Here is a 225777-nt window from a genome sequence, read left to right on the forward strand (position 1 = left end):
ACATTCAGTTTTTCGCCAACATTGCGCCAACACACATTTCAGCCCAAATGAATCCTGATACTGCACTCGCGGGGGGGCCGTGTTCGCCCGTGTAGGGTTTCTTCACATTGTTTTTGTTGCTCTGTTTCACCACAGGGACATTAAAGTTTTATCTCATGTATTATTTTGTGTGTTTCGTTCCCGTTGTTTCCATTTACGAGCCGGTAGCTTGGCCTGAGTGACAGGTAAGTCCTTACAGGTGGAACGGAAGGGTTTTTACGATAAATTATTCATGATTTATCTGTGGGATGGGTGGGTTCAAAAATGTATTACTGTGGGCCGGAACCGCTAAAGTGAGGAAAAATGCGAGGAAAAACGTGTCTGACCCGAGATGGCCTAGGTGAGCCTCCGTGTCTTTTCTCTCTGTCTCCCACGTTAGTTTGCTGAATAACACTGACACACACAAACGCCGGGGGTCATCCATCAGCCTCGTGCCAGCTCACAGATGGAAAGGAGGACATCAAATATTTACGCCCACCACTCCTCCCTGCGCACAACGGAACTCTGACACAGACGCTGCAGTGAATTATTGAAACTCTTGAGCGACTATATGCATTTAAAGCCCCCGACGCTCGGCCACAGTGGTAGAAGGGGCATGTCAGGTAATCGGAGCCACCGCGCAGTCTAGCTGAACAAATAGTGAGTCGGGAATCCCCGCATCCTTACACAATAGTTGTCTCCAGGGCAACTCTGGTTAATTACACCTTGTGTCTTACGTTTGACCATCCTTCCTCTCACAATTAATAACACTACTCGCTCAGGTAATCGCTTAACAGAGTCACTGAGGGACACCGGCCCTTACTGGTGCGCATCTGTGCAGCAAGTCTCCCACACACCCCACTCTATCACCGACACAGACGCAAAGACACAGGCAAAGACACACGTTTAAAAACAAAAAGTGTGATTCACACGTTAAATGATACCTGGCCGACACCAGCGGCATCAGAGCAAGGAGGAGGGGTGTATGAGCGGGAGAAGAGGGGAGAGAACACGGGTCTGCGCACGGGCAACAAAACACGCTGCCTCGTCCAATGAAGAGGCAGCAGTCGCCTGAAGATCTCGCCCAGTGAAGCTGGTTGCACTACATCAGCAGCCTTAAAATGATATTCGAATCACCTTGCCCGGGAGAATGTCGACACGTTCAACGTGTCTGCAGTCCTTGTATTTTCTCACTAATTTTTCTATGAATGAACAATAGGGGGGGGGGTGGCGAGGTCTGTTCCCGAAGTCTGGGCCGTTCAAAGGAGTCATGGCAGAGTGTGCGTTTCGTCTGGTGTCAAGCATCCGCCAGTGTGTGTCTCCGCTGCGCGGGATTAATCAGGAGCGGCTACGTATGTTTGGGTTCCCTTTAGAGGACGGCCCCGGGCCCCTCTCCCAAAACACATGTGAGTGATTATGACAGATGGGGCCCTCGACTGGGGCTGGAGGAGGGTGATGGAAGACTGTAATGTCACGTTTTGGAGGGCGTGCTTAAAATGTGACTCTTAATGTTTTGCAACTGATGTATCGGTGTGACTAATTCAGCTCAGGGAGGCAGTTTGCTTTCTTACATTATATTTCTCTCCATCCACCCCCAGACAATCCTTTTCCTTCTGACTCAATGCTTTATGGTCTTATACATCTGGCCATGTGTACAAGAGGCTGGGAGCAATGTTTTCACAATGATATCACTGCCGGGCAACCATAACCCTACTTAAACGCTGACTTTATTTTTTTAACCATTTTTGTTGTTATCTAATCATTAATCACTGTCTTTTTAATCCTCTTCTTTAAATTTTCTAGAGAAAATGACAGTGCAGAAACTGTCTCATTACCACATGGTACGGAATATATTCTGTCTACTTGTAATAGACAGTGTTACCCGGTCTTTAAAGAAGCCACAATAACCCTATACAGAAATTGTTATTTTTCTCTATAAGCGCTTCATTAGCACATACACCTTGTCACACACTTTTGTTTGCTTCATAAAATTCTAATCAAATTCAACCTTTCATCTTACAGAGCCAATAGGATTTTGACATGTATATACATTTATGTATATATACTACCCAGTTATTCTCTTGTAACTTCAGTGGCCTTTAAACTGTCTTCTTCAGCAGAAGTTTGGTGTAGTTGGCTTGTTGTCTGTTGGAATGCAAACTCAGTAACTGTTATGATTTCCTCCAAAGCACATTTACGGCCTTTTTTAACCTCGGCCAAGGAGGTTCTGTTTGGGGCCCGTTTGTTTGTCTGTTTCTCAACTAGATTATGCAAAGACTAACTTACAGATTTCCATGACTTGGTGGAAGGATGGGACATGGGCCAAGAAAGAAACTACTTACTATAGTAGTTTACTATAAAATCCTGGCATGGCTCAAGACAATCACTTTCTTTGATATTTTCACAGATTTCCCAGGAAATAGTGCATGGATCTTGATGAAAAAACATCTGGCATGTTTGGAGGATTGATATCTATGAGTTTGTGAAGTTTTTGGTGTTGATCCAAATAGATATCTGGATCTGGCAGATTTAAATATGGTATCTTAAGGGGACTGATGGGGGCCATGGTGGAGGTATGCGCTCTACTGGGTATCATTTGGTTTTATTAATGAAGCCTTTTAACAGGCCTTTTTGAAAGGATAGTGAGCTTGGTATTTACTTTTCTTAAATTCTACATTTAAAATTCTTAAAAAAAACATTATTGGCAACTTTGCCAGTAGAGAAAAACATGTATCTTTCCTTAAAAGAAGAAATAAAGTTATGCCTTAATCTTATGTGTGCGGCTCCAGCTGTTGAAACTTGTATTTCATGGCTCATATTTTTTCCGCAATATTATTTCTACTTATTATCATGCTGAGCTCCAACCCACCAGCAGCATCTTCCCTTTTCATGTCTGATGATTGATTTGTTCCATTTTTATTCATCACCGCCTTTAAACTGTGAGCAGGAATTTGTAATAGTTTCAAGACCAAACCGGGCCAATAAACAACAAATGACAATAAGCTTCCCAACCCACACTTCTGCAGTATGAGTCATTTTATCCCATTATTTCTCCTCACCAGAAGACTACCAGTAATGAGTAAACAAGGCATTATGTTACTGAGTTCTTCCAGGGACAGCGGAATGATGCAAAACCAACAGACAACCAACAGTGCTTATTGTTATTCACCATAAATTTTTATTTCTGGAGAACTGCAGCAGTTTCCCTGTATTCAAATGTGTAACAAGGGGTTTCAAAGCTCTGGGAAATGCAGCGGAAATCTCATTACAGTGAACACATGCTGGAAAAAAAAAATGGTGGCTTCCGGGGGCAAATTAAACACCCTCTCCTGAATCGCAATAGGCTTGTTAGCATTTTAGAGTGGAAATGTAGCACAGGGGTGGGGCGGCTGGCTGACAGTTCTGCCACTACCTGACTGCTTTAACAAGCAGGGTTAAACTGTAACCTGTGGACTGCTGTGACCCTCACAGCAGCAGCTGCATGAGCTGATTTGTATGAGATGTGACTGCTGCGGAATTTCCATCTATGGACGAGACAGTAGCCTGAGGCACACTGGCAGGGGTGTGTGTCTGTGTGTGTGTGTGTGTGTGTGTGTGTGTGTGTGTGTGTGTGTCCTGCTTAATAGATAAACACCCATTGATATTTGGGTCAATTCACATTCAGGCATTCCTGTGATTCGCCCACCGTGTTCAGACAAACAAGGTGATTTTTCAGAAGGTTCACTAAGTACGCCAGATGTTATTGGGTGCTAATGGATGGTAGTAAAGTGGCTGTTTTAAAAGCACACCCCACAGAGTCTCTTGTAAATACAGTTTTAGAGCTTTGGAAGAAAAAAAAATCGGTGAGTGCATATGGCTCCACATGTGGTTAACTTGTTTAACTGGCGAAATATGTCGTTAATAAGTGTCGTGGAAGCAGACATCGTGAATAAATCAAGATATAGCATGAAGCATGTGGGTTGAACATCACGTGAGCTTCCTCTCCACTGGCGAGTCTGAACGTTGCATCAGACGCAAAACATCGGGTCTGTGCTCAACAATGCAGATACTGCAACATTCCATATGCGTTTAGGTCTCTGATACATGTTGGGATGTTGTGCCATTCTCGTGAGGGTGTGACAGAAAAGGCTGACCGACTGAGGGCACTTTTCCTAAATGGAATAGTGCAGTCCCCTCTCGTGACTCCCATCGTGATCTGTTGTGGATTTGTTCTAATGCCAACAAAGTCTCGGAGTGGAGGGGGGGGACATGCCGTGTGTGATCGTCTGGCGACGAACTAGATACTTCACTAATGCAAGATGAGATTTCTCTTGTGAATTGCTTATTTTTTCTCAGGTTGGATGTATAGGTTGATGGTTGACTGCTTGGTGATGTTCAGCTCCCTCACCAAAAAAGCAAGCAGAGGATGTACTTCCTGTGGCAGCTGAAAAACATTCAACCTGCCAAAGACAGTGATGTTGCACTTCTAGACGGTCCATCCTCACCTCCCCCATCACCGTCTAGTACACTGCTGCCAAGGACAAGGGCAGACTGCAGCGCATCATTTGCTCTGCAGAGAAGGTGAAGGTGATTTTTGCAGTATTTTTCCCTGCTGGATGTCTTGGCAAGTCACTGCTATGTGCCTATGTGTACAACGTTACATTTAGAGGACATGCAGTTATTTCCATCAAGATTGGAACAATTTTTAGGTAGATATAGTATAACTATTTTCAGATTGTTCATTGTTCATGTTTAAGTAAGTCTGCAGACTAATCAAATGCATGTGGGTAATATACAAAAAGTATTTATGTCCCCTGGGATCTCAGGAGATTAAGAGAAAAACACCTAATGATTTCCAGGTCAATTAAAATTCCAGTGTCATTTCACAGCGAGTGACTGAGAGCCCCAGGGGCATTCTGGGATAACAGATGCTCACAAGACAGAGCCATAGCACATCAAACTGGTTTCACATACTGAAGATAAAACCCACAAGAGTATCAGTCTTCAGGTCATTTAATGACACAGAATACAGTTCACTTCTCTCAATGGTCGGATAGAAAAATGAATATGACCTGCCTCGGGAAACAGAAATGTAGGTATTGAACATTGACCTTGAGTGACTTCCAAGGTAGTTAAGTTGCTCCATCACAAAAGGACCAACGCTGGGTCACAGCCATCGTTCTTGACTTTTTATTTTATTTTATGGATAATTAACAATTATTCTTTCTATTTAAAGCTTCATTCTTGACCCTTGACATAGCAGTTTTGCACGCAATACATGTACACACTTGCAAAAAGAATCGTAACTCAAACATTGGCTGCATGGTGGTTTGGTGGTTAGCACTGATGAAACAATAAACCACCTGTGTGGAGTTTGCATGTTCTACCCCTGTTGCGTGGGTTCTCTCCATGTACTCACACTTCCTCCCACAGTCCAAAGAAATGCAGATTGGGGTTAGGTTAACTGGAGACTCTAAATTCAGCATGGATGTGAGAGTGATTGGTTGTTTGTCTCTGTATGTTGGCCCTGTGATGGGCTGGCGACCTGTCCAGGGTGAACCTTGCCTCTCACCCACTGTCAGCTGGGACTGGATCCAGCCCCCCCTGCGACCCTTGAAGGATAAAGCCGGATGGATGGATGGACAATTCAAACTTCAATGCAGCGCTAGCTTTCAACAACATCTCATGGCATTCATCAGTAGATGAAGCATGGAAACTGGAAGCATCAACTGCTGAAGACAGTGAGATGTGGTTGAAAGCTGTCGAAAACTTTGTGATGCTGAGTGACTTAGCCGATTTAAACTTTTCGGATTATTTTTTATCATTTAATGGTTTGGTTATGAATCTGCTATCAAAACTGTTGCTATTTAGTATGTCGACTGAATGACTGTGTCAGCTCCAAATGAATCATCATGTTGGATTATTTCTAAAGTATCTTCCGAAAAGTTTTTTCCAAATACCGACTGTTCCAGCGTGTTGGGTCGGTGAGTCCCAGATGGTGTGAGGTAAGTCAAGAGTTCACAGTCTTTGGGAGGTGGTTTGCAATGTTTTGGGTAGAAGAACTGTTCCAGCTGATTAGTCATGAACAAGGAGGAGTGCAGTTGTATGTGCGCCCTGCATGTGATCTAATTGATGGAGAAGTTCTGCTGCAGCTCTCGCACAAGAGTCAAGTCGAGTTGAAAGTTGAAAAGTGGGTCAAGGTCTCTGGGGATGTAAATGCGGGAATAAAGAGAGACAGTGTCAGCGTTTGCAATGGACATAGTAAAGATGGATAGAGGGAGAAAAACATGTGCTCATTGTGTGTAATCTATATTTTGTTTCCGTGGAACTGAAAGACACTGAAAACTGTGAAATGCCAAGGCGAGAGAGAGCAGCGAAACGAGGCGTGAGGGAAGATGAAATGTAAAACAAACTACAAACTGTCGAGGAGACGGTTACAAAGTTACAAATGCTTTTCATAACAACTGAGGGCAATTTCCGCTTGTGCTTCACAAATTCTGCCGCCTCCCAGCCCTTCACCGTTTGATATGAGGTGCTCTGTTTCTAGCTGCTGAAGATTAAAGGGTGTGAGGATTTCATGTAGACTGTTTAGACTGCAGCCACAAATCTGGGAGGAATCTTTTAAATACCTTGGAATTTCCCCAAGTCCCCTGACTCAATGTCCATTCTTACCAGAGACAATTCATGTGACTGGGCTTTGTCATTTAGAGAACATCATATGTAAAACACGGAATATCTAAAGCAATAGTTTGGCATTTGGGAAAGAATTCTTACATTCTTTTGCAGAGAGTTACACTGAATTGAAAAAAAGACAGCCAACCGCTGATTAGCTTAGCATAAAGATTCCTGTTGGTCGAGAAACGGTCCAGTGTATAGACCCTTCTGAAACCATGATCAGTCATCATTTCTAGAAATTCGGGTTTCTGTAAAAATGACACAAACAAAATAAAGTGTCACATCGTTATTTGTAAGCTTCAGAGGAGCTTAGCTGTGGACAGAGCCATGATAGTTCCTCTGTCAGGCTCTTATCTGCATGCTGGTTTCACACTAAGAGAACAGTCTTATTGATGTTCTCATGTAACTCACTGTTTTACGGTGTGTAACATCTGCCCCCAGGAATGGCCTGTTAAACAAAGGGAGCACTCATTCACTGACCTCCCTGCAATGTCTTCAAAAGGTTAAAAAAAAAAACAACTCAAAAATCTGTGAAAAACAGAGTTGAGAAATAGCTTGTTGGGAGGACAGTGAGACATGAGAGGCGGGGAGCTGGAGGCAGCTCTGGAGAAGAGATGGTTGTGGGAAAAGAGCAATATAAGCAAGATAAAAAGACTTTTTTTTTTCAAGCACACTAACCCTGTGAAGCTACAATATATCATGCGAAACCCCCCACCAGCTCTCCTGCCTATTAACTATTAGCACTGAGATGCCATGTGTGTTATCAGACTCCAACACACTGGCCAAGGTTATATCCCTGCATGTTTAGGGCAGTGCACTTTCCGTCAATTTAAACACGCGAGATTAGACAGTCCACTTGTCAGCTTGGAACCAGTATAGTCACAAGTTAACAGCTGAAGGGCGCTGTGCTTATGAGATAACAAAAAAAACTCTTATCAATTAACACCTGCACTATGGCTGCTGATTCAGCCTGTGCAAATGATGAATGCAAATGAACTTTATTTATCCAGTGCCTTTCAAAACACATTTGATACATTTGTATCACTAAATATTTAGATTAGATAGTAGACTGAACAACATTGGGACGGAAGAAAAAGAGCAAAAGTGTTACAAATGAGAAGAAAATTTACAAAATACAATCTTCCAAATTATAATTATCATGAAATCTAGAACCAGGAGACTAATAGGTTTTAAGAAGTGAAAAGTTGAAAGTGAAGTCAGACCCCTAGACCTGAGAAAGCATTATTCTGTCTTTGAGGGGGATTTAAGAGAGGATGAGCTTCTCAGGGAGGTTGGCGTGGGGGCCCTAACATATAAGGACTGGTATCCCTTGGGCCTCAGCCTTGGCACATGTGGTGTCAGACAATCTGCGATGCACCTCGGTGAAAGTGCAGAACAGGAATTAAATGTCAACAAAAGAATCGTAAAGAAAAATGAAAAGAAGTCTATGAAGACAAGCCAAAATGAGAGTAATGGGCCCCTTTTTTTAGTTGAAGAATTCTGCCTGCTGCATTTTGGAGACAAGCTGTAGTTATTTGTGTTGACTCTGTTGGCTCACACATGTACAGAGACAGTTAGAGCCAAGTGTCATCTGCATAGAAATTGAAGCTCACATTCTGGCTGTGCATATCCCAGGGGTAACATGTATGAAGAGAACAAGAGACTAAGAAATCTAGCTTGTAAATATTAATAAAACCCTTATAAAACTGAACCACATATGTCAACCCAGTGTGGCAGATGTTCCAATAAAACAAACCCAGCACTTAGATCTAAAACTGAAGACTTTCCAGCATGAGCAGATTGTTCATCACTTTTAAGGAGTGGAGTGGGTTTATAATAATGGCCTGTGGCAGAATTTGGCAATATACAGCGACGTAAAATATTACACAGATTTCTGGGACTGTCTTGTGATCTTGTCCTATAATTTAGGCTACATCCATACTACAATGTTTACGTTTTAAAATGGCTTTTTTAAAACAAAAAAATGACCACTTGACCATTCAAGTGCACTGGGCATGTTTGTGCTTGTGTAAGCGGGAAGCAGATTGTCTACTCTGCAGTCGGTTGCTTAATTACAGAAAATAATAATAACGAGGCACAACAATGGTGGAGCGACGACGAGGTGGAACGGTTACCGACGCTAAGTGTTTACAACAATTCGGAGCTATGATTGCAGCCGTGTTGTAGGGACACAACACAATAAGAGATTGCAATGTGATTGGTTGTACAGTAGATATGTATTTCCATTTTTTCTGACAGTGGCATTTATTTAAATGTGGCGGTAAAGCGAAAAAAGAGAGGTACCTACGTTGATGTTATAAAGATGTAGTGATTTATTTGTATTTGAAACCATTATATTCTTCATTTTTATTAATTTCATTCATTATAAAAGTTGTCGTTTGATACGGCCCCTTACCCTAACACTACCTCTAACCCTAACCCGATTGAAGTTAAACGCAGCATTTTAATGCATTCAAAGGACACAATCAATGTGCGCCAACTGTCTGCCATCTTTAGAATTTCAGGAGATACGTGACAATACGCATGCACAAGCGGAGAACCGATTGACAATGTCATTCTTATCGTGTTGTCGGCACCATGTTGTTGGCCTCAGACTTACCTAACATTTTGTCTGTGTTGCCGTGTGACTGCGTCATTGTTTCCAAACGTCTCCATCTTTCCCGTACGCACTACAACGCAGCCTTGGAGTTTTCAAACTGAAATGAGGCCAGCAGTGTTTCCAAAGTGCTAGGTTTCAGGCGAACCAAAACTTAGGAGTCGCGTGGTGAGCAGGTGTAAACATAGCAGCAGTGATGTGTTTTAAAACCAAAAACATTATAGTGTGACTAAAACTTGGAATTACAGGTGTTGAATGCATCTGAACCAAAGCAGGAGCTGTTGACTCATCTGGATGAGATGACGGCAGTGGAGCAAAGGAAGTAGTCCACTTGCCTTGGGAAAGTGGAGGTGACCGGTATCTTGGCTTGCTGGACATGGCTGGGGACAGTCAGCCTGAGCAAAGGCAGTTCTACCAACTGTTCAGATTCGGTTTAAGTCTTAATCTTTGACTTCATCTCCAGAATTCATGAGACAGCGTCTTTCAAAGGAACAATTTGTCATTTTACAGTCATTCACCTGTGGATTTGATAAACAGATCACGTTAGTATGCTGAATATGAAGCGACAGGCAGCCGCTGATTAGCATAGCCTCTAAGAATGGGACTGGAAACAAGGGGGGTGGTTCTGTCCAACGGAGTCTGCCAACCTGCACCTTGTAAACTCGCTAATTAAAATGTTGTTTCATCAGTTTAATCTGTGCAGAAACTGGAGGGGGAAAAAAACTTTGGTTTTACAGGGGTTGGGGGAATCCACTGGAAGAATATTGCCTGTGACTGTCAAAGGGTAGGATAAGACAAGATAAGATTAGAAGCCTTTATTGTCATATCACAGTGATTTCAAGGAAATTGCGAATGCCCTCCCAGCGGTGCTTAAAGAGAGAAACAGTTTTTGCACACAATACTGTTCCGTAAAAACTTTTCTGTCTTGGGAGATGGAAAAGGAAGAAAAGTCTCAGCATTCCCTAAATGGACTATCTTCTCAGTTTTTCCTCTACATTTAGTATAAACAGATTTACAGACTTTTAAGTCCACTGCCAGCGGCCATTGCTGTCGGCCTCCCTGCAGACTCTGCAGCTAAATCCTCCCACTAATCTCCAATTAAAATGGTGATAATAGGTGTTTGCCCAACTCAGTGCCCACCACTGCTCCCCTGCTCCGTCCTCCCTTCTCGCAACGTCCCATCAAATCTGTCATGGGGGACTCACACTAAACACACACACACATTCACAACCCCTGTCAGACGCTTTCCAAAGTGCCCGGAGGATTGACCTAGATTGAGCCCACTTCACAAACTAATTTCTGCAAACACAAAGGGGGATTAGCAAAGATTAAGATGACAAGGTCTGAGGATTGAGAAGTAGCTGGCATAGGCCAATTATAATTACTGCCCCTAACAAAAAGCGGACTGTGGCAAATCCAGTCACTGGAGGGCTTGTGTTTGGATCTGCTTGACTCCCAAACTGTTATTTAGCTTAAACTATTATCACTGACTGTACATTAATGGCTATACATGGCAGTACTGTGCTGGCTGCTCAAAGCTTCTAATAGTGATTCAACCTGGACGCAAAGGCCCGCTTTACACTTAACAGCTGCAATTACAATATTTGGGGATGCTGAATGGACTGATGTGTCTCCTTTTGATTACATCTCCTGTAGTAGGTTTTCTACAAAGCTCCGTTAGCTTGCACATTTCAGTTGGTTTCCCTCAAAGAGGCTCTGTTTGCTCTGTTCTTGCGTTGTTGCAGCAGTCCTTGCTGACTGTGCGCAGGTTGCTTGCAAAGAGTATCTTACAGCGCTAAAGCAGTAATTTCCCCTAACATTTTCCATATGTGGATCTGCTTTGTTGAAATACACATCCGCTCCTCCGCCGGTATGATTCATTAAATAATTCATGAATGCATTTAAGTATATTCCCAGTATTCATGTTGAAAACTGAGATTAGGAATTTCTAATGAAAATGGAAAAATTCAATCCTCTTAGGATCACTCGAATGGTTTTACATTTTTTCTGTGTGCCGTACATCTTAAGAGAGACTTGGCAGCTTCATATTGCCGCTGCTGCTCTACTCTGAAAATAGGACTTCCTCATATAGATCCCTTTTGCACCAATGATGAGAGCACAAATAAAAGCACCCATCCCCATCCCCATCCCTTTTACTCGATCCGCATGAAGCAAAACATCTGTATGGAGAACATCAGAAGCGAAGTTTGATGTGGTCGCTAAAACCATCAGCAGATCGGCGCGGTAGAGCTCGTCTGAAACGCCAGCCACTTCTCATCATTTCCGACTCAGAGCTTTGGGTGTTTTGAAAAGTTTTCACGGCACATCGGGGACTGGGTGTCTGAGTGACTACGGCTAACTGAGTGTGTCTGTGGGTGTTTGCGCGGGTCTTCAAATGCATTTGCGGTTTGCCGTGTGTATTGCACGTGTGTGCGTGTGTGTGGTCCAGTGCGGAACAAAAGTGGACACTCATCAGCCGAGTTGGCGTGTGCACAGCACATTCGGGGCAGGAAAGAGAGGCATGCTTTCATCTTCCCTCATGCTTGCTGAGACCCCAATGGGGACCACATGCCCGAGTCAGGCAAGGAATCCTTTTGTGTGCATAATACCAAAAGTTTAGGGGTCTCCCGCTGTCAGGGCCTGAGATATCGCTTGGAGGTCCCCGTCAGGGGGTCAGAGGAAGCCAATGAAATCTCTCTAAGGACACAGATAACAGCCAGCCACGGGGGGAAGGCGGGCAAAGAATAAAACAGTCAAAATCCCAACCAGCTGTCAGACGTCCTGCATTACCCTGCTAATTACAAAGTCTGTGGGCCTTCTTATCCCCATCTCCCCACCCACTGCTGTCCCGACCTCACCTCCGCTCCATCTGTATGCCTGACGTTTAATTAAGGAGGCAATTCTAATTGATGAAAGAGAAGGAGAAATGCAACTTCAAACCACAGTCTGACTTCACATGCGTATAAAAATGCCTGAGAAATTGGAGTTTCGCAGGCCCCCACCGTCTCATTCATTAGCTGCGGCTAGGCTACTTAGCGCCAGCACGCATTCATTCATCAGCCTCATTGTGAGCATGCCTCAGTAAACGCAGACTTGCCTTTCCCTCAGCTACGTTTTTTTTTTATTTCATTGTTTTCTTGTTTGTTATTTTCTTCCTCTTTTTTTCCAAGCAAAGTTGTTTTGGTTTGCAGATTAAGATCTGAGCCCGGAGTTGTTTGTACAGACATGCTGTCAGAGCGGAAGCGGATCTGACCTTTGTCTGACAGGTAGTTCCCGGGGATCTGTAAGGGTCAGTCTGCGGAGCATGATGAGTAGTAAAAATTGTCCCACCTGACAGATTGCAACAATCCAGTCATCTGTTCATTATAGAAAGTTAGAGGACAAAATGCATTATTTTCCGTGTTCAAGTTTTCACCTACATTGTACTTTACTTGAGTGTTTTTCTGTTTTATCCCACTTTATACTTCATGCTATTTTACATTTCAGAGGGGAAATGTAGTGGAGTGAATTATTTATTCCCCAGCTAGTTACTTTTCATATAAAGATTAATCTCTGGCTTATGTACCCTTGGAAAAAAACAGCCTCTATAATATTAATAATCTGAAAAAAAAAGATCAAATAATATATAATCACACAGGCCAAAAGTATTTGGAGTATTTTTAGATTATGTTTTACTTTTGCTTGAATAAATACTTCTTGCACCACTGATTCAGTTTGAAGGAATCCTGCACGTCAGAATGAAACAGCACTCACATACTTCCAGACTAGTTCCTTCTGTTAGCAGTTTGAAAACAACAAACGGAGGAAGATAACAGCGCACGCGCTCACCCGCCACCTCTCTCGTGAATTCCCTTCCTTAATTAGAAGGCTGAAGTTAATCGATTGTTTTGGCTTCCCATTCACGTCAAGAGGAGAGTACTGTTTACTGTTTCACAGACCTTACCCGAGCTTGGCCTGTTTGAGCTGAAGCGAGTTCACCCCACCGACCCACCTAAGTCGCAGGGGCCCTCCCCCACCTCCCCCTTTCTTTCCCCGACCTCAAACCACACCCGGGTGAAAATCCGTAGAACAGCAGAAATTGCAGGGCCAATGCCTTTGAGCCGCGCTGATTAAAAGACCCAGCAACCCCCATTTCAAAGAGAGCATAAGCAGTGTTATGAGCACACCGCCTGCAGTGACTCACCCCAAACTGTTATTACATCTACCTTATGAAGCCGCGCTGCGTTTCATCTTTCTGCGGTTTTCAGGAATGAGATAAGCCTTGAGATCGCTGAGGTAAGCTAAGTGGCCTTAAAAGCATCCCTAAGCGGTTAATAACCCCCCCCCCCCCCCAACACATCTTATCAACATGCTGAAGTCTGATAAACCTGTGGCATGTCCAAAGGGTGAAGTGATGTTTTGATTCACAGGCTCATAAATCTGCAGCTGTAAGACAAAAATGAGAGCAGGCTTTCAGGGCAGTTGCAGCATGCAGGTATTTAGCCAGACATTCAACGGAATACATTCTTCACGCGCAATTCTTTTTTTCATCTCCAGTCTTAACCGAGCGCAACTTAATCATGAACCCACCCCTCCTGAAGGTGTAATTGGCCGTCGCCTCACACGCAGTCGTCGAGCAGCCTGACACGTCTGGGACGCAGCGGAGGAGGATTACGAAGGTTCCAGATGCCTCTCTCCAGAGAGAAGGTGTTTCAGCTCTGACTCTGATGAGCCCCAGATCCATCCTGGTTGTCCTGGTTGTCTGCTTCCTTCCTGTTGAGCTGCATCTCATCGGTTCATGCAGACTAATTGAATGAGCGAGTCATTTGAGCTTTGTTGTGCATCATCCAAAAATCTCAAAGGACCAGTTTGGACATTTTGGGTTATGCTCAATCCAGTCCCTTAGAAAATCCACTTTACTAATTTTACTACTACTACCGCTACTGCGGCGAAGTTGAAAAATATTCAAAGATTCGGACTCTCCGGATCAAAAACTAACAAGCGAAGAGTTGTTAAAACACGAGCACCTCTTCCTCCCAATCAGAGTTGGTTACACATTGAGCTGGAACATGATTATCATCCAAACCACCAGAATAACGTGTCTCAATGAGCAGCCAGCAGTGAGACAAGTGTAAAATCACCTCACACAAAAGTGGTCTTCTCTTAGTGAGAAGGATCAGTATCACGTTGTACTGATCCGTTTTTATTTTTCTTCCGTGGCAGCGATTCACTTCTGTAGTGAAGGCCGCAGCACAAACAGAAAAACTGTTTATAATGCTGTGGCTTTTCTACGAACATTTTACATATGCATGCCCTATAACATTTTGCTATTTGTAATGTTAATGACAAATATTTCCTCATGACGTCACAGTGGTGTCAATCCTCTCTCCCAACTGTCAATAAGAAAATAGACAAGCCTGTTCCCCAAAATGCCAAATGACCCCTATGGAATTTTGTTGCTTTATAAGTCTGTGGAGTTCTTCCAAAAACGTCTAAAAGCAAGTAGTCAAGGTCAGTCACGTATTTGTTGCTCCCCAGTGTACCATTTTTTTAACACCAGCTTTTTTAAATGTCCTCATCTGACGGAAAATCACTTCAGGTGATGTTCAAGCAGTAAATTGGCTTTTGGCCGCGATGGAGCCCAGTCGGCATCGGGGTAGCGACGAGTTTCACGGATGGGGTCAGAGGGATTAGCCAGAGAAGAGGCTAAAGTAATGACACAAGTGGGAGACAAAGGAATTGAAAGGAGACAGAAGAGAGGGGCCATTGTGTATCCGAGCAGACCTCCTCAGACTTAATTACCTCTCATTCATTTTCATTCAGCCTTCTCTCGATAACGCGAGGGGAAGGGGTCATGCTGTGGAGGAGAAAGAGGACTAATGAAGATGTGTTACTCATGGAAAAAAAACATTTGAAACATTTCAAAAAAACGCAATATAAATCTGTGCTCCCCCCCGCCTTCTGAACCAGGTAAACATTGCTGCAGTCACACATGTCACTGAAGGTCAAAGAAAGCTCCAATAAGAGCAAGAGTTGAAATCCGTGGGGCAGATAAGCAGAGTCAGCTGTAGGGCTTTTATCAGGAGAGGAAACTTTCTTGAAGCACACATAGTAAAACGGCTAAACATATAAATATTGACATTACATATCCGTATATACAGAAGTTGGACTGTAATTTGGTAATCCTAAAAGAAGCTGACGTTCAGCTTTCTAATAGCGAGTTCAGTTTTTGAAAACTGACTGAAAAGGAAAATTCAAGCTAAAAAATTGAGACTTTTCCACGAGAAGATCTTTCCCATTTCTGGACACCGGACTGGAGGGGATCGGTCTTCAGCTGCCTGCCTGAATGCTGATGTAACTCAGAGGTCAGAGCGGGAACAACCCAGTGGACGGCCTTCTCATTTTGAAAACATCTTGATCATGATCACAGTGGCCGTTTGTGTGTGTGAGTGTGTGTGTGTGTGTGTGTGTGTGTGTGTATAGTTTATAAAACTTATATATATATAATGTATTTTTTTGTGAGGCGACAGCAGGGGAGCTCACTAGGCTTCCTCAGCTTTGTCTGCCCACCACTCACACCAACCACACACACTCCAAAGCCACAGGTAAATGGTTAGGCTTGGCTTGGGATCTTAGTTTGTTCTGAATGTTATTGAGGCCATCTTCAGACATTTCTGAGTTTTTTTTCTATGTCTTGATATGATAAATAACTGTGAAAGAAATGTAATGTAATGTGCCACTAATATGCAGTTCATTTTATTTGAAAACATCTGTTTGTGCGTGCGTGCGTGCGTGCGTGCGTGCGTGCGTGCGTGCGTGTGTGTGTGTGTGTGAGTGCTTGCATGACTGCGTTGCGGCTAATGTCTGGTTTTGCCAGGCGACGATGACATTTAAGTACATTGTTTTTCCTACACTAGGCCACACATTCAGACTGCCCACACAAAATACTAGACTTTAGTCTGTTCAGCCAAGCTCTGCGTAAGCTAAATACACCCAAATGATTCGCAGTGTTGAAGGGTTGAGCCATCAGTGGTATGTTCTGGAAGGGGATGCGGGGGTGGAGGATAAGACCTACTTCCTGGCGGACAGGAAATTCAACTTCCTGCCTTGATTAATGAGGGGGGGCCGCTGGATCACAAAGGGGCGCTGAGGGGGCCTCCTGCACACAGAGCTCCCACAATTCACCTTAAGTAGTGTCAGCCTTCTTTTTCCCCCTGGTTCTCATAGAATGTTTGAGAAAAAAAAACCTATTGTGAGTAAATGTTGAATCCGGGATCCAGAAAAACGTTTCTCAACCTCGTGTCACCGGTCAGGAGTTGTGTCAGGGCAAAGAATGTAAACAGTGCACAGAGCCGGACTCCAGGAATGCTCTGCAGTCGCTCACTAATGGGATGTTAGAACTGTTACAAACCAGAACACGTCGAAAGCGGGAGGGCTCCACCACTGGCGAGCCGCTTTGCAGTGCATTTCACTGGGGAAAAGAGTGAGGTGGGGGGGGGGGGCGTAGGAAGTGAGGGAGGGAGGAGGGGAACGGGGATTTCATGTTCTCCTCCAGCCCCCACAGTTTGCAGATAAAGGTTTTCTGTTGCCAAGGTGACTTGACAGAGAAAGGGAAAGTATCTGGCTGTGTTTTGCCTGTTCTAGTGCAGGAAGCTTGGGAGCCAGAGGCATAGATAAGATGATTTCAGTGCCTCCTCCACAGAACAAAAGCTGTGCGCATGATATACTGCCTTAAATACCTCAGGCTGCTGTATTCACTCCAAAGCTGCCTTAATATGTGAAACATGCAGTAATGAGAAAGCAGCCTGCGCTGGGCTGAAGCTGCTTTTCCTTGCTAAATCTATCACATTAAGGTAGACAGCCTAATTATCTCCATATCAACAAAAAAACAAAAAACAAAGAGGCGGCGAGCTGTACAGTCAAGAGGAAAAAACTCTTATGTTTATTAGCCATGAATTTCACATTGTGAAAAAAATCACATGTACAAAATAATGCCATAAAAATAGAAATTAAAACTTTTACATGACAAAAGAAAAGGAAACCGATGCACACTGACAGGGTCTCTGTCTGAACATACATCATTAAGTGAAGTAGGATACTGTGCTCCAGTCTGAGCCAGCGGGATTTCCAGATAAAACAGAGGATAAGAGGAGGGCAAGAGTAAAAATGGGAAATGCCACTCAGCAATTAGGAGTGAATTGAAGGGGCATTCATTGCTTGCTGTTGTCAGGGTAACTTGTGCTCTATGGGAAAGAAATGCTCTTATCTGATTGGTGGGGGCCAGAGGCTCTGTGTTCAGTGACTGGAGGAGGTCAACGTTATGGAGCCACAAGGGTCCCCGTCGAAGTCCAGAAACCGCCACTAAAAGGATGAACTTTTTGGCCGGCTTGAGGAGCTGAGCGGGAATTTACAGGGCGGTTTCTCCATTGATCCCCGCAGATTTAATTTGATCCGTGAATCCATTGGGGAAGGACATGGAAATAAAAATACACACTGCACCGAAACATTAACTCTTGCGTTGAACGAGTCCATTGTAAAACGTCAATGTTCAGGTCACACAGACAGACGCAGACAAAAACACCGATTAGAGTTCCCAATTTCATGTGCAAGTGTTTCCAACATTCCGCTTTTCTTTCTTTAAGAACTTGTAGTGTTTTTTTCTTTTTCTTTTTTTGTGTGCATCATTTAACACTATGATGATGAAAAGCACTGCGGTGTCTGCCCTTACCAATGCACAGTTTACTGGATTCCACTCTCTTTCTCCACTTAATGGTGAAGACGCTGGTGGCTTAACACCCCAAAGGGCCAAGTTAGCACACGTGACACTCTTCCAGCTGTCCCAAAGGGCAGCTGCGCAGGCCGTCGCATTCCTATGTCAGAGTTAGTCTGTGATGTCCCTGATAGTTACTGGGTCACTCACTGCACCACTCCAGCTGCCTTATCTGTTTCATGGTTCATGTCTTCTTGTTTTGTTGGTACAGTTTGGGCCACAACAGGCCCATCTGGTTTGGACCCAGGGTAGAGCTTAAAGAGAATCTAATTGAAGTAAAAATGATTATATCTTTCAACCCAGTTGAGGCTTCTTATTTGAGAAGTGACCCTGTGGCCTAAACTGCTTCACGTCATTGGTTATCGGAGCCCTTCTTCCTCTTCCGTCCATACTCTGATGAGTCGCACCTCTGTGTCTTTTAAAGGAACTCGTTTCTGCTGCAAAAGACCGAACTGTGCAAAATGCAGCCTGACTGAGGTCAAATAAAACACAACACCTGGCCATGCATGACATAACCCACACATGCATTCACATATGAATGCAGGCAGAGAAGAAATAAATAGGATTCAACATTAACACAACAGAGTAATCATTGTCATATAAATTAAGACTACATTGCAGCGAGTTTTTAAAAAAAAAAAAGAAACTGATTAGTTGTCAGTTTAGGTTAAGGTGACAAGATTTCTGTGACCATAGAGAAGAGTTCATGCCAGTTTTACTGAATCACAGTCCAAGAGTGGACATGCTCTAAAAAGGCTTTATCTATGACTCAGCAAGCAAGCCGCCACTTATCTGAACAGCAGAAGCACAGCCGCTCTTTTACAGCATTGTGTGTACCGCTGAATATGACGGCGTCTTTTCTGAAGCGCTGAATCCAAACACTGCATCATTGCCGCTGTGTACAGTGGGTTCGTCAACCGGCACTCAGCGCGCATTAATGCGTAGCTGCAAAACAGCAAACATGTAAGGTCATGACCCCCGAGGCACATCAACCCCCCCCCCGCCCCGATCCCCTCCATCCTCCTCAACCTCAGCTGGTATTGGTCATCAACACCTCGTGGCTTGCATTGACAGCAGGCTGCCGAAGCCTTCATAAGAGGAACACTCAAAGGTTTGTTTCTGCGTATGAGCTGTTAGAAGCACACATTCTAAAGAAGAAAAAAAAGACATACAAAAGGGTCAAACAAAAGAGCTTATTAGAGGAAAGAAGGGGGAGGTTTGCTCCTTCATTGTGCCTTAGTAAATCAGCTGTAGTCAGTCAAACCGAGTTGCTTTTATGTTCTTTAGCACACCAATCACTGCATTCCCCCTCCCTCAATCTAAATGGGACATTCATCATGCTATACATTGCAGTCTCCATGAAAAGAGTTTTTTTTTTCTTTTATCGTAGTGAAAAACATTAATACAGACCTTCACAAGCCTGCCTTGACTAAATGCAGTAATGACACAAGTGAGAGACAAAAAAGAAATTGCAGGTTGTGTAATATGTTAGCAGTCCTCATATGGCAGCATAAAAGCCTGATTTTGCTGGATGTGGACAAGGTTGTGCCTCATATAACAAGCGGCAGTTTGTTTGGTATTTTTTTGCGTGAGTGACTGTTACTGCATGTCTCAACTTCCTTCTCCGCAACATGAGATGACATCATTCTGGCGAAGTGTCCAGCTGTACGAGTCTCTGCCCCTGCATCTTCGCGACATTAAAATGAATGTGGGGGTCTGTACATCACTGCTCAATGTCTCTTTTCGAGGAAGAGAATATGTGCTTCTTCACAGTTGGAGTCCAGTAGATGATGCAAAAAAGGGAAATCTGAGGAAGACAAAAGAAAGACTTATTAAACCGGCTAATTTAACATGAGGATGCCTGAAAGAAAAAATTACACTCAAACGTGTAAGGAAACCTGTACAGTGTAATACAATCCAATGTAATATCTTGCTTTTTGTCATGTTGTATTGGATTGCATTTTATTCACTTTCCTATACAATACAATCCAACACCAAAACAAACTGCAATAGTACTCAAGGAAACTCCTCCCCTGTATGTTTAAGATCATCAACGTGATTTCAAATTTATTTCAGAGCTACTATATTACATTACATTTTACATGTTGTGTTAATGTGCCAATGTATCTCATGCTAAACTAAGTACTGCTTGTGCACTTACTTATTGCAAAATGCCCGGGAACTTCTTTTAAGAAATGTTTGACATTTTTAGGAAATATTCTTTTTTGCTTTTTTGCTGTCAGTTAGGTGGGAAGATATACCTCTCTGTGCGCTACATATGAAGCCAGAGCCAAGCGAGAGTTAGCTTATGGTTAGCATAAAGACAACTAGCCTCTGTCGAAAGGCAACAGCATCCACCTACCAGTACTTCTAATCGCACTAATTAACACATTATATTTGGTTTGTTGAATACATACAAAATGTGTAACTAAAAGTATACTGTCGTAGTTTTATGTCAGACTGTTTCTTGGCCAGGGGCAGATTCTAATCTAGGCCAGTCTGACTCCCTGAAAGTACACTGTGGGTATGGTGCCCTGCCACCATTTTCAAAATCACTTTTGGAAACAAGGAAGGCAACCATCGAGCCAGCAGAAGGAAAATGTCATAAAGTTTGCATGATTTGAATGATTCGAAATGGCACAATCACCTTTTTCCTTGCAGGGAATTAGCCATTTCAATGAATGTTGAAACCACCCCCCCACACACAACCTTTCCCCAGCGCAAGCAGGGGCTACGTTGCTGCATCCTGGGCAGCCTTCTCCTGCTCTGACACAGAACTGTGGCGAAGACTAAACATATCTAAAGCTTGGCCAACCGGCTGCTGGCTGCAGTTCCTTATTCATCGTACAGACATGAGGGTGGTATCAATATTCTACTCTTGCTTTTGGCATGAAAGTGAATAAGCCTATTCCTGAAAATTTCTGTGTATTCCCTTTCACACTGTGCACATGGCATACACCATTCATTATTTTAACTGGAAACCATTTAGACTTCCAAAGTGCCACGGGGAGTGGAAACCAGATGAAGCCGATCAGGTTCCTTCAGCTCAGTGTATGTAGAGACTGGGTCATTGGTGCCGGTGCTACATTCATTCATTCATTCATTCAGTTCTTATACCCGGATTATCTGGCAAATTTCAGGCCACATATCAGTATGGTTATGTGGGTAGACGTGGTGTATTAGATAAGATTTTAATGAAAATTGTTAAATTGTTATAGAGATTAAAGTGACCTTTTTTCTTGGCCTTAATGCTGCATTTGAGTTTATTCATTTTACTGTTCTCGCTAAGCGAAGTGAACAATGTGCGCCTAGAGTTGATTGGCCATTCGATTCACATTTCTAATGGTACTTTTTCTGTGTGTAAATATCTTCCAAATATTGCCGGCAGTATCAGCTACATTATTAAAATCAATGAATCAAAAATATAGTTTTGTTTGGTTCTGTCAGTTACATTAACCCCAACTAAAAGCTTTCAAAGAAAACAAAAAAGAAAGACCCTTCCACAAGTTAGAATTGCTCCCCTGGGAGAAACTGAGAACTCTCTCTCTCTCTCTCTCTCTCTTTCTCTCTCTGTCTGTCTCCCTCTCTTTCTCATGGCGACAGGCTCCTTCTGTGAGGTCTAACATACTTCATTCCCTTTTCATTCCTTAACAGTCAGCCTTCTTTTCCATTCCTCCACATTTTGTCTTTTCAGTGAATTTAGTGAGTAGAGTGTCAGTTGCCATGACAGGCCGGCGCACAAAAAACAAATGCTGTATTAAATTAGTGGCAGGATTATATCCTTCACTGAACACTGTGTTGCACTGGCTTAGAGACAGTTCAAACCTTCAGTCTAGTCCCCCCCCCCTTTCAGAGATGAGTCAGTTAAAAGAAAGGGAATAATGAGTCTTTAAAAAAAATATTTGATCCTGTTGAGAGGAGGAACATCACAGTGTCGAAGCATTGAAGCTGCTCTGAGCTGCTTCCTGGCTTTATGAAATGAGTGACTGTGAGTGTGCTGGACAGCCGGGGAGTCGCGCAAATTCTGGAGGTGAGGGCCGCCAACCATTTAAACAAATACAGCAAAACGAACAGGGATGGCCTGCATGGTTATGGTGGCCCAGCGGACTGCAGCATGCAGGAAGATCAGGTTTGCCAGCTGACTACACATGCTCTACATACGTCTGGACCTTTTATCATCAGAGCAGGAGACCCGGCTTAGAACGAGGCCAAGAAGACATAGATGGAGCCACAAGAGACGACCAAGTTAAACGGTGAATTTTTAGAGCGAGACAAAATGACAATGAAGGATGATGGGTGTCTGACTCGGCTTTGGTGGGGATTTGGGCGTGGGATACCTTATTTCCCCCTTTTGCCACGTCACTGAATCACCTCCATTTGTAACTGATGATGTTTTCCGACACTGCATGAGTCGCCGCCTGCCTCCCACTCACCCAACGTTTAAGCCCATAACCTCGACAAAGGAAGGCGACTGAGAGTGGATTAGCCTTGCCAGGGTGTTGTAGCCTGCTGGTGAGTGGCTTGTCTAATTGGCAGACCCCCTTTTGCCTTTTAGAGAGATTTCCCCCACCGGAGCGATAAAAGTATCCAATTCTCTTTCAATTACCTCCTGTGTCCTTCAGCCCATCCCCATAGCCACATAACTCACTTAACTAACACACACAAGCCCTTATCAACCCCCCACCAGTCCACCCTCCCTTCTCTTGATCTTCCTCCTCTCTTCTGCTGAGAGGACTCTAACCTATCCTGTCAGTATTTTTCTCATTCTGAAAATCTGAACGCCCGAGCGACCCAACATTGGATATTACCGATTGTAAATATCGATTAATCTGTCCAAGTAGTTTTTATGAAAATAAAGTCAAAATTCATCTGATTTCAGCTTCTTAAATTTGTTATTTTCTGGTTTCTTTGTCCTCAATGACAGTAAACTAAATATCTTTGGTATGTGGACAAAACAAAACATCATCTTGTGGTTTGGTTATTTTATGGACCAAACAACTGATCGATTAATTGAGAAAATAATCAACAGAGTAATCGAATATGAAAATGTACAGTATGTCGGCGAATGTGCAATTATAGATTGTGGTGTAAATCTGTTTTGTGGTTTCATTATTATTTTTGTTAATTCAAATTTCCATTTGTTCTATTTGTGTATTCATTTGTAGTAATATTTACTAGGATTCATTCTTTTGGGTGATGTCTACTCACAATTTTATTGCAACTGCCCTTTTTGATTGTAATATTTATTGATCAGCTTTAAAATGTGTTGTTTCAACATGTATCTTTGTGAAGTTTTGCCAAAAATTAGCAAAAATGACTTTGCTTATGTGAAGCAACTGTGTGAAAAAGGGAATATCAGACAGAGTATTGTTATACAGCTCTTTAAACTCTGAAATTCTAATATTAGTATCAGGCCTAAAAAAGGCCATATTGATTGGTATATTTACCAATCTACTTAATAGGCCAACTAATTAGTAATTGAGTTAAGATATTATGAATACAAGTGAATATCCATGTCTTATAGATGGTTTCTTTAAAATACTGCAACGCACTTCTTTCTAGCTGCACATACCCAGGTTTTTCTTTTTCAATTTCAGACTTTGATTTGTAAAATTGGTGGATCACGCCCTTTAAGATTTAAGAGGTCATACATACCTTATGAAAACGATGATGGTACAGAGTTTGGGGCTCAGGCAGGCAGATGTTTCCAGGTGCTGACGAAAGCAGTTGGAATGAGCGAGTATGGCACAGTAGTGATGCTGTTCCAAGCATCCAGTGTTGGGTCGTAACAGTCCAGAGTTTTACACCTCTGTGTGCCAAAGTACCCACCCACAACATACAGTTTGTTTCCCGATGCTACAGCCTGGCAGCTCATCCGCTTGGCTGTTACATCGCCCACTTTAGTCCACTGGTAACTCTCGCTGCTGAACTTATAAGCTGAGCATGCTGAAAACTCTGTATCCCCGCCCATGACAAAGATCTGGTTTCCCAGCACAGCAGCAGCTGTGTAGCGCCATGGTTGCGGGCAGGATGCAGGCACAGTCCATCGATTCTCCTGCGGATCGTAGCACTGCACCTTGGGCAGCTTGTCATGGGTGACACTGGTTCCTCCGAAGGCAAACAGCTTGAGCTTGACGCTGACCACTGCTGCATTGCTCACACCTTCTCTCAAAGGAGCCACCATGGTCCACTTGTTTGCCACTGGGTCAAATTGCTCCACCTGTTTGAGGGACACTGATGGAGAAGCCGGGAGGCATCCAGTTGCTGCGGTGTGGCCTCCTACCACGTAGAGACAGTGTTTTAGCTCAGCAGAGCCGTGACCAAACCTGGCGATGAGCATTGGAGCCGCTTTGGACCATTCCTCATGGATGGTGTCGTAGACCCATACATCTTTGGACACACCATTCTCTGAGCCTCTCCCACCAGTGATATACACCTTACAGCCAATGGCGCAGGCACTGAACTCTTTCCTGGGGCTGGGGATGTCCGCCTTGGGGATGATCTCTTTGGCCTTCTGGTCTACTAGGTACAACTTGTCACACATGAAAGTCTGCCCTCCTAGGAGAAAGAGAGCATGGCTGGTTTTTCTTGGTCGTGCACATGGGCTGTTGACAACACCGTCATTCTGCAGGATTTTCAGCTTACAGCGGATAGCTTCGTCTACCAGTTCCTTGCTCTTGGCCTGGGCGTTGATCAATTCTTCTGTTGAGACATTCTCCATCAAAAAGATGGCAGGCAGCAGGGCCAGGCGGACCGTTCTCAGAAGCTCTGGAAGGTCGCAGTGCCTCCTTTCAAGGTCATAGTTTATCCAGTTAAGGGCAGCTTCATAAACAAGTCTCTCATCTTCTGTCTCCAGCTCCTCGTGTGACAAAAGCTGCACCACCATATCTTTGGGCAATTGGAGGAAGTCCTCTGTCTTGCAAATAGCAGGGAAGTTGCTGAGGCACATGCCCCAGGAGAGCTCTGACAGCTTGGTACAATGGTGGGCATCAGAAAGCAACAGCATGCCAAGGCAGTTAGATGGGTGAAGGTTTCTCTCTAGGAATTCAGCACATGCATCACGGATGTCCTGAAACTCCAACATGTCCCCCGCTTCCAGTAGGGACTCTGCATTTTCCTCGTTGATGACCACGCGTGACGAGTATGCATAATCCAGCAGGAGCTCTAACACCTCTGGGTGGATGGATTCGTGGAAGTCAACCTCGCTGGCCTGGCTCTCCCTCAGCCCACCACTGAACATGGCCTCAAAATAGCGGCTGCATGCAGCCAGCACTGCGCGATGGCAGGGGAAGGAGCGGCTGCCAGCATGAAGCAGGACGTCCGTGAAAAGCCTTTGCTGCCGCAGCGAGTTCAGGTGCATGAGGACGCTGTCGGCATAGGAGGACTTGTGGAACAGGTAGATGTTCATAGAGCCAGTGCTGGCTCTAGATTTTCGGTTCTCATGGACGCACACGGACATTTTCATTGAATCCTGAGAAAGAAAAGACAAGAAAAGTTTTTTTAACGCCATATTTTGAGTCAATTGTTATACAGTGTCTGCTAGCTGAAGAACATGTTGAAGTTGGCAGTTAAGCGTCATGATAAATGAATTGTGATGGCAATGCTGAAATATTACATTGTTTATTGCTGTCCTTTCTAACATACAAGGACATATAGCAAGTCATTCAAAGATTAAAAGTACTACTAGCATATATCTGGCAGTTCTGAACGTCAAGTAATTTACAAGTGTCTTCTCTTCAGAGAGCAGGAGGCATTTCCACTTTCATCTCTGAGCCGTGCTAATCCCCCTCTTGTCGAGATGCTATGATTTCTAAGAAAAAGGGGAGTAAAGAAAGAGAGAGCAGGACTCTTTTAAGCTTCTGGGAAATGCACAGAATTTAGTCCACTCCCCCTCCATAAAGTCGCAGCTTTCATCCTCACTGTCCTTGCCCGGGGCTGACTTTCATGCCACCCAATTTCAAGACATGTCAAGTGCCTCCAGCCGAGTATTTCCAGAGTTACTGAGCCGCTGTCTGACCTAGTAAATCCACCACATTTTAAGGTCCATCGCTGTTGTAATCCTTAAAGGACACATATTGTGCTTTTTTCAGTATTTCCCTTTCCTTTTGTGTATTATATAGGTTTGTAGTGTATGTAAAAAGGTCTGCAAAGTTAAAAAGCTATACCCCCCCCCCCCCCCCCTAAAATCCGGAACTATAGTAGTTTGTAGTTTTGTCCAATTCTGCAGGCTACAATGGACTACAATGATGAAAAAAGTAGGAAACCGTCCATAAAAGCTTTACAAAACATGCCTCGCCCATATTCTCAATATGTCAAACAGCAAAATAACCAACTTTCCAGCCTTGAGGGGATTGGTAGGGCAAAACAGACAAAGATTGTAATCACTATGAATGTTTTGATAGCTTGTTGTGATTGGATTTTAATCCACTGTAACTGGCTGACGTCAGGGTTGAAACCTCAGTGATAAAAAATGTTTTACAAACCACCGGGTGGTGAGGTATTGATTCTCAAGAGAAAGATTTTCACTTCAAGATTAAGGGAGTTCAAAAGTTCCCGGGTTACATGAATGAATCCTTCTACAATCCAGCTGCAGAGGACCGTTCCCATTTTCATCTGCTCCAAAGTCCCCTGAAAGCTGTCTCATGAACAGACAATTGGCGTTGAACTCTGCAGGCACAGATAAAAGTCCAATGGATCTATCTGCAGGGCAGTGTCACTCCCACCTCTGGCTTCAACCAAACTGTATAGTCACTTATCATAGGTTCCAGGAACATGATTCGATTTTCTGGTTGAACTCACTCCCCGAACCATCTGCTCAGTGCTTTTACCTTCACAATCCCAGACACCCCGGTAGGAAAAACACAAACCTGCACCGTCAGTTGGAATAATGTATTCAAGCTACTTGCATAGCACTCAAGGCAAAAACCTTAGCCCCTTCTTATGCAGAGATCGCGCCAAATTGCCCTTTAGACGACCGCTCTCCATGCTTTGCTTGTTCACACTGAACCTAGCAAGCTATAACCTATTGCTGCCTCATGTGTGAATACAGAGGAAATACCATTTCAGGGTTTTTTCCCCAGCTCTTTTTACAGAGTTCAATTTCACTCTGCGACTGTTTCCGCTGAATAAAGGTGGAACAACTATACCGCCCATCATTCCGTGTGTTTGCACCTTTTATGCGGGACAGCGGGACGGAATTAAGACACAACAGTCCCGCCTTGAACACGCTGTGTAAATGTGCCTATTTAAATCTACAGCCAATTGAGCTAGGAGAGAAAGATATCAAGAATTTCAAGATAACCGATTGTCATTTAAATGTGAACTGGAGCCACAAGAAAGCACCCCTTTGATTTCAGGTAATACGCGCTTGTGGGCAAACACAATGGCTTTAATGATTAGCTTGATTTTGTCCGGATTTTCTTTTCCCTGGGTTAGAATAAATAATTATATGGCTACAGCCGAGAAGCCCGTTAACGTATGACTTGTGAAAAGCAATTAGTAGATCCAGTATATATAGCTTTCCAAATCATACAGTCATATTTCACAATCATAACAAGCAGATGAATATTATTCATGACAACTTCATGAAATGGAAAACCAATGGCAACTTTTGGTCCAGCAGGATTTATTGCATTCCAGCCGTGACAATACTGGCAACCTGTCATCTTCTGGCCTGCAGCTCAAGTATAATGAGACCATCCTAGCCTATCCTCTCACCTTCACATGTCACATTCCACACACACACACACACACACACACACCCCTTACCGATACTGTAGCTCGTGTTTTCTACATGGATATTGTAAAAGGTTTGGTTGGGGCAGGGGATCCTAATAAATCGGGTAGTAAACTTGCACGGTTTTGCACATGCCAATCAATAGCATGTAAATGAACGTAACCTTCAGTGGTCCGTGTCTGCGACACAGTAGCTGCCGGGGCAGATAGGCACCTTTTGATTAGTCCGACAGGTAATCTGTGGAACACGACTCAGTGGAGTCATTAGGAACAAGTCAGCAGTTGCGATTATTTCGAAACGTGGCCACTTTCTTCTCATGGGGGAGAGCAGCAACGAAACAAAGATTTAAAAAATAAAACCCCTTCCTGCATCACAAATTGCAGTTGGTAAATGTCACTGTGGCTGCCCTTCCACCGATCGGTTGTTTCAGTGCTGGTGTGTTCTAACTTCCCAAGTAAAACCACCCCCTCTCTGAAATGACTCAGAGAGCCCCAGTATTATCTCATCTCGATAATGACCATGGGTGACACAGTCTTGTTCTCAGAAATGCCAAAGTTTTAATCTGTTGTCCAAATATGAGCCTCAGAGAATCACGAATGTGCAAATGTCTTAAATTCTTATGTAACCCATCACAGTATCAATCCAAACATTTATTCTTACAACATCTTTGAATTTCACTTTGTTTGGCTCATTGCCTAAATGATGATAATCAGAAAAATTGCAGTTTGTACATTCCTGTTTGCTTCTGCCGCCACCGTCCCATTCCACTACATACTGCCCCCACAGAGCTGAGCTACTCGTATGTTCTAAGTTTTGCATTTAATCAAACAAATGCACAAACCTTTCCCACAGTTAGAATAGCTCACTCATACATGCAGTGAGTGCAGAAGAGCTGGAGAAAGGGAGGAGCGGTGAACCACATACTTCTACCATTTAAATTTTAAAGGATAAAGCCTGGGTTACCAAGTAAGCCTGCCGGTCCTGAAAACCCTTTGTTCACACATCTGTAATTTAAATTGGACTTTGTGCGTTGTTATATATTTGCTTGTTGTCAAAATTTGCCACGTATGGATGTTTTATTACATTCAGTCAAACCTATGTATTCTAATGAAAAACATTTCAGACACCCTTTTTTACATATAATCTGTACATATATGTTGCATTTAATTCTATTCTAAAGTGATTTAGACTATGCATCTTTACCGAATAGAAATTATGTTTCCTGCATCCCTCTGGACATGAACCTAACACGTGTACTTCAATCAGGCCAAAATTAGTAAATGCTCCTGAGTGTAGCACAAGTCATCCAACATTTGAAACTGTGAAGATGCATTTTTCATTTCATTGGGCCTTGAACATGTTTTAAAACCTACTTTACTTGAAAGAATAAGGAAAGCCATTTTAAAATGAAGGATTTTTCGAGCGGCATCCTCGGGAAACTTAATATGTTCAACAGTTTGCTTACCTCACCTTGTTTGACAGATCACTTTAGGATTTATTTTAGAGTGCAACAATTTAAAAGGTTAAAAACTAATCAAAAAACAATTTGCATACAATTTACATAACTTGTATTCATGAGGAAATAGAATTAGCAGGAAGTGTAAAGACATCTTCCATGACTAAACTCAAACTTTTCACATGCCAGAGTTCATCAGATCGCCTTTTGCCCTCATGATGTGACAGTGTGACTGTTCTGTTGTGTGCGTTCCCTTTTTTCCGATGATTGTATGCATTCACTTTGACTTCCACTTGTAACAGTTATTGTCAAGCGATGACCATATTCATATAGTAATGAATAACCTCAATGAAAATATCAATTAAAAATGGGCAAAATAAGTATCTTATTACAACGTAAACCCGGTAGCACTGAAATCTCCATCTATTAGTTGACTGACAGAAAAATAATGACGTATTTTCATAACCGTGTCAGTAATTTTGCAAGCACAAAAAGAGAAGCGGGTGGTTCCCGGTGTCTGCTGCTGTTTCTCATCTTCGTTTCTTTGTCACGTATTAAGGTTTTGGACTGCTACTCGGCAAAAAAAATCACTGTATCACCGTGTTCAAAAAATAATAGTCTGATCTTTCACAAGTGAAAATAATGACTTATCCCTGTCGCAAAGCCAACCAGCAACATGAACAATGTGTCCCCAAACAGTGCTCATTGGTATCAACGTTGTTTTTTTCCCATGTTCTGTGATTGATTTCACAGCCTGGTTTCTGTCACAAATAACAATGAGTCAATGTGGCCGAGGGAAGGACGAGCCAGTGTGGTCGGTTGAGGATGGCTGGCAGAGCCGTCGTCCCCATCACCTGGCAGAGAGCAGATCCACAAAGCGCATGACTGGAAAGTGCCCACTTTCACGCATGCCACCCTCAAGAAAGAGCACGGTTCAAAACGAGAGGGCGTGCACATGCAGCCAGTCTGCTGTGGCCTGTGGCTGGCTGCACTCTGTCTCAAAGCACTGCCAGGTGTCCACGGTCAACCGTGCACTGCAGGAGGAGGGATAGAAAACACCAGGCTTGTATGGGCCATGTATACACAGTACATCTGCCATGTTGGAGTCGGGTGCGTGTGCGTGTGTGTGTGTGGGATGGGGGGGGGTGAAACGACATGCAAAACAAGGGAGCAGACCAGCAACTATTGATCCGCGCGCCCGCATCGCTCTTCGTCCAAATCCAGCCCGAGTGGGACGTGTCGTCTGACAGCGGCTGTCCACTCCGCGTTGACACGTTGCTCAACCAAAGCCAACGGCGGAGGATTGCTTTTTTTTCTCTCGTGGCGCGAGGACACGCGAGGAGAGCGCGGCGCACCTGAACCAAAACATGTGCAACATCCCGAGCGCGCGCGAGCATGCGGGCGCGAGGCGCACCGCGCGAACGAGGAGAGATCCGTGGTGCGTTTACAAATAATAATAACAACAACAATAATAATAATGAAAATGAAACAGTGCAACCAATGTGCTGGGTGGAGGATGGCAAAAAAAAAACAACAACACATTTCTGACACGATCGCCGGACGTCAACAGCAATCTTTTGTCCCCTTCGCCCGTTTTCCCGGCGCGCTCTCGCTCGGAGTGGTCCATCCATCCCCCCGCCCCGGGTGATCGGGGAAGGGATGGAGCGGCGGAGGGACAAAGTGTGCAGCCGCGGTCTGCTGTGTACGATACCTCTTTGGGGGAAAGCAGGAGTTCAAGTGCGTCCGCGGGATGCCCGGAACATGCCCCCTCTGGCAGAGCCGCGGTGCGAGCGCTGCGCCCGGGGGAGCGTGGCAACTCCGTGGCCGGCCCCGAAGCGCCGTCCGTAGCTCTCCTCCGCTGCACCGGGGGTTGTTGTGGTTGTTGTTGTTGTTGTTGTTGTTGTTGTTGTTTTTTGGTAATGTGAATTTTGAAGTTCTTATTAGACCGATATTCACATGTACCAATGCGCACAGAATGGACGGGGCTTGTTAAACGTCGAGACTAGAGCCGAGGTGTTCCGGCCGCGTCCCTGCTCCGCTCCTCTGTGGCGGTCCTCCTCCTGCGCTCCCACTCCTCCCTCTCTCTCTCTCTCTTTCTCTCTCTCTCTCTCTCTCTCTCTCTCTCTCGCTCAAAAGAATCAATGGGTGTGTTTACAGTGGGAGGTGGGGGAGAGAACCGTCGCCTCGTGCGGGAAGGGAAGTGTGTGGTGGGGGAGGGGAGGGATGGGGGTGGGTGGGTGTTCGACTTAAACAAAAAGAAGTGGAGGACAGCCCCCAACCACAACCCACCAGCACCGCCGCCCCCTAAACATACACACACACACACACACACACCGGCGCGCGCGCACAAACGCATGCGCGCGCACACGTCATGAAAATGTTCAGTGGGAGAGGGAGGAAAGATTTGTTTTCATTGTTTGTCATCCTATAATTGTTGTATAGTACTCTGATATATGTATAACTAGTGATTGTCGACTTTATTTTTGCAAATATTGGACGATGGGCAATTAGGCTTTTTTTTTTTTTGCGTGTGAAGGTTACACAGCTAAAATGGTACTGTAGCTGAGGATACACACAAGACCGCTCAGAGATACATTCTGTAAAACGACAACAAACCTCACATTGTGTTTCATCGTTAGTTATGATATATCTCTTTTGGTAGCCAAATCCATGAGAGTTACACATTGCCGACGCACAGCAGCTGATGGTAGATTGCACTGTTATAGTCCAAACCTATCTGACAGAACAAGTAACATTAGATCCAGCATTGTGATCAGTGCCCAGGGAAAAGTAAAGGCATTGTTTGTGTTTTTATTTTGTGGAGGCACCACTTTAAAAAGAAACAGCTATGGTACTTATCTTTCAAAACAATACCATATAGGAACCCATAAGGTTTGAGTCACAGCAAACCCACCACTGAATGCCACAGATGCTGGGTAAGCCGTATAGGATTATATAGACATTGTGCTTTTTGGTTGGGGTAGTCGGTAGTGAGAAGTCCAGTTTTATCCCTGCATATCTTGTGTGACTCACATCTGCGGTCTTGTTGACAGTACTTATGGCTGTGACAAAACTCTTTAGCAGACCCTTGAGATGACTGTGCCATTATTTTGTTTGTTTTTGAGTGGCAATGCACTTGTGTTGTGGTGATTACGTACTTGCATGTGCTGTCTTTTCCCACCAATTGTCCTTATGATGATAAAATCATCGAATTACTGTAGGTTTGTTTTAAGGATGATGCAGCACTGGTGCATTTGGATGTGAATAAAAACAGGCAGCAAAAGATTATAATAGAAATATGTGACATGAGCGACACCTAGTGGACAAAAGACAAAACTAATACTACAGAGGATTGAACAATTGGACTGAGGCCACGTCCACACTAATACATTTCTGTCTTTTATAACATGCCTGAAAATGCATTATCATTAGATGATTTTTCTTCTTCTCCTGTCTTATTTTGTGTGCGTACCTATCTGTGCATTTGGCCAGTGGCATATTGTTTTCCCAAACGCTATATAGAACTGTGTGTTGTGATTGATCACATTTGGTAAGAGTCAAAAAAATACAGCTAGAGTTCAGAGTTCAATCTCCGCAGGAAGACTAAAATTTTCCAAATACAACATATGATTTGCATTTTTCATGTATTCTTCTTTTTTTTGTATCTACTTACTATTTCCAGTAATCTGTGTCTGACTGTCTCTGTTTTTAGCTATTTCTGATTGGCTGAAATGCTGTGACATTGTGCACTGTATAATCATGTACTCAGCCAATCAGTACGCACATAGCATTTTCAGAAGGAAATGTCAATTCTTGTTTAGAACAGACACTGCACTAGTTAAATTACGAAGTCACAAAATTTAATCTAATGAAAAACACCCACATCAAGTGAACAGGAGCAAGAATCTGCTGTGGAAACTACAAACACAGATAGATAAAATAATGTTCACGTTTATGATAAACTTCAGAGTAATAACTACGTTCATACAGGCAATATTGCAGATAAAATAGGGGGGCAAATGCAAAATAAAGAAAATTGACTCAAATACTTTTAGCCAATCCACTTTCAGTGATATTCATCTTTCAGTGCATGAGATCCATCAGAATTACATGATTTTTTTTAACACACACACATACACACACACACAAACACTAATGAAATTAAGGTAAAAACATGAAGGCTATTTACAGTCCATGTTCAGCACAGGTGGGCGTTAGAACAGCTGCTTTTTAGGCCGCAGTTAACTTCACAGCAATTATAGTTTATAGTGCATCCACGCGGTATCCGAATAATCTGAAACATTTCACATGGAGGATACTCAATTGGACTTTCCGAGGAAAATCGACCCACTCATACAGTTATCCATTGACATCGAAAGAGTTAATAAAATTAAATTTCTCGGGGTAACAAAAGGCGAAAAACTGAGCTGGAAATCCCACATAACACATATGCATTCCAAGGTGTCAGGAAGCACTGCAGTATTAAATAAGGCGAAACAGGTTCTAGAACATAAAGCTCTACTGTTCACTGGTTTCGCCTTATTTAAGTGTCTGTGCAGAGTTTTGTTGCAATAATTACAAAAGTATATTACATTCACTGTTTATTCTCCAGAAAAGAGCAATACGAATACTTTTCAATGCTGGTTATAGGGATTGTACAAATTCATTATTCATACAGTAAGAAGTATTAAAGTTGGCAGACCTGGTTCAATTTCCAAAAGTACGATTAATGTCTAAAGCAAAAAATAATGATGTACCGATAAAGAGACTCAAAGAGAAGGGAGTTATAATATAAGGGGATTATCTTATTTCAAAACTGTTAAGGAACGTGGTGTAAAATAATGGCACAGCTTTAATAAGGAACTCGAGCAATGTCCAAACATTGAACAGTTCGAAAAGAGACATAAGGAAATGATTCTCACAGGGCACAGGGACGAAGGTGTTTGATTAGCATTGTATGTTTATGGTTCATTTATTTAGATTGTTATTTATTCTTTCTTAGTTTCCCTTTTTTTATTCTATTTTATTTACTTCAAGTTTATTTTTGGAATTCCTGAATACTTTTATATGACCGAGGAAGCCTGTTAGCTGTTAGTGTGAACTTCTTAAAAAAACTCAAATTCTGCTTATGGCCCCATATAGACTAGGGCCACATGGTTCCAAGTCCACACCGCACTTCCTTGTGCCCTTCATGCCAAGTGGGCGATGGGCGAGGAAGCCTGTTAGCTGTTAAGTGTGAATTTCTCACCGCCCCTTTTGGGATATGTAAAAAAACCAAAAAAAAACTCAAATTCTGTTTATGGCCCCATATAGACAAGGGCCACATAGTTCCAAGTCCACACCGCACTTCCTTGTGCCCCTCATGCCAAGTGTGACGCGATAAGATGGACAGTTGTCGAGAAGTGCCAAGCCACATACAGACAGACAGAGAATCCATGCTTCACAGGCAGATGATACAAATAAAAGCACATTTTCATCATCGCAGTTCTTTGTGCTTCGCCTTTAACCTCGTGCACCGAACGCACTGGCAGCTAATGAGGCACTTCCCCTTTAAATGTTCACGGGAGTCTGACTTCCGCATTACAAGTCCCGCCCCCCACCAACAACCCCCCCGCTGCCGCGTGATCGCCGGGGCCCCGTGACTCCGCTCGCCGTCTGTCGACATGCTCGCGTCCCTGAAGTTCGCCGCGCTCTCGCTGGCCCTCGGCGTCTGCCTGGGGCTGCGGCGCGACCCCGCCGCCCACGACGCTGCGCCCGTCCTCCGGGCGTCCAAGTACGGGGCCCTGTGGCCCCTGCCGCGGCAAGTGCACACCTCGGAGGCTTCGCTCAAGCTGACGGGCTCCGGCTTCACATTTGTCGACGCCAAGGAGTCCACCGCCGGGCCCAGCTGCAGCCTCCTGCAGGACGCGTACAGGAGGTGAGAGACACTTCCGGGTTGGCTGGTTGGCTGGTCGCGCGCGATCGGGGCTTGTTTTGGTTCCCGAGCAGGAGGGGGGGTCTCACGTCGCCGCCTCTGTCCACAGGTATTACGAGTACATGTTCGGCCTCGCCAAAGGGCAGGGGCCGGGCCAAAGCAGCAGCAGCAGCAGGAGGAGGAGCGGCGCCGGCGAGCTGACGGAGCTGCAGGTGTGGATCACGTCGCCCGACTCCGAGTGTGACGGCTACCCCGGTGTCACGTCGGACGAGTCGTGTGAGTCGCTTCTCTTCCTCATTCCAGTCAAGTCAGATCGAACCCGACAGGCGTTATCACCTGTGGCATGTGTCCTCGGGCGAGATGCTGCACGTTTTGCAGTCCAGAACATTCATTCTGTCATTTAGTCTGATCACACCGCCTCAAAATCTCTTCTTCTCTCGTGTCCCCAGATGAACTGTCAGTGGACCAGCCATTCGCTGTCCTGAAGGCACCAAAGGTCTGGGGAGCCCTGCATGGTAGGATGTTGTTTGTTGTCTGTTATTGCACTATTTTAGCAAACTCCTGCATCAGACCATTATTTTCATCATTGATTATTGTGGGGATTATTTGTTTGAGACATACATTACATCAGGGGGAAAAAAACCCCTGAGAGATGCCCGTCAACATATCGCAGACAACAAGGTAATTGTCTTTATCAAACCAGGAAGTGGGGAAACAAGTAGCAATAAAATGTGTTTACCGTCTATCACCTTGCATTTTGTTTGTGTGATCCAAAGTTTCATATTTAATGTAAAAACGCGAGAATGCTGTTCATCTTCTCAGCAAGAACATGAATAAGAACATAAATGTCTATCTAACCTTGTAATGATTAATTTCGTTATCAGTGCATCTGTGCAAAGAATGATTACCACTTCTGCGACCAGGGCTGTCACAATATCAGATTTCCACTGCATTATTATTATTATTATTATTATGGCCTAAATAATTCACATTAGCACTATTATCACAAATTATAGAAAACTTAAATGCTAATAATATTAATAATGCTATCAGTCAATTTCAACTTCCTCAACTTTTAGTGTTATCTCATTTTTGGCAAATCACAATTATTAACATGATAGCAGTGATTCATATTTTGAATAGCATGATGATCGTCTATACTGGTAGAAGGCAGCACTCCTACTCAGGACCATAACAAGCACATACACTCTTAAGTGTGATCATATGTTTACATATGTAACGCGTTGTGACAATGCGGTACAAACTTGGTACATCACTGCTTATACGATAAAATTACAGGTTTTTTTTTCTCATTTATCTGGTATATTAGGTTTGGAAACGTTCAGCCAGTTGGTGTATGAAGATGAATATGGAGCCGTGAGTGACTATACGAGTTTATCAAACTTCCTCTATACAATGAGGACATATGCATTTGACATTCAAAACTTGTTCAGCCGTGCTTGTATGTGAGCCAGGTTTATAACTCAGGCTTATTCTAACTTTCTATGTTTTCAGAGAAGCGTTAATTCCACAACGATTAGTGACTCCCCCAGATTTCCACACAGGGGCATCTTACTGGACACCTCTCGGCATTTCCTGCCCATCAAAGTCATCTTGGCTAATCTGGTGCGTCGGCGAGAGCTGCTTCGCGTGAAAAAATTTCATCCGCTATTTGAATGCATCGTCAATACATTTTTCTTTGTTCATTTACACAGGAAACGATGGCGATGAACAAATTTAACGTTTTCCACTGGCACATTGTGGACGATCCATCCTTCCCGTACCTGAGCCGAACGTTCCCACAGCTGAGCCAGAAGGTCAGTGAGACTGGTTATTGGTTATTCAGCAAAGACACGTCGACTTTTTTTTCCCATGTGAAGACTCTTTATTTGTCACAGTCCACCAAGAAGAGCTTATTCATCAAACTGTTCACAGGGAGCCTACCACCCATACACACACGTGTATACACCGGCTGATGTGAAGATGGTGATTGAATTTGCCCGCCTGAGGGGCATCCGTGTCGTCCCAGAGTTCGACACTCCAGGACACACACAGTCATGGGGCAAAGGTGAGTTCTGCGAGTTAGTGGGGGAGTGAAATTGTCTCAATCGCCACACCTTTTCGTATGTTTTGTTCTTGTGTTGACAGTTTCAAGATAAGAGAGAATACCTGGACACATAAAGCAATGCTGCCAGGTTTTCTTTACTGGACACAAAAAAGCATGAAAAAAACCCATCTGTTCTACATCTTCCCCTTTCAGGCCAAACAGACCTGCTCACACCCTGTTTCTCTGGCTCCAAACCCTCTGGCTCCTTCGGACCAGTGAACCCCATCGTGAACACCACGTATGACTTCATGAGCCAGTTCTTCAAGGAGATCAGCACTGTGTTCCCCGATGCCTACGTTCACCTTGGGGGGGATGAGGTGGACTTCACCTGCTGGTGAGACTGAGCACACAATGTCGGAAAACGTCTCAGCACACGGGAATAGAGGGCAGTTAATGTAGGCTGATGTTTTTGCTCTGCCCTGAAGGAAGTCCAACCCGGACATTACAAAGTTCATGGCTGAGCAAGGCTTTGGACAAGACTACAGCAAACTGGAATCATTCTACATCCAAAAGTGCGTTTCTCATTTGACCTAGTTGTTTCCTTATACCTGATTCCTTTTATCTATATACATTTTTTAATTTTTTCCCTTGTTTGACCTGACAGACTCTTGGATATCGTCACCACTACCAAAAAGGGCTATATGATCTGGCAGGAGGTCTTTGACAATGGCGTTAAGGTAAAAGGGAAATTGTGTTGCAATACCATATTTATCTATTAAAAACTGTTAAAATTAAGAACAAAGGTTTTATTTAGATTATTAATGCTAAATAAAGCAAGAGCTGTGTCCCAATTCAAGAGCTGCATCCTTCAGAGGTCTCTGTCCATGAAGAAGGGGAATGGAGTAGAAGCAAAGCGAGGGCAAAACCAAAATGAAACGGTCAGATTTTTTAAAATTTAGCCTCCGAAGGATGCGGCTCCTGAAGTACCTAATCAGCATTTTTATAGATCAGTTGTGTTTTTTGTTTTTCATCCTGTGTTAGAATAGTTTGACATTTTGGGAAACGATTTCCTTTCTTGCCGAAGGTTGGTTTTTGTGTGACGCTAAAAAATGTCACATGTTAAATAGGTAGTTTTAGATGTGCCAGTTGACAGATTTAGTAAGTTTGTTATTTTTGGACTGATCCAGGCGGGCTGTTTCCCGCCTGTCCCCTGACTTTGTGCAAAGTAAATGAACATATTTCCCAAAATGTTGAATTATTCCTTTTGAACATTATCAACGACTCATGTAGTATCTGACCTAAGAACAGTAGCTTGACCTGTAACTATTCCAGCTAAAGCCAGATACAGTAGTGCATGTGTGGATCGGCGGCGGGTCGTCTGAGGAGATGAGCAAGGTGACAGCAGCAGGATACCAAACCATCCTCTCCGCCCCATGGTACTTAGATTATATTAGCTACGCACAGGACTGGCAGAAGTACTACAAGGCCGAGCCACACAACTTCAACGGTCAGTGTTCATAAAAAAAATGGTGTCAAATCATTTGGTGGAGGAAAAAGTCTGAAGTGGACTTGAACAACGAATCTGGGTTTAATTCAACAGGCTTACACTTGAAATATGCACAGTTGTGACAAAGGGTAGAGAGTCAGAGACAAACATGCGTTGAACATGGGGCCGTTTGGTTGGTCGTTCCAGGTGCGTCTTTCATCAGCCGATGTAATTCACCTCGGTGGAGGACCAATCCCGGTGTATTTCAAACAATGGCCCGATACACTAAATGCTCAAATGAAATGAGAAGTTATTAATGAGAAAACAATGAGGCATGGCAAGAGTGTACACACCTTTCCTGTGTGTCCACCAGCCAGGGCAAAATCACGGACTGTGTCAGGTTTGGTCCTCCATATGCACGGGCCGAGACGAAAATTGGACTGGACCTTTTTGATTTGACACTTGACACCCCTCAAATTCATGCAGAATATATTCTGCAAACAATTTAAAATTAACATAAGCAGAGGTAAAAGCACAAAAGACACTGTCTCAAGTGGAAACAACAGAAGGCTGGGATATTTTCGTCCTCGCGCCCCCCCCCCCTTTCCCAAATTGTCCTTATCTTACTAATACTTATATTTGTATGTATGTGTGTATGCTGTGTAGCTGAAACCAGACACACTTATCCACGTTTGGAAAGGAAACAAGCAACAATACCAGGATGAGATGGCACATGTTACATCGTCAGGGTACCAGACCCTGCTGTCCACTCCCTGGTACCTGAACCGTATCTCCTACGGCCAGGACTGGCTGGGCTTTTACAGGGCTGACCCGCAAGATTTCAAGGGTTTGTGTCTGCATTATTGTTTTTAGCAAGATTGCCTCTCCCACTGCCCATTTTGACGTCTATGCAACATTGCTTTTTGCAGTATTTAGATGTGGGTGTCGGGAGTTTGCCTCAGACATACAATTCTTTTTTTTTATTGCTCTGTTGTTGATCTGACTCTGACTTTATTGGCTGCCTTGTTGGACTCTTGACACAGTTCTGAAATGTCTTGGAGTTGTCACTCCTGTGCAAATATGTGTAAGCCTGTTGAAATGAACAGATGATATGTCGCTATCAGGGGGGAGAAAATCACCTCACAATTATAACTAAGTTAAATTAAGAATTTCTTTTTCTAATCATAATTTCTCAAGTTGTTTTGAATTCCCTGAATGTTAGCGGAGTGGCCTGATCTTCTGTCAAATACTACATTTAAAAACAGGAACTGATGCGCAGAAGAAACTTGTGATTGGTGGAGAAGCCTGCTTGTGGGGAGAATATGTGGATGCCACCAACCTGACACCCAGACTCTGGTACGGTTCATGTGGTTCCTTTTTAAAGGTTATACATTCAAGATTTTAAACATTACTACACCTGCCAACAACTGTTTTCTGAATGAAGTCACAACTCCCTCTGCGATTCTCTAACTAGGGTTGAGACCCCTTTGGGGGGATCACAAGACACTGACGGGGGAGGTCAAAAATGGTTTTCCAGAAATCAAAACACATTTTAAAGTATATTTTAGCCATAATTGTAACAAAAGATTTAAAAAGTTGTTAGAATGCAAATAAAAAATGCTATCAGCCCTTGGTTTTGGCCCCTAAGGTGATTATGACAGATTAAGCGACAACTTGCATGACAGACATAATAACCTTTGAATTCATTCTTATCGGAGAAACTTGTGTATTTGGAACCTTTGCACATCACATGACAGATACTTTTTTTTCCCATTCTCTCTTCCCATCTTCCCTCACTGCCAGGCCTCGTGCCAGTGCTGTGGCCGAACGGCTGTGGAGCGCCAAGGACGTGACGGATATCAACGACGCCTACTACAGACTATCCATGCACCGCTGTCGTATGGTGGAGTAAGTATCTGCCAACTCTTCATACTCGCCATCTGCATCTGTGCCACTCTCCCAAATGCCATATAATCTAATACGCACACACAATCCTGAATTTTATGTAAGGCAGTTATAAAAACATATTCGTCATCTAAACTATCTTTCTTTGTCTATCTAAGGCGCGGGATCCCAGCTGAGCCATTGTATCCCAGCTACTGTCGTCATGAGTACAAAGGTATCTGAAGTGAAGTGAAGAGTTGGCCATGGGGACGGAAAGGGGAAAGGAATCAAATCCATATGTAATCACCTCCATGCCTGCATTTTAAACTGAGAAATCAATTGCTGAACTGCCTTTGTAGAGATACTGTATATTGACAATGTATTGCTACACCCAAACACATGATCTTTTTTTTTTTTTCATCAGAACATTCGATCACATTTAATGCTATAAAAAAACATCCTGAATTTGACTGCAATGTTTTTCTAAATGAATGTTTGTATAATAAAATGTTGACATTTTAAGTGTTAGTCTGTTGTCCCATATATATATATATATATATATATATTTAAAAAAACAAGGGTATGAAGTAATTGGTTGCACATTTATTTTACACATATATACTATTATTATATTTTACTCAGATGTGACAGTCCTGGAAAAGTCTGTTTGGGTTGTAACCATGCCTCATTTCAGAAGGCCACTGGTCCCATTCCTGATCTGTGACAGGGTTGTGAACATCAATCACAACAGGCCCGCCACTCTTTTAAGAAGGGTGTTCTGGTCCTGGGGGTTCATGGCCTTGTAGGTGTCCAGTTCAAGGGAGAAAGTGGCGTTGCCGGACGTTATTGTTCGCAGGATGGTGGAATAGCCCTTCACAAGGAAACGTGGAAAAAGTCATTTTCGAGGTAGTACATGAAACCAAAAACCTACAGCCAAAATGTGTGAATCCACATATCATCTCACCATCATTTCTGCCAAGGGCACGGTTGCTAGCAGCACCTTGTTGTCATGACGACTCTGGATGTCTCTGACTGTACCTCGTCTTTGGGCCAAGTCCCCAAGCACAGAGCCAAGTTGTTCCTCCTCGACTGTCACCTCCAGTGACATCACTGGCTCCAGGACCTGACCTCCTGCCAGCCTCAGGGCCTGCGCACACACACAACTGTAGCTTTTCTATCGACAAGCCTGCAAGTTGACAGATATGACATGGGAGTCCGTAACGCTTTACCTTGTCCATACAGCGGGAAACGCAGGCAGACACCATGGCGGGAGACGTTCCCGGTTCAATGTTGACACTATGGATCAGTGTAGTTACGCCGAGTAAAGGATATCCTAGCAATGGACCTGAAGGAGCGAGCGAACAAATAGTGTATCAGTTAGTAATATAACCAGTTTAAAAAGGCCATGATAGGTTTACTCCCAAATCACCTACCATCCTTCACAGGACCTGAAATACAATTTCTCACTCAGCGTCTTACTATGAGCAATGGGGTTCCACATGAACAAGCCATTTTCTGCCTGAACAGTTCTGGTTATTTGCTTTGTGTGACGACTGCTTCATGTTGCTGAACTGTCTTGTGAATTTTTTTACAGTCTTTGTACTCTGTTCTCAGGTCCGTTGTGTAAAAGAGATCTTAATCTCAGTTCCTCATTAAACAAAGCGTCACACCCATACAGGTTTGGAATGTCAAACTCTGTTCTTTAATCTTTGTGGGGAGTGTTTCAAAATTTTCCAAAGAATCTTTTGGGGCTTCAAAAAAGAGAGTAAATGAGTTGAGTCGGGTTACCTTGAAGATATGAACTCTGCACTCCGTTTTCCACTGCATCCTTCATTTCTTGTGATAGTTTCCCCTCAACTTCCTCTGTGAACGCAAAGTCACATGAACCACTTGCGGAGTCCACAGGTCTGACACCCAGCTCCACTGTCACAACATGTCTTCTTTCCCCAAAGGTCCGGTCCAGTGTATCTAAATTACAAGCAATGAGGAAAATCAATCCGGAAACAGCATCTCGATGAAGAGAATTATTTTTCTCCCCCACGACCTAATGCACTGATTAAGCAACGATTGTTGTACCTGCAGTCGAGGCCTCGTGGAGAACAGTCTCTCGGTAAGCCACCTGTAGTGGGCCAAGGTCAGTCTCAATGCCATACTCTCTTCTGATTCGATCGTGGATGATCTCGATGTGCAGCTCTCCCATCCCACACAAAACCGTCTGAGAATGGAGAGTGAAGGACATTATGTTGACTCATTGTGGGGGATGAACTTACTAAAGAACGGCCTGGCTAGTGCAGTGATGGTAATACCTGGCCAGAATCGGGGTCAACCCTCACTTTAAGGCTGGGGTCTTCTCTCTGGAGGCAATTAAGGGCATTCTCAAGATCTTTCAGGAGAAAAAAAAAGTCTGTGAGTGGCTATGAGGTTGCCAGAGGATCAGCCAAGCTCCTTCGAATGTTTAACCAAACCTTCACTGACCAGCCTGTTTGGCCATGGTGGGCGGTTCTATAGTGCAGAAGAAAACGGGATCGGGGACCTCCACGCCTGAAAGCAGCACAGTTGCATGGTCCCCACGCTTCTCCCCCGCGCCATTGTCACTGTGAGCTCGGAGGGCTGCAGCTGCTGCCGAAGCCTTGGATGAAACAATGGTGTCCCCTGTGACTGTCTTGAGTGGAAGCAGGAAAACGTAAGTTGAGTTGAGGTAGAAAATCTTCAGTTAAGCAAAAACAGTAATATGGTATGGGATGTTCTACCTGCTTCAGTCCGACAGTCAGGGCGATGTTTCCAGCCGTCATGGAGGGAATTTCTACATTCTGATCTGCAAATGGCACAAGTAGCCTGCTCATCCTCTCACTGCAGACAACATGAGACAGACACAAAAGAAAGTCTTAACGTATAGTAATGATGCAGGTGAAAACTGATTTATAGGTCAGTCAGGGTTGCATCACTGTAGTGTAAGCGACGCACATGCTGTTCCTGTTGATGTTGTGGACGGCCGTCTGTGGTTTCAGAGTACCAGAGTAAATCCTAAGAAACACCAGAGGACCGCGCTGCTTGTCGTGGAGAACCTTGAAGGCCAGAGCACACAAGTCATCTTTGTACCACCGCCTGTGGGATGATCAATGTTTACCATCAGTAAATCAGCCAAATGTATAAAGAAACATATTTTCCAACTAGCATGAGAAAACTACAACACAGTCATGAGTCAGTATTGATTAGTTGAGAGCAATCACACAACAGTCTATACAATTTTACAGGCATCACTTAAATATTCAAAAACACAAGCACAAAGGAGTCAAGTGTTGAAACCTTCACTCACTGCTTTTTTGATTTGTGTATTTTCTTCTTCAAAATAAAACCTTGTAAAAATAGCTGACATGCTCAGTGTTAAATTTAAATGTTTAGGTTAAGTTAAACTTATAAAGACACTATCCACAGAGCCTGAGCAAATACTCTTATCACCCTGGAATCTTTCTTTGATTGAGTGTTATGACAGTTCTGGTCTAAGGTAGTCACTCACACCAGGTCATGGTGCCGTTCATTGGGGGCAGGCAGGTAGGCGATGATGGCATCCAAAAGAGGTTGGACACCTTTGTTCCTCAAAGAGCTCCCACAGAGCACTGGGACGCCTTTACGGGCCAGAGTCAGGCGCCGCACAGCCTCTTGTAGCTGGACAAATATCAGGATAGTTTAGTCTGTATTCACAAGAAACGCTTGCTGCCTTACAGGCTCATTACCTGGGATCATACGTCACTCACTTTGACAGGAGGAACCGCATCAAAATTGTCACTAAAATCAGTTAACAACAGTTCAGCAAACTCATCATCCAGATCAGCAACCTGCGATTTGAAACAAAAACACAGAGGAAAGAAATATCAAGAGTATTTTAGCGTTTCCATTAACTACAAGTTGTGTTGTCATTGCTGAATGCGATGTGACCTGTGTACCTGTTCAATTAAAGCAGCCCTGGCCTCATTGACCTCCTGCATGAGTTCTGGCTCGTCAGACTGGTCCAAGGGTTTGCTTTCGAACATCCGTCCATCATCTCCCATTGATTTAATTTTCCATATCAGCTTCTGGTTGGTTAACAGGTCAACCACACCTGTGAAGTTCTTGCCACTGCCAACAGGAATCTACAGGACAAGAGTCACGAGAAAACAAAGACACTCTCATTAGAGTTTGTTTTTTACACACACTTTACTGTTGCCGTCTTATTGTTTTTCATTTGTTTCATTACAAAGTTCTGTCTTTAATGGCATTTAATAGTTACCCTTCAACAAACAGTCACCATTTCTTATTAGCGTAGATATCTTTGCAAATAGTATGACTTCATGCAAAGTGACAAAATGCATTTTCCAGTTAGGCCTATAGACAAAACCTGAATCTTATATAGATCAAAAAAGGATTTATGATCATGTGGTAAAAATGACGTTGTCATGATGATATATCTTATTTAGATGAACCAATCATCCGTCATCATATGATAGTAAAAATGTCATGATGATGCCATTATGAAATGGCATTATTACAATATAGTTTTATTACAATTATTATAACAATAAAGTTAGCATTGCCTTATGGGGAATGTGCAGGTTAAACAAAACCCCTCTGATGCTTTTCATTTTGGCGTTGTTATTCTAAAGGCCTACCTGCAGTAGGACTGGGTTGGCTTTCAGCTTCTGTCTTATGCTCTCGATGGAAAAACTCAAGCTAAGAGGGTAAAAAGACAGATTCCGGTTCAATTTTGAAAAAGAGAGATTTTGTTGTATGTGGTTGAACTGCTGAGTCACTCACTTGGCTGCAGGTTTATCCATCTTATTCAGGAAACAAACACAGGGAATGTGGTGCTTCTCCGCTTGTCTCCACACAGTCAGAGTCTGAGCCTGTTGGTGTTTTTCAGGGCAATAGAAGAAACCGTGTTCCCCGTGCAGCCAATTTTATAATAGAAGAATTTGTATTTTTTAATGAAAACAAAATGGAAGACGTTTGAAAGCAACAGGCAAACCTCAACACCGGCAGAGGCATCAAAAACTGCAACGGCCCCATCGAGGACACGAAGTGCGCGCTCCACCTCAAGAGTGAAGTCAACATGACCTGCAATCACACACAGAGTCTGGTTTGAGTGGCTGCCTCTTATCATTTCCACTGGGATATTTTAAGTCTCACAAAGATGCTTTCGTGTAATATGTCTACCTGGGGTGTCTATAAGGTTTATTCTATGACTTCTCCAATCAAACGTGACTGCTGCCGACTGTATGGTAATGCCACGCTCCCTCTCTTGGGCCATAAAATCTGTGACTGTGTCCCCGTCGTCTACGTCTAAAAGCAACAGGGACAGAAATAAACTGAGAGACAGAAGCAAACAGGCAGGTCTATGGATTATAAAGAATTAATAACAATGTTCACATGTCTTTCTCCTGCACACCTCCCAGTGCCCGTGTGTAGCCGGAGTAATAAAGCATCCTCTCTGTGGTTGTCGTCTTTCCTGCGTCGATGTGGGCCATAATGCCAATGTTTCGGATCCTGCAGACACGGCGCACAAGTTAAGATGGAACCAAGTAGTATTTCAAACGACTGACTACAGAATGAAGTTACTTACTTGGATATATCAGGGTTGACCAGAGCGCGCAATGATTTGACATCATCTGTGACAGTGAACACATATTACAATTATGATGATCTGAATGATGAAGTTTCTATTGCTAACTACGTTTTCAATTATCTTGAATGATTAATCATTTAGGCAATACAATGTCAAAAGTAATGAGTGCTTGTTTTGGTCAAAACAACAACCCAAAAAAGCACTTCTGGAGCTTTCAACCATATCATATTATCCTTATTAATTACTGATATCGACCTCTCGTGAAGGGCTCTTTAATAAATAGAAATACGATAATCCACAATTCCATGACAACAGGGAAAACTCTACTGTTAATGAAGAGCATGTGTTTTGTGATCAAAAATCTCAGCTACTAAATGGACTTTGAGGTGATTTTTACTGTTTTACTGAAAACCAAAAATCCTCAAACGTCTGAAACATCTAAACCAGAAAATGTCCAACAATTATACACATGATGAATCACTGAATCCAATAATTAGTTTTCCAAAATTGGAATCAATTAGTTTCCTGCTGATTGACTAATCATCTAATCAACTAATTAAAACGCGTGGATGTGTATGGATCTTCTTATTAAAACAAACGTACCTGGAATAAAGCCATAATGTCTCTTTACATGATATCTCACTCTGCATCTGCAGCTCTGGAGCCCTGCAGTTAATAAATACCTTGCCTGTGAATGACAAGGACCCTGTTATGAACCCAACATGATATTAATACGATGTGTCAATGACATAGCCCATATAATGCAAAGAGTTCTTACCCAGACCATCCTGACACGTGCGAAATGTCCTGGCATATATTTTCAATAACTGAGTATCTTCCAAGCTTCCAAGATGAAACAAAGCTTCAGGTGAGACGTGGTGGAGGAACATTAGTTGTTAAAAGCCCGGACGGAGACACGTCCGCCTTATTGTTATGGCAACAACGTAACAGTGGAAAAAGAGGGAGACAGGAAGACTGTGACTATATCCAGCAGAATGGTACTGGACGTATTCAAGACCGAGAGCATTAAAAATATATTAAACATGTCCTTCAAAACACAAGTCGTCTTTCAAACTGTTATTTAAAATCATGCTTTCATTATGAGGTCCGGCTCCAAAATATATCCCTAGGAACAAACGTGTGAGGCCTATTGTTCCGGACATGGAAACAAAACAGGTTCCGTCCATATTAGCAACTTGATAATTTAATATATGTATTGATATAAATATATATAAACTCAGTCAATCATAGACTCAATTCATTTTCGAGAAACGCGTGATAATGCAAAATATCTTTGATGCGGAAGAGCCGTTCATGTTGTATCTGCGGACAAAGCGTTGCATCGGAATGACGTACTTCCTCTAAGTTCGGCTCCGGGGAAAATAACACCTGAAGGACCCCAGCCTCAAGAAAGAAAACACCAAATACCCTGCGTCTGTGCCAACTGTTACCAGCTGAGGCGCATTCACTGTAACGCATAACTCCTCAAACACAAAATGGTAGGAAAGCAGCCGTTTGAAACTGCGTTATTTGACGTTTGAGGCGCGGTTTAACGCGTTAGCATGTTGTGGTAGCATTAGCTTTTGCTCACATGTGGCAGGGTGCCGTGCTGTGTCGCTGCGGCTGTGCTCTGCTAGACAGCGTTTCTGTGTATTAGGGTGTTCATTTGGAAACAATTTGACATCCGCAGACAGATGAAGTTGTAATCTGTAATTGAGTACGACAGCTTGAGTTTATCAAAGTTCACCATAAAGACTCTTGGTCGGCAAATGTGTTTCCTCACGAGTGGCGCAATTAACTGTTGTTTTTCATTATTGATCGTCATCTAATTATGTTTCCTCTCAGTCCAAAGTGTCGTCTTGAGTTTGTCAGTTCAACCATAGAATCACAAACCCGAATGTACACAGTTTGCACGGTGATAAAAAACAAAACATTTGTGACATTGGTTCCAGATAATCTTTGGTTATTGTTTCAAAAGTGGCTAGTATGATCGGTTATCAAAATAGTTTCTTATTTAGTTTAGATAATTTCTTATTTTCCGTTGATCAAATGATAATTTCAGCTTCCGACAATATTTCTGTTTTTACACATAGCATTAGCTGTTTTACTTAAATACACTATATCTCAGTTTTTATGTTAAATTTGTTTTTATATGCCTACTTATTCTCTTTTTAACTTTTTTCTGATTTGTGAGAATGCACTGACATGATTTCTTCTAAGTTTTGATGTATTGTGAGTCTGCAATGACAATACCAGGGAATCTTTTTCAGTAAAATGCATTGCACCAATGTAGCTCATGAAAGCATTTGAAAATTAATATAACATCTTAGGCAAACTGTTTGATACGAAAGGTTCGTTTTACGCTTTCTCCAAGTTGAGAATGTAAAAACACAACTTGACTGTCAGATTTACAAACCTGCCAAATGAAATAGGCTGATAGGTTACATTGGTCCGCAATAGAGCTTCTTTAGTGTAAAAATAATCTTTTGTGGTGATTTTTGTTTGGAAAATGAAAACTGTAGATTCCTGGAGCAAACCAACTCTTTTTTGCAAACCATTTATTGTAAATCTTATCAAGATTGAATTAAATCCCTTGTTTGTTTGTTTCCTTTTTTAGCCCCAGAACGAGCACATTGAGTTGCACCGCAAGCGGCATGGCTACCGCCTGGACCACCACGAGAGGAAAAGGAAGAAGGAGAGCCGTGAGGCCCATGAGCGCTCTCACAAAGCCAGAAAGTTGATCGGTTTGAAGGCCAAACTGTACCACAAGCAGAGACATGCAGAAAAGATCCAGATGAAGAAGACGTGAGTATAGTGGGAGAACACTGGATTCGTCTTAAGCAGATCAGACTTTTCTTGTTGGTTTAGAGAAACAAAAACGTGAAAAACTTAACTAACGGTTTGTATCCTCTGCAGCATCAAAATGCATGAACAGAGGAAGACCAAGCAGAAGAATGATGATAAGACCCCAGAGGGAGCAGTGCCAGCCTACCTTTTGGACAGAGAGGGACAGTCCCGTGCTAAAGTCCTGTCCAACATGATCAAACAGAAGAGGAAAGAGAAGGCTGTAAGTGTCCGCTGACATCTGTTTGTCTGCATTCCACATTAAGGATTTTCAACCTTTATCTTTCAGTTGTTAACTCTACAGAAGTGATGTAGATGTGTGGAAATGATGTGTAATGTTTTCTGCAGGGCAAATGGGAGGTGCCCCTGCCAAAGGTGCGAGCCCAGGGAGAGACAGAAGTCCTTAAAGTCATCAAGACCGGAAAGAGACAAAAGAAAGCCTGGAAGAGAATGGTCACAAAAGTTTGCTTTGTCGGTGATGGCTTCACTCGTAAACCTCCAAAATATGAGCGTTTCATCAGACCTATGGTAAGGTGATCACATTATAGCTTGAGTTGAAATGTACTATATGTTATGCAACATTCTACACTCATCCCAGTATGCAACACTGTTTCTTGGTTTATATTCAGGTTCAATGTTAAAGTTAAATTGTGCAATTGAGTTTCAATTGAGGTGCTTAAATGAGCTCTTTCCCCTCGCTCTACTCCAGGGTTTGCGTTTTAAGAAGGCTCATGTCACACATCCAGAGCTGAAGGCCACATTCTGTCTTCCCATCCTCGGTGTGAAGAAGAACCCTTCCTCACCACTCTACACCGCCCTGGGAGTCATCACAAAAGGAACGGTCGTTGAGGTCAATGTCAGCGAGCTGGGCCTGGTTACACAGGGAGGAAAGGTTATCTGGGGTGAGTGGTCAAGTCTGTTTGAATCCAGATTCCATTTTCAGTAAAACAGCCTGGTTGTAGGTAAAAGGCTATTAGACACTTGTGGAATAAATCTGTAAAGCGAAAGTGCTTTCTAAAATAGTTCCAACATACAACCGGACCCTCCGGAAATGAAGAGACAAACAACAGTCGTTTGAGGCGATTTCTCAAACTTCTGTTCATAGCGAGCGCATCTTTTTAACCGCAGATGAAATTGTTACTTCCCAAATGTCTCTGCTGTCTCCAGAAAATGTGGCTTACATTGTTTCCCCTAAATGCATTCAATAGCGGTGGTGCGCCGCTGCTGGATTTTGACTGCCGCTCCTGAATTATTATTAACTATTAATTTGTTTTAATGAGAGGAGATTGGGCTCTGTCTTATCAATGGATGGGAACAGAATCCCGGTATTAATTGGGTCCTCGGGCTAAATTATGAAAGACTGTAGCATCAATAAGCTCCGACGTTTCTGGTTCTGCAAGCGGTATTGAAGAAATTCATTCATTCGTCTAGGATGAATTTTTGGTCTTCCCAATCCTGAGTCACTGTTTTGGAGGCTGCGCTGTGCAGGGGGCGTGGCCAACTCTCACTCAAACACAGAGACACTCGTCTGCTCTGTGTGACGATGGCAGAGTGAACGTCTAGTTGTCCTTTACCAACCTCAATCGAGTCAATGTTCATTGCCACAAGTGTAACACATGTTTTTCATGTAAAGTCAATAACACAAGCAGTCTGTGGAAACATTTAGTGAAAGTGAAAGTACACAACAGCAGACTAGTGGGAGGATGACTGAGCAGAGGGCAAATGAGTGAAAGACCTACAATCCTTTACAACAGTAGAGTCCAGGGGCTTTAGGTAACAGTCTTTCTATATATAGAAAGTTGTGTTAGCCTCTGACAGGCTCTACAGAAGAGTAATGTGACTCGGTAATGGGTCGGGTGGTTGTCAACCTTGACCCCATCACTACTGATCATGTGATCCCAGACTGACTCCATGATGTGGAGACCATCTCTTGCAGGACTCCTTGATCTTGTCGTTCCTGGTTCTCTTTAACTCTGGCCATTTGTTTGGGCTGCAGAATAAATTTGATAATGGTATTTGCATGATATATACAAATCTGAACATTTAAATTGCCCAAAACAGCCAAGGATGTAAATGGACTGTATTTATAAAACGCTTTTCTCGTCATATAGACACTTTACAGCACAAGTCACATTCACCCATTTATACAGCGCTGCTATTTCAAGCGCTTTTTTTCTCCTATCACATTCATTGGAAGTTAATTTATTCCTTTGCCAAACTTAATAAATTGCATTGTCACTACTGACAGTTAAAAAAACACAGATTCTCTTAATCGGTGTCCAAAACTTTTCTAAATGTGATACTTAATGCAGTTATTGTATGGATATTGATGTGGAACGTGACAATGTTGTAACAAAATGTCTTCTACTTCGCAGGTAAATATGCTCAGGTTACAAACAACCCAGAAAATGATGGCTGCATTAATGCAGTTCTGCTGGTATAAGACTCTCAAAAAAAAGACTGTGCCTGGTAACTCGCAATTCACACAAAGATGCGATGAGCATGGAGCTTCTAACCGAGGGGCCGCCGGGAAGACCGTGGATGCAACACAAGTTTATGGACGCTTACACTTGATATAAATAAACTTTATATGACACCAGATTTTTTTTTTGCCTGCTTCTTTGCTTACTAGTAAATATTCCATATAATAATCTAAACAGTTGAACTATTTTTTTTTGCCCCCACCACAAGTAAAACTGACTTGCTGATATCCTGATGCTTCACAGACGTATTTGATGAAGGAGACCAAGATCAGCAGGGCGTCTTGTGAAGCAGCCTGTGCTCCTCTATGTTCTATAAAGACAACTCATAATTAATGTAATCAAATTAATTCATTCCACACAGCAACAGAACAACTGCTATTTTTAAACATGATGATTAAAACTGAAATGGCAAAACAAGTACTTATGGTCTGTCAACAGTGTCAGGCACAGTATCATTCTAGATGAGGAAGCAGGGTCCTTATCTGTTAATGTTGGAAACTGAGACAGTGCCTATTATCCCAAAAAATACATGAGCAGTCGTACAGTACAATAACAGAACAGAGCAAGTCGGAGTATATGTTTGATGAGAACAAGTAGCGAGGCCGCACCAACTCACCAGACAACATAACAGAGACAAGATGCCTGTAGTTGAAATGTTGCCTTTATACTGTATGTATTGAATGACTCAAAATCTTCCCCCCCTGCTGAAAAACGATTTGCCAATAACAACAAACTACAAATGTGTGTAAGACGTGGTGTCCAGCATATGGTTTGGCTTGTTTGAGGCTTGTGCTTCTTCCTCTACTTTCTGTTCGCATTTGCAAGGTAATTTACTATTTAATGCCACTTCTAGCTTTAACCCCCCCCCCCCCCCCCCCAAAAAAAAAAACCAGACACCTGGACAACACAGTATATCCCTGCAGATCATTGGCATGAAAAACCAGACTGCAGCTTTATAAAACAGGCCTCTGACCTGGGGCACTAATCTGGCCAGACGAATGCACAGTATTGGAAGCTTAAAATCAGATTAATCATAAACCGACTTCTGTGTGCAAATTCTTGCAGGCTGGCATCACAGATCTTCGGCACGAGCTGAACTGTAGATTATCCAACGTAGAGAGCAATTTACACAAGAAACTTTGAACTATGCAATTATGTGCTTTAGAATGAATGTAAATAAATTTGAGTTTGCAAAATCAGAGAGAACAGAAGTGTCCAACCTTCCTCACACAAGCGGCATTATTGTTGAGTAGCAGCTGTTAACGGTTTTCATTACTTATATATAAAATACACTTTTTATATCTTAGTGCTTCACACTCATGGCTTTACTGCATCTCCACTTTATTTCAGCCTCTGACTTGAAGTTGCACTTTGCACAGTGGTGCTTAGCGAGCTGTTTGATTATTACATAACTCCTACTGAGAATCCAAATATTCAGCTGCCACTTCAGGCTCCTGCTCAGTGAACAGAGAACAGACGAGTGATTCCACTGTGGAAAAAATTAAGTTTGATACTTGTGAAGAGAACATTGTAACTGTCAGACTGGTGTGCTGATCATTCATCCAATCTCAGAGTTTCTACGCGGTATGGAAAAGTATGGAATTAGATATTAGTAATTTCCAGATCTGGATAAGTATGAAGAAAAGAAAAGAGAGAATGAAAAAATATTTGTGTTTCCAGACTCAAGTCTGAACAGACATGGATCCAAAGTTTTTAGAATACTTACAATCCATCTCAATCTCTCTAGTCTAGTGAATCATTTTCCCACAAAAATACACATTTACCCCGAATAATCGGTCCTAAAACAGGCAACGTCAAAACTGGAAGTGACAATATGTCAATATCAATCTGCACGTGCACATCACAATCAATTTCCTGGAGAAACCGTGACTTTCTGTGTATGAAGTGCAACATAATAGCCAAACAGGCAGAATGTAATATGTTAACAGTTGGATTTTGAAATTATTTATTTACATAATAATATTAACTTATATGACATTACATAAAACAACTTATAATATTAATTTATATAATACTACTTACTTAATAAACATCTAGCTATTTGTACACGGATGTCAACTATGGTCTGAAAAATCTACAGAGAAGAAGGAAATTTGAGTCTGGAAAAAGTCTGGAATTTTGAAATAGAAAATGTGTAGGAACCCTGTCATCTGACTGTATAGCTTCCTTAAGAACCAGAGTATAAACACTGTACTAGTGCATCACTTAAAATAAGATGGGCAATAATAAAAAAAGTATTAGCCCACTATAATTTTCACCAATAGCAATATAACAGAGGCTCAATATACATCAAGATAATGCGTATGCTCTGTGCAAGCATGATGCGGAGGTAAATATGTAATTGGTTTTAAATATCTTGCTGTTCAGCAGGTGTCGGTCATTCTCTGGCCATCAAGAAAAGCTAAAAGCCACAACCTTTACTCTGGAGCTAAAAAAAGTCTTCACACTTAAAATGAATAATTTTTTTAACGCATTCATTATCCTAAGCGACTATAATAATCTTTTTCTAAATTGAATGATGAGGGCAGAATGCAGTTTGTTTCCAGCTCCCCCACAATCCTCAGGGTAGGAGGTATAGATGACTGATGGATGGATATGTTCTGTAGGGGTATTTTAAAATCAATGAGCAACTTTCTATGGCCGACATCATCACAGTAACTTTAAATAACGTAACTATAATTGAGCTTAAAAAATCCCCCAAAAAGTCACCACCAAATTATGTCCAGTCGGCTTTTCTCAGAAACAAACTCATTAGGACAAAGCCTCTTCCTTCGATTGCCACAATTGGCTCATGAGTCGTGACGTGCGCATCAGACACTGTAACACACCTGAAGAAATTTCTGATGTAATTTGTGAATTTGTTTTTCAGGTAGTGTTACAGCAGAAGTAACATTGGCACTGCCTCCACATCTACGGAGTTCTTTCACGGTCATAAGTTAACTATGAACAACAGTTTTTTTTCTGGTGACACATTTTGAGAAATCCACTAATATTTTCATTGTTTAGGGCAGGACGGTGTATGTGTTCACACTTTGTACTCTTTTCAGACAAACGAGTACAGAAAAGTATTTTGATTTTGGGGGGGAAAGACTTATTTATTCATTTTTACATGATTTAAATTTTTAAAAAGGACAATCACCCAACCGTATGTACAGTATCATATATCAAATAACAATATTGAGAACTGTCTGCAAAACAATTTTTTTTTTTTTGTTACAATAATATCCTGAGTTTATGCACAGTGTCATCCTTCAGCTACATTGTTGTTAAAAAGATTCTTAGTAATCATGGTGTAGAGGTTCATTTACATCTGGGTATTTCAATATTTAACGATGGACACAAAGATATCAATAATACACTGTATTACTCATACCGTGTCTGTAGCCAAATTAGATATAAAAAAATGTAGCTGCACAGCATAGAAAGCACATCTTACTAATGCTGATTTTTATTAGTTTTCTGCATCAGGTATTTATTTATTTTTTGTATATCAACTGTGAGACTTGCAGCTCCGCAGTGCCGACAACCTCAGCTTATGTACGTTCATAAAACGACAGCAGATATTACAAAAATCATGACAGTAAGAATTAAGGCAAGTGTTCTTCTGTAAACCATAAATATACACATTAAAAATAAAGCGGCGCACCACAGATTCTGGACACCTTTAAGAAGCTCTTGGGGGGGAACGACGGCATCTCTCAAACTCACTGTAGTGTGACATAAAAGCAGAGATCAAAACTCTATCAGCAGTCAAATCTTATTGTTTTCTTCATTCAGCTGGCACCCAAGTGTTTTCATCAGCCCCTTCATTCAGGTTAAGCGAGATGAAACGTAGGAAAGGGCCTACAGGACCAAGCAGAGGAACCTCCGAAGACGACCTCTTCAGATTTACGCCGGCTTTGCTTCCTCTCTTTAGTCGTTTGGCTGAGAGCGGGTTTTTCATTTAAAAAGTGCACATAGTGAACGAATGTAGTGTCCATCCCATGGAGACGTTATATGTAGTAGTCCAACCTGCTCTCTATCGTCTTGCAGCCGGTCACCGCAAAGATCTTTTCGGATTTGGGGAAATAGAGTAAGTCTTTGGCCAACTCCTCTGCCACAGGCCAGTTTGGCTCCAGCCCTCTGGCTACCATCTCCGTCATGGCACATTGGACGACGTGTTTGTACTCCAGAGGAAGCAACGGGACGAAGAAGTCCACCAGGTTCTTGTCAATCAAACTTGTGCGATAAAAGCCACCTACGGGGAAAATGCTGATTTACACCAAAGCCGGTCTCAGTATGTTGAAATCACACAACAGCACTTCTTGTCACTCATACTCACTTTGGATGTTGTTGAACACTGATAGAGAGAGCGCGGTTTCCAGGTCTTTGAGCTCGATATCGTCTCGATTTTCTCCTGCTTTCCAGAAATCTAGAGTCGTCTTTGCAATGCTGTCGGCCCCAGCGTTGCTACGAGCAAGATCAGACAGGGGCAGCATGTTAGAATTTTGCCTCAAATTATCTGTTGGCAGTCAGGAAATTTGCGTGAGGGGAACACAAACAAAGACGGAGTGACAGAGGACGGGGTAATTTGGTACAGGAGAAGGATTCCGAATCAGCCAAAACAAAGCTAAAAGAGGAGCTACTGCCGCATGGATATGGTCTGACCCGCACCAGAAAATTATACAAAAAGCAAGAGGCATTTGCCACATGAAAATATAAAATAAAATCAGGAAGATGGAAGGACCGCTGTTGTTGCAACTTCTATCTGCATAAACATGCCCAATTTACCGGATCGAGAAAAGGTATGAGTAACAAAATGTTTTATTATCTTCATAGGAAATGACTTCCAACTGGAATTGAGATTTCGGTCCTATCGCACACAACAGTGACCTTTCAAGTGAACTAACAACTTTCAACAATATGACACCTTCCAGGACAAAGGTGCGGCCATTTGGAAGAAGCTGTAAAACCGATTAGAATCCTGATGCAGTCAGACAACGCGTCGTGCCGACTAACTCTGATCGAGTACTGAGCCAACTCTTAAGAATGCAGTTCACCTGAGGAAAATGAAGATGGCTTTCCGATACGAAACTCCGTCCAGCTTGTCGTAGTAGTCCAGGTACGGCTTAATGCAGTCTATCAGACCAGGATGCATCTTGTCCATCTCGTCAAAGATGAACATGGAGCGTTCGCAGTTGGTGACGTTTCCTTTGATCCACTGCTGTAACTGAGACTGAGGAGAAACGGCAGCGACTTTAATTCATACAGTGGAGTGAAAAAAGAACAACGTTTTATTGAAAGCAAAAGGAATCAACTTATTTGTACTGCATACCTTGTAGTTCACAAGTTGACTTGAATGTGGGAAGTGAAGTGTGGATGTAAAAAAGTGAACAAAGCCGCTCTCCATCCCTTCCTTGTAGATGTTTTCAGCAATCAGCTTGCTGATGAAGTTCTTCCCCGTGCCGGTCCACCCGTGCAGAGAGAGCACCAGGGGTTTCTTGGGGTTGCCATTGTTCATGAATCCATTCACAGCTTTTAAGATGATGCGTGACGCAATGTGCTGTCCGTACAGTTTTCTGTCCAGGTCGACCTTGAGACCTAGAGAGTACACAGCGGAAAATCAACAGGATGAGTCGACTGCAGAACACCGGACTCCGGGTTGTAGAACTTTCGCTAATACCAGGTCCGAACGGGGCGATTAAGATGAGACCAACGCAAAATGAAACAGTTGAAATTGAAACAATGAAACAGAATGGTGACAAGCAGTAAGTTAAACATTCAAACTAGAATATTCTTAAATGAAATGTACATCATGGCCTTAAAATACACGGCACTAGAGGTTGGTTTTAAATTTACGTTTAAAAACTTCCAAACTCTTCGCTGCTCTAAGGCCCTCGGGCAGACTGGGCTCCCGGTTGGGAAACCAATTTTTAAAAAGCCGCTTTCATCACTCAGGACAGTAATGGCTGTGGTACATTACTTTGCTGAAGTCCAGACTAAAGCAGAGAGAGAGACGTTCCAGTAAGAGAAGGCGGCTTACTGAAAAGGAGTTTAGTTAACATTATTGTATGACAATTGTCTTTGACTTAATGTGTATTGGTCCCATGACCTTTGAACCCATAATCGTTGTGGGGCAGTGTGCGGTGTGAAAAGGCTGCACCTCCCCCACTCGTTCTTTCTATAGCCATGTAAACCTCCTCATCTTAAAACGGAGACCTGCATCATCCATGAGCATGTTTCAAACTCAATGCGCAGAGCCCGAAGGACACAAGCAAGTGTCCTTCTTTCTCAGTTAGGTGTCGGTTTTGACGATACATAAATAAAACCTCAAGCCATATGGCGCTTTCATTGTGATTAGAACTGTACGTTGACGTACACGTCTGAAACCATTTGTCCCGTCCAGCCACGTTAGAAGACGCCGCGCACGCACGTTTACCTGTCACATTGAAGGCTATCCATTTCGCATCGCAACTTTCATGCAGGTAATTGTAGATCGTCCGGCCCAGGGTTGCACCGATACCGACCACCACAGTTGTTGTGATCGGATCGAACGTGTTCACCAGCACGCCGGTGGTGGACAACACGTGCAACAAAAAACAAATACGTGCGAATTTCATCGTCGACTAAATTCCCGACATCGGTCGTCTTCATGTGTATGAAACAAACCAGAACAACCACGGTTTGTACTGCGCTAATTCGGCGGAGCGACTAGCTTCTTTACAACGCGGAACTTCCTCGTACGTCATCAACCCGTGACGAGCACACCCGGCTGGGTGTTCAACGCCACCACGGAGTTGTTTGACGTTTGGAAAGGATGCAAAAATCCATAAATCCAAAGCACTACAGCCAGCGTGGCGGGATTTTATACTCGTTAGGTCCTCGCGAAGCTAACTGTCAACGTAGCATACGCTGCCTAGCATGCGTTAGCTCTGCTACTGTATTACCCCCAAACGCTCGTTTGAAACTGCTGAAGAGGGAGAAAAAGGAGCACAAAGGAGTCAAACGTGGCGACGCCGCGCTAGCCGCAAACCCCACGGCACCTGTGGCGTTGAAAGCAATCCACTCAGGTCGACAGCACTCGTAGAACTGGAAGTAGATGTTCCGGTAGTTCGCCAAAAGCGCCGTCAGAGTCGCCGCCATGCCAACCGCGATGGTGGTGGTGATGGGCTCGAGCCCCTCGGTCACCACACCGGAGCACAGCAGCAGCCACAGCAGCAGCACTTGGCGCCTCTTCGGTGTCATTTTTTTTTCTCTCTTTTCTTTCGCACAAGTTAAAAGAGGAACAGAGGAAGCGTTCGACCGACCGACCGACTGACAGACAGACAGACAGTTGGGAGCCGGCGCGGGGTAGTGACGTCACAGTCCAAAGGTTTGTCTCCAATCGCTGGTGCTGTGGATCTCAAAGCGAAGGCCTTTTATACATACATCCGTCATCTGTATACAGTGGTCCTATACACATTGTTGTTTTGTATCGTCAGCGCCTATGAAATGACGCTCACATTCCAAAAGCAAGACACTTCAAATGATAAAGGTTAAATTAGGTTCCACGAACAAACCATTTCAGCCATGACTAAATAAATAGAAGCGCGAGAGTTCAAAAGGTCATCGGATGAAAGTCACTACAAGACACTTGATCGTGCCATGTCAGAGGTCTAAAGATGTTTTGGAGGGAGATTGGCTGATGTTGGTTTTAATTTTTTATGTAAATTATAATGCACTAGTGTATAGTGGCACCTCGACTATTGTTAGACAATAATATGCAAATTTTTTTTTACTAACATATGGAAGACAAAGTGTGCAGCAGTCCACTGTTATCCCATGTGATGTGGCTTTTAAACTTAATATAACTGACCTGAAAAGACAAGTGACATTGTACATTCAGAGACACTCACACCCTGGCACCTGCGAACAGTGTCAGGTTATAGGTTGTATTTTTCTTAACACTATGAATGGTTTATTATTATGGTTTAGGTTCAATGATGATTGTTATCATATTTATTGTTGTTCATGGTGGATTTTATTGAATGTGCTAGGTAATTTCTCCAGTTGTAATATTTAATGAAGTTTATTTAAAAAAGTGAAATGTTTTCAGACATTTTCAGTCCTTTGTAAGCACTGAGGAAGAATCTTGTGAGTTACACTTAAATATAACAGGTTTTAAAAAGCCACACATTTTTCACTGTACTGTAAATGCACTCAGTTACATTTTAGCTTTTTTGCTAAAACTTCTGCTTAATTTAGGTGGGGAAACAGGTGGAAAATATTTATATGTTTGGTAGCTTGGCATATCCATTGTATTGAATTCCTTTTGTTGTGGAGGGTTAAATGTGTTTTTAAAAGATGAGAAAAAAATGGACCATCATTTTTTTAACACTGGGTGTCACCAAAGCCCAATTAAACTGAAGACCACTCGGGTCAAATAAGGTGAATCCAGGTTACATGAGTCTTAAAACACAGCTATTACTTTGCTAAAAACAATATACCACTGTGCACTACACGTGTTTACTTCTGTCTTATTTACGCCTCATTACTGCGTGTGTGGGTTAATATCTTTGAGTGTGTGTTTTCAGTCTCCTCTTCATCGGGCAGCAGGCCTCGGGATCACTGCTGAGCTCCGGATGGGACCTTTGGATCCGGGCCTGGGAGCAACAGTATCTGAAAATACTGCCTGACATGGATCTGCTTTAATGACCGCATGTGGAGGGTAAACACAGCAAAGTCCAGTCAGTTCCCCTGCAAAATTTAGTTTTGCCCAGTGTTTTCCACGAGGCTGTTTTTTCACATTCATCTGCTGAAGGGAAAAAAAAATTCTCGGACCTCACCGTAAATCGGAGTTTAAGACATACAAGCATGATTTGGTGACCTCACAACTAGTTTGAGGCCAATGGAGGTCTGGTATTTAGTTTAACGTACAAATGTGTGACTGGACCTTCAGTGAAATAAGAGACATCTTGTTTCCAGCAATCAAACTTTTGAAACGAAAAATCCATTTTGGAATTTTTAAATGACGGAGAATGAATGGAAGTCATATTAGTAAATTTTACCAAAGCCAAACAGAGTATTTTATAGGTATTAAAAAATGTCTGAAGATGATCTTTATCCACAGTCCGTCTTGATCGGATGAAAGTGCAGATCATGATGTAGTATTTTTTGCTTGCTAATGTGGAAACGGGTACAAACACAGTTAAAATGTTTGTTTAATTTAGCATACATTACAGTCATGGTAGTCTTTGGAAAGATTAAACAAACTAAGTACAGGTCATCCATTAGAAATAAAAGTGGTTGTGTGAATATACATGTCTGCACGTATTACACACTCCTTTTTCTTTTACTGTGTACAAGTAGATACACAGTACATAGACTCCTAGCTCAGACAAGGTGTCAGGTTAACAGCTGCAGAGGCTTATTTATAGCTGAAGATCCACCCTAACCTCACGCAATCGCATGCACTCAACCCCTTTTTAATCACACTCATGACCCAAACCTCTCTTTTCAAACACACTGAGATTCATGTGTTATTACCACACAACCATACTGAAGAGACTGGGTTTACATTGAGAAAAAGATATTTGATCAATGTAGGGCTGCGACTTACAATTATCTTCATTATCGATTAATCTACCACGTATATTTCAATTAATAGTAAAAGTATGGAACATCCAAAAATTGCCTCAAATTTGCACTAAGCTGAAGGTGACATTTTTAGTTCTTTTTTTGTTCAACTAGAAGTTTGCCTTTTCTCACAATTTTTGCTTCAAAAACTACTGAACCAATTAATCGATTGTCAAAATGATAATTGATTCATCTCTAGATTAGTGCGACTGTTTTGGACAAAACGATTGTCGAATTCATGCAGTAGGAGTACAGCAGGGTATACATCCTAAAAACTAGACTATATTTTACACTCTTCATATAAGATGTTTTTAAGACTTGATCTGAGTCAAATGTTGGACAATTCTACTATATATTTAAGACACATTAGCAATACTTAACATTAAAATCAATGAAAATACCGTAGTTACTCTAAAGGATTATACACTGTCCTTTGTCTTTGCCTGGTTCAGTTGGTAATGCAGCTGAACTATCTTCTTGTTTTTCAACATTAACCTCTGCTTTTGCCAGTTCTGATTTGATATTTACCTCTTCTGATCCAGTTTGTTCGAGAGCTATTTTATTTTTTTCCTCATCTTCTACTGTTTTGGTGTCTTTCTCCTTAGCTGCCCCCCCAACTGTTATTTCACCGCTTTCTTTCACACTTTCAGTTTGTGGGGAGGTATTTTCAGACCTAAAAACTTCAAAGGAGGACTGCATTGTCTCCTCTCCATCTCCGTCTCCTTCGTCAGCAGTCTCCCCTGGTGATGCTGTCTCTTTCTCCTCCTCCCTCTGCTCCTTTCCAACAGCCTCTTCTTTTTCAACTGGCGTCAGAGGTGTTAGGTCCAGACTTGCTTTAGGAGAGGATGTTGCCTTTTTCCTGGGAGGGGCAACTGGCTTTTGAATTTCCAAATCTTGTTTCCTCAGTTTCTGATCTGAATAGCTGCTGATATCTTTGTCATCTAGAGTTGATGGATGATCATCAGTTGTTTCCCAGTCGGATTCCTCCGAAGGAAACTCAAAGCTTGAAATGCTCAGTAGATCTACTGGGATTTCAGTGACTTTTCCTACTGTTATGGAGACACTGTTGTTTGTCTTAGCGATACTCTTTGTCGCTGGTTGTGTGTCATCCTCTTCAAGTGAACGAGAGAGAGGCTCCACATCACATGGAGAAGAATTGCCACTGGACCTGAAGAAGTCAGTGATTTCCTCCTCTGAGTTTAGCACCTCACCTTTTTCAGGCTTGGACAGAAAATCGAAATCAGACAAATCTTGACACAATGTCCGAGGACCTTCTTCTGGGCCTTTTTCTTTATCAGTTTGTGCCACCTCCACCGCAGGAGTCTCATCTATCAGGACATATTTCTCCAAATATCCCCTGGCCTCCCGGTCTGAATGCCTGCTGTGGAAGGACTTCTCAGAGGTCATACTCTCTGTATCCTCTTCTTTTTGTCGACTGCCGATTGCTTCCTCATACAGGTCGGTGTAATGGAAGGCCATGGCTTTGGGCTCCTCCAGTAAAATTTGGTCGATTATTTTAGGAGGTCCTTCAGGTAGAAAGATCGGAGTCAGGATGTCTTCCTGGCTTCCAAATAAAGTTGAACCGCTCGGTTTTGAAGGGAGCCTCAAGGGCGCACATTTGGCCTCTCCACCTCTGACCTCTCTGTCTAGACTTTTCACGAGGTAGTCGTCTGTACCACCGTAGAAGACCTCATCTAGAAGCTCGCTGGTGATTTCCCCTAGACTGACTGTGTCTGACCTGTCATCATTCAGAGTTGTTGTAGCGGTGATGCTTCTAGACTGCACCGGTTTCTCAGTATGCTGGCTGTTGGTGGAGTCCTCAGCCTCTGGTTCCACTTGTCTCTCTGCGATCACAGCAGGACTTCCTGGAGCCTGCGCATCAATCATGGTAAATGCCTCAAAGTAGTCCACATTACCAGAAGCTCCTCTGCCTGGAGATCTGGCCACTGGAGCCCCTGGTGGATCCATTCCATATGGGCCCATGGGAAGTGACAGCTGTATAGGTTCAGCTCTTGCTGAAACTGACATTGCTGGAGTGTTCGTTAAGATCCATAGCTCATTATCATTGATCTCTTTGCTTGCTTTAGGAACAGGGCTCTCTTCCAGATAAGATAAGTTATCCTCCATTTCTTTGCTCTCTTCTTCATCCACAGTAGCAAGTTTAGGTGGAACAACAATGTTGAGGATTTCAGAGCCTTCAGACACTAAGCTGAATAGCCATTGTTCTTTATCTACCAGAGGCTCAGTTGGTTCTTCTTCGGCTCCCTCTCCTTTGGTTTTCACATTTGGCTCTGAGACGCCCACCAATTCTGGCCTTCCTGAGATGTTCTCAGAGCTTTCTTCAAAGACTTCTCGTTGTCTCCTCTGACCGCTTACCCTCTCTTTAGTTTTCTTCCGTCTAGAAATCAGCTCCTCATCCATGACAAAGATTATCTTCCCTGCTGGAACAGACCCAGGTTTTGCAGGCCATACTCCACCTGGAGAGCTGAAATCAACGGTTGGGGTTTCGGTTTCAGATGCCCATGGTGTGGTGCAGCGACTTGGGGTCGTCTCCCACGCAATCCCGCTGTCCTCGCCTTGCATAGTTACCATGGAGAAGGAGGAGTCCATCATCAGGCACTGCATCTTAGGTTGGACATTGTCATCGTGGACAGCTTCACGTAAACTGAAGACACAGTAACACACAAAGTGTGGAAATGAGGTTAAACTAATCAAAATCTATGACAGATATTGCTCCCATGCATGAACAATGCTGGTCAGAAGCATCTTTAAGTCAAAGTTTCCTCATGTATTCTGTTAGCTCCGTATTATCGCCATTGGGCCTACTGCTGGAATATTTTTATATCCTTTTCCTAAACTTCACATGTGAGTCCTTCTGTTTTGATATTGATAAGATGCCAAAAAAGTTTCACCAGTGACAATACAGTGACATTAATAAAACTGAACTGGTATAATATGAAATTAGATGTTTCAAATTGGTCCTTGACTTAAATGGAGACAGTAGACGAGAGGTGTTTGGAGGATGTAGTTTGTGTTGCTGATGAAATGTATTACGCAGAGTGGTGTTTCTGTTATTTAGAATATACCTCCATTCATATAAATGTGTTTGACAAAATAATCAAGGTCATCAATACCAAAGCAGCACAAACTTCATCCTCCAAAATGATCATGAATTTCAATCAACTTACATAATACCCCTCATGATTAATTGACTGTTTGATTGCATTAGGAAGGTGTTACAAATAATCTGACAACTCAATGTTAATACATGCACCCAAACAATGAGCCAGACAAACACAGGTCAGTGGCACGGATACAATATTCTCCATTAATTGACCATTTCATACAGGGATGGATTCAAGTTATTACTGTGAAATAAACAGTGGCCTCTGGGATACTTGGGATATGTTGTAAATAAAAAATGAATTTCACTCAACAACCAATAAATTAAACTTCATGACACAGAAAACTGTGACTCTAATCTGCAGTAATATATTAAAAATGAAATATTATTATACAGTGACTGATCTGCACCTGTTTCGAAGGTTCTCCACTTCATCGCTGACATCAAGGCTTTCCTCGGTAATATCTTCAGGTGTCAACACCGTCATCTCAGTGTCAGCATCTGACCGGGCAAAATCTTCTGTCACAGAATCCATTATTGTAATATCTTGATGATTTTCCTTTAGCCTCTCACCACAACTCAGTACTGCTCTGTTGATCACATTCTAAGCGAGTGTGCCGGAGCCTCGTCTTCACGCTCAGCCTAATCTTGAAATAGAAAACGAGTCTTCCAGTGTTTCATCTGAAGCATTTTCAACATGTAGGGAGGTTAATTTATCAGCTGTTCACACCCTCTGAACCCTTGCATTTGGTATGTACAATAAAGCAGGTTAATCTGGGTTAATAAATTGTAGCCAGTGACTAATATGAACTGTAAAGAAAAAAAGCAGCAGCATGTAAATGTCTCGGTCTAAATATAATTTTTTGCTGCCAGCCTATATCCAATGTCAAGCCTGTGACAGGCAGAAAGTGGGTACACTTTGGTCTTTAGATGTGCGAAACTGATAAGACATCACACAAACACCATATTAAGCTTTAAAAATTGACAGAGGAAAAAGAATGGAAAAATAGCAAGCTTGAGCACCACAACATCTACCTTTATCACCCCTTTACCCTTAATAACAAATGCACACGGGCTAATTTGCTGCCTTCATTTCAAAATGTCTGCATGTTGTATGTAAAGAATAAGCTTTTCTTGATTCCTGACTGACACGTCTATGATACAGTGAGCCTCACACCTGTTAATGTCTGTCCTGCGGTGTGACAGGGATAGTTCATGGCAAATGAAAGACTGGAGCTGGAGGAGTCGGGGAGGGTTTTGTCAACAGGTTGTATCTGGGCAAAAGTTGTCCTCAAGTGCAAACCAGTCTGACCTCCCATTTGCATTTGTGAATCATGAACTTGCCCAATGGACATGACAGACTTTGGCTAATAAACACATAAACATTAACACACCACTGATTTCAATTTGTTCACCCCAATTCATTTGCTTAAAGTAGATCATCCTGGACGTAAACAACATAATCAAATCTGTTATGTAATTACTTCAATGTTACGAAGTACATTTCCTGAAGTACCACGATTAAGTTCAGTTTTAAAGAGTATTTTCATTATATGCTACTTGATACTTATACTCCACTACAGTCACTTGAAAGCTTTAGTTACTAGTTACTTCTCAGATTAAGAATATCTAATCAAACTTATTAAAAAAATATATAACATTAAATATCACATCAGCAAAAACATATAATACAGTATGTATGCACTTATAAATGTGACACATTGTTAAAGATTTAATTAGTGGGCTTTTGGCTTGCTACCACAAACCTCTGTCTCCTTGTTCTACTTGCTCCTTGCACATTCATACCTTCACTGTAAATTATGAAACCAAACTTTAATATTGAGATCTTGACAGTTTGCTTCTAATTTAAACCCTGCTCTCAAGTAACCCATATCAGTAGTTACACAAAATCGGTTGTTATACGTCTGTGTTCATTAAGCATGTGACATAAATGAATGGTGACGATCCATTGTTGTTATGTTGTGTTTTATCAAATTTCCTCCATTTTCAACCCTGGTGCATTAATCAATCACAGGTGTATTGTAAGGTTTGAGAAGGTGGTGCCACTACATTTTTGATTATTTAAACGGTTTATCAATTATCACAAATATTTGGCTATTAAGTTTTGTCTATTTGACTGATCAATTAATCATGTCTGCTTCATTGTCCTGTGAAGGCAAAGAGCATTAACCAAGCGGGTTCAGTGTTTTCAGGTTTTCATTTGATGTCTTTTGACTTCATTTACATAGACATTTTTGGAAATACGAACAAATTGTTTGTATGGATCAGTGCCATTATAGACATAGATGTGGAAACCTGCAAAAATAAATGGAAGCAAATCTGAGATTATTGTATCTGTGCATGGCAGAAAATGCTGGAAAAACAGAGTGGGGGTGGTGCAGGTGGCGTGTTTTGTCCAACAATCACCAGTCAACTGAGCTAACTACGGAATTCTGTCAGTCGCTGGTCTATTGAGGCCAGTTGTCCATAAAAAAAATACAATACGTGTGTGACCATGTTTATCGTTTACATCATACCATTCGGGTAATTTTGTAAAATGTGACCTCACTATGTAAAGTGCCTTGAGACAATGTATGATGTGGTATGGCGCTATACAAATAAAATTGAATTGAATTGAATTGAATCTGGTGTTGCCCTCAGTTACATGCAGGCCCGTATCCAGGATTTGAGCAATACCGAGGTCCAATTTTTTTCATTTCCCTGATCTAAATATGCACATTTTAAGACCTTTGAAGCAACTATTGTATAACAGTAGCTTCAAAACCATGTCAGTGGGGAGTAGCATAAATGACTAAGGCTATCCAGGGCAATGATAGCAGAGAGCAGTGGCGATCATAGCAGTACACCGTCAAAAGTGTTTCCCCTAGGTTTACTGGTTTGGGGGGAAATTTTGTAGATCTTTTTTTGTTGGGGATGACTTGCCATATTTCCCACCTTCTTTCTCTCTCTCTGTGGCCGTGCAGTGTTTCCCATAGGATTTTGAGAGACAATCGTGGGTGCACGTCAGACCCCTCAAGGAAAATTTTGTACATTTTAATGTTAAATCCATCAATCTGGTGAACTTTAGCAGCAAGGCTAGATCTATGAAGGACTTTATGCTCTTGTAAATAATTGTGCGCTGTAGCCTTACAACCTATATATGTGTGTTGTATGGACACTGACACCGCCCACATACAACTACAAAAAAGGTGAAAAGTAGCTTCTTTTGAAAATATCATTCTTTGCATAGAAACAATAACAGCACAGAACAATTAACTAAAATCAACAATTAATTAAAATTAACAAATATTGAACTTCATATGTGGAGGAATTTTGAGGAAAGGTGCAATTTGTATACGATTATGAACAGATTATTTCCTGCGGATATTGCAATATATCAGGTGAATTTTTCCTAATATTTTTCAAGACTTATTCGCGCTTGTGAACATGAGCGCACGTACAAAGTGAGGTAAAGCCTCAAAGCCCCGAATTTCATTCACACTTTCAGAGTTTTTACGGGGGAGACCACGGGCATAATTAAAATGCATGTTTTACTTTCGGTTTCACAGACTTCAAAGCAGATTATGCAAAAAATAATATCGAAGTACGGACTTCGGTGTCCTAAATGGTAGATACTGCCATGATTACATGCCTTGTATCAGGGCTGGCCCGTGGCATAAGCGGCTTCTTAGGGCCCCATTGGCATCCAGGGGCCCCCCAAGAGCACTTGATTTAAAAAAAACAAAACAAAACATTATATATTATGTCAATGGCAATCATACAAAGTTTGCAGTGCACTGTACTACACTGCTTCTTGTCGGACTTTAAATTGCCAAAACATCTCCACACGACTGAATTCCTCTGACCCATCTTTCAAACAATGTCCTGTGGAAAAGTTATTTAGAGATAATTATCTCTATCGTTTTATCGCCCAGCCCTAGTGCAGAGAAAATAGATCAAAATTCTGCTCAGGGCCCCATATAGGCTTATAGGGCCGTATAGCAAGTATGGTTGTCTTCGTGAGTTTGTGCCTTGCTGCATGCTTGTTTCACTGTAGACAGGGACTAAGTCTACAGAGTACTGTATGGTTTCTGGGTGCGACAGGAAATAATGAAACTGCCCAGTATAGTCAGGTGGCCACAACAAAATAATATTTGCCCCTGGGACCACGTAGGAGGTTAATCCGGCCATGTGCTTAGTGTAGTGCAGACAGTGTAGTGACACGTCATCTTGTCTTTAAACCACGTTTGTGTTCCATGCTGCGAAGTGTACAGCTTTGACTTGGCTGCACACCGGATGTGAGGAGACTCTATCGCCCGTGACATCACAACTTCAGCCGGCAACGTGATGACGTCGTTGTTCTGACGAGCCCTCCGGGCGGCGGAGGACGAGGCAGATGAATGAGCTGAGAGGGGCTGACAGAGACCGGACGGGCTGGGGGGGGTAGGAGAGACAGAGAGGATGAGCCGATGGAGCATCAGCATCAGCATCAGCACCAGACTCTGACCGCATCTGGCGAATCCGGATCCAGGCGCCGTTGCCAGTGAAAAACCCCCCAGACGAGACGTTTTGCCTCCTAAACGGCCGTCGTGCAATAATCTGTTGGATGGAGGACGCGACGCCGAAGCCTGGAGCCATGCGCCGACTGCCCTCTGCGTTTCCTCCGGGAGCAGGGGAGGCGAAGCACTGTCACGAGAGAAGATGTCCGCTCTGAAGGACTTATTTCGCGGCTTGTAAAACTCGCTGATCTCGGACGGTCTCGGTCGGGGCGACAGCGGACGGCGAGAAAGAAAGACAGCCAGCGACTGGGATTTACGCACAGACGGTTTATCGGGATTGAAGCGTGAAGCGTGAATATATATTTATATATATATAAATATTATATATACATTTTTTCCCCCGGTTCAGGACAAGCATCTCCACATTTGCTGCCAGATTCCCCAGCGCACGCCAGCTGCAGTCAGCGACGAATGGAGTCCGCCGAAGCTGTGCGTCGACATTTCAACTTTGCGCTTTTTTCACGGCGGCGTCTCCAGTCCGAGCGGTGTTTGCCCGCGAACCGCACGGTCCGCCCCGCCGCTCGGAGTTTCGCTCTTTAATCCTCGCTTGGATACAGCGGAGGAGTCCCCCCCCCCCGGCCCCCCCTTCGGCTAGCTTTAGCTTTAGCATCAACCGCCGCCGCCGCCGGAGAGAGAGTTGTGCGCCGCGTCCTCGGTGGTGCGCTTCGCCCGGGTGAAACCCAGCCAGACTGCAACCCCCCCCCCCCCCGCCGAAAATGTGCCCAGGCGCCAAACAACAAAAACAACAACAACAACAACAACAACAAGAAACCATGTCGGACTGAAAACAGCACCGTGGCTCCACCGGCCGCGAAGTCACAACGGCAACCGGAGCGACTTATTACTAGTCGGGGGGAGAGAGAGAGGGAGAGAGGAGGAGAGACAGAGGGAGAGAGAGAGAGAGAGAGGGGGACCAGAAGGCTGAAGCTACCCCCCCCCCTCGCACCGCCCTCCGGAGACCACCGAGAGGAGCGTCCTCGACCCAGTTCAGCCACCGAATCCAGCAACAATGGGGTACGTAAGTTGGCGGTACGGGTGAAGTGCGACGCCGCAGCTCGCCCGCGACATGTCAGGGTGTGACTCACTTTTAGTGGGGGGGGGGGGGGGGGGGGGGGGGGGTGCGAGCAGACCTCTGCAGCGCCAAAGCTAGTAGCCGCGTTACTGCTAACAGACGTGAAGCACTCCCGTCTGTCAGAGAGCCCCCCGCGCCCCCCCCCCCCTGTCAACCTGGCGCCACGTGACCAAAACAGAGCCAACACGTCTAGGATGCGCCCGAGCCCCCGACAGTGATCCAGAGACACCACACTGACGAACTAACTAGCTGTCCATCATTACACACACACACACACACACACACGCGCGCGCGTGACATTTTTTGGGGGGGATTACAGCAGCCCAAAGATTACACATGCCATGAAGGAGGCTACTGTTGGCGAACTGAAGTCCGCCCGCAGGCCGGGGCAGGGCGCGTTATGGTTCTATGTGATTCAAACCACTTTTCACAATCAAAATCTGTGCATTGTCGTACACTGATATTTGGGTGGTATGTTTTTCCCTGGACTAATCTGGACAAAACACCTTTAAATTCAATTGATATGTAGCAGGATAGTACTGGTTGGGTTGGGGGGGGGGGTTAGGGCTCATTAGGGTTAGGTTTCACAAATCATAAAAAAAAAGTTTCCTCCACAATCGTTTATACAGGAATGAGGAATAAGGTGTATAAGGAAAGTGACCTTAAATGACTTCTGCTTGGCATTATATGTAAAATACCCCCCCCCCAAAAAAAAAAATTCAGTTCAATGGTGGGGGAAACACTGAAGTTGATTTTCAGTTGCAGCGGTAGTTATATGGATTATGGTCGCTAGAAGAAGGCTAGTGTCGGATACTTGAAGACAGAACAGGTCAAAGCGGTGCACGTTTTTGGTAACAGTGCGGTTGAAATGGTGTTTGGGAAGTAAGGTACATGTGTTGTTGGTTTTCTGAATTACAGAAAAGATGGTTATAACAGAGTGTTATAATTAACGTTGTGCTGCCACAGAGGGATAAACCTCTTAACATCAGCGTCAGGACCCGTGATGATCTCCCCTTATGCCTGGCTCGCGTAACGCATGGAGCTGAACCTGCAGATGTATGGTGATTCTCCTGATCAGGAGCGACCTAGTTCCTACTCCAGATGAGAGCAGATGATGTTGCATGTGATTGGTTTGTTGTCATATTGTGGTTGGGAGGATGGGTTGGGGAAGAAGGGGCGGGGTGAACCGCTTACCTCCTTGTGCAAAGCACATCCTCCGTAATTCTCAAGGTTTTTTTTTTTTAATCCAGTCCACAACCAATTCCTCAGACATGGAGAGGGGGCATGTCCTGTGTGTGTGTGTGTGTGTGTGTGTGTGTGTGTGTGTGTGGTGCCCTTAGCCCTTAATTAGCCAGTCAGACGTGGCTGATCGGAGAAGTAGTGGAGCTTCTGTTCTTGTATAATATATAATTGTGAACAAGCTTGTCCTCCTGAACATTGGCCGGCACTTGGAATAAAACTCTCCTGGCAATATTTTCTTCTGCCCTGATCAGACCCATGGGTCAGAGATTGATTTGCATTCTGCATCATTTCATTGGAACAGATGGTGTTATGGCGAAGAGGCTGGCACATGCATTTCAGGCAAAAGCGAGATAAGACGGTCCATATGAAAAGTATTATACTGACAACTTTAATGCTGAGACCAAATTAGGCTGACAACAAATAAATTAACAAGATCGAAAATTCTAAATGTAGATTTTACTAATTAACTGGAACACCCTCAGATGACTAGAGAGAGTTGATGGTCAGAAATATAATCTGGAACTATTTTCATCATCGATTCGTCGTGTCAGTCAGTTTCAAGCAAAAATAGTGACAAATTTAAAATATTCGCAGATTTCACTTAATTAAAAGAGGATTTACAAATTTTCTGTCATATATCGTTCTAAAATTTTATTTTTTGGGTTTTATGGACGTTTGGTTGAATAAAACAAGACATTTGAAGACGTCGCCTTCAGCTTAGAAAAATTTGTAAATAAAATACCAAACACTTTTTGATACCAGCCTCTCAAACAGACGTTTTATTGCATTTCTTTGTCATCTATCATTATAAACGTTTTTGGACTTTTGGTTGAAGTCATTACTTCCGCACTACAAAGTTGTGATGGTTATTTTTTGATATATTTTTTTAATGTTCTATAGCCATTGTCTTTTCTATGAAACGTCAGAAATTAGTGAAACAGCCAATTGAGACCTAAGTTAAGTCCAGACCAAAGTCTTAAATTTCTTTTTTTTGTTGATTCCTTTATTAAATTATCCAAGGAGAAGCGACCTGGAAAGGACACACTTTTTCTTTTTACTTTTTACATTCAGACAAAATGGAAGCAGTGGTGGCACAGACTAGGGACAAAATTTGTAAAAAAAAAAAAATTGCAAGTGTCAGCCAAGATGGTCTTTGCGTATAATCGCATGAACACGCTTTCTCCTGGCTGCCCTGAAAGCTCCGAGTGCTGTGTTTGGCATACGGGTGTTTTAGGCTGGAGGTTTCTGCCTTGCCAAGCCCCCGCCGCCTCCCTCTGCGAGTGGGTTTGCCCCAACAGGGACACCGGGATCGGATTTGGCGAGAGAGCATGTGGGAAAGGACAGGGAAGCGACGGAGTTGGAGGGATGTTCACGGCTCATGACCAGCCCTGAGTCACGTGGGCAGTTTCCATGACAACGCAGGCAGCAGCTAAGTTAGTAATGCAGGTTGATTTTTTCCTGTGATAGACGGGGAGTCTGTACTTGTTGTAGTCAGATTATTTAGATTTTTCCTGCTGTATATTCATTTCCTATACAGTATGGGTGATGGGTGTTTAGTCTTTTATAATGGTAACATTAATTAATATGGCCTATAGTGTGAAGTAGAACTGGAACAAATGGTTGATTAATTGATTTGTAACAGCAGCAGTTAGACCCATTTACACAGGGTTTCTGCTGGGGTCAAATTCAATTTAAGACTTTTAATTCCACATTAAATGCACATTAAAAACCTGTTTTACAGTCATACCAAGAAAGCTAGATGGAAAACCAATGGCCAAGAATTAGTTATTTTTCATTGCTAAAATGAATTTTCTTTTTATTCATTCTATAGAGCTGCAAGAGAAAATTCACCGATTAGTCGATGGACTGAAAGATACTTGGAAACTTCTTTGATATTCCATTATTTATTTCAGGAATCTATCAAGCACAATTAGTTGGTGATTTAGATTTCATAAAATCGCATTGGATGCTTTATAGACCAAATGCTGTTAAATGCAGCCATACCATAAAATTGTAAATTTGAGCACAGTATAAATGAATAAAGAGCCAGGACTCAAGTCAGAGGTTAATACTCATCATAAGCTGTTACTCCTAAAGATTTGCCGCAGTCTTGTAAATGTACGTTGGTGTCAGGGTGTCATGCATCATCCATGCTTTATGTCCTCAATGACTGATTTTCCACAGTAACGTGTCCTAAAAATAACATATTGTGTGTGGTTAGATGTTAATCTGAACACATAACCTTTTCAGTCACAGACAGCGCATATCTTTATATGCCACTGTACAAAATGTAGTCTTTGTGTGTGTGTGTGTGTACGCATTCTGTTTATCCGCGCGTTGTAAGCGGAGAACTGCTGATTTGATAACGTCTGCGGTCAGATTCCTCTGTCCATGCACTTGTCATTGAGACTCAAATGCAGCATTACGTTTCATTGTGTAAAGGGATTATGGGCTGACAATCACCACACACTCTCATTGAGACACACACACCAGCGGGGCGGATTTTGATCTAGGCCACGCCGTCGGACTAATGACACCCTGAACATAAAAAATTATCTGCTACAATCTCATCAGGGGGGAACTTCTTCCAACTCCCAAAAAAACCCCGGGCAACAGAGACTTGACCAATGTGTAAAACAGCAACATTACATCTTTTTTTAACCAGTCTAATTGAAGTTAGTGACTAAATCCAGACAAGGCTCTGATTCCGATTCATTTGTTCCATTTGAAACAATGCAAGAGCAACATTATGTCTTCAGTGTCGCCATTACATAGTTTGCGGGAGCACTGACCTGTGGATTTTTGTATCAAGATTGTTTTTCAATTACTATTGGTTGACATAATTGTTATTGTATTATATCACGATCAGCCACAAAAATCCAGCATCAGTCAGGCTATATTTCTCTCTGTAGAGGATTGAGAATGAAATGAGAGGCTGCGTCTGTCTACCTCTGTCTAAAATCTGTGACTCGTTGTTTTAAAAAATGACTCAAAATATCAATGTGTAGAATCTGTCACCTGTTCATTATTGTAAACTGAATAGTTCCCCTGCAGGCTTGACCCCTATCCACCTTGTCCTGAACATGTCCACATATTAGGGATGCACCGATACCAGTATCAGGCATCGGGTCCGATACTGTACTCATACTTGTACTCATAAAACTACTACGATACTACAGCACCAGATACCAAGACGGCAACAACGCATAACATAACAGATAACGCTAGACAGTTAAGCTGGTCGGCGGCATTAAGCGGAGGAGGAGCAATGTCAGCAATTTGTAGCAAAAACACGCAAACTACAAAAACAAAAAAGCCGGGGCAAGTACTCATATCTGTACTTGAGTTGGCAAGTAGCTAAATGTATGTACTTGTACTTGTCATTGGTCTGAAAAAAAGTGGTATTGGTGCATCCCTACCACATATGAACGAAAGGGATGAGCTTTCTGTCAGCACATCATGTCTGAAATCAAACATACTCATCATGATCACTGACTCACACTAAACCCCCACAACAAAGACAAACAAGGTCGGTGCACATACAGATCATTAACTCTGTTGCACTAAATCCAACCTAAAACTTTATTTCCATCTCGTCTTCCTTTCTTGGTATGAAAATGGGTCACCCACGTAATGAATGTATCCTGCATACTGTATTCTTACCATCTCCACAGCAGAGCTGCCAGTGTGCGTGTGAGCCGGTGTTAATCATGTGTATTCACCCTCACATTGCCACCATCTCTGATTAACTGTCTATCTTTAAATAACATCTGCCGAGTCTCCACTCTGCTGACTTAATTAACACACTGGGATGTGACGAGAGGTTCCCAGAGAGGGGAACAATCGCTGGGACGCCCTGGTCCCAGACAAGCGAACAAATGACCTTCTCTCTGGAGGACTGGCAGATAGACTTGTTAGGGCCACATTTACATGAAATGAATGAGCTCCATGTCAAGATGAAGAACCTGTATTGTTGCTGGGCTACATGCAGGTTTATTGACTAATTGTAGCGTGACTGTAGCTGCTAAGACTTGTAGGATGAGAAGTTCTCCTGTTTGTCCAGGTTTGACTAGATCATCAGATTCATGATCATGCTTTTGCATTTTTATATCTGTCAGATGTACTTGTCTGTCTAGAGATTCATGGTCCAAAGATGATGACTTTTTCTGACTTTGGTCAACCTCCAACTTGGCATTGACTTAGCGGCACCATGAGACGACTGACTTCACATCTAGTACCGTCATTAGATTTTGAATTTGTTATTTTTTTTAATGGGGATGAAACAAGTCAACGACAAACAGAAAATTAATGGCCAACTACTTTGACAAGCAACTGATCATCTGAGTCATTCTCGGAAATGAAATGCCAAACGTTTATCTGCTGCAGTTTGAGGATTTGCTCCTTATCTCTGTTTTTATGTCATTGTCAACTGACTATTTTTGGCTTTTGGACAATTGACAAAACAAGACAAGATGTCTAAGATGTTTTTTTTACTACTTTCACTTTAAAGCCCAAATAATTAATTCATTCAAAAAAATAACAGACAGATTAACTGATAAACAAAATAATTGTTGCATCCTTACTCTGGTTTATGACCCAACACTTACAAAACTAATTAAAAACTAAACCAAATCCAACTATGATATCTCTGTATATTTTGTGTGGAATATTTAATGCTGCTGACAACTAACTGCTAATTCTTTTCTGAATAAATTTAGTCTATAAAACGTTTTAAAACTAACATGATGTCCAAAATGTGACTCACAATTTCACAGACCCTATAACATTTTCTAAAAGTTAGTTGACGAATCGAAATATTGAATTTCAATGGTTGCTTTACATGAAAAGAATCTTTGTTGATGCACATTGTTTTCTCTTGCTTGTCATTCAGATGTTTTAGACTGAAATTCATATACATTGTTTTTGATTTGTTTTCAGCTTTCAAAGTAGCATTTGGATTAGAAAAGTTGCAGCTTAATCTGTGTATATTCTTCAAATGTAATGATCCATTTAGGTCGTGAAGCTCAATAACTATTTTTAACAATGTCATATTGTCCAGTCAAATCTGTCTTTACGTTGAGCTGGGGAAGTCCGTCGTGTTCACGCATCAGTGCTACGCTTTGACATTCTGAAGAAAAAAATGACAAGTTGGGACATTTCCAAACTGCACATCTCCAGGCAACAACATGCGTTGCGCTTGTTGTGGATTTCCATGAGCATTCAGACCAAGATCAGACACATATATCTTGTTTTACTTTTAATCCAAGACGCTGGGAGCTTTTCATCCGTAGCAATGTTTGAAAGCCGTTCAGAGCCAGCTGTTGTTGCCTCACTGCACCCTCTCTACGTCAGGGAGACGCTCGGCTGGTCGAGTCTGGACAGCACACGCTCACACATTATAAGACCTGAAATATAACAGACGGCTGCTTTTCTAGGTGACTCGCAGCTGCCTCCGTTACACTTGCTGAGCTCTGGTGTAACATGGAAGTGCACTGCACTCTGTGCTAAGTATCTATCTGAACCCACATGATCTGGTTTGCTCCAATCAATCGACCTGTTGTCTGTCAGGTCGATTGATGGTTGTACACGTCTGTGTGGCCTCAGCCTCGGCTGTTTTAAAAGTAGAAGCAAATTAGCATTGAATGCCCCTAAGCTCGCTGATTTCTATCTCATCCGCCAACTCGAGGCAGTTGGTTTCAAGAAATATACGCCGCACTCTCCCCGGCTCTTTCCAGCATCCAGGTTACATGCCGCATTTCCCCTTCTTTCTTTATCATCCTCTGTGTTACTCCCTGGTTTTGGATTGCAGCAGTGATCATGAAGTCTGAATATCAATGAGGTCGCCTAAATCTTAGCTTTATGATTGTTTGAGCGACAGTCATTTTTCAAACTCCCATTAAGCTTTATTTTGGGGGCACAAATCACATAGAGTCACGTTAATGACTCTGCAGTGGCTTCTTTGTGTTTTGCAAAATTGCCGTATTGTGGAGCTGGCGTTCTTCATTTCAGCGCCTTATTTCTCATGCAAAGTCATTTTTCGAGTATGTTTGTCTGGCCTTGTGTGCCACTTCACACCATGACAGGTGCAGACACTTGTATTTGTTCGCTCGTACACAAACACACTTGTTCTCAGTGTGGACTCCTGGTGGGTTTTTTTTTTTATTCCTCCTCCAGTCACTTGTAATGCAACAACACAGCAGGAAAGTGACTCATGGATGTCTTGGGATCAGGGAAACTGTTTCTGTGAAATATCCCAACGCCTACCAGATGGAGCTTGTACAGACGTTCATGGTTCCCAGACGACGAACCTCGAAGACTTTGCTGGTCCCCTGACTCCGTCATGAAGTAGACATTTTGGGGTTTTAGTGAAACTTTGTAATCCGTCCAATGAAATTTCTAAACAGACATTTGTATCTCTCAGGGTGAATTCTAGGGACGCAGCATCATCAATTTGAAGTTTACATTGTTCCAAAGCTTTGAGTGGCTGTCAGAGCTGCTTTTTATCATCTGCTACAGTATGTCTACTTGTACTAGGGCTGGGCACAAAATCAATCGAATTCAGTTCATTTAATCAGTGTTTTTACTTGATGTACAAAATGTATTTCACATATTTTGACGCAGCTTGGTCACTGTTAATCTAAAAGTAATGTTGATCATTGCTGGATAACCTGCTGACGTGCCACAGTTTTGGGCACGAAAGCTGTTGCATGGGATCAACCTACTCTGTATTCATTTAACATGTATAAAGTTCAGTGTTAGGGTCGGTGGTGCATTTTTGGACCAAGCGGGCAGAGAACAATTGGGGGAATAAAGGTGGAACAGGTTTATTTTATTATTAACCAGCTGATGGGTGCTGGTCTGTGGCATGAGTTGGTGTCAAATCCAATCCTGGATTTCTATAGGCAGGAAAGACATTCAAACATACTCTCGCTGAGATGTCTGTGCCAGCAGGTGTTGACTACAACTCCCACACAGTTTGTCTCACACACACACACCCACACAAAGTGTAGTTGTCTGTTGTTTTTAATTGATGTTGTCGTAACCAAAGCCTGTTCATTTTTTGTAAACTTTCAGTAGAATCAGGCGCTGATCGCTTTACCTCTCCTTCCTCCCCCTCTCTGTTTCTTCCCCTCTCACTCGGCAGAGAGCAGCCCATCTTCAGCACACGGGCCCACGTCTTCCAGATTGACCCAAGCACCAAGAAGAATTGGGTTCCCACAAGTAAACATGCCGTCACAGTCTCCTACTTCTTCGACAGTACCAGGAATGTATATCGGATCATCAGTCTGGATGGATCTAAGGTGTGCGCAACTCAAGCACTCAATACTGTGTTTGTGTGTTTAGCTCTGTGAGCAGTGTCTTCCCTTAATGTGAAGGTGTTTAAAGCCTCCCCGTTGAGTTCAAACACAATTGCAGTTTGTACTTTAAAACTCAGTGTTCGGTTCTTTTTTTTTTTCTTATAACATCTCATAAAATCTAAATGTCTCTTCCTCATATTTAAGGCTGCATTGCTGGAAAATGATAAAATCTTCTGAACCTGTTTTACAATTTGTGAAAATTAGCAGCGAATTATTGCCTGCTTGAGCATCAGATTGCTGATGACTTTGTTCTCATCACCCCAAAAAAGAATCTTCACATGAATTCACCCCCATGGGGATCAATAAAGTTTTAAATCCTCATGAGCAACTTTCAGTAACATTTGTTTTGGACGGAATATCCCACGTCTACACTTGGCTCGTCTGAGTGAACGCGGCCAGGCCTGTCATATCTATGTGGCAGTGATTATTATTTTAGTCTGGAGAGAGGTGCAGGGGTGGAGTTAGAAGGGTTATGCAAGCGCCTCTCTGGGTGACTACGTCTGTTGTTGAACCAGCAAGTTAGCTGCGCTGGGCTCAGCTGGAAATAGCAGAGATTGGGTGGGCTGGTGCTGGAGGACATTGTCATCCAGACAACAATGAGTCTTTTCAGCAGAGAGGAAGAAAGCAGACACACAGGGACAGATGTCACAGAGACAAATATTTCTGATGGTGTCTCTTTCCAAATTCCAGAAGTGAGCAAAAATGTGCTTTGAAATGAAAATATATGTGGACTTATTTTCCAAAGATGTAAACGTTTTCAGTCATTTGCAAAACCAAAAAGCAAAAGAGAAGTGTGAAATATAAGCATAACTTTAATGTAGCTTGAAACTTCAGTATCTTGGGACACTTTGTGATTCCTCATACCAAAATACTGTAAATAGAAACTACTAAACTGTTGAGAAGTAACTTTCAAGTTTCCCAAGTTGTTTCATGTACATTTGAATTTGACCAATGTGCAGTTAAGGTTTTGTTATACATTTCCCTCCAGGTGTCGGTCCTAGAGGTGACTGTTATCCATTAAGTGTCTTTTTTTTATCTTTACCACTGCACATGAATGAGGTTCAGTCAATATCACATAGATTTTTTTGAGGGGGGGCCTTGAATTTTTCCATGTCTTTCCCTTCATTTGAAAACAAATCTCTCTCTGCACCTTAGAACATGCACTTTAGTCAAGGCTGTCTTGCTAAGAGTGTAAACAACATTGCGTTTCCTCCAATAGGATGTTTTCAGAGGGTGTTAGGTTACTCCTCACATAACAGAGCCAAAATAGATTCAATATTGGAACTTAAGTTTGCAAGTGGACACAAACATGACTCCACATATTTACTAATGCTGGACGTGGAAATAAGCAGCTGTTTGATAGCAAGCTCAGCATGTCCACTGAGAAAGGTGATGATAAGAGGTCAAGTTGTGGTCAAAAATGCAGTTATTGCCACTTTAAAGGTAACTGACAGCTCAATCTCAAATCTAGGTTTACCCACTCACTTGAGCTGTTGACAATGACGTCAGCAGTGGGTTCCAATGTCAAGCTCAACATTTACGTCAGCGTGGGTTAGAAGTTCTAGAGGTGCTCCGAATCATATATCATGAAAGAGCAAACTCGAGCTGTTTTCATCATCCAGAAAATTGGGTCTGGACATTTAATGGATTTTGCTTTTCAAGTATGACGAAACACAGAAGGAGATTGTCACACATTCACACCAGCAGGAACATTTCCAGAACATTCTGTGGCGCCTGGGCATCTTACACAAGATTTAATTTGAGCGACACCAGCAGCAGTTAAATTTTTTTTAAACTAAACCCTTGCAGCCATCTGTGCCGGTCTCTCTCCTAAAATGATCAATAACAGGACAGTCAGTTGGACTCCTCATTGACTGCTTCCTGTTTACCAAACAGTGGGAACGCAAAACACATGCACGCACACACACACACACACACACACACACACACACACAACACACTCACAAACAGCCCAAGGCAGCCGTTCCCACTTACAGCTTTAACTGTTATATAACCTTTATTTATTTTTACCTTTGAATTATGAAATGCTACCGTGTGGCTCAGTCATGTGTGTTTGTGTCCTCCACAGGCCATCATCAACAGCACCATCACCCCCAACATGACATTCACAAAGACGTCACAGAAGTTTGGCCAGTGGGCCGACAGCCGGGCGAACACCGTCTACGGCCTTGGCTTCTCGTCTGAGGGTCACCTGGTCAAGGTGAGGACACGGGAACCAGAGCCAGTGTGGCCCCAAGAAACTCATTCTAATTGAAGTGTGTATGCTCTCTGAGAAATAACAGAATCTTGCTGCAGTATTGTCATGGCCTGAATATCAGGAATTTATGAAAATATGAATTATGAATTGGGTCTAAAAAAAAGTGGGGGTTGTCTTATGTTTGAGCACGAGACAATTACATGTTCACATCAACAGATATTGATATGGAATGGAGAGAGCTCAAGTGTTTTGTTAGCCCAGTTAATCCTGCAGAATTTTCTGAAGGCTTAAATTGATGTCTCCCAACGTCTTCGCTGCAGAAACAAACCAAGGGGATAAAATGACAAAGATCAAAATAAATGAGGCGGTCACAGATGATCCAAAATACTGAACAATGCTCAGAGTCAGAGAGAATGATTCTGATGCTTCAACAGTCTGACACAAGAGGGTGCGAGTCTGTCACTAATATTAACTTTTACATGTTAACATATTTCACTTGCCCAAGAGCAAAGCCTTCAATGATGAGAAATCTGTTTAATGGATTTGCAACAAGAGTGCAGAGGTGTTTCCTGTCCTGGTCCTGCTCGTATCATTTGAGTATTAGTTGCTCCTGTTACTTTCAGTTTGCAGATAAGTTTGCTGAGTTCAAGGAGGCAGCGCGGTTAGCAAAGGAGAAGTCCCAGGAGAAGATGGAGCTCACCAGCACTCCCTCTCAGGTAAAAAACATCAACACCATTCTATCCTCGCATAGATTTCACACTTGGAGGCCTCTTTAAAGAAGGGAAACGTCCTTAATATCTTATAGATGGGTTTCAGGTTTACAAACGCACACACGGATGTGCACACAGCGAGTGGGTAGAAAATATGTTGCTACTAAACTTATGAAAAGTTTTGTTATGACTGGTTTATAGGACTCAGATGAGGAGACAGAACGGGATTCAGGGTTGTTTATTTAATCAAAAGGGGGTTCGGACGGAGGTCAGGCAGAGGGCTGGCAGGCAAAGGGGAGAAAGTCCAGGCGGAGGGCAGGCAGGCAGGCGGGCAGGGGAATCCAAGTGTGAGAGCTGGCGGATGAGGGCTGGAGCTGGTGGCGGGAGTCATTCCGGGACAACTGTGGCGGAAGGAAGCAGGAGTTGATAATGAAATGCTGTGCGTTTTATCTGGGGAAAAAAAACAGTTGAGACATTGTCATCTTTGCTATTGTTGCAGTTTAAGGTACAAAAACTTCCTCTGTATTTTCTCATAACTTCTCTCAGTCATGCTGGTTTATTTACTAACTAGAAACTGTATTTCTTGCCGGTCATCATACAGTGATACGTGTCGGAATAGAATCTTTTTTGTCTTTCACTCTATGTCGTAAATCATGATAATCTGACTAGTGTGTGTTACGCCGCTTTCGAGTTTTTCCATTTAGCATCTATGTTACTTCACTGTTAATGAGGTTGGTAACAAGCCTCTTGACAACTACACAGTGCACTGCCAACCTGTGTGAATCACTGCTCAGTACAAATGGATGAGAGGTTAGCGTCTGACGGCTCCTTCAGCACAATGTACAAGTCTCGTTGTAACAACTTGTTTCATGTTTCACTGACACTATGCTGTTCCAGCCCCGTAGCACACACCTTGTGGCTTGTTTGACCTCCTTTGCTCTCCCTCACGACTCCTCCTCAGAGCGGCGCTGTAACAAGGAATGTGTTGTCAGTCAGCAAACCTGGTAAAAAGAAGGTAAAAGGAAACGGAAAGAATCATTTTCATGACCCTGATCCGATGGCCCCCCTTTTTCCCCTTTACCCCCAGTTAAACTGCACTTCCCTCCGGTGTCTCCAGTGCAGCACTTTTCTTCTGTGGGACATTAAGTATTAAAATGTAATCTAAACTGTGAGAGCACAGTGATGGATTTGTGGCCTTTTGCATATCAATAAAGCCCAGGCTTATCACTTATTGACATTGCCTTGATGTGATAAGCCAGTGTTTCTTTCTGTGGACAATCCTGTCATCAGCCTTTAACAGCCTCATCTGTCATTCTGATGTTAAATTAACAACCAGAGGAACCCCGTCTCCCAGGAACTCCCTCTGACCACCCTCCACTTCTCCCGTCATGCTCTCAAAAAGTGGCTATAATAAGGGATGTTTGAGAAGATGTAAGAACGGTTGTACATGGGTGATTATAAAAGGGATACAGTGTCTTAGAACAATTATCACAATTAAGGAAATCACAATTATGGTGTCCAAGGGTAACAACGTCGGTCTTCCAGCACCTCTTGAGCTCAGTAATTGTTCAAGTAAATGAACCTCTCGTGCTCCAAGAAAGTCAATAGGTTTGAGACCAGACGCAGTGAATGAACCAGTTGCTTTACACCCTGCTTTATCACTGTCTGATAATGTAAAATATATGTTTTAGAGTCCACCGCTGCTGCAGCCTGAGACAACGGAGAGCAATCCACTGCCGTCATATCATCTCTTACCCTCTGCTCGCTTCTGCTGCACCGCGTGCCAAATACTGTACAAGCACTTTACTAAGGAACATTTACACAGTGTAAAAGACGCCCACGTCTGAATGACACAGAGATGTTATCTTAATAGATGAGTGAAGCAGTCCTAACGTGTTTCATGAAACAAGATATTACATGTTAGTCAGTGAGCTTTAGAGGTGCTGGCTTTGTTTTCCGTAACATAACCCGAGCCAGGCTAGCAGTTTCCCTCCGTTTACAGTCCTTCTGCTAGGCTAAGCTAATTCTCTGGTGTAGATATTCTCATCTGGTTCTCAGGATAAAAGCAAATAAGCACACGGCCCCTGGCTGTTGATGATAAGTATGTTTTTTTTTCGCCCGGTCTCACCAATGTGTCAAATCAGGAGTCGGCCCCGGGTGATCTGCTGTCACCTTTGACCCCAGAGAGCATCAATGGTACAGTCGAAGAGAGAGTCACACCACAAATGCCTCAACATGCTGAAGCCAGAGCAGAGCCTTCCCAGAATACACTGCCCTTCTCACACAGGTAAGCCACAGCCAGGGAAACGGGCTTCCTGAAGCCAGAAACAGAGAAGGAGAGTGTTAAATATCACCGTCTTTTAATGGCAGGTGTGTTTTTTTGAAGGCATTCCTGATTTAATTCTCTCAGCTCTGTCAAATTACTTTTTAAAAATTGTTCACACGTCCTGATTATGGAACTGCTGTACCTCATTCAGCAGTGTAAATGAGAGGGTTAGCGACTCCTTGGAGTGCGGCACAGCACTCATTAAATATGTTGACTCATCCATACATTATTAATCTGCTGCCAGGCCTCTGGCTGTCAACATTTTTAAATGTCTTTAATGCATTTCATAATGTTACAGCTGTTCTTTGTGTGAGTCTGACACTTTTTATTATATTAACGTTTCATATCAATTTTTTTGTACCTGAATTCTGCACTTAATCATCAGCTTAGTTGTGAAAAACATTTCCCAGTTGTAAAATTCTGCAATGTGGATTTATTTATCTTGGATAATGCAAAAGTAAAAAAACGTAACACATCTCTATATTTAGGCCTACATGTGCCAGGCAGATGAGTAACAATATGCATATTTTTCAAACTTAAAGAATTAAAATTAGATGCTTTAATTGAAAAAATCCCTTTTTTTATTCCAGCTTCAGGAGATGGTGATGTTTTTAACACTTTTATGACTTTATGAATTTATTGACCATTATCAGATTTAAAAAGAAATGAATTGGCAGATTAATTGGTAATATAAAAATGTCAGCTGCAGCCCCGCTAACTCTTTTTCTTTTCCCCCTCTTTCGCATCTTTCCAGTTCATCCAGCATCAATAAGCACTGGGAGGCGGAGCTTGAGGCACTTAAGGGGAACAACGCCAAACTGACAGCAGCTCTGCTCGAGTCCACAGCCAACGTCAAACAGTGGAAACAGCAGCTGGCGGCCTATCAGGAGGAAGCGGAGAGGCTACACAAACGGGTAAATCACTGGACCCAAAACATAAAAGTATAAAAAGTTGGACCTAGAAGAATACGTGATTTTGTTTGAAGTAATTTTCTTTACCATACCTTGTTGAAGATTTACTTTTGTTGTCCAGGTAACGGAGCTGGAGTGTGTGAGCAGTCAGACAACCGTCATCAAGTCTCAAAAGACAGAACTCAACCAAACAATAGAAGAGTTGGAGTTGGCTTTGAAGGCCAAAGAGGAGGTATGGGGAGTGTGTTACGTGGACGTGTTAGCGCACCGTCAACTCCTTAACATACTCATCTTGTTTGATCTTAATATTTGCACTTTTGTCAAATTATTTCCAGGAGTTGGAGACGCTTAAAGCAGAGGTGGAGAGTGCCCACGAGTTTCAGTCGCAAAAAGACGTCCTTACTCAGAAACTACAGGCGAGTAAAGCTCTGTTCCGACATGTACATGTTGTGGCTCATGCTGTATTCACATCAGAAACAGTACATATGAGCGGGAGGGAGATAATAAACTCCCCATGTGGTGAATTTCTGATGGTGACAATGTCTTTTAGATAGTGAAAAGAACAACAGGTGTCCACAAACAGAGCCAAAATGGCTAAAAAAAAACATTGTTTCCAGCAGTACAGTGTAAATACAATCCAACATATATATGACTACACTAAATAAGATTTATTCATGAATTCATATTTTTTACTGACAGATTTTCCTTCCAGACACAAAAAAACACACCCTACTTTAACATAAACGCACATTCAGACACACTCACACCAGGGTACAGAGATAAGAGTGAATAAAGGCATCTCATTTTAACTACGTATAGCACATAATATTTATTATTATGTGATTGTTGGTTGCAACTCATGAAAAATGGTATATTCATTCCGTCCAGATATTGCAGAAAAGATGTCTGACATTTCCCGTTATTAAAAAGCTGCGAACAAGACAGATTGTGTTTCTGTGGCACGGTGGAGTTGTTGTCTTCCAGTGTTTGTTGACTTGTTCCTTGTCCATCTCAGTGACTGCTGCATTTTAGTTTTTGATTAATACATTTGCGAAAACTTCTTAAAATGTAATGTGGTCCTTATGAGTTATTCATCATAGATTAATGTGCAAAAATGTCAATTTTCCCAAAACTAAACTATTGGGAAATACTGAGAACAGTGTAGAACAGCAATAAGGTTTTTCTTTTTTATTTCCTTGTTTTTTTTTTTGCCCTGTAGTGATTGTTGTCCTTTCCTGAAAAAACACTCATACATTTGTCTGTCTTTCCAGGAGTCGGAGACGAGGAACCAGACGCTGGAGGCCCAGCTGAGCGATCTGGAGCAGCGTCTGGAGAGCAGCCAGCTGGAGAGAGAAGCCTTTCGCAAGAGCCTGCGCTCCCTGCTGGAGCTGCTGGACAGTAAGATCTTCGAGCTGACAGAGCTGCGGGACACGCTGGCCAAGCTCATCGAGGGTAGCTAGAGAGAGACACACACACACACACACACACACACACACACACCACAGCCTCGTGCAGCACTTACACAGAGCCACTCTCATAAAAGAATTCACCTGCATGTTGGCACTCACGTTGTCACACGACATGTAAATCAACTTGAATTCTCTCTTCTTCTTCTTCTTCTTTTCTCCACCACATGTATACGATACGTGTAAAAGAGTATGTTTACACTTTATGCATTAGCGGTACACACATTTTGCTACTTCCACATTGTTTACAAACTGCCAAGTGAAGAGGGCTCTGCTTGGGACATGCCTTCCCTCCGCTCCGCTCTGGATTATTCGTGACTCTCTGACACAGAAACTCTGAATCAATCTCTTTTTCATTCTTTTTCGGAGGGCTTTTATGCTTCCTATGTTTTTTTGGGGCTCTTGAATATTGTTTCGTTTGAGCAGACGTCACAGTTTCTTCTTGCTTTCTGCTCCATCATTTAATCAGACTTTTCCAGCTTTGGTGCAATTTTGATACACACCTGGAGCCTGTGATCGTTCCCTGTCTTCTTCTTTTCTTTTTTCTTTTTTCTTCCTCGATTTTCTCAGCCACCAATGGTCATCGTCGGGGGGGGGGGGATTGTTATTGGAACTCTGGAGGGTCAAATGTGATGACGATATAAGTACCAGTGTTCCTCCTGTGACTGAAATCCACTGTAGGACCGCCAAAATAAAAGCCAAGGAGGACTACAGTATGTCTTATATTCTTATACAATATATGAGCAATACAAAAAGGGAGCATCAGAGGGTAAATAAACACTTCCCACTCTCACTTTCAGGTAATTTTACCCCTATCTTGGTTAGACCACAAGCGAGTTGGGCTTTTATTCAATAGTCTGTCTTTCTATATAGTTTTTTTTTTTTAAGATTACTATTATAACAAATTCATAGTGCACTTGTAGAAATGGAGTTTGTGTGTGTGGGTGAATCTGATGATCTTGTTTTTTCCCCTTATTGTTTCTGTTGCTACTTGAAGCGCAATTCTTTTCTTCCTTTGTTAATTTATTACTCAAATAACCGAGGGTCGATTACAGATGGAAGCTGTACAAAAGATCTTTATTTACATCTCATTTTCACTTAATCTTTCTTTTTTTTTTTTGTGTCGTCTGGTACGTGGGTGTTCGGGGTAAATTTTGTGTTTTGGAGAGACTGGCAATATTTTTGAACTGTTAATCAAAGGAAATGGAAAATATGGCCGTCGGACGAAGGTTGGATTTGCAAAGAATCTTTTTAGTTTCTTTTGCCAAATAACCGTGTTTCCTGTACAGAATTTTTGCTGATGTTGCCTTTGGTACAGAGATGCATCAACGGTAGCTAACTAGTGGTACGTTTTCTTTGTGGGATTTACTATTGCCAAAAATTCAGCGACACTGAGGAATACAGTGTGTATATGTACAGTACACCTGAAGAACACTACTTAAGGGCTTGTTGTTGGTTCTGTTACATTTGGGAGACTTGAACGATTTTAGCAGTGACTTTATCACGTTGAAAGAAAAAGACTTATTACAGCTTGAAATGACAAAAGAAACATTTGAATAATACTTTTAAATGTTGATTATACCACATGATTAAAAACACAAATTGTAATTTTGAGTTTATAGTAAAACAAAAATGAAAATGGAGTGGCCGTGTTGTTATTTCACTATCTGATGGGGGGGGGGGGGTTGTTACGCCTGACTGATTTTTAATGTGACTTAAGCTACCATGGAAACCTATCCCGCCAGACTCACCTGGTCCAGGTCAGGTTACTTTTCAGGTTTTGAACTGTGTCCATGTTATATTAGCTTCCAACATCCAAATTGTTTATCTGACTGGGAAAATCCCATTTTTCTTGAAGCTCTGATATGTACACATTTTGCCTCATGCAAGAACATTTTCATATTTTCTTCTGCTAGGTTTGTTCACACAAGTCGAATACTCCCAAGCATAAAAAGAAGAATTGCTCACTGCGGCCCTTCAAATCCTACCGTCGGAAATCAGGAGAAAAAAAAACTGGTTTTAGCAGAGCCAGTAGGTGCAGTTGAAAAAAATGTTAACAGTAAATATGTGAACAGTGACAGACACTATGGCTGGGGCTACATGGAGTTAGATGCTGAAAATGTATTTCTAAAGCAAAGAAGTCCATAACTTATATATCCACCCATCCATCCATTATCGATAGCGCTCCATCCATCCAGGGTCGGTGGGTGCTGGAGCCAATCCCAGCTGACAGGTCGCCAAACGTAGCGCAAGCCCAACATATAGAGACAGCAGTTTATAGTGTCCAGGTAACATCACCCCCATCTGCATGTCTTTGGACTGTGGGAGGAAGCCGGAGTACCCAGAGGGCGCCCACGCAGACACGGGGAGAACATGCAGACGCCACACAGAAAGGCCCTGGATGGTTCGAACCGGGATGCGAACCAAGAACCTTCTTGCTGCGACAGCGCTAAAACCACTACATTGTACAGCAGACGATGGTACACTGTGCGGGGGGATAACAGGACGGCGACCTGCATGAAGCATAGAGAGAAGTGAAGGAACCCAATAAAATGACCTGGATCTAAGAGATATATATATATATATATATAAATTCAGCCATAATGGTAAACAGATGATTGGTTTTCCATTATGTTTGCTATGGATATTCTTTTTGCATTAATAAGAAGAATTCATGTTTACACTTTAAAACTGGATCATTTCTCCAGGTTGAACCACGACACGTCTGAAGTCAGTCAGGTGTGTTTTCTCACTGTGAAGAAAGGAAGTCAGGAACAGCTCGGGGCCACTCTGGGAATTGTGTTCGTACCCAAGAGAATTTTTTTTTTTGTTGAAAGCAGTAAATCATCTTCTGAAGGAATCAGTCCGTACGGCTGTTTGTTGCATGAAGCCTGGTGACACTCGCTGCTGTCGAGTGTCAGCTTGACAGTTTTTTGAAAGGCTGGAAAAAGAGGAGAATCACTGTATAAATGTGGTGTGATGGGCCTAAAGCCTTATCATAATATATCAAAAGCAATCATTTGATTTATTGAATATCATTCTGCTGTCAAAATACATTAATAAACTCAGTGTTTAATAAACTACTTATTAAATGTCTATATACTGAACCCTAAATGCCAAATAAGCCTGAGCACAGAGAATTGATTTGACGAAAAGACATTTGGTTCTTATTTTATTTTTATTTTTAAAAGGACAAAAATATATATAATAACTAGGATATAGAAAGCAGAGAGGAATGTCATGATAGGAAACAAAAAGCCACAACAACAACAAAAAACGTATAAAGTACATTTACATTTGTACGATTTAAAAATTCTTTAAAATATGAAGTTTCAATAAATACTTCAATACATTTAGGCATGCGGATATATTTTTCTCATGATTTACATTTCATTACAGTATAATTCATAAAAATGACTTCTTAATCTTCATTATTGCACTTACGTTGTGATGGGCTCGCCCTCAAACCAGTCACATGCATAAGGTCATAAAGGGTCACAGGTCCAACGGAGGTGGGAGAAAATCTACAAGTCACAATTTGGATTCTACAACTGATAAACAAAAGAGATTGAAAATTAAAAAAAAAAAAAGAAAGAAAGGGGCCGAGAGCCGAGCGAGGAGGGTAGAAGTCACGCGTGATTTAAATAAAAATAAAAAGAAGAAGTTTCATATCAGTTAACATCTGTGTGGATGGAGGAGCGACTGAATCGGGACGTGGTCGTACTGCACACAACATGCTCAGTGTCGCGAGTTTAACACCCGGCGGCTCTTAACAGGTTTTGTTTCGCAATCAAGAGGAAAACACCCGTTTGGCTTTCATGCCAAGTTGAGATGAGGCAGCCTGGCTCCGTACAAAAGCAACGAGAAATGCAATTTCTGGCTCTAAAGTCCTGAATCCACATGGAACAAAACTGGAATATTCTCCGAGATCCTAGAGTCATGCATCTCTGCAAATTCTCCCAGAATTCTTGCACAACACAGAGGCTACATGAGCCACACAACGCCACAGACTCCGCCCTGTCCGCCGTCGTCTCCCGTTTCACTGTTTCGTCACTTGTGCCTGTGTTGTGTTAGTTCACTAATTCAAAACTTAACAGACTCTGTCTAAAATCAGCCAGCACGGCTTTGGAGAATATCCGAGGTTTTTTTCCCCTCATAGTTTACGTCTTCAATACAAGAAATTGATTTTTGCAATACGACACCCCTTTCCCAGCTCCGTAATATTTTCCGTTCGCCTACGATGGCGTTTTAAGGAAATGTGTTTCCGTAACAATCGCGGCCAGGCGGGTGAGAGAGAGCGCCACACACCCATTCACAGGTTCTTCCGTCACACGCGCGCGCGTCACTCTCTCTGTTTTCTCATTTCTATCATAGGGTCAGTTTTTGGGGACACTAAATCTAAAAAAATAAATACACTATAGAGCCACCATTTACAGTATCACCTAATAAAATAATGCGTGTGTCAAAGTTCTGATTAAAAAAATGACCTGCTTTGGGAATACAGCCGAAATTCTCAATGTGGTGTGACGACAACGTGACGTTCATCTGTGAGTTTTGGAGGAAGAAAGAGAATTAAGTGTTGAAATTTCTCAAAAAATGTGCAACTACTCCTGTTAAAGTCAGCCGTCGCATATGAATTGTTCAATGCAGGAAAATGTGTCAGGTTTTTTTCAGTTATAAATAGGTTTGACAGTTCGTACATGATAAGAGACTGGCATAAAGCAAAAACAAAAAAAACACATACACACGTTAACTCAAACAACAACTCCATTAAGTAAGAAAGCTTGACGGGGGGGGGGGGGGGGGGGGCAAGGCAGCGGAAACGGAGAGAGACTCTCGGGTTAACGAAAAGACAAGTTAAAAACAAACAAGCAAAATGAACGTGAACAGCACATATGGTCCGAAGGTTGTCAGGCGTGGTGAGCAGGACGTTTGAACTCGTCTCTGCCGAAAGGCTCCGGCACACACGTCATGTCAAGGTTTCTTTAAGGTGCTGCTGCACATCTGGAGTCTGTCATGAACGTGTGTCTTTAAAGCTCGCCCCTTTTTTTTTTTTTTAAAGGCTGGAAGTCGCTTTTTCAACGCTAAAAAGGAGGCCGTCTTAAACATTTGCCCAATTCCCCAGGATCTTTCGATGACTCTATGAAATTGACGTATGACACGGTGAAAAATGCCCATCAGAATTTAGGTGACATCTACAATTTGATGTTGTGCGACCATCTGTCAAAAACCGAAAATATATAGATTTTTGCCAAAACAAGACAGAAAAACCGCAGCCAACTGTCACGTTCGAAAAAACAAAGCAACCAGGGAACAATCTGAGTCTTTGTATGAAAAAAAACCCCCAACTTAAATGATTCACTGGCTAATGAAATAACTGCAGATTCATCTCTCGATCGATTTCACCTAATCGTCGGATTTCACAAAATTGATTTTCATGATCTGTTTTTCTACCACCGTTCACCATAACTGCCAGCGTTCTTTAGTGTAGTTTCTTCATCATGGTTGTCGGGTCTTGAAGAATTATTCAACATACGGTGACTGTCAAAATACTGACCTGGTGTTGGGGGATCTTCAAGAGCGAAGGTTTATAAATAGAGATGTTCCGATACCAGTGTTGAAAGGCCCCCGATACTGCCCGAAAATGTGCGAATCAATCGAGCCATCCCATACCACGTCTTTTAAAGTGGTTCCACCCAAATAAAACAGCGGTTTCCAGCGTGAAATATTGACAAATTGCTGACGCTGCGCCACCAGGGGTCACCTCATCTTCTCCTCCGCTCTACAAACAGCACGTTACGTGCACTTAAAAAAAAAGTTACGTTATGAGTCGTTATTTTCTTTAAGGCTTTGTAGGCATCGGTACTCGGCAAAGTCCAAATATTGGAATTGGTATCCGGAAGGGGAAAATAGTAGCGGAACATCTCTATTTATTATGAACAAACTGCTAATATTTCCAGTGCTGGTTCATAAGTAACTATTTTGTATGCCTCTGGAAACATCACGTCTGCTAGCTGTGGCTTCGGGCTGCGTGTCACATAGTTACAGTGAGGCTACAGTCTCAGAGATGAAATGAAACTATGAAGCCATGGATGTACAGACACCCATCAGTGGATTACTTTGATGCCGAAGGAAACTTTGAAATGTGACAATTCTCAGGCACGTTCTGTCGTTATGAGCCGTCGTGTCCCCCCACGATTTCTCAGTGGAGTTCTGGATGTTTCTTTGCAGCGGATATGGTGACATATTTGTAAAGCTAAGGTCACACTGAATCTTAAATCTTGTTAGGAGTTATGACTCAGACTTATGACTCTCCCTGAGCTGTGTCTTAATATAGGCCTCCTTCTATGAAACCCCCTCAACTAAATGATACAGATTTCAATTGAGTTGGATTCACATCATCCCAAACCCCTTCTGTGTGATGTATTTTACTTTACATATATCTGCTTCTATATGTATGTTATTGATTATTTGAGTGAAGTTTGAGTTGAATGAAGTGAAAATGCTAAAAGTGTCATGGCTGATTCTCCTAATACACAAGTCAATGCGGGTTCTGTCACTGACAATGACTCACAAACCAAGTTGTGCAGCGCTCAACCTTGTGGCAGCTCCACTTCTATGGGAACAAATTAAAGAAATAGTTCAACATTTGTGGGAAGAAAGCCGCTTGTCCTGGCTGAGAATTCGATATGAAGGTTGGAACAAGTCTGATTTATGTGTGCGAAACAGCCAACAACTGTATTTCCCAAAATGTCAAATTATTTCAGTGGGAATTGTCCTAGTCTGCACATGTTTAAGTATTTTCCTGTGCTGAAATTTCCTATGCAAAAATGTAAACGCATTAAAAAACTGAATCGGAGGAGAGAGTCAGAATGCTTACTGTCACCGATAGTGAGAGAAACGTAAAAAAAAAAAAGAATAAAATAAAAATACTCACTTCTTCAAACAAACCCATCACAGCAAAGTTACAGTACAGTACGACTCCCAACGTGTGGATGGATTCGACGGGAGGCTGGAGGTTGTGTCCTCGCCAAGAGTGCCACAGCAGCGACATAAAAAAAAGATTAGTGGTCCATCTTTTGCAAACCACAAGCACAAGTATGAAACAAATTCATCCGTTTTCTGATAATAATAAAAAATAATAATAATAATAATAAATCAAGGTTTTTTTGTTCAAATTGCACCAAGGGATCAGGTGATTTTAACCCGGCGACTTGTCCGCTTGACTTGAGCCATTCCGCAGTGTCTCTTCGTTCTGGCTCCACATATCCATAAAAGCAAAGAAAGGTGTTTGGAGTTTGTTTTTGTTTGTTGTTTTTAAAAATCGCAATAAGCTGAACTAGTTCTCCCAGTCGGTGCATGGAAGGCCTTCGTCCTCAGACTCGGAATCGGGCGAAGCCTCTTTGATTCTCCTCAGGGCCTCGTGGATGCTGCGGGTCAGGGCGTCGGCGGAGTGGGGGAAGCCCTTGACGTGACGCTGCTGCTGCTCCGGCCGGGTCCGCACCTTCCTCAGCCTGACGCCCTGCCTGATCTGGGCCAGGATGTTCTCGCTGTCGTCGTCCGGGTCGGGGGCCAGGACTCGCAGCTCGGCCTTCCTCAGGTGGAAGCTGCCCCGTTTTAGGGACGCCAGCACTTCGTCCATGGGCGAGCTCGCTGCAGACAACACGCCGACATGACAGTCAGACAGACAGGCTTCGAGTTGACTGATGGTTAACATGTAGCGTTTATTGACTGCAGTTGAATAACCACTTCATACTCGGTCAGTTGTCTGACAACACAAACGACTGCATGGTCAATTTCACTGCATTTAAACGGTAGAGGTTGCACTGGGACTAAAAAACGGCCCTGGACGACCCCCCCCCCAAACAGGCCCAATTGGCACGTAACACCATAAGAATTGACAAATATTTGTTTTCGATATGCGTTCCATGAGCAATTCAAACCTGGACGAATGGGTGTGAATTTGAACGTTGGCTGGACTGAATTACACGATCAAAATAATTGCATTCATTTTACTATAGTGTTGTTCAGTTGTTCAGTTGTAAGTTGACCATCCTGTGTCACTGTGTGGCTTTTCAAATCACAAAGCTGTTGTCATTAACCTTGAGTTATGTTGACTTTATCAGACAGAGGAAATGGTGATTTGGTCAGTTCACCCATCTGTGCCCCTTCTTTGACGGAGTATCAGGGCCAGGCGCAGGAATGAAATGAGAAGAGGAGGATTCATTTCTTTAACCTCTCCTTTTGAGAATAAAGTCGAAATGTCAAGAAAAATGTTGAGACGTTGAGAACAAGGCCTAACTTAATCAGGGGAGAAATAGTTCTCATGAAATGTCCAGATTTAGGTCAAACTTGACGCATATGACTGCCTCTAAAAATTGCCTTGTGTAGATGACAATGGTGATTTTTTTCTTCAGTATCTGTTGTATTAACATGGAGAAACCCCCCGAGCTTGGAGGAGGAGGAGGAGGCGGCGGCGGCTGCGGCTGCGTTCGTGCAAACTGAAATAGCTGGTGATGCTTGGATGCCGATGGTTACACGGGGAAGTGTCACTCTGACGGCTCGCACAGCTGTCAGTCACTCCTCTAATTGGATCTGATGGACCGGAGGAGTTGACTTTATTTTAAAATTACAAAATAAAAATAATAAATAAAACTCTTTTCCTGGCCCAAATACTCTTGTGTGAGTGTAAGTATTTGATGTTGGTCGCGATGCAGTTTTGCCATTTAAGCAGCTCCGCCAAGGAGGTTACGCAAAAATGACCCGATGGATTTATTAATTTGCTTTTGGAACGATGGGACATAAATGTTGGACAGAAACAACCATTCAATTTTGGTGCAGATGGTTCAAGATGCGCGAGTGTCTGCAATTTGGTGCGGCTCGACTGAATTGGGACTGTTCGGCCTTGGCGGAGGTCCGAGTGCCATTCTATTCAAGTTCAGGCCTTTAACTGCACACACACGCGCGTCTGGAAGCAAAAACAGCTGGATTAATGCGACGTAGACGTAATGCGATTTTGTTTGGCTGCACAGCGAAACGATAACACCAGCTGATCTTGACGATACAGCGGCAAAACAGGTACTGTCTGCGGTGTTAAACAACACTTTCTGATGCTGCCAGTATCCGCGGGTGACGCCAAATCAACAAGGAACATTAGTCCAAACCGAACATTTTATAATTGCTTGACAAAAGTCCGGGAAAAAAAACAACCCTTTTGAAATCAGAAGTTGCCTCCTCACCTCTCCTCCACTGCGAGGAGTCCAGCGAGGCCGTCTTCCTCAGCTTCGTCCTCGCCGTCAGCAGCTGGCTGCTGTCGAAGAATCGGGGGGAGAACGGGGCCAGGGGTAGCGATGGGGATTCAGACTCGCAATCATGTCGCCGCGCCGGGCTGCCTGTGGGGTTCTGCTCCGCGTCCTCCGAGGGCGGAGGTGGCGGCGGTGGCGGGGGAGGTGGGGGTGGCGGCGGTGGCGGGGGAGGAGGCGGAGCACACGTCGACGGAACGGCCGCGGGAGCTGAGAGGGGGGGCAGCGAGAGGAAAGCCGGCGAAGAGGCGGGGCTCTGGAGTTCAACGGCTGGTAGGGACACAGCGTCGCAGCTCAAGACGTCAGGCCGAGGAGCGGCGGAGAGCTGCGGGAGGTCGGTCTGAACGCCGGCCGCCTGGGTGTGCGGCTGCTGCCCCGCTCTCCTCCGACTGTGAGGCTGACTCAGGCGCGACCGGCTGGACTTCAGAGTCACCTGGCCCGGATAACGCTGTGCGGGGAGCGAACAGAGACACAATGATGCGGTGACACGTCGTCCCTCGGGTGACAGGCTGTTCCAGCTGAGCGTCACACTGTGGATGTTCTCACCTGTTTGAGGCTGCGGAGTCGCTCCAGGGTCCTCTGCCTCTCCTGACTCACTCTGGCATTTTGTTTGGCTTCGTCATCCTCTTCGGCTTCTCCTCCCTTTACAGGAACAAAACAAAAGTAGATTTGCTGTAGTAGCTTGATTGTTTTAAAGGACACACATTATGTTCTTTCCGGTTTTGTACAGGTTATACACGGTAAATGGCGACGTTACGGAAGTGTGTAGGGCGCGCCAAGCGGCCAGTCTGGCACGCGCCCAAACAGAGCCAGGTAAAGCGAGAGCAGAGGGCCAGCACTCCCAACATGTGCCGGAAGCGGTTGACCAATCACAACAGAGTGGGCCAGCTGGCCAATCAGAGCCGACGGAGGGGCCTTAAAGAGACAGGAGCTAAAACCACGTGTTTCAGAGTGAAGCTGAAAAAAAGGAGCTGCAGGGATGAACAGTATGAGGAAACATACTGTCCATTTAATATAATTATGAGCATAATATGTCTCCTTTAATTATGAGAATATTAACAGAAGTTGATTGATTGATGTGTTTAAGGGTGCTTCCACACCCAAACTGTTCGGTTTAGGAAAAGACTAAATCTGGTCTTTGTCTGTTCTGTGCGATTTGATGAGGCCGGTGTTAAAGCTGTCGGCGTGGACGAAAACACCAGGAAAAGATCTTTAGATGCATGCAAATAATTTGGTCTAACACCTGTGCGTCAGTACATGTGCGTGGAGATGTGCTCGTGTCCTACTCCATGCATGTTGTTTCTCATCAAACACAAATTAACAGTCCCCCTGTAATGACCCTCCCCCCTTTTCCATTGCCGTTTATGATATACAGGGTCTTGTTGCAGTCAAAATTATTAATGCTCACGATAAATTCTTTCTTCATGAGCTGCTCAGAGATTATAAATGAACACCACAGCAAAATGCAGCGTGATTTTCTGGCAGTCTCTGGAATATGTTTTCCCCACGAGGGACCATGAAGTGCTGATGATGTAGGATGACAAACCAGAACTGTCCAATCAAATAGTCTCCTATCGCCTCTGATAGCCAAAATGAAGCAACGCTGCAATTTGTTCCTGAAGAGTAAATGAAGAGAAAAAGATTGTAGTGACCTCTCTTGATGGATATGGATCTTTTTTTGGTCGACTTTTCCTCTGGCAGCTGGACAAGGCGCTTTTATATAACAACGACCACACATGGATCCTAGTCCACGTCCCATTCATACCCACTGCCATAAACGTGTGCACCTCAAGACAGCAAGTGATGGCTCGACTCTAAATAGAATTACGGCCGGGCGATGGTATCCTTCAAACCCCCAAACTAAAGACACCATAATTGTCTTTAACCCTCCGGCACAAAGTGCCACTTAATTTAACAGTGCAGTAAATATGTCGATTATTAATTATTATATTAATTATTATTAATATGTAGATGTAGCCATGATGAATCTTACCTGATGCAGGGCCGGAAGAGAACTGCAGTCAGCAAGGCTACCGTGGCGCTGCTGTATCTTCTGGTTGTGATTGACAATACAGATTTCCTACGAAAGAAATAACATATTAATGATGAAATAAAATAAAGGAACTGCTGCCTTTTCCCCGGAGATATCTCCGCTAAGAGAACATAACTGTGGTCAGTGCTTGCCTTCTTGTTTTTGAGGTAGACTTTCTTGGCGGTGATGCGACCTCGACGGGCCTCGAGCTGCCGCGTCCTCTGCTGCAGGACGCAGAGTTCCTCGTCCCTGAGGGGGGATGGCGGCGTTGCGGGATCTTCTTCTCCCTTCATGGCATCAGGGCTCTCAAAGGCGTCGTAGTACACGACCTCATCCTGTCGCTCTGGTGCACACACGAGAACAGGTTCGTCAAAAACGCTGCGGCGACCAGGTGCTTCTTTCGAAAGGCTGGTCACGTCACCTGCGAGTGATACCTGATTATCTACAGGAAAATTGAATGGCCACTACTTTAGTCGTTGATGAACCATTTCACTTGTTTTTTTGTTTGGTCTCACAAAACGTGGAATATTTCCTGCTTCCCTTTGTCACTCGACGTGATTGCAGCAAACTGAAACACCATCACAATTGTCCTGGATAAAACTGAAAATGGTGTTTTGTCACAGATTTAAAAAACAGTGGTTGATCAAAAAAAAAAATTGTCAGATTAAAGGATAAAGACAATAATCATCATTTTCAGTAGATCTTGTTTATAAAACTGAACCCAATACAACATCTGATAAACGTTTTTACACGGATACAAAGAAAAGATCTATTTTTCAAGTTCCTGTTATTTACCAGCCCAGTATGTTACGTTATATACTAATATCAACACATCTGCAATAAGCTAAAAATGAGCTGTTGATATCATGTTATAACCCACTGTGTCTGTCAGGCTCTACACTGTCCCCACGCAGACAGAGAGCCTTCGCACTGATCTCCAGCCGGCTGAGGTGAAAGAACAAACAGGACCTCACCTGTCATCTGCCTGCGCAGACTCTGCAGCTGAGAGGTGAGCAGCAGCTCCTCGCAGCGCAGCACCTCGGCCTGGATGTCATACAGCTGCAGCTGTAGCTCGTAGTACAGCGCCTCCAGATGGTCCAGACGCAGCATGGCATCCTCCCCGCCCTGCAGACTCTGCATCTAGATCCCAACAAATTTCCCCGGGGCCAAAGGGACGCATACTTTAGATCGAGCCGATTTTCCAAAGTGCCTTGTAGCGCTTAACCGCATTTGTTTTTAACATACGTGGATATTGGACCCACGGCCGTTCACTTGTTCTGTCTAAATGCTGAGCTACGACATTCTAATTTAGGAAAAGGTCAATTGCAGCTTGTGAGTATTTCCACATGTAAAGAAAATGCTTGACCCCAGTCAAGTCATTCCCAATGACTCATTTCCACTGTTGCAGACCAGGATGTTATGGACTCCATCACAGGATGTCTGAGCTGTGAGGTCATTTTCCCTTTAGCAATCGACTTTTCCATATTCAAATGTTCCCGTCTCTCACTCATGTCATGTGTGGCTTTTGATAAACTCACTCAGCATCACAGGCTTTTTAAAAACACACTACGATAAACTTCACGATCCGACAAACGTGCGCGCACACACACGCGCACACACACACACACACACACACACACGCACACACACACGCTACCTCCTCCTTCAGGCCGTGTTTCCTCTGTTCCAGGCAGATTTCTTTGGCCCTCATCAGCTGCAGGGTTTCTCTGGACACGGCGTACTGCAGACGCTCCATGCGATCGACTGCTGCTGCCCACGCCGACTTGCCAAACTTCCTCTGGTCCGCACGCATACGCTCATACAGAGCTGCAACAATGAGTCGTTCAGTCAATTATGGATCAACGGAAAATTAATTGGCAACTGTTTTTGCTAAAACTTCGTTGTTTTCTTGCTTTTCTCTCTACATCATTGTGAACTTCACATTTTTTCAGTCAGACACAATGAGAAATTTGAAGACATCACCTTGGACTCTAGTAAACTAGACTTTCTGATGATTTGCATAATCATTCATTCTTAGCCGCAGCCCTAAAATGGGCACTACAGCAGTGTTTGACCATAGTGCTTTGACCCAGAACGTAGTTAAGTGAATCCTAGCCCATGCCTAAACAGCAATCAGTAGTTTCTTTTGCATAGCTGAGATGGTTTTGGGATTAAAATTCTTTTGGAGCAGGGTGGGAGAATTTACAGAAATCACTCTGGCATGTGAGCGGTCAGAGATGAGGATCCGATACGGCGGAAATGTTAGTTTAAAAAAGTTTCCTTTCCTGTGTTTACCTTTCTGGGCTCGAGCAGTGGTTTCAAAGAACCTCACAGTCAGGTCCTGTATGGAGAGCACGGCAGCGTGAGCCTTCTTCTGCCACTCCTCATCCTCCTTCCTCAGGCCCTCCACGCGACGAGGACCCAGCCGCTGCGTCTCCAGAGAGATCTGCCGATGTTAAACCCGGTCAATTATACAGTATCAGTAAATACTGAGTTCAGTCAGACACTGTGGGATCGCCCTCATGAAAAAAAATAAAAAAATCGAGACAACTGTGCTCCAGTATTATACTAAGCATATACTATACTCCGTATGTTGTCCGACATTATAAAAGTTCATATTCATGGATTTTGTCACTCTTATAATTCTTCTTCTTCGATGGCAGACCATCGTAGCCTCCGTTTTTGGGGATGCAAACGGTGAGTATAGTGTTAGTATGGATTCAGTAAGTAAGTAAGTAAAATGTATTTATATAGCGCTTTTCACAGACATAAGTCACAAAGTGCTTTACAAAGGTATAAACAATAAACCGAGCAAACACAGAGAAGAAGAAACAATGCATCAAGAAACAAAAGAAAAACAAAAACAAAAATATAAAACAAAAGTCAACAGTGCATAGTTTAAAACCATTTGGTTTGCCAAATGCTTTCAGGTCAACAAAATGCCTGAGTAAACAGCAACGTCTTCAGTTGGTTTTTAAAGGCGTCCACGGAGACAGCAGTGGGTTCGCTGCGTGCCCCGTCTCGAGCCCTGTTTCTTATAGTCTGTATTTATTCATTTTTTGGAAAACTGGCACCATTAAAAGTATGTGTGAATAACTATAAGAGGCTTCTGTTTGCAGTGTGCCAATGGAAGTACCAAAAACTATCCCTGTATTACTGAAGAAAAAAACATGAGGATTCACAGCCAAGTTTTGGAACTCTAAACATTTATTTCTAAGCAGATTTATGGATGGTAATTTGCAATGATAGTGCTGATATCCTTAGTGTCACACCGAATCTTAAGATTCTACACCGTCAAAATATGTTAACAGTTGGAATTTTAAAATGATTTATTTACATAATAATATTGACTTAATATACATCTAGCTATTTGTACTTGGATATCATCTATGGTCTGAAAAATCTACAGAGAATAAGTAAATTTGAGTCTGGAAAAAGTCTGGAGTTTTGAAATAGAACATGTGTAGGAACTCTGACTTGTATTACAAAGGTTTGGGTAAATTACATAGGGAAATGTGGAAAAAAAATAAATTCACCATGTGAAGCAAAGTGAGCCTTTCTGTTAATGTTAACAGAAAAGTTAAACACTGTCTGAGGCATGTACACAATATTTAGTTTTTTTTGGTTGAGTGGCAGCCGGTGGCTAAGGAAACAGTGTACCAAGAGAGGACAGAATAGATTCCTGTGAATATATGCAAATTCTGAATGTGAATGTCCTGCGTCAGGCAGGAAAGTGAAACTGAGAAGAGGCCAACTAATACAACAGGACAGTGATCCAAAACAGACCTCGACCTCTGCCATTGAACCATTTCAAGATGCACCAGCTGAAGCTTTTGGAACGGCCCCCTCCGTCTCCTGCCCTGAACATCACTGGAAATCTGCGGGGTGGATCTTAAACATGCAGTGTGTGCAGGACAAACTAAACATATCTCAAGGGGCTTGAAGTGAGCTGCAGCAAGGTTGTTTGCAAGCTGTGATTTCTGCCAAAAGGGGGGGGGGGTTACTAAGTACTGACTTGGTAGGGTGCCCAAAAGTGCACGTACCGCAAGCACCGTTTAATTTCTTGAAATAAAAAGTAACAGTACATTAACAATTGAATAAAGGCTCTTTTATAAATGTATGTTTGCTGCAGGAATTCCATTTGTGTATTTTCAACTAAAGAAAATCTACAAAGAGTCAGTTGCCCTGCAGTACCAGCGGGTTACAGCAGATGGTGCTGTACAGTGAGTCATGACCAGAAGCATGCCTGAGCGTGTTTATGTTCAGAGTGACACTAACCCAGTGTCCTACTGGGCTGCTCTGATAGAAAAAAAACACAGTGCCACGTGGAGTCCCGTCCTGGGAGTTCACTGAGAAATACGACCCCCAGGAACAGACTGTACACAGCTAAACTCTGGGCCTCGTGCACGTGCAGTCGTACATTAATACGTCAATGTTCAACAGATGGGAGTCGGTGCCCTAAAACAAACAAGGCCGCGGTGATCGCCGAAAAAATCTCAAAGGCCTTGATTTTATGTTAGCCGGCATACCCACTGCTTAGTACCGCGAGTGTGTCTGCACGTGAGGCACAAGAACAGGGAGTGGTTTATTTATTTTATTATTATAATTATTTTTTTTGGGGGGGGGGGGAGACCGTGAGCGAGTGGGGGAGGAGAGATTACGTCAGAGACCAGAAAAACAGAAAAATAACTTCAGGAATGAGAGAAGCCGATGGAGAGAATGTTGGAGCAGACATTTAACTTGGGTCCCTTTGAGCCATGATCTCACCGTTGTACAGTAACGTACAGCGAGAAGAGAGCTGTGAGCACATAGCACGCGTGAACGCATCGGACAAGAGTTCCACCAGCGCAACAAGTGGACGAGTCACTTAGATTTCGCAGCTCGATCACACCTTGTGACATGTCACACGCTCTGTCACCAGTGGCATTTGAAACATCCGTTGTATAACCAGGGTTGGGTAGTAACAGATTCCATTATTTCGGGATTACGTCATCGCGCTGACAACAAAAAATACAAGCAACTACGATCAGTGAAGATTACATTTTTAAATGTTCATGTTTGTCTGACGTACAGTCAGCGTTTCTGAGATAGATGCTTCGCCCTGTGGTGGGGGGAAAAAAGATTGATGTTGTCTCAAAAATATCCTTCCATTCCTGACATGGTGCCAACACTTTGACTTCAGAAATGCGCAACGCAAGAAAGTTCGATGCCATTGTAACGTCGCATCACATGCCTCTAGCTGACGCTTTGGTCCAAAGCGACTTACAATAAGTGCATTCAAACCATGAAGATGTCACCCAAAAAGTGCAACACTCATGCGAGATTGCGAGTACATACATATTTTTCACCATTTATGCCCATGCCGTCTTCCAGAGTGATATGGCTGCTCATTTCCTTTGCATTGAAAATGACATGATGAAAAAATGTTTTGTACATTACTGCTCACAAAATAATATATGCAATTCAGCACCCGACCACAGTTCAACATATTCTGACCGGACCGTGGGCACAACTTTGCATGTTGTTGATGTTTGCTGTGTCCCTGCTGACATTCGTGACTAATCAAACTGAAGCCAAACGTCTATGAATCATTTTGATTCTAAAAATAGTCGGTTACACTGGTTTCATGCAAAGCAGAAAGCATCTACGCGCACTGCTGACAAGATACATCTTCTGTCCCCCCCCCCCCAAAAAAATGATCAGTTCAGCTTGTTGAAACGTGGCACTTTACGCTTCAATACATTACATACTGTCTGGAAGCACAGGGAAATACATGCAAGTGTCCTATTAACCTATGCAGCTTAAATGCAGGACAGGGGGAGCGTGTGTGAGTCGAAACATCACTTTCATACACCAGGCGCGAGGATACATGCGGGGGGACAAGGCGGCGTCAAACATCTTCTCGGATCTGTCACTTTCCCTCTCGGCTGGGGCCTCCTGGTGTCACCTGGTTACCTGACCTGATCCCCTGATTAACAAACTGCTCGTACTGCGTGCAGTGTAAACAGCACTCAGTCATCACTGCTCGTAATGGAACAGTGTGAGACAGACGGGGGAGAGAAAAATGTTACCGAGAACACTAAATGTTCCTAATGTTGATTTTGACGCATCGCAACAGTTTGGGGTTTTACCTGACACACAGTGTGCAGTGTGAGATCCCGGTGTTTCATTAAGGTTTGGGTGTCTTTGAAATAGAAGTAAACATAATTATGCTTAGCATCTGTTTCCAGGTTATCCACCGGCTTGTTTATTCACTGCCCTTCCTGAGGCAGCGCGGAAGAAGTCCCCGAATGACTTTAACACCTCAGCTTCACAGCTGCTGGTGACAAAACACAGACGTGACAGACTCCCTGAAAATAGAAGTGACGCAAGTTCCCGTGGTAAAGTGCCGGGATTACAGCATGGACACTGTCATGACGGCCCTTATCTCATTTGGTTAAAATAGCCGGTAAAAGCCTTTTTGTGAGTAGCACAGTGTTAGATACTAGACCGTCTTAATCGGTACTAGTTCCACAAGTCCCCTGGGTTACAGACTGAAATGATGGCAAGCAAGTTTTAAAACATTCCCTATATGTTCTTCATGTCAACAAAACAATAAGTTGATGCGTGAAGCTTGTGCCATAGAGCTCTATTGTTGTTCAAAAACTATTAACACTGGGGGACATGGGCACTGCACCTTTTTCTGAGTCTGAAAATACAACTTCCCGCAGCCGGAAACACTCACTAATGTGTATTAATCCCCTGCTGAAAGTAGTCCCACACAAGTGCAATATTTCCTCTGTTTGAGGAGAGGATTTTGCCTTTTTTTAAATGAAACCATATAACCGTAATCCATTTCCTAACATTTACACCTTCAGTAGTAGGAATCAGTGGTCTCGTGGCTGATAGAAAAGGCCAATCTTATACTTGTATAAGAGTTTAATATACAAGGCCTCACTCAAAGGTCAACAGGACTACTACTGTAATATCAATGACTTAATTTGATTATGAGGCTATGTGATATTTCAAAATCGGTGTTAAATACACAGCAGGGGTCAAAACGACGAAACAGGATTTGTGGTTATCGAGGTGAATTCAGGTTTAACCATCAAAACCTGTCTACAGCTCAACTGCTGACCAATCAGATCACTGGACAACCAGTCATCATTCCTACAGGAGCCTGACGGGGACAAGATAGTTGTGACAATTTTTTTTTTTTTAAAAGCTAGAGGTATTTTTATTTTGTTCCAGACTTTCCACAGAACTTCTTACAGAGGGAGAGTTCATCAAATTGAATTCATTTTAAATAACTGTTATCACTTCATTTTAACCGATTATTAGATTCCTGAGAATCTGTGATGATAATTGGAAAAGAAAACTAAACCAGCTGATGTATTTTGTTAGTAAAATGATCCACACGTTTTTTTTAATATTTCCCGTAATTATAAAAGAACATCTCAGTCAGACTGAGCACATCCGACACAAACTACTTCACGTTCACAGGTTTTGTATATCAGACAAAAAGCAAAAATACTAGTACTACAAGTTTATTTATAGTCTGACATTAATAAATACTTATTAAAAAAAATCTCATGTGATCATGTTGTTAACATTTCACCTTGTTTAATGTCACTTTTGTCTGTAGCTGTGACCAAATTCACCTGCATGTATCATCATTTTCACTCATATGATATTCAAATACTTCACTTCATGATTCGGACAACGTTGCTGCCTCTTCACCATGAACACACTCGTAGCTTGGTATGAAAAACCAGAGTTAACAGTCCACAACCAGCTTCATTGTGCAGGTTATCCGGACAGAAGATGTAAGGCTCAGTGACGCCAGATAACAGAAAGATACCCTGGTTATGTCTAACTAGCTCACATGATCACCATGGCAACTGTTGCCATGCAGTAATACAGTCGATTTGAAACAGTAACTGGAGCTCACAGTGTTACCAAACTAACTCACACGGGGAAACCACATTTTTAATTCATGTCTGCACTCTGACCTCCCAGGCAACAGGACACCCACGCTGCGCCGCTTCGACATGTAATAGGGCTGTCCCACAATGCACCATTCACCAAACTACTTGACACCCGTTGTTATGGATTCATTCAGATGCTCATTCATTCATCTGTCCATCTGCTGTGTCATTCACTGATTCCGTTCAACTGAGATGTGTACAACTGAGTCAAGCGGGGAGCTGTATCTCTGCAGACAGATCCGGCTGCAGAGAACGACATGAAGAACTTTTCAGCGGATCCCATTGTTCCGTTGTAATGATGTGCGGCTTTTCTATGTTTTACAACAGTGTAGATTGAATATCTTTAGATTCTGAACTGCTGGTCCAAAAAAAAAAAAGTTATTCTTAGTTAGTCGTCATCTTAAACTCACTCAATTTCACTTTTTTTTTTCTACTTTTCTCTGTTTTACGTTATAATGAGCTGAATATCTTTAGTTTCCAGAGACATCAGGCAATTTGGGGACATCACATTGAGCTTGAGGGAAATGGTGATGATCCCCATGGGGGGAAGTTTGGGTATTACAGCAGCTCAAAGACAGAACGAGTACAGGTTAAATAAGAATAGAATAGAAAAAACATTGAAAAAAATCAAATAGAACCATAATCAAACAATTATATACAGAACACAAATTTACAGAAGTAGCATTGCACTACATAGTTACATTCTTGAACAAGTACTGCATTCATTTATTAATTCGTTTTATTTTTTAATTTGGCAATAACTCCTAAGGTGTCGTTGTCAAACCCTTAAGAAATGTAACTTGAGACTTGATATTTTTCAGTTTAACTAGAACTTCAATTAAGGAAATAAACGTCAATGTTTTTTTGTAAAATTTACATCCTGTCTGCTTTGTTTGTGTTGTAAAATAAACGTTTTCATATCAGCAAAGATAAGGGCAGATGCCGATTTCTATCAGCCAGCCAAAAAATAAAATCTGCCGGGCTCTGGTCCTGATATAGATAATAATAGAGATGTTTTGCTGTATAACATTCCCTCCACTGTTCGCTGCCTCAAAGCGACACAACTGAGCCTCAACTCCAGTTCATTTGCAGCTCGGCTCGCCGTGCCGGCTTCACAGGTGACACGTGCATTCACAGAAAACGTCTGAAAAGGCTGTAACTCTAGCAAGCAACCGATACTCCCTCCTGCTCCCATCTCTACCTTTGTGACAGGATGCAAACCGAATGTAAATTACAGTATCGCGTGTCCCACATCCCGACGCACTCTCCTTCCCCTTTCTTCACGAGAGGAGAGAGAATCTCCCCCATGATTCCCTGACTCATCAGTTTGGGAGCAGCAAACCGCCTCTGCTGGCATCAAGGGTCCATTTGCATACAGCTTTGTTTTCCAGCCGTTGAATCGCCCTGAGGGGAGCAGGTGGCCGAGCTCGAAAAAAAACTATGGCGTCGTACAGAGTTGAGATTCTCAGGAAGAGCCATGAAGCATGTGACCTGGAGCAACAGTGTGACTCACTAATGTGTTTTGAACCGTTTATGTAAACCAACTGAGCCCTATGGCACAGAGGAACCAGGTATATCAAGCTTTGGAAACAACTGATTTTTTTTCTTTTTTCTCCATCTTTTCATGGGATTCGTACACAATCATGGAAAAAAGAATCAAGATCACCGGACTTAACCAAAGGGATTCAGTGACATTTCTAAACTTAGATAAGCTCCCGCCCAAGAACCCGAATTCCATCATAATACACAGTCATAAACACACCCACACAGTCAGTTGTGCTGGTCGCTGACACAACGCTGGGTGAGCATGCTGCGAAAGGAATGTGGCTCGGAGAGGGGAAAGTGCTCGCGAGGGTGGAAGACTGAGAGAGAAGGAAAGACAGAGGCCGAGAGGGAGAGGGAGAGGGAGAGAGACGGCGTGTGTCCAGCCCTCAACAACAATCGCTGCACAGTCCAGTCCAACTCGGGCTAACAAGCCACAGACTCTGGCCACAGTCGGTGTCGATAATCGCGCTACATCCTCATCACGTCGTCCAACGTGAACACGCAGACACGAAACACATGTTTTTAGATTCAGTGTTCCAGGACTATCGCAACCTCTAGTGTCCGTTGCAAATAAATGTCCATAAATCTGCTACGAACTTAATCACATTTTTCTTCTGGGTGTTATCAATATAGTGATTGCTGTCTGTAGATCCTATCTGTACACTGCAAACACAAACAGCTTGGAGCAAATTTGGCATATTTTGTTGCTGCCAATTTTCCAAAATGGAAACAAAATATACTGCAGGAAAAAAAACAAGCTTATTCTTCTATCGTTGTATTCATTACCTCTGGTATAACTAGGGTCATTTTTAAATTATTTTTTGGAAATAAATAGCTTTAACTGGGGAAAAAAATTTAGGATTAGCGTTAGGGGTTAGGATTTTGGCAGTAATATATGGTAAAATATATTACTTTTTTCTGTGAAATGTTAAGTCCTGTTGCTTAGTTAAGAGCAACGCAAAGAGCTGTTATTTTACACAACTTGAACTATATATATATATATATACAGTATCTACGATGTCTAGGTAACATATAAATGATGCCTACTTAATTAATTCATTCTGGGTTTGTTGCTGTAGTCTGGGTTCGTTGCTCGGTTCATTTCATGCAGAAAATATTCATCCATTCACCTACAGCATTTTCTATATCATCCAATGCATTTGTTTAGAAATTACCTAAAGTGGTACAGTATGTCTCTCCTTCCTGATGCTGTTGAACAAGTGAATAACAAGCGAGTTGGACTGCGACCTATTGAACCGAGCTCTACGAGGTGTGGGAGACAGTAGAGATTAGCGGGCAGATTTACTTCCCTTTCCAAGGCTCTAATGAAGAAAGACAACAAAGCTGGAGATGGAGAAAGAGTGTGGAAAACAGAAGAGTGTGCTGAGGCTGCAGAATTACTGAGTGGTTTAGTGGCTGCTGTAATAATACTTATGCTGGTTGTTAAGCCGCTCGGGGCCGGGGGGCGGGGGGAGCCTCTCTGGCTGATCCTCTGCCCTCCGCAGCCCCCAGATGCAAAGCTTAGAGGGCAGCACAGATCGGCTGTGCCACCATCAGCACCACACGTAGCCTCGGCATCTAATGCCAATGTCATTACAGTGGACTTAGAAGGGGCAGGCTCGATGGGGCACTTCATCGTGCAGCGGCTCAGAGCTCATTTCACCAAACCTTGGCTTTTAGAAACCACAAAGGACTGCACTGTAAAACTCTGCAGTGGGGAGGCAGCCTGGCACAAGTCAAAGTGTGTTCCAGGATAAACCAGTAACCCGGCTACGGCGAGGTCTAAACCGACTTAAATCAAGCCCCAAAACAGATGGTACTTGTATCTCTCTCCCCCTCTCTCTGTGTGTGTGTGTGTGTGTGTGTGTGTGTGTCAGTGTGTATGTGTGTGTGTGTGTGTGTGCGTGTGTTACCTTAATCTGCTGTCTGCGCAACATTGCCAGTTCCCTCATGTCCCTGAACGGCTGAAGCAGGTAGTGGTACAGCTGAGTGGTCGCCTCCAGCAGCTCTCCGTACGCCTCGTCCTCCTCGGGGTAGACCTGCAGCAGCTCCACCATGCTGTCCAGGGCTTTGTGCTTGTCCAACACCTGGGAAAAAACAAAGAGACAAAGTTGGTCACAGACAAAGATCCACTTCCAAGCACGACAGGGCTGGTGTTGTTTTTACATTTTTCGAAATAAATGAGGGCTCCGTATTTTTTTTTAGATCAATCAATTCATAAAAAACAAAATTTAAATGCCCAGCACAACTTCGCAGAGCCAAAGGTGACTACTTATAGTGTCTAAGCCCGCAAGATATTCAGTTTACAAGGATGCATGACAAATTCAGGCAGCAAATCTGCAAATATTTGGCACTGTTTCACCATTTATGTTTGAAAAATGACTGAAACGATTAATCAACTGTCAAAATAGTTGCCGATCACTTCTCTGACGAATGACTAATCAATTAATAAGCTTATCATTTCAGCTCTAGCTGTTCAGCCTGTATCTCAGTACACCGAGCCTGGGATTCACATTGAAGAATGTAATCTTTAAAAACAAAAATGGTTCAAATTCACTGGTTTCTATCTTCTCTGCTGCTATTTGATAGGTTTCTGAAACGTCTACGTAAACAGAACACGATTCGGAAGAAGGAGGCATCACGTTGAGCTCCACGAGATTACAAAGATTTTCATTCATTTACTTTTATCTATTCATTTATTAATTTATTTTTAAATTGCATGACAGTTAATTGAGAAAATAATCAGATTACTTTTTTTTGTGCAAATAACTGTTGGCTGCAGCCCTAGTTTTTAAACACCTCTCCTACAGGAGTAAACATTGCACGTGGCGGTGACTATTTTCAGCTGTATATTTAGTGGCCCAGTGAGTTTTAAGAGCACCAGGATGATGTATGAAGTGGGACCAACTCAAAATAAAGTTCAGTGCCCATTGTGATGTACTTTTAAACAACAACAATGGAGGTAAATGGCTGCACAGGCAATACATCCTATTAGCAAGTATTGCCTGTGTAGCCATGGTCGTTTTATTGAAGAAAAAAATATGACCAGACAAAACTATTAAATACATCCAACTGACCAGCTGACCAACTTTAGACAAATACCAGAAATTATTGTCAGGTACAAGACAAAAACAAGGCAAAGGGTGTGATTACAAGCATTACAACGTTTGCTGGTAAAACATGACTCTTGTCTGATTCTGACTAATTCACAATTACGATGAGTCCCAAACAAAAGCTCTTTCAAATCTCAAGGAAAAAAGGAACAAGAGCAAAGAGTGTGAGAGTGCAGGCCCGCTGGTGTGTGTGGTCAGTAGTGATACCATAAAATACGTTGTTTGAGTGTAGCACAATGAGAATACACTGGCCCCCAACTATTTCTGATTCATACCGAATGTCCAGCGATCCACAGACTGTGTATTGTTCCCGAGATAAATGCTATCAAAACATCTATTGTACACACAAACACAATCCATCTCCCAGCTCTCAGAAACCCCTGGTACCAACGTATACCACACAATACACCTCCTTCACTTCTGCGCCATGTAATATTTAAATGTAATGTAACCACCACCCCATCTTCGTCCAAAGTGCTGAATAAAGTGCTCTCCTCTCTATAGATATGAATAGACACTCTTATATTAACTGCAGGCTGCTTTTCCAAAGCCCTCCATGCTGGGGACCGGGGTAGACACAGCACGATTCAGCTCGAACACTGCTCCTACTGTTTACCTTGGGCCCGCGTCTCCCTGGTTACCACTGACCGGCCCGACACAGACTCCCAGCCCCTGCGGTCGCTGCCAGCCAGGAAAACCCCTGGGCCAAATGAGCAGACTCCCGCATGGGCACCGGCGAGCAAAAGCTCTGCTGTTTATGTGCCATATTAACTTGGATTCAAACTAGCTCTTAAGATATTATTAGAATAAATCACTGACGCCGATCTGGCATTACGACTTCCTGACAGATTTTTTTTGTGAGGCATATCATTCTCATTTTCTACTATAATTGTATTTACATAGTCAAATCTATTTGTCGATGAGAGCCAGAAGGCCTGCGACTGCTTAGTGTGCGCGAGCTGCTGATCCAGCAGGATTACATGTCTTAATTAGAGCCAAAACTATTCGTCGATTGATCGACAGCAAAAAAATTGCCAAACATTCCAAAGTCCCAGCTTCCCCGTGTGGAGGATTTCTGCCTTTCTTTGTCCTAAGCGATTGGAAACTATTATAGAAATTTCTGTAGAAATGTTTACGATCCTGAACTGCTGGTAGGACAGAGTAGTTTCAATAACTAATTTTGGATATTGTGATCAGTATTTTTTTTTTTATATTCTTGCATTAGAGTGATCAGAGTAATCAATCATGAGTGTCTGCAGGCTTAGTGTCATGGAAGGTCAAGTTTAAGTTTATTCAACAACGTTATTCATTGATTTTCATAGAAATTAGATGTGTCATCATATATACCGTCACAAAATTCTATCTCAAAATAATGGTTTTCCAAGCAAACTGTGATTAACATTGATCAATGAGTTGATTAATCAATCAGCATCTCTTTTTTTTGGCATTTTTGATAATTCATGGATTCATTTAGAATTGAGTCACAGGATGAATCAAAAATAAAAGGAATTTAATTGGCACCCCAAACATAGATTTTATATACGTCATATTTTATTTATTGTATAATATTTGTATTATTTGTTGTCTGTGGCAGTTGCTTCTATTTGCATTTCATTTAGGGCAAGCAGTAAATAGATTCATTTGTGTGCTTAATCTTAAATTCACATCTTTGAAATGTTGTTGCTGATAAATAAGCTACATTTTTCCAAACAGAACTACTGACGAAAACAGGGTAAAAAAAGAAAAGAAAAAACAGCTGGGGTGGGTAGAACATTATACTGCATGTCCTTTTTTTCCTCTTACTTTTCCAACTTATTTGAAAGATGTCACCAAAAAAAAAAAATATGTTCATGTGCTAAATTTAGCTGTTGAGCCTACTGATGGCACTCCAGTGTGCAATGAGGAAGTAATTACAGGATGTTGTGAGTGATTTGAGCTACAGTGTAGCCGGTCCAGCCCTGTCATCACTACTGACTCTTCCAGTTTGTCGGTGGTAAATCCGCTCGGTCTTGCTGGAGAACTTTACCCTCTGCCTTTTAATTGAAATGTCTCACGGGAGGAACACGCCTCGACTGTGATCTGAGCAGACACTCTTGTCTTAAAGCTCTTTTGATACGACTGCTATTTGAGAGCCGTGATAAGCACAAGAAGTCCAAGCAGGAACGTCAGTTATCTTTTGCACAGAGATGTTCCGATACCATTTTCTCTTCCCGATACAGATTCCGCTAGCAGGACTTTGCGCATCTGCAGATACTGAATACCGTTCAGATACCGGTGCAATTCAAAAAAAACAAAAAACTTATATAAGAATGTCACAAAAGTCATAACTGACAAAGAACACACATTAATAAATCTAGGAATAGACAACAATTATTTCCTTTAAATAGCTGTTAAAGTGAAGCCAGAAATATAATAGTTTTTAATAGTACAGTAACAGTATCAAACTTCCAAACTAAATACATCTGAAGATAAATACTAATTATTTTAATTGTTAACCTGCAGCTCCGGTTTAGAAAAATAAAATACTTTTAGTCTGTATCTTTCACAGTAGCGGTATAAATCTGGTACAAGTCCCTGTTTTACTTGTGGGACTTTGCAGGGTGGAATATTGTCGCCCCAAAAACAGCAGTTGCGCTGTACTGTCGCTGGCAAGTGCTGTTCATAGAGCGGCAAAGAAGAAGGGACTTTCTGTAGTGAAGCGTCGGCCAGATTCAGCGAAAATGTCAAATATTTGGCAATATTTCACGCAGCAAAGTGCTGTTTCATGTGGGTGAAACAGTTGGAACTACACAACTGGAATGTCAATACCACCATACACTGATTCGCGCATTCGCCGATGTTGAAAGTAGAACTCAGAAAGTTGCTGTTCCGATACTGGTATCGGAACAGCAACTTTCAAACCTTGAGATGTGCCTTTAAAACAAGCTTATCAATATTATTATTTACTTCCATCTGTGAGGGGGTCATAATGCTTTGGCTCATTAGTGTAACCCTTTTTACTGGTGCAGATCATGTATGGGTGTAAACCAGGAGTAATTGTAGCTGTAGACGGCAGGTAACATGCACCAACAAGATTATTACTTTCATTAAAAGATACCCTCAGGTGCTAGTTTATTACACTTCGCAAAAACTAGTGGGGCCAAATACAAACGTCCAGCAATAAATCCCAAACTTTATGAAGGTCATAATGGGTTTTTTTTTCTTGATACTGTTTTTCGAGAGGTATTGATTCAAGTGTATGATTACTTCAGAGGCTGCAGTTTGTTGTGCTGCTCAACTTAATTGCGTTATACACTGACGTGTCTGTTATAATTGATATAAATACCACTGTGCAATACAATTCAACAACACATCACACTGCAGCCTCCCAAATGAGAGCAATCAGAAATATGTGTGGAGTATTGCATTTGTCATCTTGAGGTCGGGAGACTTTTTTTTTTTACATTTTACAGACTGAAGGATTAAATTGAGAAAATTATTGGCAGATCAATCCAAACTGAAAATAAGTGGAGAAGGATTTGCAGCTTTTTACAAGCCTGGTTTACATTACCCTCAGCATCGTCATGTTTGGTGCCAAACACCGTAGTGTTCAACATCCAGCCTGTTTTAATCATGCTGTTAAACTTTATCCTGCCTGCGTTACGATTTAGTTCATGTTTCCTTCGTTTTCATCACAATTTATCATTCAACAATAAAGAGCAAAGCAAAGCCACTGACAAGTAGCTTGCGACGTGTCAGGTTCACAGTAGCGGAGCTGTTTTTGTGTGACGACTGACCACAGATAAGGGGGGGGGGGGGTTTGTTCTGTGGTCAATGATTGACAGATGGATGCCCAACATGTGATCGGTGTGTTTTCCACACAGTCTGTCCTCCTGCATGTTTGGTCCCGGTCATCCACCACACATCAGACAGTCAGGAGGCCGAGGCTGCATCTTGTGAAAAGTTGTGGTAAGGGCACAACAGTGGTTCTCCACCTGCTCCACACACACACACACACACACACACACACACACACACACACACACACACACACACACACACACACACACACACACACACACACACACACACACACACACACACACACACACACCCCCCCCCCCCACCACCACCACCACAACAACAACCAGGTGTGTGTGTGTGTGTGTGTGTGTGTGTAACTGCCTGAAATACGTCAGATGAACCTGCACATCATAATTTGATAAGCGTAAAACCAGTTTTGCTTGATGCAAATTAAGTTTGTGTGGCCTGACTAATCATTGCAGCCCAACAGTACATTACATTACTTCAAGAGGTCAAACATTTGTGTTTTACCTTCCCATCTCAACATCCCAATAAATCTGAACTATGGCCTCCTATCTACTGGGAGCAGGTCCGCACTCTTGCTTCTTATAATAGCCACCGTCAAGGGTTATCAAGAATGGACTTGTTGACCAGGAAAATGGAAGCACGTGCGTCCACACCATAGTACGGCGGTGTTTATTCAACTCAATGGTAACGAGTTTGGGGCTGTAGCCGTTAGTGGCTGAGCTGGGTCGCATTGTAATACAAGAGTTTCCAATTGTGTGTTCCATGTATGTAAATGGCACAAAATATTAAAAACACATTTCATAAACAACAAGAAAAGGTATGGAGATGGTTTTGCAACAAGTTTTTCACAACCCAGTACAACATTGTCTTCAGATCGCTTTCTTTTTTGGTCAAAAACCGAAAGATATTCAATGTCCAATAATATAAAAACAAACACAAAAACCCATTGGGAAAACTGGAAAATGTGGCTTTTTTTTCTCCTTTTCTTTAAACAACTGAATAATTAATCCATTATTTTTTTTTAAATAGCTGACATCGATAAACAATTCATTTGATAAAGTTACTGATCATATCAGTCATGGAATATTCTCCTCTCCTGTGTGAGAGGCTGTTCGAGGTCATCTTATCTCTGACAGATCAGGTCCCCGTCTCTGGATTAAAGTCTACACATCCTGATTCCAACGAGCCATTCTAATGACGACATGATTTTGAGAGTTAAATACGCCACGCTGACCGGGAACAGGTTTATGGGACATCTTGCACTGACACTTTTTGATCTTTGTACCAACCAGGAATCCCCTCAATCTGTAATAAATACGTCTGTTCAAGACATCTACAGTCTTCCTGATTCAACTGCATCAATTTTTCCATCACAGTATCCGCTCTACTACCGCCTTTCAATCGGGCCACTTCCAGTGCCACCGTGCCGCCCTCAAATGCAGACAGACACATGACTTGGCTTCCTTTGCCATTGTTGTTCTGACACATTTTCCACAGAAAATCCAGGAAACAAAACAAGCTCCAACAGTTGGTACACTCGATTCAGGCCAAATCCATGTGTGTCTTTGATCAAACTGAGTGCAACAAAAAGCGTTGAGGGAAGGCACCTCCCTCAAAGATGCTCATGCAAAAAAAGAGCTTTGTTACAGTACATATACTCCAAAGCGGTGGTGGACAGCAACGAAGTACATTTGCACTGTACTTAAGTACAGTTTTTGAGTATTTGTACTTTACTTGCGCATTGTTTTTGGGGGAAACTGTTTTTTCCCCCCAAAAAGAAAACTTTTTTCTTTGAGTCCACTACATTTGAAAGTCAAATATTGTACTTTTGACTCCACTATGTTTCTATGAAGGCCCTTGTTTCTTGTTACATTTGCGTTGAAGTCAGCGGATGAGGGTTCTTTTTTTTTCTACTTCACAAAATGCAAAACTACATAAACTGTGTTCATGCAGTTCTGTGTGTATCTTGATTTGTGTGAGTGGTGTTGCCGTATCTCTACCTCGCGCATGCGCTACTCAGACTGGGCAGCTGGTCGGTGGAGACACGTAGCGAGCTAGAGAGGTGACGTCATCAGCTTTGAATACTCAAGCACATTTTAAAGCACTCCTGTCCTTTAACTCAAGAAATAATTTGAGTCAGCCACATTAACTTTTATGGAGTGACATTTGACCGGGAGCATCTCTACTTTCACTCAAGTAATGGAGTTGTGTACTTTGTCCACCATCACCGCTCCCAGGTCACTTTTTATTTGATGCACCTACACAATCTAATGCAATCCAGCACAAATGCTCTGCCACAGTTTCTTCCTTCATAAGGGTTAGGGTTAATTCTTCACGTTTGTGGATGGAGTTGGCTAAACCGCCCCTGTTTAATGTACGCCAGTTCAACACCGCCACAAACTACAGCCTCAATAAGAAATATTAAGTTGAATAAACGCCAGGCTGAGCTGTTGTCTAGGATTGTATAATATTTATCCAGCGTACCTAATAAAGTGACCACTGAGTGTGTAAGTGAGACATTCCATCTTTTTAAAGCTATTTCTCTTCCTGGTTCTTTAACCTGCTGTTTGTTCTTTGCGTGTCAGCCCGTTGAACCAAACCACAGAGGAGGTGAAACACTTTGCCCGAGGCTCAGTTTCCTCGCCAGTGAGTTTGTATTTACTCAACAGTATCTGCACTTGCTGCAGTCGGATTTGTCAATCGCGTCCGCTACAACAACTGGGGAACATTTGACGCAATAGCTAAGGACATGATAATAAAAAAACTGTGGCCTCTCCCTGTTGAGCTAAATGTGTGTCTCCCGCACTGAAACAATGCCGGCAGCTGTGCCTACACGTCATTTCTCTAAACTCCACCTCCGATTGTTCTGCAGTGTTTCTACTCCCTTCACACGGCTCGGCCAACTGGAGTGTGATGTCTGGCCAGACCCGATCATATTACAGGCCTGTGAACTCGCAGCAACAGATGGTTTATCACAGAGGAGGGAGGGAGAGAGGGGGGGGGGGGACAAAGGAAGAGGAGGAGAATGAGCCCTCGACCGAGAGGCACAATTATGCTCTGAAAACTAAACACGCTGTATGGGACCAGTCTCAGGGTTTTCTGCTGTTTTCCTTTAGGTTACATTGCAAACTTCTTCAGACATATCAATACCCCAGATATGGTCATTAAACACCTGCCTCACGACCATGAAGGATCGTCATTGACAACCACTAGAACCCGCCTGGAAGTCTTTACCACGTGCTTCTAAATAACTAATCCTAATAATGTCACGAATTAATCACTAAAGTGGAACTTCAACTAATGACTCCCTTCATTATGGCTGAAGCTGCTGATTATTTCTCAACTAGCCAATAAATGGTTTAGTCTATAAAATATCAAAAACAGAGCCAAACAGTGCCATTTAAAAGTTTCTCTCATCCCAAGGTGACATCTTCCAGTGTCTTGTTTTGTCCAACCACCCATCCAAAACCCAAAGATATTAAGTTTTCTTTCATACATATATATATATATATGTATATAAACAGGGGAAAACGAAATCGTCATTTCTAAGATGCTACAAACGGAAAATATGTGACTTTTTGTGCTTACAACAACTATTGTTTGACTATCAGAATAGCTGCAGCATCATGTTCTGCCCATCGAACTGATCCATGTACAGTATCATCGCAGCTCCACCTGGACCCGGATGAATGCAATGAATGGACTGGGTGCATTAACCAATACAACAACAACAAAAATGACCATTCAAGGTCCACACGTGATTTTTGCACAGAGCCAGAGGTTTTTCGGGAGGACGGTGCTGGAGCCATTTTTGGAATCAAGACCCCACTCATAAACACTTACATCTAATGTTTTTTCTTCTTCTTCTTTTAAATACCTACATGGCCTTTCTGGAGAAACTGACTGAACTGAAACCAGTGCTTGTAAATGATTTGAAGACCTGCAAATTCCCCTGGGCATGCATTGGTCCTGTCGCCCCTCCGAGGCCTCTGAATGGAGACCCCCCACACCCCCCCTGAAGACCACCTCTCCAGACTACGCCACATGACGACCGGCTGCTTCACCTCTTGCATGCGCCGCTTGGCCCGGTCCAGCGCGTCCTCGTGGCCCTTCCGCCTCAGCTCGCCCAGGCTCTCGTAGTACTCCTCCTCCGCGCCGTCGCTCTCGGAGAACAGCACCCGGGACAGGATCCTCCAGCCGCAGGCGTCCAGGGCGTGGCCCAGGTACACCTGCAGCTGGCGGCACAGGGGCCCCGTGTCCCGCCGCGCCGCCGCGGGGGCCCCGAAGAGCGCCGACCACACGCCGCACGGCTCCTGCGGCAGCGCGGGCAGGCACGGCGCCAGGTCCGAGTTGACGGAGCACAGCTGGAGGTGGGCCGCCCGCAGGTCCTGGAAGGAGAACAGCCCGGCCCAGCTGAAGTCCTCGCGGTCCCCCGGGTCGGCCTCGCCGGGAGACGGCGGGGCGTCCGCGGGCCCCAGGATCTCGATGTCCGTCACCACATCCCAGGACCCGGACGCGCGGCTGACGCACTCTGAAGTCTGGGAGCCCGCGACTTTCGCCGCGGTCCCGTCCCCGCCACCGGCCCTGGCCGCGGGCTTCCCTTCGGGCACGGAGCGGGGTCGGGCTCTGGCCGCCTGGCGGGCGCCGTCGCTCGCCGTCGCGCCGGGACCTCTTGCGTGTTTCTCGGCGGCCAGCGGGGCGCCAGGCGCGCCGGAGCCGGCGCTGCAGTCGAGGAGCGGGTCCAGAAAAGTGGCCCGTCTCTGCGCGGTCCGGTTGTGGCAGGTTACGGCGAACCTCCCCTCGATGTCGTTCCAGGCCACGATGAAGGCAAATTTGTGCCTCTCCTTCTCGTCGAAGACCCTGGGTCGGACGGACACCCAGCCGGACTCCAAGTTGTCCTCCATGGTGAATGACATCTCATCCAGCCGGAGAGGAGCAGATTAACGTTGTGCTAGGAGGAGGAGGAGGAGGAGGGGGGAGGGGGGGATGTCGAGGCTAAAAGGGTTCAGCTAGCGGGCTAGCGATCGGCACCAGCCAGGAAAGTAAAAAAAAACAACAACAACAAAAAAGATTTAAACACCCGCCGGAGCGGAGGCGAACAAACGGAGTGAGGCGGCGCGACGAAGGGCCTCCAGCTTTGTTTACCCGCTGCCCGGCTGCGTGCGAGCGGCCGAGAGCGCGGCTAACGTCGCCAGCCGCTCCGGAGGGCTCGGGCTCCGCGGTGCAGACGCCGGGGAGAAGTTCACCGGACAGCGCGGTGAGTCGGCTTCATCTCGGGCCACACGACGTCGGTTGCCATGGCACCTGTCCGCTCACCTGCACGCCGCGACCGCCGCGGCTCGGGGAACAGCGACCGACGCGTTGTCTGCGACCCGTCCTTTGTCCGCTCGCAGACGACGCGACCGCGCAGTGTCACGTGTGCGCCTGTGTTTACAAGCAGTCAAGGTGCGTGTGCGTGTGTGTGTCAAATCCGGGGAGGGATTTCACTGCTGCACCCCCCCTCCTCCTCGTCCCTGATGCTGCCTTCATCACCAGGACTAAAAGTGGCAAATACGACACTTCTTCAAATTCTCGTTTGCTGTAGCCGTTTAAACCGTCATAAAACAAATTACATTTTCATGTAAAAAAAAATTTAAAAAAGCGACCGAAATCTCATTCTGTGATTGACAGGGTCGAGGCCAGAGTTACCAGATGCTCTGATCACGGTTGTGGGCTATTTGGAGAAGCAATTGGCAGCCTTTTTGTATTGTTTTTCAATTACAGTATTCAAGGTTGTTGCTGTTGACATTGATTTATTAAATAGAACAAACAATATACTATGAACGGGCTAACATTTATCGTCGAAAAGAAGTACCTTTTTATTTTATTTTATTCGTGGCATACATTGTGCCTCGTGTTCCCCAGGCAACATGAACGCACCATTGCAGTGCCTTTTCTTTAAAGAGCTTATCAAACCAAACAACGGAGACATAAAATAAACCCGCACGATTCAGTTGTCCCTGTCAGTCCTTTAACGCTGATAATCGGGTATTTTTGCTCCGTTTGCCTTCGTCGTTGCGGTTAGTTGGTTACAAATAGATCCCCCTGTCTGTCGCAGGCGTGCACGAGGAGCATAAACATCTGCACGTGGGCAAATTCATGACGCAATCACGCAGGGAACGTGCCGACAGCAGGATGCCGTACGGCAAACCGACTGGGACAAAAGACCGTCCGCTGTAAACACAGGTCGAAATGCGGAAGTGATGGTGAAACGTCTTATTTTGGTGCTGATCGGTATCAAGAAAATGTTTAGCAATTACAAATCCTGTCCACTTGATACGGTTTAATGTTTTTTTTTTTTGACAAAGACCAAGAGGAATGAAGCCGATTGAGTTGGAAAAACGGACCAATAAAATTGCACATCAAAGAACCAACTGCAAAAAAACGTCTGGACACCCTGTAGTTTTTAGTTTTGGTTTTCTTTATTTGTTAGTTTCTTAATATATAGTATGCCTGCCATTATTCTTGATGTCGGATTTGATCCTCCTGGACATGGATGATGAATGGCTCTTTGGCATCAAAGTGATGTTGGAAAAAATCCTTCTGCTCCTTCCAAGATTATTGACACCACATGAAAACCTTTTTAATTCTTTTCATTCTGTATTTCACTACGCAAACTCACATTTATAGTGAGATGTACACATTTCATCTCGTCATCACCCTTTGTACCTTCATGCAGCCCCATATCGCCACCCTCTCCCTCCTCCATGTTTCCCAGGCGGCACACTGTGGTGGCCGTCCTGGCCAGGTCCAAGCAAAACAATCTCCCATCTGATCCAAAAAAATTAATTTTGGTTTTCGTCTGACCAAAGGATGTGCTGCCAACATCCTCCAGGCCTCTTTTGCATTTCTTTGACAAAGTTTCATCTTGCAGTTTTGTGCCGTTCTGTGAGCATTTTTTCACTCTGTGTGATCAGTCAGAGACAACACTTTCCACTGGTAGTATGGCTCTTCCTATCACTCTTGTATCTTGCATATTATGTTCAGTAACGTCCTGATGTTCTTGTAGCTTCTCCTATCTTCATGAAGTTTACTGTTCCTTACAATGTGGAGACATGTTGCATTAGACTCGGCACAAGCCAGAACTGAGGAAGCTGTGACATTCACAGGTTTTCTTTGTAAGCATAATTATAATTATTCAAACTTCTGTTGCACTGAGGTTATACGGAAGGCCTTTATTTTAAATCTCAATGTCATGTTTGTTTCTAATTATACACAAGATCAAATAACCTACAGCTAGTTTTAAGAATGATACAGTAAAATGTTGCAGTTTAGGATCATAGTGAACAAATCGGAAAGGGTAGTGTTCAGTGGCAGAGTCGATACACTGCAGTTTTCTCAAGAAGCTCATTTTTTCCCTCTTTGGACATGGTTGGTTAGCAGAGCTCATCAATCACTCCGAATAATGTTAGCCCCGAAATGGAAAACAAAGCTTGTGGCCTACTCGGGGTTATTCACAGAGGTTGTGTCTGTCTTTGCTTTAGCTTGTTGATGAGGATGTTGGAGTTGTTGAATGGTTTCACGAGCTTGGATTTTAAAATTCGTCAGTATTTAAGTCTTGTCGGATGAATTGTCTGTGCACTTGTATGCTTACCTGCTCGCCTTGAATTGCCCCCTTGGGGGACGAATACAGTATTTTGAATTGAATTGAATTGAATTGTGAACAAGAAAAACAAAGGATAACAACTCCTGAAATAGAGAAACACTCTATTACAAAAGGATATAACTCTGCCTTATAATTGGGATGTTAAGATGAGATTAGGAAATGCTTTAGATATACTGTAGTTCCCAGGGGGAAAGCCATGCATTATATTCATTGACAAAGTCTAGCGGAAGCCTAAGACCACATCCTAATATATCCACCGCATTGTGTAGACACAGGACATCAGCTGAGGGAACGTTTTCTCTCCAGTCAAATGCAACATCTGACTGTGACACACCTTCAGCCCTCAGGTCTTAGTAGGCAAACTGCCTATATCATTATAAAAAACCTACATACTCTAGTTTGATCAAAAAAGATAGCGTAGTATAGATTTTTTTATATTATAACTCGATTTAATATCATTATTGTTATCATTACCCGTATTATTATTACTAATACATACGCGTTTTCACCACTAGATGGCAGCAGCAGTACATGTCAAGTTTCAAGTTTGTCCTGCTCGTATTAAAAATACAGGGGTTTTATGCAGTTTTTGATTAACAAGAAAAAATGGTGGAATGAAACAAGGTTCAGCATCTTGGATCGTTTTTGAACTGTTGGTCTCAGGGCTCAGTTCTTCAGTGTGAAGAATAGACTAATTACGATTATAAGAAGGTTTGATCAGATACAAATTACTCACTTTATTAGATTTATAATGAAAGTGTCTACATAATTAGGCTTTCAAATGATTATGTAAGGTTATTGCTAATTTATTTTGATCTGATGACATATCAAAATGATGATGAAACCCACCTATCTATACTATATAGGTAGGTAGGTTTCATCATAATGAAACAGACACAGAAATGTAGTTGTCGGCAAAAACTCAAATAAGGTTTGAACTGTTAAAAATAAAACAATCGGGCCACAATCATTCTACATCAAAATCGGAATGTTATTTTAACACTTTTTAAATGAAAAGAAAAATGATTAACCGCAGACCTCGCATTTAGAACTTTATTTTAAGAGATTTAAAAGAGGTTTCAATTTGAACGCATGCCGATGACGGTCACTGATGGCAGGAGGTGCATCCAACGTCTTTCACTGTCGGACCTCATTCACTGGTAATATCCAATTTTCCAACGGTGATCTATGTGTGCCAACAGTAGAATCATCATGGAGCAGGTAGAACAAATGAAGCCCAGAACAATGCAAGTCTTATCCAGCATCACAATCAATCCTCGGCGTGTTCGACAAATTGCATGAGCTGGATAAAAATACTCAGGACTGTTTTAGCCTGATTACAGCCCGTAAGCCTGAATTAAAGTCAAAACTTCATTAATATCTTACACTTTTATGGGTATGTGTTCATTATAAAAAAACTAATGGTCTGTGTCCTTTATTAGAGGAAGTGCCTTTCATTTGCTGAAGATCTGAGGATTTTTCCCCCTCAAAAAAACAACCCCAAGCCATCTCTAAAATGAATAAAAACCCCCACACAGATTTTTTTTTTTACAATTGGAAGTTTATTGCTACATATAGTTCAATTCTTCAAGACAACAAGCACTTTTTCGGAGTGTTAGGTCATTACAGCTGCTCTATTGAGCGTTGTAATTTCACAAGGGGCACAGATCGGATCATGGCACCGACAGAGGCACTCAATGTTGGTTAAGGCTGAAAAGCTCATTTGAAAGGTTAGTAAAAAAAAAAAAAAAAAAGGTCCATAAAAAGCCAGAAGTAAGAAGAACTTTTAATACTCATTTTGGTATGTATAATCGAGGGTGTGTGGGCGTGTGTCTCCTCACACGCCACCCCCCGGCTTCCTTCTGTCTGCCTCGGGGGGAGGGGGGGGGGGGGGGGGGGGGGGGGGGGGGGGGGGGGGCTCAGTGGCCTTTGTTGGCCTTGTCAAAGAGAACCCTCAGCTGCTCCTTGGAGGTGGCCTCCTTCTGCTGCATCAGGTCGACGTGGCCTTTGGTGACGCCCCAGCCATCAGGGTTGGACATGGAGGCGCAGAGGGGACGGCCAGACGCAGGCTTCAGCTTCTCCCAGTAGTCACGACGGGCCCTACGGAGAGGCATGTGTTGTTTTTTTTTCATGTAAACTTGAAGCATTTTGAGAGGGGGAAAAAAAAGGAAAAGTTGCGGATAAAGAAAGAAAAAAAAAAAAACCCTACCTAGCTCTGACCCAAGGCTTTGTGTGCATTTCCAGGCCACTACCCCAGTTGCCGTGCTTCTCCGAGCCAGCAGGCAGGAGACCCCTCTCGGGTGCCAGCTCCTCAGCCAGGGCACGGATGTGATAGGGTTCGAATCCGCAGCAGCCCCCGATATAACGAATGCCAGCATTGTACGCTTCCCGGGCGTATTTCTGCATGTCCCATCTGGTCAGGATCCTCGGCTCCAGACCTGTGGGAGAACACACCATTGCAGTGGAGTTTTGGGATTGCCGTCGGCCCCATTCTCTCCATGTCACAACTTACGAAACTAAAGATGCTGAGCGGCATCACTTTTGTGCGTACGTACTGAAGGGGAACTCCGGCAGATCAATGAAACCCTGGCAGTTGCAGTCGGGAGTGTGGTAGGCCAGTGGCTGGCACATGTAGTGAGCCTTCAGTCCGGCCTTCTCCACTCCCTCCTTCATCATCTTCACAGTCTTCACACAGGTCTCTGGGTCAAAGTGGCAGTTGATGCCCACAATCTGAGCCCCTACGCAAAGGAGAGATGAAAACCTGATCAGGGTTCAGAGTGGCACCGTTTTGTCCTGATACCAAATCAATTTCTTGGGATTCCCGCGGATAAACAGAAGTTCAAACGTTCCCAACATTTGCACATGTATGAAGGCTGAATTGTGTCGCACGTATGGAGATTGTCTCAAGTTTCTGCAGTGACCCACACTCAGGTAAACATAGCTAAAGCTTATTAAGTTCTTTAATAAAAACCCACCTTCATGAAAGTGAGGTCCAGTTTGTACTCAAACTGTTCTATAGATGTTGATTCGACCACATTGCGTAACAGTTATTATGCCTCATCAGTATAAATGACCTGGACTTAACATTGCGGGATCTATTACACAACTGATGTATTAAGACAACTGTTTGCTTTAGTTTCAGCTAGATCCTGCCGCCTCTCCAGCATCCGTGCATTCCTGCCGCAAGTCGGTCATGTTAAAATCCTGCCCTCCTCCGGACCGAGAGGTCCTGAGCAATGTTGGAATCGGGGGGGTTATAAGACGACCATGGGAATCCTGAGGAGGGTCATTTGTCCGGAAGATTAAGTTGCATCAGTCACAGCTGCCCATGACAGGCTCGACGGGCTCCAACCTCTGTCTTCTCGAGTATCATTCCTGCCCCTCATCCCTCCCTCGTACAGTAGGTGTGAGGACGGTCTAACCGACCACGCCCTCACCCTGGCTGCTCTGCACCTCTCCACTCTGGGACAGGACTCGAATAGACAGTAGATTTCGACTTTGCCGTACCAGCTCTGACGAGTTTGACGGCGCAGTCCCCAGGGGAGACGCCGTTCAGGTCTCCCCCGGGTCCAATGCAGAGGGTTGCAGCCACTGGCTTGCCGGTGGTCTTCAAAACCTGGACTGCCCACTCAGCTTCCTCCACATGCTCAAAGTACTGCAAGCAAAAAAAAACACACACACAAAAAAACCAAAAACATTTGGTAGGTCAGATAGGATCAGAACAGCGCAGATTGCTCGCGATGCCGACAAGCTTCTACAATAAATATTTGAGTTTAAATGTGAGTTTGATTGTAGCGATGAACCTACAGAGAGAATAATCAACGGTATCTGGAGCTCCGTCAAGTCTCAGCACAATAAGTCCATTGCTGTCTCTCGAAAGCAATATTTCAGCTCGTACATTTGGATGTACAATATTACAGTACACGCTGGCGCGGTGACAAAAGCAGTGTTGACTCAAATCTCACACGGCTGATGCACAGTCACGGGGAGTGGCGGTTACAACATTCCAGCCCCAGTTGTCGTACCCGGCAAAATATCCGCCGGCTGCTTTGCTCACTCGACTTGAGAACTGAGGGTTTTTTACTTTGGTGCGTTTCACAGGAGTTGGTAAGCATGGGTGCAGACAACGCTTCATCTGCCAGCATTTTGTTACAAGTCTGAAAACACGTTAGTGGTCCCTCCACTTCCACGGTAATGCAGTGTTTTACACTCAACCTTTTTACCTCTGAGTGCACTACCTGCCTACGGATAATGCCCTGCATGTGGCCATACAACAAGGCAGCTGACTGAAAACCTTTTAATATTGATGGGGTTGCCATCACCGATGGTGGTGAAGGTGGTCTGGTGAACTAAAGGCAGAACGCTCTTGTTGTGCTGAGGAACACTGAGGTTTTTGGCCGCATCCCCTAGTTCAACTGCCCAGACTATCATATGCAGCGGAAGCAACAAATTGTTCCGGAAAGTTTAACTAGTTTTGTGAAATTTCCATTGAGATTTTACTGCGGCAATATTTCAGTCTTCTGAGTTGGACACGATGAGGACGAACGGAGCATTTTCAAAGGTCGGGGCGGTTCATTCCAAGAAGGGGAACCACCTCAAACAGTTAAAAACATGGTCCAGGAAAGCAACAGCCTCAGAAGATTTTTTAAAAGTCACTTGCAGATGAAGTTTTTGAATTATAAGCACAGATACCTATCGCTGCATTTATTTGTGGATTGCGTGAGAAAGAGCAGCAGGGTAAAAACACAAGGACTCTCACAAACAGGTGGCGATTGATGAAATATAGTTCCATCAAAGAAATTCCAATCCACGTTGTAGGTTTAGAGACAGACACAAGTCACTCTGCATGCATTTGTGCGATCTGTTTTGACAGCTGATTGTGAATAGTTTTGAGACCGTTGTCACTTCACATTTGCAAACGTGTGTGCCGTGCAGTTGCTATGAAGCTTTTGGCTTTTTGTCATGGACATTTGCGCCACGCGGTTGCCCAGAAGGACAGCGCCTCTCCGCAGGCTTGGTTTCGGATTTGTAATGGCACTTACTGTTGCCAGGTGGGAGGCACTCCTGAGGGCGGATAAGGTCAGGGAACCAACACAACACAAGAGCACAGGAACCTTTACCCTGGAGGCGGTGGACCGATGCGCATCAATGCACCGGCGGGCTATTTTTAAGGGAGGTGACGCTGCCGACCCAGAGATGGGTTTACTCATTACTGCACCTCTCAGTCAGGATATGTTCAGCCTGATTGCAACGTACCTCTGCAATCAAGAAGTCCACGTTTTTCTGGACAAAGACATCCAGCTGCTTCTTAAAGGTGGCCTTGACGTCGTTCTCACTCTTGCAGCTGAGGTAAGAGGGAGTCTGAGAGACCCCTCCTGCCACCAGACCATCACCTTCATTGGCCACCTCTCTGGCCAGGTTACATGCTGCCTCGTTTATTTGCTGCCCCTGCAGTGCAAAAAAAATAAATATATAATAATAATAATAATAATACCAAAAAAAAAAAGACAGGAAGAGAAAGAAGGTTCAACTTTCACATCAGGAGAACATGAAGATCCCGTGTCCATGCTGTGCTGGCAGGGCAGTTGGATCTGTGTCCGGCGCTGCTGCCAACCTCCGAGCAGCTGCAGCCACTCGGGTTTTGCAAAGAAAAACACACAACTCACGGTGAAGCGCTGAGTGTGGCCTCTGTTCACCAGTTTGTCGTCGCTCGCGTAGAAGGTGAACGTCTGCATGACATTGGCGCCTGCCCTCAGGAACTCTCTGTGCAGCTGACGCACTGAAAGCAAGAAAAGACGGGGGGGGGAGAAAGATGAGAAAGAAAAAAAAAGTGGCTCATTGCACAAAAGTGGACGTACAGTTTTTTTCTTTTCTTCTAATGCTCTGAATAAATACAAGAGAGATAATGGAACCTTACCAGCCTCCGGGTGCTCGGCAGCAGCCTCAGGTGTCCACGGCCCTGCTTTGACATACCCCCTCTTCTCCAGGGCGAAGACGAAGCCTCCGTCCCCGATGACGACCTCTCCTCCATCCAGACGCTCCAAAATGCCCTGCGTAAAACCACAGCGCGCAGCGCGCAGCGCGCAGGCCGGGACACAGAAATGCACAGACGTTGTTGTTGTTGTTGTTTTTTTGTTTTACATTTGACAACACGGTGGCTGGCAGTGTGCAAACACTAAACCTCTTCCTTCTGCAGAAAACAAGCAGGAGAAATCCTGAGTGCAGTGGAGTCCAAACTTGAACCTTGAGAGTTGAGGCGTCTTATTTATTCGCTCACCTTCTTTGCTCCAGCTGGTGCCATGATTTGTTGCAGCAGTGACCGGCCCACTCTTCCAGGCTTGCAGCGTCCTTCTGAGTTTGTTAAGGCCTCACCGAAGGCATCCGTGCCCCATTTATAATCCGCGAGGGGCGCGGTTGGCCCGAAGAACCGCCCGCTTTTTGCGCGCAGCATCTTCTTCTTCTCTTTCTTTTTTTTTTCTTTTCTTTTTTTTTTTAGTTTTCACAAAGCAACCCATTATTCCTGATGCAGCAGATATGCAAAAAAGCTCTATTGACTTTATGGGTTTGATGCCTTTGGGAGAAGAGAGAGACAGACCAATAAGAGGATAAAGTAGATGGGAGCAGGATAGCTGTCAGTGGGAGAGGCTGAAGTAGGATCAGGCTGAGCAGGCTTTTTGATATACAGGAGGTTACAGAGATGAGAGAGAGAGACGTGTAGAAAAAAAAGACACCTGTGGGCTTGCCAGTGAAGATGTAGGGCGATACCAGTCATGATGTGAGTGGCTATGAAATGTTATTCATTTCAGGAAGAAGAAGAAAATCCTCTTCTTCTGGAATGATCCCAAACCAAGAAAGCAGGCACAGGAGGGGGAATGAGAGAACACACGTATACAAGCCCTGATACTGTTGCAGTGATGTGATAAAGCTACTGTTACATAACACAGTCAGATTGGTTTGGCATAATGTTTATCCATTTGGGTAAAGTCAGAAATACCTTTTTGTTGCTTCACTTGTGGGCCTCATTGCAAATACACTGATGTGTGTATATGTGCACAGTAAAAGGTTGTTTTCACATCCGTCTGCTGAAGGAACAAAGTGTCGCTGTGCTCACCGTGAGTGAAGTGAAGAGTTTGATATTTGCACTTTTGAGCATGACTCTTGTGACTTCACAGCTTGTGCTGGTCTAATATGCGACTCGTGTAAAATATAAACATACCAAACACAAATTAGTATTTTTTAAATGCCTTTATCCATGTCTGGAAGATGCTTTTTTCCCCTTTAACTGGACTTTTTGCCTGTTTAAAAAACCCACAATCAATTAAATGCTTTTTGGACAGAACAGGAGAATGTGGTCTCCAGTTTCCAGTTTGTCAATCAAACGTTGTTTCACAATTGAAAATGAAGATGCTCTATTTTTCAAATGGAATTATCTTGTTTATACTTATAAACTGCTTCAGGGTTAAATTTGCCGATGCAACGATGTGACATAGAGGAATATCCTCACGATTCATTTTATAATGGATCATCGACCGTTTTTTGGTCTACTAATGTCAGACAACAATGACAATGTCTCCAAAAGCCTGTGGTGGCTCCTTCGAACAGCTTGTCTTTTCCGAAAAAACCCAAAATAATCAATTTACTGTCACATCACACTTGCGCACGCCTACTGGAGTGAAATCTGCGATTACCTGATGAAAAGGAACATTTTCACAAATTCTCACAAATAAGATGCGGGACTTGGGTCTTGTTGAGCATCTTTGACTGAAGAATTGAATCACTTATCCAAATAGTTGCCAATTAATTTTCTGTTGATGGACTGATGGATTGATAAATGAATGGTTCAGCTCTAGAAGTGCTCGTAATGTACAGATGTCATTTCTTTATCTTAACCTATAACCTCTTCTTCGCCTCCCCAGACCTTGTCATTCCACACCTGACCACCAGTTGTCCTCATTGCCCCTCACCTGAACACTGGGCCTCTCTGCACACGTGCAGCTCAGTACCGGTCGCCTCAGCACAGTCCTGTCTTTTAACCTCTGGGAGCAACAGTTTATCATCTTTACCACATGATTTGAATTAATACAGTAATTTAAGCTGGCTTTTTTTGTAATATGATATGCAGACAGTGTGTCACCACTATAAAAGGAGCCTAGAAATCATCAAAAATGGATGTTCACAATCCAACAAACATGTAAAACCATTTTAGGAAACAATCTGCTCAAAGGCCCTGCACAGCCATAGAGGTGCTTCTTGATCTGGTTGGTTAGAGCTCTTCTCAGGCTGAAGGCAGGTGCTCACATGGTCGCCAGTTTGTTAGGTACGCCCAGGAAGAACGAATGCAGTCTAATGCAACAGTCCTGCAGTAGGTCCTCCCCTGTGTTAATGTTCAGTTTTTATTGAAGCGGCTTCAGAGATGTGCTGATTCAATGTCATTTTGGTAAAACAGGCCGCTGAGAGGTATTGCAAGCGTTACTAGTATTTAGTCCACCCCCCATATATCAGTCGAGGTTCCATCAGTGCAACAGCAGCAGAAACGACATCCTCCTCCTTCATGTCAATCACAAAGTTGAGTCAATCCTCTCTAATGACAAGTCCCACAAAAAAGGGACATTACGGCCTTTGTAGAGGCAGGATTTACGGCCGGACTGTTGTATTTGACTGTTGTAACTCGATGTTCCCAATAAACTGCCGACTGAGAGTAGATGCTGGGAACACACGAGGGATGTGCTGGTAAGAATGATCATGGTGGAATGTCTCCTGCCGCGAAAGTGGGAGCTGTCAGTCAGCTTGTCACGATCCGCAAGGATCATAAAACTCTTGAGTTATAGTGGACTCTGGTTTGTTTATTTTATTATTCCCTTTGTTGTACAATTCCTTGTGTACCTCTGTTAAGTTACTAAGTATTTAGTTTTTCTATTTCCTGTTTTACGTTGTGGTTTCGTTCCTCGCGTGTTGTCATCATCTGATATTGTTTGATGAGTGACATCATGAAGAGTCACAGTGAAGTCAGAAAATTATGACATATAGCGTATAGTGAAGCTCTGTGACTCCATGGTTAGCGATATAACATTCAATGTCCAACATCAAGAGGGTTCAGTTGTGCCTGAGGCAACGCAGATCAACATGTTGTTATCATTAATATCAGCCTGATGGTTCTTATGCAGCTCTTTTGCACGTCGGCCCCAGAAGCACAAAGTACTGCAAATGAAGAGGACGCAGGCAAACGGATAAAACATGAAAACCTCAACTTGAAAACACACCCACCCACCCACACACACACGCGCACACACACACACACACACACAATCAAACACCACGACGAGTAAGTGATACCTACTTTTAGCACCGAATGACGGGAAACGACTGGACAGACTCATGGACTCGGACTTGTGATGCCCACTTCGACCCAGTGGGGGTGGTGGGACGGAGGAGAAAAAAAAGCTCAGCAAATCAATCATCCTCGATGGAAAACCAGTCCCAACCCCTTGCAGGACACCATCACAGCACTGGGCAGCTCCTTCAGTGACAGAATGATTCACCCATAGTGTCCCCTGTGTTAATATTGCAAATGTATTAATATTTCCTTATGTGTCTGCTTCATGTTTACCTATTTATGGTTATTTTACATTTGTACTTTTACTATCCCCTTTTCCACTGTAACACTGAAAATGTCCATATAGTGGGACTTATAAAGGAATATTTTACTATCATAAATGACAGGAGAGAGGACAAGATGGCTCATAATTTGCCTATAATGTTGTGTAGCAAGTAATGAGACTAATAAGACTTTTACGAGATGGCAATATCCTGATGCCACAGTATCTCAGTGCTGCTACACGTCTACACCGGGTTGTTTTCTTGAGGTTTTTGTTGTTGTTGTCGTCTTTAGTCTGTTCACTGAACTTTTACAAATGCCCTCGTAGCAGTTGGCAAACACACCGCCCGTGTGTTTTTTTAGTCTGCAAAATGTTTCAATTTACCCAGAATTTACAGCAACTTGAAACTGACGGAGATTGTCAAGAGCTACACAACTTTGTGCAATGAATTTAGGCATTTACCTGAAGTCAGTGGCACCATCAAGGGGCCTTCCCCAGTGGCCCCCCATGTCGGGTTGCAGTAGCATATGCATAATATGCGACAATGCTTCTATTTGATATTTTACATTGGATACTATTCTTTTAAATCAATAAAGGTTATTTGCTATAATGGTTAAATAGTAGGCCAATAGTTTGGTCTAAGTAAATATATAGTAATGAGTATATATATAGTATAGTAATAGATAAAAACAAATGCAGCCAGTCAGCCCATGAGCTGTAGGTGAATGTAATTATTGTATTCGATATATACTGCAGCTGGTCAATTCTGCTTTTATTTGATATTGTACATTAGGGCGAAATATATTTCACATTAGGAACTATTCATTAAAATCTCAAAAGTATATTATATACATATTATTATGTATGGTTAGGTCTAAGTGTCAAGGGTTTAAAGGAGCAGGACCCAAATGAAGGTAAGGGGGAAGAGGAGTATTTAATAACTAAGGTAACAAAACACAGACTTACAGTCTGGAAAGGAAAAAATAAACTAAATCCAACTCTCCAAAACTGAACTCCAAAATGAAGTACAACTACAACCAGCTATCAGGACGAGCGTCCAGCTCAAACCTGTTCCAGTTGTTCCAGGTTGGTTAGAATCTGTGTTGCAATAGAAGGCTCAAGGACCAGTCAGAGATACATGTTTCTGTACGGATAGTTCAGACTGGATCCAACAGACACATCCAGGTCAAACGTCTTGACCACACAACTAACATGATTCAGACACCAATAAGTATTACGCCCTCTGGAGAGTATTGTCAAAATAGAACTGTTCTGCGAGCCATGTAATTTTCTATGCATTTTGATCTGTTATTTATTTCTAAACAATGCTATGTCCAGGTTAAACGTCTTATTAAATACCTGATTGATTGTCATTTAATTCACATTCATGGCTCCCAGGTGATGGATCCCATTTGTTCATGCTGGTCCACCATGAGGCCATGAAATTTGGGGCAGACATTCATGTTCCCTTCAGGATGAAATTAATGAATTCATCTTGTAACGTTCAAAGTGCGGTCATCCCGTCGAATTTTTCCAATTCGAACAATATTATAGCTCGTTAATGAATATCAGAAAAAAACGTCCCATCGGCTCAGTCTGAGGTGAATCTTGTGTTCAGGGCCGCACATGTTAGATCTAGGGACCATTCAGGAGCCGAGTGACCTACATTTAAAGGCTCTGGCGCACCAAGTGTTAATTTGGCTGAGGGTCGTTGTGCGTAAAGTCTCGGTCCTGACACTGGTTGTAGACGTGTGGGCGTGCCAACACGGCTGTCGGGGCTAAAGTGGGATATTCGTATCTCCCCAGGACAGTGCAGTGTGGTGTGCACACTGAGCTGCACATGTAGTTTAGTTTTGAAAACACAATTTCTGAATTATGTCACGGATATTAAACTCGGTGAAAGTCCAGCTGCGGAGAGATTTGTCCGCGTATCGTGGGACTGCTCTCCTTCCTCTGAGGACCATCTTCTGCACTGCGAGAAAACACGCTGAAGAGAGGTGAGGTAGTCACATGACAGCTCGACTTTTTATTTAACGCGTTTTAATGAGGACTATTAATCACAATTATGGGTTCAAAGTAGCCACACGGACCCTCCAGGGCTGTACTTCCATGCGTAAAGAGTCTTTACTGTGTGACATACAGGTTTGACGCATGGGATTACGGTCAGTGTGCGTAATGGCCTCAGTCTGTGGTTGCCAGGTATGGCAGCACATGTATTTTTGGCACAATGTAAACAGACTACTGAAGTGCATTTTTGCATGCTGGAGCTGTAATTATCCATCACCTGGAGTCACCTGTATCTCCATTAAAGGTGCAACCATCAGTTGACAGAAGATTAACGGGCAGCCATATCTATTGGTAAAATAAACTTTTATTTTTGTGCACACATGTCAAATATTTGCTGGTTTCCCCGCTTCTTACGTGTGAAGATTTACATGCTTTTCTTTGACAGTCAACTGAGTATCTTTGGGTTTTGGACTTTTGTTTCTTTAACAGTTTTTTTTCTTCTCACATTGAACATATAATCAATGTAAATGATCCTGAATTGCAGCCTCTCACACCTCCTTCCTTTCTTTGCTGTCTTCAGTAATGTGTCCTCGGTTTTGGGGAAGCGGTGGAAGGACACGGCCGACACTGTCATCATCGGTGGTGGATGTGTCGGGGTCAGCTTGGCCTATCACCTGGCCAAAGCAGGCATGAAGGACGTGGTGCTGCTGGAGAAGTCTGAGCTGACGGCGGGATCCACCTGGCATGCTGTACGTCTACCAAAGTCTGCATTTCGTTTATGTCCCAAGGGAAAATATATATATATATATATTCCATCCAAAATATATCCTTGTAAGACTGAGACTTCAACTGACAGTTATTGTCATTTTAGATTAATCCTTCAATTATAGTTCATTATTTTGTCTATAAAATGTCAAAAGACATTATAAATAATGTCTGTCACTACTTCCCATTTTGAAATGTGATTTCACTCTAGAGAATGTCTCGTCAATACAGTTGCCAAATAATTTCCTCTTGATTGGTAGATTAACTAACCCCTGCAACTCACCTTTTTTTTCACCTGTGAATAGTATGAATAATATGTGGAGTGACAGCCAAGACTTTAAATGCAACTAGATTATTAGAGAGTGGTTCTTCCTCAGCAGCCTCATTTAGTGAAGGTGTTTACAACCACTTCTGTTAGTGTCATTCACTAGTTGCATCTGTTACGTTATAGGTTTTCAAGGCATCCGAGGTCTTGACCCACTTAGCCCCCTACACTGTGCCTCATTCACTCACATGCACTTCACTGCAATGCTACAGTATTAACAGGTGTTATGTGACCGAGGGGGGGAACTTACTGTTATTGGGTTACCCTCTTCATCTTGGAAATCTGTCCCAGCATGCATTGGGTGAGATGCTGGGTTAGCCAGGTTGATATTCATTCCAGTGGACAATTTAAATGCATGTTTTATTTTATTTATTTATTTATCTGGAAGTTGGAGAAAGTGGAAACGCCCGGAGGAAACCTACACAAACATGGTCTTTATAATATAAGATATGAATTTGATATGAAAGGATTAGAAATGCTACTTTGCATTTTATGACCCCTTAATGTGTCATCCTTGGTCATAGTTAGACAGAGAGGTTAGAATTATTAACCAGTAATTTATTATCACAGCTTGGTGCACAGCATTTCATCAGTGAACAGTTTAGAGTTGCTTGGACAGGGAATTAAAGCTGCTGTAATCAATATTTTATTAACAATGTATCAAATGAGCATTATATGCAACATGATTTTAGTTTATTTTTATTTTTATTTAGCCCAATGTTTTGGTTTTTGGTCCACAACTCTCCTGTTTTGGTTCACTCTTACCACTCTCAAGTTGTTTTTCTTGCTGCTGTCTTAAGTTGCAATGATTTGAATAATTTGAATGTCCCGCACTAAAAAAGCCCAACAGAAACCATTAAAGACTAGCTGGTGAACCTTGTGGAGCATTTAGCAGCTACAGAGCCACATAAAGTTTCCTTCAGAGGTTGGTAGAGACCGAAGCTGAGCCATTAATGTGTGAATAAGCACTCTGTGTTTTGTATTTCAGGCTGGTTTGACCACATATTACCATCCTGGCATCAATATCAAGAAAGTTCACTATGACAGCATTAAATTGTACGAGAGCCTGGAGGCCGAAACTGGACAGGTGAGGTGCTTTCCTCCTCTTCCATAATTCTAACGTGTTGGAGGTGTGTGCTTGAGTTGATTGGTCTGTCGCGTTGTCACTCTCCGCAGGCGGTGGGCTTTCACCAGCCTGGCAGCGTCCGCATTGCTTCTACGGCGGCTCGGGTGGATGAGATGAAATACCAGATGACCCGCACGCACTGGCATGTGACACAGCAGTACTTCATCGGACCGGAGAAAGTCAAAGAACTTTTCCCTTTGCTCAACATTGACAAGGTCTGCATGGAGCACAGCAACTTCACCAGCACATCCCTATGAAATTAATAGTAGAGGAGCAGTGAAATGTCCTTGATCAGTCAGTCAATAAGGATCATCCACTGCAGTGACTGTCAGGTTTTTGAGATCACAACTTGTGGTCGGTGTCTGAAAGACATTTTTGTAACATCTTTTGTGCTTTAGTGGGGCAGCAGGAGCAGGTGTGTATGGGACTCTGTTCAAATTAAACTTGTGTGCCTGTGTGTGTGTGTGTGTGGGTGTGTGTTTGTGTTTGTGTGTGAACTCACACACTACCCTTACTAGGGTCTTATCTCTAAAGAGACTCAGCAGTTAGAGATTCAGGGTGGCTCAAGAATTGCTAACTTATTCTAGTTCAGAAAAACTCAAACCTTCTCATTGATGTTGAAGATAAGTTAAGATAAGATAATCCTGTATAAATCCCACAATGGGGAAATTTGCCATGTTACAGCAGCAAAGGAGATATTAAAAGTAGAAGGAACGACAGTAAAAAAAAAATATAAAGAATTAAACATTTTAATATTAACACAAGGGGATATCAAAATGTAAATTGTATATACAACGTATGTAGAATATATAGAGGATTGCACATAAACCATTGGCTTGCACATTCAGAAGATGAGCATTGCATAGTTGAATGAAGTGAACGTGTTGTATTGGATGTTGTATGAAGGTTTCTGGATATTTTCAGGTGTTGGCAGGTCTCTACACCCCGGGAGACGGCCACATTGACCCATACTCCCTGACTATGGCTCTGGCTGCCGGGGCTCGTATGTACGGTGCCCAGATCTACAACCCAGCCCCGGTCACTGCCCTCAGCCCAACCGCTGATGGCAAGTGGGACGTCCAGACTCCTCATGGAACGATCCGCGCCAATCGCATTGTCAATTCTTCAGGTTTGTGTTTGAAAACGCTTCTTCCATACGCCCATCCAGTGCTGCCGTAATTGCTACGCGTAATTTTGTTAGGGTTTTCCTCCTTTCCGCTTGCGCCAGATTCTTGTTGTCTTTTGGCCGGTTGTTGGTTGTCAATCATTGCAGCAATGTCCTCTCAAACTCACTTGACCTGGCACGTGCGGGCCTTGCGAACTGCTTGCGCCCGTGGCACTGTGGCGCGCATAGTTGCGCTGCACTTTCACATAATGTGAGGCCCCCTACGCACAACGCGTGTTCAGCGTTTGGGGAGGGGCGTCCCGGCGTGCATCCACTCTCAAACCAGAGATAATGGGAAAGGTTTTTCACGTTTTTCAGAAACATGGGGGATGCCGATGTTTATGCTTTCATCTCCGATGCAGATTCGGCTGGGGTTTGTTTTCACTCTAGTATGTTTTTCATTTCATGAACCAACTGGAGTGTGTTGCATAACTAAAAACCCTGCTGTCCTTTTTATTCTGGGCTTGATGGTGGACTTATCTGTGGAAAAATTCTAAAGAGACTGTGATACAAACGATCCCCCCCCCCCCCGCACATTCAAGTCAGTAGAGTGAGAACATTATGAAAAATGAAAACACAACGAATTGTTACACCTCGACCTGCTGTACATTATTTGGTCTTCAAAACGCCACAATGCACATTGATCCTGCAGTCCCTGCTCTGTAAAACCAGTTATCTTGTTGTTATACACACTGCAGCAGGAGACCTTTGCCCTCACAGACCCCTGCTTGCGGCCTGAACTGGGTCAGACCAGTTCCGGGGGGTTTTCGTGGGCAATAACTCCCCTCATGCCTGCTGCCGCTGCTTGTTTATCTGGCGAGGTTCGGGATCTCGCTCGAGTCTCTTTGCCATGTCTGTAGAGGACATTGTGTAACGTGTAGCAGTATATGTCGTACACATTTTTTGTCAGTCACCTTTTATTGGTACTGAATCCTTACAAATGAACCAGCAAACAATATAGATAGAGAGATAGTTATGAAATATAGGTGTAGGTATAAAATACAGTAAGAACATTAGTGCAAATCGATAATGCTAAAGAAAGGTTACAGAATTGACTCAATATTGAACAAATGTGTGATATATGAGTGATTCACACTATGTATACAACAAATGTTATCTTGAGGGAAGTGCAAAATAAAAGTATTCATATGGCGTTGTATTGTTATATACAGGGTGCGATTTGCCGGGGTGGGGATGCCGGGGTTCTTCCCTTTCCGGTCTACATATCCCCACCTCTGCTGAATGATTTTTTTCCCCTGTTGTACCAAATTTATCCCCCCTCAAAGTGATCAATGCCACTTCACCATATAAAATGGAAATTTTACTGGGTAAAGCGCTGTTACGTGAACAGTCTGTAGTGCGATGGAACGATAGAATCCGAAAATGGACCACCCACTGACAGCGCCCGTGTCCATGAGACAAAAGATGACATGCGGCTAATTTTCCTCATGACCTTGGTACCATCAGTCAACGTTAATCAATGCGCGGCTTTTTCCGAATGTCACCGAGCACGAATATTCGGACGGGGGATTTCATTCTCGCAGTTTTTGTCGTGCGGTGTCTGTAACTGTTGTCGGCCAGTCGAGTGATTCGCTGAGCAGTGTGTGTAAACCTCCCTCGTCGACACCTCAAGAGACGTACTAGTGGCAGCTGCTAGAACCCACTGGTTTTAGCCTCCTTGGTATCTAGTTCGCCTCCCATGCCGGAGGTCGGGACATCTTTCTTTCTTTTTCCTTTATTGATTTAGCTGACGCTTTTTGTCCAAAGCGACTTACAATAAGTGCATTGAACCGTGAAGATATTACCCAGAAGTGCAAGAGTACTCCAATAGGCAAAAATAGCGTCAAGTGCCAATTTCATAAAGTAAATATACTCAAGATGCACCATGGCGTGTGTGCATCTTGGCCTCTCCGGTTACACATGCTCGAACCCCCCCCCCCCCCCCCCTTTTTTTCCCCACAAATCGCACCCTAGTTTTATATGTGTATATTTCATTTTCCACCCTTTATATTACTGTAAATATTTTTTACATTTGTCTATTTGTATATTTGTACAGTGCTTTCTTGATTTATTTTTTCTTATGTTTTTGCGGCATTTTTCTAAATCTCAGGGATCGCAATCGCAATTTTCGTTGTGTTTTTGTCTGCAGCAGTGCAGTGACAGTAAAGAAATCTTGAATCTTGAAAGACCAAGAGATGTAACATTATTATGAGAGATAACAACAACAGTGGCTAAAAGTGAGCAGTGTTGGTTATAAAGTATTACTGTGGGTGAGTTTTAGTTTAAGTAAGCTGAAGATCTCCTGTGCCGTCGTCCTCTGACCGTCCAGTGTTATGTGAAGTTCACGCGAGCTCAGGAGCTGAATGAAATACTGTAGATAATGTCTTTTTGGTTAATCCATCCATTTTCTGCTGCTTGTCCAGTTCCAGCTTGTGTTTAATGATTCATTGACGATATTTTTAGGATCTACAGTTGGGAGGTGTGGTGGCACAAGTAGCAGTAGTGCTGATACTGATAAATACCGATAAACGCATGCAATTTCATATCATGAACCATTTGATTACGTTCTATATGGTCTGCAGTTGACCTTGGGTGGACCCTGCAAAAAACCCTGATGCCAAATTAAAAAATCGGGCATCGACAGTCGCTGCAGTGCGAAAACCGCTGTCCCTCAGAAATGTCCAGTCACTCTCACAAGCGTTAAACCGTAAATAGCATCAAGCAGAGGGTTCACACCAACAGCTCATTCACGTCTTCTTGCTCCGTATTTTCCTCCCTGAATTTGCACATTCCGTTCTCTGGTCGAAGCCAGTGTGTGTGTAATGGGCCACTGCTGCCCCTTTGCCTTCACTGTGACCGACAGCCAATGCAAATAGGCCAGCAGTTCAGATTTCATCCAATCTGGAGGCAGCGGCACATACACTCCTCCTGACGGCCGTTTTTTCCGCTTTTTGCCACTGTGCTGTGGCTCCCTTTTTAATATGCAGGGACTCAAACGTCACACGGAAGGCCACGAGTTTGCAGTTGAGTGTGTTGATTTGCAATTTTTAATACAGATGCCTCTACTGTGCGTTTGGTTGCATGCACCGCTGCCTTACCGCGAGCAAAGTTGAGAGTTTATTGATCAGACGTGTCATTTGTGGTGACTCTCGCAAGCTGCGCCCCCAAACTTGTGCAAAACTCCAGGTCACTGTGTTTCTTCCCTTTCTATGATGAGTTTGTGTCCGTGGTTTAAAAAAATTCCAATGAACAACCGATGCAGTGTGGCCTGCAGTGGTGAAGCAGCTATTAAAAAAATGTCACCCTTTAATATCTCAAAAAAGCAAAGCAGACCGTTCCCAAGCAACAACAGCGACCTCGGTCTTCATTGTGCCCACGTATTGTTGAAAACCCATAACCCACAAGCAGCTTTGTCGCTGATCTTGCATAACACCAACCATCTTTAGTTTAGACTTTTTCTCCTCCTATGTTGGGCCTTATTTTTATTGTTTCATAGCTCTCTCCTTCTCTGCTACGTCCTCCACAGAGTCTCATCCAGATCCACTCCTGTTTTTCCAGTCATTGAAACTCTCTCCCAAATATATTATTTCTACAACCTCAAACTATGGGGGTCATCTGAAACGCAGGCTGCCCCCCCTCCCCCCCCCCCCCAATGAAGTTTCCTCCCCTGACCAGAGAGCCTAAATAAAAGTCAAAGGTCACGTTCCTTGTAATGTGACCCCATAAGATCAGTTTCAACTGATCAGTTTTGTGACCCAAAGGAGGAAAGCAGTGCTTTGAGCATTGTGTGAACAGTAGTCTGCACTTTTTCATATTTATTTACCTGCTAATCTATACATTATATATAGAATATCCTTCTGCCTAATGGTTCCCAGCTGCTTCCATTTCATATACAACGACCCCACTAGATCATTTAACACTGTTAACTATGTAAAAGCAAACGTACATAGTGTTCTAGTATTTTTTTTCATGCTTACGTTTGCATTAGTGCTACCACTTGGAATCGATTGTTTCAACCATTCATCAATTTCTTTTATCTTCTTTTTTCTTTAGGCCATGTCAATCGTTTATCCATTACGCTCAGTTAACTATTTGATCCGTTTATCCATAACTAGTAAACATTACCATTACTTTTGAACTCTTTGAACTTGTGTAATCATCACTTTTAATCTGGATCATATATGCATTACGTTTAAATATTTCATCCGCTCTGCTTGCCTTCTTATTAGTTTTCACCATTGTTTTTCGCAAACTCAGGAGTTACTGCAAACGCGAGCTGTATATTCGTATATGAATTACCCCCTGGGTAATAAATGGTGGGAATTGCTGCTTTCAGCCTTTGAACAAATGTTCAGGGATTATTGATTATTGTAAATTTAGATTCATAAATATAGTTAAACAGCATGGACGACTCATGTGGCCATACCAGGACTTGAAAGCTTGTTGACTCCCAATTCCTGAGTAACAGCGGTGAATTGGCCCAGTATGCAGGTCTCCTGGTAAACACGCCCCTCTGTGGCCCAGCTCTTGCCTAAACTGCCTTCCTTTATCAACATGTTGTGTTTATGCACCCCAACCCCGTCCTCCACCGTGAGATAACGTTCACACGTGTAGCACATGCTGAACATAAATAGACATTGAATTTAATTGGTTGCAGATTTGCATTCGGTAACGTCGACTAAAGATAATTTGCAGCGTGTCTCAACTTTAAAATGAAGTGGAATTTGTGGAGCACTGTTAATGAGTATCGCTCTTGCGACACGTCGCTGAAGATAGCAGCGGAGATTGACAGGTCTTTGCGTTCCAGCTGACTCTGGTCACAGAGGCTGAGTTGGCACAGGGTCCACATTGATTTTTTGTTTAAGGTCTCCCACTCACAGACTCAAACACAAACACAGCATATTTGTTTTGATGCTGTTAGTGTATAAACCACGTTATGCTGTATCTGACATGCAGGGTTTGCACATGTTTTCCCCCCCCATTAATGGTAAAGATACATTAGAGTCCGAAATAAACTAACCTAAATCTAAATTACACTGAACCCTGAGACAAATTGCATTGAAATAGAGCTAAAAGCGGAGTTAATAATGTAGCCCACGTGTTTTCTTTGACAATAAATTAAAAAAAAATTTAAAGTAGATGATGAAACAATAGTAAATCAAACAAGTTCTTATTTTCCTTTCCATTTTTCAGTCAGCTGACTTTCATTTCAACCTGATATTGAGACTGCAAGTAATGTCAAACCCTGAGGGTAAATGCTTATTCATGCTGTGCAACTAAATAATATCCTGCTTACTTACAAAACAGCCCTTTGGAAATGGATAAAATATTGGCAGTTTGCCTTGATGCTGTGGCTTTGGGCGACTAAGCAGAACAGCTTGAGCTCCCGTGACTAACCTGGACATTTGGTTGCAATCTCTCTGCACTTTTTCAGCTCATGTGTACCTCAGTTTGCCGTCGTTTGTCCCATCTTGTAAGTACAAGCATGTTAAAGGGGGCAGTAAGCGATCTTAATCCAATACACCTTTTGTAAAATTCAGCATATAGTTCCTTACGGCTCGCTGTCGGTACTGTGTGCGCTGAGAGCCCTGGCTCTGTAAATTGAAAAGTGAACAAAATGGTGCGGACCGCACCACACAACACAGTTTAGCAACAGGCGCCACGACTTAGGGGTTTCGGCTTCGTGGTCAGCGCGTCCGTCTCCCATACCCGTAGCTGCGGGTTCGATCCCTGACCAGTGCAGTCAAAAAATCGACAACAAACAATCTTTTCCCAAAATCGCTTACTGCCCCTTTAACACGGGAGAAGTGGTGATTACAAAAATGTACGTCCCATAAAATATGTTTGCGTCTTCAGTGGATGACACATATTTTAGTTTGTCCCTATAACTCATGTAAATGATAAATGGACTGCATTTATATGGCGCTTTTCCGCTCAACACTCACAGCGCTTTACAGCACAGTCGGCATTCACCCATTCACACAACAATTCTATATTAAGCGCTCTGACATGCATATCATTCTCATGCTGCTGACACAGCCGCCAGGGATTGAGGGGGCTCCAGAGATTCAGCATGTGGTGTTCGGCATGTGGCGGGGACGAGCTGGTAATCAAACCACCGGCCCTCCAAATAGTGGACGACCCGATCTACCTACTGAGCACACGGCCGCCTGTCCTGATGACCTGCCCTGTGTCCTGTACCTGTACTTTTGATCTGCTGATTAAAAACCTGCACCCTTGCCCCTGAAGCCATGCTGACAGTTTTTGGTTTAATTTGTCAGGTTGTTAGTTGGCAGCCTCTGAGATTTTCTGATTTAACCCAATTGTTCCTATTGCGCACCGTGGACAACTTTCACTGTTAACTTTCACTCTGCAGAAGAAATAATCCCAATGCAAACCGTTGACTGCATATGCGTTTTGGGTGGAAGGTTTGATCATGACTGTTAGGGAGCAGGTGTGGATCAAGCAGTACAGCCGGTTGTCCATTAATCATCCACACGTCTCACAAGTCTCGGTGATGAAGACACTGAAAGTGTGCGCGTGCGTGTGCGTGCGCGAAATGAGACTCTGTGTAGCATTTTGTTGTCGTCAGGGTGGGAAAAAAGAAATGCTTTCCTAAGTGCGTTCTGTTTACAAGGAACAGTGCCTGCATTCACCTTGATACCAAATGGGTGTCGCAGGAGGTGGGACTCCTCACTTGCAAACGCATTCATTCATCGAACTTTGTTTTTCCCACATCAACCCAATAAAACACAGAGGCGGTGGAGAACATACTGTTCCTGCAGTTTTTTTTCTCGAAATATTTATGTCCATGGAGCAGGGCGGCTGTAAAGGAATAGGTTGACATTATGGGAAACTTACTTTTATGCTTTCAGAGATACAATACCACCGTCTGTTTGTCAAATGTATAGCTACAGCTAGGGGGGAGTTATCTTAGCCTAGTATAAAGACTGAAATTATTTTTAATAAACATATTTGATAAATTTACTCTATTGATTCTTGCCCTTTTGGGCCATATCTTCATGGTTGAATGCACTTATTGGAAGTCGCTTTGGACAAAAGCGTCTGCTAAATGAATGTAATGTAATCTAATGAAACAAGGGGGCACAGCTAGCCTGGCTCAGTCTGCAGCTAAAAACATTTTCTTAATATTACACTTGATTTGTTTTCATGTACGAACCTGAGCTTTTTCGAGTTGTTGTAGGCAGATTTTCGTTGCGTTTCCAGTCTTTTTGCTATGCTAAGCCGCTGAGCTAACTGTTTCCTGGCTCCAGCTTCAAATTGAACCGCCAGATATGAGAGTGGTATTGATCTTTTCATCAAGCTTCCACCAAAATGGTGAATAAGTCTATTTCCCCAAATGTTGGACTTTAATTGCTACAGATTGAAAAGTGTGCTCATGAATGTATGAAGCTGTCGATTAGCCATGTGTTGATGCAACCGTCAACTGAAAAGGCTTAAATGTGAGCAACTCGTGCGCACTCATGAACATATGAGCATCACCCAAGATGAACCACTTTGGCCATTTGGTCAATTTTGATAAACGCATTCAGTTAAAAATGCATCTCACAGAGAATATTGTGTCAGTTTTAATCCCTTCTCTGTTGGTTTCCAGGTTTCTGGGCGAGGGAAGTGGGACAGATGATTGGGTTCGAACACCCAACTATCCCAGTGCATCACCAGTACGTGGTGACGGCAACGGTACCAGAGGTGAAGGCTCTGGAGAAGGAGCTGGCTGTCATCAGAGACCTGGAGGGCTCTTACTACCTGCGTCAGGAACGAGATGGCCTGCTGTTTGGCCCGTATGAAAAGATGGAGAAGATGGTGCTGCAGGACTCCTGGGTCAGAGACGGTGTACCTCCAGGTCTGTCTTCCATAGCTTAAACTTGTTCAGTACATCTAAGAACTCTTCTGTTGTTAATTTTGGAATAGTTGTACATCTTTTGAAGGTAATGTAGTGTTTCTGTCCACCCTGCGTCCTGTCTGGCTGCCGCAGGTTTCGGTAAGGAGCTATTTGAGTCTGACCTTGACAGGATAATGGAGCATGTCGAGATGGCCATGGAGATGGTCCCTGTGCTGAAGAAAGCGGACATTATCAACATCGTGTCTGGACCAATCACATACACCCCCGACCTGCTGCCCATGGTGGGACCACACCAGGGAGTTCGCAACTACTGGACTGCCATTGGTTTTGGGTACGTGCAGCAGGATAGCAGTTGGTGAACACCAGTGTTCATGTGGATTTAATGTAGTCTTTTGTAGTTCAATAAAATGTAGTGATATTTCTGTAGCGATTCATCAAGAGCAAGAATTGGATGGTAGACTGTCTACGTCAACCCTGTACTTTCTGACAGATACCAGACTGAAAGTGATATTAATGTTACATCAGTGTTAAATTAGCTCAGCCTTTTATAAATGCCTAGATGTTTTTGTAGTTTGTCCCAAACCGTTTTTCTTGTCGCTTGTCTGATTCTTATTCAACTGTAAATGAAATGTCACTTTATATTTAGTTGTAGTGAAAACTGGATGGTGAAAAAATGTATCATAGTTTTCCTTGATGGCATCAACAACAAACAATTGTTTCGACATTCAACTAAAGATAACGGCCAATTTGTATGTGTTCAGTTATGGAGTCATCCATGCTGGCGGTATCGGTAAGTTCCTGAGTGACTGGATTAGGAACGGAGAGCCTCCCTATGACCTGATTGAATGCGACCCTAACCGCTACGGCAAATGGGCAGATGTACCATTCATGTGTGCCAAAGCTCGCGAATCCTATGGCTTCAACAATGTGGGTAAGGTGAATATAAGACAATCGCACGTTCATTGGGCAAACACGTTTCTTTTTTACTGCCGACGAACCCTCTGCTGTATCTTCCTCACTCTGTCGGTGCCTCCAGTTGGTTACCCCAAGGAGGAGCGTTTTGCTGGCCGGCCAACCAGCCGAACTAGTGGTGTTTACGACCTGCTGAAGGACCAAGGATCCATGGGCTTTCACGCTGGCTGGGAACAACCTCACTGGTTCTACAAACCTGGAGACGACACTGGATACAAGTAATGCTTCTTTGTACATCTGTGTTTGATTGACAAGCTCTATCTAAATTTTTTCCACCCTGAACAGTAGCAAACGAAAAACAGCAGGTAAACATTTGAACAGGATGTTTTGGCTTTTGTTATGGAACTGATTTTAATTTAATTGCTGACTGTTGTTGCTGTCCTCTAGCCAGATTGCGCATTCCTGCTTTGGATCCACACCACATCCGCTTCCCTATTTTAAAAAAAACACTATCTTAACTGTTGTGAAAGGAGGATGATAAAGTGATGGCTCTTGCATACCAAGAAGCAACAATGGCCTGTGTCGGAGATCAACAGTAAGACTCCGCATACATGTATATTCTGTTCAAATGAAGGTGGTGTGCAGAAAGGCACGCCAGAGCAAATGTTCTAGGACACAGTGTTCTCTGTGTAGAAAGGAGCCATGAAGAAGAGCAAAAGAACATGCTCTCGCACAGAGCTCCCTTCCAGCCCTTTCGGCACATCATCTAACCGTCTCCTCTAACTCCTGCAGGACAAGAGAAGCATTTCGATAAGTAAAGTAAATGCCACCCTGAAAGAGACAGGGCAGCTGATCGCGTTCAACATATAGCCGTCAGTAAGGACACAGCTTCAGCAAATCTGACGAAACAACAACAACAACAACAACACATGGTCAAAGACAGCTTGAGACGATCTGGCGAGTGTTTGGACTCGTACCAAAGCCCGGATGGAGAATCCAGATGGCCCTCTCGGTAGCTGCATACTTGGCTCATATCTGTGACAGAGAGATGATCCATTTTTCCGATATATATGCAGCTGTCATTATCTTGCTATGCAATACTCTTTCCCCAGTTTTCACTCTATTGTATTTTTAGGCACGTGGCGTGCCGGGGACGTCAATTTTGGTTGGTCCACAAAATTGTAAGAAATAAATTGCAAAATATTCATGAAAATAGTGTTCCCAGATTCGGGCTCCACAGAGGGTGAATCCCTATGACTTTGGCGATGCCCTGGCTTTAAACAACCAGCAGGCTGACAATTTGGGCTTTTAGTGAAATATCCCAGCCTGGGACCCAGAAAAAATTCTGGGAGCGAATTTCATTCGCTCTGCCAGATCCAGTCTGGATCCGCTGAGTTGGGAAGGGATTTCCTCCGGCAGAAAACTTCACAACAACGAACAGGACTTAAAGTACCCGATCTTTTCAAATTTCTCCCACAGACATTGTGGAATCCTCATCACAGGCATCTCCTCATTGCACACTCATCAGGCGTCACATGATTCGTCGCTCTCACCGGTTGTATGTCTATCCGATTGCGTCCGGTCGCATTTTGGCCTGCGTCCGTTGGTCCCCAACAACTTTGATGATCTGCAAATGTCAGGACGAGAGAGAGAGAAAGGGAGGGGGGTGGGGTGCAAATAGAGAGAGAAGGTGAACAGTTCTCACAAACTTCATGAATTGCCTACCACGATGACCTGGCTCCCTTGTACTCTAGTCTTTTGAGTTCAAGCACTACTTTCATAAATCTGTCCTTCTATCAGAACAATGTTCATTCATTACACTGAATCTAATGAAAAAAGTTGCTACTCATTTAGGCAATGGATATCAGATATAACATTCACATTGTCCTTGTACCCAGGCCCAGTTTCTGTCGCACCAACTGGTTCGGACCAGTTGGCAGAGAGTGCAAGCTGGTGATGGAGAAGGTGGGAGTGATCGACCTGACTCCTTTTGGAAAGTTCATCGTGAAGGGGAAGGACTCCCAGAAGCTGCTGGACCGCCTCTTTGCTAACACCATGCCCAAGGTAGAGCATGTGTATACTTACGTGGGGGTTCGTTAAGTCGCTGTTGTTCTGAAAGTTGAATAGAAGGTTGGCAGTGAGTGATGACAAAGCTATCCACCTGATTCTGATGGTTACACAGCCACCACTGAAAATCCAGTTTGCACAAATGGTCCCCTACTCGCCACAGATTCAAACAATTCATCTTCTTGCTCCTCTCTGACTGCATGTCCTTTGACCTGTTTGTTTTCAGGTGGGCCACACTAACATCAGCCACATGTTGACGCCCACTGGGAGGGTCTTTGCTGAGGTCACCGTCACCCAGCTGGCACCGGGAGAGTTTTTGCTCATCACTGGCTCGGGGTCGGAGCTACACGACCTCAGGTGAAATGCATTGAGCCTTTCCCGCACGGGCACAATCATGCTCGAGTTGAAGTGGCTACACAATTTTATTCCCAATTTTCCCAAAATCCCGGAGCTGCAGCAAATCGGAGGACAATCAGCGTAAAAACAGGGGCTTGCAAATCAGCACTTGGTCGCTATGTGTGAACTAGCAACGACGCATGTGACTCGCAGAGGCCTCGCCGACGTCTGCCAGATATCTAGCAGGCTAAATATCTGGACAGGTCCGGGAACCCACCTCCTGCATCGTGAGTTGTGGTGTGACAGGCAGTGAGTTCGTCGACCTGGCAACCCTGGGGAGGAACTGTAGCACAACAACACAATTCAATTAAATTCGATTCAATTCAATTTTATTTGTACAGCGCCAAACTTTACACTTTACATACACAACGACACACTTCACGCATATTCTCTGCCTTTTCCGTTTTTTCTGATCAAATCGTCACGCAGGCTATATGCGGGGCGGGCGTTTTCACTGCGACCCACGATGAATGTAACCTCGAGCTGCTTTATTGCGGAACCACATATTTCAGACCCTTTCGACACATGAGTGTTCTGCAATATATCGAACACAGTTTATTTTATGACGTCTATCGTGAAAGTGACAGACAGTTCCTGTTTTGCACGTATATCGCATATTTTCAAAATTCTCTCGCGTGTTTTACGGACAAAACCTACTTTGGGGACATTTGGTCCTGGTGAAGGATCGTGTAGTGTGTGATTCCCCCCGTCTCCAATGAGTCGACAAGTGTGAACAGCACGACGAACTGAAAGGCTGCCAATATAAGACAGCACGTCGCGTGTAGTATGAACGGTACAGCGATCTTACGACTCCGAAAAATCGGGGATGTGCCCGAGGCATTAGTGACCAGCGGGTAACGTCGTAGTGGAGCAATTAGCAGCCATTGAGAGACAGATATTTCCCTCAGCAGTAGGTAGGGACCAGAATGACTGATATAGTAACTGTAACGGCTGGATGTGAAAATTAGCGACAGTTAGATGGTGTGTTATTTAACAAAGAGAGTAAACTCCAAAATTTAAAATTTTATTTTATTTTCTTGTACACATACGCTTGACTTCAAATGAAGGGACGAGCTACGCGCTAATACAGTTTGATTATCTTTCGAGAGTTCCATGCCAGTCCAAGAAGAAATTGGAGAAATTGAGTGAAACTCGTAACTTCCCGTAACAGGGGAACCTTTCAATGGGATGAATTCATTGCAGGGGGGCGGGGGAACCTTTTTCCGAGGGCATTTTGTCCATTGCCGGACAGGGTCAGAGCTGTTCTGGTGGCACGAGGGAGACCTACGCGGTTTAGGTCAGGTGGTTTCAACGTTGTGGCTGAACCACTCTGGAGCTAGAGCTGCTTCTCTTTAGCGAGGCAACTGATGTCCGGTGGGAGTGAGGACTTGCGACAACCTGCTGGAACAAGTTCAACTCACCTTTGGTAGAGCGACACGTGGCTGACAAAGACAGTAATTCCTTCCACCTCTCAGTGGTAATCCCACACTCGGCAGCGGCTATTTGGTCTGTAATTGTTATGTCTGTGGGGACAGAGAGAAAAACTGGAAATGTATTTTATTGTCCATGAAGTGTTTTTTCAATATCTCGTGCCATATCCACTCTGCGGCAGTTCTGCTGGGCAAATCATCCAGTTAAGCTGCGTGTTTTCCAGCGGTAATGAGTCTCAAGATTAACCCTTCCATCACATCTCCACGAACTACACACACTGGCTCGTCTTATTTCATCCCCCCAAAAAAATGTGTTTGTCCATTTCTCTTGGAGAGTGTGGCCTTCCACTGTGCCACATCTGCTTTTCTTGAGCAATGTGCATGTTAAGTCTGACTGTGAGCTGATAAGCATACAGCCAGAAAGGGACCTCTCTGAAGGACTCATGAGATTTCTTTGGCCGTCTGAGTTGCATTTTTTGTGCTTATGGATTGGCTTGTGGGCTGGATCATATTGTATCGTGTGCAGTGCACAGCCCGGGCGCCGGATGTTCCCCCCCCCCTGATTCATTGCCATATGTATTAAAATACCACAAGTTGATTTTCTTTTGTACCATGAAAACCTTACTGCTCTGCAGTGCACAAGTACACAGTGTACAGTCGTGTCATCAAAACAGTGTTACACACAGTCCTACATGTGTACAGTTACATACAGCATAAAGAATAAACACGTGACCACTGTTGTCAGTAGTTAAGAGACCTGAAGACAGTAATTAAAAAGATTCCTTTCATTTTGCAACTATTTAAGTTTATTTTTGGATGGTTATGTCTTTCATTTCAATTCTTATCGAAAAGAAAATTTACAAAAATGAAGATAGTGCAATTCTGACGCAGTAAATTCATTTGAAAATGAAAAACAAAAACACACACACAATAGACTGCTATAAAAAAAAATGACAGACAATGACAGCAACTGCAGGAACCCACTCTTCCCATGATACATCTTAGCAAAACCTCACATAACAGTTAACGCAACATTACAATGTTCAGTTTCCCTGCACAAAGAGCAGAGAACGTGATGCCCCTCACTTCTTCGGGTCTCACACACCCAGGACACAGTTGTGCCTCAAGCTGTGCAGTGTTATGCCTCAGAAACGTAAAACCCAATCTCACGCCATGTACTGACCCCTAGTGGGGGAAAATACAATACTACAGTTACTCTTACAGTTCAATTTAAAAAATGAAACTGAATTATATTTTGAAAATAGATTTATTATGATAAAGAAATGAACAGATGGCTGCAGTTATAGAAGAACATTTTATGTATTTGATTGTCATGCATGTGCACTGAAACACACAAGAAGCGAAGTACACAGGGATGCTACGATGATGAAATATTAAAATCTCTTTGCTCTGTGGGTTTTGAACTTGCCTCAGGTGGATGGAGACGGAAGCTGCAGATGGCGGATACGACGTCGACATCAGCAACGTAACAGAGGATATTGGCGTGCTGGGCATTGCGGGACCAAACTCGCGCAAAGTGCTTCAGAAGCTGACGGATGAGGATATGAGTGACGCCGGATTCAAATTCCTCCAATGCAAGACCATCAAGCTGGCGGGCACACCTGTCAGGGCCATCAGGATCTCCTACACAGGTACCGAGTGCTTTGCAGAGTTGCTCCATGTTGTCTTGTTGAAGAAAAAGGAAAAAAAGAGAACTTTCTCCCAACTAATTAGCTCTACGGGCCTGATAAGCCAAGTCAGTAAAATAAGCAAAATGAGAAATACAACGGTAGCATATGATGAAATTAAAAGATGTTGCAACATGAGTGGGCTCATGTATTGCAGTATAACACGGTTTTGGTGGCAGTGGATATATTATTATTAGATACATTATTAGTATTTGATAGATAAATGTGTCAGGTCCTGTATTGCAAACTGTTTACTGTCTCTACTAAACATTTACATAGGATAGGACAGAGCTTTTCCTCCTGATCTGGATAGGAGCGGTCACCTCGTAATCCACTCATCCAGAACACTTACCCCTTTATGTGTTTGCTTACATGGATGTATTCCCACTGCCATAACTTTAGGCAGATTTATTTATGTCCGAAAAGTATAATTTGCTCTTAAGGGCGCGTAAATCTTGGTTTCAGACCCAATGTATTTTTTTGAAAGCATTTCATATTCATGACATCATCAGCAACAATCAAATTTAAAGTTCAGAATAATACATAATAGACACCTTGGTCAGCAAGAGTTGTAATGGCTACAAAATCAGCTCCAGGTATAGTCAGGTAATATTTTGACCATCGGCCTGTATAATTCTACGCCAGACAAAGAGACCGTCTAACATACCATACGGTGATGCTGTGTTTAGGTGAGCTCGGCTGGGAGCTGTACATTGACCAGAAGAGCATGGCAGCTGTGTACCAGGCCATGATGGAGGCGGGAAAAGAGGAAGGCATCGACAACTTCGGCACCTACGCCATGTCCTCCCTCAGACTGGAGAAGGGCTTCAGAGGCTGGGGGGCTGAGGTACACACATGCCCACACACACACACACACACACACACTCGACACACTAGTCACAGCTAACTTGTCGATCTTTACAGATGAACTGTGACACCAATCCTCTGGAAGCTGGGTTGGATTATTTCATCAAACTGAACAAGGTAACCATCTCGTGTTTTTACTTGCGTGTGGCGAAAGGGACAGAGGTTGGTTGGTTTGTCCTCCCACCACGTTGGTCCAGACTGCAATACTGTATATCAACAATTTGGATTTGGATTATGCAGATTACACAATTGTCAATCTGTCATAATGATAAACCTTGTCAGGAAGGGAGAAAGTGTGAGACTTCCTCAAGCATGCCTCTGATACTAAATATTACAGGGAAAAATGAAAGGCTCACTACATATTGATACATTCAGGCTTTTTTCTTGTCTGATTTGCTTCATATTGTCACAGAGTGGAAAAAACACAATGGGAGGGTGTTCTCCTGCATTTATTCTCTTCCAAAATCTTTTTTTTTCTGTGGCTGACAGGGAGGAGAAACCTGCTTTACACAGGTTTTCGACCATTGACTAGCAGTAAAGTCTTTACCACATGCTGACTGAAAGACTGATTGACAGATTTAAACAGCTTTCGATGCACCACGGAAATCCTGATGCGAGTGAGGTGGCCTTCACTCTCGTTTTATCTGGCTTTATTAAGGGGCGTGCCAGACTAGCCGCTTGGCGTGCCATATGCAAATTTATTGTGACATCACGAATCGATGCAGCGGAAGTATTGGCTAAACTACTGACGAGGCGTTTCAGGAGCTCCAGGAGAAGTTGTCAGTTTCTGACCTTTTACATACACAAAAAAACAATATAACACAGTAGAGGAAAGGGAAAAACTGAAAAAGCGCAATATGTCTCCTCTAAAACTACGGATGTATGTCGATTTTAATTTGTCTATACTGTATGTATACATTTTATTTAGTCACTGTAGCATCAGAAATGTATTTATAGACTCTTAGTCTTGTTGAAACATTTGATTACTGTCAGCATCCAAGTTTCCACTATGCATGTCTGACCACTAATAACCTGACTGTGCACTGTCTGTGCGTTCAGCCTGCTGACTTCATTGGCAAAGCAGCCCTTCAGGAGATCAAGGCCAAAGGCCTGAAGAGGAAGTTGTCCTACATCACACTGGATACGGATAATATCGACCCAGAGGGCAACGAGACCATCTGGCACAATGGCAAGGTTAGCACCAGCGACGAGCCTCGCTTAAGTCTTCCGCCGAGCACGTCCTGTTGTATTTGATCATTTTGAGGTTGCTGTCGCTCAGTCGGGGTCCCCCTTGTTTCTCATCAGGTGGTCGGCAACACGACGTCCGGAGCCTACAGCTACAGCATCCAGCAGAGCCTGGCGTTCGCCTACCTGCCTCCGGAGCTGTGCTCCGTGGGCCAGAAAGTGGAGGTGGAACTGCTGGGGAGGAAATACCCCGCCATGGTCGTCCAGGAGCCCTTGGTCCTCACCGAGCCCACACGGACTCGGCTGCAGAAGAAAGCAAAGAGCAAAGCATGAGCAGGGGACTGTCCTCGTTTGTCAGTTTGTCACCGGCTAATGAAGAACAATCTCACTAATCTAAGGCTGAAGCTGTTGTGGAAAGGAATCGTGTGCAGTCCATGTACTGAGGTGTTTTTTTTTTTCTCTGTGGTTCACTTCAGGAGACTGTAAGAGTCACAGTCACATAGTTGACTACTTCCTCTTCCCTGTTGCGGTCTTAAATAGACTCAGCATGTGAGAATGCTTAGTCCCAAACCTTACAGTGTGTTGCTCAGACATAACAACTGTTGCCTGATGTAGTTGCACCATAGTGTCTTAAAATGTTAGAATGGTAATTGACTTTTTCTAATTCCACGAATGACTGTAAATGGTTTACGGGTCAACATTTGAACCTCTAAGTGTGAAAAATGCTTGATTTTTGAAAAGGATTCAAACTGAAAGTGTCAAATTGTGTTTATTTTGAAAGTGAGAAATGATACTGCTGCAGTCTTTATAGTCAGGAGATCACTCTGGGACTGTGGAAAAAAAATAGGGGAATGAAAAGTAAAAGCTGCTTTAAACACCAATAACCAAAAGAAACAGAATGTTTGCAAAGTTGCACACAGATTGTTTTATAAATCTGTTTTTTTTAACTAACTAATTTGTCATTAAATTGGTCTTTATTAATACCTTAATCATTAAAAGCAATGCATTCACTCGCTTGTATTAGGGGTTTGACTCCCTCTCCCCCTCTTATCCTTTATCACACTTCCTCAGTCAGTTTCCATCTTTTCTTCATGGCTGACTTGTTTAAGCCCGAAGAACCTAAAATGAACACGGGCCACTAATGAGAACTCAAGTGCATCTACACATTTCTCTTCCTGACGAATCATAACAAGTTGCACTCGTGTCAAATTAAACGTGGTGTGTCATGAGATGGAAATCACATGCTGTAGTCTGGGGTTGGGCAGTTTTCCAACATTAGTACAAGGTCTGTGGTGGACTATAGTGACCTACTTTCATTTTAAGGGTATAAACCTGTCATGAATGAGCAACAATTATCTTTGGGTTAGGGTTAGTAAATGTGTTTTTTTTTCTTCTTTTAAATGTGGGACACTAGTCACAGAACTCAAGGGTTCATGCACTTTGAGGAAGATTGCAAATTGTATTAGGCTACAAAAAAACCCGACAGACAAACACAAACAAACTGAATAAATCAGCACAAAAAAAACAACAAAGATCAAACGAACAACAGCAAAAAACGAACAAATTAATAATTGGGATGAGCAACCCCCGCCCCCAACAAGAAAAAAAAAAAACGAACTCGAAAATGTTGACCAAACGCGGCTTCCGTATATTTATGTCATTGGCTGTCTTCCTAGTCCTCTGATTGGATGCTGCCGCCGAGGTGGAGTTTTTGATCTGCCGAACAGGGAAGTGATGGTCGGACGCGGGTTCAAAGTTTTTTAAACAGTTACAAAACAAAATAACGTCGAGAAGCTCCACGTGACGGCTCTGGCTTCCTGGTGTTGTGCCCAGCCTCCGCCATCTTGCGCCTGCCTTTGAACCGCAGGCTCGTTGAGTGAAGCGGTAGGTAAGAAACCTAGCGATGGCCGAAACACTCGTGACAGTTGTGTGTCTCCTCAGCTCCGCGGCGCTCACAGCCGCTCGCGCGCCTCACATCGTCTTCGTCCTGGCCGACGACTTCGGCTGGTACGACGTCGGGTACCACGGCTCCGAGATCCGGACTCCGAACCTGGACCGGGTGTCAGCCGGAGGGGTCCGCCTGGACAACTACTACGTCCAGCCTATCTGCACCCCGTCCCGGAACCAGCTCATGACAGGGAGGTACCAGGTGAGCCCCGCAGCCTGCTGCCCGCGCGTCCCATCAGAGAGCATTGAGAGAAAAAATGAATCAAAATCATTTTTTTGGACAGATATTGAACAGAGCCCACGATCGTTCTGAAAGAGATAAAACAATTAAAGCCCTTAAAATAAAGATTACAATTTAGATTCACTTGTCACCTTATGGTAAATATTTTTTAGTTTTTTCCCCCCCGCAATAATAAACACATCTGATTCCAAAACGGTGTCAAACACAGTGCGTCATCGGGTCAGAGTACAATAAATTATATTCATACATTTGATTTCTGTGTGAAAGCAACTGCTGCGCGAAAGCGAGCTGTGGATTTTGGAAATTCCATCAATTTTTTTTTGTTGCGAAAATTAGTTTTCCTTTGATAATTGTGCTTTTGTGATCACCTGTACTTAAAATATGAAGTCGATAATCAGGAGGTTCATACTTAAAATGCCACCACAGCATCACCACATCGTTGTTGGGTAAAAGTCTAATGTGGACACGGGTGGGAGGCAGAACAGGAAGAACAATGTTTGTCCTTACTTCAAACCTGTTTTGCAAGGCAAGTTTAACTGTGTAGCACATTTCAACAACAAAGCAATTAAAAGTGCTTGACATAAAATATTATAAAAGCATTGGAAAGAAGCACATCAAATGACATTCAAATACAATCATAAAAAAAAAAGAAAAATCTAAAACAATTCAAACTAGTAGAATAAGACGGGTTATAAAAGTTACAGTGCAGTACGAGAAATGTATAGATATCTTATTTACTGAAAGGCAGCGGCAAACAGAAAAGTCTTCTTGCTTGATTTAAAAGAGCTGAGACTTGCAGCGGACCCGCAGTTTTCTGGGAGTTTGTTCCAGATCTGTGGAGCCATGTTTAGTTCTGACTCTGGGGACAGAATCTTGGCTCTTAGATCCAGTAAAACCAAGACTGACATTTTGCCATTGTCTGTGTTTAAGTGGATGTCATTGAAGACTGGAATAAGAATTGTTTATTGCCATGAACTCGTTCAGCTGCTTAAAAACAGCCTTTTCAATAACTTTGCTCCGAAATGGGAGGTTTGTTCTTTTTTTGTGGCTTGATGACAACAGTTTCCTGTGGGAGGACACCTGAAAGAAGAGATGTCTCTTTCCACACTCTGACGCCATGCAGTTTGAACAGTTTTTGAAAAAAAGCCTGTTGGCAGAATATCAAGGCAACAGGAAGAGGCTTTTTGGATGTTGTATAATGTCCTCCAAGTTTTAATGGTTGATCGGATAAAATTGTGTCATGGTATTAAAATAGATTTTAAGTGGACACACAGACAAAAAAAGTGTCCTGCACCTGATGTGGTTCATTTTGTCAGTGAAGAAGGAGGCAAATTCATTGCAGTCCCTGGTGGAAAGATTAAACCATTGTCACTCACCACAGAGCCTGTTAGTTCCCTCCCGGCTTCCTGCCATTTTTCAACAGGATGCGTGTTTTGTTCCCCTCCACAGATTCACACAGGCATGCAGCACCAGATCATCTGGCCCTGTCAGCCGTACTGTGTGCCCCTGAACGAGAAGCTACTGCCCCAGTACCTGAAGGAGGCGGGCTACGCCACACACATGGTGGGCAAGTGGCACCTGGGCATGTACAAGAAGGACTGCCTGCCCACCCGCCGCGGCTTTGATACATATTTCGGTTTGTATGTTTACACATCTCGTGGGGCACAATTTCAGTTAATGCTGCGATTAATATATAACAACAAAAAATATTCATTTTTTAAATTGAATTCTTATCATTCAGCAAATAATAAATATTGATTAGATTGGTAATCATGCTTTTCAAATGTTTGTTTTGTCCACACACCAAAGATGTGTAGTTCACTGTCATTGAGGAGCAAAAAACCCCCAGATAATATTCACATTCAAGAAGCTGAAATAATAGAATTTTGACTGTTTCTTCATTATAACTTACTTGAACCGATTAATCGATTATCAGAATAGTTGGCAATTAATGTAGTAGTCAATTACTAATTGAATAACTGTAGCGGCTCTATAAAAAAAACCATTTGAATTGTTTTTCATGAAACTTTACAGTAATGTTAAAATGGTACTAAATTTGTCCCTTTTGATATTTTGGGTTTCATAAAATGTTTACAGTTCTACTCGGCCAATGCAGGAGTAGGCTCTCAACTCAAAACGTTTCACCAACAAGCGACAGAAAGACACCACACAGAGTTCTGTCTACAGGGTTTGGACATGAAGGGATTAATAACAGCATCACTCATTACTCAACACCTACACACTGTTGAAGTGAATGAATTTCCCTTTTTTACGCTTATACCTCTATATCTGCATGAGATTCTTCAGACATTTTTGAGCATGTTTCATTGCAAACTACAGAATATCTTGTCACTGAGGAAAATATTCTGAGCTCAGGTAACTGATGGCACCAAATTATTTGCTCTTTTAATTTTTGTGGATGCTGGGGGGATATGTCACCTGATGACTGTTGTATTTGATTGATGATCAGTTCTGATGTCTTTTTATGCCAATTATCTAAATGAACAAAAACTGATAAACTCATTTTAATCAAAACCCGCAAAGTACTTGGGGGATTTCTTTTCTTGGCATTGCTATATTTTAAGTCTGATATTTTAAGTCTGATACATACGTTTATATATATATCAGATATTATCCTGGAAACTTTCCTCATAGTTTCCTAAAAATTAGCTGGTATTTAAAAAGATATTTCGAAGAACTGGCACTAATTATGAGGGAAAAGGATAAAACGGAAAAAAATGGGAAATCATTGAATAGGAAAAGGAAAAAGAAGTCAAACGCAGACATTAACATGAGATTTTCCTTGTCAAAATATAAATAAATCCAAAAATATTTGACATTAAGTAGCTAACTAACTATCTAACTTACTGATCAGTAAGAAATATTTTTTGTGAGCATAACTTTGTATAATCTTCTTGAATTTGAAGAAACTGAAGGCACACCAGATGTGAATTTTTACATTTTTATCAACACTGAGCTTTTCTTAGGATTTTGGTTGGTAAACAGCCAGATAGTAATGTTTGTGAGTCTTTTAGTGAAGGAATTAAAGGGAAACTTTTGAGTAAGCACGGGGGTCAAAAATAGGATTCAAACGCTCATGATGTTTCGACAGCATTACTCATAAGAGGAACTGTTTCATAGTCGGGCTACTTTGTGCCTGCAGGCTACCTGACAGGCAGCGAGGATTACTACACCCATGGGCACTGTTATCCCATCTCTGCCCTGAACCTCACCCGCTGTGCGTTGGACCTGAGGGAAGGAGAAGAAGTTGCCACCGGATACAAAGGCGTCTATTCGACTGAACTGCTCAGCCAGAAGGCCATCGGCATCATTGAGAAGCACAACTCTGACAAGGTGACACACACAAAACAATGGAAAAATGCTTTGTCACCTTTCTGAGTTTCACTGGAAATGAAATGGGGCAGGAGGAGTTCAGAGAAAAAAACTGATAAACTAATTTTAATCAAAACCCGCAGAGTACTTGGGGGATTTCTTTTCTTGGCATTGCTATATTTTAAGTCTGATACATATGTTTATATATATATATATCAGATATTATTATTTCCTCATAGTTTCCTAAAAATTTGCTGGTATTTTAAAAGATATTTCGAAGAACTGGCACTAATTATGAGGGAAAAGGATAAAATGAAAAAAAATGGGAAATCATTGAATAGGAAAATGAAAAAGAAGTCAAACGGAGACATTAACATCAGATTTTCCTTGTCAAAATATGAATAAATCCAAAAATATTCTACATTAAGTAGCTAACTAACTTTCTAACTTACTGATCAGTAAGAAATGTTTTTTTGTGAGCATAACTTTGTATAATCTTCTTGAATTTGAAGAAACTGAAGGCACACCAGATGTGGGGCCTGCACTAGGAAGCAATTTCACGATACGCTTTCATTACCTGACTTCACTGAAAATAACATTGGTCGTCCTGGATTTCCTGAACTATAAAGCTTGTTATCAACAGTGGGTACTAGTTTTTGCTGAATGAAGTCGCCCTCTGCTGGTGATTCCAGAGAATACAGGCTACAGGCACTTCTGCATTGGCTTCATATACTATGTCAATTTGTATATACAGTCTATGGTTGCAACTCATTCTCACAGGTCCGTCAGTCAGTGATTGTTAGTCCAGTCTTATGATCACTTGTTTTTTTAGACAGTGAAGACACATGTTTCAGAACAAGTGGTTGCGTCTTAAAAAACGGTTTGTCAGAATCACTCTCTTTATCTTTCAGCCGCTCTTCCTGTATGTGGCGCTGCAGGCAGTCCATGCTCCCCTGCAGGTGCCAGAGCGCTACCTGAGCCCTTACCGTTTCATCAAGGACACCCATCGCAGGTTCTACGCCGGCATGGTGTCGGCCATGGACGAGGCAGTGGGCAACATCACCCTGGCTTTGCAGCAGGCAGGACTTTGGGAGAACACGGTGCTTGTGTTCTCGACAGGTATGTGTCTGCACTGAGACACCGGAGGAACATCACTGTCTCCGTCGCAGTGGGGATTTGAACCCTGTGTCAGTTTGACGTCAAACTATAAAACCCCCCCCCCCGACAAAATCAACCCTCTTCAATGAAAATCCCTTGCTCAAGTAAAACATGAAACGAGGTAAAAAAGAAAAATGTATTACAAGCAAATATTTATGTATTCCATTTAAGGTGAATCATGAATTTTCTGATATGTTATGTCAACTATAAAACTAGGCTTGAGGCTTTTTTAAGATGTTTGATTTAGATTGTCTTTGGTCACAACAGCAAACCCGTACCATTTCTCTCGAAACAAAGAAAGCTCAGTTTTATTCAAAGATAGGATAATCAGCTGCACAACTCTGGGAATGGTTCATTCTAGTGGATTTTTTATTCTTTATTTTGTGCCAGAATGGAAACCTAGTTAAGAGCAGTTAGATTTTATGTTTGCCGTTTTCTCTTGAGCATCAAAGACAGTTTTTTCCAGGGTTAAGAGGAGTTCAGATGACAGCTTAGTTCCAGGTTTATTGAATTAATGTATCAGAGGGTTGGCTCGTGCATTTTAATACACAATTCGATTAAAAATGAGGTAGATACTGCAGATCTCTTTGCGTCATGGGGAATCATAAATTTGATTGATGACTCGTGGTGATGCCGTCCAGGGATGGAAGGTGATAGGCCGACCGGGGACAGACCCAGGGCACCTGGGCCAAAAGCTCTGTATGAAGTGTGCAACGCAACACTTATTAAAAAGTCAATCGCTAAGAAACTCGAAACAAACAAAGAAAATTAAAACAAGCACAAATGGACGCATATTACCAAAGAGGAGCAATGCAATGCAAGACAATGAAAAATTGACACAGGACAACTACGAAGAGTCACGGAAATGAAAAGAAGAAGGAAAATGATCATAGAGACGAAATAACTAAAAGAGACACATAACAACCACAGGCTATCTGGAGTTACAAATAGATTATTTGTATTATTTACTATTAGAATATTTAAATTGACTTATTTGTAATCAATTTATCAGAGGTTTTTAATGATGTACAATTTATTATCACCGAGGATCAGGCCCCAGCTGTCAAAAAATTAATTATCTGCATTTAAATGATTTGGAAATCCTATAATTTTGCTATCCAGAATCTCTTAATCCAGTTTACTTTTGTCCCAGTTTTGATAAAGCAACATTGAATTTGGATCACCCTGATCCAGATACAAGATACTTTTCTAGATTACAGAATCCGGATTAACAGTGCTCTAAATGAAACTGCATATCGCACTGAAGGCTACTAGGTGTGTTAACAACAACAGGTGGAACAGCAAGTGGAGTCACTCAGTGTATTTGTGTGAAAAAACAGAAAACAGAAAACAATACATTATAAATACTTACCCTTTAAAAGTCTTTCAAACAGTCAGACCCCTCATCTGACTGACAAGAAATAGATAAGAAAAGAAAAAAAATAAATACATTATTCAAATACATTATAGACGTTTTGGCCACGTATTTCAAATCCACATTTCAAATATCCTGCAGTCGAAAAATAAAGAACATTCAGAGTTCATCTTCCTTTGGTGGAATCTGAATTCTAGTTTTGTTTTGCTGTAGTTGGGTGAGATATTGACGGCTGTTTGCAGGGTGACAAAATCCTTTTGTCTAACCTTACTGTACCGAAAGCCATATTTCTACTTTATCCACTTTATCAATGTAATGATAAGAAAAACCAGGTGCAAAATGTATATAAATGTATTTATACTAGATGTAGGGTTAGGGTTATATAAATGTTGTTTTATTCGACCAAATTCAAAGTCTTATTGAATTTTGTTCCTGAAATCCAGTCTGAATCCGCCCTGCTGCTGGGATCAGAATAATCGTGATTTTTAAAAAATCTAAATTATCCCAATCCCACCAAAAAGTTTTGAACAACGCATACTGAAGGTTTGATCCAGATTAAAACCAAAATGGCATTACGTGATTTAGTCTGATTCCAGCATCCATTTTTTTTTCTTAACCAATTTTCAAGATTTGATCCAATCCATTATCCAAAATCCAACCAGAACACTTCTGAACACTTCTGGGCCCTGGGTGTTAACAGTTTTTTTGTTAAACAAATTTTACCAACATTCCAGCCTTCTTTAAACCTTAGCCCGATCCTGAGCCCCCATTCAGAAATTCCTATAACCAATCATTGCCACACATGTTTCATATAGTTAGAAAGTAATTTTACACCCCCCCAAAAAAGCCATTGTAATACTCTGCTTGTCCACTAGAGGTCAGGATTTTGTTGTATTTGTTCTTACAGGGCTAAACGTATTGTGTCAGGGTCACTGTCGAGCAGGATGCAGAGATCTACCGAACGAAAGGAGACATCCCTTCGGCTAACGTCTTCAAATAGACCACTGGAGTCTCAGTTCTGTTGAATCTTGAAAAATATCCATCCTATAAACCTTCTGAAGAACATAACAAAGCCAAGACGAGGCTAAAAGCCATCATCTAAACATGTGCCTACTCGCTGGTTTCCACATGTGGAACTCATAATGAATTGCATCTCAAGTAGGTAACTCCTTGAAGGGTTATTTTTAGGGGTTTAAGGGGGTAATTAGAAAGACAGGAACAATGCTGTGAAAGTAGAGTGTGAGGTTTTTATGTGTGGTGGGCTGCGGTAGGTGGCCTGTTTCATTGTTCTTCCACACATTCGGTTGGCTCTCACTCAGAGGATTCAGCCAGCCATATGCTGCGCAGACACTGACTCTGCTGATTTGATGCTGAGGAAAAAATACTCCAAAAGCTCCCTGTTTTCTGTGTAACACAAATGCGATGCACCGGTTGAGTAATGACCAGGATATAGTTTCAAAATGAATAATCGTCCCATACTGAAATGTTTTGCGCGTAAGATCAAGCAAAGGCCTTATTAGTCATTCCCAATCTTTTATGATGTGAATTGTTCTCATAGTCAAGCTGTTATTATTATTGACCCATGTGTGTCAGGCTTAACAGCAAAACCAATGAGCCCTGAACTTGTTCCTTTGTGATGACATTTTCTGCAAACCGACTGCCTCTGTGGGACTTTACTGTAAGCAAATAAGCGAGAGAGCAGAAGTGAAAGTGGGGGGGGTGGGGAGGGGGGATGGCCAGCCGAGCGCCAAAGCAGCTTGAAAAGGCATTAAGGATCAGACGGTCTTTTCCAGAACAGTTCGGGAATCGGCACAGACTACTTCCTGGACTTGCATGACACCGTGCCGCTGAAAGGGGAGCCCTCGCTGGATGCGATTGGTCAAGTGTGTTTGTACTGGACTGACTCATCGGGAGGATGACAGTCAGTCTAACTGCATGTGTGCGCACTTGTGTAATGGTTGGATGTTGTGCAGGATTATTTTTTCTAAGCAGGGGAGAGAATGGGATGAACATTTCTGTTTGTTTAATGTCCTGGATCAACTTGTTTTTGTTAGTTTGCTACACCACTTTGGTCCAGAGTTATCTCAACAGCTATTGGATGGGTTGCTATGAAATCATGCGCAGTCATTCATCGCCAGAAGATGAATTTGCTGATCCCTTGCTTATAAACCAGATGTCTGCGTTTATTAAAAAACTTTTGGATGGGATTGTCCTGTCGTGATTACCTTGTTCCCTAGAAGATGAAGTGTGATGACTTTGTCAAGCCCTTTGACTTTTCATCTAGTTCCACTAGTTTTAATTAAGTGGATTAATTAGTACAGGGCGGACCAGTGGTGTGGTGGTGGGCAATGTGGCCTCACGGCCAGAAGGTTCTTGGTTCCAGGGCCTTTCTTGTGTGTTTCTGGCCCCTTTGATGGGTTTGTCTTTTCTCGCTTTGTGACTTCACATTTTGTTCCTCCGGCAGATAACGGAGGTCAGACATTGAGCGGCGGCAGCAACTGGCCACTGCGAGGCAGGAAGGGGTCCCTGTGGGAAGGTGGCGTCCGGGGAGTAGGATTTGTCGCCAGCCCGCTACTGAAACGACCCGGAACCGTCAGCCGCGAACTGATCCACATCTCCGATTGGCTGCCTACACTCGTTGGCCTGGCGGGAGCGATCCCCAACACCACCAATCCCCTGGACGGATTCAACGTGTGGAACACAGTCAGGTGAGCTGGGACTCGAATTTTCCAACTGACAATGTTTCTTGGGCGGCAGGTTGGCCTGTGGCCTGTATTTACAGCCTGAGCGTCACCAGCTCTTGAGTTTTGACGGCCTGCCCTCTCTTGGTGCCCCTTACTGATTCTTCCCTCGGTGCGCTCTCGCTCCAACTCCCTCTGTCCGTCTCCCTGACCCAGCGTCTTTTTCTTGTTGGAGCTCCTGCTCCTTCAATAAGCCCTTTGTTACTGTGGCAATGAAAGCTCAAAGAGAAGGAAATTCCATCAGTCATTCTCACACAAATCTGTAGCCCCCTCCCCATCCATCTGTTTTTTAGCCATTATGCGCTCTCCATTCCCACCCTTGCCTCTCCGAACCATGAAAGCCTGCTTTTGGATTCAGCTAATTAGTTTAGCTACAAATCCTTTTATGTTGGAACATACCTGAGATGTTGCAATCATTATATGAATAATATATTGAATTATGTGTAGTTGAATTTCCATGTTTTGGAGAACTTTGCAAAGAAACTGTTGCTGATTTGATAAGTCAAATTAAGCCAATTTTCCATGTTGGTTTGTGCACAGGACATCCCATAAACTGTCACCGAATCCCGTTTGTCTACCAAATTACATTTGTGAACTAAATGTGGACGCAGTGAAGAAGGTGAAATTGAGGGCTACAGCAGAGAGCCAGCAGAAAATCGAGGCTCAGCCAGCACCGCAAACTACCACTCACAGGCTCCACTTGACTGGATTGGCTGACGCACGTCAGCTGACCGTTGGCTGCCGGCGTTGCCGTGTGAGCCATGCAACAACACGGGGGAACAAACTGCTGTTTGTTTTCGCTGCTTTACGGTTTCATTTTGTCTTTTAATTGGCTCGCCACTTACGGAAAACAGCAGCCTGACAGCTCGGCCGGTGAAATAAAAAAACGAATGAGACCAAAACAGTAGGCGGGCGGCAGAGAGCGGGAGTTATTTTAGTTGTGTTATCAGACACTGTGGTCAGTGAGAGCGGTGCGTTCTCTCTGCGGTGGAGTGCGGTCGGAGCGTATGACTGCCTGGTGAACGTCAGCCAGCTGGTCCAGATTTACAGATCCCAGTGGACTTTACATTGCACGAGTTAGACATTGTGTGTGTGTGTGTGTGTGTGTGTGTGTGTGTGTGTGTGTGTGTGTGTGTGTGTGTGTGTGTGTGTGTGTGTGTGTGTGTGTGTGTGTGTGTGTGTGTGTGTGTGTGTGTGTGTCCGTGTGTGTCCGTGTGTGTCCGTGTGTGTCCGTGTGTGTCCGTGTGTGTGTGTTCATATGTTTAAGAGTAGCCCTGCTTTTATTTTACAGCAACGGGTTTGCCTCACCCAGACTGGAGCTGCTGCACAACATCGACCCTCTCTTTACAGACATCGCTCCATGTAAGTTCAAGAGTCTAGAGTCCTTTATTGTCATATGTACAGTAAAAACAGTCAATGTTACACAGCACAATAACTTTCTTACTTCGGTCATCCTCCATTTCAAAATAGGAGAGGAAGTGCATTGTGCAAATTGTATGCGCAAATAGACAAGATGAATAAATACTTTAAGCGCTATAATTAAATAGAAACCTAGAAAGACACAGAAAAGAAAGAAAAGCATTGTTCAAATATTAGAATTACTATTGCGTAGTTAAAAAACATATTTGTAGTAAACACTAAAACCAAAATAAAGAAGAAGTAAAAAGGTGAATGATGAATCTATGTACGTTGAACACGTACATAGATTTGTCTTCATCAGAATACATACGTGGGCTGCACTTAACGATTATATCATATAATTTGCAGATTTTTTTCTCAATAAAAAAAAAAAAATCAAAATCACTTACTCTTTATCTCATTTTGCAACACCACTGATGGAAAGAGAACCTTAACAGCGCTGTGAGTCAAAATCTGTCGCAACAACAAGCGTGTCCAGACGTGTGCATCACTTTTAAGTGTCCTCTGGAAACACTTCCGTTTTGTCGCGGCCTATATGCAGCGCTTTTTCTTAATGTGTTGTGTTGCGGCATTTGCAGCGCATTTTCGACATGCTGCCGTGCGTTGTCAAATTGTTTCTTCATTTGCTTGCGTTTTGTCTATTTGCGTATGTTTTCTCAAGTTGCAGTGCTGTGCGCTCTCTGGGCCAATGTATTTCAGCCTTTAAAATGTCAGGCAATCATGTAGAATGGCCATCACAATAAAGCCACAAAAGACGCCTTTTTGTGCCAAAAACAGCCCAAAACAAAAAGTTTGAAGGTTACAGGGATATAAAAATAGTGAAAACTAGTAAATCCTTACATTTGAGAAGCTTCAGCGAGAGGATATTTGGCACTTTTGCTTGAAAAAGATGACTTGTTTCAGCTCTGCACATATAAATACCTCTTGTTTGGACAAAGTTGCTTTTCAATCTCAAATCTGTCAGGGGCAATTTAGGGTTCAGTGTGTTGCCCAAGGACACTTGAGCACGCGGACCGGAGGAGCCGAGGATCGAACCACTGGTTAGTGGACGACCCTGCTCCAGCTGCCCAGTATGTACAGTATAATGTATATGTTCTCTTTCCAGAGCTGGTGAAGAGAGAATTTTGACATGACTGTATAATACACAGCTGTGAAGTGGAAGCATCGACTGACACCAGCTGCACAAATCCTGCCAAAAGGCTGAGATTATTTCACGTTTTCACGAAAGTCACACAGGCTTGTGCTCCTTCTCGGACAACGTGTTCCTCCAAGGGGAACGTCGCCTGGCATTGCCATCACTGCACACACAAGGCCGTCACAGTCCAGATTGTTCTTACAGTGCAAATTCTTAACCTGATCTCTGGCACCTTGAACAGATTTAGCACTTCTCAGACCAGCTTTAGTGCTGTCCTTCAGTTGTACGCCGCTATGGATAAAGGCGTCTGCTAAACAAATACTTTGAAATGTAAATCCTCTTGCTCAGGGCCCGTGTATTCAGTTTTGGAGACAGTTTCTGTGTTTGAAGGAACTTATGAAACCGCACCAGAAAAGGAGCAAAACCATCCCATTACTCCACTTGTTTAGAAAAATTGCAGATTTTTATGGAGCGTTTATGGAGTATATATGATACATAAAGCAAAAAAAAGTCTGGATATATAATACATGTTAAATGGTATTTACAGCCTTGAATAGAATCATATAGAGAGTATTTAAAACCACTGGTTTCCAACCTTTCTGACTTTGAGATTTCTTAAAATGAATGAAACACTGTCTGCCTGTGAGGATATGAGCAGTTCAACCAGAGGGAGGTTTATCCCTCTAAGACTGTTTCAGAGACGCCTGAAGAGTTGAAAGTGTTCGCTGATTTACAAGAAAAAAGCAACCAAAAAAAATTGACAAAAGTTACCAAAATGCGTTTTTTATTTTCCTTTGCCTTGCTAGCTTTTGCAGCTCCATGGAAATGCAGTGTCGCCGTGTCGATTACTTTACCTCTTTGATCCAGACTGAAATATCTCAACTGTTAACTATTGGATTGATGTGCCATGACAATTTGTATAGACATTCCCCAGTAGATGTATCCTACTGACTCTGATGATATTCAGACCCCTCCTTTGGCCACCATCAGGTCAAAGCTTCCTCAAATCCATCGAAATATCTGAAAATGCACAGCCACCACATCTTGTGCATTCATTCGTTTTCCTCAGTGGATAAATCCTCATGAATTCGATGATATCCTGACTTGTCCACTAGCAGCATCAGCAGAATGGCATTTGTGCTTTTGAGTGAAAACTTGTAGACTGTGCGGGAATGTTCTTTTATTTTTCCTATCTTAAACGGATTGGCGTGAAATTTGACATTCATGGTTCCCAGAGGATGATTGGTGATCCCACTGACCGTAAACTACGTCCCCTTTAATTATCTGCTGACCTCTCACCAGGTTGGGAAACGCTAGTTTAAATCCCATCCCTCAACCCATCATCTATGTATAGAAGGATGCCGGAGGCCGGAGCCTCCCAGCTCACACAGGGCGAGAGGAGGGGTGCACACTGGGCAGGTCACCAGTCTGTCACAGGGCTGACAAACATAGTTGGACAACCAATCTCCCCTGCAGGCAATTGAGAGTCACAATTTAGAGTCACCCTTGCACAGGGTTCCTCCCACAGTCCAGAAACTAAGTTGCATGTTTCTGGACTGTGGGAGGAACCCTGTGCAAGCGCATGCAGAGTCTTGGCTGGTTTAAACTCTCTAAGCCGTAATTTCATCAGTTTGACAAAGGATGTGGAGGTGATGGGTAACTTGTGTTACCTCTTATCCACTTCCGTGCTTTGTAGGATGTGTGTTCCTTCTATTGTAACTCTACTGTTTTTCTCTCTCTCTCTCTTTTCCCAACATGGCCACAAGTATCAAGGCCTCATTGTTTGAGCCAAGACTCACAAATGCCAGACATTGTAAAATCCATTTGAAGCAAGTTAAAACAGACTGGGGAAGCATATTACATAACATCTGACTAAACTCAGCCTATTAGCCTTGGTCTGTTATGCCTATTATGAAGGTTTTTTGGGCTGGATGTGATTCTGTTTGTGGCTGATCTCACATGGTGTCTGGATTATCATCAGTGGATGTCCCATTTAGCCACTTAAAAATACTGTCTGTCTCGAATTAAAATGAAACCCCTTCCACGTGTGTGCAAAGGTCATCCGAGTTGTTTTTAAGGAAATATTTTATCGGCAGACTTTATTTTTACACGTTGTAGTTTTGTTTTTGGGATCACTATGCCTCTTGAAATTGTCTTGTGTATTCATCTGAGGGAGGCTGATGACAGAAGTCTGAAAATGTAATCTTCCACTGTTAGTCATCTGAGATGGTTGACGTTTGAGGGCTTGGTGCGTGTGTGTGTGTGTGTGTGTGTGTGTGTGTGTGTGTGTGTGTGTGTGTGTGTGTGTGTGTGTGTGTGTGTGTGTGTGTGTGTGTGTGTGTGTGTGTGTGTGTGTGTGTGTGTGTGTGTGTGTGTGTGTGTGTGTGTGTGTGTGTGTGTGTGTGTGTGTGTGTGTGTGTGTGTGTGTGTGTATGTATGTGTGCATATAGTTTAAAGTCTGTGATTGTAGGGAGGTTTCCAGGAAATGGGTCTTGCAACTGCCCCTTTTTTTGCCACGAGACACAGTGGAGTGGTCTCCTTGTCTAAACCACTTACTATAAGGTGAACCAAACCACTGCCATCTCTGAGGAGGTAGCAGGGTCCTGGTCTGAGGCCACTATTCCTGACTTGAGGGAGGATGCTGCACCTTTGTTATTCATTAAAAAAAATAGAAGAGGTATAGGAGGGAGAACATTTTTGCACTGAAATGTTTCACAGATGTACCATAATTGGCACATAATGTGTCCACAAGAGAGCAGATGTGTACCTTTTGATCCACCATGAAGGTAATGCATAGTTTCTGATTCATCTGCTGTTCTGTGACGCAGACACAACGCCCTTTAGTGAACATAAAGGTCACTTTAACATAAATATGTCATTAAGTCAGACTAGCAACGTTTCGGTAAAACTTTTATCAGTCGTAAGTACCAGCCCGGTACTGTAAAGATTGCAGCAGCAGAAGAGAGAGCGAATATAGATACCCATTTTTAACATTACGGCCTTGTAAGATCTCTCTGAAAAAAATATATTTTCAATCTATTATGCACAAATTCAGTTTAATAACCTAAAAAGGACTTTGACAATAGCCAGTGTTAAGTTGTTGATGAGCTTGTTTCCAGATCAGTCTGTAAAACCATAACCTCTGGCAATGGTAACAAATAGAAGAGGTTAAATACCTTCCTACAACAACAACAATAATCTCTCTGTCTAATGTTCATTCATGTTAACTATATGGACTAAAGAATGAATATCCAGCAAAACGCCCCAATTTAAAGTGCTTCTTGTGTGCTGTCAGATATTATTAAAACAAACACCAGAATTTGATATTGGCCCGAATGTGGTCTCCCATTCATTTTTTTATATGTTGTGTACAGTATTGTCAGAATTACAATTTAATCCACAAATTAAGTCATATTTAAATTGATTTTGGACAAAGCTTGTTTCTCTCTTTGTTGTTGTTGTGATTTTAATGCGCTAGCAGTGCCGCAAACCGCTAGGCCAAGTCGTAGCATCATTCACTAGCACGTCTTTTAAGGTGTGTGGGAGTGATGTTTAACTGCAAAACCAATGTTGGGCTTGGTCTGTGCCCTTTTTTAAAAAAATGGTGCTGACCGCTCCGCACCATTTTTTTTGTTTTCGATTTACAGAGCCTTGGCTGAGCCGATAACCCAGATTTTTTTCCGGCGCACACTCAGAACCAAACAGCTAGCGGACCGCGAGTAAATTTGCAGATTTTTACAAAAGCCGATTGCTTTAGAATCGCTTACTGCCCCTTTAAAGCCACCTGCCACCCGTAACAGAGATCGAGCTGTGTTTCAAATACATAGTAGTTGGGAAAATGGTGAGTGATCATGTTCGTGTCACTGCTTTAGTGACTCAAAGGGCCAATGTATGCTCTCTTAAAACTAGTTTGTAAGACATGCTTACAGTTGCTCTAACCGGCCTCCCTTAAAGGTGACCTGAAAAGCCAGTTGTGATAGAGATGTCAGATCGTCTGTTTCAGAAAGTTACAGACATGGTCAGATACAGACCCTTCTAATCCAACATGCAATAGTGTGGAGGACAGGGCCTTCCGAAGATATTTGACCACCCACCAAGCAGTTTGGAAGAAGTACAAAGGCTGCTCTTAGGTCCACCATTTACTCTTCTTTTAGCTCTGTTTTTGGTCTCCACCAAGTCCTGAGGGAAATATCTTACTCTCGCTGTTGTTTAGCTTGTTGCCAAAAAAAATTCTGTGGCTTGTTTGGTGCTGGGCAGGCTGTACATACTTGTGGTGGTGCAAAACATAAACAAGGTTGATGAAGTGGAGAGACCAAAACATGAACCAAACCATAAGCTGAAAGACAAAAAAGAATTACATAGATCTAAGAACTGCAAAGTCATCTTTCACTTTTAACAGTGTATCATTAAGGTTAAACTAGTTAAAATGAAAATGGAATTAAAGGAATGCTAATTCACTATAATTTTGCTCTAGTGTCAAAGAAGTGACCAAGTCCTACTGGAAATAAATACAAATGGCGTCAGTGTGATGAATAATGTCTATGGAAAGTTCAGTCACCACTTTATCGCGTTTCTGAGAACTGACTGTTTATACAGCTTAAGCCAGTGGCCCTCAAATTATCCTCAACGTTTACTATTGGTCCTTACCATTTAAATCATTTGGATGATAAGAGGACCCAGTGAAGAGCAACACTGCCGCTTTACAAGCTTTCCCCCGCCTGTTTTATGTTTGAATCTTTATTGTCAGTCTCCTCGGTGACAACCAGCCTCCCTTAGTGCGTCCCACTCTGAGACCCCCCCCCCCCCCCCCCCCCCCTTTCCTATTAACCAGGCCTCTGTTTGGAACTGCGCTCTCCACCTTTCTTCTCAGCACCTCTTCATGCTTCTTTGGGTTTCTCTATTTAGCTCATAAAAAGGCTGTCCCCTCCTTTTTTTTTTTTTTTTTTTTTTTTTTTTTACATACCTTACTCTTTTCAAGCTGCTTTTCAAAATCCCTCTTCTTTGCTCTTGCACTGTGAGAAGAGGGGTCCCTGAAGTTCTCTCTTGTCCGGAGAGAGAATGAAAGAGAAACCCTGGACTTTGCCCGAGCCTTAAATCACCCCAAAAATTTCCCCTCCATACTCCTCCGCTCTCCTCATAGCAATTTCTTTGCTCTCTCAGGGTCTCTTCCCACTGTTCCTCCCCCTCTCCTCCCTCTCCTTCCTCCTTTTTCTTGAGCCTCTTTGTGGATCCTCCTGCTGTGGATCCAGATGAGCAGGGCCTTCTCAGAGGCGCTCTTGTCCTGAGGGAAGAATGAATGTAAGAAAGGGGACAGTGTTACTGGTGGGAACTGAAGCCCCTGTCCTTTAAGGTGCAGGAGCGGAAGACGACCCCACAGTAAATCTAACTCAGATGTTTGCAGAGCCCAAATCATTTGTCAAACCAACAGCTTACTTAAGAGCATAAACACCTGAATATGGCAAGATGTCAACACCCGATTTTCATGAAGAGATTTGAGCTTTCCAAGCCTGATCTGTGACACGCTCGATTCAGGGATCACTGCGCATCCAGCGGCCCGGCTCAATGCATGTGAGAGCAATTAAGATACCCACATGTCATTTGTGCAACGAGCAGTGAAGAATTCAATGTCGCAGCTTTTATCATGTGGTTGCAAAAAAATGCTGAGATCAGAAATGTTTTAATTCTCCCGTCATGTCGCTGTGGTCGAATCGGCTCTATAAAAACCAGCTCCAACGGGAAAGTGGAAGTTATTGTGTGGGTGGGGCTTTGTCTATATGCAAAGAATGTGAGGGAATACTTGTTTTTGACAGCGTGAGGAGGCCGAAATTACTTGCAAATCTGTCTAATCAGGACCATATTGTTGGGGTCAACCACGGCATGAACCCGAGAGTACTCCACAAGGCCAGATCTCTCTTCTTCTTCTTTTTTTAAACGTAGACATGTGTGCTCACTTCTGGGAGACATTTTCCATAAGAATAGGAATCGCTCATGGCAGGAGGCTACAGAAAATTCTGGACACAATCAAAACTAGGATTCACTATTTACTTTTGCCTGCACGGTGAAACTATTGGTATCTCAGACCCTTGTTCCTTCTTTGCTTACCGATTTCAAATCTGCCCAACTGCAGTAAAGGCACATTATTCATTGTGCTTGGCAGACATTGAAGACTGGTGCTGAGTCGACCACATTACCACCAAATTTGTCACATTCTTCCAAACCCAAGGTACCATGTGTTTAAAGAAATTAATACGCAAAACTATTTCTTGTCTTGAAGAAAAGGCATAGTTTTGAATTTTATTTTATTTTTTTCAATTTTTGATCCACTCAATTCCTGCTGTTTCACTGCTCATACTTCAGCACAAAGGAGGTCTTTCTTACTGACATTTATTTTCACACTTTCACTTAATACCCACCGATTTCCAAGAATGTACTAAGATTTGGTGCCAGTCCACTAACTTGTATGGTTTTACACAGGGCATTTTGTATCTAATATCATCCTAATCAGCAATTACTATCCTTTTTTGGAAAGTTGGATGACCTCCATGATCGCCTCTGTCCTCTGCTCTCTGCAGGTCCTGGCAGGGAGCATCAGTTAACTTTGGCTGAGGGGGTCAGCAGAGACTCCTGGGCCAACTCCGTCTTCAATGTGTCCATTCACGCCGCCATCCGATCCTCAAACTGGAAGCTGCTGACTGGCTTCCCGGGTCAGTATCTTCTGTCACCCATAATGACATGTTTAGTCTAAGTGGGAAGTGGGAAATCAGGCACATGTATGCACAGGCACTTATTCGCTTCTTATCTCAGCTAATCAGCAGTGGAAAAAGTATTCAGATCCTTAAGTAAAAGCTGCCCTATATTGTAAAAATACTCTTTTTGCAAATGAAGGTCCTGCATGAAATGTCCATTTTAAGTCAAACTACCAAAGAGCTCATCTCTCTTCCATTAATCATCCCATGACCCCTTTAGATAATCCAATTGAGATGATTGATGGAAGAAGAAAGAAGAAAAAAAACAAGGCTCTGATACCCTATCTGTATTGAGTACTTTTGGACAAATCTTTGTCTTTTTTATGCAATATCAGTTTTACATCTTTGTGTCTTATTCTGTTGGGATCTTTTTTTTTAAATTACGGAATCAGCTGTTTAGAAGGGAATATCTCTATTGTAACTAGAGCTGCGAGGATTATTCAATTGGGATAAATAATTTGATTATGATTAAGTTATTTTTACATGTACTAGCTTTTTCTTAATGTTTAATGGCAGTTACTAGAAAATCTTTGGGGTTTGGACGGTCGGTTGGCCCAAACCAGTATTTTTGAGGTGTTACTTTGGACTCTTTGGAAATTACAAGGAGCTTGCACAGTTTTCCTTTTTTCTTTTCAAGATGAAAATATTAGCAGCAAAAAATGCAACAAGGTACCCCAACACATTTTTTAGTATTGTTTTTTTTTTTTTTAATGAGGTCCCTCAAGCAACTTTCATTAGTGAAAGTGTAAAGTAGCATAAAATGGAAAAGTAAAGTTTAAGTACAGCACTTAAAGTCCCCCTGGCAAGTTAGATTTGGTACGTCACAAATACAGAAAACCAATCACTTTCAAATATGCAAATGTAGGCAAAGAAACCTTCCAGTGCACGCAGAGGCAACGCATCCACGATAGGACGGCAGGTGTGTCAGCAGACAGTTAGCGTTAGCATTAGCAGTTCATAAAAGTTTTATGGATGAATCTCGCCGATGTTGCCGCCAGCCATCCTTTTCCACCGGTCAACCTAGCGCGAGCAGCTGTGGTGGGTGAATAGTCATAGTCTCAGAATTCCTCAATGAGGGAGAGAGAGTGGATTTTTTGGGGGGGGGTAAACAATGTTAAACAAAATAGTAAGCATAGCAGATTATTTTTTATATACTTTAAAACGTGACTGGAGGCGATCTTTAAGTAACATACTCACCACTAATGATCCTTCACCTTTTTTTCCTCCAGGTTGTGACATTTGGTTCCCGCGGCCCGGCTTCAACCGCTCCCGGTCGAGCCCCTTCAAGCCGGATCCTCTGAAGCCAGTGATGCTGTTTAACATAGAGAAGGATCCAGAGGAGAGGGAGGACGTGTCTGCTTGGTTCCCCTCGGTGGTGGATAATCTCCTCAGTCGGCTCCACCAACACCAAAAAAGTGCCTTGCCCATAAACTTCCCCGACGACGACCCCAGATGTGACCCAGGCCCCACCGGAGCCTGGGGACCCTGGGCATAGCTGGAGGAGGATGGTGATGAACATTGTGGAGGTTGTAGCACTATGCTTATTGCTGTGAAATTGGTAACAGCTGGAATGTCCGTTGTGGAGAAAAAATAAAATTTTACTCTATGATAGACATTTTACCAACACCAAATAAGTTCATGTAACCTCAATTATCATGCAGATTTTTTTCAAGGAAAGTATTTCAGTTGCTTGCTTTGCAGAAACTTAAGTGGGACACGTCATCCATCCGTTCATTGACATTCATCGCCCATGATGCTTTCAGAGGTTAGATTATAACGATTGCGTAACCTTTTAGCAGCACATGTTGCTGATTTGTAAAGACCATCTCCCCGCTGTTTCAGGTATTTGCACTTCGTTTATCTACTGTTGAGAAGCCGCAGGCCCCTTGTATTTGTCAAGCACAAAGCTGCACAGAAATAGCTGGCTGTATTTAATCGGAGGAAAATGTCACCGACCGAACTATGGAGCCTCTGAAAAGTATATTTAAGCTTTTTTTTTTTAAAAGGATTGTACTGGAGAGAGTAAAACTTCAGATGTGTGTGCGAGAGTGAGTTGGAGCTCAATGTTGACTTTGGCCAGATTTTGATATTTATAGCTGCGTATGCCAGAATTTTTATGCTGAAAATCGATGAAGTGACTGTTTGTATTGTGCAAGCGATCCCTCGCAGTGATGAACCCACCGAGGATTGTCCCTGCATCCTGCCATTTCTCTCAGCTCTTCAATATTTCTGGCATATTTAGGCTCATTGTTCAGGCCGTGCAACTTCATCGGCAGCGATTTTTTTGGCTGCAGCTGTATCAGCAACAAAGCTCCGATGAACCCACTGTGCATCATCTCCGGAGCACCAAGCAGCTAACAGACTACTGACTGGTGAACACAGTGGAGCCTCCAGCGGCGAACAAGTCAGACCTTTCCCTCAGGAGTCGCTGGAGACCTGTAGCCCTGTTTGTGACCTCAGCACTTTGTACTTTACTCCATGATTTGGTCATTGATCATGCCCTAAGCAAACATTTTCATGGTCTCATGGATTGCCGCCCTCCGCCCAAAATGCTATAATGTTTGCTCGGAGCAAAACCAATGTTTAAACACAATATTGGCGCAGACTGTGCCATTCAGCTTTGCAAATGCAACTTAATTCTGCTGTGGACATCCTGCAGATCGCAAAAGTTTAGCTGTGAAATGGAAGGATGCATTTTCGGTGCCCCTGGTTCAGGAAAGGGGAGAGCCACATACTGTACATAATGTCAGGCGACTCACAGCTGGAAAACTCCTTGGCTTTTAGCAGAATGACGCAATCTACCGGGTAATCATCAGTCCAAATGATTACAAACTGCATCAGTGGGTTTCATTTAAGTTGAAGTTTTGTTTTTAAGAAGAAAAAAATAAATTTTCCACTATTTGGAAATGCATACTGGTCAAAATATTTGAGATAAATGAATGTGTTATATGTGTATATATATATATATATATATATGTATATGTATATATATATATATGTATGTTTTGTTCTAGAAAATAAAAACACATAAAAGAGCTAAAAATGGGGTGGAAATGTGTCCGAAATTCTTGTACATTAAACAGCTAATTCCACGGTTCTTTTTTTGGTTACTTCTTACCCTGATTGTTGCCTTAAAGTTAATAGTGTGTAGGTGCCAAATGAGTTAGCAGTGTGTTTCTGTTTGGACGCTGTAAATGTGCGGAATTTCTTGTGGACTTCAGGTATCTCTCATATTATGGCTTCAGAAATGACTCCCACGTGCCCGTCGTTGTCGACCGTTCTATTCTCAAGGACGTGGACGTCATGGATTTACATTTTCTTTGCTGCTGCGGAAACTGATTTTTGTTTCCCGTTTGATCTGATCAGCTGAAGTCAGACCGCTGTAGAGAACAAGCATACTACAACATGAACATCGGATTCCTTCCGAAGGGGTAATTTGCATATTTGGAGTCTAACTTCCTTAATACATACACCTAGTTTGACCTTTGGCCCCTCTGTGTTTGACCTCCCACTAGCAGCAGCATGCAGACTACCACAGGATATGCTCCCTGCAGGGAGTGGGCGGCACCGTCCTAATGCGGGCCGTGACCCTTGACCTACCTCTGTGAATTGATTGGCAGCCGAGCGAGGCAAACAACAAGGCTGGTTACTGGGGAGGACAGTGGCGCTGTAAAGCCGTTTGACATCAGCAGGTTAGTTATGTGAATGAAGCTTGTTTTCTTTTCTTTTTAGTTTTTTTTGTTTTTGCACAATTGTCAGACCTTTCACCAAATGAAGCCAGAGAGCTGGTGTCGTTTTTCATGCTGTCGTCTGGTCTGAGCTGGTGTTTGCTTTTTGTACAGTAGAACATAAAATATGTGAGCTGGATGTAATGAGTCTAGCAGTGTGACTGCTGCCTTTCACAACCAAACTTCAAATACAGTGAGCGATGGATGCTTAAAGGAATAGTTCAACATTTTGGGGAAATTTGCTTGTTCAATTTTTTGCTGAAAGTAAAATGAGATTATAAATGTCGTATCTCTACACTCAATATTAAAAAAAAAATCTGTTTTCCTTCATACTGGTAGATTGAGCTCTCAAACTATTTGATGCTGGATAAGGTTTATTATTACAGTTTATACTGTTTTAAAAAAGAAATGTGTAATGTTTTTTTGTTTTATTCGTAATTCCTTCACAAATTCAATTTAAGGTTGTGGCCAGGAAACGGTTTGATAAGAGACTGGGCTCTGTCCAAAAGGAAAAAAAAACAACTGTCCATAAACACCCCTAAAGTTCACTGATTACCAAAGTATATTGTGTTTGTTTAATCATTGCAAGAGGAGAAGTGTAAAAGCAACAATTAGGTTTTTTTATAGGAGTTATTTACATTCAAAGTCAGCCACCGCATCTGGTCAAGAAATCATTTTGCAAGAAAATTTACAACCACAATCATTTTCACATATTTTAAATGATATAGCATTAATGAGCTTCAGAGGGGCTGGGAGAGGAATTTTTTGAGATCGACATGAAAAATGTTGATATTCCTTCACATCGAAAGCTTCTTATTTCCCAAATTGTTTAACTGTTCCTATAAGGATGGTCGGAAACGGCTTTCAGCCGCATCACACAGTCTTCATCGTGAGGCTGACTTTGCTCAGCTGTCTTGGAGAGGGATTCAATGAACCTGTGAGCTCAGTAGCTGTTATGAATTCAGCCATAACAGTATCAACACTGCTCAACATGAAAATCTTAACAGATACGACTGAAAGCCTTGGATTGGTGCCGGGATTGTTTTGTAAAGCTGCCATTGTAAGGCCCAGAATGAACTTTGATGTTTAATTTATGAGTGGAATTTTGAGGTCGTATGTCACTGAATTATTAATTTGAAACAGTCCTGCCATATGGCCGCCCAACTCTACTGAGTCATGCCAGTTACTTGCTCAAAATTTAAAAACCTAATCTACCAATTTTTTTATTTTTTATAAATTGTTTATTTTCTGCGTACATATGGTTTCTACTTTTCCATGAAGTGACAGTATGAGCTTGTTCACAAGTTTGTATGTGCTCAGGGGGGGGGGGGGGAAAGATATTTTTCTACACAAGCAGCTGTTCAATTGAATTTGAACTGGGATTTTGGTAATGGATGCCTGCGAGCAGACCACATGATTATTTAGTGTTTCTCCGAGAGAAACTTCTTACACTGCTGAAGCCATAAATTTGTCACTCGCTTAGTGTGTTAGTTTACTCTGCAATCAGAACTCTGCGTTTCAGGATGATGGGATGGCTCATGTAATTAGATGCTGCCAGTTCTTGCCATTCACCTTAAACCGAGGCCTGCAAGTTGCTCTGCTTCGCATGCCCAGTTTGTGGTGAGCTACCACCCAGCCCCCCCCACTCCTTGTCATTATGAGCAGCCAACCTTGGCGGTGTCACAACTCATCTCCTCCTCAGGCTTTTTCAAAGTGGTCTCGGTGTGTCTTTCACACTTGATCCCGCACGTTGACTGCCCTGTGAAGTCGGCCTCGCGGAGAGTGACAAACACCCAGCGGCCCTGACGTCGCCTACGGCCCCCACGGTTTGTTTTTTCAGCTGTGAGAGAAGTGCTGTATGGCCTCCTGAAAGATGTGACACTGTAAAGATATGACGCTCACGCCAGTCACAGTAAAGTCATAGTAAAACGTGGGGGTTTAATGAGAGACACAAGTAAAAATCACTTCACTTTTACGCACAAACGCCAGAATTAAAAACAAACCCGTCAAACTTATTTTTGACGAGGCTCTTGGAGCTGCAGAGGGTCTGTTCAGTGGATCCTCAAGGTCTTCAGTGTAAAGAAAACAGAGTTTCTGTGTGATGGTGATAATGATAATCGATTAGCTGAATTACTATGATTGAGAATAGAGAGTCTGTTATTTGAATATGAACATTTTATGTTTATTACGCAAATTTGTCTTATTTCTTTTTTTATCCATCAGATTTATTGTGCAAACCAACAACAAGAATATATCTGACACTTGGACACCGTCATCCTAACCGTCAGCAGTGTCGTACTGTTCAGACAGTATTTCTTGTTTTCCTTTTGTTGTAATCCCTGTAGACGAAATTAATTGAGTTTGATGAATACAGGCACAGGCGTTTTGATGGTGAGCGCATGACGGGACACAAAAATGCACGCCACCGCTCCTCTGTGGCATGTCCGCAAGGAGAAACCGAAGGTCTCTCGCGGGCGAAGAAGGGCCTGGAATTCCAAACAAAGATTGTGTCTTGTCTGTCTGTGCCGCCCTGCCTGTGAAAACAGATTAAAATCATATTGACCAGTGCAGCCAGGAATGTGTTGAACCTTGAGCCTGGAAGGGGGCGGGGGGCTCATCACGCCTAACAAACAAAAAAAAAATAGAAAACCACAACAGTCCCTCACAGTGCAGGGAGACCACCGGCTTTTAATGAGGCTGAGGAGTTACTACGCAGAGCCATCATTACACAGGAGCTCAATTGTTACAATAATCGTGCTCATCTAGTCGTGGGTGGCAGACGGTTTCTGACTTCCACTGAAGTAAAAGTGCAATCAGTGATTGGAGAATGAAACATTTTTGGTTCATTTCTTGCACTGACTTTCTTTGCATTCATTTTTCATTTTAACCTCTTTTTTTTTTTTTTTTTTTAAGCTTAAACTCGGCTATAACTCTGACTTCTCATTTTTCAACCACAAAAAGCGGCAGTGAAAACATACACCCATGAATATGTAACTATCGAACAACAATACAATGGGACAGTGCAGAGGATAAAAAATCGAACACAGTCCATTCACATGTAAAGTGATCTGATCCCAACTCGCTGTCGTGCCCTTTTTCATTAAAGGCCTATGCATCTCTTTAAGTCTCGGGAAAAAAAAAAATATGCATACAACAGTTCGGAGCTTGGAGCTCAAACAACATTTATTGTAGTAATCAGTCGTGTGCAAGAGGTGACTGGAGTATTTTCTACTGCAGACGATTGTTCTTTCAGTCTGACTATCAAACCAAAGGTCACTCGGCGTAACAATGATCCCTGCAGTGAGGAAGTGGATGGATAACATCAGGGCTGTAGTTAACGTCGATAACTGCAGTCAGTTCAGCCGGACACTCCCCAACCAAAGTCATGCGACTCCCCTTGTGTTTTCACGCCATTCAAGTCTCGTTTGACCGACCGAGGAGCACAGATAAGACGTCTGAGGGCCCGGCACCAGTTGCTCCCCCCCCCAGTCACAACACTCTCAAAATAGACCGTTCACACTGGTTCATGTGTACAGAAGTTGCCGTTTCGCAGCATTTCCGCACCGCCTCACACTCTTCCGCAAAACACGTGCCTCGGGTTTCTGTTGGATTTTTTTGGCAACAGTGGAAGACTGCTGGCCGGGAGTAGGAGCACACAACAAGACAAATGTCCGGAAATAATGCTAAGCACGTTCTTTCTGCCGTGCAGCGTGTAGACCAACATGTTGGACCCGACTAAGCCTTCAGAATGTGAGCACTCCGGCATTGACTGGTGTCGGCTGTGTCCCCGTGGCTCAGCTGTTAGCCACCGCACGAAGGTTAGACTCCGATCCAGGGAGAATTAAACATGTCGGGGTCCCAAATGTGGATGTGTGGATGAAAATAATACAGGATGCTATGGTGCAGTTTCAGGGGTTGGTTGGCAGCTATAGCATACTCTATGCGTGCCCTATATATCCCCCAATCTGGCAATTCCAACTTTTTAATGCTATAATATCGTCATTTAATAATGACACAATTTGTATCATATGATGACAAATTATATTGTTGTCTAATGTTATTGGTTGTAAAAGTGAATTCATTCCTACACTATAGAACAATATTTCTATCTATAGTCCTATATAGGAGAGATACCTTTAAAAAAGGTATCTCATTTTAAACTGCATTTTATGACTTCTTTACAACTTTTAGACATCTTTATCCTATGATATTATAACCTTTGTTCAGCCAGGAGTAAGAACAAACTCATTGAGATCGGAAAACACATACTAATGTTGCTACGTGTTTGCTCAAAATGGAAAGAGGCAACTGTTTGTTTGCCAACACAGAATATGTCAGTGTTGTGTTACAGGAGAAGCGTTTGTTTAAAGCTTACTCGAGGAATGTAAAAGCCACAATAATGATGTGACCAGTCTTTGGCTAAACGTTGGCACTGTTCACTCACTTGTGCGCGTACCGAAGCATATTTGAATGTTGATGAGAGATGTGCCTATCCTAGGAATATTTCTTTCCATATTTTCCATATCTTTTTATTTTGGTTTTCAGCTCGTCGGGTCATTTGGAAATCACTTACATTATGCTTACCTGTTAGAAAAGTGATATGCAAATGAAGTTTGACTGATTGAGTGTGACTGATTACTTTGTACTTTTATCCCCGTATTGGTAAATTATTACATAGTGACCAATGAAGGAGAGTGAATCTATAATTAGAGAAGTCACTGCTCTACTTTGACTACACCAAAGAGCTTTGAAATTTCAAAGCAAGTCCCATGGCGCTTGAATGGGAGCCATTCAGCGGGCCCGCGCTCAGCTCTGACAAATCAGTTATGCCTTCAGGCGGCTTCTTTATTCCATCTGCAAATGGACAATACACATTTCCCGCAGTGGGAAAGCTATTCGGTCGCTTCGCTGAAATAAAAGTTGTCAAAACAGCAAAAGCACTCAATTGTGATTAGGAGTTGTGCCGCCCAGATTTCAGCAGTGGATTCAGGAAAGTATAAAAAGGTCAAATTATGTCATTATGCAGAAAAATTGTCCCTATGATTAATATAGTATTAAATATTGGATTAAAAAACATTTTGTTTGTTTTATTAATTGTGATAGCCGCATTTTTTTTAATGATACGATACAATACAATATACTTTATTGTCCCCGTAGGGCAACTTGTCTCGGACTCAGTGCTGCACAGATAGTGCCTCCACAGTTTCAAACAATGATCTCACTAATGCAATAAAAAAAACACATATTGCACTCATCCGGTACTATAAACACCATGAGACACATCCTCAAGCAGCCTTGATGTTAGATTAATGTAGATTATAAAGTACATTATATTGGAAGTGGTATGAAGTAGCCCAAGTACAAGTACCTCAAGTTTGTACTTCAATTTTTTTTTTTTTTTTAACTTAACCTTCCACCACTGCACATTGCACATCCACTGCAACAACCCAGTTGGCTCCATCCACATAAAGTGTGTGACGACAACACATCGTGTCCATTGGATAAATAACTCATTGCGATGGGTGCTGGCGGTGATTGGTGGATGGGGGAGGGAGCTGCCGGAGCAGTCACTCCCATCCCAACAGTAGTCTGTCTGGGAGAGGCGGAGAGGAGGCAGGGAGGGAGGGGGGACGGAGCCAACCCATTCATTCTTCTGTGGTCCGGGGGAGAGAGAGAGAGAGAGAGAGAGAGAGAGAGAGAGAGAAAACAACGTGGAGGATGAAGAAGAGACTCTGAGAGGTGATGGTGGAGAAAACGAAAAGAAGAAGAAAAAAGACTCAACAAAGCCAGGATCGGGTCCGACAGCTTTACACCGTCTTTCACCACCCCCCCGCAACAAAACGTCAGAGAAAGGCGCAGCGAGGTCCCGTCAACTCTCTCTCTGTGGAGCGGAGGCAGCGCAGCCAGCAGTCCCGCGTGAGTAGCCTCCCCGACGAGCAGGGATCCCGACAAGAGAAACCCCAGTTGCCCTTTTTCCCCCCCAAAAAAGTAGCGCAGGGAGTCTGTCCTCCGGGCCGCCGCCGCCGCGTCCCGTCGGAAAAGACGCACAACGCGCCGAGCGCCGTGGCGCGCGCCCGAGCTCCATTGCGCATTTTCCTGCGGCGGTGGTCGCGTCGCTCTCGGAGCTCCGCAGTGAATACTCGTGGCAGGGAAGTGATGCAGCACACCACCAGCCCAGTGTGTTGACACTCATCACTGAGCCTCTTTTTTTGTTTTTGTTAGGGAGGGGGGGGGGGGATCGAATGCCTCCATTGATGTAGTTTTTAACCGGGTGACAATGATGCAACATAATATAAGATGCATCATGTGTGATGCACGCGTGGGGATGTCATCAAAAGGCATGTTTGTGTCTAAAACAAGAGTTTATTGGGGGGGGGGGGTGATTTTTGCATAAAAATGACTTGAGCAAATGACTTGTTTAACGCACAATTCAACCTATATACCTATTTCCTCTACTTTTAAATCTCTACTTTGTTATTGTCTGCGCCTTATTGAAGAGACCCTTAAAAAGACCCTCATGCCGAGCGCTGAAACTCTTGTTTTATATAGAAATGGGCATGTTGAGTGTTTTCAGATGACCCCAAAGAAACACGAGATATTTGGTTTACTATCAGATCCCCAGAATTGCTTGTGACTTTGTGATTTTCTGGCCATTCCACGATTGGCTGCTTTTTCTTGGCCCCACAAAAGAAAAAGAAAAAAGAAAAAGAAAGCCCCATCGAAGGCATCATTAACCCCAGAACACCTGCCGATTTCATGTCACCGAATACATCGCAGGTCTAAGGTTGCCCTGCCGTTGTGAGGTCAGGAGAAAGCCAGTCGGTGGTCTTGACAAAGTGCGGCACAGATTCTTGTCTTGGTTCCCGTGTTGTGTTTCAACAGTAAACGGGAGAACTGGTCCCACCTGTACACCGGTGTGTGTGTGTGTGTGTGTGTGTGGAAGATAATGGCCTCCTGAGGGCCAGAGACCTTCCATATCTGTATATGAAGGCTTTGGACCCCTGTGTAACCAGAGTCAACCAGAGTGTCGTGTTTTTTCGCATCATGAGGAAAAAGCCCTACTTTGCCTTTTCTCCACGTCTTTTTCCCAGCAGGCATGCTTTTTCCATGTGTGATGCTTTATTGCTGCGTTTTAATGGACAGTGTTCATGAGAGATGTAGTGCTGTTGTTCCAAACCTCAGCCACTGATTTATTGTGGTAGGAAAAGATCAGAGCCATGTGATCTGTCTTTTTCCACGCAGATGTTTCGCTCTCTGCTCGTAGGTTAACGCTGGTGTCCCCTCAGGTCTTTGGAGTTTAACATTTATCAGTCTGAATGTGCTACATTTTTGTAGTTCAGTCGATTGTTGTCACTTCTGTTTCCACCTGGGGGGTTACAGCAGTGCAACCACTATACGCTCTCTGCTATGAGTCTATATTCTATAATAAGCTTGAATCTCTGTCATGTTTTTTCTCCTTTTTTTAAATGCGAGCAAATGGCCTTCAGAAGTTTTAATGATGCTCACGTCATCACTGAATGAGTAACTAGCATTGAATATGGCGGTTGGTTGGTAGGTTGGTTGGGTTGGTTGGCATCCACCGTCAGGGTTTGCCAGTGGTTTGAGCTAATGTGCCAGTGCACGTGGTCCCTCAGGGTTCCGTGTTGGGCCCGTTATAAAAGCCTGGGCTTCATTCATAACGACCCCGCAGAACGCTCCTTCCCTCCGTTTAGGCCGCAGGAAAAGCAAAAAATACTTGAGCCTCTCTCCCTTGGCAGCTTGGCAGCACAGATGCTTTGGAAACCTTCTTTAATGTTTTTTTGCTTTTCTTTTTTTCCCCCCTCTCAATTCCCTAAACAGAATGGTAAAATTTCAAAGCTCGGAAAAAAAAAAGGATCTTGCATGTCACCCTTTCTGCCCTGGTGCAGACGATGCAGCTGGCGATACTTTTAATGCAAAAAAAAGAAATAAATATATAAAGTTTAACTGCTAACCCATTCATGCCGTTCACATCATCTGCCTTTCGTTTCTTCTCTGAGCTTTGATGGCAGTGCTTTTGTCATTAATCCAGCATCCCGGCTGTAGTTTATGGGACTGGTCAGCATATTTATACTGGAATGACGACTCTTTTTTTTTTTTTGTTGAACTGGCGTATTTGATCTACATCCTCTCCACGCATTCGGATCCTAAATAAACACTTCACTTTTATGCGTCCGTGAGGGTAAATATCGCCGAGTGGTCTGCTGATGGAAATCAGACCTGGTCTCTATCAGTGTGTGCTTGAAACCAAAGCCCGGTCCACAGTGTCGCCATGACCGGAGTGTGAAATCCACTGATTGAACTGCTGCCCCTGGGTCAGAGGTCGAACCAGATGACTCCGGCCGGCTGCGGCCAACATCTGGAAAACAGTTTATCGCAGCAGAGCCTCACTGTGGATATCCTCCACTGTAGACGGCCCCGGTAACAAGACAGGCTTATTTGTACCACATTTTTCTTCAGGCTACTGTAACCGTTGCACTTGCACACGGAGCAGCAACATCTGTTTTTGACAATCAGCATTTCTCCCCCCCCCCTCTACAGTCACTGTTTAACCCCACATTTTTCCCCCATCTCTCTCTGCGAGTGTGGTCAATAAAAGTTTCAACGGGAGCATCCAGGAAGTTCTCTTAATAAAACCAACACATCACAAAGAATTTTTATTTTTTATTTTCATACACCCCTTGTTACCCCGAAGATTGTTTAGTTGGCTGTAAAATTGACGTAATGCTGGGAAGACAAGTCTTAGCAATTGAGACGATTCTTAAGTGGGTCCCATTACATTAAGAGGGCTTTCCATTCCAAGCTTCTAAAGTGAGTGATCCAGAGTGAATTAAAGGAAGAGAAACAGATGCATTCCCTGCTTCTTCAAAACTTTGAATAAACCGAGTCCGTAAACAGCGTCACCATCTTTACCCATAACTATTATTTCCACATGTTACTTCTCAGATGTGTCGGCATTATGATTCTCTGTTCAGCATGGTTCTCTCTGGTTTTCCCAGCGGCCTTTCACAATAGTCCCCCTAGTTAGCCGATCGGGCAGTAGCGCGTGCAGTGGATCGAGAGCTCTACTTAACGCTCCTCACCGTACATACGGCCACGGTAAGAAGTGTCTGTCTCAGGACAGGTCTTCATCAGAGACCCTCGTCTATATACAGTGTGTTTTTTTTATTTGACCAAGTTTGCCGAAGTCGTAGCCTTTTGATCAGGCTAGCCGCCGAACCCCAAGCCCTAATCTGCCTGGCGGATTTACCTCGGTGCGTCAGCTTTTTGGGAACAGCGTCACCGGTCTTTCATGGCCCCCTTCCGCAAGTTCTGGTTGTCGTACAACTTTGTCAGAGGGCAAGACGAGGCCCGGCCCCCCACGTCACGTCCATGTGACAATGTCCAGTAGCCTCTGCGGTGATGACCTCTCCCCTGTGACCTCCTGTTCCAGCCGATTCAACTCCTCCGATCCTCTAGCCCTCCGAATGGTACTTGGCAATGTTTGTCGAGGTCTCTATGCAGCCCCCCCCCCCTTGCTGCCATGCTACGCTGTGGAGTAGTCACGCATGCTGATTAGATTAGGCAGCACTGGAGCTAATCACCCTTCTCTCTCCTCTACTGTTATTCTTCGCTTGCCTATCCCCCCCCCCCTGTGGTTCTCAGAGATGGGCCCCTCCTGGGGGTACATCTTCCTGCTCTCCAACCCCGCTGTTTACTAGGAAGCCGGCAGGGTGGGGTCCCGGCAGTAACAAAGCCTGCAGCCTTTACACTTGTTCCCTCGTTCAATAGAGAGCTGAGTGTAGGCTTGTGTGGAACGCGCCCTCCCCTACAAAGAAAGAGACATCTGGGGAAGTGAATGACTCGCGGAGGGGCAGAGCGAGGGGGGTGGGGGGGGGTAGGTGGACCCTCCTGTCGGGTGAAATGAGGAGAAAGAAGTGGGTTTTGCTCTTTTGTGGCGAGCTGGGGGTCAGCCTCGGGGGAACGCTCGGCAGACGGACGGTGGGTTTTGCAGCTGCATGGCCTCCGGCACTTTATCTCGTCCCCGAGCAGCTGCAGGCCCATTAAACTCCGCCGGTCGTGTTCAACATTCACTTCAGTTTATGTCTCTGGAGTCAGCGTCAGCGTCTCCTGTTTACCTTCCTCCCACCCACCCTTTCTCTTTACTGGCAACTGCAGCATCGGACGTGCTCGAATATTGATCGAAGCTGGAGCCGCCGTCACCCTGGGCCTCGGGCCTCACAGCTGTATGATAATGTTGACCTGCCGCAATAGGCAGTCTGGGTGTAATGTGCGATAAGCTATTATCAGTTTTCGCTTGGGTCATGGAAAAGGTTTTAAGATGTATGAATGAGATAGCACTCAACTGCACATTGTGTTTGTGACACGGCTGAAAGTCATAGTTTGCTTTCATGGTCCAGTCGGCTCCCAGTTCATATTACAATGTGGAAAAAGCTGCAAAGAGACTATAAATGTCAAAGAAGGGCTACAACTGATTCTCATTTCCTTTAACCATCAACCTGTTTATTGAAGAGGCTTATTCATTGAAGACTCTTAAGGCTGTACTATGGCTGTATGAACAGCACAAAAATAAATATTCTGAGTTCACCAGCGAAATACGACATAACTTGTTTTGCTAAATCTGACATCAAAAATGTAAAAATAGCACGTTCAGAAAGCTTGTTTTGACCAAAGAGCCTCTGACAAAACAAAGAATCCTCACATTTAAGAAGCTGGAAGCAGCAAATAGTTGGAATTTCAGGCGACTTGTTCATGAATCGCTGCTTTAGTAGATCAAAACGGACCATGACAACTGGCGTGAACAGACGGAGAGTTCACTCCGGGAGCCGCTCACATATATACAGTATAAAGAGGTTGAGTGATGATAAAGATTTAACGACAACAGTTCATTCTGTTTTCCATCATGCAGATCAGTGAAAATCGCTTTCGCATTTTCACTCACAAATCCTCCAGCTGCTCGGAGGCCGTATTACTCACGACCAGAGATTCCCTGTGTTTGAGGTTCTGGTTTCACCAGCACCATGGAAACCCTCCTCTTGGTTTGGACTGGCGGACTGGTAACCGGTCATTATCACCACTGCAGCCGGGTAGCCGGAGCGTGGCGCGACCGGCGGCTCTAACGCTTTCCCCTGTCTTTGTGTATGATCCTGCTTTCGGCAGACCTAGTTTTACTGAAGTTGACTCATTCTAAATATAAGGCAGGTCACTGGTTGGGCCTAAATCCTGCTCCCATTGCTAACCGTATTGACAGCAAATGACCGTTTGCCTTCCGTGGTCGCCGTCGCTTTGCCTGTCCGGCTTTCCATTTTCACAAATTACATATGCAGTGTGCAATGGAACATCGGCGGAAGAAGTGTTCCAATCCTTTATTTAGATAATAAAAGCACCGAATACCTCATCAAGTACAAGTTAAAGTTTTTCATTGACTAGTTTACCTTAAGTGAAGTAAGTATGGGAAATGTACTTAAAGTATTACAATTAGTCATTAGAAGTATTGGAATGGCCCTTGTGACTGTGACTATATTTCATATTATGTATCATTATTATTATTATTATTAAAGATTTGTGTAAGTATAGTTTGAGCAAGTGATTCTTTTCATCGTGGAATAGTGATTTTCTTTTGTGTCATATTCTTTTGAGGTTCGGACAGGTTTGTGAAGGAGACGCCATTCCTTCACAAACCTGCCCGAACCTCAAAATTATATGACAGTTATTCAAATAATTAAAAGGAAAAGAGGGCAAATTCTTATTTCAGAGAGGCAGTTTGGGGAAAGGCTTGAGGTGTTTTTTAGTGTGAAACCTTGGGAACCTCTGACTGGGTGTATCTCCATTAATCTTAAGTCCGTGGCGGAGAGGCCCTGGTCACTGCCTAATGGTCTGTGCAGCTGTGAATTGATTTGTAGTGCGAGCTCTCTCCAGGTGAGGGTGACCGCTCAGCTAGAGCGGCCGAGGATAGTGTTACAGCCCCCGTGGGACCGCACGGACATGCACACAGGACTCGGGACAGAGAAGTAGCCTTTCGCAAGATGTCCTCCCCCGTTGTTTCACGAGTGAATTACGATGGTTTTGTACCACGCGAAAGACACGGCCGGGGCTCGACTACACCCCGAAGCTCGGCTGTTGCACCACGCTGATATTGATATCAGCCGCTTTGAGTTGACCTCAGGTATGATGAGCACAGATTTGGATCCTGTAAAAATAATTATCCGGTGCTTTTCACTTCTATGTTCTTACATCACTTTTCTATCTCTCTATTATTCTCTAATCCCCTCGTCCGAGGACACTTGGGCATGCATTGCACAGGCCACATCCACATTATAATGTTTTAGGTTTTAAAACACTTCACTGCTGCTACGTTCCCGCCTGCCGTTCCCATTACTCGGGAGATTTCTAGCCCCTAACGAAAGCGACTTCTGGTCCCTTTATTCAGTTTGAAAACTCTGGGGCTGCTTGTAAGGCAGGACGATGACGCCGGCACTCGCATTCGCTTCCTGATTGGTCCTTCTCACATCCACTACTATGGGGGAAATGCAAGGGCGTCCGGTCACTCGCAGTTCCACCTCGTCTTCAGCCCAAGAATAAAAAAATCCCTGCTTCTTTATTCATCACAACGGCTTGTTTCTAGTTTGTAGTATTGTCTGCGACCAAGCAACCAGCTGCAGAGTAGACGATCTGCTCCCCGCTCGCACCGGCACGCGCGCGCCCGGTGGGCGTGAATGAATGGTCATGCGATATGCATTTTTTCAGGGGTCTTAGTATGGACGGAGACGACTTCTGATGCAGAGCTCATTTTGAAATGTGTTAGTCTGGATGTAGCCACAGTTTCAGGTTCAGCTCAGCCACCTCCCTCCCTCTCCTGACTGATGAGCTCGCCACTGACTCAGGCTCTTTTGTTTTTGCCAGGAAAGCGTCTTTGCGACAACAGTTCACTGCAGCTGCGAAATGTTCTGCCGAGTCTTTATGTTTTGACTGTAGCAGCGAGTGCCACGGCTTCATGTTCCTCTCGCCCGAAGCCTTTATCAAACATGCATATTTGCTCTGGAAAAGGAAGAATGCAGGGAATTGAGGCACTTCTTTGTTTGCCGTTGCCATTCGTGGGCGGCCCTCGGCGAGCGAAGCGCTGCTTGCCGTCAGAGGGGACGGCCGGGGTCACGCCGTCCCTCGCTGCGCGGGGAGGGAGAGCAAACGCAGGCCAGGGACAATCGGAACCGGCGGTGGGGCGGCAATCACAGCGGAGGGAGACAGACAACAGACATAAAAGCCAAACAAATTTCAAAGTATAGCGAAAGGGGGAGATGAAGAGGAGGAGAGCAGAGAGCAGAACGCTAGCGACGGAAAGAAGGAGAAGGTGCTGGAGCGGCTCTGGGTCAGACATCTGTGACCTGTGTCCCAGAGGCAGGCGTCTGGAGCTGCCTGTGTACCCTCGCTGCCTGATTGTCCCCCATCGCTCCCTCCACCTGCTCTGGGGACTTCCCTTTGCTGTCTCCTCCAGGTGTCCCAGGGGGCCTCCACCCTAAAGGGGTACCCATGTTTTTTTTTTTGTTATAGCTGCCTCTGACCTCCATCCATTCATCTGTCCGTCCCAATTTACCCACAAATGGACACTGCAGAGGTGCGGTCAACATAGATGATATAAGATTATTGAAAACCTGTTTTGATTTGTCTGTTCACACTATGACCGCTCGAGGCAAAAGGTCTCTGCGGTGGATGTGTTTGGAAATACACACAAGCTATCTTCAGTAACGCGGTCGAGAAAATGTCCGGACCCAATTCTCCGTTTTCTGCCGTTCACATATGAAGAACTCAGCAGGATATTGAAAAGTATCAGACGGAGCATTCGGGCGAGGGGCGGCCCTGTGAATCTTCCCGAAGATTTCCCTGCTCTATTTCCAATGTGGCAATGGTGCCACAGGAGGCTCGGGAAATGTCGGGAGCCACATTTGCTCGCACGCAGCCCCTCCGGAAGAATTCCCTGAGCGCAGACTTTCCAGAGTGTACAGTTTGTACGTTCAGAGAGTTCATGAGGAGAGCACTGATGAGCAGCCATGTAACAGCTTGTAACTTTATCTTATTTTTTTTCTGTGATGAACAAAAACATTGACCAAGTTTGGTAAAAAATCACAAAGGTGTCGACTTTGCGGCACTTTGCTTTGGAACATGGAAAGATACCCCGAGGACACTAATGGAGGTAATCGAGAAATGATGTCATTTAGAGCCGGCCCGTTAAAAAGGGAACGACTGAAAAACACCTCATTTGAAGTCTCTCCGCGGCAGTGTTGACGTTGCCCAGTTGGAGACAGTTGAACGGCAGACTTGGCACTTGGCCAGATCATGAAAACACTTCCACGATCTTATCCGCGGCTCAGGATGGCCGGGCGCATTCACAGAGGCCGTTATGGGCCTGTCACACTGCAGAATCGCCAGATTCCGGGCAGCCAATGGCCTGAGACGCCGAAAAGGGGACCTCTGTCACTGCGGGTCCGCAGGTTCAGGGGCCGGACAGAAGAGACGAGGCCTCGCCGTCCTTTGCGCACGATCACCTAATTTGCAGCGACGTGAGCGAGACTGCAAGACGTGCAGTGTGTGTGTGTTTGCGTACGTGCGTGCGCGTGTGTGTGTGTGTGTGTAAACTCATGCGAAACCCCAGTGCCCATTACGTCTGTCATCACAGTCTGGGAGGACCTTGGCTTGTATCCAGTCCAGAGAAATGACCCTCCTATCCACATTACAGAGCACTTAATACACCTGTCTTTTATCATATAGAGAGAGAGGCCGCAACGATGAATTCACCACTTCCGATCAAAGGAACTTAAAGTCAGTTAGAGGTCGTTGTTCTTCAGCCCCCCCCCTCTTCCTCTTCCTATCCATATCTGTTGTTTATTTTTCTCCTTCATCTTTGATAAGAATTATAAACCAGCCTTGCTGAATGACGCCCTGCGGCCATCTGTTGTGCTTCACGTTGAGCTAACAGGCTAATCACTGCAGGGTGATGTCATTCTGTGTGCGGTCTGTGGTTTACAGGCGGGACACGCACACATACACATGTATAAGAGGAAATTGGATAGAGTGTGGATAATCTTTGCATTAGTGCCGAGTGTGTAATCAGTGTGCGCCTGAGGGAGTGAAACACACCTTGTGTACTTGGTACTTTTCTTTTTTTAATGACTCAGCCTGCGCTGCAGTGTTAAGTGCTTTTTGTGGAAGTGGAAAGTGTGTGTGTGTGTGTGTGTGTGTCAGAGGAACGTTAGCGGTGTAACGTCATTGAACAGGGGGATGATGTCACCGAGGATCAGTTTTCAGTGCAGATAATCATTTTAAAGGACTCCGGGAATAAATGGCAGATAAAGACACATACCAAAGTTGAATCTTTATTTTGTTGAAGGTTATGTTAAAAAAGAAAGGAAAAGAAAGCCCTGTTCGTGGCTAGCACAGGCGTGTTTCTCCACTGTGCGAACGTGGACGCTGTGAGTGTTCAGGCTTCACAGTCCGCGGCTCTGTCCAGCGCTCTATTGGATTTAGGAAAAATTTACGCTCCAGCAACCGTGGCCAACGTTCCCATTGCGTTTGCCAAAGGCATCAGTTAGTCCTCATCATCGAAGCCTCTTTTCTCTTTGAAACGTTGAAACTGTCCGCGCACAGTTTGAAAAGACAAAAAGTATGTCAGCCAAACATCCCCATGCCAATACGACTTGGTGAGGATGGCAACCCACCGTGACGTCAACCACAGGTGCCATCTTGGTGTGTTGGGACATTAGTAACCATGTCTGGAGGAGCGGGGGTCGGGCCTGACTGAGCGCTCGGCCACCTACAGTACACCTGCAACCACGCACCTGTTGGACAGCACTGTCAATCCCGCTGTGTCCAAGCTCCAATGCATACCGTGCTTTATCGACTATAATAACTCTAAATGGGCCCAAAATGAACACCATGCTGTACTGAAGAAGATTTGAAAGGAGCGTTCGAGAACATCGACTCCTTAGGAAAATGTTTACTGACACATCAAGTAAGGAGTAGAATCATTTTAATAGAAACTGGCCTCTTCTTGCAACCAGTGGAGTCGCCGCCCAGCTGGTCATCTAAGAGAACAAGGGTTTTAGGCTCTTCTGCATTGGCTTCACTTCCCGGACCCGATGACATGTTATATTCAGTCAATGATTGGCTCAGTCGCAGCCTTTCAGCTTGATGTATTCATTCGAGACTCATTTTTTACTAGGTTTCCCTTTTGGACAGAAATCAGCTGGAGATATTGAAAAGTCATGCGGAGAGTTAGCGTCGGCTTAATTGGCCTGTCACAGCCGATGAAATCCGACAGCTGCCCATATGGTAGGCAAAATTGAAGGTTGGCAGCAAGAAATGATAAGTCTGCTTGCGTTTACTTCTGTCGGAAATCGGAAATGCATTGCTTGAAAAGGAGTTTTGATTGTAAATCTGGCACTTTTATCGAGGGCAGGGTCCGCTGGTGAATGACACCAATCTTCATTCAGGTAGTGAAGCGGCATTGTTTCAGCCTCGCAGTCGCCGTTCGACAGGCCGCGCTTGCGTCCGAACCCAAAGCGGAAGCTGCACAGGCACCAGAAACGTCCCGTCCCCCCCCTCTCTTTGAAGAGCTCCTGGCAGGCCTTTCAAAGCCCCTCTGTCTCAACGCTGGCTCCCTAAAATAATGTGTGGTGAATGTAATCCAGCTGCCCAGCTGAGCAGGAAAAGACAACGCTTATTATTCTCAAGAACAATAAATTGCTTTGATTTATCCTATTTTTATGTTCCCCCCCCCCCCCCCCCCCCCCCCCCCCCCCGGCACATTTTATACATTTTACACGACAAAGGGGGAGTATCATTGCCAACTGCCGCTTGAGTTTGATTCAACAGTAGTGAAAAATATTAGTCTCGGCCCACATGCACGATACTGAGTCTGCTGCGCTGCCACTGAGCGGTTTATGTGGTGCTGATGCAGCAACAGTTTGCTAGTCCTATAAAAATGTTCCAGTGACAGACACACACACACGCACACTGGCTGCTGAGTGCAATGATGAAGTCATTGTTGGTCAAATCTGTTTTGTATTGTATGAGCAGACAGCAGCTGTAATGCCCATTCAGTTCCACTCTGAAGATAGGACACTTAACAATATGTATTGTGTTTCGCCAAACTCCAGAAACAGATGTTCCCACGTGGTCAACAATTATTAGTCCAGATTTTGCTGTTTACCCTCACTGAAGACAAATGTGTTGCATTTGACCTTGCAGATGAGTTGGGGCGAGGGGGCACTTTTAGACACAGTCTCTATTTGCAGAGCTTTCGGTACTGCTCAAGTGTTTGGACAGAGACTCCTTCGGCGTTCGCTGGAATAAATCGCTCGTCGAAACACTTTGCGGGATCAGTTGCATCAGGGCGATTAGCATTCGGAAGCACCCGGTGCCCGGCTCCATCCTGTAACACCTTTGCTGTGCGTGTTAGCCTGAGGGATGTGTTATTTTAATGAGAATGCTCTCCGCTCGGCCCCACATGCCTCTCATTACTGCCCAGAGAGAGAAGGGAAGAAGAGAGTACTGGAGAAAAGAACATGTGTGAATGGCAAAGGAAGATGCGACTGATTTAACCTCCTCCCTCTCTGTCCTATACTTGCCAAGATAGAGTACAGTCTTTGTGCTCGCTGTGTCACAGCCTCGATAGATGCAGCCTCTGACTTCGATTAAACAGGATCCCCACTTTGTCCCGGCCTTTAACCCATACGAGAGGGGCATCGATCTTCTCGTCCATCTCTGGGCAGGAAAAGGTTTGAAGCCTGTGGACCCCAAACGTTTAAACGTTTCCTTTAAATGTTAACAACCCCTTCCCCTTCCATCGCGCTCCACTGTTCCCAAAGCCCCTTAAACTCTATAAGAAAGAGCCTTTTGTGGTGGGCCCGGCAGCGGTGGACATACCTACAGGCATCCCCCAGTCCTCCCATAATAGCGTGCCCCCCAGCTGTGGAAGGGTTCGACAGCTGAGCTTCAAACGGCAGCTCCTAACACGGCCTAAACTAAAGAGGTGCTCGCTGGCTTAATGCACGTCGGGCCATTATTCTGGGCATTACTTTTAAGGGCCAAAAGAGTAGCTGGATGGTGATGCCAGGGGAAAAAAAATCCCCTCAGCTTGGCAAATCTTCCAATTAAGTTAAATGCCCGACAAGAATTCACACTGCTGGGGTAAAACTTACGCTAGAAAAGAAAAAAAGCTCCACTCGTGGAACATGGATCTGCTGGCGGGGTGCAGTAGAACGGACTCTACCACTACTAAATGATTTCCTCATTCACTATTATGTCCCGGCCCTTTATCTCTGTCAACCACCAGGAGGTTCTTTCATCAGGTCAGTGTGCAAACCGGCGGTGATAAGATATCACCTGAAACAGTTACCCCAACAATGAACGCCAACGAAACCACAGCAGCCGTCCCACAAGGCCAAAGGCCAATTGTTTGTTTCCGCTCGGTCGCGTGGGCAATCTTCTTAATGTAAGCAGAATTTTTCATATTTACAAAATGTGAAGAGGCTGTGATTACTTTCACAGTCTTTTACATTTGCATGCTGTGTTGGAAAAAGTCTCCTTGGAGCTGGCGTCACTGCACCTGATAGCGGCCGAGTCTGGAAAGCTTTCCCAAGCTGACAGCTTAGGTTGGGATGAAATATTATATATATATATATATTTTCCAATACAAGTAATACAATATTGGGCTTCTTCCCCCTAGGCCTGTTCTTACCAAATTATATGAAGCGAGCCACGTGACATGCTGTTATGCTCTGCACTAAAGCTGGATTTTTGGTTATTATCGTAGTTTTCTCAAGGTTTTCTCACAAGTTCTGGTTTCACTATTATTGCACCCTTGGCAAGTGGAGCGAGGCTCTCTGTATGAACGGCAAAAAACAAACACATGGTGAAGGCTTAAAGGTGTTTATTTGCCGTCGAAAATGATTCAGTTATTTTCCTGTGGTGCAAGAATAGAAACATGTATTAATTAAGCCCCACCAAATTATTCATTGGTGTTTGTGTGCATACGTTTGCTCCCCAATTTGTTGTTGAGTGAAAAGCCGAAGTCGCGATGCGGATCATGATCCCTGTTCTCTGCACCTGTTAGAGACTCTCGTGATTAATGAGAGCAAGGAAATACAGATATAAAAGAAAGTCTGTTATGAAAACTGGATTAGAGGCCTGCTGTATGGCTGCGATGTTGTTTATTAGTGTGTGGAAGTCATGGTGATCCCAGTGAAGCTGCTTAGCGGAATCGTATTATTTCAGCCTTATTGCAGATTCTTTGTGGCAAAACACTGCTTGTTTTTCTACTGTTCGCAATCTCCATGCCAATGTTGACAGTGCCTTATTTGATTATGTTGCATTTCCTTATCAGAGAGTCACTTTACATAAAAACAAAGCTTATGGTTTGTGTTTTCGACGCAGACCCCAAAGCCTTTTTGTCCACACGTGCTGCCCTGTGGGGCAGGTCGGGTCCGCACTGACGTCGGTTATCGACCTGGGGCTGTTCCAGTTGTGAGGAGTCTTGTAATTAGCGAAGGCGGTTGATATCATTTTACTGAATTGGCATCAGTCATCAAATCTTCTTCGGCTTCGCTTCATTTCACTCGGTGCCTTGTAGCCATGGAGCTTTGCTGAGAGTAGAGTGTAGGGATCTGCTGCAGCCGCAGACGCTGGGGGAGCTAAAGTTATACAACAACATAGTGGCACTGATATTAATTCTACGTGTTTCTACCGTGGAAACAATATGAATTCTACTTTATCATGGCGCCATTTATCCCATGGTGGTGGTGTCACGCACTGTAATGCTGCTTTCAGACATTCACTGATGTCCGGACATCTTCCCGGAACTCTTCCGGAGGGGCTCATGTGTGAGAAGGCAAATGTCCGATGAGGTTGCATAGGGCAATTTCCCTTTCTTGCCGGCCCCCGTGTAAAATTTCCGGAAATCATCAGAGTTGGCCCCTTCGAGAATATACGGCAGGAAACTCCAAGCAGGCGCCACCCCTCGTCGGGAATTGCTCGCACAATTCTCCCGCTGCGTTCTTCATATGTGAACGGCAAACTGCAGAAAATGTCGGGACCCAATTTTTCCGCACATTCTCTGGAGTTCGCGTGTGAAGACCGCTTTGGAGAGATTGCGCCGCAATCTAATGCCGTGACTATCAAGGTCAGAATTGGGCCTGACTGTTAAATGAGGTGAGCGAGTCGGCCATAAGGGAAGCGAGTCGGCCATTGGTTAATTTATCTACAGCGCGATGTATGTGTGGCTTTCGACGAGTGTCACCAGTCCCATTGGGTTTTCATTGATTAGCTCTAAAGTAACGATTGGTTTCCTGCCACATAGGCGCTATTGATTCGCTGGTGATATAGCACTTTAAGAACTCTCAGCATGATGAACGTATGTTATCACTCAACAATGACTTAGCTTGCCTTTCGCGAACTTTTGTATAGACCACCACGTACAAACGGAACAATCCCGAAAACCCACTCGCGACTCAATCAAGTTTGAAGGTTTTCCCCGGTTTGTTGTGGGGTCGGCGTTGTACACTAAGGTCTGAGTTGAAGTCACTTATTAACCAGTTGGACTGTTACTATCAGTAGGCCTGTGTTGGGTTACAGTTAGGTTGTGGGAAAACTTGCGCCCTTCACACGGGGCTTATAACTTATCCCACCCAGTGACCTGGTTGGATTACATAACACACATAGACTGTCTTTTGTTGTGCTAAACATTATGCAACTTTGCCCCAGGGACCCACATCATGTCAAATGAGTGATGCAGACATCAGCGTCTGTCTTTCTTTCTTTTTTTTTCTTCTTTTTTTTTTTTTTATGAACATGTGAAACAGTTTAAAAAGCTTCCCCAGGTGCAGGTCCCGCTCAGTCTCAGGCTTGGATGGAAAATACCGATGAGCAGGGAGAAAATGATGCTTCATTCTTGTCGGGGAGCCAACGATGACTGAACTCTTGTTGCTCTCCAGAGGCGGCATGGTTTTGCGATTTGGACCCATTGCGTTGTTTTCTCCTGTCTCTGCAGGTTGCGGAGCGGGAGAAAGGACTCGCGCAACATCTGGAATCCACCCGAAGAAGTTTGTCTCCGAGGTTCCGCACGAGAGGTTGGTGTTGGCGTCACTTCTGCACACAACACATGTGCTTTTCCTTCAGTTTCACCTGTACCCGTTTGTCCGCTCGCATGGGACTCCAGTCAAAGACCTTTTCCTCCGGGGAAGTGTGACTCTTGCGAAGACCGACAAAACAGAACCAGAAACACGGTTTCCTGCTTTTCACCATGTGATATTATTGGGGTTCCTGGCAGCTGTCTGCAACTAGTGGAAATACAAGCTGGTCACCATGGCCCCCATTGTTCTAGGCAGGTGTTATATAACGTCGCTCCTTTAAAGACCCTTAAACCTTTTTCCCCCACCGATGAATTCCTTCCAACCAAAGAGATCTGTGAAAATGAAAATACCTTTGGTTGTTTACTGTCCGACGCAGACTCATTCATCAAAAGGCAGACAGATGAACATGTAAAACGATCTAATTCTATGGAAGACAACAAAACAGGAAGAGTTAAGCACGGTTGATAATAATACAAACAGAGCACTCACACAACTGCATAGGAGGCTTTGACTGAAAAACGCTGCTCATTCCCTTCTGAATGGAGTGACGTCGTGCGTTGCCGAATGGCATTGCGGTTCCGTTGCGCTGCTTTTTTCTTGCATGGCGAGCAGCAGCACCGGGCACCAGCCAGTCCCTTTAATTCAACTCTTGGTCCTGCATGCGATCACGTGTCAAATGAGCCTGTGAGGGAGGAGGCGGAGTCAGCTGGTCAAACTCATTGTGGGCTCATCTGGTTGTGGAGTTAATTTCCTACCGTATGTGCAGTGCATCCCTCTGGCTTTGCGTGGACAGCTCGCATGGCATAAGCAGGAAAACTCCGGTAGCTGTCGTGAGCGGCAATCGCGCCAGCATCAGGCGCCACGTACGCCGACCCTCAAGCGTTACAGCGACACGCGCCCCCTGGCATGTCATGGTTACGGCACGAAACGTTGACTTTGAGACTAACGTGCGGTATTGTAACGGGAACAAAAAAAGAAACAACAACAGTTATAGAAGAGACGTTTGTAGAAAAAAAACCTCCACCTGCACACAAGGAGAACGAGGACAACAAGGATTTTCATTTGCATGACGTCATCCAAATGTGAAGTCTGAAGGCCGCATCTCTATCTGCTGTATGTCCTCGTTTTATTTTCCTTGTCTGCCATTCATGCTCACTCTTGAAATCAGTGTGGTATATTTATACGGAGGTAGGAAACTGGGGGTGTTGGTGGGTGGAATTGGCGGGGGGGGGTTGGGTGCATGTTTTTCCAATATGGAGGAAAACAATGGAGTGAGAGATACTGAGCCGAGACCACCTGTGAAGGCCGTTGCAAAGTGGAAAGCCCCCGCTCAGATAATAAACAAAATGATTGTTGCTCATTTTGCTCCGAAAATAGGGAGACTGCTGCTTCCTGTTATCTCACCCTTGTTTCTTGCGCCTCCGCCTCCTTTGTCCTCCGCGCTCCGTATCGGACACGTCGATGGGAAAGTGCTGTTCCGCAACCTTTGAATTGAATCTGCTCCGGTCAAACCCCCGACTTTAATCAGGACGTCGGATACGGCAGTGTTTTTTTTTTTTTTCTCCTGTTTCTCTACATCTTGTCTCTGCTCATTTATTCTGGAAACATGAGACGGGACAGTTTTTATATATCCGGCCGTGTCAGCTCTAATTGCAACAGATTTGCCCCATGGTGGCGGTGGTGTCCATATCCGCAGCGCTTGGGACGGGGTTTTCTTGAGGGTTTTCGTAAGAAAAACTTGTCGACACTCATCTCTTTGTCTGCAAGTGAAAAGGCACTTGCACGTCTCATTTTACTCCCCCGAAACCAGTCGGACAATAGCAACACGCTTCTTCACTCCTCGGCTTCTCACCTCTCCCCTCTGTCCGCAGCGTCTCTCTTTCGCGCGGCGTCTGGCCTCGTCTGTCTCCGTCCCTCGCCTCCCTCGACTCCTACACACGCCGCCAGCGCGTGTTGCCAAGAGCCTGAGAGCGGGGATGATATCGCCTGATTCTTTTATTATCTGAAGCTCCAGAGAGAGGTAGACTGGTGCCAGCGTTCGTCAGCGGTGCTTACTTTTGATTTTGCGCAGAGTATCAGGTTAAGCCCGGGGTGCCCACAGCGGCTATGGCCCGGCCCCCCCCCCCCCCCCCCCGGGGCGTTTGGACGAGCAGCCAGCGAGGTCTCGGCTTGCAGGGGGGCGGGGGGGGTTGTGTTTTTCTTTTATACTTACAGTGGGAAACTCGGTCGGGAGCAGCAGGTCAGAGCCACGGGGAAGTTAGGATTAAACCGCACTCATCCCAAACACAAAACACAGTGAGAACAATGGTTTCCGCCCTCCAGAGGAGAGGGGCAAATACCATCCACCCAGCTCAGCAGAGGCCTAGAGAACAGAAGCATGGGGATCTGAAGTGGAAGGACTTTTTCTCCTGCGACCCCCCCCCCCCCCCACCTTCATGGACCCCGGGGCTGATTCCAGGCCTACGGTGGGGCTGGAAATGGTTAAGCATAATGGAGACAGTGTTGGGCCTGAGGGGCCCCCGAACTCTGCGGCTCTCGAACAGTGGGACACCGAGCACAAGTGCCGGGGCTCCTCTGGGCACCCCAGCCTGTCAGCAGACGGGCGGAAGTAGGTGTGAAGAATGTAGTCCTTCATTTCTTAAAGTGATATTTCACCCTCTATTTTCAAACTTACTTTTTTTCGCTTTTTGGTTTGATTTGTGCCAGTAAAGTATACAACATGCTACAGCAATTAGTCAAACAATCAATATTAGCTGTGATTATCAATATATTTTTCAAGCAAATTTGATGACTCCAGTGTGAGAATCTGCGTCTTTTCTTGGTCTTACACTGTATTGAACTCAATATGTTGTGTTTTGAACTGTTAGTTGGACAATAGAAGAAACCCGAAACACTAATCTATCTTTATTTTAGAGGTCAAACTGTTATTTTTGAATCGATAAGAGAATGGTGAGATTCATTTGTACTGAAAATAATCGCAGCCCTAGAACATGCTGACACAACTTCAAATAGCTCAGTCTGTCTCAGTCTTTCCGTATCACTTACTGTATCTCTTCAACAGGCTCCAGATTCTACTCTGGATGAGCTCTCTGACTGTGTCTGTCCTCTCTGGCTGCTGCTGATAAAAATTACTAGATATTGGTCGGCCCTGTTAACGTTTCTTTACATATCTTTGGTGATACTCGGTCATATCAATTCTAGCGTACCCACATCACATCAACTCTTTTCCCCTTAACGTCACTGTAAGCGCACTTGGACTTTGCTTGAGACGTACAGTCGCTCACATTGAACATTTCGTCAACACTATCGCTGTGCGCTACTGATATTTCACGGCACCGACAAGTGTCCTGCCGATGTGTCCAAGGGCACGCCGACACCGGAGACCGAGTCAGTTGCTAGGCGACAACTTGACAGAAGATTGAAAACAAATCCACCCTTGTCACACTGTGGATACGTCTTCATGCCTCGCCATCCCCTGAGCCACGCCGCTAGCATGGATATAAATGTGTTATACCCTATTTGTTGTTAAAAGACTTTTACGGTGGAAAAAAGCCCACTGTTTCGGTTAAATGTGCATTTATAAAAGGAGTGCTTGTTCTACTCAAATTGCAAACCCTCGGTGTAACTCTCGTTAGGGCCAGGCAGCCGGCGCCTTTTTCTGTTTCGGTTTGCACACAGTGAACAGATTCTTCGCTGCGTCGCTGTCCCTCTGTTGCGAAGGGCTGTTGTCTCTGCTTTGCCGCTGTTTCTCAGCTCAAAAAGCAGGCGCTCATATCCGACTGCTCCAAGATGCCCCCCGCGCGCATGGAGGCGGGGGCGCCGGGGCAAATAGAACTCTTTTGTGACAAACAGCGCTGAGCAATCTTTCCACGAGATGGTTATCCGCACCCTCCCTCCCCCCGGTCGGCGGCGGAGCAGTCGGCCACCCACGTCGAGGCCGGACCGTGATGTGTCAGACGTGCTTTGTTTTCCATCACCGTCTTAACCCCCTCGCGGCGTGGGCTGGCCATGCGAGGGCTGTTAACGGCGGTCAACACACGAGAAGACGAGGGCTCGTTGACCTCCGCCTTCCCCCACAGAAGCGCGGCTGAGGAATTAGCCCGTCCCGCCTACCCGAGTGACCCCCGCCCCGCCTCACCACTCACCGACCAGACTGACGCGCGGTCAGTCAGATTGTGTAAACAGACGTTTCCAGGCGGGGGGGACGGTGGACCACTCGCGCCGAGATCGAAGCGGAGGTGTGCATGTCTGGCGCGCTCAGGTTCACATGTGTTCATGTGTGCACAGTGCAATGCTGTGTTTTTTAATTATGTATATGGACCCCCCCAAAAAAAAGACTCTTGGGATAAGCGAAACTCAATTGGAGTTACTGTAAGTCCTCCGAGTCTTTGTGGCCGACATTTCAGCTCCACACCTCTCGCAGGTTTACTCCCTGCTGACCACAAGCCGTGGAATCTAGTCAACACTTGGGTCGCTGCACCAATATTCCCCTTTTTCCCTCCCGCACTCTTTCCCACGCTCCCGTCCTGCTTCCCCCGGAGCTCAGCGCTGGGATTTCCTCACCTCCAACACAGCCGTGTGTTTACGCTCCAGCGGTACTCCCCAGAAAGTTTCGTAAATTAGCAAACGCGCCGAAGAGATAACGGCTCCCTTTACAAAGATGCTGCCGACTGAAATCACTGTCGACAAAAGCGTCGCGGACAAAAAATGATGAGGCGTGACCTCTTGACCTCGGCTGTCATGTTAAACAAATGGACCGGTGTCGAATGCTGTTGACGTTGTCAGTGAAGGTTTGCAATAGACATTTTATGTAGCTGTGAAATGCTCTCAGCCAATTACTCGCACTTACTCGTACACCTTTGAGTTAAAAACACGAGATGAGATGGGCATTTTTTTGGCACGGAAGGTCAAAATGGGTCCACGGCAGAGATGGCTGAAAACTGTCCAGTGATAAAATATGGCATTGAACTTTTGGTCCGACAGCTACTCCTCTTGACTAAATCTTAGTTTAGAAAGTTCTTGATTTAAATACAAATACAAATGATGTTACTTTCCTTTTTTGCAAAAGGTCTTGTACGGCTGTTTGAGCACTTTGACCTCTTTTGTCAAATAGGAGAATGCCGTCAGTATCGAAGCAAGCATCGCTTTCGGTTTCCGCTCCAGAACTCTGTAACTGTATCCGTTCAAGGCCTACCCAGACTGTGGGTTCGGGAGAATATACATGGTGCTCGGTCGACGCAGCCCCTTCCCCTGTGAGAGCATGTTGAACATATGTCCCCATGTGCCTGTTGATGGGACTTACGCCCATCAAGCTGTGGCTTGATGGGTGTGGGGCCAGATGTGGTGCGAGTGGCCAGATGGTCGTAGCCGCTCCCCCTGTGGCATTCGAACCGAGCTCAGACTTCTCTGATTGCGCGGAGAAAGCACACGCAGAGCAGTGGGGACTCCCCAACGTCCCATTTGTCGCTTCAGATCCGCTTTTAGACTGCATAGGGAATGTCCTTCTCTTGGGGGTGCGGAGGAATGCCTGACATATTTGAAGGATAAAATGGGAACGGTATACTGTTTACATCCGTATGCTACCATCAGGTATCAGATACTCCCCTTGTCTAGACTTTTCGGTTTGAGTTTAACTTAGTAATCTGCATCACACTCAAACATTGAGGGGAAATCATAACTTTCCCTAAATCGAAACTCCTCAAGGTCTCGCCGGAGCAAAATATTTCGATCGGCCGCCGTCTCTTTCCATGCCTCTCCTCCGCCGCCGTCTCCTTCCACGGAGGCTTGTAGGAAGTAAACCCTGTGTAGCGACGTAAGGCGTGCGGGCACAGAGCCGATTGAAGACACGTGCAGATAACAACTTCATTGACATATCTGAGGCATATGTGTCGACGCGGGCCAAAAGGAAAGCTTTTGGTTTCTGTTGTATAGAATCAGACTCTGTCTGGGCTGAGTCGCCTGTGTCCGAATCCAGGTCACAGGTGCATCGACACAAGACCTTTACTTTTGGTGTTGTAGTCATCTTCTTAACATCATTTTACATGAGATAAGTGTATACGTTCTTTAAATGGCTTTTTATTTACACGTACTGTTTGTATGCACCCATGTCTCCAGTTTAATTATACAACCTGAAACCTTTAAATAATGGTGTTGTAAGAGATTTGTAGTGTAAGGCTGCATACCTCACCTCTGTCTATACAGGATATACTATAGATGAGCGATGTTAAAACACAACACGCTGCAGTGGTCCACTTGTCAAATTTCCATAGTGTCAGGTGTCCAGTGCACGTTTTCCCCTTCAGCCTCTTTTCTTTGTGTGGTTGGTCGAGAGCATGCCGTTTCAGCCCTTCATCCTGAGATTGCTCCCTCCGATAGCAGGCTTGCTAAATGTTGTTACTGGCCTCATGGAAAACAGATGCGGCGAAGTGATAGCGATTTGTCTCGGGGTCAGGTTGCATTGAAATTTTGTTCAGACCTCGGATTCAATTTTTTTTACATTTTGCGCAGGATTCGGACCAGATATTGTAATACAGAATCAAAAATGGAAACATTAATTAATTCATAACACATTAATTCCTCCCACCTGGTAAATGTAAATCCAATATTCACTCCCCTGTAATCTCAATTTTGGTCTCCACCAGTATTTATGGTATATTATATCACGTTCACCTGCTATGTGAAGCTGAAACAAAACAGCAAAGGTGTTGGCAAAAATGCCCCAAAATGTGTTCAGCTTCTCACATGTTAGGACGAAGTACTATTTTTTTATTATTATTATGTGCAGTTGGACATCTTTTGGTTTTGGACTGTTGGTTGGACAAAATGAGACGTGTAGATTTTATCTTGGAGAAAATAATTGTCAGATTAATATATAATGATATAATCTAATTGTTAGCTGCAGTCCACATGGGATCCCTTAGAGTAAGAGGCTGATTAAGAAAATACATTTTCAGGGCCTTTAACTGAAAAATACCTATTGTTCTCTGTCTTTACGGAAAACCAGCCTCGGTGGAAATTGATGATTGGATCTCCTTTGCACAACCTGTCATCTGACCCTTATCAGCTGTGACCCCGCTTTGCTTCACACTCCTCCACTTTCTTAAGATCCACAAGATACTATTGATCAGAGCCTGACAAGGGATGACGAATGACCAGCAGGCTCCGATCCGACTCTACCTCGAGCTCCGTCGAAGTCCCTACGAAGGACGACTCGGCGCGGCATGTGTCTGGTTGCGTACATGTGTGCAGATGTGCTGCGGGGATTAGTGCTGCTGAGGCCCTCTTTTCCTCTCCTCTGTCCTCTCGGATCGTCTGCTCTTTGACGTGAGGGTGTCTGCGCTGTGTCGGAGCTCCAGAGGCTGCCACGCCAAATCTCCCGCAGCATCTGTCGTCCGGCTCAGGCAGCGCCGCGAGCCTTCCGTCAGGCTGTTCAATGAAATGTAGACAGCCTCTGTCGGACCTGGGCCTTGTACTATCAAGGTCACAAGCAAGTTATGGAAGCTGCTGTGAGTCTGCTCACACTCAGGTTGGTTGCTGGTACAGTAGGACCGAGAGTATAAGGCGTACGTTCCATGTGGACTGGTTTGCTTCAGAAATAGTTAACCTTGTGGGGCTAAATATTTGAATCCTTGCGTAGCAACCCTGACCAGGCACAGCAGGTGTGGCTTTGGTGATACGGAGACTCTGCATTGTGGAGTTTTGGAGGGTGGTGTCATTTTAGCCTCCCTTAAAACCAAAAGCCACACGGGCAGAAGGGTGAGGAACGTTGCTGGCGTGTCGATTTTCGACTTAAAATCTGATTCTGAGACGAGAAGCCCCCTGCAGCTGCGACAGCTAGGCACGAAACATTTCCAGTTGTAAACACGCTACCATAATCCTCGGGAACGGCCATACGAGAGGGGATAGTCTGACGGGCATGACGACAGTATGCCGAGGAGGGCAGGGTTTGGGGAACATTTAGTTGTTTTGCCTTAAAACAAAAAAAAAAAAAAAGGCATTTTGGTTATATTCTAGACATGTCGAGGAGACTTTTGTGGCTTTAAACTTGCTTATTAACCTCTCCCCATCTTTTCACAGCGACAGGGAGCGGATGAGTCACCAGAGTTTATTAGAAATGGGTCAAAGGAGCGGTTTTATTGGGTCTGGGATAGATTAGTCTGTGCTGAGAGGATCTATTTTTGAACTCTTATGGCCTCACTTCCATTCAAACTGATAAGATGGGCCTCTTGCTCAAACTGCCTGGCTGACCTATCGGCTTGTCTTCCTGTTTGAGTCGACCGGGGGTTTTTTTCTCCCCCCCCCCCCCCCCCCCCCCCCCGCCTTCATATGGAAGTCATTTGTGAGCGAACACAAGTCAGACAAATACTGTAGCCGGCTTCAGTGTTGGCTGAGAGCACCCAGTGCTGCTGTGAGCAATCCTGGGACTCTTCGCTCCCACCAGCCCGAGAGTGAGGTGTCTGCTCTATCTGTCAGTTGTCGAGGCATCCAGGCATCCGATGTGCCACACAGGCGTTTTGCTGTCGACTGAAGAAGAATGTAACAGGACTTCGGAGATTTGTTTTTAAGAATACACAAGAAATACTGCACAGTTTTTAATCTTTACAGTTGGTCTATACCTAAAACACAAAGTGACACTTGTTAACTTGCACACTAGCATTATACTTGTAACTTCATTTAAAATGAATGCTGCAAAAGTACATTAATTCAACTTCATATTTTTAAAACAGAGTAACATTTACATTTTACACCAGTACCGTATTTACAACTTCATATTAGGTTTAAACACTTACTGTTTATCTAGGTCACTTTAAGAATCCTTTAAACACTAGGTAATGCTAAAACTTAGTAGTGGACGAGTACATTTTAAGTTTATGCGCAAAATGATTGTTCTCTTTCTCTGTTCACGGCAAGATAACTGTAAGTATATTTAAGAATAAAATGATATTACTATAAAGTAGTTCTGAAACATACATTTTAACAATGCCGTCTACAGTGAACTTTGAAGTATACGTACATAAACTCAACAGTGGGCCAGTTTTGTACTTCATGCATCTTGGAATGAACGGATGGGAATCTGATCTCCAAACTGCTGATTGCAAATGCATTCATGGCGCTTTCAAAGACAAGAGTAAAAAGCAAATGAAATCCAAGACGTATTCTAGCCAGATGTTGAAAAATGTGAAGATGCGTCTGTCTCTCCATGAGGTACTGTATATGTGACCTTCATTGCTTCCGCAGTGTAACCGTGTCGGTAAGCAGTCTGTGGAAAATAGCCCCTCGTTGTCTGATGTTCTCAACACATCCACGGTCTGTCTCCTCCGTCCTCCTCCACTCTCAAATTTCCAATTGTTCTCGGGCCATCTCCGTCAAGCAACACGGGGGGGGAAACTGCTCCGGCAAATTGTTCTACACGTACCATCAAATACGAGGCGCACTGAGCTGCTGAAGCGTTTATCTGATGCCCGATCAGTCCGACCGCTGAGCGAGCTGTGTGGGCGAGAAAGCACTGACCTGTAGGCTCCTGTTTATGCTCCGTCAGAACTCCTTCGTACGATGACAGCGCGTCGGAAATTGGAGGTTTTATTACCTGATCCAAATGATGTAGATTAGAAGAGAGTCTTTCGAGGAAAACATTCACGTGGTTGCACTCAACCTCAGCACAAATGGAAAAACTGAGCTAGAGAAAAGAAACACATAGACCTTGGTTCCACTCTAGAGAAATGTTCAGGCACTGATTTGCGAGTCGCCCATGAAAATGAAGATGGATTTAGATTTGTCATCTGGCCAGCAGAGATGCCGATATGCGTATGAATGTAAACAAAGCCTTGGTCTATCCAACAACATATATCGACACAGCTGTACTTGTACTCATCGGTGTGTACTTGGGGTTTACTTTTCTGTAAAGGAAGTGAAAGTGCAGTTATCATTTAGCGCTGATGGTAAGATGTTGGCGTTGGCTGATTGACAGAGTGCAGAGAGCAACGAAAACAGAGCGAGAAGGTGTGAGAAACCAAGGCGGAGAGAGAGAGAGAGAGAGAGAGGGAGAGAGAGAGAAAGAGGAGAGAAGCCCTGTGCAGCTCCGGCTCTTGTTATTTTAACCCAGATTCAGCACTGAAATATGGCCACCATGTGGACCCTCTCAAGAAGTGTGGCTCCAGTGTGGGCCGCGGCCAATCAGAGGAGGCTGCGGCGCTCCGGGAGGAGGGACGCGGGGAGGGTCTGTGAGTCAGAGTCTGACAGAGGCATTGGAGAGTGCGAGAGCAGTGGAGGAGAGTCAGGGCAGCGAAGCCACATCTCCAGGAGAGCTGGAACGTACCCGCAGGCCAATGGAGACAGGTTGGACTGCCGTCTTCTTCCTCCTAATTGTCTTGCATTCGTTTCCCATTTAACCCACTGAGGGGGGGACTCCTCGAGGTAACACTTACTCACGTGAACTGAACAGCTGGGTTCCTGGCTGGTGTAATGGGATATACAAATATTGTGCTTTTAGGTGTTAATCACAACCTCTCTGTAGCGTCACAGAGCTCCGGGATGCTGAGCAGATGTGCAGAAGGGGGCAGAAAGACTTGCTCTTTTGCCGTGGAAAAGCTGACTGTGGACTCCTTTGTTAGTGACTGCTATTATTGCTGCTACTGGAGTCTGCAATTTTCCTTAAGTAACGAGGCCAAGGTTTAATCGGTCCACGGGAGCTGCAAAACAACACAAGAAAAAGATGGATGCCGTGCTTTTGTCATCGGTGATTGATTTACATGCTTGTCACTGACCTGGTGATTGTAGACGTGTTTTTTCTCTCCCGTGTGTTTTCGTCTTAATCCTAGAGCCGTTATTAGACGAGGACGCGTTCCCACTTCCCGGACTAGTATTTGAGGTCCTCCGTGACCAATCAGCTGCCGCATTCCCTTTCAGTAGCTGCAGGGGCTTCTCATTCAAACGGATCCTCGCAGATTAGAGGCGCTGCCTTTGTTTCATAATTGCTTTTGCGGGGTCACCGAGGCCAGGGAGAGGTGAGGGCTGGACATGCAGGGAGCTGGAGATATTCAGAGTCTTTCATTGGGACGTTTTTTGACCACAACGAGGCGGCTGAACTGCAGATGCTTCGTGACGGGCTCTACAAGTGTATCTGACGTTTTTTTTGGACTCTCTTTCTCTCGATGTCCTTGCACTATGTCGACTCTCCATTAAAACTCCCTAAACAAACCCCCTCTCCGTGGGGAAACTCGACGCGACCCATGGCATGTCCACAGATGTGTAGATTGTTTCCTGTCGGCGGCAGCGCAGAAAGGCGTTTCCTGCTGCTCTGTTGCTGTGATAAGAGAACGGCTGAGTGGACACTTTGAACAGGAGTTGTGCTTTGAGCCCCAATAGCAACATGGCTCATAGGGATGGGCAATGGTCAGTCCTTCTGGTTCTAAACTAAATATCCCAATGATTATGTAATGGGTTGCTTTTGAAACTTTTTACAGACATTCGTGTTCCCCGCAGGATGTACCCTCATTGACAGGTGATTCCCTGGTTTTTCTTGTAGCACACCATGGGCTCAACATTTTCAGTTGGGGTTGAAGTATCTGTCCTGTTAAATATCTCAACATCTAGAAGGAATGGTGCAAACGCTGGTACAGACATTCATGGTACCCAGAGGATGAAGCCCAAACACTTTGGCGATCCTTTGGTCTTCCCTCATGTGCCACTGTGAGGTCTTGTGTGTAAACACTCTACACATCTATCGGATGGACTGCCAATAAGGTTCAGGATGAGTTGTAATAACTTTTTGTGATCCTTTCTCTGTTCATCTAGCACTGTCATCTGGTCAAACTCTTTGGGCAGCATGTGCGAGATGGCAGGGAGTCTTGTAAGTGCGTGCACCCATGGGGATTAGTGTTGGGTGGGGGAGGTTAACTGGGTAGTGGGTGCAATCTGAGGGCCATAAACTCTTATGTGTATGTAAACTGAGACGCAAATAATCCTTGGTCTGCCCCCTGGTTACTCGGGGAGCATAAAGGACATCATAAATCCATCTTGAGCTCCACATATATAGACTACCATTCTTCACTCTATCTTGGGAAACTTCTGTTCATGATAACGGCTCAAATCTGTTTCGTCTGGGAACAGCAGACGTCTGGGCATATGTATGTGACAAATGCCAGGTACATTAATAGAAGCAGACTTGTCCGGACTTGTTTTAGATCTAATAACCCACATTCAAGGCAGCTCCAGACAAACTGAGAGCCACCAGTAGGCACTGTGCAACCAACAGGCACGTGATGCAAACATACTCGCGCAAGGCAAGGTCAAAGGTTAAGTGTCCGGGTCTTCAAAGCTTGGTATCTCCCCATGTGGTTCAAATTGTTTGAGCTGCCACAATATTCCTGTCAGTGAGGAATTAGTCTTCGCAACTCGCCAGCAAATGTTTGACCTTAAAACTTTGGACTGACCGTGCTCCATGCCTGAAAAGCCGTTTGTCTTAAACCCTCACGTCAAACATCAGTCTTGTCAAAGGACCTCTGGGACTTAGCCCCCCCCCCCCCAAAACGTCAACGGTCTTTGTGTGAGGGGGCGGGAGGAGGGTTTTCCCCCAAAAATGTCAGTAAGTGAATGTGTGTCTGCATCTGTTCCTGCATCTGTTCATGGTGAGGCAATGAGAAACGCTTGTGATTCATAAAATTAATTTTGGTCCAAATCCACAGAGGCGGCTGTCCGTGCCTGCTCTGATGATCTCATCTGTTTTACACACTCCAAACGTACATCGACACAAAGAAAACACACACACACACACACACCACCCTGCAAGAGACCACAGATCTGTGTCATTTTCTCCACTGGAAAAGAAGGAGAGGGGGGGCCGGGGGGGAGGAAAAGAGAACCGTTGTTGATATCTCGACAGGATGACAAAGATCAAAGTTTGTGTAGTGCTCTTACTCACACACCGAGTCTCACTCGCCGGGACGTGACCGCAAAGGGAAGACCGTGGCTCCCGCCCCCGCAATCCCCCCACCCCCCACCCCTCGCCGTTGAGGCGCACCGGGGGCCGAGTGATGGGAACGTTGCCGTGCGGGCGGCACACGTGTCAACAGCGGCCCCCGGCTGCCTCCGCCGCCCTGCCAAACACTGGTCGGAGAATGACTTACAGACACCCAGGAGACAGCAGGGAAACCGGGGCGGGGGGGGGGGGAGGGGAGGGAGGACTCAAAGAAAAGAAACAACTGTCAGCTTTGGCCCAGAGCTGTATTTATAACATGAGCACAAAGGCCTGTGTGCGTCTGTTAATCTTCTCTGTATGTTCTGCTCTGGTTTTGTTCATGTCTCGTACATAAAAGGCTCCCTTCTGTATTTGTCCAAAAGCCTTTCTTCATACATAATCATACTGTGTTATCTATTTTTTCAGGAAAATATTTAGTTGTTAGTGCTGAGTTAATCTATCAGGGAGTCTATTAGCACTTTTGATTGCAAATTAATTGTCGCAGTTATTTTCCAACTATTCTCTGGTTCCGGCTTCTCCACTGGGAGGATTTTCAGCTCTTTGTTTTGTTTTATATCATCGTTAACTGAGCATTTTTAGTGTTTTGGACTGTTGGTTGGACAAAAATTTCAGTTTGGAGGGATGTTGAAATGAGCTTTTGTAATTATTTTCTCGCAATTCACGAGGGGAGGGTCTTCCCCCCCCCCCCAATGAACTGAAACTATCTACCGCGTCCGCGTGGCAGTGTCACTGTGTGCGGTGCAGTGCATCAGGGTTGAAGTCACCGCGGTTATCAGCGGCCATGTGACAGCCGGACGGACGCTGCGTTATCAACCGTTGGCTGACCTCAGGTCAGCTGTGTGGGCCGCTTGATGAGAGGCCTCGGGCTTGTTTTTCTCTCTGTCTGCATCCGCTTCTCATTCCGCCGTTTTCCACATGTGTTTTAACCCTCCCATCCCCACACACACACACACACACACACACGCACACACACACACACACACACACACACAGACACACACACACAGACACACATAAAGGCACATGCATATAAACTCGCAGCTCTGTTAAATGATTTCTTATTTTTACGACCAGTCACGAAGATCCACTGGGAGTAGAGAGTCAAACAAGAATTACAATTTCTTGAGCATGAACTCACTTCCAGCGAACACATCCCTACACAACTCATTAAACGTCTCCACCACGGAGCCTCCCTTCCCCCCCTCTCCGCTCCTCCTCCACACTTCGGCCTCTGGAAACCAAAATCAATCAATAATCGCCACAGACTTATCTGATCACGCGGTAACATTTCATACTCGATAATCAAAGCACTCACCCTGTTGTTGCGTCTCTCTGTTTTTTTTATCTCCTAGGTGTGTCTGATGTGACGCCAGCGGGCTGGCTCAGGGGACAGAACTTCAGTACAATGTAGACACCAAAAGCCAGACAGAGCAAGAGTCAGAACGCCGAGCCGACGGACGGAGGGAGAGTTCTGGGAGGAGGAACAGCAGCTGTGCCGAGGTGACGGCGGCAGAAGATAACAGGGGAGAAAAAAAAGGGGAGAGAAAAGAGGGAAGCAGCGGACTGTGAATCATTGACGGGATCCCTTTGTGTACCGCAGTGTCACCTTGTCCCTCCCGTGAGGCGCACACTCGCTCCCACGTCTCAGGCCGGAGGGAGAACGCGAAAAGCCTCCGCTCTCGGTGCTTCGAGGGGCGCCCCCACTGAGCGCTTCACCTCTCGCCCAATCTGAACAGGGGGACACTCCGGCCACCGTCAGCATGTGCCATGTCATTGTCACCTGCCGCTCCATGCTGTGGACCCTGCTGAGTATCGTGGCCGCGTTCGGCGAGCTCATCGCCTTCATGAGCACTGACTGGCTGGTGGGATTCCCCCGCACCCCGGATGCCGTGTTCGGCCACCACGGCGCCACCGCGGCCGGAGAGGCCTACAGGCCCACTTTGGGCATCTACGGCCGCTGTATAAAGCTGCCCCACCTGCACCGCGGAGTCCTGTGTGGGCCGTACGCGATACACTTTGGGGAGATTGCCAGCGGGTTCTGGCAGGCGACTTCCATCTTCCTGGCGGCGGGGATCCTGCTGCTGTGCGCCGTGGCGTTCATCTCGGTCTTCACCATGTGCTTCCAGAGCATCATGAAGAAGAGCATCTTCAATGTGTGCGGACTGCTGCAGGGAATCGCAGGTGAGATCTTTTGGCCCGTTTTAAATTGCGCTGGTGCAGATGCACTGATCGAAAGAGGAATTACCGGCAGCCAGAGACTTTGGTGAAGTCTCCCGTTGGAATTCCTGTTTTTATTACATTAGAAAAAGTTCAAGGTGTCCAGCCTCGATCGGTGTCCAACTCAATACTCAAGTTTGTGTCGGTGAAAGGACTGGTATTAAGGCGTCAGTACAGCTGCTTGTCAGGTGGTCGCACGACTTCTGAAACCTTCTCTCCCAACATCTTTCCCGCGTTATATTTCGAGGGGGGGCCGTGTCCGAGCATCACGATGAATACCCTTCAGGAGAGACTGGCAAAAAATGTGCACCATTATAACCATATGATATACCAATAATCCTCTGTATGACAGCCAGCTCCTCACTCCACCTTTGGGTGCGGCTGTTGAGAACAACTATGAACACGGGATATCTGGCGTGGTCGGACAACCCATATCACGGAACCATTCCTTCTGAGTATATCCTGACTTTTAAATGGTAAAGAGTAGGAGTCGACCGATTATCCACCTGGACGGATTTTTTTTTTTCTTCAGATTTGCCGATAAGATAAATGTTTTAATTTGGCTCTGATGCAGCCGCAGTCACTAACCTCATTTGTTCCACTTCATTAAAATGCTGCCGATAGTTCCCTGCACTTTTTTGGTTAGGTCATGTAATAATTGGTATCGGTATCGGTACCTGAAAAAAAAGCCATATCGGGGGACCCCTTGTAAAAAGATAGCGCTTTTTCTAGTCTTATCGACCACTCGAAGCCATTTACAGTAAAAGTCGCGTTCACCCATTCTCACACACACATTCTTATAGCGCTGCTATCCACCGCACATTTTCTGTCACATTCACACACTTCGGAAGATCCGTCAGAGGCAATTTAGGGTTCGGCATTCGGGACTGGGGATCGAACCGCCGACCATGTGGTTAGTGGACGACCTCTATCTCCTGAGCCCCAGCCGGGACTTTTTAGTCTCACCAATGGATGTGGCTACAACCACCGGATCAGTACCCGCCTCCAAGTCACACATTCGAAACACGCCCCGTTGCACAGGAACCCCTTAACTCTTTGGTATTGTTTTCAATGTGCGTCTGAATCTGTTTGTCTCCCCTGTAGCGGGCGAGGATCCAATTTGCGCTAGAAATGTTTTATTAAAAAAAATTTTTAAAAAATGCAATGAAATGTGAAAGGGAGTGATCAACATTGCCAGTTTTTCGGAAAAGAAAGAGAGAGTTAAAGACAAAGCGTGAGTTTTGCTCCTATGAGGAGGGATGAATCATACAGCTAATTCAGGTCGTGAAACCCTCTTTGTTCCTCTTTGTTCCCGCGGCGCCCACCGTTCAGTCAAGGTAAACGAAAAAGTTCTGCCCTCGGACGAACACCATTCATTACGAGCGCCGCAGCTCCCGCTGCTCGAATTGTGTGTCTGATTGTTGTGGAGCCTCCGGTGAACTTCAGGCCGGGGGCGGGCGGGAGTTTAAAAGACGCGGTGGCGGTTTGTTTTCCAGTTCCACCCTCCGCGGCCACCAGGTCGTCACTGGTTGCCGCCGCCCGAATATTTACCTTCTGCCCTTCTCTGCCCGGCTGCCCGGCTGCCCGGCGGCGCTTTTATGACGATAGATTGGCCTCCGCCGAAAAAACGTAGTTGACCACGCATGCGTATCTGAGTTTGTATCTGAGTTTGTGTGCGGAGGGTATGCATGCCGTGGCCGTGACTATGGTTATGTGTCTTGAGGCCACTTTGACTCACTGCGGTGAATTATGGAAGGGAGGAGGCCATGAGATCAGGCCCGGCTGAAGCTCCTCTTTCTTTCTTTCTTCCTTTCTTTTTTTCACAGACTGTACCGCGAGCTCCCAGCTCTCTGCTGATTATGGCTCTCCTCCCCCACAGTTGTTTATTTGGTGCAGGCCCAAACATAAAAAAGGTGGGCGTGTGGCGGAGGCCATGCCGAACGGTCCCCCCCCCGGCTCTGTGCAGCCCTGCTGACCTGACGCACGGCTGAAGGCCGTTCAGCCAGTGAACGATGAACGCCAGCAATGGAAAGCTGTTACCTGTTCTCCACCTGTCTGAATATAGATGCGTGAGGGACTTGAGGGGCTGAGCTTTATGACCATTTACACAGTTAGATGATATGAGAAATGTTGCTGTACTTCATGCCAAGCGAACCGGCCCCTTTGATACCATGTCCACGAGTGTATCAAGCACTGCCGCTGTTGGCCAATGGTGCAAATCAATGAGCAGGACTCCTTTAAAGGCATTGTCGGGGGGTTGGGGGGGTTCTGTGGTTTCCACTTCAATGTGATGAAGTGCTTTAATTTGTCGGGAATTTAATCAGCAGGATTAGCCAACACCAGGCGTTCCTCTTTGCTTATTTCCTACGCAAACAGTTTCTTCCCCCCCGATTCCCCAGACCGTTCGCCTATTTGGGATTTTCAATGGATTGCTCCAGTAAACTCGACAGAAAATCTAGCATCAAGTATTGTTGACCTGAAGCCTTTCCTCCAAAAATAATCAGGGATTGATATTTAATAGCCCTAAGGACATTTTTTAGCAGAGGTAGTAATGGCTACTGTTTGTTTCCCATGCAGCTTAACAAGCCTAGTAAACCTATAGCATTTCTTTGAATCGTGATCTTGTAACTTTTCAGCAATGAAATATACCTTTATATCCCAGTTAAGCCAGTATTGGCTGTATTACTGGTTGGTGTCAAGTTCAAAAGCAGACATTGAATTGCTAATAAATTGATGCTGTAGGAGTACTTTAAAATTTAATAATAAAATGTAATAAAATGTATGTGTCGGTGTACTTCCCCAAGAAGACTCATTTTTGGTGGAGTATTCCTTTAAGTGCACAGTTTAACTGTAAAGGTTTCACTCTTCAGCAACTGTTGTCACATTCTGGGTCCGTTGGAGAATTAGCTTCATACAGTGTTGACTCCACTGAGTTTGGATAAAATGCCTTAAAAGAAAAGAAATGTCGAAAATGCTCTCTGGTCACAGCAAATCTTAGTAGACAGTAGAGAGGAGCATCAAACAGCCGAGGAGGCCGGAGGTTTTCCTTCTGGAGCCAAAGACCGATAACCCCGTAGCCGCGGCGAGAGATCGGCGCCGTCACGACGGCCCGTCCGACATCCGACAGGTTTCGCGTCTTCCTTGTTGCTCCTCCGTCGCCAATCATCGGCGCGCTGGTGTGGGTCAGGGTCTTCGACCTGAGTGCCCCGTCGTTCCATGGGGCCTGTGAATGATATCACTCCCGCTGATATCCTCCAGCAGCACCACCGCGCCGACTCGCTCCTAATCATTATTTCCACAGCGACTGCCGACCCTCCGGTAATGAGAAAACTGGAGCCAGGCGGCAGATGCTCGGGGAAGTGATTGACCTCAGATGGGAAGAGTGCGGACGCCGCCGCCGCCGCCGCTGCCAGAGATGGTCGCGTCATCGCACTGGAGAACTTCCAAAGGCCCCGTCCACCCAGTCTTCACACGGACTGGTGTCACTTGTACTTTCTACTCGTGGACTTTTCTTCGTCCCCCGCGACACACTTTCTGTTGGCATTGAAGCGGCGGTCAGTTTAAGCTCAGCGTGATTTTTTTCAGATTTCCGCTGAAGGTAAATCCATTCCCGGCGGTTTACGTAATTGAATGGCTAAAACAGACGCTTCTGCCGCGGGTCAGTCGAGTAAACTTTGCACACATTCAAAGGCCCCCGGAGACGTCTTACACACTACAGTTAGTGTGTTGGACTACCTGAAAGGGAATTCTCTGTATATTTTCACTCATTCCCATTCGCGTCGAAAAGGATTAGAGACAAGACGGCAAACAAACCCGGCCGTAAAACTGTCTCCAATTCTTGTGCGTTCGGTGTCGAATGCTTTTATTACCTGCTATAAACTTCCCCCTCCAGCCGTGAGTCACACACCTCATCTCAAGTGTAACTGCGGACTGTGACTGTAAGCTCTCAGGCTGGAAGTAAGGGGGGGGGGGGGGGGGGTGGCTTACAGGAATTTGTGCGGCGTTACCGTCCGGTGATGACTCCGACTCTGACTCCGACTACGCAAAAGAGGGAAGCTGAATCCCCCAGCTCTCACTGATAAACACACACGGGGGAATCCTATATCTTACATATGTTGTGTATTTTACAACCAATACATGGTCCCAGTTTTGTTGGTTGTGTCTGAAGCCAACATAATCAGATTTATGCTGAGGTGGTGCTGATTTTAATTAATGAAAACTACTATTTTCTGTTGAGATAATTAATGATAAACACCATTGAGATTTGACAAAGGAGAAATGCAAATGTAACACTTGTTCATAGTTGTTTATTTATTGGATGATAAAGGGGTTTGATTCTTTAGAATAGTGGTTTATCCAATTTCAATTCCACACGTCAGTGCCATCAACCTATTTTGCAAAAGCGTGAAAAAGCAGAAAGAGAAAAACCTTCTCTCTCTACGGAAGACATGGCTGCTCTCCTTCATTTTCCTGGAAAGGGAAAAGGCGGCCCGATTTCTTGGAGCGGAGTTGCTGACCTGCTGTGCGGGGTTACAAGTGTGAGGCCGGGGGAGCGGCGGGTTAGAAAGGGGGGAGGGCCCTGGTTGGTTGGTCGTCGGCAGGGAGGTCGCTATCAGAAACAGATTGATGGTGGAGAATTGACAGTTTGGAAGTTAACCGAGACAAGAGCCAGTGCAGAGGGAATAGTGAGGCTGGGAGGGTGGAGTGCAGCGGGATATTAGGTTAGAGGGTCTCAGGTCTTTGGGACGGAGTGTGTGTGTGTGTGTGTGGGAGGGAGGAGGAGGGGGGGTCTTAGGAGGGGTGGGGTTGGGAATTAAAACCATACCTTCAATCCATCACTGAAGCCAGTCTGGACGTCAGGGCAATGCAGCAACATGTGGAAAGAATTTATGACCTAGTTTTCATTTCCGTGTTTAATACGATATTGGGTGCTCCGAGAGCAAGAGAATGGGAGGAGAAAGAAAGGAGGCCGAGAGAGAGAGAGAGAGAGAGATTAGGAGAGAATGGGAGGAGGGAGTTTCAACCCCCGCACTTGTTTTCATGAAGCAAGGCAGCGAGACCCGCTCGATGAAGCCGAGATCCAGTCGGATGAGAGCGCCAGCTCTGAAATTCTCATCTCCTGCCCGGTTCATTTATTGTCCGTCATTTTATTATTGTAAATGTTTCCTGCAGAGGTTCGATTGAGGGGCGGCAGGCCCCTCCTCTGGCCCGCCGACTGATCCACCACCGAGGGAGGAACGTGCAAAGCGAAGGGGAAACGGAAAGGGGCATCTGAACATGCGTTGAAGCGACACAACCCTAGAATAGCAGCTTCAAAATCATTTTTGATGGTTCGCCGACCTGGAGTGGGAAGGAGAACGGTGCCGCTCTCCTTCCCACTCCTCAACCCAAACGCCTGTTCTTGCACTATGCAAGTTTGGTGGGTGGGTACGATCTCCCGTGAGAAGTACGTGACTGACTGATGGTCAGAGGCTCAAACTGCCAGGAGCAGGCCCAGCGGGTTCAAGAGTAATGTGGAACTGTAGATACGTTTAAAAAGACTCGGCGGGAACTTTTGAAATGTCAAAACATTCTGAACGGAGTTTGGCGCACGTGCCAAAGCAGCAGAACTCTTGGTTCAGGAAGCCGGGGGACCATGAGGAACATCCACCGCTATTATTATTATTATTATATCTTAAATGAAATGAACAAAGGATTGATTTTCTTGATCTGTCATAAACGGGAAGATTAGTGGAAAACGGTTTGCCGTCAGGAGACGGCGGCTGGGAAGCTGGCAAGAAGTAGCATCATTTCACCTTTTCATTGATTAACCATCCGTCGACTTGCTGCCACTTATCTGGGTCCAGGCGTGGACGGAGTTTGAGTCAGTGCGCCCCTGGGCGTAGACCTTCACCTGATTCCATACGCTCTGCGGCGGGTCCAAAAAAAAAAGGTTCCAGTCTTAAATTGGGTGAACACAGCAGAGCCTCGCCTACGGTAAGGAGAGCGGGTTGTTTTGCGATCCGCGGGAGCAGTGTGTGTGTGTGTGTGTGTGTGTGTGTGTGTGTGTGTGTGTGTGCGTACGTGCGCGTGTGTGTGTCAGTGCTTAAGTCAAGTCAGCACGGTAGTAGAAGTGGGTCATGGTAACACAGGAAGTGACCCCCGTCCTCTCTGCCGAGACACAGGACGCCGGAGGGTCGGGCCGGGGACTGGGGCAGACGGCGAAACCCTTCAGTTACCTTTTCCTGTTGTTCTCCTCCGTCCGCTGTGCTCCGACCCGACAGGATTCTGGGCCAGGGTTCAGTTGCCGCGCTGAAAGTCTGGCGGTGGTTCTCTCCGCTCTCATCTCTCAGGCAGACGTCAGGAAGTCGTCTGTGTGTGGTGTCACTTTTTTCTTTTTCCTTTCACGTTGGTAGGACGCTTTGGAATGCGGCGACGGCACTTTGGCAGGAAATGTTTTCGCGTGGCGGTCACACAGATTCATTCGCCGCAGGCATCATGAGCAGACTCCCCTCAGAACATGAAGCACGTTTGATGGATTGGTGATTATTGTGTGAGGATGGTGACATCAGTTGTTTTTTTTAAATTTTTGGATCTGCCTTTAACATTTACTCTTTTTTCTTTTCAATTATGCAATGAATATTGTGTAAAAAATATCCACTGTCTGCAGAGGATGACTCCTATGGAGTTTGGTGACCACCTGTATGACAACACTGTCAGGTCACAATTTAAAGTATGCCCATATTTTAATGCGCACTGTAATCTTCTTGGCATACAGTCTTGACATTCATTGAGCAGATCCATACTTTCATGACGATAAACCACATCAATAACAATGCCCCAATGGCCTTTCCTTTAGCATCATCCTCAGGACCAGCCATTCATCTTTTTTTCTTTTCTTTTTTTAATCTCTGCTACAGATTAAGGTCTATGAATATTAAAGGAACCCTGTTCAATTTTACTGTAAAAACTACAGTCATGTTTACATTCATTGTTTCTCACCAAGACTCACACTGTGTATCTGTGGGTCGTAAAAAACACCTTGAATGGACATAAAGGCTAGAATTATTGTCATTGTTTGAATATTATTTTCTCACACGTGAAATGTATCGTTATTTTACAATGATAAATGAGGGGCGGCATAGTGGTGCAGTGGTTAGCACTGTAGACTGACAGCAACAAGGTTCTGGCTTCGACGCTTTCAGTGCTGAGTGTGCACTATAGCTGCAACAGTTAATCGATGAATCGATTAATAATCGACTACTAAATTAATCGCCAACTATTTTGATAATCAATTAAATCGGTTCAAGTAGTTTTTATGAAAAAACAAGTCAAAATTCTCAGATTTCAGCTTCTTAAATGTGAATATTTTCTGGTTTCTTTGCTTCTCCATGTCAGTAAACTGAAGATATTTGGTTTGTGGACAAAACCAAACGTCATCTTGGGGTTTGGGAAAAACAATTTAAATTTTTTTCACCATTTTATGACATTTTATGGACCAAACAACTAAACGATTCATTGAAAAAATAATCGACCGATTAATCGTTAACGAAAATAATCGTTAGTTGCAGCTCTAGTCTGCACGTTCTCCCCGGGCCTGCGTGGGTTTTCTCCTGGTACTTTGGTTTCCTTCGTCTAAAAAATCATTAGCTAAGACGCTAAGTCCAAATCTGCCAAAAAATGAGATACAAACTGTAGTCTGTATGTATTTGGTTGTTGTTTTTCTCCATTTTCCCTGTTGACGTTTGCATTGGAGAGCATGAGAGATAAACTCGTGGTCAAAAAGCCCATGTATCTTTTTCAAACTGTCAATATGTTTGACAAAAAAACTGCTTTGGGAAATACTTCCATGTTTTTAATTAAACTGTTATTATGCAGGTCAGAAGTGAACTTTCAGTTGCACTCGTTTGTTGTTTTGGCGCGCTCATATTTTTAGGGTGTAATGCACACAACGGTCTCTAGGGGCTGCTGTGTGTTTTTCATAAGATACAATCAGTTGAGTTCCCTTCTCCCCTGTTTCCCGTCTCAGGTCTGTTCCTGATCCTCGGTCTGATGTTGTATCCTGCTGGCTGGGGTTCGGACAAGGTGCAGCTGTACTGCGGTCCCGACGCGGCTCCGTACCGGGCCGGGCTCTGCTCCATGGGCTGGGCCTTCTACACCGCCATGGGCGGCACCGTGCTCACCTTCGTCTGCGCCGTCTTCTCCGCGCAGGCCGAGATCGCCACGTCCAGCGACAAGGTCCAGGAGGAGATCGAGGAGGGCAAGAGCCTGATCTGCCTCCTCTGAGGCCTCGGATACTGCATTCCTGTGGGAAGAAGAAGAAGAGAGACAGGCCAATAACCATCAACACTTGCTCTTCAGCCTATTTCTCATGAGGCCGGCTTGTCACGTGGCGGCCCCTGAATCGTTTACCACTAAAACTGACTCTCGATTTGTCTTTGTCTTGTGTTCATCTGGGAGAAATCTTCAAGTGCCAAGTGTGTTTGTTTTCCTCAGCGTGTGTCTTTGTCTTTCTACCACTAGAGGTGCTGCGTGTGTTATTGTATTCATGTGTAGCCATGTGGACGCCCAGACGGGCTTTGTCCGTCACCACATGCCCTGTAAATAAGTGTGATTATATATATAATTGTACATAGTTACTGATCACAGAATGATGGTCAGCTTCATCCAAGCTGATGAAGTCACTCTTGCCTTAAAGAAAACACACACACACACACACACACACGCACACACACGCACACACACAAACACGCACGCACGCACACACACGCACACACACACACTGGTGTTGTCGTTGCCAGACCGCGACCAGTGAACCTGGATCTGTTAACTGTTTGCCACGTTTGAGTATTAACTCAAGGGAACCACTACACAGTCAGAATAAACTACTCGCAGAATAAATGGCCTTTAGCTCGGAGTCCTTTAAAGCTTACCGAATGTACTGTTATTGGAAGGATTTGGCTGTTCGCAGACCGCCGAAATGTACCGTCGGAGCACAGACTGCACGAGGACGAGCAGACGGCGCTCTGTTTGTCATGTACTTTGCGAGAAAGAGGGATGAAATGAAGTGAGCGTAAATCCTAGCCTAAGCTGAAAGGTGACCTGTGAAGGGTCTCTGCCTGGTCCTCCCCCTGCAGACATCCGGCGATCTGTGCACAAAAGACGTTGGACTGGAATGCGAGGACGCGCAAAACGAAGTATTGCTGTTACTGGTGATGTCTGGTTTCAGGGAAGTCTGCGGAGTCATAGATAGCGTCCTATCTGCTCTCATTTGTTTTTGCCCAACGAATAAAGAGAAGAGGGGGTGGAGGGAAAAATAAACTCAAGTTTGGTTTCAGTTTTTTAATCTGTGAAAGCTTCACGGCGGGGGGGAACGCAGCATGTTCAGAGCCGAGAGACCTCGGTTTGGCCACAGGTGGGCGCGGGCACGCTTTACACCCAGCGGCGCGTCGGTTTTTCCACTGATGCAGGACTGAAGCCGCAGGATGCGTCTCTCTGTGTGTTTGGGCCTCGTAGTCCGTAGTGGAAAATATCTTGAGTCAATGACTCAGGTTTTGGGGAACTCGCACTTGCAGCGAGTATTTCCGTACAAAATGCGACACATTGTTGAAAATCGAATCAGTGCTTCTCAACCTTTTTTGGCTTCTGCCCCATGATGCAAAAAAACCCCCCAGCTAGCGTCTCTTGTTACATTTGTTACTGAGTATGAGACGATTAATTCAAAGTATGTTGTGCACACGACTGTCATTTTTTTTTTTATCAAATGTAGTCATACAGCCAGAAAAAAACCTTGCCTTCTAATCGGGCCATTGCAGTTCTACAAATAGATGTACATAACTTGCTTTGTTTTTTATTCTTCTTTCCTTTCCCATAACTCATCTCGTGATCCCTCAGGTTTATCTGGTGACCCCTTCGTGACCTTGGGTTGGGATCCACTGGACCAAATGAATGAAACTGCGTGTTGAGTAGCTAGAACCAGCTCCGCCTCGAGCAGCTCCATGACAGTTTTTTCCGCATTTCTGCATTAATTCTGCTTTAGAAACGTCAAGTAAATGTTGTTTTGATACCTTTATTTAAGTTAAGATCAGGCCACTTATTCCACCATCGCTCATATCTTCAAATGAACAACCATACATTGTCCACATCTTAGCCCACATATTCCCTGTTTGCTCCCCCCAGCTACCACCCTAGTAGTACTTGAGCACGGTCTGTGTGTGTGTGTGTGTGTTCGTGTGTTCGTGTGTGTGATTACAAAAATGATCACTCCCTCCCCAGATGTTCCTCCCTCCGTATGGACTGCAGACAAGTCTCTGGCACAACCCTGTGGCCTCTTCCCTCCACCAGTGCTCTCAAACTAAACACAGAGCTTGATGACTTCCAGATTAGGCACATGACAAATCGTGCAGTCCTAAAGTCGGGCCCGTTTCGCCGCCATGGGTCTTTTTTTTAGTTCTGCTGCTTCTCTTTTCCCCCATTTTTGCGCAGAAAGCGCCAGAGGGGACGAGAATGGGGGGAGACGGAGACGGAGCCTCCGAAGTTTTGTTCCCTCGGAAGAGGACAAATACATGGATATTATAGCAGCTGCACCTCATTTCCAGGAGCCAATCAGCACCTTAATGTTATTTAGCATCAGTTTGCTTTTTTCCTTGTACCTTCACTGTAAACTTAGCATTATTATATCATATTGTCTTCACAAATGAAAAAAAACCTAATGCACTAAAGGAGTCAACAGGAGCCTTGATAGAGATCTCGACAAAAATGTGTGTGTGTGGGGGGGGGGGCAAATAGATCAACAAAAATCAAAATTATGTGTAGAAGAGAAATCACACATAACAACGACGTAAAGGCCGGACATTTCAACAATCCTTTTAGAGTCTAAGTCTGGTCTGAAGCTTCAATTCAAGTTCATACAAATTGAGGAACCGCGAGTCGTCGTGCTGAAGTGTGTTAATCGGTTGCAAAAGATTCTTGGTTGGATGTTGTTGGAGTACAGGCCACTTGTCAAACACAATCAGCCATATCCCCCCTCGCCCCCCTTTCAACCCACTGCAGGCTTTCACCTCACAGGGAGCAAACAAACTAATCACCTCCATCGAATGCTTTTCTCAGCTTTCAAATCATCCAGCGGCGGGACTGTGTGTGAGCAGAGATGCTGTCGACCAGGTGACGCCACGCACGTCCCGGACGGACGACTGCTGCCATCTTCACACACACACGCACACACACACACACACACACACACACACACACACACACACACAGTGAACCCAGTCTGCTACCAGTTCCCCCTTTTGTGATAGTGTTCCTCTGCCTTACATCACACCGAGCTGTTTGAGACAAAGGACGCGGCACGTGGCCCTGAAACTCTTCCAGACTGCGTAATTTTCCCCCGTTATACTCAAAAGTATAAAAGTTAAACCGAGTGAATCTTCCGGGGCGGTGACGGGAGCCCACCTCCCTTCCCTCTCGACTTCAGCAGACGTCATCCAATGGACAAGTGACAAAAACATTTGCGGTGCAGAAGGTGAGATGAAGACACGTTACTGTAAGTAAACATCTAATAAGTGATCAGCTAGTGACGCACTTATAGTAACACCTGTTTATTAGTGCAACTATCCAATCAGCCAATCAGGTGGCGGCAGGGCAGTTCATGAATCCCTGCAGGGCCAGGTCGGGACCTTTCACTGAGGTCCCACCAGTGCCAGGCTGGTGTGAGTGATTATGAAACTTCTGGTCTCATGGGATTCCCATGCTTCGTTGTGCAACAGCTTTTTGTTGCTGTGCAACTTATGCACGAAGATCAAATTGGGAGCTGTTGCATCAAAAACTGACAAAAAGTGCATGTGGACTTTTCCTGATCAGTTAATAACGTTTGTTTATGAGACTCGTCGTTGCAAAGAGGTTTCTGTTGAGTGAGAAAATGTGGAAACTAGAAACTCGACTACAGCAAAAGGCGAGGTGCAAAGAGAGCAACTGTCATCAGTGGCTCTGGTGCAGTGTCCACTGTAGTGACTTCATGGTTGTTTCCATGAAGTCTATGATGTGATATGCGTGGATGTTATACTGACACAGATACTGCCAGTTCACAAACGAGCTGCCAATAGTCCACAGCAAAGTATTATAGCAGTTCCGTTGTGTATTGATGATTAATCTTATAACATGTGAAGTCGCCATCATCACCACTTCACACCTCATACCGACCCTGTGGTGATTTTCTTTTTTTACTGCTCTCGGTCTCATTTGCAATCTTGCCAAATGCAAAATTAAATTTCAATATTTGCCACTTCTAATTATTCTGTTGTTAACTGTTTGAAATTCAAATAGCAGGACTTGGGGCTTTACCTGGAAAGAGTGACATCATTGGGAGTGAACGTCCAGGTTCTCTAATAACTACTGACCTCCTGTGGTTTTCAGCTGCAGGTGCAGCACCAATATTCAATATTCCGTTTGTATTTTCACCCACACACAACCGAGGATTGATTTCTGTTTTAAAGAGAACACAAAGCCTTGTCTCGTCGTGATGTTTGCACCACGCACGAGACAAACATAAGAGATCCTATAAACCACGTAGAGAAGAACAGAAGTTTATTCAGTGCTAATACAATAAATATACAAAAACTCAAATTATCCAACATGCGACCGAAGGTGAAACCAGAGTGCATCTCAAAATCACACAGCAAACCGCCGACCATCTGTAAATCATACAAAATATATAAACGTCCCTTAGTATTTTCTTTTTTTCTGAGT

At 43.9% G+C, this 225777-nt stretch overlaps 12 protein-coding genes across 18 annotated transcripts; 6 read left to right on the top strand and 6 right to left on the bottom strand.

The window, feature by feature from the left end:
• Positions 1–17182: 17182 nt before the first annotated feature.
• On the bottom strand, positions 17183–31317 carry enc1 (ectodermal-neural cortex 1). Its single transcript, XM_035626239.2, has 3 exons — positions 30942–31317; positions 23694–25509; positions 17183–19845 (listed from the first exon to the last, which is right to left on the bottom strand). The coding sequence occupies exon 2, from the start codon at positions 25501–25503 to the stop codon at positions 23728–23730; it is 1776 nt and encodes a 591-aa protein (XP_035482132.1). The 5' UTR covers positions 25504–25509; positions 30942–31317; the 3' UTR covers positions 17183–19845; positions 23694–23727.
• A 3526-nt stretch (positions 31318–34843) lies between these two features.
• hexb (hexosaminidase B (beta polypeptide)) lies at positions 34844–41083 on the top strand. Of its 2 annotated transcripts, none has more exons than XM_035625071.2 (14): positions 34844–35147; positions 35254–35420; positions 35594–35659; positions 36475–36521; positions 36660–36770; positions 36860–36961; positions 37080–37212; positions 37405–37585; positions 37677–37763; positions 37856–37928; positions 39344–39524; positions 39943–40033; positions 40481–40585; positions 40741–41083. In XM_035625071.2, the coding sequence occupies exons 1-14, from the start codon at positions 34894–34896 to the stop codon at positions 40802–40804; spliced, it is 1662 nt and encodes a 553-aa protein (XP_035480964.1). In that variant the 5' UTR covers positions 34844–34893; the 3' UTR covers positions 40805–41083. The 2 variants fall into 2 exon arrangements, with proteins under 2 accessions (XP_035480964.1, XP_035480965.1); XM_035625072.2 differs by lacking the exon at positions 39344–39524 and adding an exon at positions 38524–38698 and having other exon boundaries at positions 34847–35147.
• Positions 41084–41144: 61 nt separating this feature from the next.
• On the bottom strand, positions 41145–47289 carry gfm2 (GTP dependent ribosome recycling factor mitochondrial 2). Its single transcript, XM_035625070.2, has 20 exons — positions 46939–47289; positions 46764–46848; positions 46158–46203; positions 45984–46081; positions 45752–45877; positions 45564–45652; positions 45353–45441; positions 45208–45268; positions 44506–44691; positions 44317–44397; positions 44079–44227; positions 43526–43666; positions 43312–43411; positions 43037–43223; positions 42868–42944; positions 42638–42776; positions 42350–42529; positions 41791–41906; positions 41526–41708; positions 41145–41432 (listed from the first exon to the last, which is right to left on the bottom strand). Exons 1-20 carry the CDS (start codon positions 46972–46974, stop codon positions 41304–41306), a joined length of 2298 nt encoding a protein of 765 aa, XP_035480963.2. The 5' UTR covers positions 46975–47289; the 3' UTR covers positions 41145–41303.
• A 211-nt stretch (positions 47290–47500) lies between these two features.
• nsa2 (NSA2 ribosome biogenesis homolog (S. cerevisiae)) lies at positions 47501–51605 on the top strand. Its single transcript, XM_035625073.1, has 6 exons — positions 47501–47659; positions 48778–48965; positions 49077–49227; positions 49353–49532; positions 49714–49906; positions 51380–51605. Exons 1-6 carry the CDS (start codon positions 47657–47659, stop codon positions 51445–51447), a joined length of 783 nt encoding a protein of 260 aa, XP_035480966.1. The 5' UTR covers positions 47501–47656; the 3' UTR covers positions 51448–51605.
• Positions 51606–54576: 2971 nt separating this feature from the next.
• tor1 (torsin family 1) lies at positions 54577–58824 on the bottom strand. Of its 2 annotated transcripts, none has more exons than XM_035624126.2 (5): positions 58531–58824; positions 56823–57088; positions 56548–56723; positions 55830–55957; positions 54577–55745 (listed from the first exon to the last, which is right to left on the bottom strand). In XM_035624126.2, the coding sequence occupies exons 1-5, from the start codon at positions 58730–58732 to the stop codon at positions 55501–55503; spliced, it is 1017 nt and encodes a 338-aa protein (XP_035480019.2). In that variant the 5' UTR covers positions 58733–58824; the 3' UTR covers positions 54577–55500. The 2 variants fall into 2 exon arrangements, with proteins under 2 accessions (XP_035480019.2, XP_047186578.1); XM_047330622.1 differs by lacking the exon at positions 58531–58824 and adding an exon at positions 57927–58508.
• LOC118300061 (homer protein homolog 1) lies at positions 58703–86412 on the top strand. Of its 2 annotated transcripts, XM_047330620.1 has the most exons (11): positions 58703–58859; positions 60061–60194; positions 78244–78400; positions 80547–80678; positions 81299–81391; positions 82347–82400; positions 83530–83672; positions 84466–84625; positions 84744–84854; positions 84958–85038; positions 85894–86412. In XM_047330620.1, exons 2-11 carry the CDS (start codon positions 60178–60180, stop codon positions 86080–86082), a joined length of 1137 nt encoding a protein of 378 aa, XP_047186576.1. In that variant the 5' UTR covers positions 58703–58859; positions 60061–60177; the 3' UTR covers positions 86083–86412. The 2 variants fall into 2 exon arrangements, with proteins under 2 accessions (XP_047186576.1, XP_047186577.1); XM_047330621.1 differs by lacking the exon at positions 82347–82400 and having other exon boundaries at positions 58705–58859.
• On the bottom strand, positions 60670–66246 carry si:ch1073-398f15.1 (cardiomyopathy-associated protein 5). The gene is made up of 2 exons (XM_047330619.1): positions 64637–66246; positions 60670–63767 (listed from the first exon to the last, which is right to left on the bottom strand). The coding sequence occupies exons 1-2, from the start codon at positions 64759–64761 to the stop codon at positions 61514–61516; spliced, it is 2379 nt and encodes a 792-aa protein (XP_047186575.1). The 5' UTR covers positions 64762–66246; the 3' UTR covers positions 60670–61513.
• A 2835-nt stretch (positions 86413–89247) lies between the features above and the next one.
• On the bottom strand, positions 89248–119950 carry jmy (junction mediating and regulatory protein, p53 cofactor). The gene is made up of 10 exons (XM_035624121.2): positions 117922–119950; positions 108848–109021; positions 99718–99868; positions 99080–99249; positions 98397–98562; positions 97575–97765; positions 97384–97470; positions 95937–96032; positions 95328–95838; positions 89248–93741 (listed from the first exon to the last, which is right to left on the bottom strand). The coding sequence occupies exons 1-10, from the start codon at positions 118771–118773 to the stop codon at positions 93428–93430; spliced, it is 2712 nt and encodes a 903-aa protein (XP_035480014.2). The 5' UTR covers positions 118774–119950; the 3' UTR covers positions 89248–93427.
• A 3097-nt stretch (positions 119951–123047) lies between these two features.
• Positions 123048–127939, bottom strand: bhmt (betaine-homocysteine methyltransferase). Its single transcript, XM_047330596.1, has 9 exons — positions 127780–127939; positions 127420–127552; positions 127169–127281; positions 126759–126950; positions 125010–125157; positions 124058–124240; positions 123712–123940; positions 123417–123602; positions 123048–123381 (listed from the first exon to the last, which is right to left on the bottom strand). Exons 1-8 carry the CDS (start codon positions 127801–127803, stop codon positions 123422–123424), a joined length of 1203 nt encoding a protein of 400 aa, XP_047186552.1. The 5' UTR covers positions 127804–127939; the 3' UTR covers positions 123048–123381; positions 123417–123421.
• Positions 127940–132869: 4930 nt separating this feature from the next.
• On the top strand, positions 132870–153650 carry dmgdh (dimethylglycine dehydrogenase). The gene is made up of 16 exons (XM_035626106.2): positions 132870–133095; positions 133686–133854; positions 135184–135282; positions 135372–135536; positions 136246–136450; positions 144102–144350; positions 144483–144681; positions 145112–145281; positions 145387–145540; positions 147161–147326; positions 147556–147686; positions 150590–150807; positions 151533–151690; positions 151768–151827; positions 152770–152904; positions 153016–153650. The coding sequence occupies exons 1-16, from the start codon at positions 132974–132976 to the stop codon at positions 153226–153228; spliced, it is 2613 nt and encodes an 870-aa protein (XP_035481999.1). The 5' UTR covers positions 132870–132973; the 3' UTR covers positions 153229–153650.
• Positions 153651–154058: 408 nt separating this feature from the next.
• arsb (arylsulfatase B) lies at positions 154059–175901 on the top strand. The gene is made up of 8 exons (XM_035626107.2): positions 154059–155044; positions 156533–156719; positions 158247–158437; positions 159328–159535; positions 163414–163657; positions 164982–165052; positions 172817–172948; positions 174220–175901. The coding sequence occupies exons 1-8, from the start codon at positions 154799–154801 to the stop codon at positions 174483–174485; spliced, it is 1545 nt and encodes a 514-aa protein (XP_035482000.1). The 5' UTR covers positions 154059–154798; the 3' UTR covers positions 174486–175901.
• A 6475-nt stretch (positions 175902–182376) lies between these two features.
• On the top strand, positions 182377–222367 carry lhfpl2a (LHFPL tetraspan subfamily member 2a). Of its 4 annotated transcripts, XM_035626111.2 has the most exons (4): positions 182377–182634; positions 197777–197855; positions 212187–213015; positions 221060–222367. In XM_035626111.2, exons 3-4 carry the CDS (start codon positions 212595–212597, stop codon positions 221314–221316), a joined length of 678 nt encoding a protein of 225 aa, XP_035482004.1. In that variant the 5' UTR covers positions 182377–182634; positions 197777–197855; positions 212187–212594; the 3' UTR covers positions 221317–222367. The 4 variants fall into 4 exon arrangements, with proteins under 4 accessions (XP_035482004.1, XP_035482007.1, XP_035482005.1 ...); XM_035626114.2 differs by lacking the exon at positions 197777–197855; XM_035626112.2 differs by lacking the exons at positions 182377–182634; positions 197777–197855 and adding an exon at positions 208046–208193.
• Positions 222368–225777: the final 3410 nt, after the last annotated feature.

This window comes from Scophthalmus maximus, chromosome 2 (genome assembly GCF_022379125.1).
Source record: "Scophthalmus maximus strain ysfricsl-2021 chromosome 2, ASM2237912v1, whole genome shotgun sequence".
Taxonomy (NCBI): Eukaryota; Metazoa; Chordata; class Actinopteri; order Pleuronectiformes; family Scophthalmidae; genus Scophthalmus; species Scophthalmus maximus.

Bases quoted from the DNA above. Each gene is read 5' to 3' on its own strand.
- jmy (XM_035624121.2), bottom strand. From the start codon at position 118,773: ATGTCATTCACCATGGAGGACAACTTGGAGTCCGGCTGGGTGTCCGTC. The intron at 98,563-99,079 runs GTAGCGTGTGTG...GTTGGGATCTAG, and splicing joins AACACGGCCTGAAGGAGGAG to ATGCAGAGTCTGCAGGGCGG. The intron at 93,742-95,327 runs GTGAGGAGGCAA...TGTTGTCTGCAG, and splicing joins CTCCTCGCAGTGGAGGAGAG to CGAGCTCGCCCATGGACGAA.
- lhfpl2a (XM_035626111.2), top strand. From the start codon at position 212,595: ATGTGCCATGTCATTGTCACCTGCCGCTCCATGCTGTGGACCCTGCTG. The intron at 213,016-221,059 runs GTGAGATCTTTT...TTCCCGTCTCAG, and splicing joins ACTGCTGCAGGGAATCGCAG to GTCTGTTCCTGATCCTCGGT.
- LOC118300061 (XM_047330620.1), top strand. The intron at 80,679-81,298 runs GTGAGGACACGG...TGTTACTTTCAG, and splicing joins CTGAGGGTCACCTGGTCAAG to TTTGCAGATAAGTTTGCTGA. The intron at 81,392-82,346 runs GTAAAAAACATC...ACTCCTCCTCAG, and splicing joins TCACCAGCACTCCCTCTCAG to AGCGGCGCTGTAACAAGGAA.
- si:ch1073-398f15.1 (XM_047330619.1), bottom strand. From the start codon at position 64,761: ATGGATTCTGTGACAGAAGATTTTGCCCGGTCAGATGCTGACACTGAG. The intron at 63,768-64,636 runs GTGCAGATCAGT...CTGTGTCTTCAG, and splicing joins GTGGAGAACCTTCGAAACAG to TTTACGTGAAGCTGTCCACG.
- gfm2 (XM_035625070.2), bottom strand. From the start codon at position 46,974: ATGCCAGGACATTTCGCACGTGTCAGGATGGTCTGG. The intron at 46,204-46,763 runs GTACGTTTGTTT...TCACTGTCACAG, and splicing joins ACATTATGGCTTTATTCCAG to ATGATGTCAAATCATTGCGC. The intron at 41,433-41,525 runs GTGAGATGATAT...TTCCTTGTGAAG, and splicing joins TGCCCTTGGCAGAAATGATG to GGCTATTCCACCATCCTGCG.
- enc1 (XM_035626239.2), bottom strand. From the start codon at position 25,503: ATGAAAATGTCCGTGTGCGTCCATGAGAACCGAAAATCTAGAGCCAGC.
- dmgdh (XM_035626106.2), top strand. From the start codon at position 132,974: ATGTCACGGATATTAAACTCGGTGAAAGTCCAGCTGCGGAGAGATTTG. The intron at 144,351-144,482 runs GTCTGTCTTCCA...TGGCTGCCGCAG, and splicing joins CAGAGACGGTGTACCTCCAG to GTTTCGGTAAGGAGCTATTT. The intron at 151,691-151,767 runs GTACACACATGC...CGATCTTTACAG, and splicing joins TCAGAGGCTGGGGGGCTGAG to ATGAACTGTGACACCAATCC.
- arsb (XM_035626107.2), top strand. From the start codon at position 154,799: ATGGCCGAAACACTCGTGACAGTTGTGTGTCTCCTCAGCTCCGCGGCG. The intron at 159,536-163,413 runs GTATGTGTCTGC...TTCCTCCGGCAG, and splicing joins GGTGCTTGTGTTCTCGACAG to ATAACGGAGGTCAGACATTG. The intron at 165,053-172,816 runs GTAAGTTCAAGA...TGCTCTCTGCAG, and splicing joins CTTTACAGACATCGCTCCAT to GTCCTGGCAGGGAGCATCAG.
- hexb (XM_035625071.2), top strand. From the start codon at position 34,894: ATGCTCGCGTCCCTGAAGTTCGCCGCGCTCTCGCTGGCCCTCGGCGTC. The intron at 35,421-35,593 runs GTGAGTCGCTTC...TCGTGTCCCCAG, and splicing joins TGTCACGTCGGACGAGTCGT to ATGAACTGTCAGTGGACCAG. The intron at 40,034-40,480 runs GTACGGTTCATG...CCTCACTGCCAG, and splicing joins AACCTGACACCCAGACTCTG to GCCTCGTGCCAGTGCTGTGG.
- tor1 (XM_035624126.2), bottom strand. From the start codon at position 58,732: ATGACACCGAAGAGGCGCCAAGTGCTGCTGCTGTGGCTGCTGCTGTGC. The intron at 57,089-58,530 runs GTGCCGTGGGGT...TGTACTCTCTAG, and splicing joins GATTGCTTTCAACGCCACAG to GTCTCAAGGTCGACCTGGAC. The intron at 55,746-55,829 runs GTGAGTATGAGT...TTTTCCCCGTAG, and splicing joins AGTGTTCAACAACATCCAAA to GTGGCTTTTATCGCACAAGT.
- nsa2 (XM_035625073.1), top strand. The intron at 49,228-49,352 runs GTAAGTGTCCGC...TGTTTTCTGCAG, and splicing joins AGAAGAGGAAAGAGAAGGCT to GGCAAATGGGAGGTGCCCCT. The intron at 49,907-51,379 runs GTGAGTGGTCAA...TCTACTTCGCAG, and splicing joins GGGAGGAAAGGTTATCTGGG to GTAAATATGCTCAGGTTACA.
- bhmt (XM_047330596.1), bottom strand. From the start codon at position 127,803: ATGGCACCAGCTGGAGCAAAGAAG. The intron at 127,282-127,419 runs GTAAGGTTCCAT...TCTTGCTTTCAG, and splicing joins TGCCGAGCACCCGGAGGCTG to TGCGTCAGCTGCACAGAGAG. The intron at 126,951-127,168 runs GTGAGTTGTGTG...TTTGCACTGCAG, and splicing joins GCCACACTCAGCGCTTCACC to GGGCAGCAAATAAACGAGGC.